Source organism: Ornithodoros turicata, chromosome 3 (genome assembly GCF_037126465.1).
Source record: "Ornithodoros turicata isolate Travis chromosome 3, ASM3712646v1, whole genome shotgun sequence".
NCBI lineage: Eukaryota > Metazoa > Arthropoda > Arachnida > Ixodida > Argasidae > Ornithodoros > Ornithodoros turicata.
The window spans coordinates 10,580,618-10,832,687 of NC_088203.1; the positions used below are offsets into that span (position 1 = coordinate 10,580,618).

The window sequence follows — 252,070 nt, forward strand, 5'->3', positions numbered from 1 at the left end:
ACAGCTGGATACTGGTAGATATTGTGAAGATGGAGATTGTGAACACACGTGCTTCGTGCATGAGCCTCCCCAAGCAGCACAATGTACCGAAAGTCGGGTGCAATGGGGTTGGACGGATAGGTGGAAGGTGTTGAAGAGACCCGTAAAACTGAAGGACATTGATAAGACACATACCGTCCACCCCCATTGCACTCGACTTTCAGTACATGGTGCTGCTTGGGTCGAAATAAACTGGTCGTAATCTCCGTCGCAAAATATTGGCTGCTTGAAATAAATGCGAAAATAAACTGCCCAAAAATTCACGGTCGCGCACGGGACACTGCAAACACCGAACAAGTCCACACATATTTCCTCGCCGGTGATCTATCGAGAAGATTCAATTTTTCCCGGCCGAAAACTGACCAAAGTGCTCGTAAGACATGACAAAAGTTATCCTAAGACAAATGGCTCAGCCAATTAGCTCATTGAGCGGTTTTAATTACGGCAGCCGCTCTGGCGCTCCCTTTCGAAAGGGGGTAATAATTAGGAGCAGATAACAACAAGCAGACATAGTCATAGTAACATGCGGCTGCCCGGAGCGCGCCCCTCTTCTCTTGACCTATTTTTTATGGGTGTTCACCGGTCACGTGACCTGATGACGTCATCGCGTCTCGTGGTGTCGTGACGTCACTGAATCACTAAAGCGAACTGAATCAAATGAATCGATTCACTAAAAAGAGTCATTTTGCCCATCACCATCGAAAAAGCGCTGGTCACGAGAAGATATTATAAGGACCCCCCACTCTCCCCCTCTCCCCACTCTGCAAAGCCTGGATGACTCTGGATGAAGCTCCCCATTCTCCAAAGCCAAAATAAAGTTGTTGTTATGAGGACATAGCAGTATTACACATTATTGATAGTGCCACCCAAAAGACGCAGTTCATCAGCGAAGTATGGAAACATAAAAACAGGTGCTGCTGTGTTATTATGCATCGATTAGAGTTCCTTTATTGACTGGAAATTCATTGCTCTGCACACTTACACCGTTGTTTGGGAAGCATTTGTTCAAAACTACATGCAGAACTACCGATGATAAATGGGATACATAATAACATAGAACGTAAGATGGGTACTTAGGACAGCTGCTACATACTTGATATGGTTCGCTTATCTGTAGGCAGGGGACAAGCCCCATCGTGCGGTGGCTAACCCTTATGTCGACATAAATACGTGTATTCAAATACGCTACCTTTCTTCGTAAAAATGATGAATGGATAAAAAAAACGTAGAAAGCTAAACTATAATCACACACTCTCCTGAAAAAGGAACATTCACGTGTGCTTGGCTCGCGCGTGGTTGGCCAGATTATGTTTCCACTTAAACGCTTCTCCGCAGAGCTCGCAGTTAAAGGGCCGTTCCTCGCTGTGCGTCTTCATGTGGTCCCTGATCTTATGCTTCCACTTGAACGCCTTCCCGCACACTTCACACTTGAACCGCTTCTCGTCCACATGCACCTGCATGTGTTGTTGCACCTCCGAGAGACCATAGAATGCCTTCTGGCACACCGGACATTTCTTATCTTTGATGCGGACGTGCACTCTCTTCATATGATGAATGTATCTCTCGAGGCGGTAGAAGTGCTTCCCACAGATGCAGCAGATGTTCGTAGGTTCGTCGGTGTGGCGTCGCATGTGCGACTCTAAGCTCGCTAAAAGTAGCTTCACACCACACACTTGACAATCTCTGTATTCGTACTTGGGTTTGATGCCCAAGTGTATGGAAGCGATATGTCGTTTCAGATCTCTTCTGATTAGATATCCTTTGCCGCAGACGCGGCAAACGTGCGGTTTCTCACCCGTGTGGACGAAGTAGTGGTACCTGAGTCCCACCTTCCGGATCATCTGGAAACACACTTCGCATCGTTCCTTTTCAACAATACCATCGTGTTTCAATCTATGTCTGCGTATCGTTTCTCTGTCCACTGTAGTGAAATCGCACAGGCCACACCGATGGACCTGCGCTAGCGATGTGTGTGATCTCTTGAAGTGAACAATGAAGCGATCGGATGTCTTAAAGTTGGCCGGACACTTTGGGCAGATGAATTGGCGCTCATTGGAGTGATGGGACGCGAAGTGACCGCGGAGGGAACGCCTATTTCCCTTGACGACACCGCAGATCATGCACTGGATGGTTCTGTCAATCAAGCGACAGTTCTCGAAGAAGGTTGGGTCCGCTGGTGCCTGCGTGGATGATTTGTGAGGTATTTAGCATCAGCTTTGTACGTTTAACGGCTACACAAAAAGGTTAAAAGATTCATTCCGTGAATGAACTGTGTGCCGTAATGTATAGCTGACATGAGACTAAGGTGTTGAATGAGAAGGCACGGACATACGGGATCATGTGACATCATATGCTTGTGGAGTGAAGGCCATGGTTGGAATGTTTCTCCACACACGATGCATTCGCTGGGAAGGCCCGGTAATCCAGCGTCTGAAGCATCTTGAGTACTGGTTTCGGTGGATTTAATGCGCGTCTTCCTTGTATGCTGTGAGCAGACGTGAGTTAATTGTGAGTAATATAGCTGTAGAATACTCAAAAATGACACTGAAGCTTTCTAAAAATCGAACATCTACAGGCGTATGCGTGGTGCCCAATGAAGCGTGGTCGACCATGCGAAAGCTTATACATATTACTTTTTTAGAAAGCTGCAGTGTCATTTTTGTATGCTGTAATGCATAAACAGTGCTTGGTGTCAGCAACTGTCCTACAACCGCCTGAGAGCAAATGAAATTACCGCTCCGTCACGGCAGCTGAAGTTATGGACTAAACGCTGACCGACATCCTTAAAGCAGGAGCCACAGGTTAAGCATTTGTAGGGCTTCGCAGCTTCCAGTTCGTCATCAGCACTTGTGTGTCCACCTTCAGTGGTCGATGTCATGATAGTCTTCTGCGAAAGACAATGACGAGGTTCAGTGCTGACAACAGAAGGAATCGATTATGGGGGAGTGGAGAATAACAAAGCACTGATTAGAAAGTTTGCCTTCCTCCCGCTATGTAGAGTCACTAAATAAGCTTTGCTCCAGAGCATCGACACTGAGGTCCAAGGGTTGAGCAGGGGCGCCATCTTGTTTCCGCACCACACCGGTATCATCCCCATTTGAGGATCAAAGACGGCTAACATAATGCTCCTTGTGAGACAGAGAAGCGCGTATGATTGTTGTGCGATAATTCATATATTGTCAACCAGAGCGTCCCGAGGATGTCAAGGTGAACCTTTAAACACGTCACACCTAACCCTTTAAATACCATGCCAATGATGAGGACGGTGCCCAGAAGAAGAACAGTCTCTGTTCGAAATATCGGCGGCTTCTGTCCTGAGGCAACTCCCTTCCTACATTCTACCGGTTCGCTGGATTTCTATCCATCTGAGGTGATCTCAAGGCCGTCAACTGCTGCTTGCTAACGAAAGGAACATTTCACTCGCGCACGATGGATGGTATTGCGCGTGCACGTGGGTAGCGTGGCGCGGAAACAAGATGGCGCATGCTCGCTCTTGGAACTCAGTGTCGATACTCTGAAGCGTAGCTTATTTAGTGACTCTACCGCTATGGTCTCTCATGACAGGGGAGCTGTATCTGTGTGATGTCGGAACATGTATCTCGCGTAGTTAGAGTTCCACTGAATCTGTGCCATTGTAATCCGCGTCTCTTGTATTCTCTAAAAATATTGTTCTTCCGCATCTTCAGGTGCCGAACTGTGCTAACATTAACTTGTATTTTGAGAACTATGACGATACAGTTTGCGCAATCTGCCACCTGTCTCGCAACTTTCGCTGCTCCAAGGCGGAATTCCATCTCCATCACCACAGCTGGTGGCAGTCTTCCAACGTGTGGCGGAGGGCGGAGACTGGGAATGTGGGGGCGCTGTTGCTATAGGGCGCGCGTACTCCAGAACTTGTGGAGACGACACCTAGTCTTGGAGAATCCGAAACTGGAATGTGTGTCGGGGTTAATTCCCTCGAAAAGACGTGGAAGCGTGTGAGGTTCACTGACGGCGTTTTGATGTTTTGGGCAGTGAGTCTGAGCGAAGTTCATTTATACTGCGAAATAAAATAAATACTGAGTTTTCCGGCACACTTTCAGGACGAACGTCGGGACAGTTCCCCTTGAAGTCGGCCTAGGACGCATACTAGACCCTCCCCTTGTCCCCCACTCCTTCCTGTTGTCCTCTTTCCACCTGTCCTCATCTGTACGACGCTCACAGCCACACACGCATCACACGCGAAGCATCAGGCACAGGCCTGATGCTTCGGGGCGCTAACACTGAATCTAAAAAATACAACATATTTTTAAAAATCGATTGATTTTATTGAACAACGCATTTTGGTTTTGCAAACTGCTTCTTTATGCTAGGCTGATTTTCAAAACGAAAAAAAAAAAAAAAGCTTGTTTCGTTTACGTCCGCGTGGTGGCACTTTAAAAGTACAGCCTGAAGACTTCGATTACAAGTGTGTTCGTCTGGGAATCACGTGTTCTTGCCAGGAGTAAAATTTCATCCAGCAGAATACCGTAATCCTTTTTTTTTTTTTTTTTTTTTTGATAACCAAGAAAAGCGAACGGCCCCTTCACGTCTGCTTTCGCTTTCCTTTTAAGGGATGACGTAAGCGTGAGATACGGCAATTTCAACAAACGTCACAAAGGCGTGTTTTCGAAATAAAGATGATTCAGGACAGGTTGGAAATAAGGAAAAACTTAATCAACAAGTTTTGTCTGCGAGTTTTACCGCAGATTATAATCCAAGTGCCATCAGAATTAATTCGCGTGCCATATCTAATTTAATCGAGGTACTATATAATTTAAACCGATATTGTCATCAATGCATGGTGTTCTTGAAATACATTAAATGCAATTCATACTTCATTATTCGAGGGGATGATGAGGTGCTGTCGTTGAGAATACATACAGATGGACCTATTCGAAAAAAAAAAAAATCACACTCGAAGCTGGGTACTCTGGATGGATTCGCCATAAATATTCAACCTGTGGCAATTCCTGATAAGTGCTATCCTAACCCGTGTGTAACGGTGATAACGGGCGAAACGCTGCTGTGGTTCATGTCAGTCTCTGTTGGCTAGTTCACTGAGACCGATCAGTTAATTCTGGTTGCTGATAAGGATTCATAACTTTTGTATTCAGTGTTAGCGTCGCGAAGAAACTGTGGCAATGGGCGGCGTACAGACGTAGACAGATGGAAAGAGGACAGCAGGAGGGAGTGGGAGACAGGAGGTTAGTACGCATCCTGGGCTGACTTCAGGGTGAACTGTGCAGACATTCGCCTGGAAAGTCTGCCAGAAAATCGTGGGGGAAAGCCACAGACAGAACAGCCGCGGTGGTGGGATTCGAACCGACCACCTTCCAGTCCTCAGCACGACCTTGACAACCGCCACGGCGTAACGGACAAAGAAAACATTGCTTCATGCATGCCCACAGCGAATATCATTGTCAATTATAATGATCGCTGTTATAATGTCGCTGATAATAAGAGCTGTATGCCCTGACACGATTCATCGACATCGAAAATATGAGACGATGTTGTAAACCTGAGTTGTACGACGAATAGGAAAATAGTAGTGTCCACGTCGACCTAGGAATGCACATCCGACGCCCCAGTGATTTATCCAGATCCCCCTACACCCGCCGAACACCCCGCGGAATCTGGAGGAGACGCCCTAAGATTTTGTAAGCTGACACAATATTCCGTCAAAAGCGTGGAAGAAGAAGAAGAAATAAAAACTTACACAGGGAATCAGCTAGATTCGTGATTTTCTCAGAGCCTCACAGACGCAGAAGCGTGTGTACACCTCATGAAGACTATCAAAAGAAAGAACACAATTTACCTTCGCGGGTTTTGAAACCGGCATCCTACGCCCCCTCTTTCTTCGATTGTGCTGTGTTTTGTTTTTCCATGCGGCGCCCATCGCTCAGCCGGACTTTCCCTTTCCCATAATGGTTTACTGCTCCGCATTCCTTCCCTCTCTCTTCGTCGAGTTTACAACCCGGGGAGTGAGAGGAGACAGGAAGCAAGTGAGACCGTGAGCATTACCCTGGGAACAAGTGAAAGAACTGCGAAAAGACAAGAGAAAGAAATCCACATCAGGATCCGATGCCTGCGTATCCGATTTGATCATGGTTTGCGTCTTTCGGGATTTATTGATTTCTTTTTTTTTCTCTCTCTCTCTCTCTCTCTCTTTTAGAAATTTCCGGTGCGTTTACCAGCACCTATCACGTTTCGAAATAATATCTTTCCCTTTTTTTTTATCAGAGCTAATATTTCAACTCACTAAGTATAACTTTCACATTTCTGGAGCTTGTACTGCATTGCAGTGATACAGTAATGTGTAATGATACAGTTCGCTGGACAGCCGCTAGGGCGCGAGGCGTATGTGGAAAAGGTCAATTACTTCCCGTTTATGTTCTTTTTACACAAGCCACTTCCCGGCACTTTCCAGCGCTACCGATATCTTTCAAGCGTGTTTGAGATTTTCTTCCGAACCTTCTGAATTTTTTTTTAAAAGAAGAAAAAATAAAAGAGCACTCGGTGGGTGTTCTCAGAAACAACAACAAGTTTTGTTCTAAGAGGATGAATGGGGACTCTCATCGCCAGGGGCGAGGCTCTACCCTATTGCTGGTGGTGATGTGGGGAATGAAATAACGAGCCCCTTCACAATAAGGGTCATATTGTGTCCAAATCCTATTGTGTTCAAAAAGGTCAAAACAGCTTCGAGGGCAGAGCATTGGTGGGCTGGATTCGACTAGGAACCAAGCAATTTTGATAGGGAGAAGGGGCGAGAGCCCAACTGACCAAGAGACCCGGAGACTGCGGCTTGGAAAGGTTGGTAGTGTGGGCAAAAAAGAAGGACGTGCTCCAGATCCACTAGAGCACCGCAGTGACAGCATCTGCTGTTACCTGGGATAGACAACTTGTTTGAAGCGGTAGCGCCATCGAGCTGTAAAAGCCACATCGGGTCGCATTCGATGACTTAATGTAGCATCTTGACGAGAAATGTTTCGTGGCATGCGAAAAGCGAGCGTTGGATCAACTCTGCTCAGCATATAGATGGGGGGAGAATGTCGGTTGTCCATTGCCCTTACAGACAGGTGTACTCAGAGAGTTGTTCGTTAGTGCGGAAAGTGCCTTTGCACCGCGCAGACGGTGCATCTTGGTTGAGAGTATACAGTTGCACAGACCTAATATAAATAACGATTCTCATCTTTTACTCTTTCACATACACGTACTGAAGATTTTTTGTTTGTTTCAATGCGTATCATGTGTGCTTTAGCAGTGACGCACGGTGAGAAACTTCTTTGCGTGGCCTTACGGGATGAGAGAGCGAGAGAAAATATCCCTTTATTTACAAACATTGGAGCTGGGTGACACTGATCAGGGGTCTGCTGCTCCATTTCGTGAAAGCGTTTCAATTGCCCATGAATAAAATAATAGACATACAGAACAGAAGAGGCATGCGCCAACACACACACACACAATGCATAATGTACATGATAGTGGGGTACATCCCGGTGCTGATGTGATTTAATTTACGTACGTGTTAGAAACGGGTGATGATGCGGGAGTCTCTTAAATAGTTGCACAACGCTGCTAATGCGGTCGTCTGATGCGTTTCATTTTCCCATGATCCCATGGTTTTCACGAAAGAGAGAGGTCGATCGTCCAGCTTATCGCGATGATGCTCTCAAGCCTTGATCGTTCTGTGGAGTACTTTGGGCGCTGCATTATTATGTGTGGTGTGTCTCCGGTAATGCCACACGTGGTACAGTCTGTGGAGGTCGATGGTCTGCAGCGATTCACAAAACTATTGGTTAGCAACACATCCAGGCGAGTTCGGTGGAGGGTTGTCTGTAAGCTTCGTGGGATGCTCCTCGGGGGTGTGAAAGCTAAGTCTGGGTCAGTGGCAGATCCAAGGGGGGGGGGGGGAGGTTGAGCGATCGCCCCCCCCAAAAAACACACGTCAGTTTATACATTGGTTTTCCCTCCCCCACTACGCGCTCCGACAACGAACCCCCCCCCCCCTCAAACCGAGGGTCTGGATCCGCCCCTGGTCTGTGTCTATGGTTAAGTAGTCTGCTGGACGAAGATAGGATTTCCACAGTTTGACAGATTTTTCCTTAGCAGTTTGAGTGAGGACACAATTCACATCCTCTGATGTGAACTATATATGGACGACACTGTTACTTCTCTGTGAGCCACTCTTGCTGTGGCGTCCGCCGTTTCGTTATTCACAGGTATAGATTATTAGACAGGCATAGATTGTTTATTCACGGGAGGAGGGTCTAATGCATGTGAGTGTAGGACACTTCGATGCAAGGACATTTCAGTGAAAATACATTTTGGCCAACAGTTTGGTGCGTGTACTCGACAATTGTGCGCCCGCGATGCTAGGGACGACCCTGTATAAGGATAACCCAGGACTGAGTAGGGCTGACGGCTGATATTTTTTTGTACAGCAAAGAGAATGAGAGAGTTCTTCTGCTTTATAACAATACACACTTGGAGCACGTAGGAGATGCTCTGTGCGAACGCTGAAGAATATAGCCATCCCGAGTAAATGACACGTCAGGGAACAGCTCGACGTTGACGTCGTGTGTGTACATTCATTATTTCATTATTAATTATTCATTCATCATTCATCATTTCCAGGGTAAGCTTCATGGCGACACACGCGGTTGTATCCCTTTTCCTGCGATGCAGGCAGCAACAGACCCAGCAACAGCAACAGCCATATGACGGCGCTTTGCAGAGACCATGGAAAGGCACTGGGAGCCACGGTCTTCAACGCGGAACGCGGACGCGGCTTCAGCTGAGCAATCCTCGGGAGGACCTTGCAGTGCTGGAGCCCGAAAATCTTCTAGACGAGCGGGTGTTGCCGGTGCGGAGGAAAAATCGGCAGGTGTCACAATGGCGAACAACGTCCAGAGGGGTCTCGATCGTTCGCTCGAGCGATAACTGCTCGCGTCTCTGCTGCTCGCGGAACTCAGGGGCACACACACCTGCCTCCGTGCGCGCCTTTGCCTCGTCCCCAGCGACGGCACAATATCGGTGGACTGCCAACATCGTCAGCTTCCGTTGGTATGAATGCCGGTGGCCATCGACCACCAACATACCACATAAGTAACTAATCATCCGGTAATCATCTGAGGAGCGTGTGAATCTTTGAAAGATCGAGAAAAAAGAAGATTATTTTGCTTCGGCGTGCGACATCCACAGTTTTCCCACGCAAGGAGTACTTTGCTGATGCCATATCGTTTCTATACACCGGATCCTGACATGGAAAAAACGAACCAGAACGCAATGTACACTACCAACATGAAAATAAATCAGCACACATACACCAAAATGAAGAAACACAACTAACGGCAGCTCACACTGGAGGTGTGCGCCTATGCTGTTTTTGTCGGCGGCGGTGTTGGGCCCCTTTCTGGCCGGTGGCGGCGGCAGCGGCAGCGTGATCAGTACTGCCGCGCTTTTCGAAAACGGCATTTTTTTTTTTTTTTTTGCGAAATACTTGATATTTCTGGGCCTCATGACTGGTGTCCGTTTCGGTTTCTTTGCTCTGTAGGTGTTAAAAAACTTATTAGTGGTAAAATGCAAATGAAGCAGCGATTTGGTATCATATATATCCAGAAAGAAAAATCCGAGACTGGGAGAGAGAAAAAGCTGACAAGATGGCGTAGATGCAGGTGCCATCAGGTGGACGAACTCAATAATGCAAAAAGTTTGAGTCGTGTGTTCGTGTCGTTTCTCTGTGTGCCCAGACTCGCGCTTTTACATTATGGAGAGAGAAAGAAGTGAATGTAACTTTTTTGAACATGGGAGAGCTCATGTTCTGAGGCTGGAACAACATAGAAGGGACAATCACATACAAGGCGGCACAGTTCCCCTAGAAGTCATCCCAGGACGCACATTTCCCCAGGGCGTTAGTCGTGACGTTGCCCACATACGTCAGGCCGACAACGGCAAGCCCTTTCACAATCACCACCACCACCACCACATACAAGGCCTCAAGTTGCCTAAGAAGTTAACGATGAAAGATGTAAGTCACACGAAAGGTTAGCCAGCTGTAGGACTCTAACCCCCATCTTCTGCATTACCGGTCCAGGGCTCTACAGGGCCCTAGAACCCTGAACCGGTAATCCAGAAGATGTGAGTTCGAGTCCTATACAGCTGGCTAACCTTTCCAGTGACTTTCAATTTTAATCGTAACTTTTTTTCTCGTAAACCGAAAGCACACCTCATACTTATATCCCACTCTATCAGGAGATACACTCCCGACTATACCATGATGCGAGGGTCCCTGTACAAAATCGCCAGGCAGAGAGGGACGAAAAGAGACAGGCAAATTGCCATTGTAGCTATCGTTGTATTAGAGGCAGGGAATGTACTTCGTGGTGGAATGAGGTAAATTTGACATCCCTGAAAACCAGCGAAGGAAAATGGCGCTCAAACGTATGGCCCACAAATGAAGAGGCGGAGCTAAATATTCACTTCCGCCAGTGAAGTATAAAAGGAAAAAAATAGCCAGAGCTCTTTGACTGCACGTATAGCATATGTTTGTAACTCAAACGTCGCCATGCTAGTACTGGACAGCTGTTTCGGCCTTGTTGGGCCTCATCAACAGTACGCAGGCAGGCAACGTTTGAGTGGATGGCGTCAGAAGGTCACGTAACACGTGATTCCTCCCGTCAGGGTGAGATAACTCACTCACTGAAAGCCCAGTGCAAAGCCAGTGAAGTATAAAAGGAAATTGAAAAAGTGAATTTGGAGAGAGGTTTCCGCGGGGTTTTCGAGGAATTTCTTTCAGCAATTGTCGTTGCCACGAGGAACCCGTTTCCGCAAATAAAACATTATTTGGTCTGGGGAAATTTCGAAGTTCAATTCAAGAAACTAAAATTTCCATAGATTGAAATGAAATAAAAACGGTACTAATACATGGCAAATGTTCCTCGCATAAAAAAGAAATCCCTTGACTGCATGTCTCTCCCTTGCCTACGTATCTACTATGAATTTCTGTCATGGTTGGTGGGCCACCCTGAATGTATACAGGGTGGTCCATGCAATAAATAAATGGGTGCTACATGCAATAAATTCAATGATTCTATATATAGCGCACATTCCCTGTGTAGAGTTCGGGAGAACGTACACGAACGCCTATACAACCGGTAGGGCTTGATCAATACTATAGGAACGTGGCTAGCAATCAGCAGCACTCGGAAACATTTCAGGTAGTTGGTCCGTCAAACTCGCCACGAGAGGAAAGGCGAAAAGGGAAAAGGTTTTTGGCTACCTGAGCTAAAAATTGGCTGCGTGCAGCTTTCCCTATCTGGCAATCCTGTGCTGTACACTGCGCTACGTATGGAGAGTTTGGTATGGTGAGGGCAGCGCGCTAGCGAGATTGAATGATATCCATGATACGAGTCACTGAATCATATGATCCTTTTGACTCAGTTTGAGTCGCACGAATCACTTGGTCGACGGCCAAATCGACGAACGGTTGGCTGCTGCGCCGCTGCTCTCCTCGAGTCGAAGCGACTTGTTCACTCTGCGTTTTAATTCACAGATTCATGTAGCAGTCCGTTCGCTTCGGACCGTTCGTGAGAATCTTTGTGTGGTTGTGCGTTGTACTTGTGCGGCTCAAAGATTCATTAGAGAGTTTTAGTGCACGATACGTTATCGCCTTCATGCTGCGTACGTAAGGGATAGCGTTGCTGGTTCTGCGCACGCACAAAACATAAAGAGAGCTTCGCGCAGAAGCACCACACTAGCTATAGCGTACGACGCACTAAAACTCACTATTGAGTGATCCGCTCGCGGTGGAGGTCGGTTCGGTTGTGCGCTGTACTCGTGTGGCTCATTGACTCCTTCTCTGATACGTTCGCTTCTCGCCGTTGGCAGAGGAATAATTCTCTGTCTGGGTCGCTGATTCACTGTGCGATTCATTCTGGGACCGTTCGTTTGCTCTTCGTTGTGTGCTCCACGGAATGGTCTGACCGCTCCTGTTCCATTGAGCGGGAACGGGGCTTGAATTGGTTTGTTCATGTTCGGTGTTCCTCGGCTGATCGTTCACGGGGGATGGATCCATTCTGCAGCAAACGAGTTAAATAGCTCTTCGAGCGGTCTCAATTACGGTATCAACCCTTGCCAGTCCCTCCAAAACCACAATAATAAGCAAGGTAATCACGCAGCAGCGTGGCGCGGCTGCCGGAAAGGCGCCTCTCTTCTCTAGACCTATATTTCTTTGAATTCCAGTTCACCGGCCTCGTGACCTGATGACGTCATCTGTGTGTCACGTGATGTCGTGACGTCACTGAACGACTCCTTAAAACGAACTGAACCAAATGCAGCGATTCACTAAAAAGAGTCATTTTCCCCAATTCTACACTCTTAAAAAAAGGGGCGTACTTTAACTCCTTTTCCTTGCCACATATATCACGCTCCCTTTTGGAGAGTAAAATTACTCTAAAAAAAAGAGTCTCCTCACTCCCTAGATGGAGTAGCATAACTCCCTTTCTCCTTGCCGGAGAGTAATATTAACCTCCAGTAGAGGTTAGAGCGTAACCCCACTCCCTAAAGGGAGTGAGGAGACTCCTTTTCTGAGAGTACACCCTTTTTTTTAAGGGTGTGCTACGCGTGTTTCCAAACCAGTATGATACCCCCTCTCCACCCAGGCGATCCCACGTCACTCTTCTTTCCGCCCCTCTCCTTTTTACATCCCTCTCTTTGTAGTTTCACTGCGGCAGGTGAAAGACATTCTCTAGGCCGGGATCACGCTGGTTATATATATATATATATATATAACCAGCATCAGCATATATATATATATATATATATATATGCTGATGATTCAGGGGGTACGGATGGACACGTAAGTATACAAGTACAGAAAAGGTAAAGAAGGGATTCAGAAGCCTTGAGGGAGAGTTTAAAAAATTTATTACAACTAATTACGGGAGAGAACTAAGGTTTATTTACATGTTACAGGGGTCGACGTTTCGGCGACAGCGTCGCCTTCCACAGGACTAAAGGGGATTGTAGTGGGTCATCGCCTATAGAAGGGCGGGAAGAGTTACGAGAGAGGAGGAATCCGCACGTGGAACGGGTGCTGGTCTTGGGGTTTTTTTCCAGGAGCTTTGTCCTTGGTCGTCACTAGGGAGTGGGGATCTGTAAAGATAAAAGGAAGAGGCGACAGAAAGAACGGAAGTGGGTCGATGTGCTCAAACCTGATCATGAGCTGAGGCTGCGGACTGTGGACAATATGCCCGGGTCTTCGATGCTGATGATTCAGGGGGTACGGATACCTTTTCTGTACTTATATATATGTGTGTATAAAAGAGACTTAAAAACCGTGCTGTTTCGTGAAACATGTTTGAAAGCGCATTCGCGACAGAGGCCTTGCGAAAAAGCACTGGACATGGGAAGCTATTATGAGGACATAGCAGTATTACACATTATCGGCAGTGCCGCCCTAAAGGCAAAGCAATTCATCAGCGAAGTATGGGAACATAAAGATCCAGAATCCGAGGACCCAGGTTCCATTCATGGCGTCAGCACAGTTTTCCTTGAGTTTCTTGAATTTGATATTGAGTTTGAGTTGATTTTAATTGATGCTTCTTGATATTAAGTTTCTTGAATTTGATAAAAACGGTGTTGTCCTGCATCGGTTGGAGTTCATTTATTGACTGCAAATTCATTGCTCTGCACACTTACCATGATTTGGGAAGCAGTTGTTCAAAACTACATGCACAACTGCAGATGATACTGGGATACATAATAACATATAACATAAAATGGGAATGCAAGCCATCTGATATACACACTTGACACAGTCATATCTGCAGGCAAAGCGAGTCGCACACTAGTGACACCCACCACGGTGTGGTGGCCAATCCTTATGTTATGTTATGGCATAAATCCGTGTATTTCAATGTGTTACCTTTCTTCGTAAATAGTGAATGGAACAACATGCATACATAGCTAGACTAAAATCACACACCCTCCTAAAAAAAAAAGCTACGTTCACTTGTGTTTGGCTCGCGCGTGGTTGGCGAGATTATGTTTCCACTTAAACGCTTCTCCGCAGAGCTCGCACTTAAAGGGCCGTTCCTCGCTGTGCGTCTTCATGTGGTCCCGGATCTTATGCTTCCACTTGAACGCCTTCCCGCACACTTCACACTTGAACCGCTTCTCGTCCAGGTGCACCTGCATGTGTTGAGACACCTCCGAGAGACCATAGAATGCCTTCTGGCAGACCGGGCATTTCCTCTCTTTGATGCGGACGTGCATTCTCTCCATATGTATGTTGTACCTCTTGAGGCTGTAAAAGTGCTTCCCACAGATGCAGCAGATGTTCGTAGGTTCGTCGGTGTGACGTCGCATGTGCGACTCTAAGCTCGCTAAAAGTAGCTTCACACCACACACTTGACAATCTCTGTATTCGTACTTGGGTTTGATGCCCAAGTGTATGGAAGCGATATGTCGTTTCAGATCTGTTCTGGTATGGTATCCTTTGCCGCAGAGGCGGCAAACGTGCGGTTTCTCACCCGTGTGGACGAAGTAGTGGTACCTGAGTCCCTCCTTCCGGATCATCTGGAAACACACTTCGCATCGTTCCTTTTCAACAATACCGTCGTGTCTCAACCTATGTCTGCGAATCGTGTTTTTGTCCACTGTAGTGAAACCGCACAGGCCACACCGATGGACCTGCGCTAGCGATGTGTGTGATCGCTTGAAGTGAACAATGAAGCGATCGGATGTCTTAAAGCTGGCCGGACACTTTGGGCAGATGAATGGGCGCTCATTGGAGTGATGAGTCGCGAAGTGACGGCGGAGGGAACTCCTATCTCCCTGGACGACACCGCAGATCATGCACTGGATGGTTCTGTCAATCAAGCGACAGTTCTCGAAGAAGGTTGGGTCCGCTGGTGCCTGCGTGGATGATTTGATAGGTATTTAGCATCAGCTTTGTACGTTTGACGGCTACACGAAAAGGTTAAAATAGATACATTCCATCAAGGAACTGTGTGAGGTAATGTATAGCTGACTTTAGATGAAGGTGTTGAATGAGAAAGCACGGACGTACGGGATCATGCGACATCATGTGCTTGTGGAGTGAAGGCCATGGTTGGAACGTTTGTCCGCACACGATGCATTCGCTGGGAAGGCCCGGTAATCCGGCGTCTGAAGCATCTTGAGTACTGGTTTCGTTGCACTTAATGCGCGTCTTCTTTGTATGCTGTAAGGAGAAGTGGATTCATTGTGAGTACATATGGCTCTAGAACACTCAACAAATGACACTGAAGCTTTCTAAAAATCGAATATCTACAGTCTTATGCGTGGTGCCCGATGAAGCGTGGTCGACCATGCGAAAGCTTATGCATATTAATTTTATTTTTATTTTTAAGAAAGCTTCAGTGTCATCGGTTTTCTAGTGTCGTATGTTGTGATGCATAAACAGTGCCTGGTGTCATCAACTGCCCTGCAACCGGCTAAGAAGAAATGAACCTACCGCTTCGTTAGGGCAGCTGAAGTTATGGACTAAACGCTGACCGGCATCTTTAAAGCGGACCCCACAGGTCAAGCATTTGTAGGGCTTTGCAGCTTCTTGTCCGTCATAACCACTTGTGTGTCCACCTTCAGTGTTTGATGCCATGATAGTCTTCTGCGCAAGACAATGAGGAGGTTAATTCATTGTTGACAGTATAGGAGGAAGGGATGAGGGGGAGCGTAAAAAGAAAGGGAAAGTAAAACAAGCACTGCTTAGAAAATGTTCACAATAAGAGACTGCTGGTTGCATTCATCCTCCTGCTCTGCATGGAGCAGCACGGGAGCTCAATTTTTGTGACGTCGGAACATAAATCTCGTGTAAATCAGAATCCCACTGAATATAGGTGTAGGATGATGAGCCAATCGAATGCGAGAGTCCTCGAATCCAAGGCACTGATTCGAGATTCGGGAATCCGAGTCCCACTGCCCAAAACAGCGAGTCGAGACTTATCGTATCGACCTATACCACGTTCGTATGTTTCTCTTTAAAAGTGGCGCGTCCAGAGCCGACCTATACCGACTACCGTAATATTGATGCCGACCGTAATAGTACCGTAATAGACTTAGGTCCCGGATTTTTAGGCAGTAACAGGTAGCGCTCTTCGTTGGCCTATCAGGAATGGTGTCATGACATCACCCGGTGGTCGCTTCTGTATGCTGTTGACCCAACTCTATTATTTGAAATGCAGGGCGGTTTCCCTCGCCTCATTACCTCTCTCGTGCGTCGTTTACGACTTAGCGTCGCATTCACCCCTGCACTCCGGTATAGGCTGGGCCACAGCAACACGGCGTTGTGTACAACTTGTGGTGCCCCGGCAACAATTCGACACATTATAGAAGACTGCAGCCAGTACGTACGCGAGCGACGGGCCTTTAAATGTCAACTTGAAACGCTGGATCAGAGGCCATTCAATATCTGCAAAGTCCTCGGTCCATGGAGTAACCCCGGACATCAGTGCCGTGCACTTGGCGCTTTCCTTTCCTTTCTGAGGGCCACCGGCCTCCTTCACGAACTGTAGGGGTTTCCATCCCTCGTCATCCTTTCATATGAACCTTTTTGGAATGGGGTACGGTCCTGCACTCAACGCAGGGAAACATCCCATATCATCATCATCATCACCCATTCATCTGTGCTGTTGTTGTTGTTGTCTTCGTTGGATAAATCATTCTAGGCCAACCAACCTTCAGAACCGAATTGTTTTATCCTCTCCGATTGAAAGGAATGTTGATACATAAAACGGTGCGCACCCCCTTTCTCAGCTTATCGGGAGACAGAGCGATATCATCCGCGATGATGACTAGTATACTGCGTGCTATGCGGTCAAGAGCGCCCCCTGTTAGTAACGTCAAGACTGGGAGGTACCCCAGTTCGAATCCCGGTGCCGGCTGTGCTGTCTGGGGTCTTTCCTGGGTTTTCCTCAGACGCTTTCAGACATATGTCGGCACAGTTCCCTTAGAAATCGGCCCAGGACGCACATTCCCAAGGGCGTCAGTCGTGACGTCGCCCAGCTTTGTGAGCCAGACAACGGCAAGCCCTCTCGCCATCACCACCACCACTACCCTGTTACTGCCTAAAAATCCGGGCACTAGTAATAGTAATGCCGACTACCATAATATTAACTTGTACTTTGAGAACTATAGCACGACATAGTTTACGTAATGTGCCTGGTTCCTGAAAAAATGGCCCATGGTTGCGTGGGCGAAATAACGGTCCCGCTGGGTTCCGAAGAAACGGATTATAGGATCCATAGCCTTCCCGAGGGCTATCATTCGCCCTCCTGATTTAATGAAATTGGGAGACATGTTTACTTTTTGTTTCTGAATGGACATTTATGCTATCGAATAATAAAAGCTGCACGCCATTCAATGATGGCTTGATTACATTCGCTGCTCCGGCAATACTGAACGGATTGAGTCCGTTCCATCACAGCCAAAAATGTGTCCAGTAGAGTACGGGCAATGAGACCAGATTAGGAAGCGGTTCTCCAAGTTCCTACCACATTCTGCGTCTTTCTGGCAGATAGCTCGAAAAAAAAATGGTACAGGTCCCGACAAAAGTTTACGGAACACGCGAGCGGGGTACTTTCTCGTCGGTGCGACACCCTACCGGCGAGCGGAAATGGGCTCGTTTACTCGTACATAGGGGTGAGCGAGTGCGCTGGTAGCGACACACTGCGGTAGTTTCAGTATCTCTTGAACATGCTCTAAACGTGGTTTGAATAGATCTCTACACGAAAAACGTCATCAAGACGCTGGTAGACAGACCGAAACCGAAACAAATCGGAAGGGGAGGGTCGAGTTCCACGAATGGGCACTTGTTCGCTGCCTCTTATTGAAAGAAAAGTAGGACCGAAGGTCGCGTTCCTTTGAGAGACCATGGTAATCCCCTCAAGACCGTGGCTTTCGGGCACCACCTTGTTCGCCCCCTTGCTTTGAGCGTAGTTCAACTCTACCAAATTGGCGGCGCTGTCGAACACGATGACGTCATTTGTTTCCAAACAGGGAGAGGTCTATTGGTGTCGCTGCGGGGGCACCCTTCCACCCCTCAAAACAAGCAAACAAGCCCGAATCCGCTTGACGCTAGGGTGTCGCACCGCGGAGAAATTACCCCGCTCGCGTGTACCGTAAACTTTGCACCTTTTTTTATGAAAAGAAGTATTACAGAATAATGAGCTAAATGGCGCGTTACCTTCTGTGTTCGGAAACAAGACGCATATACAAACGCTCACTATCCTGAGGTTCCGACTGCACACTCGCTGTACGTGGGGGGTCGGACGTAGTTCGCGAGTCAACGTGGATACTAGTATTTTCCTATTTTTGGTAAAACACAGGTTTTTACAACATCCTATCATATTTTCGATGTCAATGATCCGTTATCTTAAGCAGAAGTGCAATTGTAAGCGCAATGAAACCACGAATAAATGAAATGCGTGTACAGCTTTTATTGTCGATAAACAGCGACACAGAAGAGATGCAGGGAACAAACCGTAAAACCCGTGTGTGACCAGCAGCAAAAAAAAAAAAAATACTAGCATCCAGCTAATGATATCTCTAGCGAACTAGTGCACCGGATGATGTAACTTTTTTGTTGCTCATTGAATGGCGAACATACTTTATTATCCGTTAGCACATTTAAAAAAAAATCCTATGTCTACTAATTCCAACAATTCGATAGAGTGAGCCGGGTAACGCTCGGTCGGCTGTGATGCGTGTGTTTCCTCGGCTATCCTCAACCACGCCACTGTGTATTCGGGCGCGCATGTCCTAAGGGGCAATATGTACACCCGCCGGTCAACACACCTTGCTAGCAATAAATCTTCTTTTTCTCTCTCTCTCTCTCTTATCTTATTATGTCCGCGCCCCCATTTCCTTACACAACAGTAGAAAAGGCGAAACGAAGAAAGAAGACGTAGCCTCATGCTATTCGACACAACGAATCGCACAGTTTCAACGCGCATTTTGAGTTTATCCTTTGAATGTCACTCCTTCTAAGTGCACTAGGGGGCTTGATCGCTTGCACGCGTTACGAGATAAGGAGTTGCGGGCACTCGTCGACAAGGGCGCTTGACACGGCACTCTTCGAGCGATACGTGAAGGGCGCGGATACGTCACGCGCAATGTGTCACGTGCCCATCTTTTTGAATTTCCCGCCCGCCGTTTCGAATTGCCGGCGACACGTTAGCTCGTAACCACCGTAACTACGATGAAGCGATTAGGCCCCCAGCTTCGAAAAGCCGAAATCGCTGCTATATGATGTAGGTCCCTCGAAGTGTGATTCCGGTTCTCGTTCACTGCCATTACGCTATTTAGAGGACCATTAACGCTGAAAACAAATACAATAACTTTGTAAAACCATATGTACTGTGAATGCGATGTGGGTGAAGGCCTAGACAGCCAAATCTGTGCACCTACATTATTGCGGCAAATCTGCTAGCGGCAGTTGCGCCCTCCCGCGAATGACATGTGAATAAACCCTATAGTACAAGGCATAGCCATCTTGCAGCTGATAAACGCCAGAGACATGCACAGATGTTGTGCAGAACATAGGAAAGTTTAGCACGGAAGCAACCGCGAATGCAGAGTAGAGAGCTCGATTACTATTCCACGGGAAACATCTGGGTCCTTTTCCGATGTGGAAGAAAGAGAAAAAACTTACTCAGGGCGCAGCGTGATCTTCTCAGCGCAACACAGGCGCAGATGAGTTGAGTGGGTGCACCCCACGAGGTCAAAGAGAACATATTCTCCTTCGTGTGTTTTGAAACCCGCATCCCACGCCCCCCTTCTTCTACTGTGCTATGTTTGTTTTTCTATGTCGCTCCAAGCGCTCAATGGCTTTCCCTTTCCCACGATGGTGCTCCGCTCCTCATTTCTTCGCTCTCTCTCCTTGAGTTTACAGCCGGGCGGTGAGAAGAAACAGGCCTCTGTAAACAAGTGAAAGAACTGAGACAAGAGAAAAGAAAGAAATATTGTAATCCATATAAAGACCAAGGTTTTCTGGGAATTTTTTTAAAAATTGGGTGTTAGCGCCGCGAAGCAACAGTGGCTATGAGCGGCGTACAGATGTGGACGGATGGAGAGAGGACAGCAGGAAGGAGCGGGGGACAGGGGGATCTGGGAAATTTCCGGCGTTTTTACCAGCACCTATTACGTTTCGAAATATATGATTTTTTTTTTTTTTACTAATATTTAAACCGGATTCTTGAGCTTGTACTGCATTGCAGTGATACAGTAATGCGCAATGTTAACACAAAAAATGCAGAAATAGTAATGCCCACATGGGCCTTTTAGACTTGAACCTTGGGCTTGAAACTTTTTCTTCTTGTTTACGTTCAGCTCTCGTGGTGTCACCACTTCTAAACATTTCAACGGCTGAGCAAAGTGAAGTGACTGGGGCATTGGGTGGACTGAATGAGGGTTGCGTCGGACGAAAAGGACACAGCTAGAGTAGAGGGCAAAACGTCACTGGTCCCAAAACGAAAAAAAAAAAAGAAAAACAGAAAAAAAACATTAGAAACAGAAAAAAAAAAAAAAAACAGCGTCAGTAGTGTGGAACTCTCTCTGCTTCTCTCTGAAGCTATTCAGAAGAGAGCTCTTCACATCATTTATTATTTCTTTCTACGGCACATTCCAGCCTATAAGTACATGACCTGACTGAATTCACGACATAATATTGCTGACGCTTTATTCATGTACAAATGTGTACAGTCATTCGTTGGGTCTTCTTTCTTATTAAGCAGTCTATGCTTTTGTCATCTTCGAGCTGCGTTTCGCAACCCACCATTATTTTTTTTATCATGTAGATAGATTCTGTCCATTTGATCCTATTATACGTTGTGAAATGTTGCTGAACTCGATTTCCAAGTCCTGTGACATGTTGTCTCCTTCCTATACGTCCTTCAAAACAGACGTAACCAAGTCTCTGTCGCAATGTCAAATCTCTTCTCTTTTTCTTTTTTTGCCTCTTGTCTATTTCTGTTTTTATATTGTAACATAGTTTGTGTCGTGTCGCCATAACAGCGGTAAATGTCCCACCACATCATCATCACATTTATGTGTGTGTGTGTGTGTGTCGTGTCGTTTTTTGTTGTGTATTGTATTGTACTGTATTGCATTACCAATGTGGCTTAAGTTGTGTGCACCAATACTATGGCCCCTGTGGCCGTCCTTAGGTACCCAATAAAACATTTTATTATTATTATTATTATTATTATTATTATTATTATTATTATTATTATTATTATTATTATTATTATTATTATCTATTATTTCCTACCTTTGCCAACTGGTGAGAACAGGAGCTGTGTGACCTCGGAACGGGGAACCCAATTACTTCCCGTTTATGTCCTTTTTGACAAACCCTCCCTCGGCACATTCCAGTGGTGCCGATCTCTTTCAGGTCTGTTTGAGATTTCCTCGAAATCTTCCGAATTTACAACAAAAAAAAAGGAAGAAGAAGAAGAAAAAAAGGAGAAGAAGGCACTTTCAGGCAGTTTTCGGGAAGTGTAGAACGAGCCTTTACCTCCCGCAGACAGGGCACGTAGGTTGAGAGTATACAGTTATCCAGGTTTAGTACAAATGATGATTTGTCGTCTCTTATTGTTTCACACACCGTTAATGCTCAAGTATCTTCAATGTACCTTAAATACTTTTTGGGCGTATTTGGTACTCTATCTGAAATACTTTTGTGCGGTATTTTGCACATTTCTGCGAGCGACGGATCTCCGGCGCATTCCAACGGTGGATCTTGACCTCAAAGATTGCAATGTGCTTCCGCCAAGAGGGCCCTGCATCAACAGTAAAACCGCAGTCCTATGGTGAGACAAGTGCTTCAATGGTATGCCGGAAGCTGGAAGGGCCGCATGCTCACCCTCGTAAATAGGGCTGCCAGTTGCCGCATGTCCGGATTTCACCCGAACAGTTCGCAAAATTCAAGGTGTCCGTTCGGTGTCCGGGTGAAGGTGTGTTGAGGAAACAAGTGGAGATGGTAAAAAAAAACATGCATGATGAGTGGACGCCACTGAGGAACCCCACTGTGAGGTATGGTGTGAGGTATGGTGGTACCATATGAGAGGTACGGCGACGACTCTCGTCCTCGTCTGTCTTATCTCCTCCCACGCTTTCCCGTTTTTTTCCCTGGTTTCTCTAATAAAGTTAGTTGCGTTTTTGTTCCCGAACTGACCGCCTCGTCGGTCGCCTTCTTTCTTCAAGTTTTCAGCCGAACCCGTCGAACGTTTTAACTATGGAGCTGAGAGATTCAATTTGTGCTTCTTTCGCCTAATTTCTACTACAGGTGTAATCCGGGCATGAAATGTTCGGAGATTGGCGCAGTCGGAGTAAAAATCTTACGATTTAATTTTTTCGTTTGCGTCATTGTCGCCAAATACTGAGCGATATAGCTGAAATGGGCTAAAATCAAAGCTACCTTAAGCCCCGTGAAAACGCTGTAGACAACCTCTCATATATTATTAGAACCTTCCGTACCATGCAGGCAGGGGGATATATTTATTAGACGAAAAGAAAAAAAAAACGAGGGAAAGGTCAGCCAAACGAGACGTCGGCTTGCTATTCCAGAAATAAATAAATAAGGAAAATTAAGAAATAATAAATAAAGCGCTTAGCTTAGCTTCCAACTCTCTAGAATGTGATAGCGTAAAATCCGGAGTCTGGGCACACAGAGGGACGACACACAACTAGACAATGAAGTTTTTGGGAAATATTTTCTTCCAAATTCGGGGGGTAAAAATCGGGAAAATAAACGTGTGCTCTAAAATCATTCGGGAATTCGGGTAGGAAAACTTCCACTCTGCAAAATTCGGCGAGAAATCGTTCCTACAGATGTTTCAGTGAGGGCCATTTGCCAGGTAAAAATCGGGTTTTACCCCAATGTGACAACCTTCAATTCGGGGCGCAAATTCGGGGAAGAATTGGGTAAAACCCTAAAACTTCAGGCTCTACACACAACACAGGACTCATTTGAGTGGTGCGTTGGAGAAAAAGCGATAAAAACCGGGCTGTTTGGTGGTACATCCTAAAAGCGATAAAACCCCGGTGCAGGGGACACAGAGAGACAAAACAGACGAAGCACTGACTGACAAACAACTTTAATGGCAGAGACACATCTTAAATATACCAACTGCACACACCCGACGATTGTATCTCATTACGGCCGAAGTCTCATTACGGCCGATGTCTCAATACGGCCGAAAGTCTCAATACGGCCGATAATCCTTTAATCCCCAAGTGTCTCATTACGGCCAAAGTCTCAATACGGCCGAAGGCAGTCTCATTACGGCCGAAGATGTCTCATAACGGCCAAATCTCAAAATGTGTATTGTAACCTGCATTGATATGCAATGTCGCAGCCAGGTATGGATATATATTCAGCAGGGTATAAGCCATGCACTGTGCCCTTAGGGCCCTTATCATATTTATATACACATATTGCGAGACAAACGGTATGTTATCATACCACAGCACAATGCAACATATTGTGTAATGTGTACTCCCACAAGGTAGTGTAGGCTGTGAAGCAGGCTACTATGTGGAGTTAGCTACTTGTAGAGAGCTAGATGAATATTGGCTTTGTTGTGACGCTTTTGGAGCCATCCTACAGTCATTGGCCATGACAGAGCACCTATCTCAGTCGATGTCAGTTTATTTCCATTCGCCTTACAATGATACAATTCTTGCTTCTGGAATGAGTAAACCTGCAAGAAGCGATGAGCAACCATGAATAGGCTAGAATATTAAAAAAAAAAACAAGCATTTGTCTCTACATGGCTCGTTTTAATGTGCACAAGCTGCACACGTGTTGATACGTGTCTGCTATTTCATACAAGGTTAACATAAATATTCATTTAGACAAAAGAATGACAAGCCTTAAAAACGTGACTTCCAGGTAAACACAGAGCATGACCATGATATGAATATAGGTTCAGTAGTTCATTCCCTTAATGGAAACATGTGAATATCAAATAGTAATACATTACAATTCATGAAATGATGCATGCATAACTTTCCATTTCTGGTTTCTTTTTTATAAAAGTAGTGCACGAATTAACATTCGTGCACTACTACAAAATTTCTCACTTCACAACAGAACCTTATGATGATCTTAACAGCTCACCTCTTCGCCAGGACTCCCTGGGCAGCAACATCCTATTAGCCACGTTGTTGTTTTTCTTTTTCGGAATCCTTCGTGCAGCCACATACCATGCCTGGAATGGAAAACCAGCTATAAATAACAATGTATTTGAATGACTTCCTCTTGAAGTATTTATTCTAATCAGATATGCTTTGTGCCTACTATGGTGCGCGAAGGCACATAAGTACAACATTTGCAGACGTTCGACGTAAGCAGTTCTTGGAGATCAATTCAAGTACGCCGACTTGCGCTTTTATTTTTGAAGAAATACGACGACAAATTTTAACAAATGAAATATGGCTCACAATGATACGAGTAAATGCTGCTGTACGGTGATGCATTATCGGTATCTTATCGTCTTCGAATAAATTTGTTGTTCCTAAACGCGCAACCAACTAGAAACGGCGCAAACCTACGAACGGATACCGAGTTACATCTATTACAGGCACTTCAGCTGTTTTGATTAATTTAAATTACTCTTATGAGAATCCAACTATGTGTGGACAGCACACTACTAAGACAGGCAATCTACGAAAGCATTACTCACCAGAATTCCTGCTTGACTTGGTCTTGGTCAACACTGCGCGATATACGTTGGGGCTGTGGCGATTCATTCAACTCGATTTTTACCGGAACAACAGGCGCTGCTCGAAAGACAACGACGGAAAATAGAGAGCCGCTATAAAGTCCGCTAATTTGCACATTACAGCACTACAAAGCGATATATGAACACATCGTAAACAGCAACCACTCGCTCACACACACAAGAAACAACGAGGTACCCAACGTTGCTAGACAACATCCGAACTCCGAAGTGAGAGTAGCAAAACAACAAGATATCCAAACACGAAAGGAAGAGTATTGATCCCCCCTCCTTCTATAGCATGCAAAACGTGATTTGCGCTGAGATGAACATATATGTTCATGACGCGAGTAATTTTCACTTTTCACTGATCCAAAGGAGGTCACGTGGGATTGCTCGGCGCTTGCGAAATCAACAATGAAAATGGCGAAACGAAACTTGTGAATCGTGCATTTGCTCTTCATGGTAGCTGCCAAAAAATCGAATCAAACTTATGAGACACTGGATTACAGGTATGTTGGCATCTTTTTCATTCCTGCATATCATTACACTATACGTGAATACATGGTGTCATGTCATGGGTGTCATGTCTCACGATGCTGGGGAAGTAGTTGCATGGGGAAGTGTGCATGGTTCTAGACTTTTAATTCTTGATCACGTAATCGAAATATCGGCACCTCTCGCATTGTGGCTTGCATGTGACCAACCAAGTGCTGTTCCCTTACTAGCGCTTCCTAGAAACGACAAAACGAAACATGTGGGAATGTATATTTTTGATTACTCATATGTAACAAGAAAATGTATCGTTTTCAGGTTGCTGCCACTACTCCATGTGCCCGCAATTGTCTTGCGTGTATGATTACACTAACGGCGTCGCCCACCACGGCGGAAGTGTTTTGCGTACACGCGTTTCAGCATGAAGCCTGCAGGTAACATCTGATGTTTACCCTTCGGATATTCTGAATTTACATATTGTAGCTTAGAGGAATTCCGAATGCCCAGAGTGACACACACTTTTAACATTGTGACATCAGTGCAGTGGCATAAGCTCTAATGTAGTGCCCCACAAAAATGAACAAGGGGTAGTGGTTTATCCAGAATCCCAAGCACGAGAAGGGTGTTGGAAAAAATTGTTGGAATAGTTACGTCATTACAGCTTAACATATCATTACAGACGTATCTGAAGCTGAAATCGCAAGGGCACCCCCTGTAGGGGGTGCACAGGCAAAAAAGTTAGGGGGGGTCTGGATAAAGCACTGACGAGGGGGACTCCTCCACCCCATGTCAAGCCTCATAAAACACCTCCTGAAATAGTTTCCTGGCTATGCAGCTGCATTATTATGACGTAATTGTCATTGTTGTCCATAATTCTTGGATATGTTTTGAATATATGAAAAAAAAAAGTCTGCTTGACAGCATATGTCTTATAGTCATCATCAAGCAAGAGCATATGTCATTTTGTTCAGTGGCTTATGTACTTTTTTGTAAATTTCAGGTGGACGTAAATTCTAGAAGGCAGCTAGTGGGGGAGAAGATCATGGTCATAGGTCATGTGACTCCTGGAGCTCCCAGTGGGCTCCCTTGTGGAGTACTTTTCAGAACACACACACATACAGTTTGCTCACAGAACCAACGAGTAGATCGTGTGACACATATGACAATAAAAACATTTTTCACGAGGGATGCATGAAACACTGTCGCAATATTGTGTGCATGAACCATTGTGTGTGACACAAGCCGTGGGGGCACACCGCCTCGGACACATTTTGGGAAGCATAAAACACAGAGCTATACAGAGCTACTATGGTGGATGCTTCTTTTTTCTTTTTGGCCGTTATGAGACATCTTCGGCCGTAATGAGACTACCTTCGGCCGTATTGAGACTTTGGCCGTAACGAGACACTTGGGGATTAAAGGATTTTCGGCCGTAATGAGACTTTCGGCCGTAATGAGACTTCGGCCGTAATGAGACTCGGGCCGTAATGAGATGTTACCCACCCGATTCCTAGTGGCAGCCAAGGCCATCATGCTGTAATCACAAAATTATCACAAAGTTATCACAAAGTTATCACACACTTTGTGATTTTTTGTGTATTATAACTTTGTAACTGTATTATAACTTTCTGATAATTTTGTGATTACAGCATGATGGCCTTGGCTGCCACTAGGGGTCGGGTGTGTGCAGTTGGTATATTTAAGATGTGTCTCTGCCATTAAAGTTGTTTGTCAGTCAGTGCTTCGTCTGTTTTGTCACTCTGTGTCCCCTGCACCGGGGTTTTATCGCTTTTAGGTTGCGTTGGAGGCCTTTACATTATGGAGTTCGTCCACCATATAGCCTGCATCTACACCATTTTGTCTCAAGACTTTGGTACGGTCCCTCACAATCCACTCTTCATCCAATCCAAGACCGGGCAAAAAAATGAAGGGAAGCGGGGGAGGGCCCAACAAGTAACGGCTCTCCTAGAACCCATAGTTTAAGATGGTTCACACAGCACTGGACACAATGCATGTGAAATTGACTGGACCAACTGGACCAATGCGACGTTATACGCATTCCAGCCGGCGAATCAGAGACCTTCTACAGCTTAATTTCTCTCGCCTTTCGGCGTGTTCTGGCTACCATCGACTTCTACTGGTTTTCCGCCTGACTCCCAGTTTTTTGTGGTCCATAATAAGTTAAAGCAACTTCTGATCAAAAGTGACATTTCATACATCATATGGATTCAAAGGTCTATGTATACAAAGCCTATACGGCGTTAGCTAGTCAGTGGAATGTCATAAAAGCGGTGCCTTTTCTTTTCTTATTTTTCCTTTCTTCCCCTTTTCTCCTTCTTTCTTCCCATTTTCTTTTCTTATTTTTCTTTTCGTCCCCTTTTCTTTCCTTCCCCTTCCCTTGCCTTTTCTTTTGTTTGGAATAGCAAGCCGACCTTCGTCTGGCTGACCTTTCCTTTCTTTTTCTTAATAAACATATCCCCCCCCCCCCCGGTGCTCCGCTTTCGGCGTGATACGGGCCTCTTGGGCTCCCTGTGAGCCGAGTTTCTTTTCTTTTTTCGTTTTTTATTTATTTATTTGTCTTTTTGTTATTTATTTATTTATTTATTTGTCTTCCTGTTATTTCTTATTTCTCGCTTATTTATGTTTTCTTTTTTTGTTGTTTAGGGAATAGCAAGCCGGCGTGCTGCATGGCTGACCATTCCCCTTTCTTGTATTTGTTCCTTTTTTTTTCTGCCCATAAATCCTCCCCCCCCCCCCCCCCGGCGTTGCGCTTGCTACCACACTGTAACAAACTTCGAAGCCGCGAAACGAGCGCGCTCTTCCTAATTGCTAATAACGAGCGAGTGTCATGAGTGCATACTATTGTGTATAATTAATATCTGATACCGCTGGAAAGCGAGACAACTCCCCCTCACGCTCCCCGGTGTTCGGTATTTGCCGACGAAAAGGGGGGCAACCCTATACTCGTATGTATGGGAGTAGTACTGTCTTTTGCGTCGAGATGTCCAAGCCAGTGCAAGACAAGATGCCAGTGACAGGTATACTGCTGGATAGCCTCGAGAGCGAGTTAAGGGCGTCACTGCAGGACAGGCCGCTGGTCCAGAGACAGGTGTCATCAGGATAAATGCAAATAGCCACTTTCCTGCCGCCGCAATCCCGAACCTCCCCGAACCTCGAAGCTGTTAACCGCTCTACTGGCGCCGAAATGTCCATGCACGCATATGCCCGTGCAGAGGTGGGGAGTAATGCATTACAAAGTAATGCATTACCGGTAATGCATTACTTTTGAGTAATGAGTAATGGTAATGAATTACATTTTGCCAGCAAGTAATGAGTAATGGTAATGCATTACATTTCGACTGAGTAATGCAGGGTGCATTACTCATGACGTTTGTCGAATGTTCATTGGGCCACGTGAAGATTGGGAACATCCAGGTTCTTTTCAACCCGCCTTTAACAATGAGCACAGGGCAACAAGGAAAGAGAAAGTGAAGCCTAGGAAATTCTGCAAGAGTTCAACAGTCGGCGGTGTGTGTCACAAGTGTCTACATGATGATATCACCGATCTTCTCCTGTGCGCATTTGGAATAAAGGATAACCAAAGAAACAGAAACATAGCCTCTGTGAGGGTAACACGTAACAATTGCTGTGGTGATTCGCTGTTTTGGTAGGTACCATGTTAGTTTCTTTTGATCTGTCAGAGGTAGTTTTTCTGCCAGAACAGAACTGTAGGCTGGGCTTCATCCGCCGGCTCCATAATGCTAGAAAAGGCATCATCTGCAATAAATCTTATATATAGTTTTTGCCTATCAGACTCGCTTCTGCGGGGATTTAGTGGAACCGATTTGGGGATACTCGGGTGGCTATTGCCTATAGCAAAAAACGCAAGGAAAAACTTATGCATAGCATCTTGGAGGCTTATGCCCTGTAACGTAAATGTAATGCCAAAGTAATGCCATTACTTCGTTAAAGTAATGGCATTACTAATGCATTACTAACATCCAAAAAGTAATGAGTAATGTAATGCATTAGATTTTGATACAAGTAATGAGTAATGGTAATGCATTACAAAATAAAAGTAATTTCCCCACCGTGCACCGAAACGTCCGTGTACAGAAATGTCCTAGACCCGACTGACTTATCAGGAAACAAACAAACAAAACAAAAAAGCGTGGACTAGGTCCATTCCTTGTGTCTGTACGCTTATCATCGCCCGTGTGCTCTCGCTGGCGATATGTTGAATCAATATTTCGCGATACAAAAGAATCGGCTATTCTCATTGACATTCTCTGATCAACCGGACTCGGAACCTGCCGCGGAGCAGTCGAGCATACACGTATGTACATGTTTTCGTGCGCCCAGTACCTTGTACTAAATACCGCTGTTGTACTAAATTTGCACTAAGCGTGTACTAAATGTTGGTGTCGTATAGGCGTTGTTGAATGCATTACCACCCGAATCGAAAAATGACATGTTCGGCTCGTATAGGGAGCATTGTAACGTGCACACAATCCTTGTACGTATACACCAAGTTGTGATCGTATCGATATTTTCCATTCCTCCCTGGCATATGTTACTTTTATGGCTTAGTTTTATGTTACAGTTACAGGTACAGCTATGTATTTCGATTGATATACTTGATCGTTAAGTTCTGCACAGCTGATAGTATAATGTCTAGGTCCTAAGCAATCTCCACTGTGACTAGGACAACTTCAGCTGCAACTACTACTATTGTGATCGTAAACGCGTGCGCTACACCCAACAGGAAAGAGGGCAGTCTATAGTGCGTAGATTATGCACGCGTGTAACAATAGCAAAGACAGCCACATAAATGTTATCTAACCTGCTGCTAGTATCTATTGCGTAGTTAAGCCATTGTTTTAGACTCTACACGTCTTCTGTATCATCCGGGTTCGAATGACAGCCATATTTGGGAAGGGAGGTCAGTAGCTCCACCGACAGAAAAATTGACCGTATGGTAGGCAAACGTGTATCAAACATCACGAGATAAAGTTTTGTCCTTGAATCCCATATGTGTTATTCCGTGCCGAAATAACACGCTCGAAAACAAGTGAAATTATGATGTAGAACTGTTCAACACAGATTAATGGGAACCGAGTTTATTAGCTCACGCAAACATACACATATGTTGCGAAAGCACTCCTAAGTTGCTTTAATTGAAAGGGGGCAATGGAAAAAAGAAAAAAAAAACTAACAACACCGAATATCCTGTGAATGTACGAATCTGCTAAGACATTATTCGCACATCCAAGATATATTCGGTGTTGTAGGGGAAGATACCAGATGGGCACCTGAAGATATATTTTTTTTTTACGATACAAGTTAGAGCCAATCTAAAAATCACGCCAAACTAGGCAGGAAAATATGAATCTCAGGAAAATGACGGGGTAGGCCTCGGCTCACTACCGGAAAGACATAAACTTTGAACTTAACCAGCAATTTCAATTACGTATATACTCCGGCAAGATAAGCGGTTAGTTGCATATATGCGAATAGTAATCTATTCTAGAATTGTGTACGCCTCAAACCCAGGCGGGATTGAGATATCAGCCACGGTTACATATCATAGAAATCTTAAGGACTATGGTTACATATAATTAGGGCCTGACTTTTTCGGGTTTTATTTTTGGCCAAATTCGGGGGGTAAATATCGGGTGATATTTTTCATTTGAAAATTCGGGTGTATTCGGGTTAAATCCCGTTACGGCATATTCTGTTGTCAGGAATTCGGGTGATTTTTTTTAAAATAAAAATTCGTCTTAACATGGAACTAATGTTTAGCAATGTTATCAAACTTTATTTTAAAGCACGCTTATGAGTGTGCCACGCGACCCGGATGTTTTCGGGTAGATTCGGGTTAAACCCAAATTTTACAGATTTCGTTCGGGGGGTAAATATCGGGCGGATACGGGTTTAACCCTAAAAAGTCAGGCCCTACATATAATGCGACAGAGGAATGCGTCGTATCGAGTCGTCGCACCCATTCCTATACCAGCAGATGGGTTGACATGGCCTCTGTCGGAGACGATTTGTTGCAATAAGACGACACGATATACTTTTGTTACATTAATGTTAACCTATCTCTAGTTTTCTACAACGACAGAAAAATAACTAAATAAATAAATAAAGAGAGTGGAGCGGTATATGATTTGACGCTATACAGTATGAAGCAGCACGGTATCGCAGCAGAAGCGTATGATAATCTCATGCAAAAGAAGAAGCAACACCCAACCTAATTGTTCGGGATAGGGAAAAAAAAAACAAAGAACAGGCGGAATAGTACAAAACAATGCCTCAGTTATCGGTCTGAGCGCTTGCAATCATTCGTCACGCACTGAATCGGATCAGAACAAAGTACGTGGATTTTTGTTCGGAACATAACTGCCCAGAGTAGAAAGAACACGGGGGGGAGTAGCCAGAAATTCATGGCTACGCCAGTGCTTACCTTTTACTGATGAGTGCTCACTGCATGAACGATGTTGCCGACGAAGTTTTGAACTACTTTACGCTGATAGCGTGAAGCAGGAGACAGACAGGTTATGTTGTCAGCTTGCTGCTTGCAAACCCAGCGCAGAACGTGCTACGCGTCTGACAAGGCACGTTAAATATTTTTAAATTGCTAGTAAAATTGCAATGAAACGACTGGAGACGACATCTGGTGGGAAATATGATCCCTAATTTGTCAAGCAACATCGATCTATGTTCCAGACTGACTTGCTGCCCTTGGCCAGAGTATCGAAACGGAACCGGAACCGAAAACCGGAGTTAACCGTTATTTTTTTGCTGGAACTGAACCGGACCTGAACCATAATTACTAGCGCCATCTTGGTGCTGAACCGGAACTGAACCGATATAAAAATTTTGGTTACCGGTTCGGGATACCCGTTCGGTTCGGGTTGGTGTGTGCCACCCGTTATCTCTCCCATCATAGTGTCATCATAGTGTTTTTTTTTCTTGTTTTTTTTTTGTGTGTGATAAGGCTTTGTTGTCACATTTCCGGTGTCTTGTTTTGTATTTAAACGTATGTAACAATTAAACTTCTGTTAGTTGAGAGTCAGCATTTCGTTTGTGATCTCTCCCATCGTCTGGTGGTGACATCCGTTTTATGTGACATAATGCTGGGGATCCTGCAGTCCATTCGGTAGCGCGAGACATACAAGGCCGAGGGTGAAGGAAGTTGTCCCCACGCCGCAGCTTATAGAAGAATGTTTTGACAATCCTACCTTCGAAAGTTTGCAGCAGCAGCGCATTTAACAACATCATGTGCAATATTAAAAACGTAGCCAAAGAACCATTATATGTTAAATAAAGCTGCACTGCACTACTGCTGCAAGTGTGTGGCGACACGCCTGTCACAGCAGATTAGTCCTTGCGTTATAGTATATTCCGATTATATATTATATTATATATAATTATATTATTCCGATTCGCAATCCTGTATTTGCAATCCGTTATGTAAGTATTAGAACCTCGAACCGGTTCCGAACCGGTTTACAGCCTCGGAACAGATTAATCGAACCGATATATGTGAACTCCGGAGCTGAACCGGAATCGAACCTTTATGGCCGAACCCGAACCCGAAACAAACCGAAAAACGTTTCGGTTCGACGCTCTGCTCTTACAGCTACGTAGCCGACACGTATAGCCGACATCATCTGTTTCAGAAACAGTGTTATGCGTTATTAACGTAGTTTTCCCGCCGTATTTGTCGATCAATTGTGCAGTTGGTGGCAACTTCCACACAGTATTGCCCGTAATTTCCAGTTTTAATTTCTAAAAACTATGACATCAATATGGGCGAAACTTTGTGACGATAGAATACTGAGGGTTCGGGCTGCGGAACAGGTAAATTTTCCGAGATTGCAGCTACACTTACTTTACAGCAAGTTTTTTTTTTATTGCGTGTTAGCGCCGCGAAGCAACTGTGGTTATGAGCGGCGTACAGACGTGGACAGATGGAGTTAGAGGACAGCAGGAAGGAGTGGGGACAGGGGGGGGTTAGTATACGTCCTGGGCCGACTTCAGGGGAAAGTCTGCCGTCATTCGTTCGAAAAGTATTCGGAAAACCCAGGGAAAACCTCAGAATACACAGCCGGTGGGATTCGAACCCACCACCTGCCAGTCTTCAGCACCACCTTGGCCATGCCGCTCGTCCTTTACAGTAAGTATCTTTAACTCGCTCGTTGACGAAGTAATATATTAATAATACTACGTATGATACTTGGTAGGCATGGTAGGTTAGGGTGACCGCTTTCCACACGCCGAGGCTGGGAGGTGAAGCGGGTTCGAATCCCCGCATCGGCTTTACTGTCTGAGGTTTTCCCTGGGTTTTCCGACACACTTTCCAGACGAAGTGTCGGCACAGATCCCCTTGAAGTCAGCCCAGGATGCATAGTAACCTCACTGTCCCCCACTCCTTCCTGCCTTCCTCTCTCCATCTGTCCACGTCTGTGCGCTGCTCACAGCCACAACTGCTTCGCGGCGCTAACACGGAATTTTTTTTTAAAAAAAGGAAGATGCTTGGCATCTTGCTTTTAAAAAAAAGCAAGACGCACATCGACTGTCATCTTCATGATTCATGAGCGACGCCACATTGAACCGTCCAGAGTTGAATCCCGTGCCTTCAGAAAACTTCATGAGTTATGGCATACTGCAGTACACATAGGGTTGCTCGTTTTCGGGTTTTCTTATTTTTGAAATTCGGGGGGTAAAAATCGGGTGATTCCTTCGAAAGGAAATTTGGGGAAGAATCGGGCGTGTCCTGTCACGTGTTTTACCTCGTCCGGTGTCTCCGGGTGAAATTTTAATTAATCGTGTGAGTGAATCAAGCTGCAGAGATGATTGTAGGGATGAACAATGAAATTCCGACAAGTGTCCAAAAAAAGCCGGCCTTTGGTACTACCTAGGAGGTGGCTGACAGGAGGACTTCAGGTGCTTTCTTGGATGCTTAAGGATCACGGTTAATAACGTGATTCATCCCTTTTCGTGGCCCATTGTAAAGCCATATGAGGTTGAAAGACCCCGAGGAATTTGGGGAGAAATCGGGTTATGCAGGAATTTCAGAAAATTGGTTCGAGGTGCAAATATCGTGAAAAATTGGGTTTAACCCGAAAACGAAGAGCCCTAAGTATACATGTACACGCCTCTTGCGTCGTATTCTTCCAAAATAATATTTCTCTCTGTGACGCCCGGAACTGTTACAAAATTCATTTCTAGTTTTGAGAGCACATGACGTCATGAGATGTCCAATCTGCCACGCGCCTGGCAATCTTGTTCCTCGAAGGTCGACCACTGTCTCCCCACCGCAGCTGTCTTCCAACGTACTGCGGAGAGCCGAGACGCGCGCTTTTGTTCTTGGACCTCTCGGTGATGTCCCCTACTGTTGGAGAACCCAAGGCTATGAAATTAAGCGTTTTCGTTCGAAAATTCCTGGAAGCGCGTAATGTTTACTAACGGCATTTATATTTCCGGTACTGAGTCTTTGAGTGGGTTTCTTTTTGTTTTTTGATGGTAGGAAATGCAATAAAATAAATTTTTATCCGTAGTGACCCTTTATTGTTCCCTTGGCGAGGACGTCGTGCAACTGGTGCCATTCCGAGGCCGCAATTTCAGAGTCGTGAACGACCACGAATGAATTCCGAATATCCCAGGTACATTATCTTCATTGCCTTTTTCAGCAGCGAGCTCCCCAGCATCGGAAGCCATGAGTACCACCGACAGGGACCTGCTGACTACACCGAAGAAAGGCAGACCACTGATCGCTTACTACAACCCTCAGTACAACCACACCGTGGATTTTAAGCCTCCACCGCGCCCTCAGCAGAGTGTCAGGGATTCGAGCATCTACGAAGTCGTGGAACCTCCCCGACGCGTTCCACCAACGCCGGCTCCCCGAACCCGCAAACCAAACAGGTCGTGGAAATTGTGCAACCGCCTGCTGTGGGTCTTGCCCCTGCTCTACACGCAGTTCTGGATTGCAGTTGCATGTGCCATCGTGCAATATTTCTTCCCTTCTTTGGTACGAAAAAATATTTACATACCGGTAGTTACGTGGCGATAAGTTGTTGCTTGCAGCGTAATCTTTGGCCGCGATCACCAAGAGCTTGCATTCGCAAGAAAGTAAAATTGTCATGGAAATATCCGCTTATTCGTGATACCTGGCGTGGAGTGCAGCTGCGAATTTGGGACTTCGATTTGGGACGAATTTGGGAATTTGGGACTTGCCGAGGAAAAATTTGGGACTTGCTTGCTTTCACGCGGTCACAGTAAAACACATTACCCTTACCCCAAAAATATATTTGCAGAGGTCACTACGTCTAGACCATAAGAACCATCAAGAAGTACATAAATGATTCAGTACCCTAACCGTGTTGCACGCGGGGCTGTCAAAAGGTCCTAGAATGCAGCAAATTCTAGCAAATAACCATTTCGGGCCTATAGATAAGCCCGAAATGGTTATCTCTCTAGTTTGGATTATATTCCCGAGGGCACCGCCAGTGGTGAGAACCAATACTTCTTCTGTTTTCCAGGCTACCACCAGAGCAGTAGAGGAATGGAAGAATGTCTATGTCAACACTGCGTTCACGGGTGCAATGCTCATAGGATCTGTCATATCTGAAAGGCTGGTGAGCTCTTTGTCTGTAGCATTACTTCAGCACACGGGGTGCAAGTACATACACGCATAAAGTACAAACACCTCCAAAATTAGCCACAACGCATCGACATTAATCGCGGCTTCTCAAAGCCCGTGAATTAACGTGTGAAATGATGCAACAGATTTCACTTTAAGAGGTCTCGAGGAAGTATATAGAAAACAAACTATACCCAAAAGGAGCCCTCAGAGCTAAGACAAACCAAGACACAGAAGAACTGAAATCTGACTTCCATTTACAGATGGTTTGCATGACGGCAGCCAGGTTGTTCATTTGCAGCCACGGTTTCGTTATATTGTGCACCCTTTTATTCGGGTAAGAGTGGTAAACGTGCTCGACCTCAGTGCATATAAACACTCGCGATAATTGCAGGTGTTTATACTGGTCACCAGGAGGCGAGATCATCACAGGTATCGCCATCGGGGGAGCTGCAATCGGAGGACTCTTCCTAGCCTTCTACTTGGTTAGCATGTACACGGTCACGACTGAGTGGTCTAAAGGCAGTGCTGGCATTGCTATTGTAAGATGAAGCAGCCATTATGGGAAGCATACCTAGATAGTTAGTTGTCTTTTGTACTTTCAGGCTGTCATGCTTTGTGTGTGGAAGGCAGGATACATCGTAGGGCCTATTCTCGGCGACGCTGTGGTCAAGGTACGTGCAAGGCGCTGTTTTACGTGTCTATGTACCGTTACTGTGTTGCCAACTGCTTGTCTTCCAGCTATGGATGTACCCTCTTCCGTTCTTCGCCTGCGGAGGAATCCTCTTCCTGTCCTTCTTGGTCATTGCCGTAAGAGGGCCGGTACCCTCAGAGAAGGAACGCCGTAGTGGTACGATGGCCCACGCACCTTACAGCTTCCTTTTCAGTTCGCCCTCGTACCCCCTCATTATCCTATTCATTTGTCAGGATACGATTTTTTCGTAACAGCAATCGAGACACTAGACCATGCCCTTTCCCGTGACGTCAAGTACAGGAAGGCGTTCCTGGACTCCCTCTTCCTGATCGACATGGCTACTGCACTGTTGAGTGCTGTGATAATCTCCTTCAACGAGACGACCTTGAAGCCACATCTACAGACGGTAAGGGACATAGTTCCACAGTCTTACAGACTTACAGACTCTTACTTCAAGAGCACTCTGTGTTCGGATACCCGACATGTGTGACCGTTCCATGTATCGATTCCTGGAATACCACAGCACCTACGATCCTTTGTCTGTATACATATATGCGTTGTCATTTAAGTTCACGGCGCTATTTCCAGTTCACTCTGACCACCGTTGACTTGGAAACCACCTTTACCGTTCAGCTGGCCTGCTACGGTATTGGTGCTTTGACCGTAGGAGTCTTCTCGTATTTCAATGTAAGTTGCTGTCTTCCGGTATGTAATATATTTCGTCACATCGTGATACAATGAAAAAAAAAGAGATACGGATTCCCCCCCCCCTCCCCGTGACAGAAAGAAGAAACGTGTCTACTTTTCGGTCAAACACTTGCAATGGTGGCATACTTCTTTCTGGGACCTGTGCCGTTTTTAGAAATGGAACCGTAAGCAGCACTTCACCTACTATGCGAGGACCAATCACAGATCATCCAAATAAGGGTCTATATTTAACCATAAATAAATAAAATACCTTCAACACATTTGAAACTTAGTCGCTATTGGGGTTGTTGGAAAAGCACACGCCCAGCGCAGTGTCCACTGTTCGAAATATTCTTGGTAGTCATCATTGGAAACAGCAAGGAGCCGTCTCGTTTAATGTCTTTCTTTCTCCTTTTTCTTCTTTTTTTTTTCTGCCAATAAATTCCTACACCCTCCCCCTCCCGTTCGTCAAATTACGTTTGAATCACTCGAAAATCCTGATATCTTTTTGCCTACTGCCTTTTGATTTCTCACGATTTATTATTATTGTTATTTTGCGCCACTGGGGCGACTCTCCTCTACGACATTTGCATTCTTTTCCCAAAAACCAAAATTCAGGTCAAAAAGAAAAACAAAGAAAGATGTTTGGTAGATCCAAACGAATCCCAAACATGACTTGCAAAAATGTTTCGGACACAGGAAACAATGCGTACCCTCTCAATGGGCATTAACTCGATGACGACTAAGTTTCGAATTTGTAAGTATTTTACTTTTAAGATCCGTTCTGGATACTTTCTTAGCAGTACACGTACGTGAAGCATACCAGGTAATATTTATCCTTCAAACACAATAGGGCTTTCTCGGAGGAGTCGGTTTCTGAATCAGTACAATTGTATGTCCACTGTTTCCTCTATAGGTCCATGTGGCGTTTGTTTCTTTGCCAAGTCTGCATCGGCCTTTCGACGGCAGCCATGTTCGTTGCAAGTTTTAGTCATGCCATAGAGAGGCTATAGTAAGTACGAGTATATCGTTCCCTTCAAAACAGTCACAGGCTCCGAACCCCGCCCCTATTTCCCATAGAATAACTTGTTTTTTTTTGCTTGCAGTGAACTGGGGTATCCCGAAACAACTAGGACCACGGGATTCGTGTCCTGCGTCTTTTTTACGTTTCTAAGCATCGGGTAACAACCTATTGCTCATTTCTACTTTTTATTGCTCATGCACTACCTTGGCACTCCTCGTAGGACACACAGGTGTCAAAAGCGCTTTGTCATTCAGACAAAAGTAAATTGGGGAGCGAGGTTCTGGTTACTCCTCTCTATAGTTCCCTGACACTGAAATTTGCTTCCGAGCACAGCTAGTACCACCTGGGCCTCGCATAAACTTCGGAGTACTTGGTTGCGGCATCAATATAATCGCCAAGTCGTGACTGGATCGGGACTAACCTCCCCTTATTTTTCTTTCATATCCAATCCAATCCAATCCATGCTAAATGTATTCGTTTTTATTGTTTTTTTAATGTTTAGATGTTACTTTTTGCTACAATAGACCTCTCCCTGTTTGTAAACAAATGACGTCATAGTGTTCGACAGCGCCACCAATTTGGTAGACTTGAACTACGCGAGAAGCTAGAGGCGAACAAGGTCGCGGGCGAAAGCTGAGGGGATTACGATGATCCCTGAAAGGGACGCGAGACCTGTCCCTGTTTGTAAACAAATGACGTCATACTGTTCGACAGCGCCACCAATTTGGTAGACTTGAACTACGCTAGAAGCTAGAGGCGAACAAGGTCGCGGGCGAAAGCTGAGGGGATTACGATGATCCCTGAAAGGGACGCGAGACCTGTCCCTGTTTGTAAACAAATGACGTCATAGGGTTCGACAGCGCCACTAGTTTGGTAGAGTTGAACTACGCTAGAAGCTAGAGGCGAACAAGGTCGCGGGCGAAAGCTGAGGGGATTACGATGATCCCTGAAAGTGACGCGAGACCTGTCCCTGTTTGTAACCAAATGACGTCATACTGTTCGACAGCGCCACCAATTTGGTAGACTTGAACTACGCTAGAAGCTAGAGGCGAACAAGGTCGCGGGCGAAAGCTGAGGGGATTACGATGATCCCTGAAAGGGACGCGAGACCTCTCCCTGTTTGTAAACAAATGATGTCATAGGGTTCGACAGCGCCACCAATTTGGTAGACTAGAACTACGCTAGAAGCTAGAGGCGAACAAGGTCGCGGGCGAAAGCTGAGGGGATTACGATGATCCCTGAAAGGGACGCGAGACCTGTCCCTGTTTGTAACCAAATGACGTCATACTGTTCGACAGCGCCACCAATTTGGTAGACTTGAACTACGCTAGAAGCTAGAGGCGAACAAGGTCGCGGGCGAAAGCTGAGGGGATTACGATGATCCCTGAAAGGGACGCGAGACCTGTCCCTGTTTGTAAACAAATGATGTCATAGGGTTCGACAGCGCCACCAATTTGGTAGACTAGAACTACGCTAGAAGCTAGAGGCGAACAAGGTCGCGGGCGAAAGCTGAGGGGATTACGATGATCCCTGAAAGGGACGCGAGACCTGTCCCTGTTTGTAAACAAATGACGTCATACTGTTCGACAGCGCCACCAATTTGGTAGACTTGAACTACGCTAGAAGCGAGAGGCGAACAAGGTCGCGGGCGAAAGCTGAGGGGATTACGATGATCCCTGAAAGGGACGCGAGACCTGTCCCTGTTTGTAAACAAATGACGTCATAGGGTTCGAACAGCGCCACCAGTTTGGTAGAGTTGAACTATATGCTCGAAGCTAGCTGCGACCAAGGTCGTACTTGTAAGCCACGGTTTTGAGGGGATTACGAGGCTTCCTGAAAGGGACGCGACCTTCGGTTCTACTTGTCTTTCAATAGGAGGCAGCGAAGAAGCGAACACTCGTGGAACCCATCCCTTCCCTTTCGATCTGTTTCGGTTTCAGTCTGTCTACCAACGTCATGATGACGTTTCTCGGGTAGAGGTTTATACTCCGCATTTCATCGAACCTTGCATGCTAAGACTATACCTCTCTTTATTTTTTACAGCATTGTCAGTACACCACCATTAGCACAGCACCTGGTGGATACTTTTGGCTACAGACTTGGCTCAATGCCTCTCCTAGGGACATTGGCTGTGTGGGTAAGTTCGGAGCTTGCGGTACACACATAAAATAACCCATCGCGTGCAATTAGCCCTTTATATTTAATATATCTGAAGGAATTCGTTGGCAAAAGTATCGTAAAGCAATAAGCAGACACCCTGCACGTTTGGGGACTTTCAAGACCTTGTGACTTACGAGTAACCTCGCAACATAGCAGGCACCTGGTACGTCACTCCAAACATTCTATATACAGAGCGCGTCACGTAAGACTGACCAGAATTTTTTTAAAAAGGCATGAGAGCAGCATAGATTTTGTTTTTGTAGTTGAGTTCTACGGTCAGACGGACATCCTCTGGAAGAAAGTGTGCAACTACAAGATGACTAATTAGTAAATACCTGAGATTCATTAATTAACTTTTAATTCGGGGGATTTCGGGCAAAAGCGAGATGGCAGATTGAGAGACTATCCTAGTCGCGAGCCATTTCACGTTCAACAAACCCTGAAACTCGCACGTGCGCTAAAATGTTCATCCCTGAATTTTGATATGCGAACGCGCCGAAACCGAAACCTCGGCGAGCGGCAACGTGGGAAGTACAGCGCTCATTTCACGTCAGAGGGCCACGTGATTTAGTGCGGTTGAGATAATTGGAGCAGGTGCCGATTAGCTGGCCAGATAAACCGCTTTCCGGCACAGATAAGCCTCCGTCGGCGTGAGTGATGCCCTCCTCAGGCTCGCGCTTTTTCGGTTTCGCCTCATTTGCATACTTCGGGGATTCGGCGATGGATATTTTAAGGCACGTGCGTGCTTCGAGATTTTGTAAACATGGAATATGGTTTTCAACGGGTCTCTCAATATGCTATCTCACTTTTGCCCGAAATTCCCCTTTTCTTCTTTTCCTTTTCTTCCCATTTCTTCATTTCTTCTTTCCCTTTTCTTATTTTTCTTTTCTTCCCCAACCTTATTCTTCTTTTCTTCTTTTCCTTTTCTTCCCTTTTATTATTTTTCCTTTCTTCCCCTTTTCTTGTTCTTCTTTTCCTTTTCTTCCCTTGCATTATTTTTCTTTTCTTCCCCTTTTCTCCTTCTTTTTCCCCTTTTCTTTTCTTATTTTTCTTTTCGTCCCCTCTTCTTTCCTTCTTCCCTTCTTTGCCTTTTTTTTTGTTTGGAATAGCAAGCCGACCTTCGTCTGGCTGAGCTTTCCTTTCTTATTCTTAATAAACATATCCCCCCGAAATTCCCTAATTAAAATTTTAACTAATGAATTTCAGGTGTAATTAGTCATCTGGCAGTTACATATACTCTCTTCCGGAAGATGTCCGCCTGACCGTAGAAGTCAACTGTAAAAACAACATTTATGCTGCTCTCATAGCTTTTTTTTTTATAAAAATTGTGGCCAGTCTTACATAACGCACCCTGTATATACAGGGTGTTTCTTTTTAGCTGCGACACATTTTCATAAAAAGTCTCATAAATAGTTTCAAATATTTTAATTCGTCACTGAACGCCAAACGATATAAATTGCTCGCAAGGAGCCCCATTACAACAGCAGTTATGCTGTTCCAGTGTGCATAACTGATTAATTAATTGGAAGCTGATCTGCAGGTGAGCTGAGTCAGCCCATATATTTGCGTAGACACACGCTACACGTGCAACAGGATAGGACTGTGGATAATTTTAGGGTGGTTTCACCTAGGGTCCTTTAACCTGCATCGGGAATTTGCGTAACTGTTTTCTACTACTAACTTGGTTACTTGTACAATTAAGTAACGGTACCTATAGACATCATAGATGATCATATAGATGGTCATACAAAGAAAGAATACGTGTCCGTTTCTTTCCGCAGTGGATCGTCATCTTTGTCATGTGGGTCTGTAGTCTGCGTCGCTGCTGTAAGGCGGGAAGACGTACGAGACTAACATCGGACGAGACCGCTTCACGAACCTCGGCGCCCTAACTAAAACAGTGCTGCAGGGATACCCGGGCCGAGAGCCCAGGGTGCTTCACTCCATGTCTGAAGGCGTGTTGCTTGCATAGAATGAACACAAGTGTGCTGTGGTATATAGACATATACGCTGATGGCTGTGCCATAGCGAGTGATGATACGCAAGATGGCAGTGCTCGAAGTGCGAGGGTTGCACTAAATGCTTGCGTCCAGTGTGCTTGTCATTGTATGTTTGTTCTGTTTTTATTTGTTTGTTTGTTTGTTTGTTTGTTTTCTTTTGACTGCGGTTGATGCCTTCCCGTCAGGTCTGACGTCAAAAGAAAATAAATATCCCGCGACAAATGTCACTTGTACGAATTAAAACGATTGAATGTTGCGTTCTTTCACTCCAGATTTTTTTTCTTTTTTTTTTTTTTTGCATATGACACAACCCTTGTGAAAAAAAAAACTAAATGAACGACAGAAAAGGTACTGCAAATCTCTTACTATGTGAGCTTAAGCATAGCGGAGCTGTTATCTTATTTCGTAGGATTCACAGCGTCCATCCGCAACAGCAGCTCTGCTGTTGCGGATGCACGCTGTGAATCCTATGAAGTAAGATAACATTTCCTTGAGTTTGAGGGAACGTATTTATATCACTGCGGTGCTGTAGAAGATCTAGAGCACATTCTTGTCATTTCCCACACTACCAACCTTTCCAAACCGTACTCTCCGTATCCCTTAAAGGAACTGTAAAGTGAATTTCAACCCAGGGTTATCTTATGATTTTATGAAAGCCTAGGAAGAGTACATCTCATTTACGAAATATTTATTTTCGAATCCCTTTTTTCCAGGGTGTAGAACCGAACCCGAACCGAAAACCGTACCCGAACCGTTATTTTTGCCGGAACCGAACCCGAACCCGAACCGAAATTTTCGGAACACTGCTGAACCCGAACCGGAGCAAAACAAATAAGTAATAATAGCGGTAACCGGTTCGCAACAAAACGGTTCGGACATAGAAGTCAGCACAAGAGTTCCTCTTTATCCCCGAACGAAGACACATCGGTATCATCATCACGCGCCTATATCATGGATTTCAGAAATTTTCACATACCAGTCAGACGACGACGTATAGTAAGTATACTTTCAGCATATTTTTAACATGTTGAAGCGCAGTTGTCCTTGTGAGCGGCTGGCGCCCCACGCACGCGGTGATGCGGCGTCTACTCTTCAGAGACGAGGTGCCACGCGGACGAATGCAACAGGAATGGAGTAGGCCAGTTATGTAGCTCTACACGACGAATATGTGATCAAATAAGCGCCCAAGATTTCTTTTTACACGTGAGCAGTAAAAATTAAACAAGTCAGAAACATGAGAAGTGGAGAAGGGGCGTACGCAGAACGGTGCCCGTTTGATTGGTCGTGGTCTGAAAAGTAAATGTGGTTCTGCTTATTGGTAGTGCAGTTGTGTCGTGATACATTGCGCATTACATTACATTGATATATTGCCTTTGTGAGGTGGATTAACTAGTACACTGCTGTGAGCTCGGACAGAGTAAGGCTGGCAGGCTTATTTTCGACATGCTTCAGTACGGTTTCAGATCGATTCACGCTGCGAAGGCAGTGTGCCGGCAAGTACTGTCGTCTATCTTATGCTGTCCATCTTATTAGGCTTCGTTTAAGTTTATCTTGCTGGCACTGTGCGTGTGAAAAAGAGATTTGGGGAACAGAAAGTAGCGGGACAACACCGCTTCATCAGCGTGGACTCTATTTGCAATAAGTGTTCATCCATTTCTTATTTCTCTCGCTAAAGAGCTACCTCACCGCTAAAGACGTCAATGCAGACAACAGCAGTAAGCTATTAGCCACGCATTTCCTGATAAAAGCAGTTTTATGGAACATATAAAACGGAAGCGTTGAACCGGTTCGCGAACCGGTTCGGGGCTGCGAACCGGTTTGCGAACCGGTTCGGTTTTTGGCGTGGCCGAACCGGAGCTGAACCGGAACGAAATCAAAACAACGCGAACCCGAACCCGAACCGAACCCGTATTTTTTGCGGTTCGACATCCTGCTTTTTTCTTTGAGTAATCAAATTTCTAAGGTTGCATTCGAGCGCAAAGCTCAGTACTCCCTCAGCAACAACACTGGGTTGGCTCGTGTCGGCTACGGCTAGTCTCGCCTTTCTAGTCCGCCTCCCGGTCTGTGGAGAAAGCCGTAATGTTTTCCCCTTAGGTACAACATATGAGACAACCGTTACCTCCTAAAAGGAGTAACTGCTCCTCCGTGTTTTCGAAGAGTGCAGACAGTGCGGCGGACACCGCCTGGCATCGACTACCTGACAGGGATCGGAACCGGTATTTTTTTCGGTCCGGTTCGGGTTTAGCTCCGCTGAACCGAAATTATCAGCTTGAACCGGTTCAAGTATTTCAGTTCGGTTCGGGTTCGGCTCAGGGACAACAGCCCGCAAGAGAACACCCTCCCCTCTACCCCCGCACATACATAGACAAAAAAAACGAAAAATCGGTCAGCGGTCGGGACATTTACAGGGATTGGAACCGTTACTTTTTTTCGGTCCCGGTTTAACCGGTTCATGGGTAGCAATTTTGCTACATGAAAGCGAGCTTACGCTCCCCGTACACAGTTGAGAAAGGTGTGCCGTCACAGGTGAGTCAAAAAAAGGTCGGTCAGTAGTACAATTATTTCACCTCTGAACCGATTCCCGAACCGGTAACCAGATGTAAGTTCCGGTTCGGTTCAGGACAAGCAAAAAAATTGTTCGGGTTCGCTTCGGGTTCGTCAGAAAAAAACGTTTTTTTCCGGTTTTCGGTCCGGTTCCGATCCCTGCTACCTGAGTCGAGGCGACTGGGTATTGCCTCGATTTGAAGGATCGATATCTGAAACATTCCTCGATCTGAAACACTCCTATACATACTTCATCATAAGCATACGAGTATTCTTCTCTATAGTGCAACCCATGATACCTATTGCTAGTGATCACATACCGCATCTTGCATAATAAATGACATCTACGCCTTGAATTGTAACTCAATGAAATAAAAGTTTTTTTTGTTTTTTTTAATTAAAAAAAAAAGGTTGATAGCTCCGTTGTTCCAGCGCTGCTCTTCTGCACAGAAAGGTCTTGGTTCGAAACGAGATATCTATATATATAGCTCGGGGTATCCTTCGGGAACGAACACCTTTTATCTTAACGATGAGTTCTTTCACCTTTTATCTTGACAATGCCCTTGACAACACCTGTGATAGTTGATCGTATCCTTCCAAAAGGTCCTTCTCGACTGAGTAGACACTCTTGCCGAGTTCGTAGGTGCAACAACAACAATAAATGAAGACGATGAGATGGTGTGTTTCACCGCGGTGGAGCGGTATATACCCTACCCCATTGCACATGGAACATTAGGTGAAGATGATGAGGGAGGGATGAAAACACAAGAAAGAACTAAAGCGTCTGGAGCTTCCTGTCGTCCACTGGAGTTCGTAGGTAGTGTGCTTTGGAGCTTTTAGAAAATGAGTCAAGTCATCATATTCAGCGTACACTTCGCGTCCAAACGAACGACACAAAAATAAATTTGAAATAAATCAGTCAAAAACCCCGTCCGCCATACTGCCCTTTTTGCGCTGCTATTTAAAGAGGCGTAGCGACCAGTCAAACGTGACGACCCTCTTCGCAACCCGCTGGGACCGTCTTCAACAGGATCAACACTTAAATTTCCCGCCAAACAGAAGCAGACGTCATACAACCTTGCGCCACGCTCGAAGGGGAAGAAGACGAAAGGAAACACCGCCTCCTGTGACGTCCGCGCCCGTTCCCCCACGTACGCCGTAGACGACGGGGTCGGCCCTATTGATTCCCGAGAAATGCTATTCCGGGAACCGAGCCAAGTGGGTTCGTGTGTCGGGCTGGAAGGTACGTCCGATGGCAGAAAGCAGATGCAGCAGATATGCTGCGTTCGTGCTTGATGTCATCGCAACGCTACCACGCTTCTCCGCACCGCACGTACATGCTGCATTTTGTTCTCCTACCCGACTGCGGTAGCGAGCTACACAGGTGAGTCGACTGCATCTGTGTCCTCGGTTGCTCAACAAGGTCGATGCCCGCGACGTCTAGCCCACGGATGTGGCGCAGTGAGTGCCTTTGTGTGTTCGCGAACATGTGGTTTTGGGGTGTCGGTAGGTAGTGCGTTCGCCGACAGCGAATCAGGAATGAGAATGCGCGAACAATATGGCGTGACTTCGCGGGAACACGTGATTCCTAACACATGCTTGTTGTTTGTTTCAGCTTCGTTTGTTCGATCTGTGCTTGAATGTTTTTTTTTTCTTGCTTTCTTTCTTGTTGTTGTTCCTGGTATCGTTTTTTTTTTCGCGTTTTTTGGGGGGGTCTATGTTATTGGCTGTCTACTATGTCTATGTTACTAGCTGTAGTTAGATCTATGTCTAGCTCGCTGGCTGGTATTTTTCGTGACCGACATTAGTATCGCTGAGGAAATTCATTACATGGGGGCAGCCGAAGTATAGTAATAAGTAGTAATTGTGTTTATCTTTTTTAATTGTTTTTTTTTTTTCAACCCTACTTTACACGAATGAGAGGGTAGGCGTGCCACAAGACAATTTGATCAGTTTCCTACTTCTAAGTGTGTGTGTGTTTTGTTCCCCCTTTTTTTTGCGCTTTTTATTGTTATCTTTTTTTTTTCGGGGGAAGGGGGGAACTTTTGTCTCTTACACCTCAGGAGCTGGAAACTTAAAATCACTCATGTATTAGAGAAAAAGAATTTGACTGCATCTTTGGGAATTGTGCCGAACACGTTTAAACACGGCGAAAATTATTTGTGAAATGCTATTCAATTTTAATTCAAATCCTTTTAATGTTTCGTTGTTGCTGTGGTGGTTACACAATAAGCGCATGTGTTCGTGACACCAAGTGCTTGGAATCGTTTCCAAATTGTGTGCCGGCATTTAGTTCATTGTATGGACGCATGCATTGGAACAGAATCGAACAGAAGTAGACAGGCATTCATTGGATTCCGGGAAACAACCGTTGGTTTTGCACCGGGAGGCCTCAGCATTATTACCAGCAAAGCATTTTTAATAAAATTCTGGTACGAAACCCACAGAGAATACGCAATTCAGCTCAGTGTACCAAATAACCCTTGAAATTAAGTCCACAGTGACTCCATAATCATCTTGACCGTTTCTCTTAATCAGTCGCAGGAGGTTAACATATATCGTGGTGTAGTGACTGTACAGTGCCCTGACTCATTTTTATCCATGGGACAGGGTTAACCCTAAATATAGGCTGGTGCGTGGAACTGGAGTGACTAATCAAAAACTGGTCACCCCGAGGAGATGTGCTTATCGTTATCATGACGGGGTTGTTCAGTTGTACGTCGCGATAAGGATGCACTGATATGTCAGCACGAATGTGCCCTGTGGAGTGAGCGTTCAGAGGCGCTCGATTACTGATCGCCGGCAGAACCATGTACACAGGTGGGTTTTTCTTGCCTTAATTCGACTGGCGGTAACCGACGGAGAACATTTGAAAAAGGAGATGGGATACAGGTCAAAATGAAAGGAATAATATAGCACGAACTAGCATGATGTTAATGTAAGGAAGCTAAAGGCGCCTGCTGATACGTCGAGCAGTTATACCAGTGTGCACATATTTATAGAGCCTGATACATTATAATTATACACAAGGCTCCGTAAGTTAATAATGTATTGTTTAAGCTTGATTTCTTCAGGTTACATAAATCACAACATCCTAATGTTTGATTCGCGGTTCATTCGAGGGATTCACGTATTATTATATTTTGCACATTATTTTAGACTGCCCATATTACGTTCCGCGTGCACCTAACTTGATTATGGCGACCTTTGAGTATCGTAATTGTTACTGTGTCATCGTGGCCGTGCGCCGCAGAACGGAGACTCATGCATTGATATGCAAGGAAGGGCTTCAGGACGTATCGTTTTCAAGATACTCAAAAATGTATTTAAGATAAAATAATAAATACTGACGTTAGAATGTAATTAAGATAGAGTATCAAATACTCCAAAAAATATTTGAAATACAACTAAGATACCATTTATCCTTGATCGCAAAAAGTCACCGGTCACTGGTGAAATGTAGCAAGTCGCCGCTATGTGACATGAATCACCTAAACCCCGCGCACTACGCTAACCGCCGCTGTGTGGTAGGAGTCATCTAAACACAAGTCCCCAAAAGATGACAAAGAGATACCACATAACTCCAGCAAGTATATGTGACCCAGAACAAAGCAAACTTCTAGCATGTCCCTGCTCGGCGAGTCCAGAATTCGGCATCACCATGTCAGGGCACACATATTAGAACCCTGACTGGCCAAGGACACACGGGGCAAGATCTCTAAATGGGGACTTTCAAGAAGGGCCAATGACCGGGTCAAGTCCAAAGGACTCAGGAAATTTCCACTGAACAAGCAAGGTAATGGAAAGACAAGCCACGGAAAGTCTGAGAGAGAGATCTAAAATATGTAATTAGAGTATTGAACTTTGAAGTATTGCAACTTTGTAAAGTATAAGGCTTGCTGAGAAAGAAAATTCAGTTTAATTCGGCCCAGGTGGAAGCCGACTCGGGTCAAATCGGTGGACAAAGGGCGGAATTGGCTGTCACTTGACGGTAGAAAAAAAAGGAGGAGAAGAAGTGTGGCTTTTACTATGCTTTTACTCGAAGATATTGGCAGTATGTGTGTTTCCGATCCACAATCTTTTTTTTTCTTTACTTACCTTTGTTCCTTCAGCCTCTACAGTCTACGTTTCCACAGATTCATCAATCAAATATCCGATCATTTAAAGGCACTGTAGCGCAGCAGACGGTTATTGTGGTGGCATAGCTTAACAGCCTGTTGTTCCTAAACCCAGCACAAGTTTTTTTTTCTTTCTTTTTTTTTTTTGCGGTTGCAACTGCGGTGAAACGGCACGGTGGGAATGTGTCTCCAATTTGTCAAGCATCACTGATCTTTCTTCCCGACTGGATTGCTTCTGCTGACGCCTACGTAGCTGACTTCTTTTGTTCTAGACACTCGTCCGCATGCAATGTAGTTTTGCTGCCGTACTTGACTAACTATGCGCAGTGGGTGGCGTAAGGTAAAGTTGAAAGTGATTCTATCCAAACTAAGTAATCCGCAGAGAACTGCGATGGGTTTCGACCGAAGTCGTAACGTCTCCTCTGAGAGGATAGAGCTTTTTCTAGGTTTTCGCGTGCTTCTGCACGTATGTCGTGAAGCATTTCAATGCTCTGAAGTCGCGACATGTCGTAAACGATTACACCAATCTGAATCTCGTTTCCAATACGAGGTTCAAATCCAAAGAGAACGAAAGGTGGTGAAAATCTTGTAGAACCTTGTCTTGAAATGTTTATGAAAGAAGTGGTGTTTGCGATGTATTGGTCACATTTTGAAGGATTCCCAAATCAATGTAGAATATTCTTTATGGTGGCTACAGACCTTTCCACAAGACCATTTTCCTGATGGAAATAAGGGCAAGAAGTTGTGTGTTCAATTCGTGTTGCAGTTAGGAATTTTTCCATGTTCTGACTCATGAAACCTGATTCTTGGTCAGAAACAATTGTCAAGGGAATACCAAAAGTTGTGTTGATCTTTTCCTTAATGAACTGCATGATATGTGAAGATGCTGTTGATTTTACGGCCCGCGTTACTATACAAAGCGTGTTGTGTGGTCAACGCACACAATGGGTGCGTTAGGTTCGTGCTCCGGGAACATTCTCGTTTTCAGGGGATCACTTAACACCTCCAAAGTCACTTCCGGTGCACGTTCCCTGGTGCACCCTGCGCACCCCTTCTTCGGAGTTGGGGAGCCGGGGAACGCTGGGGAAATGCGGGGCCAGTTCCGGAGCGTGACGCATGTTCCGGTGTGCTACCTTTCGAAGTGGCGCAACACGTTGCAACCGCCCATGCTCTCTGTGTTTCCGGAATCATTGGATGTCGGCGGTAAATAGTTATAATATTATAGAGGACTGCTATGGTCTACTGCTATGTTTCCTTAGAAGCAGACGACAGAAGAAAGCTCGATAGGTGGCGCGCGCTCAGCGGCTCTGGCGCTCGGCTTCCGGATAGCCTCACAAACACCATTAAGTGGAGACACCAAGGGTACGTTCCCCTGAGAACCCGGGATATGGCGCTCGGGAGCCTGCCTAACGCGCCCATTGATGTGCTTGTTTCCATTTCCTGTTTCCGGAACTGGACCAGTGTGATCGAGGGATATTGTGGGGAATAGTTGTGTGGGAATCGATTGAGGATGCAAGTATCCCACGGGCTTCGATGTTTGTCTGTGGAAGCGCTGACAAATGTTACAGCCCTGGACGTCCTTATTAATGGACGACCACCAGTATTTACTCAGAATACGGCTTTTGGTCTTGATTTTGTCAAGATAGACCAAGGGAAAGGGGTGAAAGAACGTTGATAAGCGTCGGTAACGGACCCGATGTCCCTGGCTATCTTCCAAACTCAAAAGAAGATTCAGGAATACGGCATTTGGATAACACACAGACAGTTTACTAGCACTCTGGTATGATATATACAACGATAAAATGACTGAAAAGATATACCTAACAATTTGAGTGATGAAGGGTTGAATGAGCTAAAGCAACATCCATATGACTAACTACGTATGATGATGAACGTCGTACGATGAAAGCACGCACAAGCACGTGGCGCGCGCTTATAAGCATGTAGCGGCACCACTGCTGGCTCATGGCAATGACGGTGAGGCCGAATTGAGCAGATTGGCTCTCAGACCTTGGAAATGCAACTGAAAAAAAAACATCGACAAAAAACTACTGACTATGGGAATATTCGTGGATTTAAAAAAACGCCTTTGACTAAGTTGATCACGATATTCTACTAAACAAGCTGTATGTGTATGGTATAAGAGATTACCCTTGATGTTACTGAAAAGCTATCTTTCCGACCGAGAGCAATACGTACAAATTGGAGAGGAGAAATCAGAACCAAGGCAATTAAAAAATGGAGTTCCTCAAGGTTCTATACTAGGACCTTTTTTTTTTTTTTAACATATCTAAATGATGTCGATCACTTGCAGACAACTTGTATTATGTGTGCAGATGACATTAACGTATTCGTAGAGGCGAGCCATATTAGTTGCTTGTTTAGTCTAGCCAGCATGGTCCTTTCGAAGTACCCGGATTGGCTATTACCCCAACAGACATGTCCCCAATATACAAAAACCCAATTACAATATTTTCCATCCTCATCAAACTCATACTTTTTCCACTGACTACCATAGGATAACCTCATCAAAATTTCTAGGTGTTGTAATACACGAACACCTTAACTGGGGACCTCACATACTGAATACTGTATTCATGCTAAGATTTCTGCCGGGCTCTTTGCACTTGCAAAAGTTAAAAACATTTTGCCGATATACAGTCACTTTTATCATTTCATGCACCGATTCAGTCACATCAGCTATGCATTAGAAGTGTATGGATTAATATATAAGTCAAATAATCAATCAATCAATCAATCAAACTTGAACAGCCTATATATTACACAAAAGAGGGCGTTAAGGTCCGTTCTATCTCTACATCCGCTCACTCACGTTCGTAATGTTTGCGTTTTCTTTGCTGCCAGTGAACAGCATATTTTCCAACTTTTCGAGATAAAACTTGCTGTTCTAACTTACAAATTTGTAAATCGGTTATGTCACTCTTCTATAATTATCTTGCCACTAAACTCCACTTACTGTTAAATTACCTGCGCCAAGAACAAATTTTGGACAGTTCACTCTTGCCTTCGCCGGTGCTAAGGTACTGAATAAATTACCGTTAGATGTGCGACAGGCTAACTCGACGCATAGTTTCAAACACAGGGTGACGTGCCATTTACGCTGTTCTAACCAGAGTTGATTTTGCATTACCATTTCTTTTTCTCTTGTTTTTTTTTCTTCTTGTTCCTCTTTTCTTTTTAATGTGCTTCATTATATGGAGGACAGCTTCGCGGGCTTGCCCTGCTGTGCTGATTGTAAAAATGTAAATTATATTTAGGCTTCCGACTTTTCGGATTTATTCGACAAACTCCGATAAACTCCCTCCGGTGTTTCTTTAAAAAAATCGGATTTATCCGATAAACTCTGATGCTTCCAAGGCCCACGTGGCGGCCTTACGGTTTTTCCCGTTTCCTTCTTCCTTTGTCCCCTTCCTTCCACGCCTACTTTTCGACTTTAAACTGGTCCACGCATGAATAACCCAAAATGAGGATAGTGGATAGAGGATAGAGGGAAGACCCCTTCTCTGTTCGCTATATCGTGTGGTCTCAGTCACTCTTACACTTCTTTCCTTGCATTGTCTCTGCGATGACTACTCTGAAATCCTCCGAATTTGTTATTTCTCCGAGAAACTCCGAATTTCGGAAAAGTCGAAAACTCCAATAAACAGCTTCCGAATTTCCAAAATCAAAACTCCGAAAACTCGGAACCCTAATATTACATGTCAATAAAGTGACCTTGACGTTGAACTGCAAGTTTTACGCCATATTGGCTCCGTTAAGTTCGTGTGCTATATGTTAATCACGGACCCCGTCTGTAGATGCTCTTTCTTTCTTTCTTTTTTGTTCGACCACGCTTTTGCGTCTCCCTTGACGACAATGGACCAAGGCCCTCTTTACAAAATCGTACGTGCTGCCACGTTCAACGCGCTGCAGTTCGCGATGGGAAATGAGTTTGCCCCACCATACGGCCGTCTTGCATGGGCGGAAAGAAACTACACTCTTAAAAACGAACTTCACCGCACAGCATGCTCCTAGGCAACCATCTCCCGAACCACATCGATATATCTCCCCTGATTTGTTGAAAACGAGAGGCGTACGCCTTCTTTTGTACCGCTTGCAGTACGTAATTGGTACAAAAAAGGCTTACGCCCCCTGTTTTCAACAAATCAGGCGCGAGAACGATATGATTAGGTGTGATATAGTGGGCTAGAAGCGTGCTATGCGGTAAAGTTCATTTTTAAGAGTGTGCGGTTCCGCTGACGTGTCAACAAAATGCCGCCGAGTTGCATATTTTGTCCAATGGGAGAGCGGCACCCTCAATGTTGCAGGACTGCTGTCGTCATATAGTGCCAGGGAAAAGGAATGCAATCCTCTGATCGAAGCCATTCAGTGACTCCAGGGATCGAATGGACTTCCGCCTCGATGTCAATACACAATGGATACATTTTCTGACGCCAGTACACTCTCTCTCTCTCTCTCTCGAATTGGTAAATTTTATGGTATTGCAGGACTGCCTTAATGTGTATACCTTTAAATGACATACAACGATGGAGAATACAAAACTAACCAAATTTATCATGACACCATTATGTTCCAGAATCAACCATCTGATGTAGCTGCGAAGACCATCAACCCCCTCCCTCCCTCTGTGTGACTTGCAAAATGGCAGCTGAATCGCAGAAGACACGTGATGGTTGCACTATTGATGGCTACCAGAACAGTGCCTTCCATGAGGACCCTGTTCCGTTTGTAAAGACCGAGCGATCTCCTTCGACCACCAACATTCAAGAGCCTGTCCACGAGGCCACACCACTGACCACAGGCCTCACATTATGGTCGAGGCTTCGGCGGAAGCTCTGGGCCCTGCCGTTGATTTACACGCAGTTCTGGTTCGCAGGGGTGTGCTCTCTCATGGCGCCCTACTTTCCAGGGTTGGTAAGTCTCAGGTATGCTTCACACTTCTGAGGGTCTAGTGGAAAAATTACCAGAAGACGCGACCGTGTCGCAGAATGCTGAGATAGTGCATGACTTTCTCGTGAGAACTGAGGCGTCAGAATTTAATCCCGCCATCAGAGCCGACATGTCTCATAGTACAGCAAAGCAACTTCCATAGGTCCGCGAATTCACGCATGATGGCCATCATACTCACCATTCACCATCAGCTGCGATGTGGCATAATGTTGAATTATGGCCCATGATCTGATGGGATGGGATGATGGGACTTGGGTATTAATATCGAATGATGTTGATATGATGGGCTCTGTCTCTGAGTAATACCCAGATGCGATGTTGAATGAATTTCTAGAGTGGCGACCTGCGGTGAGGTCAGCTCAGTTTGTACAGCCTGTGGTGCGTTTCGTTCTAGGCTGCAAAAAGAAGCTTGAATGCTTGGCAGTACGGTTTTTTCTTCTCCACTTGGAAGATCGGTCTTCTTATAGGCTCCATCATATCTGAAAGAGTGGTAAGCGCTTCCACCAAATTAGTCTGTGTCACGTATACCTGTGATCAATGTTCGCCTACAAGTATAGCCCTTCTCTCTCTTAATTTCAGACAGCGTATGTCTCGCCGAAGGCAGGTTACCTCACGGGCCAAGTGGGACTTTTCATATTCACGGTTGCCTTTGGGTGAGAAAAGACTTCTTGTATTCCTGTAACTGTGACGTTAAATATGCTCGTCGTTGTACACACACGCAGATCGTTCTTCTGGATCCAAGATGGCCCCACGCTTCTGGGTCTGTCCATCACGTCGGCCATCTTCGGAGGCACGGTTGCCAGCATGTACACAGTTAGCCTGTACTCCATGATCACTTCCAGATTCCACGACGACGCCGGGCTACTCATAGTACGCAGATATAATTTTCCCGTGGGGGACTGGGTCTAACGTCCGTATCCTCGCTCAGCTCTTGGGGACACATAGAAGCTAGTACACTTTAAAGAGATCTTCTTCTTTTCTTTTTTTTCCGTGTTCTCGCTCTGGCCTCGGGGGGCCCCTAGAGCGTGTTGCTCGTCAAGGAACCCTCTTTTTCAGTCATATTCTAGCTTCGCTCTCGGTCGATCACTAGAGCATAGTACGCTTGAAGGAGCCGTGCATTCCGCCATATTCTCGCTCCGCCGTCGCGGATCCGCAGAACTTATAATGCGCATGAAGGAGCCCTCTTTTTTTGCGCCATATTCTCGTTCCGACCTGGAGATGCCTGGAGCCTGTACTGTGCTTCATGGAGTCCTCTTTTTCTGCCGTATTCTCGCTCCGCCTTCGGTCGATCTCTAGAACCTAGTGCGCTTCGAGGAGTCGTCGTTTACCGCTATATTCTCGCTTCGCCCTCGGGCACCCGTGGAGCCCGTAGTGCACATCAAGAAGCACTCTTTTTGTGCCGTATTCCCGCTCCGACCTCGGGGATCTCTATAGCCTAGTGCGCTTCAGAGAGTCGTACTTTGCCCTCATATTCTCACTCCGCCCTCGCGGAGCTCTACAGCCTAGTGCGCTTTAAAGCTTCGAAGAGTCGACTTTCTCCGGCATATTCTCGCTCCACCCTCGGGGACCTCAGAAGACTAGTACTCTTTGTGGGGTTCTCTCTATAATTATCGAAGCGCACTACAGCCGCGCCTCCTCTTGCCGTTCCTGTACACAAGGACGTATTCGGCCACCTCTTCTATCTTTCCTTGAATCCTCCTCTTGAGTGTTGTGCCTCCTTACATTTTACTTATCCCCACAACAGGCATCAATGGAAGCACTATGGGGCATTGGGTCCATGGCGGGCGCTGTGACAGGAGGCGCACTTATTGATGTATGTACCACTCAGTTCATACACAAACTAGGAACTTCCAGGCGATTAACGTCCTACTCTTTTCAACAGCTATGGGAGTACCCTCTACCCTTCTACGTCATGGGCACGCTAGTTCTCATATCATTTCCGTTCATGCTCAGAATGGAACCACGACAAGAATGCACTGGTAAGAGCTGTACCAAGAATCCACGTTTGTTTTGCGACCTCTTAGGTTATATAGTGTCGCCTGTTGGTGGCTTTCAGCACCTCAGCTGTTAGCAGAAGCAGCACAACAGCAGGATGTTAGATACTATAGGCTCCTGTGGGACCTTCCATTCCTGTCAGACATGGTGACTGTAACTCTGGCCTGGGGAATATTGAGCTTCAACGAGCCAACCTTGGAACCTTTCCTTGAACAGGTATACCATCCGTGTGCTGGCCACTGTTACATATGGCCACGCAAGTACATCGTATTCATTACTTACTGTTGCAGTTTAAACTGAACAGCACGCAGGTAGGAACTGTCTTTACAGTTCAATCCGTATGCTACGCCGCATCAGCTCTCGTTGCAGGAGCACTTGCTAAGTACAAGGTATGTCAACTAGGTGTCACTGCATGCTTTTTCGTTGCAGAGCCGTATGTAGAGAGAGCCTGGCCATCTCTTGATCCTTTGTCGCTTAGCGGGCGGAGCCTATATGACGTCAGAGTCGTTGTTGCACCGCCAAAAATCCTGAATCCAAGTGGAATCCGCTTATCAGCCAGCAGGTGGGCGCCATTGTGATGCGTTCCGCTAGCTAGTCGACACACGATTTGTCGCGCTCAACGTAATCAACTCAAAATGGGCGGCTTATGACCCACAGCCGCTTGTGATATGTGGGCTTTGTTCCCAAACCGAAATACTTCAAGAACGAAGGGCTCTCCAAGGACGCAAAACGCACGTGTCTTCCTGCTTGCATTGTAAACAACGTTCTGCATCAACATGGCGTCGGCGACGGGACAACTGTAGAGCACGCAGGAAGTCGTTCAGCCGTGACGTTGCATGACGCGCTTCAAGTTAAGCTCCCCCTAACGGCGAAGCTCTCTCTATATACGGCTCTGTTTCGTTGCAGAGCCGTTTATGGGAAGAGTTTGGCCATTCTTTTGATCTTTTGCCTGGAGGGGGGGGGGGGGGTGCCTGACGTCAGACTCGTCATCGCTATTTCCACCTGGCCGCAATGAAAGGCGGCGGCACGTGGAGGTTTCAACAAGGCTGTGCATCCGCTCCAAAATGGCGGCACTGGCTTTTGCGCTGCCCGTCGTGTGAGGTCGAATGACGCCCTATGAAGTAGGATCTTCAGAATGGCCAAACTCTGCTAATAAACGGCTCTATTTCGTTCCTTCGTATTTTTGTACTTTTCATCCGTTTGTGACTTCACATTTATGCTGAGTTAATATTGGGTCATCTTGTGTATTTTTTAAAAACGTTTACTGTCAGAACTTTCGCTTCCTTGCAAATATACGTATCTCTGTTTCAGTTATTCTTTGCAGTTAATGTAGCATTTTACACTTTTCTGGAACATTTTCTTAAAGCGATGCTTTCTTCTCCAAGTTCAGGTTTTGTCTCTCGCTCTGCCTGATTTGATTTCATGCCCCCATACGTTCTTCCACTTGAATTTGTCGCCATTATTTCACACGCTTATCGTCAAGGTTTATACAACTTCGTCAAAAACTTTTTACCATCTAACCCCCTTGCGTCTTGTCAGTACGAACGTGCCACTATATTTCTCGCAACTGGTCTCGGATGCTTGGCTTATCTAGTTGCTGGGCCCGCACCGTTCATCAACACGGAACCGTAAGTGTCCTCATGTTGATGTCGTATGTTCTCGACCTTTACACCGTTCAATTTCCCGTAGAAACTTAGCGCTCGTATACCTGGCCCAAGTCTTCATGGGGTGCGCCATGTCAGGCCAATTTGTCTGCGGTTACATGCATGCTCTACGTTCCATCATGTAAGTACATCGACGACCTACCTGATGTGACTTGACGATGAATGGCGCCTGTCTGATTGGTTATTTTGCATTTGCAGAAAACGAGGTTATCCCGACAATGTTCGCACCAGTAGCCTTGTATCCAGTGCCGTGTTCTTCTGCATGATAGTCGGGTGAGAATTCTCGCATTTTAATGCGTTAGCAGCGTTTTGAAGGAAAGCCGGCGTCGTAGCGGGGTGGCTGCGGTGCCCGCGTACAGCGCGGCACGTGACGAAGAAGAGCGAATCAGGCTGCGCTCCGCAAGCAGATTCGCCCTTCTCCGTCACGTGGAAGCGCGGAAGCGAGGAGCTCGTCAGCTCAGTGTTGCCAAATTTGGGGAAAAGTCGCTAAATTTAGCGGATTTCGGGGTCTGTTTAGCGACAAAATTTTGTATTTGGGATTAGCGGATTTTTTGGTGACTTTCTGACATGTTCAGCGACTTTTTAGCGACACAAATATTCCTTCATGAAGTCAGGAAGAATCGTGATTTTCCTGTCACATTTCAGTGGCCGACGAGCTCTAGCAAAGAATAATATGAAATCGCGCCACTTTTCGCTGGCCCTAACTCCTCAGGGCCAATCATATGTAACGGAGATCTCTCAGTGTGCTCCCTGCAGCGTGCAGTGGTGCAGTTTCGTTGTTGTTCTTCGCGAGTTTCTTTGAGCTGTTTCCAGTTTGCCCCATTTCTGACGTGCCACGTGGCCTAGACGCAAGCGCTTTCCAAAATACCTCTAAAGTAACGTCAGAAATACCACGAGAACTGGGTGATGCTGCCAGTATTCAAGGGATAGCTTCGTCCTGTCAAAGACTGACACAAGGGTGCTGTGCACCTATATTGCAAGCGTGAGATTTATGCGAGGTTGTCAGACAAGCAGGTCGCCAAAACACGCGGAACTTTTTGTAAGCAATAAACAAACCATGTTCAGTGCCTCCGGTGACAAAACGAGAAAAAGTTCTGCAGACCTGGTTTTGTCTGGTGCCAGAACTGGTGCCAGTCTTATCCACTCATGCCCATTTTTTCATGTTCTCCCTTGACCATCCACTGCGCTCATTCGCTGAATCATCTTGGCAGGGCTGTCACCATATTGTTTCATAACATGCAACCAACAAAAAGGGCACAATAGCGGCAGCGACTTTTTTAGCGACTTTCAGTTTCAATTTTAGCGACTTTTAGCGACTTTTCGGGGCGCCACTAGCTACTTCCTGCGAATGAGATTTGGCAACACTGCCAGCTGGAGCCGTCGTCAGTTGCGCCTCGTCTCTGGACGTGTTCAGATGTGTCTCGTGCGATCTCCGAGAGTTTCGCCAGCGGTTGAGTTTGTGTCTCATGTTGTGTGGCAGTTTAAACTGCAACATTTTCCAATGGATCCTGGACCTTCTACTTTATATTTTTTATTGTACTATGATTGTTTATTGCCATCTCCCGATCCCAACGCCACCTGGATACAAGAAAGCTAGGCTGTTTAATTTCTCCTCTCAATCGGGATGTCGTCGGCTTCAGCCAATCGCCACAGACTGTTTCAAACACGCGGGCTTTCTGCCAGCCCTATAGCGGCTACTCATTCTTTTTTTTTTTTATTCCGTGTTACCTCCGCGAAGCAACTGTGTCTTTGAGCGGCGTACAGACGTGCACAGATGGAAAGAAGACATCAGGAAGGAGTGAGGGTTAGTACGCGTCCTGGACCGACTTCAGGGGGAACTGTGCCGACATTCGTCTGGAAAGTATTCGGAAAACCCAGGGAAAACCTCAGAAAGCACAGCCGGTGACAGGATTCGAAGGCTGCTCATTCGGCTGATGGCATCTCGTCTCCATGGGATGTGACCCTCGCTTGAATCCGTGCGCCGGCTCTGTGCTGCATGGGTGTTTCCCTAGGTTTTCTTCAGACGCTTTAAGGCAGACTAATGCCATCTAGTTACGTTCGCTTCCTACAAGTGTTGGCGGCACAGCCGGATAATTGTTTCCTTTGTTTTGCTTTCCTCCCGCGATCTAAGTAAGTGACGTCATGGTAGTGCATTTCATACTTTACCAATGTTTTGCGTTACTTTGCATGAAGTTGTACGATATATAGTTTAGTATGGGCATCGCAAAGCATCGGAATCTGCGCAATTTGAAATTCCCGCGCATAGAGACGTATGCTCAACGTCATGGGACAACGCTCTGACGTTACGAGGGTGTACTGGCGTACGATGCACCGCCTGGCCAAGAGAGGCCAGGCAGCGCCAGTGGCCTCCTGTTGGCCGTCCTCTTTGCTTCGGTGTGACCAACCAAGGGTGCACGTCATCCGACGTCATGCGAGCGGATGAGAAGCTCTAGTTTTCTCCTCCCTGTGAACTTCCCCGCGCTACCAGCTCTCATGGCAAAATACTGATAACTTTGAAAATTTAACGATTTCTGGCGAAACGTCTTACGGGACAGTTGTTCGGAGTCAAGTGCTTGTGGCACATGCAATTAGCGTAGGGAGCGAACGATGTTTTAAGGAACACAAACACCCATATGTAATATAGCAGATCGAGAGACAAGACAAGACTGGTATATATACTAGTCTTGTCTTGTCTCTCGAGCTGCTATAGGAACAAACTACTAACACGATCACACGGACCAACAACTGCATATACTCCCAACTGAGGTTTATGAGCCAAGGTATGAAGCCGTTAGCTTGTTCGTAACCAGTCTTGTTTTATCTCTCGGACTGCTATATTACGTAGCCATGGATTATCAGTCACCCGCTGTACCCCGCCTTGTCCCGATAGCGGTTAAGAAGCACGTTTTAAATTCCCACTCTGTCTCAGAGTCTTGTACCATAGAATAGCACATACGATGGGCATACGAAATAGCCTCGCAGACATGGGCAACTGCGCTACGTATGTAAACTCATCGAATTAGTCCTCATGTCTAGTGATGTATACCAGCCTATCACTTTTTTTGTCCTTCCAGAGCCGTGGCAACATCACCGCTGGCCGGATATTTGGCAGAAACGTTCGGCTACAGAAACGCAAGCCTACTCATGTTCGCCGTTCTCTTATTATGGGTACGACCGTCATGCCCTTACGTTCGAAGTGTGGTCGTGTGACTGTATACGAAGCACGTCCACGCGGAGCTTTTCTTTTTATTTTTTTTATATTTTACTTATTTTTATCTGTGCGTTGTGTTCCATGTCCTTACGTGGAAGTGTGGTCGTGTGGCTATACGAAGCACATCCATGCCGAGCTTTTATTTGTAATTTTAATTTGAAATTAATTTTATTTTAATTAATTGTGTTGCAGACACTCGTGACGGGCTTCCAGTGGCTACGTTCCTTCTGCACTGCGAGCGATGTGATACACTTATGATATTTTTGTGTACATAATAAATTTTTAGGGAATGTTAAACACGTGTCTTATTTTTCTCTGCGGAAAGCTCCATACGTCTATAGCACCATAATTATGGCAGTCAGCTGGTATCTTGTGTTCATTCCCGCCTTCTAGATATACGTGTTATGCTGGCGCGGCGTAAACGTAAATGATCTTCCGGTTGCATTACGTGCGTTATTTGTTTAGAACTATATCGTGTTCAACTTAAGAAGGAAAAGAAATCTCATCCGTCAGCTCAAAATATTACTACGCCGCAGAGAGGTCACGCTCTTTCTCTGCGCCAGATAATGTAGTCCATCACACTCGCGCTGCTTCCGTATTGGCTATTAACGCAGGGCGCATGACACTATGCCGCAGCAGAACGTGCTCTCCCCTACTGATGGCGCATGGTGGCGCTGCAGTAGTTCTCCTTGAACGCTATTGCGTCTCTTTATCTCCAACGGCGTATGTAGTTGACGGACTAGATCTCTTTTCCTTCTTAAGTTGAATACGACTATATCTGTCTTCGGTGTTTGTGAGTCTGTACGTATCTGTATGTATGGCTAAGCAGTTATTTCGTACCAAATTGTCTTTAGTCACCCTGTAATCCTTTGCCACTGTCGGTTGTGTTCGTTTTTTTCGTTTGCTTGAAAATTGATACGTATAACAATGAGGCTCGTGCATATGACGTCACGCGCAGCCTTTGAGCCACGTGACTCGGGAGAACACAGGGATGCGTCACAAGCGTCATACTGCATATAATGGGGCAGCGTGTGTTTTTATAATGTCCCCATCGTAATTGCACGCATACCACAACAACAGTAGGAGGCATGCCCTCCAACTGTAACTCCGGTGCGGCAATATGTTTCCCGAGTCACGTGACCATACGTGACGTCACTGCACGAGCCTCGCTTCCTCCAATGTGCCGCACCGGCCTGCCTTTCGAATTCGGGAACTCTACTCTGCCGGGTATTCTCCCTCAAGTACGATACCACATAACGAGTCCTACTTTCAATAGTGAGTTTTAGTGCAACGTGCGCAGGCGCCTTTGCGTATGTAAGGGATAGCGTTAGTGGTTCGGCGCATGCGCAGAACAAAGAGGGCGGTGCGCGTTGCGCTGAACCACCGCGCTATCCGTTACGTACGCAAAGGGGATAGCGTACGATATAATAAAACTCACTAATAAAAAAAAGAGTAATAAATGGAAATCATGTTTACGCATTCGTGCCATAGAACAGTTACGTGTATGATTCAGTTCCAACATTTTGGAATATGAGCGCCCCTAATGGTCTCTTGTCTTCGCCTGCACAGCGGTCCAGCTAGAACTGTTGTACTAGTAACAGGACCACTTTCTATCGAGGAGGGTAACAGGTGGGGCGATGTAAGGGGAAGGTGCGGTCAGCCTGCTCTGTAATGGCGGCTCGGTGAACCCAGGAGGGGGGGGGGAGAAGAAGTGAGGGTGACAGAGGGAGGGGAGAGATGATGGTTGGGATTGGGTAGTCCAAGATAACCACCCACCACAGAAAACATCCGAACATCCGTCAGTAGTCTTCGTTTGGATGCTCCCTGTACCACGGTGACCACCAGGATTGTTGGCGACGTTACCCCATGTGTATCTTCCCACTTTTTCACGCTCTTGTACGCGGAGTACGTCCTTAACTCCGGACGGTGTTAACCTTTGGGACAAAGCGCAAACATTTTCTTGGAATCCTCCCCGTCGCACCTGAACGTCAAAGTCCTGTTTCCACTCTAGATAGGGTGTATTCTGTTGGTAGTCACTCATAGCACCCGGAGTTCGTTGACGAAGGTCTCGCTGTGGAAGGAACGGGGCAGTGACTGACGGCCCACCACGACAGCTTCCTTTTTCTGTCGCCAGGCTTATAAGAAACGTAAACCTGACCGCTTTCTTATTTCTTTCAAAGCTGCCATGGCTGCCGTATACCTGGGTGCGGAAAACCGATTCCCCGTCGATATCCAAGGCTACGGCTGCGGAAAAGTGGCAAAGTCCAGTTAGCCGGCGTTCACACGGGGCAATTTTTCCCAGCAACTCGAAGCAACTCAAACCAACGTCTTTCGAGCAATTTCGAGTCCACGTTCACACGTAGCAACTCGGTAGAATGTGGGTTCGAATCGAACTGGTGGAATCTTCTCTTTAGCTGCTGTTTATCAAATCTCAGTCAGTTTTATTGCCCCAACATATCATTATTACATTCCATAAATGGCAACTCATATGTTTCCGTGAAGTTCGTAAAAAAATAAAAAAGTTATTTCTCAGCTGCACCTGCACGATTTGAACCCATGAATCCACGAACGAAATCCACAACGCCATCGGGAGTTACGTGGCAAAGCTTTCCTCGCTGATTGGCCGGTGCACGAGCAACTTCTCAAGTTTTCGGTTGGCGAGCGATTCGCAGCAACTCTGAGCAACTCGAGTTACTGGAGGTTGCCGGCTGACAGCAACTCCAAAGTTGCTCATAGTTGCTGGAAAAAGTTGCCCCGTGTGAACGCTGCCTAGCGGCAGACAGCCGAAAGCTCATCCATCGCCCACACTGGATGGGAACGGAGCTGCCGTATACCTAACGGCTATATCGAAATGATGCACGTCCAGTTGAATTTTGAATCGACGACGCCGTATCCGATTGTAATACGCCATCGGTGGTGCTTCCGAACACAAGAAGCGGGTAATGTTTGGGTGGTAATTCTCGAGCATGAATATCCACGCAGTGGAACACCGCTACGTTACTAACGTTTAAGAGCTCTGTGTCATATAGGTCAAGAGACGGGGACAAGTACCCAGTTCGGTACCTGCATTTCATTTCTTCCTCCTAGCGCAAACAGTCGCTTCGTCTAAACTGTGATTTCAACACAGAATCCGCGAGAAGAAGTGTATGGCATCTGTTTGGGCTGTATGTGGTGTGCTTGAATGACTATTGGTTTGCCTGATGACGTCAGTCGTGACGTTGCCTACCTCTGTGAGGCCGACAATGGCGAGCCCTTTCACCATCACCACCACCACCACCACTCTTCCACCAGGCTTCTTCAGATTCACGTTCTAACCCTAGTTGACCTCTTGATGATGTCTGAGCGATGGAAGCGCTTCTAAGAGTTGGTGGATCATTTCCGCTGTTGTCGAGTGCATACATATTGTAGGCAACCGTGACGACAAAAGAACACGCGATGGGCCTGTTGCTCTGGGCCAGGTGGCGCGAGTGAGCAGCAACATCAGCGCCCCAAATCATGCAACACTCCCCAGTTTAGCAGACGACGCGGCACTTTCAAGTAGACGGTTTCGAGTTGTTCGCGCTTTTCAAGAAGCACCGCTTTTTCTGTTGATTTCCTACAGGTTTTGTAGCTTCCTTGGCACCATACCGTTTGACACACCATGCAAAACCCGCTGATGGAACTCCTTACTGTTGGGATCCGCGGCCGTTTGGGCCCGAAATGGCGCTGTGCAAACTTCAGTGCAACAGCCCTATAGGGCAGAGAAGACGTCGCGATTTGTTCCCATTGATTCGTTCGGCTCCATTCCTGTAGTCCTGTACGTGATGTCGGATGTATGTAATGTGCCTTCGAAGTTAACCTTGCCGATGTTTACTGAACGCTGGCTAAAGGGTCTGTCCGCCGAGTGTTCCACAAACGTGCTCTCCTGCACAGCTTCGGCCCTACGAGCTTGTTGTGCTAACATCAGCGCACTTACGCGAAACGCATTCAGACTAGTGTTCAGATCAGATAGGGAGACATTTATACGTCCATGAGGTTGTCTACTAAAAATTGAAATTGCTAAGGTGGTCTCAATTTTCTCCTATGCCGTACCAAATGAAGCACGGCACTCCCCTTCATGAAGGGAGGAAGCCAATACACATGAGAACTTCTGGTTCCTTCGAAGAACAGTTCCGCAAAGTAGTCTTCTTTTCTTCTTCTTGAACGTCATCTCGTCGTCACCATGACCAAATAATAGTTTTCTTCTATACTGGAATTGAAACGGCAACAGAGACGCTCACGTGACCATTTTTTGTCCGCGTGAGAAAGGTCATCTCTAAGCCTCAAGTGGGACCCAGTGGAAATCATTTCGACATATGAACACGTTGAAATGTTGTAGCCCGGAAGGAGGGAAGACACACAGAAAACCTATTGCTCCAGAGTTGTGAAATGGCTCTATATTTATTGGCTTCCGTGGTGGTAGAAAGTTAAGTAGCGTCTGGTAGTTTTTATTTTACCGTGTATAACACAACTGCGGAAGCTCGCCCGAAGGAAGGTCCATTCGAACACATTACGGACATATGGAAAATGTACAAAGATTACGCACGTCTGGGGCCTGTAACTGCGCAGCCTTTCTTCCAGCGGTATCAATCGAATTATTATAAACAGTATCCCTAAGCCAGCAAACATTACCGTAGCCAGACCACTAGAAGGTATCAAAATGAAAATATCGTTACATTACATGGTAACACGTTGCAAGATAAGGGTTTACTGGAGTGTTCCTTTAACGTGGGGGACTCTTCTCAGCTGGTCCCGAGATGCGCTATGGTTTCCGCTTATAATGGCTCGGGGCAGAAAGTTTCGCCTTCTGCGCAGCTTTCCAAGTAGAATCGTTATACTTATAACATGAGGATTTGTTCGCAAACCACTTTTTCACATTATCGTACGCGGAGTATGTCCTAAACTCAGGACTGTGTAGCTTTTCGCACAAGGGGCAAATGCTGTCATCAAAATTTTCCACCACTCGAACGTCGAACTCCCGTTTCCATTCCAGATAGGACTTGTACAGGTTGTAGTCAGTCATGACGTGTTTGAGATATTCCGCCAGATGGCGGGGTGTACGGAATGAAGCCACGTTGATGACCGAATGCGGTGGAGCTCTTGCCGCGTAATCAGCGCCACCCATGACAACGGGGATTACGTTTAATCCCAACGGGTAGTAGAGCTTCTCGGTCACATATTCGTCGCAAAGAGAATTCTCCAGGCTTAAGTAGAAGTAGTATTTCTTCCCGAAGGTGCGATAGCAAGAGGCCCTCAGTCCCCTGGCACATTTGAGAGCACCGCAGTGGCCATAGACGTCCACGTGGATGTACTTCCTGAGTTCCTTGACGAAGTCCTCGCGCCTGCTATGAGCGCGGCAGTTGCTGGCGACCCACACTGCTGTCTTGCTCTTCTGCTTCCAGGCTGATTTGAAATCTAGCGCGACTGGGTTCTTCTTTCTCGAAAAGCCGCCGTATCTCGTAATAACGTCGGAGTCCTTGTGGTAAGTCATGGTCCAGTTGAATTGGGAGGCAACGGGGCCATAGTCCCGAGGGAGCTTCATTGGTGGCGGTTCCAAACACCAGAAGATCCATTTCTGATGCGGATATCGTTTCGATGGCATGTCCCGTACATCCATGTCATAGCAGTGAAATAGGACTGCGTCACTGACGTTCAGAAGTGCCCTGTCATAAGTCACGAGACAGGGAGGCACAGAGTTAGAGAGCTTGATGTCTCTCTTTAGTTTTAGATCTAAACGACGCCTCCCGAAGAACTTATTCCAGCACAGGATGAGTGGAAAGATGTGCCGTGCTTGAACTTGAGGCGTAGGACTTGGTTGACGAGATGGCGCTGGAACGCCTTCTCTGTTTCGTTGAGAAAAGTCGGTGGTGTGAAATAAGAACACGGGCAAGAGTGCCACAATAGAAACTACAACGAGGCACAGTAGATGACGCGAGGTCTTCATTGTGACACGACATTCATTGGTTCATCTGGGCCATGTTCACAGAGTCTTCAGTTGCGAGGTGCAAGGTGTTGTCAGGTTAACTCCTCTGATAAAGGAGGAAAGGAGTGTTATTAAATCGTAAGCGGCCCTTCATTTATTTAAAGACGGCGCAATAACTATATGATTGGTATGTACAGCTTCACAGAGTTACTCACAAATGAAACTGAAGGTGTTCGCACGTGGCTTCACATTCTAAAACTCTTGGGGGCGTACTGTAAACCCTAGTTCCTAAACTGTTCTGTAAACGCTTTCTAGTTTGAGATAAAACGTGGAATTAAAAAAAACTATGAATACCAAAATTTTTCTGTACGTCGACTTCAGTGCGGTGAAGTGTAAATTTGGTTAAATTACCAGCACAAAAAAGGGGTACGTTCTACGACTGAAAATTTTTCATGTTTTAATAACGTGAAACATGAATACTGTAACAAGTGAGTGGTAATACGTTTATCCCACTGCTTTCTTCCGGAAACAAAAAGAAAAAACGAAAAAGATTCAGGAAGCGCAGGATGAACCACCAGAACGTATCTGAGCCGCTTTGCTTCAGTCCATATTACATGTGAATATTTCCCTGTGGTCACTGCGAGGCATCGCTTTTTCCCCTCGCCTACTCGATTAGATAACGTCGGGAAACAGAAAAGGTCACTCACTCACCGCAGTCTAGGTCTGTGAGGTGGTTCTAGAACTGGAGAGGCTCACAAGGTTCTTCTTCCCTTTCTTCTTATTTCCTATTGCTGTGGCACACCCAATGGTAATAGGCCACGATGGGTGGAAGGACTAGGGTACCTTCTTCTTCTTCTTCTTCTTCAATGGTGCTTCAATACCACTTCTTCTTCCACCTGGTGTGGACACAGCCAAAAACTTGGCCAAAACAGGGCCAGCGAGTGTGTAGCAGCTAGCGGATCAGAAGACCCCAAAATAAAAGAGGAGATGACTAAGTTCTAAGTTCCCCACCAACCAACCCAACCTCTAAGTTCCCTTGCGTGCCACAGGTGGCGCTGATTTTGCCGCAGGTGGCGCTTTATTCTTGAAGCGTGATGTGGGCAAACTTACGCTTGTCCTATCCTACAGTTGGCAATACGAGATAACTGAACGAATTGTAGTCTACGTAATTACTTGGCGTTGTGGCAACGAACATGAGTTTACATTTGTAGCACACCGCTGCATCTAGTCTCGGTGCCATCCTCATCATCGTCTCGGCCAGCATGCCGAGGTTTCGTTTTCATGCGCACTCTAGAACGGTTCATTAAAACCATCTTCGTTGTAGAGCTGAGTCGCCTCCGTTCTTGCTTTACACATTCATTATATGTGCGTGCAAATAACAGTAGAAATCGACAAAAGCAATTAATTGGACGAGAAAAAAGATTAGAATAGATAGGCGTGCTTATGGAAGCTGCGGAGGTCTACGTGTTTGGTCGTATGGTTCTGCGCCAGCAGCACTGCAGAAGGTGTTTAACATGGATGCGCGTAAACCATACCACGGGAAAAAGTATGCAGGCGCCACTGAATTGTGGTGGATCGCTACGGCGCATAAATAGAAGCGGTGTCCGACACTAAACTCAGCACTCTCCGCTGTCAACTATCTCCGGCATGCGTGTTTACCACACTGTAGATTCTGCTGTTTCAGGAGGGGAAATGTCGTACGTAGCCTGGTGCGGAAAAAAATTTCGAGCGTTTTTTGCGAGGTAAGAAAGCGTGTGACACCCTGAGCTGTACTCTAGTTAAGTCTGGCTTATTATTCAAAGGGCTTTACATAGTTCATGTTTCATATACTCATTCGAACACACTGTGATGAGCCAGGCAACAAAGTTGTCGTTGCTTAAGTCCACATGAACTTCTATACTACAGTATCCCACCGCTACTCCGGAACGTAATGAAGCGAGCGAGGCACTAAACACTTTAAGAAGACCGTAGAATGCCTAAAAAATGACGGCAGCACCTGTCTCAACACGACCAGGCCGTGAGGCGGGGCTTATGTTTGCATTTCTGGACCGTAACCCGAGCCATAGCCTCCTATACCCGAGCACGTCACAAGCGTCCATAGCAAGATTATCTCCTTCCACGCTGAGCCCAGAAGATGATCCGCGGCACTGGCTGTGTGCTGTCTCGGTGTTTTCACCGGTCTTTCCTCAGACGAATTAAGTCGACACAGTTGCCCGTGATGGCGACCCAGGACGCACGATCCACCGGGCAACATGCTGCCACATCGATAGGCACACTGCTCGGAAGAAAGGCGCCATCAGCCAACGAAGCCAGCGCCTCTTCGTCTTCCAGGATCATCTACATCGATCGGCTAACCTTTTGTCTATCTAGCGTACACTTTAGAGATCGTCGTGTAGAACCGAAGCCCCTGCAGATATTCGCATTCATGGTCATGGTCACGGTCACCACCACCAACAACAACAACAATAAATGAAGAAGCGATGATGACATGGGATGTTTCCCCGTGGTAGACCCTACCCCACTTCACAGTGGTTAATATGAGAGGTTGAATTATGGTGAAAGTGAAGCGACGACAGGTCGGAGTTCTGTTTAGAGCTCCTCGAAGAGTCCAGTGACTTGCATGAAAGCAAAAAGGGAGAGAAGAGCCCGGCACTGCTACGCAGGGGAGCTCCATGGGCCAAGTACTTTGGACAAGCTGAGTGGTCTATGGTCAAGGAGTTCAAGTTGGCGTCGAAGCACCCGGCGTTCACACGTGTACCGGTCACACTCCTCGATGATATGGATGATCGTAGCTGGGGTGTGGCAAGCTACGCACAGGGGTGATGGCGACGTTGAGTCGTAGACGCTGTAAGAGTGTCGTAAAGCTGCGAGGTAAGCAACCTGGCATCCTATATGATAATGACGGGTCCGCTGCATGTAGGAGCGACCATTGAGTGGTGTCATGGAGCCATTGCTGGCGGGCCAAGGGTGACACTATCGCGCAGACAAGTAGAAGCGCCTATCTCTGTTGGAGAGGATAATGGGCACGGCTCTGGAGATACGGTGGGTCGCAGCAGCCGCCAAATCTGCCTCTTCATTGCCTGAATGCCGGTGTGGGTTGGGACCAACTGTAGGGTCACCTAGTGTCCCTGTTCGCCGAGAAACTTGAGCGCCGTCAGAATACTAACTACCACCGGGGCCAACGACTCGCGGATGCCCATGCTTCCTACACATTGCAGGCCTGATTTTGAGTCAGTGTATATCACCCAGGAGCGAGGAGGGTAGTTGGAGACAGACTTTAGAGACAGAAAGATGGCATACAGCTCCGCAGAGGTCGACGAAGTGCGAACCACCACGGTCACCAAGTAGTTCTCATCGTACGTCACTTTCGTCACAACCAAAGAGGTGACGCGAAACGGCAAATATGAATGATACAGGAACAACGTGGACGTGGAATGGCACTCGGGGGTGAAGCTCCGGAGAAATTGAGAGCACAAGTGTCCAGTGACGTCCCCACAGCTTCACCTCTAGTCTACGATGCGTCACTGAGAGGTGTGACGTCTGTACCAGCTCTGTCCGCGCTTCGGTTTATTGACTTCACGATGACGTCCAGAGATGACTTTCTTGCTCCAGGACTGGAGTTGCAGCATAGCGAATCCATCCATAGCAGGAATGTCACACAAGACTGCAGTGGGAGAAATGCACGAATTTTAGAAAGCCGCGCAAGTAACCTTTAGTATATGTACTGTACGGTGATGACGATGGGGTATGATTGGTGATGGAACAATGGGGACGTGATCATACGATTGTTGGCATTGTTTTCGGTATTCTTCGACATATGTTCCGAAAGAAGCGATCGAGTTGCATGCGAATTAACTTAACAGCAAATAAAATAGTCATGCTTGTGTACTTACCCACAGGACTAAAATTCCGAACAAGGGCATAGTGCCCATTCTGTAGCCCAGCTTTTCGACAAGATAGCCCGCTATTGGAGGAGTCGTGATAGCCCTGCAGCGAAGAGCACGCGTTTATAGATGTGAGCTCACTTGCGCAGTGAGGGCCAACATGACTTTCTGACCTGAAAGAAGATTCTTACCCGAACACGAGACTTGTGAAAACGCAGCTGGACACAAAGCCGCTGGTTCTTATCGTGTCAGGATAACCCTTTTTCCTGAAAAGCAGTAAAATGCAGTCAGTTTCCACATCACAGGTTGTAAGGAAACATTTTACAACTCATCCAGAGTTTTGGCCGACGTCGTCGTTAGGTTGAAGAAAGCAAATATGGAGGGGTTTCCCAACTGTACATTAGGCTGGTTACTCCGGGACACTTCAGGCGGTGAGGTACCGTTACAAGATTTCTATAAGGATGTGTGTTCAACAAGAGTACTAAGACGGGAAATCACAGAGTGGAACACCACTTTCTGTTGGACGAGCGACCAGTCCCAGAGTACAAGTATACTTTTCTGATGTCAGGTCAGTACTCTTGTACTCTGGGTACTCTCGCTTGTACTCTCGCTCGCCCAACGGAAAGCTGTGTTCCACTGTATGATTTCCCGTCTTAGTACTCTTGTTGAACCATGAAGAAGACCGAGAGACACGGACACAGAAGACGACACACGTAGTGTGTAGACACCTACGTGTGTCGTCTTCTGTGTCCGTGTCTCTCGGTCTTCTTCATGGGTCTATACCAGCTAGCCTGCACCCTTTCCCTTGTTTCTTTACTCTTGTTGAACACACATCCTTATAGAAATCTTGTAACGGTACCTCACCGCTTGAAGTGTCCTGGAGTAACCAGCCAGTAAGTATACTTTTCTGATGTCAGGTCAGTACGAATCCCCATTTTTTTCTTTCAATCATCATCACCATCATCAGGTCAGTACGACAGCTGACATACCAGTCCAATGTCACTCCGTGGCACTTCACTACTCTCGCACCAGAGCATTATGTGCTCGATATTGTCTGCCCACTACATCGGGTCAAACCAGCTCCCGTGACACAGTGGTTAAGATGATCGCTTTCCACGCCGAGACTGGGAGGCTACACGGGTTAGAATCTTCTCACCGGCTGTGGTGTCTGAGGTTTTCCCTGGGTTTTCCGAAGACTTTCTAGAGGAATGTCGGTACAGTTCACCCTCAAGCCGGCCCAGGACGCATACTAACCACCCTGTCCCCCACCTGCTGTCCTCTCTCCAAGTGTCTACGTCTGTACGTCGCTCGTAGCCACAGTTGCTTCTTGCGCTAACACGGAACTTAAAAAAAAACATTGGGTCAAGCGACTGTACCGTCAAGAACTATGATGTAGACTGGAGCTAATTGGTGAAGACCCAGGAAAGAAGGAAAAGACGCAGAGACGAGAGGCAAGATATAGAAGCGTCGTTTTCTTGCGCCGCACTCACTCAAGAAAACAAAATACGCTTCTGAAACGTTTGAAAGGGGGATGACATGCGAAAGACGCTGTGCACACTACTTGAAAAAGTGGATACCTCGTCCTGACACAAATGTGATTCATTGCATGGCCTTGAAATTTACGTTCATGGTGTACGGCACAGAACGAGCCATCACGGACATCTGGAGGCGATTTCTCATCGATATCTAGCGCGATTTATGTTTTCACGATTCGCCGTTACTTACTTTAGTCGTTTCAGGGCGTAGCTGTAGGAACAGACGAACTGCGCCGCCATCCCCATGCCCGTGAACACTTGAGACAAGTAGATCATCCACAATGTCCTTAGAGAAGAAAAGGAATGCAGTCGCAATAAAAATCGGGCAAAATGGTTGGGTACGCGGAGCGATTTCACAGGTCTTACGGAGGTCCTGGTAGGAAAGGTGCAGGTCCTTGAATGAGGTACGCCAGTGCTGTGAGACACATTGCAAGAAACATGAGGAACTCGTCGACCTGCGGGAATCAGTGCACAGAAATCAGTAAGGCAAGCAAGTGTACCAGACACCCAAGATATCGAACAGATGAGACCATTCCAGCCTCTAGAACTAAAATGCTGGTGGGCAAGTTTTGGCACACACGGCTTCGTCAGCTCGAGAAGCTATTGAAACTGCAATCTTGGTTTTTAATTCCGCTATATCGTACACACAGCTGCATCGTAAGGTCACACGAAAAGGATAGGAGATTCGTACGTTATATATGCTGCAGAGTATCCCAGAAGGAAGAGCCCCGACGCTGTAGCCTGCGAACTGTACGGTATAGAATGTACCCACTCCAGTACTGGATAGGTTGAACTGCAAAGAGAGGTTTCGCAAGGCTTTATATTTTTGTACGAGTTATTTTGGAGCAGTGAAGCGTTAATACAGGGCAATGATGGCATGTGAGGAGGTACGAACGGCACGAGACACTACTTGGGTGCACCTTGGAGAAGTACGGGGTGTTTCTTTTTAGCTACAACAACATTTCATAAAAAGGGGAGTTGCCTTAGGACGCTTTTACTTTCGTCGTTGGATTACTCGACGGGGCTGCCACTATGACGCCGTATTTATTCTCAATTAGGGAATTAATTAACAGAGATATTTCAATCAACTTTTTAATTACTGACTTTAGGAAGCACAGTTGTAACATGAACGCCTCATCTTCACATGATGCGCTCGAAACACTGACGAAGTACGAAAGTAATCGCAGCGCGTGCCACAGACCTAATTAGTATTTCAGCTCTGCCGCCTGCTGCGAACCTCAAATGATCGGCGAAAGAGCGATGGTGACGTTGATATCTCCGCCCTCACTAAGCACCGTCACAGAAAAACGTCATGTTTCACTATCTTTGTTTAGTTTACTTTTTCTGTTCGCTTGCAAAGAGCTTTGCGCATCACCACTACATATCAGCGCTTATCGTACCGGGGAAGGGCAAGAGCTGTGTCCAGCAGCCCAAGCAGCACAATGAACTGAAAGTCAAGTGCAATAGGGGTGGGCGGTATGTGTCTTATCAATGTTCTTTAGTTTCACGAGTCTGTACGAGGCCTTCCACCTACGCGTCCACCCATATTGCACTCGACTTTCAGTACATTGTGCTGCTTGGGAGGATGAAATGATCGGCAAGACACTGCGAACACATGAAGGAACGAAAGGAAGGAAAAAGGAAAACAAAACAAGGATCGTGAAACATACCGCGATAAGTGTTTGCCTCAATCGCGTATGACGTTTTTCTGTGAAGTTAAGTGAGGGCGGAGGTATCGGCGGTCACCGTCGCTCTTTTGCCGACCATTTGCAGTTTGGTGTAGACAGCAGAGCTAAAATAATTAGGTCTGTAGCGCTAGTTGCTGTTTGCTTGTTCAAGCACCCTTCGTCTGGTGCATATGGCTGCATGGCTGCCCCATAGTTTAGTTGGCACCTTTTGGCACCATGAAAGGGCGGCATAGGAGTCTTCGTCCTCTTCGCATATGTTCAGTGCCAATGGCGGCGAATGGAAAATATACACTCCTCGGTTGGTTAATGTGGCACTGACGCGTGGCATACGTCAGTGTTCCTCCCGTTCTTGGCTGAGCAGACCGACCTCACAATCAGCCCCGTCCACCCCCCTAAAGTGTGGCCGATGTTTGAACAACACATGTTCGGGGCAGTCTATAATCATACAAGTGTTTGGAGCAATGCACGTTTTCGAACACGAACTGCATAACAGCCCGAGCAGCAGAACATCTTCCAACATCATCCAAAATGTTGCGCTGCTTGAGAGTGTGGCCGAGCATTATACATACGCCACACATGTTTGAAGACGTGTTCTTGAAGACATGCCTTGAGCGCGTGTACAACCACTGTAACTCCGCATAGACGTGCGCCAGGCAACATACCTGTTGGAGATAAGGTTCAAGCGTGGGCTCGTTGAATGACATGATCACCCAGCTGAGCATGACGGTGACCATGGCGATTAAGAAGACAGGATCGCAGAGAGCCTTGTGGTATTTTACGTCCTCCGTGGAAGCGCTTTCTGGTACCGCGCCTGCAAGAGACCACGTGATAAGCAAGCCCGTACCTGCCAACGAGGTATACCTGTCCGTTCATGTGTTGTGCTCGCCTCTTCTTACACCACCGTTAACAACGTTGCAGTAGGAATTGCCGGACGACAAACGTGTTTCTACGAAAATGCTATCTGCTCTACAAAAGTACACCGTATGTGTCACATGATGTCTTGCATACCTGGCCTTTTTCGTCGCTTACTTGGCCAGTGTATTGCTATCGACTGGCTCGTCGTTGTCTGTTGTATAAATATATACTACAAGCAATCACCGCCCGGCTAGTCCGCAAGTGGAAGCCTTATTACGCTTCTCCACTGAGTCTCAACTGGTCTGAAACTGAGGATACGAGTGCGATGGATCCATTACAAGTGGCGCCAATGTTATCTCATGTTGTGTTCATTGTTTGTTTCTATGTGGTACTTACGTCTGTGCTCTTCCGGGATAGGACCCCGTATTGCTATTACAGGGGCAGACAGCATCAAAATAGTTCCGATGACGAAGAATGGCAACGGGTATTGCCACACCTTCGAGAAAAATAAGACATAAAAAAATGTCCATCCACCGTAACAGCAGCACAAGTGGGCAAGAGCCTGAGTTCAAGGACCGCTGAAGTCTCACACAGAAGGAATTCCTTTCCTGCTAGAACAACAGTAGTCTGTGGCATGCATTGTTTTCTAACACGAGTCTTTCAATATTCCTCCAATGTTGGGCTAGGTAAAAGCAACATTCTCTGAACTTCGTGCATACGTACATCGATAAGGACACCGCCGAGAATAGAGCCCGCCAGGTTCCCTCCGCCCCAGGACACCTCCATGAGTGCCTGCGAATGGGAAAGGTGCATCATGAGTACCGCGTCCTCGTGGTTGTTACCTAACAGTGCGGGGGAAACAGTCGTTGCCATTCTATTGCATTTACTTACGAGACAATTAATGACTTTCATTGTACGACATGGATGACCGGTTGCGATATGCACGTCGGTTTTAAGTACTGTAGAAGTGGTTTTTTTCGCGCGGAATTATTTTTCGCGTTTTTCGCACACACCTCCAAAATCGCGAATTTAAGTTCCCGCGAATAACTCTGGCCATATGAGGGCGAAAATCGTTCGGCGTTCGACGCTATACCGCGACTACCTGATACTTTCTACTCCATGTAGCATAGGCAGTTTAAGCAAGCGCAGAAGATTGTTTTATCCCATCAGGCAAGATGAAAAGAAATGAAAATTCATCATGCTTTTGTTACTCCTATAAACGCTTTGCACTATACATGCAATATACCACTATATCACGAAGCCAGAACATGCCTTTCCCCGCATTCTCAAAACCTGCTTGAATGATAGTACCACATCTCAACCGAACGGGTCAGTGCCCGGAGTGAAAATTAATAAAAACTGCTAAAATAAACTGGCTAACGTGCACACGGCCAGTACTATGGCCTCCTACAGGGTCCCTAAAGGTCATTTGACAGGACCTTTCCTCCTATCTCTGTGAGGAGAAGAAAGAAATAGACCTAGAATGCCGCAATCCACGTGAACAACGGATGTCTTAGTACGTGCCGAAATATGCCCGAGTATTGACGGCGGCACGGTATGCAAGAGCAAAGCACTCCCGGAAACCTGTGTCGCGAATTTAAGTTCTCGCGAATCAATCCTCAAAGCAGCTCTGCTCGAAAACGCGAAAATATTTTCCACGCGGAAAAAACCACTTCTACAGTATATGCAAGGCAGAGCAAGAGGATCATTGAAAAGACAATAGCTGAAGCGAATAGGGAGAAGAAATAACACAGAGAGAGAGAGAAATACATGATGACGATGATATGGGGATGACTTCCGCTCATTGAGCAGAATAACACAACTTCATTTCGGATACGGGATAACAATGATTGAAGGAGAAAAAGTCGAACACCTGCTGTTACACGGGCAATTCTCAATTATCATTTCAACCAATGGCCGTTGAATATATGAGGTAGCGCAACCAAACGTGCAAGGTGTCAACCTGTGAGGAAACATTGTATCTTATGCTCTTTGGGGAAGTTGACGCCTTATACGCCTAACGTAAAACGAGTTTTCATCGTGGACCTGACAGAAGGATACAGACTGATAGCCTCGTAGCTGAAGGATGATCCCAAAAAGTAACTCGATCCCTAAAGGTATCCACTTTTGTCTCCAGTGTTCCTTTCAGTCGCAGCAACTGCTTAAACACTGCATATACTGAACAACGAAAGTTTGTATGCCCTGTCCCCTAGCTAATCCTACCAGCTTTGTGTTGGACACGTCGGGAACGCGCCTTCGCAATCTGTTGGTCAAGTCTCACAAGCGCTACTGTGTAACTAGTGGTTGGAGATAACTCACAATAATGAGCCCAGTGTTGCCTGTGAATCTCTCCGTGACCAGAGAGTACATGCTCACTGCATACATTCCCGACACGAAGCCTCCGAAGAAGGCTACCGGAATGGCAAGTCCCAGGAAGACGTCGCCTCCTGGTACCCAGTAGAAGACACTGCAAGGACATTACGCAAGTTACAGTAATGCGCGTACTTGCTGACATCTAATGTGCTCGTAAGCAACTCGTGTTAACTGATGTTGCAACACGTCAGTAAATGTTTTCGCAAATCTTTGAAATGCCTAATTCCTGCCTGCCGCATCTACCGTATTGAGCATTGACGTTATCTCAGAGAACGAAACGTCCTCAATGAAACTTTGGCTGCACATGCCGATTCTGCTCGTGAGTATTTTCGGATCGATTCGTACGCACGATTAAAGAACTGAGGAGACCACTAGCGAGCTGGAGAGTCAGTTGCAGACGGTACTGACACAGATCGCGTCAATTATCAATTCCATGTTTTAACGCTGTTATGCTAATGACATCCTCAGGAGAACTAATGGTGTACCCACACTTTGGCTTTGTCGCACCTGCTGCTAGGAACCTAGCTGACTGACTGTGTTACTGCTTACAAGGAAAGGACAGACGAGGGAGACAGACACCAGATCAAGGAAAAACAAAAGCTTCTTAACGCTTACTGGAGGAAGTGGTCCACGTCTTACCCAAACACAACCACGAAGGTGAAAAATCCTACTTGCCCACTCAGGTACACTCTAGAAGGTGCTATGTAGACCATCTGCAAAAGATATCCTCTGCTTAATAACGAACTTATGTGTTTTATGTCCTAGGCACTACGGCTCGACCTATATACTTCGAATCACCTTCACCAAGCGTATGGAATGCGTATCACGGAGATCCAGCCCTAAAAACCAATTGCAAGAATTTTTCTGCACTGGTCCATGAAATCTTGCACCATATCGCGGCAAGTTTCAGCATGCCCTTATTCACGGGGCGGTAATACTTTCCGCGTTACCTCTTCGGAGCTGATAACTCCTGAGACAAAAGCAGTGCTACTTACCAGCCTTTCTGTGGCCATAGAACCCAACAGCATTGCAGTCTTAAAAGTTGAGAACACGAAGCCGTACTTCCAAGCGCTGAGACCCTTCGAAGCAGCCTGTAGAGAAGGGATCGCAGCATTACCGCCTCGGAACCCTATCCCCAGAGAGAATAATCGTTGTCCTCAGATCTCGTCGCTTGCTCGTACAGCGTCATCTGATGCAAGACGCATGTAACATGCAACACTTCCATCGGGTGGAGAGGCATTATACCGTAGAATATTCTCAGCGTGAACACGCGAAAAGACACGCAAGACATATACATAGAAGCGTTCGAGCACGGCAAATAAGGGAGCTTACCAGAGGCGGAAAATAGGGTGCCAGAAGCGCAGTGCACGCAGAGAACCAGAAATGAGTATGTACCACTGGAAGGAGCCACACCTTCCGGCGCACGCGCGTGAGCAGAGACTTTGGTGGTTTCGCCTTAGTGATGTCTGGAGAAGCTCCCGATATCCCTAGACTGTCTTCAGGTAAGCTGCCGATCCCAGACACTGATTGCTTCACCTTAGGCTGGCTCACACAATTATCTTGTCGAATCTGTGAGTCGTCGCAGACTACGTCTTGTCCTGGTTTGAACGAACTTGCCATTATGTTTGTCTCTTCTGGGCTTCTAGCGAGGCGTAGCACCAACTAAGCAATCCAGAGCGACGACGCCACCACTGCTGAATGGACGCGTTCTGTTCTTCTCAGATAAGTACTTGAGTATTACCCTAGCCGCGTTTCAGACCTCGAAGGCAGCCGTGGATTTCCTTTCCAGACGGTTGGATCCGTTCGGCACACTTGTTGTAGGTCCCGGTGCCTTGCAACGATCCCTGGGGCATGACGGGTTCGGGACTGCTTAGCCTCAAATGCACGGACCTTGTCCAGGATATTCTCTATTCTGGAAGAAAAAACTCTGACGTAATAATTGCGAGCGTAACATAATGGAGCCCCTCAGGAGAGCGAGCTTTGCGTCCACTTCGAAAGAACTCAATGCGCCGAAGGTCGTACAAGTGACACGCATACTCCTTGTGAACGGACACATAAATACGTGCACCTGTCACAACCTGTGAAGGGATGTTTCCGCCTGCAAATCTCCCCCGAGGATGCCAACCGCCAACTTTCCGGACGAACCGGTTGTCGCACAGTGTTTGTCAATAGCATGCGCATGTTTTATGGAGCGCTGTCACCTACGCGCGGGGGCACTGCAGTGAATACAAATCACCGCTAGACGGCCGTGCCTTAAGAGATGCTTAGTGTTTACGTCACGGTTGCCAGAATACATTAATAGATTTTTTTATTCCATGTTAGCGCAGCGAAGCAACCGTGGCTATGAGTGGTGTACAGACGTAGACAGATGGAGAGAGGACAGTAGGAAGGAGTGGGGAACAGGGGGTTAGTATGCGTCCTGGGCCGACTTCAGGGGGAACTGTGCTGACATTGGTCGGGAAAGTATTCGGAAAACCCAGGGAAAACCTCAAACAGCACAAACGGTGGCAGAATTCGTACCCGTGTCACCTGCCAGCCTCGGCGTGGAAAGCGATCATCTTAACGACTATGCCACGGGAGCTGGTAGATTAATAGATCGATGTGTAGGAGGCTGGCTATTGGCTGAGACCTGGTATACTCTCTCGCTGCGCCGGCGTCGAACAGGCATGAACATGAGGAGCTTAGTATGTGTGAACTTGATTTGATCTTTGGCATGGTGATTGGTTACTCAAGTTACCCCAACAGGCCCAAATTGGAGGTACAAAGTAGAAGATACTGTACACGAGGTACCCTCTGGCAGACCATTTGAAAGCACTCCATGGGCTACAATCATCCAGCGTGCGACCCTTCGCAAAAGTGAACGGTTCCGACGTTATAGAAAGATGTCAAGGTTACTAAACGGTCCCTGATAATTTTCGGTTCCAGCATACCGTGCCATATAGCGTAGACCGTCGTTTACAAGTACTTTTTTTTTTAATTCCCGGTACGTCATTTCACTGACGTAACCAGGGGGAGGGTTCACCGCCCCCCGAAATCGTACCTTTCGTAATGCATTTGGGAGACGGAACGCGAGGGTAAACCGCTCTCCCCATGTAAAGAACACTCTCCTCCCGAAATATTTTTCTAGCTACGCCAATGTGTGGCTTACATTGAAGCGATCAAACCGAAGGATTGGGGAACACCGTATTGGCGTCATCAACCCCACCCTTCACGGCCATGACTTCTATGTGCCTCAGGAAGGCCGTTGTATAACGCAAACAAGGAAGCTTCTCTTCAAGTGGACGTCCTTGAGGGCTTTTGCTTTTTCTCTATTTATCCAGGATTGTTCGACATATACATCCTGTGTATCTTCAATCAGCGTGTCCCATTCGTTTTCGTTAAGAGTCCGGACAGCAGAATAGGGTTGTGCTGTAGTCGCTGAGACAGGCTCCAGGGGGCGGCTGTGCCGTGGCGTATTTCCAGAGCGCTACATTGCGTTGACGTGCTTAGAACGTAGAATGAGGCGAGACTCGGACAGCCTATATGGCGCGTGGTCTTGTCCTTGGTGAGGACATCGAACAGGAAGGAATATGAGTTCCGATTCAAGGTTCAAGTCAAAGTGCACTGTTTCTCGGTTTCGATGCTTCTCTTTGTTTTCTTTCTTCCCCCTCGCAAGCCCAGCTCAATGTACGAAAACACGTACGTTTTTTTTTCTTTTTCTTTTTTTCATCGGGAGATTGCTAGGCGAGGTTTGCCAGTCCCACTGCAGTTTACACTATAACAACAGTTCTGATAGGTATCAGGTCTACAAGAGACAACCTTATGATGCTATAACGGCGTTGCAGGTATTGGCGTGACAGCAAAATCAGACCACGTCACGCAGGTATGGTCCGAGGGATCTACATTTCACACAAAGTATAGTGTATACGGGTCCTCCGCGTACACTGCTTATGAATCCATGTTCCGATATCGTCAGCTCGACTCATTTTTCTTATTATGTGTTAGCGCCGCGAAGCAACTGTCTGTGGCTATGAGCGGGATACAGACGCCGACAGATGGAGAGAGGGCAGCAGGAGGGAGTGGAAGACTGGCGGGGGGGGGGGGGGGGTCAGCCCCACTTCATCCTGACAGTGCATTCCCGGTGCAACTCCGGTACTTCCGGTACAACCATACCTGAACACTTATCGGAAGAGGCTGCAGGATGGACGCATGATTAAGAGGAATGATGATTCAGGAATACCCCGAGACGCGGAATGAGGAAGCCGACGATACACATGTGCTCAATAACTTGGTTCGTGCAGTTTAATCCGGGCTCCTTGTACGTAAAACCATCCGCTATATCCACGCAAGCATCGATGGAGTGTCAATGCGCCATTTCAGTCACGAACGACGGTCACAAAGTCACCTCGGCCTTACCTTTTTCAGAGATCCCGGTCGAACCCGACGCCTCTGCAAGTTTTCACGTCGTCCGCTAAACAAGTGCACCACGAGAGCATCCAGAAGTTCGTCTGCTTTCTGGCTACACGGACGTTCCCCTCTTGCGACCACGCGGCCAGTATGTGCCTTTAACTCTCCAAGGCTAAAGGACGCCGTCAATCCGTTGGCAGCACTATAGTTCGACGCGCTTGGTTTTCACAGAATGCGCAACGTTCAATTTGGAACAATCGCGTTGGAGCGACCCGCATCTGTGGAGTGTGGCTGGAGCGGTGTTTATGGGCAGGTGGAACGGGTGGCCTGCACCACGCTATTTTTGTGCTTGCGCCGAGCACATTGCCAGGAAATACAAGGCCGAACACAGAGCTTTGTTGCGGGCTAAATATATAAGAAGAAACAGAGGAAGATAGAGTACGGATAACGACCTCACGTATCCCTTCTTCGTTGTCTGCCCCTGGTTATCTGTGACAAAGTGTTCTTAAGACAGCTGGCGTCAGGGTAGGAGAGCGGCACCGGGGGGGAGAGGTTTGTTCTTGGTGTCCCTCGCTCTCTCCCTCACTTCGTGTTGCATATAAGTAGGGAGTGACTTTTTCGGGTTAAATGCCTTTCTCAGATTCGGGGGGTAAAAATCGGGCGCTATTTTTAAATCTGTAATTCGGGGAGAAATCGGGATTATAATTGTGCCTTCGTGTGTTATCGGGTGTTTTTCTTTCTCTTCTTGTCTGTTAAGTCCTTTCCTAATCTCTCTTTTTTGTTTGTTGTTATTGTTTTTTGCGGGATCGTGACCTTTCTGCAGTAATATCCCCGAAGGCATAGACAGTGTTGACACACATGGGTGTGTTGCTGGGAACGTAAGTGACCCATTCTTACACGTGTTACACGTGGCGACCTTTGTTCGTCTTCAGTGGAAACGTCACTTGAGGATTTCATAGTGACTAGAATTCGGGGAGAAATCGGGTTTTAACCCGAATTGGTCGGAGGTCAGTTCGGGAGGGAATAATCGGGCGGAATTGGGTTTAACCCGAAAAAGTCACTCCCTACATATAAGTAGGGTTCTTCGTTTTCGGGTTTTATGATTTTTCAAGTTCGGGAGGGAAAAATTCGGGTGCTATTTACACGCGAGAATTCGGGGAGAAATCAATCGGGCTCTATCGGGTGTTTGGTGTGTCACCGGGGAATTTTCGAGTGAAACGAAAGGCATATGAAACAAGCCACTGCTGTGACACTGGGGGCGAGAAACGAGAATATTTATATTTCCGCTCGGAACTTGCCCGAGCTCCACAAAAGCACGTCTTTGACTCCTGCGGGATGGGATCATAAGCGGAGGACAGATAGGTTGTCAAAATTATCTCTCTTTGCTGATATTATGATTCTCTTTTCCGACGATTTACCAAGAACGACAAGTTGAAGGACCGCAAGGATTTCGGGTAGATATCGGGCTTGATTCGAACTCTCGAAAATTTCTTGGGGGGAAAAATCGGGTGAAGTTCGATTTTTCACGATAAACATGAAAACGAAGAACCCTACATATAAGTCATAGCGTGAATTCGCTTGAGTAGCTTTCTTTGTCGCATTTAAAAACGTACAAAAATAAGAACTTGCTGTTTTGGGAAGGAGCAAACTTGTTATCCTGAGAAGCAGTATTCTTATGTTCAACTACAGAGTACGCCTGAATTGAAAAAAAAAAAAAGAAAAAAGTACGCGATGCGCCTTTTCTAAAGACAAGAGTACCACAAATTCGAAGCGGTTTGTGATAAAAGTAACAACTAAAGGAATTATAGCGTCAATAAAAACTTAATAGGGAAAGGCTAGTTGAAATGGGAAACGTCACGCGAGAAATTAAACCATTGTCGTAATCCTAATTTGTTAGGTTGCATTAAAGCATTAAACACATGGAGACGCTGACTTGTACAACCGACGAGTTGCCTGCTGCAAATCACTTACGATACTAATCTGTGTTGTAACTTGCAACGAATGTGATACTTGCGTCCTTCTGCGTAGGTTTTACTGCTGAGATATACCTGTTCCAGATTTTCTCCAGCCCTGCATTTTCTGAAAGCATTCCTACAATGCATATTCCAAGGGTGCGCTTCACCTCAAGTGGTAATGGTCAATTTTTGGGGGCAACAAGTCAATTTTTTGTCCCATATTATTTGTATACTTCTTCTTTTTTTTTTTTTTTGCGTTCCTTAAAGACGACGGAAGGGAAACTAAGCTGCAAAGCTGTTTACCTCATATTACGGTGTGTACAAAAAAAATGCGGAACTTGACAGAGATTTACGTATATACGTTGAAATGCCGCCATAATCGCGATAAAAAATTCGGCCGCGGAGCGCTCTGATCTCCTAACGAGCGGCCTGCGCCGCTGTAGCAGACCACGGAAGTGACGCATATTTAGTGTGTGACTTTTTCGGGGGGGGGGGGGGGGAGGAATATGTTTATTACGAAAAAAAGACTTTTTCGAGTTACACCCGATCCCGCCCGGTTATTCCTCCCCGAACCTCCGACCGATTCGGGTTAAACCAGATTTCTCCCCGAATTCCAGTCACTATGAAATCTTCAACTGACGCTTCCACTGAAGACGAACAGAGGTCGCGACGTGTAACACATGAGAGTATGATGTGAAGGGAAGTGCGTCAGGACGAGAGCCGACGATGTTTCGAACAGGGACTTTTCTTCTTCTGGGCACCGTCCTCATCATTGGCGTGGTATTTAAAGGGTAAAGGTACGACACGTTAATCATGCCAATTCATACTTCCTTACCTGTTCGCTGGGTTTCTACCAGTCTACGTGTAAAAATGGGGAAGTTACGTGGCCAGCAATACACCTATGTGTGGGAGTATGTATAGTTCATGCCTTCGAGGATTAGCGCTGGTATGTCACCTCCCCTCCCCTCGCCAAAAAAAAAAAGAAAAGGAAGCGTAGGAAACGACTTAATAGACAAACCGAGAGGCAAAAACACCCGAGAACACCCGAATGAGCAATTACCACCCGATTTCTCCCCGAATTATAGATTTAAGAAATAGCGCCCGATTTTTACCTTCGAATCTGAGAAAGGCGTTTAACCCGAAAAAGACGCTCCCTACGCGTATTGTTCGTGCTGTTTGGGTTCGTGACGTTCGTTTCGCGGTTGCTTTATGCGATCGGAGCTTGATTTTCGCGACAAAAGAAACTGTACATGCTAGTGAAGTGTTTCTTGACTGTGCGACAGCGTGTGTTGCCGACTTCCTTTCGGCAACGCGAGGGTAAAATGTGTTCTTTGAACGAACGACACACGGACAGAGGGCTCATGCAGACACAGCGTCAAACAACAACTGACGTTTATTACAAAGACAACCCTGCCGGGGCTCGCCCCCAAATCCATCCGGAGGAAGATGACTTCATTCTCTCTATAGGGGTGAGAGACTTCCTGCTCGCATTGTTCGCTGTCTCACCTTACATTTGGCCACAATATGCTTCACAACCCCCCCCCCCCCCCCAACACGCCCTACTAATTTGTTACTGTTCCCGTGGGCGAATTGGTTATTGACGGTCAACTGGTAATCGAGAGATGCGACGTTCAAATCCCGCCGACATCTCGTTTTTCCGATGACTGTCGTATTTCAATCGTTTCCGAAAGTCAGGAATCTTATTCTTGACGCAAATCCGTCTAGGACTCCTTGGAGACAGGTGAAACAGGTCAAGTAGTGTGCGGCACATTTTGTTGACGAATGCTTCAAAACAAATCAGGAGGTGCTCGTTAGCCTTGGCTTGTCAACGAAGTGTACATCAGGCTGAAAGAAGGAGAGCACGATGAAAATGAAGCTTACGAGGCGATTACGTTAGATTAGACATATAAGAGCAAGATGTGGTGAAAAAAAAAATCGGCTACACCTCTGGTGATTCTGCCAGCTCTCCTTGTGTCTTTACAGGGCCAAGTTCCGATCCTGACCTTCGGGCACCCGCACCTGTTTCTCTTCCATTGTAACTTCTTTCTTCCTGTTCTCTCTCCACAGCTGTAACGGACGGACATACACGGCCATCCATGCTGCTAGGCCTTAAAGCTGTGGCTTTAATACGAGACGAGCTTCGTCCCGAGCAGTACATGCATTCGGAATCCGTTACGAAAATCGGACAACGGACGACCTATTGGAGTACTTGCCTCTGGCACGGCTAAGACAGATATGCGGACACCGTAGGGTAATGGGTAGTTATAACTTCCTCTGCTTTGCGGTTACGATACAGCCCTAGAGTGGGCACGGTTATTCAGACACATGTGTTGGCGGCCCGGAACACGCTTGCGTTCGACCAATAGACACCCACTACGCTTGGTCAGTCACAGATATTGTCGCTGTGCAATCAAATTTACAAGAACGCCCGGAGGAAGGAACCATCGTCCCAGCCCAATCTCCTCGCATGACGTCAGCAGATCTGCATCGCATCAAGCGTGCTGGGGAAGCAGCCGTAAGCGACTTGTACAGTCCTCTAAACATCAATAAAAGCAACCGTAAGCTCTCATTGGCCACCAAAAATTCGTCTGCTACTGCTCCGACGCTTTCGGTCGCGCTGCGTTATCGAGCCACCTTATCCGTTCGGCCAGCCCTCCCATCGGGACCGCGTCCGTCACGATGTGACGTCGATTTCTCTCACTCGCTTACACGTTCTTTGACAGAGTGGAGGGGTTTCCTAGAGGGTACCAATCTCTAGAGCGCTACACGTCAGCTGCGCTTGCCGTTCGTTCGAAAGCGTTCATCCTCATATGTTGCACAACACACCGCAGTAAATGACTAAAACTCTTTAAAAGCTTTACTGGTCCTTTAACCTTCCAAAGCACATTATCTGAAGTACAAGACGTGCATGAGCCGCCCGTCACAGTATGGTGAACTATAGTAAGGTATAGTATGATATTGTATGGTTACTATAGTCACAGATCCCTCTTCGTCGTCGTCTTCTGAGGAAATGTAGCAATAGAAGTGGAGAACATGACAATCCAACTCCATAACCCTGCACACTAGTTTATGAGATCTCGTTGCCCGGGCTGCTGTAAGAAATTACGGTGCTCGAGTTTACCGATGAGAGTGTAGGATTCAAAGTAGGATTTCTTGGTTCTGGTCTGTAGTTGCAGAACAGAGAGGTCATCCACACCAAAAACGTCACGCAGGTCTGCAACAAGAAAAAGGAGCTGGTTTCCGTTAAACTGAGAGTACTTCGACTTAGCCAAATCCCATTAGTACGACTGTTTTATACGTTCTTACCCACAACACTAAAATTCCAAACAGAGGCATTGTACCCAGTCTGTAGCCTAACTTTTCGACCAGATAACCTGCCAGAGGTGGTGTGGTTACAGCCCTGTAAAAAAAGAAAAGGATATGTGCATGTGAACGCTGTCATAATCCTTGCTCAGTCGTAATTTTCAAGTTTCGTGAACAGGCTTTTAAGGATGCACTCCTTACCCGAACACGAGACTGGTGTAAACGCAACTAGACACAAAGCCGCTGGTTCGGATCGAATCAGGGTAACCTTTCATCCTGTAATATCAAACGTATATATGCGCCTTCTGTTAATGTGTTCAGAAAATAAGCATTGCCAGGATGGTATGGACAAGGCAATGTTCAGTGGGTCCGACAGGCTTAACTTGTGGGTATAGACACTTACTTCAATCTCTTCAGCGCATGACTGAAGGAACAGACGAACTGCGCTGCCATTCCTATACCCGTGAAGAACTGCGAGAGGTAGATCATCCACAAAGTCCTTCGATAAAGCAGAAACGTAGGCGAGTCAGTTAGGTTCCACTAGCACTGCGTTGTTCGTTACAGTCAAACTCCTTTATAGCGAACACCTTTTTAACGAAAATACCACTACAGCAAAATTTTTTGCGGTCCCGCTGGAGCCCTAGGTCCAATAATGGGCATCCTTTTTAACGAAAATACCTTTACTGCAATTTTTTGTTTTTTTTTCTGTCCCCTGAGTTTCGTTGTAAAGGAGTTTGACTGTATTTGTTCTGGAATAGCCAGACCGTTTCTACTAACATCTACGTCGTCACACTTGAAATAGGCCTCAGATCAGTCTACTTTAGATGAAGGTGTTTCGTTTGACTTTACTGTGACGTATAGACGTTAAGCATGTATAAAATATCTCACGGAGGTCCTGGAAGGAAGGGTGCAGGCCCAAGGATGAGGTAGGCGAAAGCCGTAAGAAATTGCGCCACAAAGATGAAGAGCTCGTCAACCTGTGGAAAGGAGCAATAATAAATTTCACTACATCCACATAATACATACATACATCAATATGAAATTAAGTTAAATTACATTAAGTCGCAATTTGCTCGCAACGTTTTACGTCCTATCTTTCTAATTTGGTTTTAATTTTTCCACCTCGCAAACAGCGCGCATGTGTACTAACATGATGCATTGCCATAGTAATACTTAGAGCTACGTAAATATTTAACACCACATTTAATACACGTGTGTTTCATTATGGTGAATTGCGGGGTTCACCACATGTGTTTGCCTTCAAGCTGTTGGCAGTCGCGTTAGGCTGACTTGTTTATATCATAGAGGAAGCGCAAAGCATACGCACGTCAAAATAGCTGCAGAGTATCCCCGTGGGGAGAGCTCCAATACAGTAGCCAGCAAATTGCACCATGAAGATTGTGCCTACTTGGGTACTGGACAGGTGGAACTGCAAAGAGATAATTCACTAATCAGTGCAGCTCTAATCCGAGTGAATCGGGCAAAATCTTTATGAAAGTTCGCTTTATGAACTGCATCAAACATGTAGACCTTCCAACAGCTTTGAGGCAGTGTAAGAAGTTGAGTAATTTCGCACTGTAATAGGTCATCAATGATATATGAGACAGGATGGAAATGGGGAATCCGGAGATGTTCACAATGACTCCTTTCTGTGCAGTTTGCGTGTTTTGATTATGCAGCTCATGCTAAAGGAGAAAAGGCGTTGCTCGAGTACCGTGGATGACGAGCCCGTGGATGACGAGCCCGTGGATGACGAGCCCGTGGGTGACGATGAAGACGTGCCTCTGCTGCCGTGTGCCACTGCGCCTGGCAGCCAGTTCTACCGGCACCGTTCTACCGTGAGGCCACTCACATCTGCCCGCCAGGACATTCCATCATCGATGGTCAGGACTCAGGTAGCGGGACACCGCCTCCTCTACAGGTGCATCAGGTGCAGGAGCACTGAGGTAAACCGCAAATTTGTTTTTTTTTTGTTTTTTTTTCTTGGTGCAGGGTGTTCCCAAGGAATAAAATGAGTTCCTCCGAAAGAACGGTGAGCGCAGGTGACTTACAAAGCGAGCGCGAGGGCTCTGTCCGACCCCCCCACCTTTGAAAAATTCTTCTCGTGAAAAGAACGCATCGCAGAACGAGAGGACGTCGTGATGTATGCTACTCCCCTTCACGTGACCAGTGATATTGATGGTGATGACGATTCCATGTGTTTCTTTCTTTCTTTTTTATTTATTTATTTATTTATTCTTTTATTATTATTATTTTTTTTTTTTTTTTTTTTTTTTTTTGCGCATTGACAACAAAGGTCATAAGTGACCTGCGATGGCGGCACAACTCAAGCATGTATAAGCGACAGCAGAGCTGTACGTAACGCGTTACTACCTTCGATAACTAAGTAATGGCATAGCCACTTTCTAAAAAATGTAACTAATAAGTTACTTAGTTACAAAAGTTGGTAACGCGTTACTGCAAGTTACTCGTTCCTTTTCTCTCTCTCTCTCTCACTGTCAGGTTCAGTTTCAGGTTCATCAACTACGACCCACAGTTGTCGTTTTTCTTTTTTTTTTTTTTTTTTTTTCAGCGCACATGGCGGCATTCCACGAGGCTGAAGTACGCTGGAAAATCCCCAGCGAAGAGAAAAAGATACTAGAAAGCAACGCTTTTCTCATTCTTCTAGTGTCCACAGTGTTTCAGAACACTCAATGCGTTCTTTATGTTCCTCCTTTCAAGGATTCACTGCGCTCAGAACGTTTTCTGGTTTGCTCTCAGTCCCCTACTCGGGAACTCATGTTAGCCAGATTTGAGCACCAGCTAGAGCAATTCACCATGGATAGTTGAAAAAACTAAGTAGGCGATGCTTTCGATGATCCTTGTTTGCAAATGTAACCTATAGAAGTACTAACTCGTCACTTCCAAGTGACGAGAACGCGTTCCGTTTGTTTGTTAGCAACGGGTAACGTATTTAGTTACTACATTTTCGAAGGAAAGAGTAACGTGTTCTGATTCTTCTTCTTTTTCTTTTTTTGGAGTAGTAGTAGTGTGTACAGCTCTGGTGACGCGTGAGCTCCGAAGAAAAAACAAAGCAACAAGGTACGGTAGCCTTCTCCAAGTCACGAGAGCATCGTGTCGGCAGCGTTGGCTTTCTTCGACTGTCTTTTCTTTTCTTCTTTTCTTTTTTCTTGTAAGTTAGGTTACATACTGCTATAACGCTCCTCAGAGCGAAAATATTTTGCATGGTGACTCCTGCGTGGACAGCTTGATAGACGAGGTTAGATTTCGAGCGATGTTAAATGTGACCTCGTTGCTTCTTTAACGGAAATACAAGGTCATGTCGAGGAATATTAGATTAGAGTGTACGGAAGAAAAGAAAAATGCGGAGTTATTTGTTCCGACGGGGTGAAGACTAGCTACTCCAGCACTTTTGGTCTTGCGGAGGAAGTACTGTGATGGTTTCGGGAATTTTTTATTAGTCGAAGCGTTATATAGGATATTCTAAGCTAGTCTTGTGGTACTTAATGATCGCACGCACCTGTGCAAGGTAGGGCTCCAAGGTGGGTTCGTTGAAGGACATGATCACCCAACTGAGCATCACCGTGACCATGTCTATTAGGAAGACTGGATCGCATAAGGCCTTGTAGTACTTCACGTCCTCCGTAGTACTGTCCTCTGTGACTTCCCCTGCAAGAGACGGGTACCCGTAACTTTTTTTTTCTTCTGCAAGCTGCGAACCTGTACGCGTGGCACTTACGTCTGTGTTCCTTTGGAACCATGCCTCGTATAGCAATGATTGGAGCGGAGAGCATCATGATAGTTGGGATGACAAAAAATGGCAGAGGGTACTTCCACAGCTGAAAGAATACAAAGCAGGGACCTGATACGTTATTCAGGGAGGCTGACCTCGTTTCTCTAAAAATTTCACAAGACATGTCGAGAGATTCGGAGGAAAGTGTACCCATCAAACCAGGGTACCGCCTACATACATCGATGAGTGCGCCTCCAAGAATAGATCCAGCCATGTTTCCAACGCCCCACAGCAGTTCCATGACAGCCTACGTGTGGAGAGAGTTATCAGGATTCCATGTGGTCGCGCATTACGTACGACTATACATTCCATGGCTGACATGGACATTTGCAGGATATTTGTTGTGAGTGATGAAAACAGCTCGTTGAACAACAGCTGAACGAGTCGAACGTTCGTTCTTCATCTCTGCCCTCTGTGTTGGGTTCTTTTCGTGCTGGTTATGGTGGGGGTGCTTCTGAAAAATCTCGCCGTTGTCGGCCTCCCAGGGGTGGGTGACGTCACGACTAACGCGATGGGGAACTGGGCGTCCAGGGAAAACCCCAGACAGCACAGCCGGCAGCGAGCGGGATTCGAACCCGCGTACCTCCCAGTCTCGACGTGACATGCTAACCACTACGCTAACCACGCTAACTACACAGCTACGCGAGCTCGTAGAGTTCTCTCCGTTATGATGCTGAGTCTATACATAGTTATCGTCAAAAGACGTTACTGCCCAATGCAAGATGGTGAGGAGAGGAGAGCCCGTACAGGCCGTGTAGGACACGTTCGCAGACACACGTCAGAGAGCTTATATTGACCCATGAATACTGTGTGATGACGAAGAACAGAACTGTGAACTCACAATGATGATACCTGTGTTGCCTGAGAACTTTTCCGTGAGCATCGAGTACATGCTCACTACGTACACGCAGGACACAAAGCCTCCGAAGAAGGCACCCGGAATTGATAGCCCCAAGAAGACATCTCCCTTGGGTGACCAGTACAGGGCCCTAGAACAGTGCACAGTGACAGGCCATCATTGCTCCGCAATCGTGTCTGTTTGTTTGCTTTCATGTTATTCCAAATCTTGATACAGTACGTCTGTTCATTCGTTAATATACAGAGTAAAGAGGGCTGACAGATCTGACAGAGGTTAACTTCATAATCCAGAGGTACGCGTATCTCGTATAACTTCTCGGACAACGAAGTTCCTACATGTCAACTCTGCCCAAAAAGCTAAAGGCGTTTATGGTTGGCTTGGGCGGACCCATGACAGTTGCAATGTGCCCGCGTGTTTCAAACTGTTGCTTGTGCGTTGGTCACGTTGCGGAAACACTAGTCAGTGACAAGATGAACTCAGACCGCATCTCGGTGCTTTATAGAGCATCCGCCATCTTCTCAATATGCCCAATATACGTTTCATAACGTTATTGATAACACTGATAACAACACTATTGAAAACATTCGCGTTGTTGTTGTTCTCCGCTCCGGCTTCCAAAAGTGCAAGTGCAAGAAGTGCAAGATGCTTTCCAGAAAATCAGTTTTGAGAAAGGCTGAGACCCTTTTGCGCTTTATTTCCAAGTTTTCTCATTTAGTGGGTGGGGACGTTCAATCTCCTAGCAGACGACGGTGGTTCTTCTCCATGGCCACGACCGCTGAAAGCACGTTCGTGATTGGCTACGACCGTTGAAAACTGGATCGCTGATTCTTAATTGTTATGTCACGTCGACGGGCGCGTAGACTTTCTGTATAGAGGTGGTGTTGACACCATCCAACGGGCCTAAATGAAACACTGGTTTTAGGCTTCTAATCAACTGTCAACCTGTGTTGCACATGCCGCTCTATATAGTTAACACGTTAACGTGCAGCTCCATAGCGTTCCCTAGCGGGCTGGGCAGTACGTTGAACATCCTCCGACACTGAGCTCTCTGTTTCCCCTTTTTCTCATGAAGTATTTATATATTTCCCCTTTTGGTACACTAGTCCCGATTTTTACTCTTGCCCAATATACTCTCAATGTGCGAACCACATTGTCCAATGACGGAGATATACCTCTGGGTCTGTATGTAGCTCTTATGCTGTCTCGGACTACAGCTCTTCGTATTGCCAACTGTATAGGATGAGACAAGCGCATGCTGCTTAAAAATTTTGCGGTGCGAATTCTTACCCAAACATGACCACGAAGAGGAAGAACCCCACTTGGCCGCTGACGTATACAACGGAGGGTGAGACGAAGACGATCTGTAAAACGTGCCATTCAGTTCTCCGCCATAAGAACAATACAACTCTTTTTGAAATCGATAAAACCCTCAGTGCGGGGACAAAGGCAAGGACGTTGAGACAAGCCTTGTTCACTAGTTCATTAGCAAAGTGAAAGTTTAATTGCATGCTCTTGCTTCAATGTGTACGCAGGGAACATAGAGTGAAAATTTATATTGATTTGGTTCTCTTGGGCGACTTCAAATATTTTAGCTACAGAGCACCACGGACTAACGAATGCTTTCTTTCTGCTGGAGAGGCATAGTGCTTCGTTTGACATCGGTTAGGTCGACGTGCGTAACATAAGTCAAGGACGACTTATGCTATACGTTCACACTACATCATCGAAAGCGGCGAACGCGGGGAACTCATTCACCGCCTTTACGGCATTCGCGACCCTCTCGTTCACACTGTGCTCCGAACGCCGGGAACGCCGGCACTACTGGCACTACCGTACTCCGCTACAAAAACTGACCCGTTTCATTCTTCGAACTGTACTGAAGCTCCACACGTGTAATACGTATAATGTCGTTGGGATAAATCGACATAACAAGTGACAAATACGTATTTATTGCATTTTATACAGCAACCTGTAAAGCGATGATAGGGAGGAAAGTATATTTCTCTCTTTATGCTGACGACATCTGCATCTGGACTACCGGAAAATCTCGCCCCGCCATTCAGCGGCGACTGCAGTCAACCCTTAACTCCATACACCAATACCTGTTGACGGCAGGCTTAGATATCTCGTGGGAGAAGACAGACGTCATCGCCTTCACGCGAAGGAACATGCTTCCATATCGTCTTTCTGTGGCTGGACAGCAGCTCCAGTACTCCACCTCATGTAAGTTCTTGGGTGTAACGCTGGACTCCCGACTCTCGTGGAGAAGACATATAGCGGGCCTAGAGGCGAAACTCTCCAAAGGGATCGCCCTAATGCGACACATTGCTGGCCTTAGGTGGGGCTGCGATGCGCGATCTCTTTTGGCCATTCATCGAGCCTTGGTGCGTGGTCCGCTCCTATACAGCCTTCCAGTATTACACGGGATTTCGCCATCCTCCGAGTCCAAGCTTCAGTGTCTTTTGGCACGTAGCCTTTGTGTGTGCCTGGGCGTGCCAAGAACAACGGATACTTGTTTAGTCATGACAGAAGCGAGAGAGACTTCGCTTGCTATCCAGCGCTTTAATGCGACGAGCCGTCACTATCTCCGTTTGTTGGCTCATCACCGGCACCACCCTTTACTGCTGAACTTTCCCGTCGCAGGAATAACAAGTTCAGGTCCTGCATTCAACAGCTAAAGCCTCACCTGCCACGTTTTCAAGTTGAACCCCAGGCGCGTTCAACTCCACCTTGGACCCACCCTCTGCCATCTGCTTCACTATCCGTTCCCGGGCTGCAGAGAAAGGATGATGTCGCTGCAGGTGTGTCCAAGGCGCTCACACTGGATATGATGAGCGAGCTGTATGCAGGCTTTACTCCTGTTTTTACGGATGGCTCGTCCACAAAATCCAGCTCTGCATGCGCCTATATTATTCCGTCCGAAGACATAACTGGTATCTTCCGTCTCTCGCATCTGACGTCGTCAACATGTGCTGAGCTACATGCTTTGCTCTTTGCCATGCGCAAGATCCTGCAGTGTTCATCTCGGCCATGGGTCTTCTACACAGACTCGAAAGCTGCTATCCAATGCCTCGCAACAATGGGCATTCGAGGTCCTCTCGCGTCCATTGTTGCTGACGTGCTTGAAACTTACAAGGAGCTGCTAGACCTGGGCCACTGCGTAGTATTACAGTGGGTACCTGGTCATGTCGGCGTACCCGGCAATGAAGAGGCCGACCGGGCGGCCCTGCGGGGTCATCATATAGCTTCAGCCCACTCTATCATCTTGCCCAAAGGTGATCGTCAGGCCCTCGTCCGTGCTCTCTCTGCAGACAAGACGAGATCACAGTGGCTGCATGACATTACACCCTACTCTCTGCTCCACGCAGTGGATCCTTCTCTTTCACTGTCGCTTCCTCATCGCCTTCCGCGACACTACGCATCCCTGCTTCACCTCATGCGGCTGAATGTTGCATTTACACCAGTTATGAGGCAGCGTCTTGGCCGTGCGCCTTCGGACCTTTGTGCAGCATGCAGTGTGCGTGCAGACCTGCACCACCTACTTATGGACTGCCCGGACTACCAGCGGGAGCGTGCGATATTGCAGCACGAACTGCATGCGATCGATCATCGCCCCTTTACCATAGGCAAGGTGCTGGGCCCATGGTCCAGTCCAGCTCATACACGCCAAGGTCTGCGTCACCTCTGGGACTTCTTGTCATCAACAGGACTCTCCACCCTGCTTTGATTACCGGACCCCTTATCATATCCATCATCATCTCTCATCACGTACAAGTGGCACTGGGGCAGCGCCCAGCCTGCTGGCCGGCATCAGCCCCATCTCATCATCGTATCTCTATTTGTGTGTGTGTGTGTGTGTGTGTGTGTAAAGCGATGCCCGCTTCGAGCAGCAGACGGCGTGCATATCTACACATGTCTCAACACAGTCGATATGCCATACAGTCGACAAACTTACTTCCTCGTCTTCTTTCAGCAGCTGCTATGATGCGGTCTTCGTATCTACGTTTCCGCTCCTCTACTGCTCTTGCGTTTGCTGTCGTACAACATTTCGCGCTACCTTAGAGCCCCGATTGTAATTTCGTATAGACCAAGGTTATGCATCCGCCATGCTTGCTGTCCACGCCGCTGTTCTCCCTTCTCAGCGTTCTCGCCCGCAGAGCACACTGATTGGTCTAGACTCGCGTCTTTCCCGGCAAAAATAGAAGCAATCTCTACTCTCGTGCCGGGGCTTTCGACACCTTCGCGGCGCCCGCGGGATTCGCGGGATTCACGGATTGCGGTGTGAACGTGACAAGCTCGCCGGCATCTCCGTCGTTCGCGACCTTCGCGGCATTCACTGACGTAGTGTGAACATAGCATTACGGTCGCGCAGTCGCAAGCCGGAAGTTATGTATTGTACGTGTGAATATGAAGTGTGCATTTATTAAGCAGAAGTTAACGACGGCTGTATTGACAGAATTTTCTGTTCTGGGAATGCAGTCTGTGTGTTTTTTCTGGGTTTTCCTGAGGCGCCGTATACAGGAAATGTAGACAGTTCCTTATAGAACACTGCACGGACTCGGGGTTACCCGAAACCCCGAGCCCGGCCCGAACCGTGGGACAGGCCGGGTAAAACTTTTTTTTTTTTGTGGGCGTGGACTGGGCTCGAGTTTGACCATTATGGGCCGGGCTTGTACTGTGCGGGCCTAGGTCGGGCTCAAGCCTGTGTTATCTCTGTGTTAGTTAGCCACAGTCAAATTTTACAGCCTGGTGCACTGGGCCGGGCTGGGCCGGGTAGCCTAGAAATTTCTCAGGCTCGGGACGGGCTTGGGCCGGGCTTGGGCCGAGGAGCTTACGATCCTTCTGGTTTGGGCCGGACCCGGGCGGGTAAATCAAAGGAAGGCCGGGCTCGTGACGGGCCCGGGCCTAACAATACGGCCCGTGCAGTTCTCTAGTTCCTTATGAAGTGGACCCAGGACGCCCCAGGAAGCCCCCAAGCAATATGGCGCTATATTGGCAAGCAGATCGCTCGGCAATAAAATGCCACAAACAAAGAGAAAGCGGAAACCTGATCAGCCGATGATGACAGACGACAAAGCCGACCGTGTCATGGAAGAGCACGGCGGCCCCATTGGATACGGCACGATGATCTCGTATTTGTTACATGCGCATAGCTACGCGCCAACGGTCACAGCAGAGCGTCCGAATAAAGTCTAGCACTTACTAGTCGTTCAGTGGCGATAGAACCCAGGAGCATCGCTATCTTGAAAGCAGAGAAGGCAAAACCGTACTCCCAAGCGCTGATACCCTTCGAAGCTGCCTGTTCAGAAAGGTTGATGAGACTGTTCAATTTTATTTGCAATCGTGAATTTACAAGATCGTTTCATATAAAAATCCTACAAGGAATTAAGAATTGTTCGTCGCACGCTGAAATTCATGGCGAATTCCATTGTTGGGTTGAAGTTTTGCTTCCGCAAACTACAAAAGCTGTTCCATCCCAAGCAGCACAATGTACTGAAAGTCGAGTGCAATAGGGGTGGACGGTATGTGTCTTATCAATGTTCTTTAGTTTCATCAGTCTGTTCAAGGCCTTTCACCTACCCGTCCACCCCTATTGCACTCGACTTTCAGTACATTTTGCTGCTTGGGATTGGTGGAACCAGGACATGCGTGGGATGTTGCATGGGGGTAGAGGGGAGGCGAAACACTTGATCCAAGAGGCAAAACTTTTTTTATACCCATCAGTTTACGTGGGTTCGCAAGGCGCACAACGAGCGGAACGGGATGGGAGATAACAGTTGCTAGTTAGATAATATAGATAGTTAGATAACGCTGAAGAGCTTTTGCGGACTTGGGTATTGGTTTTGGTAGATACTTTCGAGCCGAAGGACTCCCGGTGTGACTACGTCGCTATCTACACAGCGTACAGTCAATCCCATACCGTTTATCTTGTCTTGTTTTTCTGCCAATAAATCCCCCATACCAGAACCTTTCCTTTCTTTTTTCATTCTTAATAAACATATCCCCCCCCCCCCCCCCCCAATACCAGAAAGGCACTCGAATTGTAGCGTCGCGGATTTTGTGAGACACGCTTTTATCCTTCTGAGAGCAGATGCCATTCCATTGGGAGCGCAAACCGATAAAACAATACAAGGTATAGGCACTTGACCAACGCCCGTTGTGGGACAAAATTTGCCCCCGCAATGGAATTCGTCAGTGAAATCAATGTGACATTGATGTTGAAAGTGAGAGGAAAGTATTTACATCCCTACTCTAATTAATGTACTGTTTGGGACACGGTTGTCTAAACTCTCCGGCCTGTGGTCGGGCAGTCTCCTATCGGCGATGTCGCGTACGAAGGAACTATACCAATAGTCTCCGAGGGAAGGCCACGCACTGCCAGCTGTCGGGAGAGAGAACCATCGCGTACACGGAGTCGTCTGCTGGGAGAGCAGTTGAGCGCGGACACCCCTCGGGAAGGGTAATGGTGTAGTTCCTTCGTGCGCGACATCGCCGATAGGGGATCGCTGCGCCACGGGCTGAAGATTTTAAACAACCGTGTCCCAAACACTACAATGTGTGACTTTCTAAGCGAAATTTTATGTAGCTCGGCTTGTAAAATTTGCGCATTCACGCAAACGATTGCTAGACGCTTTTGTAAAGATAACAAAACGCTAGAAAGGCTGAACTTTTGCGCCCTAGAATATGTTTTAGGTGTTTTAATGTAAACGAGGAAATTGGTGATTGATATTTAGGATCAGCGACGTTTTGGTGGAGGAAATATAGTAACTATGAAAGGCCAACTTACCAGTGGTGGAAAATAAGGCTGCAGAAGAGCGGTGCCAGCAGAAAACCAGAAGTGAGTGTGCAACGCTGGAAGAATCCACACGTTACGACGGCACAGGGCAAGAAATGACTTTAGGAGATTCGCCTTCGTGCTGAAGTTACTCCCTGAAATCTGTACCGCGTCATTTTGACAGTCGATGCGGGGCGGACTCGTTTGCTCAATCCTAGACTGTCCTGTAGGGAAGTGTTCACCATCGTCCACCTGTCGATTGTGGTCATAGTCATAGTCTTGTCCTGGTGCTTGCGAACTGATCAATGCTGCTGTACTTGTGGGTCGCTGAGGTAGATGGTCCATCGTGTACTGTCCGCACCCAACTTGTAGGTTTCGACGGAAGTTAAAAGATGGAGCGTTGTCTCTGAAGATGTTTGGGTCTGAAACGCTTGAGATTTCTTCTCGGGTTAGACAGCATGAAAACTTATGTGTCCTTCAGCGCTGCCCCTGGAGATTAGAAACGGGACATGACTCAGCATTGTGTTGTGTGCTTCACCAGTCGCTGCCCTCGCTGATGAGGAGCGAGCCCTGAGATTGATGCACTGTAGTCAGCTTACCATTTACAGATAGTCGCTGTCCTGATACACATTGCCCTAAACGGTAAATACAGGATATGCAAGCAACGGAGCTGTTCACGAGCACCTTGACACCATCTGTATGAGAGTGTGCCTGCACTGGTCCGACTGATAACAATTGAAAGTGCAGAGTGGCGGCACATAGTGACATTCGAGCGTTGCATAAACACGTGAAATAATTATCGCAAATGACGGTATAGCTACCCAACAATGTTATCCGCTGTATACTCAGCATATATACTGCATGACGTGAGGGGTTGTGACGACATACGAGATAAATATCACTGATTACGATGATTTCAATGAGTTCCGTACGACATCGGCCGATATCATTGTGTGCACCTGAAAGATTTTTCCGAAAACGGGCATCCAGGTCGCTTCAAAAATAATCGATGATTGGCAGATGCACTTAAAAATTGATAGATTGATTGATGCAAATTGATAATTCGTGGCTTTACGTCGCGAGACAACTGTGACCATAAGCGACGCACCGCCTGGGGGTTCTTTAACGTATGCGCTGAAACCCCAAGACACGGCACACCATATGTAAAGGAATACGGGAGCAAAATTTGTCAATAAACCTCTACCTGTTTGTAAACAAATGACGTCATAATGTTCGACAGCGCCACGAGTTTGGTAGAGTTGAACTACGTTCAGAGCTAGTGGCGAACAAGCTCGCGCCTGAAAGCCAGGGTCTCTCAGATTACGATGGTCTCTGAAAGGGACGCGACCTTCGGTCCTACTTTCTTTTTTTTTTTTTTAGGCGATTTCAGATAATGCCCTTGTGCTCCGCACGGGGGCCCTCCGTCGGCAAGTCACGCGCAACGCGGAATGCGTCGTGGGAAATGGTTTACATTCGTGCTCGTCTGCCTGTTGCTCGAAGGTGCGGGAGGTGCAGGAGAGAGAAAACCGAAACCGTTTGCGCTCTTCTTCTTCTCTCTGACTCCTGAAAACTAAATCCCAAGGTGCAGCGGGGCTTTCGCAACACGGCGCACTCTGGTGGGCCGTCCGTGCAATTTCTGAAATCGTCTATTAAAGGTTCGAACAAGGTGTAAATTTTACGTAGAATGATGGTGTCACCTGTATTTTGTGAATACGGTGTACGGATGGGCATATATTTGACGATTACGAGCCCGCTGGGCAGCCCGCCCTACACGATCGCCCATGGAGTGCGCTCGCTGTCGCAAAGCATTGCGGGAGAAGCTGAGGAGCGCGTGACGTCAGATGTTCCTCGAGCACCATGGGCTTCTACACTCTTAAAAAAAGGGTGTACTCTAACTCCCTTTTTTGCCACATATATAACACCCTTTTGGAGAGTACCATTACGCTCAAAAGGTTTTCTCCTGACTCCCTCAAGGGAGTATAGCATAACACCTTTCTCCCTACTGGAGAGTAATATTACTCCCCGGCAGGGAGAAGGTGTTATGCTATTCCCTTGAGGGAGTCAGGAGAAAACCTTTTGAGCGTAATGGTACTCTCCAAAAGGGTGTTATATATGTGGCAAGGAAAGGAGTTAAAGTACACCTTTTTTTTTTTTTTTTAGAGTGTAGGTGAACGGGATAAACACGGCGAATTCAGAACGACGCCTCAAAACGTTTGATTCGGAGATCTCGTGGAAGTATGAAGGCGACACCTCCGATGAGAGATGGGTTCGTACCCTATTTCTCTTCTTTCTTTCTTTTCTTTTTTTCCCCGCAGCGGGATCAGACGTACGCCGAAACGCCAAGTGGAGGTGAAGATTCGTGGCTTCCGTTTCCGTGAAAATACAGAAGTGACCTCTCCTTCTTTCAGCGTGACGTACTTTGTTGACAAGCCAAGGATAATGAGCACCTCCCGATTTGTTTTGAAGCATTCGTCAACAAAAAATGCCGCGCACTACTTGTCCTGCTTCACCTAGTAGGCCTAGACGGATTCGCGGCGAAAATAAGTTTCCCGTTTTTCGGAAACAATTGAAACACGACAGTCATCGAAAAAATGAGACATGGACGGGATTTGAACTACGCATCTCGCTATGACCAGTTGAGCGCCAATAACCAAATTCGACCACGGAGACAACGACAGACTATAGTAGAGCGTATTCGTTGTCAAACATATTCTGGCCGAACGGCAGCCACCAATGTGAGCAGCAAGACTCTCACTGTAGAGAGAATGAGGTCACCTTCCTTCGGAAGGATTTCGGGGCCAGCATCGGTAGAGTTGTCTTTGTAATAAACCTTAGTTGAGTTAGGGGAATACCTCCTCCTCTAGGTGAACAAGGGTTAGACTTTCTTCCTTGCGTCTTGCTTTTAAGCAATTAACCATTTCTCAGTGAGCGGTCCAAAGTACCTTTAATACCGTTTTCTTGTTATTACACTTCCCAGAATCGCACATACGTTTTGCCGCTGTGTCCACCGCATCCATTTCTACAACAAGTCTAGACGTAACCTCGACGACAGCTTCTGCCTGGTGGTACACATACACACTGTACCCGAAGTGTACCACCAGTGTGATACCTACCTACCGTGTACTACCTAACAATGCGAGGTGCACAGTGCAGGCGATATTACTCTAATGTGTTGCGCGCATTGCACGAGGTCGCCCTCTGTATTGTCCTCCAACAACCCTTTTGCACACCTTCTTGTCAGCGTTGCTGAATAAGGTCAAACACAAAGGCTGTTCCAGGGCAGTAGTTGACGCATATAGTTACGCCGATATGATATCATGACGTTCTCCTCTGCAGCGAGCCATAGTCCACAACAGCCTCTTCCACGCTCGTATTTATTACCGGGTAACTCTCCGCCAGGGATTCGTCCGTCCTTGGTGCTGCGCTCTTGCTGCAGCACAGCGAGTTGATCCATAGCGTGAGGGTTACGACGCTCTGGAAAATGAAAGAGCACGCGTTTCAGTCGAGACTGCACTTTCTTTAAACATCTACGTGACACAGAGAATGTACTTATAGGCCTATGTGTGCCTTGCAAACGTAATTTGGCGCATTTAAGGAACTCTTCTTACAGGTTAACGGGTTAAAGTGACACTCGGGACTCGGAAAACAGCGTTTATCTTATTTTGTCCATGAAAAGAAGGCGTCTCAAGGATTCTATACACGAAGTTTTAATCCTGTTTACGAACGCTGTGCATTTCTGTCAATTTTTGAAGATCTGCTGGGCCTCCACAAGTTTCGATGATGCAGCGAGCGAGTGACGTAATTATAAGCCCACAAACTGCAATGATGTCATGTTCTGGAGAGGGCATTCCTCTCCTAGCAGTGACACCGGCGTCCGGGGAGGGTCACGTGGTGGAGGAGTCATGTGAGGCTGATCGAAAGAGGGGAAAATGGGAGAGATGTCTTCTCCCTCCTTTGTGTTTTCTCGAAGGTCGGAGCGTTCGGAGGGTGTGTCACGTGGGGCTAGTGTGGGGGAGCGTGCGAGTCCAAAGAGTGAGCCCCCCGGATGACGCGAAGGGCAACAACGTTGCCAGATGAGAGCCGGGCGTTCTGTGGGAGCATAACATGACGTCACAGTTCACAAAAATAAAAATTGAATTTCTCTAGCTTTCGCGTCACGTAGAGCCAAAATACTTTGCTGGAATGTAAAGTTTAGGCAGGAAGATTTCAGTAACATAACTTTGGTGGGATTCTGAAAACACTAGATTTAGCCCGTAGTGGCACTTTAACTTGGAATGCTCCATAGTGAGTTGTTTTCCTATGTCTGACGTCTCTGAATACGGTTTCGTGCTGTCTTCGGCGGTAACCGCATACACGACGATTTCTCGACGGGAAACCAGCCAACTTTCTGACCGGCACGACTATACTCGACGGAGAAAGGGTAGGACCAGGTGGGAGGGACGAACCGCATGTACAGATCTCCACTGCGGAGGACGGTGGCGCCCTAGCGGGCGTTTCGTTGGTCCGTGTTAAATATTTATTTAGAGTTAACCGATAAATATTATGCTACACATTGAAAAATTGTAGTGGCACACAGAAGAAGTTATCGCGGTCAAAGGATATTCGCAAAGCAAGCGCTACAAAAGCGCCCTCAGACGGCAGGCGGCGGGCGACAGCATGTTTCCCCGTGCTTCCCAGGTTGGTCATACGGGCATCCGAAATGCCCGTCACGTCCGCTCGTGGAACGGTAGCACGTGGAGCGGTCCTATTGGCTGCCGTCGAGCGGCCGCTTCCGCCTTTCGCCGGATATTTCTGGCAGCACCACGTACATAGAGAAAGCCTGCTCACTCATCGACGTGACGTAACAACTAAGAGTCAGCCAATCAGGATCGTGTTTTCAATGGCCGTAGCCAATCACAAACGTGCTTTAAGCGGTCGTAGTCATGGAGACGAACCGCCGTCGTCTGCGACTCGTAAGTGAACGTCCCCGCGTATTAAATGGGGAAAACTTTGAAATAAAGCGCGAAACGGTTCCGTATCTTTCTTCAAAGCGTGTTGCACATTTTCTCTAAAGATTTAAGCCTGCAGGTTCAAAGTTAGGTGCAATCATTTACGAGTTCTTTCGTATAGAACGGGGAATCGCAGCAGTGGCACACGAATTCGTCACTTTCTATGGCCACGTAGCGAAGCAGAGAGAGGAGGCAATAAGCAGACCTTCTGTATTTAGGTGGCGTTGTTTCTGTCCATCGCTGTCATCGGGGAATCGGTGACGTTCCCATTGCTCGCGTCGGCTCTGCGGAAAATCGGTGATGGCGACCGTATTTCCGTCGAAAAATCGTCGTATGCGGGGTTACCGCTTTCAGGATGTTCCACGCACGTCTCGGTGATTCACGAGCATTTCACTCAGTTTATTTTATTTTATGTTATATTTTTTGCCACTTTTTTCTGGATGCACGCACTTGGTAATGATGCAGCCTGAAGGTGACTTTCTTACCCACAAGGTGAGGATGGCGAAAAGCGGCATAGATCCCAACCTGTAACCCAGTTTTTCGACCAGATATCCCGCTATCGGTGGAGTGGTGATTGCACTGCAAAACAGATACATATGTGTGCATGTATACCCATTGCGTATGGTTCATACTCATTGTTATCGTACGCAGCAGAAAAGCCAGGTGCGGACGCCGTAATTTACATTTGGGGCATGCAGGAGCAGCGTACAAGAGGTAGACAGGAACCAAGCCTCAAGACTGAATTTTGTCCTGTCAGTTTCTTGTTTCTTAACCGGTTGTTTCTTAACGGTTAACCGTATGCTGGTTAGTTCCTTAAATGGTAAAAGGCCAAAATGCGAAAGTTCAGTTGCTTGTTATTTGATCTGGTTTTTACGTCCGGGATTTGCGAATATTGCCCTTTTAGATACCATACTTTTTTTTTTAACACGGTAACAATTTCATCGCAACAGGCGATAGTCTACCCCACAGGCCGAGGTAATTTCGTGAAGAACACGACGACGAGCCTCAGGGCGAACTGAAGCCTTGTCTACACTGTCTAGGAAGCTCAGTAGAGCTTCCGGGGCGGGGCGTTGATAGGCTAACTCTATGCACTTTTCGGTGTCCTCCGATCTAATGTAATCATTTTATGCCACTCGTGCGTATGTAATACAGATACAAGGAGAATCGACAGCCGAAATAAGAGTGTGCCAAGAATTAAAATAAAATTGCTTTGAAGGTGGAAGGCGCTTTAATGTGGCGGCAACAAACTCAACTTTGGGCAGCGGTACTGCACTGTCCTTCTTGATAATCAAACTTCAACAGAATCGTTACAGAGCAGTAAAGATTACCTGTTCTGACCGTGCTGCATGTTACTTACCCAAAGACTAGAAACGTGAACATGCAGCTGGACACGAAACCGCTCGTTCGTATTGTATCCGGGTAACCTTTCTTGCTGCAAAAGTGAGAACGTGATCCGTGTAAGAACATTCGAGGACCGTGTCTCGTCTGTCAGCACTCTGACTCTCTCTTGCAAGTCACTCAGCAAGTCACTCTTGACAAGACTATAGAAGTGCATGTTGGTTATGGACATGCTTATTTGAATAACGCAACAGGGCACAAGGTCAAGGCCACAACTGTCTTCGTGTTGCCCGTCCTAGAGTCACTAACTAGGGAGTAGAGTAGCGACACTTAGCCACGCCGACGAGCGAACCTGCCATTTTGGGTCCGGCTCGGCTGCGTCGCCTTGCAATGGAACGCCAAGTTCCCCCTTCTCCACCGGAGAACAGCGTGCAGTCGAGCCAGCTCACAACCATACCTGTGTAAATTACTTCTAAGATGTAATTAAATTACATTACTGCAACTGAAATGTAATGAAGTTACATTACTACTACTACGAAAAAGTAATTACATTACAATGTCATTACTTTTGCCATTATTGGCATACATGTTCCCGAGTTTTGTGGAAGGCACAAGGGACAAAAACGCAAAAGTTGACGAAACTTGCCTTCCCCGAAATTTTGGGAAATGTATGCTGGCAGTGTAACAACACTTAGCTTGTACTCTTCTATTTGTCTCTTCTACTTGTGCGGGCTGGTGTGCCACGTATGACGTATCGTTCCACAATGTAAAGACGAAGGCGACACAAAGTATCACGACAACAGGAAGATTGTCTGGAGGGTGGGGCCCGCAAACAATGATTCTCCGAGGCTACAAACCGTTGACCTGAAGAACGTTTGTTTGTGGGTGCCCTAACTGAGGCAACTGGCTCGTCGAAGGGAACTGATGTTCCCCGTGCCGATTGAGTGCGTCACCGTTCATGGTGGGCGTTGGAATTCTTTTAACTCGGCGGTCCCTCAACTCTCTGCCAAGTGCAAACACAGAACACACCCCGGATTCTTTTGTAAAAAGTAACGAGTAATGTCATTAAAGTTACTGCCCATATGTAATTAAATTACATTGCAAATTACACAATGTAAAAAGTAATGCATTACATTACGAATTACCAGGAAAAGTAACTCATTACAGTAATTTCATTACAGTAATGACATTACTACCCAGGTATGCTGACAACCGAGGAAACCGGTTTTGGATGGAGGTGACTCAACATGGACGGCACGTTCTTGCAAGGAGAAACCACGTGACATGATCGGCCCAATCGCTGACACCGAACGGTGGCTCTGGCGCGGAAAAGGAATGCGATACTCTGTACCCCTATTTAGTGACTCTAGCCCGTCCTTGTGCCCTGTTGTGTTCTTCAAACGCGCAGTCGTCTACAAGAACTCTTTTCGCGGCGCCTTTCCCTCTGCGGAACTTACGTTGGTCGATTGACATTTGGTTGCGTGATATGGATCATGGTTAGCTTTAGGGTCCCAAGCAACTACGTTATGCTTCTGGAGGTAGAGACGCAGTAAGCAATCAACAGACAGCAAACAAGCAAATATACCATTTGTCTCTGCCTGCTTCTGTGGGACAGTGGGGAGCCACAGGTCTCTCGTCAAACGAAAACTCCGCAGGATAGGTTCGTGAGGTTTATATATATATATATTTTTTTTTGTGCACTTACATAAGCCTCTTAAGAGCGTGGCTGAAAGAACAGACGAATTGAGCTGACATGCCGACACCAGTAAACACTTGAGAGAGGTAGATCATCCATAGCCTCCTACAAGATGAAAATGAGCACACATATTGGATTAGCCAGATCCCTCACAGCTTCCTTGGGCACCACAATAAGTTTGGGTTGTTAATAATTACAATAGGCCCACGGGAACTGTGAACAGAAAAGAGGTGCAACACAATATTTCTGGGCAATTTTCAATATGAGGCTGTCGCGTATAGGAATGAAATAATGGGGTATTTTGGAAGAAAAGTGAAAAAAAAGAAAGAGATTAAGCTGAGCATCTGCAACTCAAAAAGTCGTCGCGATGGTAAGATAAACAACGCAACCAGGGATTAAAAGAGGAAGAGTGGCAAAATAAATGAGAAACAAACGCCGTATTGTGATGTGTTCAGGAGCTTCGTTAAAAAAAAAACAGCGCTATTTCGATAAAGTACAACGTAATATTCATATTGGAGGGCTAAAGAACACTCTGAAGACACCCCAAGAATAGTTTACCACATGTACTCACGGAGGTCCTGGCAGAAAAGGAGCAGGTCCCAATATGAGGTAGGCTGTGGCAGTCAGACACTGGCCGAAGAACATAAAACACTCTTCTAGCTGCAGGGAGAAACATTACATGAACAACAGTTTGCGCCATCTGATGTCGCTACAAGCTGAAGGGGAGAAGATAAAAAAGACTGATGTCGTCAGTCTTGCCTCTAATATTCTTGCCATGAACCTCTGCCTACTACGTTTCGCACTGTTTTTATTTTTATTTTTTTTTTTTTCATTTTCCTTTTCTGTTTAATTGCAAAACCCGTGTGCGACATTTTCTTTGCCGATCTGATGAGCAAAACGATCCCGAGCTCTTTAGTGTTTCCATGGGCCTCCGACGCCATCGCAGTTCCTCAATGTGTCCCCAGAAGGAAATCAGCAGGGGACCCGACGCGAAGCATCACACTTCGTTATCAACGACCTTATGTATTACATGCTTTCAGTACCGAAATTCCGGAGTATAACAATGAGAACAAATGCCTGTAATGACAGTTTGATAGCTATATTGCAGCCGCCTTCACCGCTACCAACAACAAATACGTGTAGTGTCGATGGGTAAGGAAACCTGTCAATTAATTTGAAGCTCACTACCTCAGTGCACACTGATTAGTATGACAGGACGTCCCGGAGGAGGGACGTAGCAGTACGTACATGATAGCTGCAGAGTATTCCCGCGGGCACAGTAGCGATGCAGTAGCTCGCGAACTGCACCGTGAACACTGCTCCGGTCTGAGTACTCGTCAGGTGAAACTGAAAAAAAAAAGGAAGGAAGGAAGGTTCCGTTAGTTGTTTTATAACGGAGTTTTTCCGCAGCGTGGAAGTCTTCTTCGTCAATGTCAGTGTTCTAAGTCCTACATGACATCGCCTAAAAAGCTTTCCCTTCCCCCTACCTTTCCCTTTCCCTCCGCCTTCTTTTTCTTTGCTAATAAATATATACCCCCCCCACACACACACACACAAAGGAAGGGAAGGAAAAGGTGTTTTTATTGTGCAATATAGTACTGGTACGGGTTGGGACAAAAGCTCACGAAACACGGGATCGGCGTGCTTTTTGTTCGGTGCGACACCAGGTGAGTTCACTGCTTGGGAGGGGTGGAAGCTTGCGTTGTTAGCGACACCCACTAGTAGTTCCGATGTCGCTTAGTGTGTCTCGGAAGTGCAAGCTACCGCTGTGTGTCGCTAACAGCGCAACCTTCCACCCCTTCGAAACAGTGAACTCACTCGCTTCCGCCAGCCGCTATAGGGTGTCGCATCGAAGAAAAATTACGCTGGTGGCGTGTTCCGTAAATTTTTGTCCCAACCTGGTACAATGGTGAAGAAGCCGAAATATCTTACCTGGTGTAGATAAGGCTCGAGGGTCGGTTCATTGAATGCCATGATAATCCAACTCAGCATAACAGTCACCATGTCGGCTAAGAAGATCGGATCACAGAACGCCTTGTAGTACCTGACGTGCTCCGCAGAACTGCTACCCGTTATGACACCTATGTTAAGACACGGAGATAGAGCAAAACATGCGCACCGTACAAGCTACTCAACGGAAGAAGACCACGTGGTATTATCTATATAGCGACGGATGCTACCCCTGGAGGTATTCATGTTACCTTGTGTCTGTATAGTGGCGGTAGCGTGAACAAACGACACCATGGATATACAAAGATGTCAAACACTGTCGGATTGTTCAGTTTCCTCCTTGAATAACGTTGGCCGCAATCTCCATTCACACTCAGGGATCCCTAGAGCCAAGTGCACATTGGAGGGCCATCTCTGAGTACTTCAGTCACGCAACTGTCTCCGCTATACAATCTGACTGTCTTACCCCACAAACTCAACGACAATGTCGCCACGGTCGTCCGCTCTGTTAGAGGGTAATTCGGGAAACTCAAGGGTAACTGGAAGAGCTGGTAGAGTGTGCCCTTATTGTGGAGGGAACGTAAAGGGAAGGCTCTGCGGCATAGACTGCACTTCGAGAACCAAAGAGAGGGCCCCTCGGAACGCACAAGGCTCTGGAGACCCATGAGGGCGGACCAAGAATGTGACACAGAGGGAGGGCTCCTTACAGTCCCGCTAGGCTCTAGGAATCCCTGAGGTGCAGCATATACCTGAAATACGGCAATGTGCTCCCTACTTACGCCTGTGCTTTCTGGGAATGGGGCCCCGCCTTGCTATGACCGGGAGGGAAAGCATCATGACTCCTCCGATGACGAAAAACGGTAGAGGGTACTTCCACAGCTAGAAAGACAGAGACCCCGCCATATTATGTGTTATATTGCTATGTGCGGGTGGCCATTAACATATGCTTGCCCTGTTCGCGCGAGCCTTCTGCTTAGTAATGTATCCAGAGCCAAATGTGTAACGAGATTATAGGGATATTGCATGCACGCGCCATGAATGTCACGTAACTTACGTCAATAAGCACACCACCAAGAGCAGAACCTGTCATGCCGCCGATTCCCCATAGGCACTCCATGCATGCCTAGAAATGTTTAGAAGGAACATCACCATGAGAAGGGACTGGGTGAGCCTGTCAAGAGACGCGCGTCTGTCTTCATTGGCACAATTGCACCGAGGTATATACCAAAGAAGTTCCATTGTAACTCGAACGCTTCTGCGTAAATCATGATTGAGGCAACTCACAATAATGATCCCTGTATTGGCTGTGAACCGTTCTGTGACGATTGAGTACATGCTCACTGAGTACATGGCAGACATGAAACCCCCAAACAGTGCGACTGCAATGGCAAGGCCTAAGAGGACGTCGCCTCCTGGTGACCAGTAGATAGCCCTGAAATGCATTGTCAGCTTTTTGTTTCATACAGAACCGTTCCGTTTCACAACAGTTAAAACCAAAGAACTATAGCACAGCGTATTCATAGTTGAAGAACGCTTAGAGAAAAACACAGAGGACACAAACACCGCGTTGAATTGCAACTGGCGCGTTTGATGAGACCCCCGCAATCCAAATTCGATGGGAAGAAATTGACCTGTCCTTGGATTTGAGGGCTAGCCTGTTTTTTTGCGGGGGGTTGCGTCAGTTAGGATTGAACGCCGTGTTTCTGCTGTCCTGTGTGTTCTTCTCTAAGTGTTCTCCAACTATATGACTATATTTAAAACCAGTTCCTCACCCAAACATAACCATGAAAGAGAAGAATCCCGCTTGACCACCGAGGTACACCCGGGATGGTGTGAGGCACATCATCTGTAATGGTAATGGGACTGTATTGCAATGTGAATGAGGCTGATACAGCGATTGAGAATGAGCGCGTAACCAGAATCAAGAGAGCGGCAAAAGGGTCGTAACATCGCGGATGTCTTCCCCAAGATCCACCCACAACTCGGTATTCGATTTCCAATAGGATACTATACCATGCAGTCTACACTATAGCATACTTCCGTTCTTCAGAAGAGTTACGGTTCGCAGCAGTCTTCGTGAACCCCATTCGTCAGAGAAACCGTGTGTGAGCTGGTAATCGTACGTATCTCTTCAGGATATGTCATGTGCCAAAGTACACATCTTGCATCTATTGCGGCCAATGCGACCACACGTGCCACAGTCAGCTAGACCATGCCAGACCATGCATTTACAGAGATATCTTAGGGGCAATTAGGGACACACAAGAGACACATGGGTGCCTTAGAAGCTTCACCCTTATCGGCTAGTTATTGATGCGATATTAGGAGTCGCGGAGCACTCACGTGGTGTATGACGTGCTTCTTTGGCTCACAATCTTTCAAGGAAACACAGCGCTGGCAAAAATCCTTTGTATCCGTAAAGGTTTCTCCGAGACTAAAACACGCTACCATAAACGTCTGATGTCTCTATAACGGCAAACCTGAGCAAGAGCCTGTCTACGCAATTTTAAGCGTCTATAATGCCGCACTTTAGAGCTGCAACTTACCAGTTTGTCGCCGCAGATGGAACCCAGAAGCATGGCCATCTTGAAAGAAGAAAACACAAAGCCGTATTTCCACGCTGCGATGCCCTTCGATTCAGCCTGCAGGACAGAGTATGACTTTGAGCTACGACGACTTTAACCCAACCTACAGTCGGAGCTCTACCGAATGTAAACTCACTAGATGTGGAAAGTACGGCGCCATGAGCGAGAAGCAAGCAGCAAACCAGAACTGGGTGTGGATGATTGGAAGGAGCCACGCTTTCCGACGGAAACGTCCTAAAAGTGACCTGTCTTCAGGAGCTCTTGTCGAACTGCTCGTGGAAGAATATCCGGAGGTGGATGGGGTTTCTTCGAGTGAGTCTGCATGATTCATCCGTTGGCCTTCTGGACGATTCGGTACTTGATCGCTTTCGAACTCTTGGTTGTCATACACGTACCCCGTTGATGAACCTCCTGAACAATGTTGATGGACCATTCTGGGCCACCGCCGTGTCCGCAAAGTTGAGTATTTGATGTCCGTCAAGTGCCTATTCTTTTGTTCCACTAGGGTTGTTATAGCGTCGATGTTAATGACTGATACCGATTGATGTGGACTGCGGTGTTTCGATTATTTAGCCTAGTCTTCATGTGAATTAACAAGCGGCACGGTTGTCTTGTTCGTGTTTGCTGAGCTTATTTGATTCACATAAATAGCTTTTATTCCATTATCCATTCGGTAATATAATTCCGCCGGATCCTTGACTGCAGTCCTCGGTGGGCTTGCTGAACAGGCGGCGTGGGATGCCAAATGTCTTGAAGCGAGCTCTACTCCCCCATGAACTTTTCTCCTTGCACCCAATGCGTGTTGCCCTTGTGTGATAGACAGATATTATTTATTTCCAAATACAACCATCTATGTGTGCGTGACTAAAGAACAAGCTGGAGAAGATCATGCAGACGCGAGCGAATACATAATTATCGTGAATGTGGATAACCCCGCTGACAAAATAGGCCGTAATGTTTTATCTTGTCAACACACCTGAAGCGAAAGTTCTTTTTTTTTTACTGGTTCATGAGGGTCTAAAGGAAGCTTTGCAAAATGTACGTTTGTTGCGTTTTTAGGAACGTTTTGAAAATTTTCTGCCAGATAAACCGCACTCGCAGATAAGCCGCGGGCAATACGAGACGACTGATTTGAACGGAGACTGATCTGAAGGAGACCATAGAGAAGGCCATAAACCCTGTGGTCCATACTGTACAACAAAGGAGGTCATCTCTAGAGTTCTACCAAGTTCGGATTGTGCCCTTGTTGGGCGTTTTTCATGGATTGATGGGTCAGTGGTCTTCCAGAAAACGTGAATCACTGTCACCACTTTCGTTAAAGCCGCTTGGGGGAATGCACCAGGAAGATTAATCTACTCGAATGTGGACCCGTCCCTGTTACGCACTGTTCGTGCATCGGCAGGGCAGTGCTGTTCCACAGACATTGTCGGCCCGGCCCTTTCGTTAAAACTGGCGTATGGGGAAAATGCCAGGAAAAAATAGTCATCAGATAAGCCGCACCGGTGGATAAGCCGCAGAGCACCCGTGAGAAAAAAAATCGTGCATAAGCCGCGGCTAATACGCGTGAAATTAAGGTAAATGATCTACCTTCATCGGTTAGATCATGTGCTAGGTTCTACGCAGATGATCTCGTCCTATATATCGATCAGCTTCAAACGATTAAGATCGTTTGGCCTTCCAGTTAGACTTGAAGGTACTAGAGAATTGGTGCAGAAATTGGCTGATGGACGTTAACATCACTGAAACAAAGTGTATCTCGTTTACAAGAACAAGCAAACATATTGAGCACGTCTACAAACTATACGATAGAGCACTCGACAAAGTGACCGATGTTAAATGACCTGTGTGTCCATCTCGCAGCAAACCTTAGCTGAAATCTCCGTATCTCTCAGATATCACAGAAAGCAACTCAGACACTGGCTTCCCTGAGAAGGACGTTGTATCTAGCCTCACCGAAAGTAAAGCTAATGGCCTACAATTCCTGTGTTCGTTCGAAGGTGGAGTATGCGTCTGCAATATGGAGCCCATACCAAAAATATCTAATTGACCAACTGGAACTAATTCAAAATAAAGCTGTGCGCTTTATATACCAAAAATACGACTCTGACAGCATGACATCTACTTTAAGGCAACAATGGGTATCCCGCTTTTGGAGACCAGACGAAAATTACGCAGGTTGTCCCTTCTTGATAAGTTATTCCTTAAGTTTTTCCTTACAAGTATTTCCTATTTATTATAAGTTACTATTCACAAAGTGCCCACCACTCCTCCAGCCGTGTTGACCAAGCTGAATATGGGGCTACCGAGTACTTTTATCACTCACCATTACAGGCTGCCATTCGCGATTGGAATTCACTTCCCGAGCGCGTCGTTGCATCACAACCATACAATGATTTTGTACAAAACTGTGAGAGGTTTTCTTTGCGTTAACCCTGTAGCCGTTATGCAGTGTATACTGTACATTTGTTTCCCCCCTTCTGTAGGAACTTAAGGTATGTGAATGAATAAATAAATAAATAACCCGTACGCGACAAAATGCATGAGGAACGTCCCGTTATTCTCTTTACACCTTTAAATAAGGCGTATTCAATATTTCGTTTGAGCGTTAAACGCCAGACAGTGGCTCAGGAACAAAAGATAGAGGCCGCTGAAATAGAAGAAACAAAGACACACTCACCCGCAGCGAGAAATGAATGACGTAGACCGTGCTGCCACAACAACAATAGCACACAGCGACTTGTGAAAGCTTTCGAAGCTTTCCAAAACTCGCGGAAGAATGGAGCGCGGCCACTTAAATTTCGGACCCTAGATAAAAGGTTCACCTCACAAACAGCTGTCGCTTGAGTCACCACAACACCTCGCGCGTTTATTCCGACATCCTCCCTCGCATATCCTCAGGGAGTCTTTGCGAGCCAACTATATGCACTGTAGGTTCCGTTTGATATCGCATATTGGAGGCGATTTTCCGCACGCAGAATATAACAGCGGAAGCACGTCGGCACGGATATGTTTTCGCAGACGACGTTTTCAAGAGACAACCGTTCATGAGTCTTAAAACAATCGGAGAACTCGTCGGAGGGATGCGTTACACGTGATACGCGCTTCATTCGGGAAGCTTTTGCACGTGTGATACGGCATATACGCAGCGCGTAACTTGGAACTTGACTTCAATTTGGTCACATGACTCGGGAAAACATATTGGCGCACCGAAGTTACTGCAGGAGGGCATGCCATGAGTCGTTGCAGTGTGCAGCGTATATTGTAAAACCACACGCTGTTGGCTCGTTCGGCACGCGGTATGACGCCTGTGACGCATCCCCCATGTTTTCCCGAGTCACGTGACTCGAATGCGCTCAAAGGCTTCGCGTGACGTCATCTGCAGGAGCCTCATTCTTCGAACTGCCCTTTCGTATCCTGCCTCACGTATTTTTCCGCGTTAGCCCCGAGACTGGACCATTTGGAGAGATGGCGGCAGGAAGACGTGAGAGATAGTGTCCTTGAGAATATGGCATGCCGAAAATAGTAGAGAATCCCGACTTAACATAACAAAATAGCGAGGCTTACTCAGACGTTTCGTCCGTCATGCGACGGATATCATCAGCGATGATGTCAGGATGATGTTCACTGATGATGTCCGTCGCATGACGAACGAAACGTCTGAGTAAACCTTGCTATTTTGTTACGTTAAGTCGGAGTTCTCCACTTTTTTCGTTATGTCGTCTCCTGGCTTTTTGAGTATCTTTGCGAATATGGTATGGACACAGTTTTTACGCTGGCTTTATAGCTTCCTCACACACGTCTGCAATAGCCTCCCCCGCGTACCGCTTCGCGCAGTTGACTGGTCCACATGCAGGGGCGTAGCGAGAAAAATCTTTCAGGAGGGGATCTATATGGGGACCTCACATATGGGAGGGAAATTTACCCCCTTGATTGCTTCTCCGAAATGCACTAACAAATGTACGATTTCGGAGGGTTTGAACCCCCGAAATCCCCCCGGCTGAACCACTGTTCACATGCCATCCGAGTGGTTTCCGGGTATGTGAGCGTCTTATCTGACTGGGGGAACCAGTCGTAACGGCTCCTAATCTGTGAACGGAAGCTGCTCATTCTGAAGCACGCAGATTTTTTTTTTTTTTTAGCGGATTGTGTCTCAGCTGCGCGGAGGTGTCTGTTGCTATGCCTGCTCTCTGTAGCTCGCGTCACATATAAAAATTGACTTATGTAACAAAATATATGGTTTAAAATCGGTTGCGCAACCCCAAGGCGCAGTCGATCAACCAGAGAGCAACAAGAGCGGCCCCCTTGCATTATCGGCACTCATTTTCGTCAGAAGTGGAGCCATCTGGTGTCGTACTTGAGAGTGGTCGAAAACAAATGGAGCAGCTCGTGAGATGAAATCGGCACTGTGTAAACATGTGCTTGTTTGGCTTCTACAGGCGCTCATTCAGCAATCGCACGTCGAACTGCTTGTGCGGGAGCTTTTTAAATGAGTACAGAGGGTCATGAAAAAAAAATCAGATTAAGACGTTCGATGAAAGTGTGTGTGTCATTTTACTGAATAGCATGAAAGGTTTTGATGTGTGCAATTTGTTTCCCCCCAAAAAAACTCACATAAACATGGCTCCGCGCGTTCGCCCTTAACTCGCCATTCCGGGTGTAACGGGAAGAAGGTATGATGCCACGTCACCGATGACGTTACAGGAAGAACTCGTTCTGGTTCGCCGGTCAGTGGGGGTCAGCGCCTTCTCCCTTTGCCGCAGTAAACCAGTTTTGCCAGTTTTCCCAAAGAATTTGAGATAGAAGGAGCGGTAGAATCATGACCAAGCCAAGAGCAATGCAACGACAGCGGAGTAGCAGACAACATCTTTCTGGACCAATCAGCGAGCGTTTTTATTGTAGCGTCAGCGTGAGGTTCCGGGGCAGATCACAGGCCGGTATACTGCTCTCCACCGCCGTTGCACACGGTCGCTTTTTGCGGCGTACTTTAAATTCAATTTCTGCGATAATTATGACTCTGTGGTCACGTGGTGTGAATTACTTCGCATTGTGCATCTTCCTGGCCTACTTAACAGTTCTATAGGAAGAAAACAGGGTGGGTGTGAAAATGACTTCTATGCTACTTTGAAGGGGCTGACATCCGTCGCAGACGATTCCGAAACTACAGGCCATTTTACTCCGCGGTTCATCAATGAAAATAACACGAAAATCCTCCGCGAATTGGTGGAGTTGTTCCCGTGTAGTTTGATGCAACGCATGGCAAGAGCAGACGACGGATGATGAGCGCATTCCGGAATTCCCTCTCTGGAAATCGGAGATAACGTCACTCGGACAAGTCCAATCAGGGAGCGGCTGGCGGAACCTTCGCGACCTATCGGACGCAGGAGGGACGGCGTCTGCTGGTCGCGGAAAGTCTGTGATCGGGCTGTGGAATTCTTTTTTTTTTCCTCTGGTTAGCGTCGGACGTGTTCGTACAGCCAGGAGCGTAACGTGCCTGGCTGATGTCATTTTTTTTTTTATTCTATGGTAGCGCCGCGAAGCAACTGTGGCTGTGAGCGACGTACAGATAGGGCGTAGATGTGGGTTTCCTTGTCCTTCGTTGTTCTCGGTTCTGTGTACATGACTGATATTGAGCGCCGTTTAGCTTGTGTCGTGCAAGGATTTCGTGCATTCTATTTGTGCCACATTTTATTGAAATTGCACTGAAATTGTAAATACACAAGTGTGCTTTCGCACAATAAATATGTTGAAGAGATCTGGACAGATGGAGAGAGGACAGCAGGAAGGAGTGCACTCCTAAAACAACGCTTCACCACATAGCACGCTGAAGGCAAACTATGACACCGAGTGATACATCTATCGCTCTTGATTTGTGGAAAACGCGGGGCGTACGCCTTTTTGTGACAATTAAACTTTTTGTGCCACAAGAAAGGCGTACACCTCCCGTTTTCAACAAACGATGGGAGAGACCGATCTCACTCGGGATGATGGTTGGCTAGGAGAGTGCTATGCGGTGAAGTTCTGTTTTTAGAGTGTGGGAGACAGGGGAGCTATAGTATGTGTCCTTGGCCGACTTCAGGGGAAGCTGTGCCGACATTCGTCTGGAAACTCTTCGGAAAACCCGGGAAAAACCTCAGAGAGCACAACCGGTGGTAGGACTCGAACCGACCACCTCCCAGTCTTCATCACGACCTCGGCCACCACCAACGACCGGGAGGCCTTAGTCCGCTCGGCCATCCTGCTGGTGGCTGACGTCATCATGATTTTACTGTATCGCTGGTGCTTCCTAGCTGCAGAGGGAGTGCGATTCTTTAAAACTCGTTTATTTAATATGTAAGCTGTTTCCGGAAGCAACACTTGATCAAGTTGACAGTTAAGCGGGGACGAACATTATCGTATCGGTCTCATACACACGTTTCCGGATGTGATAGTCCCTGTAAGCTTGGTTCGCACTATTGTGTTTCGTAGCGTGCTGACGCCTGCGAATGTATGCGTGCGTTCCGCGTGCGTTCACATGGTGGTGGTAGTGGTGGTCATGATGGGACTGCTTGCCATAGTCGGTCAAGCTCAGGTGGTGGTGCTGGTGAAAGTGCTCGCCCTTGTCGGCCTCACAGAGGTGGGCAACGTCACGACTGACGCCCTGGGGGAATGTGCGTCCTGGGCCGACTTCTAAAGGAACTACGCCGACATATGTCTGAAAGCGTCTGAGGAAAATGCCACGAAAAACCCCTAGCAGCCCACCTGGCACCGGGATTCGAACCCGGGTACCCCCCAGTCTCGACGTGACATAGCCAGCACGCTAGCCACTGAGCCACGGGAGCTGGTCGGTCGGTCGGTCACGCTTATAGGCGGGCACATATACGCGGGCAGCAAGAGTAGCAGCCAATACGCGTCTTTCGTGGCCTCTTTGTCCACGAACCGTTGTGGCAGAAAGCGTTCCGTCCACGTTTGAGTGGGACATGACAGAAAGTGCTGCTAGTTCGAAAAATGTAATAAATGCTGCATTTCTTTTTTATTTTTATTTTTATTGCTTTTGCGCACGCCATACGCTCCATGTTTACATGAGCCATGTTGGAATTCGTCTCGCAAGAGGAGAGGCGCCTGAACACGCGCGCGCCGAACGCGGCGATTGGTTCTTGCATGCGTCGGCACGATGCAGTGCGACTGCTTGCGTTCAACCGCGGAAGGTCCCGCTCGCGCCTGTTGCAACGGTAACCAACGTTCACCCGCGTCCGCACGCAATGAAACGCAGTAGTGTGATTAGACTTCTTGAAAGGAACCACACAAAAAAATGTGCGGAAGCCATACACGTGACATTTGGAGTACCCAGACGAAGCACGTTCATTTTGTCTACTTATTCATGTACAACAATACTGAGAAGACGCTTAGGAACAACTTTTATTCAAAACGTTGAAACAAGACATTCGTGCAGAGCCTGCTCTGCACGAAAGGTGCAGGTACGTCATGTGCTCATCAGGTACTATCTAGATATATATATATATATCAACCAAAGGTGTCGACACGGTGTAGAGCGGGCGTTGCTCCACTGCACCAACCCAGAAAAATGATGAATTTGTTCTCAACCAGAATGTATGAGAAATGGCACGTGAAGAGGAGCGCGCAGGCGCAGTGCAGTCACGTGAGAAATATATCACGCACGCGAAGACAATGTACATAAAAATAGAAAGAAGTATATCAAAATATAAATACACAGTAGCGAGCGCTTGTCTTTACGGGTCAACTTCCCCTTCTTTGGTTATATGATTCCGTCCGTCTATACCATCGTCCTTGAAGAAAACGAAAACAGAAACATGTCTGGCTGCTTTCTGGGCAAGGTTTGCACCTGTAGGTTGCCTCAACGGGAGCCTGCATTGGCACTATCTGCAATACAGCTCCGCGTAATCTACCGCATCCTTCGGCACGCTGGCAGTCGTTGTCACGTGACCTTGTTTCGGAGTCACGTCGGATGTTGATGCGGTGGTCTCCTTGGAGCACAAGGTGCTCAGCCATAGCACAAACGTTACCCCGCTCTGTAAGACAACCAGTTAGAGGATGTAAGAATGATCCTACATTCGCAACGTTCTTACACCAACTCCTTTGGGACACCTAAAAGACGTAACGTACACCTAAAGGAGCACCTGGGACACCTAGGGACACCAAAAGGAGCGTAACGTGACACATGGCAAATGTGAATCTCCTTTTACGAAGCGGTCCTTTTGGGAAGCTGAGATCGGCGGTCTCCTTTTCGCCTGCAAAGGCACATGGCGTAGCCTCGAACGAACGGCGATACGATGACAATACTCTCGAACGAAGGCTAGACCGCGTTTTCATTTTTCAAGTATTCGAAGTCTGCGTGCAGATATTGCGGTTGCAGTACGTAGTTTGAATTAATTGGTCGTATCGTTATGTTTATACTGTTACAATATTGGACGTGTAAGCTGGTTCTAATGGAAACATCTAGCCCGACATCTTTGGGTATATTTTTCGAACGAAACACCAAAAAGAGTTCGCTGTTGCCGTGTGTCACCAATAGACATCTCCCTGTTTGTAGACAAATGACGTCATAATGTTCGACAGCGCCACCAATTTGGTAGAATTGAACTGCACTCGAAGCTAGGGGCGAACGAGGTCGCGTCGGAAAGCCAAGGTCTTGAGGGGATTACGATGGTCCCTGAAAGGGACGCGACCTTCGGTCCTACTTCTCTTTCAATAGGACGCAGCGACCAAATGCCTATTCGTGGAACCCAGCCCTCCTCTTCCCATTTGTTTCGGTTTCAGTCTGTCTACCAACGTCATGATGACGTTTTTCGGGTAGGGGTCTATACGAACTCGTTTCGCGAAAGTGTCCTTCACAGCTGTAAGGGTCCCCTAATGGAAAGGTGTACAAACGTGCCCGTGTGCCGGTGGTATTACACGTCGCCCCTAATTGTCTCGAATAAACCCTAATGCCGGTTGTTTACAACGAGTGGCTTTTTGCTCTTTCTTTCCTCCCGTAAAGATCGATTGATTGATTGATTGTCGTCAACCTGCATTCCATATTTTACAGCAGGCGGAGTAAGAGACGAGTCCAACAGGAAAACTCAGCCAACGGTCGGTGTGTCATCGACGCGAGCAGCTCCGTCACTGAGGGGTCGTGTGAGCGGTTACGTTTTTCCGAGGACCAATAAGCATGGGCTTGGCGCAGACACTCTCTCCCTCTCTGACGTCAGAGCTCGCCGTGGAAGTGTGTTCAAATGTTCGTCATCTATATACGACGACTCTGACAAGCAATACAATACAGAGACGACTGCAACACAACACAGACAAGCCGCAACAGGCAAACTATGCGCCTTGTCTGCATTGTCGTCTCTGTTTCGGTCGCCGCATTTGTTGCATCAAGTACAATGTGCACATAATGTAATTAACAATCAACCGCATCTATCAAAGTGTCAAAACTCCTTTAAAGCAAATAAGTGATTATTATATATTTCTCACCCACAGAGCCAAGATCGCAAAGAGAGGCATGGTACCCATCCTGTAGCCCAACCTTTCCACCAGGAATCCGGCGAGAGGCGGCGTGGTGATTGCGCTTGAGAAACATAAGAAGCAAAGTTCCACTACCATATCTTAATTTCATTTCTTCTTCTCTCTTTCTATGTTGTCTCCGGCGATATCGGTAATGGGATTGCAAATTTTAAACAAATTTCTATATGAAAGACAGAGTGTACTAACAACCTTTTGTTCTCTTTCCAAGTTTTAGTACCTTGTCCAAGTTAAAGTCTCTACTTCTATTTTTTCCATCTCTTCACATTGCCCATCCAATAAAACGGTTTGCTAAAGTTGTCAATCGCGTTCTCGCTTCCCTCCTTTCTATTATATTCTATTTTTATATTTTCTTCGGCATTTTGTCATTGCAAACACTCAAACCGGTATTGTAAACATAACGTGTGCGCGTACGTATTTGTGAGACACTGACACTTACCCGAATACCAGGAACGTGAACAAACAACTGGACACAAAGCCACTCGTTCGAATTGTGTCCGGGTAGCCTTTTTTACTGAAAAGCGAGTAGAAAGAAGTAATTACGTATCATTCACTGACGGCAACTCCTGATAGTGCACTAGATTCCAAGAAAAGAGGTCAGTGCATTGAGGTGCAACCACTGATATAGCTTCAGTTTCCCTTCGTATTCATTTATAGTTTGCAAGCCGTTGTTGGCAGTCGTAATAGTATTTATCGTTCTGTACTTACAGTAGTCTCTTATGGGCGATGGTGTATGAACAGACGAACTGGCAGGACATGCCAACACCAGTAAACACTTGAGATAGGTAGATCATCCATAGGGACCTTCAGGAAGACAGATAATAGCGAATGACATAACTGTAATTAAATAGTTGCGTTAAGTTAATAATATGTAATTGAACAATTTATAATTGGGTTTTCCTGCCGCGCTATTTAGAGTCACTAAATAGAGATACAGAGTATCCGCATTCCTTTTCGGCGCCGCAGCCCCCGTTCGGTGTCCGCGATTGGGCCGATCGTGTCACGTGGTTTCTCCTCCCAAGAACGCGCCGTCCATGTTGAGTCCCCTCCATCCAAAACCGGTTTCTTCCTCGGTTTCGAGCTGGCTCGACTGTGAGCAGTCCTCCGGCGGAGAAGGGGGGAGATGGGCATCCCATTGCTAGGCGACGCAGCCGCGTCGTACTCAAGATGGCGGTCTCGCTCCCCGGCTCAGTGCTGTCGCTACTCTGCTCCCTATTTAGTGACTCTAACGCTATTCCCTCTCACATAGTTTTCACTCGCACCCTCTCCTCTTGCATTCAAGCAAGAGGATAGGGTGACATTTGATGTAACTAAAGGAAGTCAATGGATCTTTTTCACATACGCGTCATATCCTAGCTACTTTCTTTTTATTTTTATTTTTTTTGGGGGGGGGTGAATAGCAAGACGGCGTGGTGCACGGCTGACCTTTTCTTTTTATCTTCCCTTTTTTTTTTTTTCTGCCAATAAATCCCCCACACCTAGCGCCTCTCCAACGAACTACGCTCGGAGCGCATCAAAACAAATCCACGTGGGTAGCGCAAAGGACCAAAACCGGTCCGGAGTGGAACCGATCGAGCTCGCGCCCTTCGTGCGGTCTCCCTACCGGCCCCACTGCTGTCGCCCCCATACTGCGCCATCTAGTGAAGAAGGAGATAACCCTCTCCGGCGCCTCAAAGTCATGCGCATGCGCACAAACCGTTGTGAAAAGTGTCCATTCTTTGGAATAGCGAAGCACGACTTAGCTTTGCGCTGGAATGTTTGTGATGTTCTCATTCTACAAGTAGTTCTTTTTTCTTCTTTTTTTTTTATAACGCGCATGTTGCGAACGAAGTCTGGTCTTAAAGCACTGCTTTGGCGCAGTGACAGAGCGTAGCATGTTGAGATGATGTACTCACGGAGATATCGGCAGAAAAGGTGCAGGTCCAAGGATGAGGTAGGCTATTGCTGTCAGAGACTGGCCGACGAACATGAAGAATTCATCCCACTGCAGCAAGAAGGCATATCGCATTGTGACATGGTGCTAATCAGCCGGTTCCATTTTAACATCTCCCGATGACTGATCAGCGTCACCAACTCAAGGCAGCCGTTTTCGCTCTTTTAGATCTATTAGATGCAAAAAATGATTTTTTTTCTTTCTCTCTCTCTCTCTTGTTGCGATTCAGTTGGACGTACAGGTGAGAATTTCGGTTCACACACCTTAACCTCACCAGACATTCGGGATACCAGACCTCACGTATGCGGCCCTTCCTTCATAGTAACCACACTGCACTCACTAGTATAGACGCGCAGGCTCCCTCACCCTCAAATCCTCTTTTTAACTGTCGCCCTCACCCGCCTTCAATTCATGACCTCAAAACCACGCCTCACAGCTGCAACCAGGCTGGTATTATACCGGCACGGCCGGTTAGTTGCTCGCTCTGCCGGTTGCCGGGAGGGAGGTGATACCGGCATACTTTTGGCGGTATTTGTGGCTCAAGACCAGTCATAGGGGCTTTTACGGGGTTTTCCCTTCAACATTCTACTACAGCTTGAATAAACCCAACTCCGCAGTCACCAGTCGTTTCTTCTTATTATTATTATTCATTGTTATTATTATTATCATTGTTATTCATTAAGTTTTGTGTTTGGAGGGGACAAGAGCAGTGGTTGTGCAAAGCTATTGGTGGCTGTGCCAAGCCAGCTAGAACTTAGTTCGTATACGACTATCATGAGATCTCCGCCTGCAAAGAAGGGTTTGCCTGCGTGGATGCATTTTTCAAAGTAAGGGGCGGTCCAATCCGGTTGCTCCAATATGACGCAGTGTAGCATTCATGCCTGTATATAGCAATTTCTAGCATCAGTGATCCGGCCACACACACGAACATATGTTTCCTCGTATTATCTTGAGCGAGCACGCTAGCTCTCTCTTTGTGCGTGCTCGTCCACCCCTCACCCACTCTCCCTTTCCCGTGAGGCTTTCCTCCTTTCCCTCTATTCAACCTCCTCTCCCTCGGCCGGTATTTTTCACTACGAAATGTGGGAACCCTACTCGTAGCCACTCACCATCATATGCGTCCAACTCATGTCCTCACAATACGCCTCAAGCGCGGCGAGGCCTTATCAGTGGGAGACCTCACGATGGGCATCACGAAGGCTATAAGATTGGCCTCATCGTCTGCTTGACTTCACTCACCCTCACCTCATCGGCGTAAGGTGAGTGTGAGGGACACGCATGAAGCCCTTCATGAGTGATTTCACCCAGCTTTTATGGTCGGGCGTAAACGACAACAAAAATGCTCTTCTTCAACGTTTCGAATATCGGCCTAGGTCTTAGTTAGTGACTCTATGTAGTCTTAGTGAGTACATAGAATAAAAGAAGAAGAAAAACAGGCTAGGCGACCACGGCAGTGCACTGTTTTGTAGAAGACACTTTGTGGTCAAATTGACTAAGGCATCCAGTCAGATTCAAACTGCTGCGCAACTGTGGATTAACGGTGAACGTTTAAATAAATGTTTAGCGTAAATGTTTCCACTATCTTTCCACAATAAGGTCCCGGAATCAAGAGAGACGTGCTTACATGTCGGTTGCAGAGTATTCCCACGGGCAGTGCACCGAGACAATAGCTGCCGTACTGCACCATGAACACGGAGCCAGTCTCTGTACTGGTGAGATTGAACTACGGAAGTGCCAAAATAAATGATAAATTTCGACGCAGGTTTTTACGTCTTTTATGAACAATCTCCGCGAACATAAACTGGTCACACACACAATAAGAAAAGCAAAGAACCTTGTATTTATGGTTTTGCTCTTCTTTACCTGACGGAGGTAAGGCTCTAAGGTGGGCTCGTTGAAGCCAAATATGACCCAGCTGAGCATGACGGTTACCATGGCGACTAGGAAGACAGGATCGCAGAAAGCTTTGTAGTACTTCGCTTGCCCGGAAGAGATGTCGTCTGTTATCACACCTGCGCGAAGTTTTAGTTCAATGAAATGTGCGTTCACAGCGCCACAGACAGTGCACGACAATGACATTGATGTGCCATGAACACGATAGACGTGCAGGTCACCGTTCAGGGTTACTTCTGGAGTCCTATTCTCGTCGAAGTAATCGACCTCGACTACTTAGTCTCTCGCCTGTCATTCAAGCGTCATGGAGCAGCTGGTCGCACCAGTACGACCTACATTTCCATTTTTATTTTGCTATTTCTACTCTATTCTATTCTGTTCTTGAGCACAAATTAAGCTGAGTACCACTTTGAAGGTATATGGAGATATATCAATTCACAGGCTATCATTTTCGTCTGGAATGAAAAGATGTCAGCTTACGTCTGTGTGCCTTTGGTATCGGTCCTCGCTTTGCTATGACTGGGAAGGATAGCATCATGATGCATGCGATGACGAAGAACGGTAAAGGGTAGTCCCACTCCTAGGAAATTAGAAACAGCAGCGTTGATTTTTATTTTTACCTGAAAACGAGGGATATATGTCCTTTCGGATGCTCCAGAAGGTACGTAACGCGCGTTTTCTTAAATGCCTGGATTGTGCAAAAAGTTGCACCAAGCTTTTTTTACTCGCTAAGATGCTGAATGGAGCTGTGACATTATAAACGGTGCATCGAGGGAAGGTGGCAAAACTTACATCGATTAGCGCACCACCTAGAATAGCGCCGGTCATGTTGCCGATTCCCCAAAGACACTCCATGCTTGCCTAAACGTGACAAACAAGAACGCAAGTATCAGTGTCATTATATCATCATCTCAAAGAACACACACTATTGAATGGAGAACGATATTGATTGTTCCGTATTGCCACTTCGTCTCAATACAGCGCTAACCTTCCTAACCTTTTTTTTACAACAGATTTTAATCAGAGCTAACCTGTCGGCGTATGTGTTATACGCAATGTGACTCACAATGATGATTCCGGAATTGCCGGTGAACCTCTCAATCACAATGGAATACATGCACACCCCGTACATGACCCCCAAGAAGCCGCCAAACATGGCAGCTGTTATAGCGAGACCCAAGAGGATATCCCCTCCCGGAGACCAATACAGGGCTCTGTAAGGAATAGAGAGGAAACCATTTGTCCAGGGTATACTTATGTTGGGCGGACATAAGGAAAACAAAGACACTGGACGCTGGGATGCGCTGGGATCAGCTACTCTACTATACGCCCTATACGAGAGGCGGACTGAGACTTAAAATATTGCACTGAGTGCGGGCATTACCCAAAGGCTAGAGCACATAGGAAGTATCCTCCCTGAGCGATGAGGTACACCGTGGAAGGCTTCATATAAACCATCTGGAAAGAAAGATTCATTGATTGATTTTTAAAAGAAAAAAAAATGGAGATGTTAGTCTCGAGCCACACGGGACTGGCTACTCCAGGACGCGTTATTAAGAAAGGGAAAGAAAGACATTAGAGCGTATTAGAACATCGTACGCAAAGGCGATAACGTGCGTAACAGATAGCGTTGGTGGTTCTGTGCACTGCGCGAAGTCTGTCTGTCTGTCTGTGTCTGTCTGTCTGTCTGTTATGGGCGTTGAGTTGAGTTGATAAGGAAAGAAAAAAAAATGGAGAAATAAGCACTCATTACGAGAGCCGGCTACTTCGCCAGATCACTTAAGAAAATAAAAATGGCTAACTAGAATACTAACAATGAGTGACAAAGACACTTGGTCACTCACTCACACACACTGTTCATACACACTGTCCGTCACACTGTGTCCACCAACTTGGAGTCTGCGCAAAATCGCACAAATGCCTGCACGGAGCGGAACTGATGGTCGGATGTCCGCCATCCAGCCGAGCTAAAGAAGCTTGTATAGATATAGTCTGTGCGGCTCATACGGTGGACAGGATAATAAGGCGTGCTGTCACGGGCATGCGCAGAGCCATCAACGCTATCCCTTACGTACGCAAAGGCGATAGCGTACGATTCACTAAAACTATATCTACTCTTAGTGTTACACGGACGGTCAATACGCTTTGAATACAGCTGCGAAACTTACCAGTCTTTCGGTGACGATGGAACCTATAAGCATGGTGGCCTTGAGACTCGAAAACACGAAGCCATACTTCGAGGCAGAGAGACCCTTAGATTCTGCCTGGTGGGAGAGACATACTGTAGCGAAGCTAACATGCGTATGTGTGTGGAATGCGGGATGTGTAGGATCCGATATCTTTAAAGGGACAGTTCAGTGTATTATCGGATATTTTTTTCTTTATATTTATGTTAGGGGCGATGGGTTGTATCCAGTTAAAGAGAACGAAGACCACTTTGAGTCAAAGTCGGGGACCTATAGTCTGTGACAACATAAATCATACACTAGACCCCACCCCCACATAAGAATCGCTCCGTGGCGCGCGAATGTATTGCGGCGCGGCCAACTGGGGACTGGAGAGAAAGCCGGCAGCCAACGCTGGTAGCCAATCGCAGCAGCCTTCCACGGATGAGTGGGCGGTTCCAATTGTAGGACTTAAGTTGTCACTGACTATACAGTCTATACTATTTTCCTCCTACACAGTTGAAACTCGTTAATATATGACCACGGCCGCTGATTTTAGTCATAAAGCGAATTGTCGAACACCACGTGCTACGAGGCGTGCCATGCCCTTTACGTACAAACGACGAAAAGTAGAAAATTACGCAAACTGGTATAATGAGGCATTTTAAAAGAATTTGTAACACTTTTTTTCTTGTTTTGAAAAAGTCTGCTAAATACGTTTGCTTAGAGTAATTCTCAATCTGACTGATATCTACTACTTCATTCCCGCAGTCAGCTCTGTTCATTTGTCCTGGTTCTCAGACATGTTCGATGAATGCCCTATGACTGCAGCATCTCACTCTGACCATATGATCAAGGACACTGCTCTTTTAAAGCACGTCAGACAAGGACAACATGAGTCACCCCAAAAGTGGGTCCCCGTTTTGGCCGTTAGAGGTCAGGAGAACCGCCGGTGCAGTGACCAACGGTCATAGTAACGAGGGTAAAGTATTCGTGTTTGCACCTACAGTTGTGCTGAAAATACCAGTCATTGTCGTATCAACAAAAAAGAGTTACATAAGGACGCCATTGGGAAATGGCCATACAGCGTGGATATCACATTAACGAGTGCCATATTAACGAGGTTCGACTGTATATGACTAACCAGAATGACTAACGAGCGCCGTCTATGCACGTGAAGTGTGACTTACCAGTGGTGGGAAATATGGCGCTAGCAGGGAGAAGCAAGCCGCATACCAGAACTGTGTGTGGATGAGTGGGAGAAGCCAAGCCTTCCGACGACATCGTCCCAAGAAAGACCTGTCCTTTTGACTTTTCGCTAGACTGCTGTTTGAATCTTCAGAAGCGGATGGCTCTTCTTGAACCGATCTGCTAACGGAGCTTGCATGGCCTATTCGTGGCGGTACTGGGGACACAGTGCCGTCGATTCTGAACCCTCGATTATCATGCACGGATGGCGGGTCTTCCCGTTCTGAGATAAGGGCGCGGACCATTGTTCTTACAAAACTTCCTTGTTGTGCTTGCTGTTAATACTAGGAGTCTGCTGGGTGTGTTCCTTTAACGACTTTTAGTGATGTTCCTGTTCCACTTGATGTCATCAGCGTTTGACAATATCGACTGTGTTGCACCGGTGCTCCAGTGTCTTGACGGCGATTGACCGTCCTCTGTCGTGAAACGTCTTGTAGTTGTTATTCTGTTTTCCTAAAAGATTAGATGCCGTGCTTTTATTCTAGCATCCGTAGAGATTCTTCCTTCGATGGCAAGGATAGCTTTCCCGATGCTGACGATGGGGCCTCCTACCTGACAAGTGGTCCTGGCGTTGTGCTTCCTGTGTTGCGTGTAGTGTCCCTGTATACTTGAGGAAAGCCAGAGGAGTACACAATTAGACACGCTGTCCTTTACGAGTAATGATGGCAACCACTGACGCGAGCATTTGCCGAGAAGCTCCTTATCGATAATACAAAACCAGCGCTGTTTCTGCGCGTTACAGGCGGTGCTGGCCACCATGAATTGCAGTAATGTACACCATTCACAATTCAAAGGAAATATGTCTCACTGGAACTCTAAGGTTTTTATAAATACAGTTTTCGACAGCCGAGACCACAGTATTGATCGGGTACATAGCCAGAAACTTTACAAGTACCGTAAAGGCCTTGTTGCTGATAAATAGCTCCCAATATGGCACACACGTGAGACGTCAGTCAGATTTTTCGTTCCCTTTTCTTTTTTTATACCGATCAAAGTCGGTCGAGACGACGACGCGGTGTGCAAGAACCCTCATTTCAGCGAGCAACACTGGCGCTCATGTATCCAGCATTTTTTTGTTGCGATATTGGTTTACACGCGACGCGCCATAGACGTCGCCTCGTTAGACCCAGTGTTATGAGCATGCGAAGAGTTTCGCCAGCGTACCTGACTGGCAATGCGAAGCTGGAGTCTGCTTCATCACAGTGTTGCCCGCAATAATTGTCAATTTTTATTTTCTGTGAAACCATGAGCGTGACAGGGTCGAAAATTGCGACGTTAGGGTTTTCAAGACTTTAGCTCGTCTAGACATCGAGAAAATGAGGATAGCAAAAGTTCTCACACGAATTACTTGCATCGCATCCATTAGCAAATTGCTCTGCTGTCACAAAGAGGTAACATATAAATAATAAGCTTTCGAGTCAAGCGGCTGGTTTGTACGAGATGTGGAGCCAAAAGAAGAAAATACGGGCAGTAATTATGCAACCGTATACATAACCCTAAACAGGAAAAGAGAACACAGCCACCATTCTCCTTCCCCAGAAAACGAAAAGTCGTCGTTTTAGACTTCATATCTTATCAGTCGTATTTTGCGCTCAGATGCTTTTTTTTCGTTCCATTTTTCTGTGTTTTTTTTTTGCATTTACTTTCCATTTTTACCTTTCATACTACTGCAACACTGACATGCACATGACCCGAACCCGGACCTGGAGTTGGAGCTGGAGCGAAAAAGTTGCATACCTACCCAAAGGTGCAATCGCGACCGAAATAAAGTGATCCAAATCCCCGTTGCAAAATAAACCATTGTAAACGAATGTTATCTGACTATAAAATGCAGAGTCGCGCGCGGGAAACTGCCAACGGCGAACTTAGACTATCCTGGACATGGGAATGCAAACATCGAACTTGGACTAACCTAATAATAAACTAACCAGCATGAACGCTCCGTCGTAATCCGCCCTGCTAAGCGTAACGGCTGCCAAAAATGTGGCTTTCGTTCCCTAAAACGACTTGGACAGACATCGAAAACCCGTGAATTATGTCGTGCTTTTAAACACGGCATATCATCTTAAGAAGCAATGGAGCATTCCCCTTGACGTTCCTTGTTTCGAGAACGTGAGTTTCGAGATCGGCGATTTTGCAACCGAGAATATCGAGGTGCTCCTGCCCCGTGATCGTGAGTTCAATGCCAGTCCATTATTGTCATCGATACTGGGCGAATGTAACATCAAGACGATCACGTGATCCCCGCACCTGGATACCAGGCCGAATGTCCATGCCGTAGCACGATCGCAACCCCGCACATCTTGTCAACTTGAGGAGATTGTCTATCCCCGTGGCAACCTCCAGCGTCGGAGGCTCACCCAGAAAGCTCTGCTGGACTTTTCAAGGTCGTCGACACACAAGGGCGGCTATTCGGCTATTCACTGCGAGATCGACGTATAGGGGGCGACACCGTCACCTTTCTAGTGTGGATATCACGCTGGCCAATGTTCGGAGTTGATGGTTCTTTTCCTAGTCCTTGTATATATCCACCGCAAGATCACTTGTGCCGCGATGGTACGATACTGTTCAGTTCCCCAATGCTCCACCTACTGCACTGAACGCGGAAAATAAACGTGTAAAAGCAGACTACGCGAGGAAGCTACCCACACTACGGTAGTTCATCGTTTCTCCGCTGCGCGCCGACACTGTTCGATCACGGGGCGAATAGGAACACATGCCGCCTACCAGCAACTAATATAACTGTTCCCCCTTTTCCCTCTCCTCCGAGCAACATGCCGTCAGCATAGGCAGGCAGACCGCTCGTCCACCCAACCGTACCCCCTCCCCCTCCTTTTTTGTTGGAATGCAGTGAAAGCAAGGAAAATATGCTTTTTTTCTCTTTTGCTATGCTCTGTTGTTGTTGTTGTTGTTGTTGTTGGTTGGTTGAATAACAATGCTCTGATTTGGTTCTACGCGCAAAGTTTCATCGCCCGCATCACGAGGGAGAAGTGATTCATATATGCACGAATGTTGCCTTGACAGTTCGTTTTTTTTTTCTTTTTTTTTGTTCCTTAGAGAGACAGGAAGTTGTTTGCGTGCCTGCAAATCGCGGCTGGCAGGAGAACAATGGGGAGAAGGGAAGAGAGTACTGTACAAGTGTTTCTTTTTTTGTTTTTGTTTTTTCGCGAGGAAAATATTTTCGCGTTTTGATGGGCCACTGGCGCGAAAAGTATTTCGCGGGCACTTAAATTGGCGATCCCGTGAACGGCATACAATCTATTATGGTACAAAGTGGGAAGAAGACTCCTAGGCCGAACTCTACTCTCTACGCTATAGGACACTAGCGAAATAGCCACGACCTCTAAATAGCCTCGGACGGTTACACATCAGGTCCCCGTTGTGAGGCCATATGTTCTGCTTTGCTTCGGATACAGCGCTCTTACGCGAGCGTCGTCCAAAGCTCGATGGAGAGTCCAAGCCAGTCTCCAATAAAGCTGGACTTGCGATCTAGTATATCCTGAAGCCGCTGCATGCTTCGTGGCTCATGGAGGTGTACACATCGCTCAAGCAGAGCACAGCTCTGATGCCATCTGGATTTGACAAAGTTGGAATTTATCCCCATAGTACGCAGGTCATGCACAATAATTTGTCAGTGTGATTTAACGTGCATGCAAACTGCATGTCAAATACCGTGTAATAGATAGGTACTTATCAACTACCGTCGTTATTACTTGTTTTCACTTGCAAGTTCTCTTCTCACTTCTGAGCCTCATATCGGCTGTCATGTGCGCGAAAAACGCAAAAAAAAAAAGACACTTATACAGTATATAGCAAAGGAGTATAGGCGTCTGATTATCCGACTCTCTCCTCTTTATTTGGACGTTCGCGCGAATGTGCTGCAGACAAAAGGGGTTTTCTTCATAATGCAAAAGCCTGACTCTGAGCACATTGAAAGACGACACGAACACATGACTCCTAGACTGAAGTAGTTTTGTTCTAAATGTTTTCTTAGACTGAAGTAGAAGATGAGGGAAAAACACGGCGATGGAGGGCCCGCATGTTGTTGTGCTAGCTAATCCTGAGACACTAGCTAACCACGTATACCCAGTATAATTTTCATTAACAGCATGCTGATGGGTGGCCAACGGCTCAACGACCAGTACGACGTAGAGTTAAGCCGTCGTTTAAAGGGCTGTCGTTCACAAGATACTAAAGATGTACGTGTCAAGACGAAGGTTACACTTTACGACTTACGATATATTTCACTCATGCTCAGTTTTCATGTGGGCATAAGCGTGCCTCGAATAACTACTGTTTTGTACCTCTAAACTGCGTCCATTGCTCATATATAATAACTCGTATAGTGAGATTTGATTTGATTTGATTTGATTTGACTTGACTTTACTGGCGCAAGGATATCAAAGATCATGCTGCGCCGAATAATTTTGTTGAGTCACTCTACATTAGGTCCAGTTCAGTCAGATATTTGCATTATCAAAGACTATGAATTTCCTATGCCCATTGTCAGATCTGAGACTGTGTATCGTATAGTGAGAAAAGACAAAATAGTCCCAACCGGGACTCCCACAGATGACTCATCAGGTTTATGGTACAACCAGTCCAACCTACTGTATATGCAGGCCGGATTACGGAAAAATAGTCCACATGAATGGGGAGGGGACAGTGGACTCGAAAATACACTACTCGTGTTCCCGAAAAAATTCTAGAGATAAGACGGCAGTCTTGGAATTTGCAGAGGGCAGCTAGTTTTGTCTTCCCGAACAATGCGGGTTCTGCGGTCTCAAAGTAATTGATTACTTGGTAATTGATTACTGCAAATTGTAATTGTAATTACTCAAAAAATTACATAGCCAGAAAAGTAACCGATTACGTTACAAATTACTCAAAAAGTAATTGATTACAGGTAACGCAATTACCCGTTACGTACAAGTCTGATAATAGAGAGTTTTAGTGTACCGTACGCTACCGCCTTTGCGTACGCAAGGGATAGCGTTGGTGGTTGTGCGCGCGCGCAAAGCATAAAGAAGGCTTCGCGCAGTGCGCAGAACCACCACGCTATCCCTTACGTACGCAAAGGCGATAACGTACGATACACTAAAACTCACTATTAACATAGCGGAAGTCCGAAAGACCGACTATCAGTTGACGCCACGAATGCGATACGATACGACACGGAAACAAGGACGCGATCAAGTTTACTTTACTTCGCTTTGTGAGAAGTAAGCAACAAAAATACTTACGCAGTTATAGCCCTTTCTCTTCAGGATCCCGCTTAAGCCGCTGTTCTTAAATCAAGATTGCATGCATTTCACTGCAGCATCGGGAGTGCATGCAGTCTCCCAACTGAGCGCTCAAACTGGCGCTTGGAAATGGCGACCCGTATCCCTTCACCTACACTGCGGATACATGGCAAGGTCGCAGGGCACCAGCTGTGCATTGTTGCGCAGCCTTTACACGATCACGCAATGTGCTTCCCGTTTTGCTTTAATTGTGACGTGCATCGAGAGCAGCATGCGCAAGGGCTTACGAGACCAGTGTTCTCTTGCCCAAGGCAATGTCCTCTGGCTTGATGACGTTCGAATGACCTTTCAAATCGAAGTAAACGTTTGGGCTCCTCGATGGCGCCGTCAGGTTAAAACGTTCAGTCATTTCTCAGTACCATCCACCCATCCACTTATATTTGCCTTTTCGTTTAACTAAAGGACTCATCGTGTAATGGGTGCAAGGGTTCTACGCGTTCTAACAGGGAAAAAGTGCTGTTTACAGGAGTTTTTCGACAGGAAAAACTGTTTTCATCAAACATTTTATGAGGTGCTCGAGAAATTTCGTAGTCCCTTTAAAGTGCCTCTACGAACTAAAAAAGTCTGCGTACATGACGCGCTTCTACGAGTTTTCTAATAAAAAAAATGGAGTCGAGCAATGTTGCCAGACACGTCTGCAGAAGCGGACCCATGACGTGATAGTTCACAAAACTAGAAATTTATTTTACGATACTTTCGCTTCACAGAGGAACAATACTTTGGAACACACACATAAATGGGATGATGACGTGGTTAGTAATTCACCGCCGTTATAGGGACGTTCGCCTGGAGTTTGGCAGCGCGACACTAGCGCCGCCTTTCTCCCCTGGTGGTACAGGGAGGAAAAGCTTTACAGTAGACTCGTTAGGGGAAGAATGGGATTACATGCGCTGTGCACGATCTTCCACCTGTTTCCGTGCAATATCTGAGAATGTACAGCCCGGGGAATGGGAAAAAATAAAAGTCTGGACCACGTTACTGCTATAAAACGCACCGACTGCACGGAGAAAACCGGAGCGATCTTGCGGAAGGGATGAAAAAGGGATGACGATGGAAAAGTGTCCTATTAGCCAAAATTTCAAAAAATTGTTCATCGCGTATACCCAAAAGACGGACCGCATGGTGTTATCAGTGGTGTGAGGAATCTCAAACTATCTTTGTTTTGTAATTCATTAACTAATTAAGTTAAATTAATTAGTCAGTTTTTTTTAATTATAACGATTAGAGCCAAAATGTCAATGAGAAAGTTGTGGCGAGCAATACAACGACAGGAAACCAGTTGAGCGCAACTTTGTACCTCTAACGCATTATTTTTTTATTTTTTTCAGCTCCAAAGACTAACTTTCAGGTTTGCCAAAAACCGACGCGGGACCTGTCGCAGACGAGCGAGGAGCGCCCGGCCACAGCGCCCTCGAGTTATAGCTTGTTATCGAACGAAGACTAGACACAGTTCTCATTGTCATTTTGTTTTGACATTGACTATACTGGCGCGAGTCTGCGACGGGTCCCGTGTCGGTTTTTTACGAACCCGAAAATTAGTCTTTGGAGCCAGGGAAAAAAGGATCCGTCAGAAATACAAAGTTGCAATCAACGGGTTTCGTGTCATTGTATCACCCGCTACAACTTTCTCATTGACATTTTGACCCTAATCTTTATATTTAAAAAAACTGACTAATTATTTTCACTTAATTAATTAATTACAAAACAAAAAGTAGTTTGAGTATCCTCACACCACTGGTAACACCATGCAGTCAGTCTTTTTTGTATGCGATGAACCTTTTTTTTTTTCAACTTTGACTCATTTTTCGTGAAACACCCTGTATATATCTACGATGTAGCGCGCCATAGTCTATCACGTATCATCTCCACGCCTGGTAGTGGTCGGCTTCGGAGAGATATCAGATCCTGATGTAGAGCTCCCGTTGCAGTACACGGTATTTAACCATACCACGAATGTTACTCCTGCCTGAAAACAAAAAGACATCCAGTTAAAGGATGGAAGAATGAACATGCATTATTGCGTGTGATTTCTATGTTGTTCTCACCCACAGAGTCAGAGTGGAAAAGAGATGCAGGGACGCCGTCCTGTAGCCTAATCTTTCGACCACGAATCCGGCGATGCGAGATGCAGCGGTTGAGCTTCAGAAAAGGTATTCAAACATGAGGAGGGTTTTAAAGGCAGCGAAAAGCATAAGAGGTACGTGCCATCTCAGAAGATTTATCTATCCAATAGCCTGAGCCATTGGTACTCTTACGTCACAATTTTGGTCCGAATTGCTCTAATATTTTTTAGAAAATTAAAATGGAAAATTACGGACAACATTGGGTCGAGGTAGTCACCAACTGCGCATTGCTCGCCAGGTACGGCGGACAGAACTACATTGCATGCCGACAACACTGGGTCTAAACCGAAAGGAGCTATAGCTACGTATAGGCTACGTAGCCATCTGGAGCAGCAAGCCAGACGGAAACATAGATCAGTATTGCTCCACACTGTAAAAAAAAAAAAAAAAAGCAGGCCTGAGTTTGGGCAAAAAAGAGAATGGACGACCGTATTTTTAGTTTTTTTACGACAGTTTTTTTACAGTACATGGAGCTTCTCCACCAGCTCGTTTGCATTTATGCTATTTTATCATCACTGTTGCTTGACTAATTGGGGATTATTTGCCACCAGACGTCATCCCGAGCCGTTTTACCTCAAAATTGCTAGCAAATTAAAACTATTTAGCGTTATCTGTCACATTTGTAACTTGTTGCGGTGGGTTTACAACCAACAAGCTGTTAAACTACGTCGTCAAAATAAACTGCCTGTCTACTACGGACTACATCCCGTGCTTTGAGAATCTTACCGAATTTGTGCCATTGCAATCCGCGTGTCTCAAATTGTATTCTACCAAAAATATTATTTCTCCGTGTGACGCGGAAATATAAGATAATACAAGAAGATCTAGTTTTGATATGACGTCATCGGGAGCCCAATCTGCGGCGCGTCTGGCAACATTGTTACCGTCTCCCTGACCTAGGGGTGACACAAAACCGCCATTGTTGTAACTATCCTCAAGCGGGTGCTTTTCGCAAAACTGTCACCTTGTCCTGACCACACGTCATAGGAAACGTCATTTTGAGGTCGTGACTGTTTTTATACCGTTTTAGCGCTTGTCGACATATTGCGATCGGCATAAAGACATGAGATGAACGTACAGGGTGTATGCTATAAAAGGTCAGTGACATTTTCGCGCGTGACACTATATCTATTTGAGAGACGGACTTGTGCTGCCATACAGTAAATCACTTATGCCAGAGAAACCTACGAAAAAATTGTGGTTACCATTCACTGCGTAATAAAGTAAACACGGCCACGGAAACTTTCGTCTTTATGTGTTTCCTATGCGCAATACCGATGGATGGAGGTGAAAGTTTGCATGGTCATATTTATTTTGTTACACAATGCTAGGTAACCATAATCGTTTCGTAGGTTCCTCTAGCATAAATGATTCACTTTGAGGCAGAGAAAATCTTTTCTTGATAGAGGTATAGCATCAAGGAGGTATCACTTTTTGCACGAAAATGTGACTGACCTTTTATAGCATACACCCTGTATTTTGCCAGCGTAAACTATGCGGTGCTTCTTCCGCGACATGGCAGCCCATTTCTCCCCAGTTTAAGAAAATTGCATCGGCTCAGTGTATCATAATGCCGGGTCGTCATCGCATCTTTGGAAGTGGACAACAGTACGAGCCCTCATGTACAAAACTGCGCGTTTAATGCGCGTTCATGGGATGAAAATAATTTCCGAGGTCGAAAGACGCCCGAAACGGTGCACAGACACAGTAAACGCTTTGTTTACAGACAATTTTGCAGCCGATCACAGGTCACGTGTGCGTTGACGGTTGCTGTGTGTACATTCGAGCGAGAGCTTTTACAAAAAAAAAAAGAGTACCGTAAACGGAACCTGTACGAAAGTTGTAATGATTACGTTGACTTACCCGAATACTAGAAAGGTGTAGAAACAGGTAGACACGAAGCCGCTGGTTCGAACTGTGTCCGGGTAGCCTTTCTTACTATAAAGCGAGAAAGATGTTGCAGGTTTTGTATGTACCCAGTGAGCGTAGAAAGGATGTCTGGTACAGCCCATATTCATTGATGTCGTTCTTCTATGGGACACTAGCCAAACAAGCGCTTTGAGAAAAACACTTTCCAAGATACAGAACGCCTCCTGTTTGCCTCCTCTCACTCCTTCATCACCTGGGCATTTTGAGCCATGATGTCGTCTGCTTTGATTGTCGTCTGCATCGCGCGGCTACCACTGGCTACCCATGCGTATGATATAGCGGCTCGTCTCCATAGCTACGGCAGCCGAAAACACGCTCGTGATTGGTGGACCTTTGTAATGACTACGTCACGTCGTTGAGGCGATCAGGCCTTCTTTATATGTAGGTGCCGTTGCTTGAGATCGGTCCAACATCGTTTGGTTTCAGTTTCTTTCGCTTTCATATGGACAGTCGTTATTGGTAGTAGTTGTGGTATTTGTATTTCCGTACTTACAGTAGTCTCTTGTGGGCGAGGCTGTAAGAACTGACGAATTGGCAGACCAAGCCGAAACCGGTAAGCACTTGAGATGGATAGATCATCCATAGGGACCTTCAGGAAGAGAGATGAGCGAAATATATACAGTTAACCCTCGTTAATATGACCCCCGATAATCTGACATACGCGCTTTACGACTATACTCCTGGGGAACAATGCAGTGAAACCTCTGCAACCCCCCCCCCCCCGTTAATATGACAATTCTTCATTATGACCAAAATTTTCGGAAACGACCATGGTCAAAATAACGAGGGTTCACTGTAACTGTAATTAAAACAGTACAGGAGCCAGGATTCAAATCTGGACCTGCAGGCAGGACATGTGGCAGCAGAGCGTATCCAACTCGCAACGACATAGGGTATATATGTTGATAGATGTGCAAACTTGGAATTTTGGCTCTTGATAGATATCAATATTTGAAACAAACTACTGACACTATACCCTGTTCGTATACCTCGAACGCCTTCCGACCTATACTCAACTCCTCCGTGCGTCTCCTCCTACTCCTCCAGCTCCGTGCGTCGATGCAGTTCATCGACCCACTGAATGAGCTCAAAAAAGAAAAGAAGTTTTTTCCTTTTCTGCTTCTTATGCGAGTGTTGCGAAAGAGGGCTAGAACCGTCCTAAAACATCGCTTTGCGCAATGAGTGCATGAACCATGTGTGCAATAATAAGGGTGGTACAGTCAACCCTCGATTTATGAACACCCTCGGTTCCCCGAAAAATCGTTCATAAATCGAGGGATTCATAAATCGAAAATTCAGTTAACTGAATACTATCGAGCAAATGGAACAGTATTTCCGAGTTGGGATTGTGTTTATAATGCCATATATTGTGTAATTTTGCTTTTGACCATGCCTTCTGCTGTATCAATCTCACAAAGAACAGACGTTAGCGCATTCACACTCTGTTTATTATGCAATACTAAATTGTTTAATTTGGCTTTGGACCATGCCTTCCGCTGTGTCAATCTTGGAAAGAAGAGATGTCACCACATTCGCACTGGACTGGACTGGTATGGTCTCGGATTTCCTCCGGGATTTTTAACCTCCGTTTATTAATCTCCGGGTGACAGTGCCCGCCTTATTCATCAACTGAGGTCAGAAACACTCGGTCGCACCTTGTGCGACCCCGGAAAACCCGTTTGTTGTTCCGATTTCGAGGGGTTAAAAACCGAGGGTGCAGTACCTGGAAAACGTTTTGTCCGTTCAGGCGTCATTCATAAGACCACAGAATTATCCCTTTGAAGGTTTCTGTTAACCTCGGAACGATCCGTTCATAAATTGAGGGCAAAAACGCTGGGCAACTCCTAGTTGGTTCCCAGAAATTCCGTTCATTATTCGAATATCGAGGTTCATAAAACGAGGGAAAAATGAATGGAAAAAGTTTGGTTCCCCGTGCTCGTGTTCATAAAACTAGGGAATTCATAAATCGAAGGTTCATAAATCGAGGGTTGACTGATATGCTTACGGAGCCACGGGCAGAAAAGGTGCAGGCCCCAGGATGAGGTAGGCGATTGCGGTTAGGGACTGACCGATGAACATGAAGAGTTCATCAAACTGCATGGAGAAGACATATTGCATTGTGACAATGCGCTAATCGGCCGAGTCAATAATAGAGAGTTTTGTAGTACATCGCACGCTATCGCCTTTGCGTATAGGTAAGGAATATAGCGTTGGTGGTTCTGCGCGCGCGCAAAACAAAAAGAGCTACGCGCATTGCGCAGAACCCCCACGCTATCCCCTACGTACGCAAGGGCGATATAGCGTACGATGCATTAAAAACTCACTAATATGGATAAGCACCGTTAGATTTACGCTGAACAATAACTTCCCAGAAGGAATGAGACAAGACACATACTTACATCTCGGTCGCAAATTATGCCCACAGGCACTGCACCGAGGCAATAGCTGACGCATTGCGCCAAGAACACAGAACCAATCTCTGTAGTGGTAAGATTAACCTATGCGGAAGTGCGAAAGTGAATGAAAACCATGTATACTCCTTATACATTCCTGTGCAACGTATACACTCTTAAAAATGAACTTCACCGCATAGCACGCTCCTAGCCAACCATCATCTCGAATGATATCGTTATCAGCCCTGATTTGTTGAAAATGGGGGGCGTACGCGTTTTTTGTGACACTTATGCTGTTCATAATTGTCACAAAAAAGGCGTACGATATCATTCGAGATGATGGTTGGCTAGGAGCGTGTTATGCGCTGAAGTTCATTTTTAAGAGTGTAGGATTTACAAAATGCGTGTTTTATCAACGATGACGGCGAATACAACTGGCCACGGGCATTAGAGAGGTGATGAATTTCGTGTTCATCTTGCAACTCCTTATGCTTTACCTGATGAAGGTAAGCCGCTAAGGTGAGTTCGTTGAAGCCAAATATGACCCCGCTGAGCATCACGGTTACCATGGCGGTTAGGAAGACAGGATCGCAGATAGCTTTACAGTACTCCACTTGCTCTGAAGAGTTGTTGTCTGTTATCACACCTGCATGAAGTTTTGGGTAAATAAAATGTGCATACAGTAGCGCCAAAAAGATTATCCATGGGTATATGACAGGTGTTATCTTCAGGATAACCCTTCTTGGAGGAATATTTCTCGTAGTACCCTGGGGGAGTTTATCTCGAATACGAATTAATGCTGGTTAGTAACGGTATATAGTTTCTTGGTATACTGCTGCCGTGAAAATCGACAGAAATTTGTGTATAGCATCCTATTCAGTTACTCGTGACGCTTTGTTCAAATCTGGAACCAACAGGCAAAGGCTTCCAAGCTCACGTACAGCGTAAGCAAGCATTAGTTGGATCCTGAAACATATATGATACTGTTCGTCTGTGTCTTCTTTACTTGTTTGCTGCCCAAGCTCAGACTGTGTTCTCCACGGATAGTGCATGCACTTACGTACATTTACATATAGGTCGGTACAAGTCGTAAGCGAAAAGGGTTCGCTCGGAAAGGAGTTAGTAGAGATGTTCGGAAAGGGTACAAATCAAGTTCGGTGCCACTTTGTGGGCACTTGGATGCCTCACATCTCACAAGCTGTCACGTTCGTCCGTAATGAAAAGATGTCAGCTTACGTCTGTGTCCTTTCGGTATCGGTCCTCGCTTTGCTATGACTGGGAAGGATAGCATCATGATGGCTCCGATGACGAAGAACGGCACGGGGTGGTCCCACAGCTAGGAGATTAGAAACAACATCATTTTGGTACCTGAACACGTGCAATATCCTTTCAGGTACTTCAGGAACGTGAGGTATACTTTGTGAGTTTTGCAAAACGTACACCAAGCCTTTGCTCACGTGGAACCTTCACGTCCATCACCGCAGGTATTAACACAGCTCGATGGTTAAAGGGACAAGTCAAGAAAGGCTGGACGTATTGACCACAGCGTTATAAACGGCACGGAACGAGGATTACCCATTGTGGGATCCGGAAAAATCGTCCCCGGAGAAAACGTCCCCCGGAGAAATCGTCCCCGGTGGGAACCTAGGTTAGAACCAGGTCCTAGCTTAGTTTTCAGAGGTTAGGTTAGTTTAGGCTTGTTTTTGACAGTTCACCATGCGGTTGAGGGGAGCTACCCACAGCTGAGCACGCGCAGTTTGACGAAAGCTACTTTTCTTCATACTTTTCTTGCGGGGACGATTTCTCCGGGGGACGTTTTCTCCGGGGACGATTTTTCCTACACCCACAAATTGTTTCTGTCAAAAACTTACACGAATGAGCACACCGCCTAGAATAGGACCTGTCATGCTGCCAATTCCCCAGAGACACACGAATGTTGCCTATACATGACAAACAATGAAAGGAGTTATTATAAGTGCCACATCACCAAATAATTTGTGATAAATAGAAAATAACTACTCCAAATATCTCGCATCCATCGGCCATTTGGAGAACCCTCGACGCTTTAATCAGAACGATGTTACCATTACGTCACCTCAGAGAACAACACTGAGAATGTAGAACAAAATGCAAGCAAGCTGGCGCGGCTAGTTGTTCGTATACCGTCTCCCGGACGTGAGACAAATACTCAAACCTCTTGTCTTGTCCGTTTGTTTGTCCTCTGTGTCTGTCTGTGCGTCCTCAGGAAAATGTTACCAGCAACTGAGAATGTATTGAACGGCAACGATATTGATTGACGGTATTGCCGTCGCTGCATCCATTCTGTAACCTGTTTTATTATACGTTTTACCAGAGACACCGTGACCAAAGCTTAGACATCGTTGTATATGTAACGTTACTCAACAATGATAATCCCAGAATTGCCGGTGAACCTCTCGATGACGATGGAATACACAGAGACTGAGTATGTGACAGCAAAGAAGCCTCCGAAAATGGCAAATGTTATAGCAAGACCCAAGAGCACATCGCCTCCCGGTGACCAGTACAGTATCCTGTAAGGAACGGAGAGAAATTAATTTATCCAGGGTACATGTTGCTATATTGCTACTAACTATGTCTAGACGCTTTCGCTCTCGATTTGAAGACGGCTGTTTTGATGGGTTCAGCACGCAAAACAATAAACTAACCAAAAAGTTGGCGCCTTGTCGTTCAATGAAGAACAGACGATAGTCATTACAGGTGTGGGTCTGTTTACTTTGTAGCCGTCAGAGCCGTATAGTGAAAGAAAGATCATCGGCCACCGCGCGACTATACGGAGCACGCTTCAGCGTATTCTGTTTCGGTTTACTCGCTTGCACGTCCGGCAAGCTGCGACGGGCCAGAGCCGTATATTAAAAGGGAGTCTGGCCATTAATAGGTCATGCCTATACCTGAAGATCCACCCACTTTTTTAGCTTTCTGACCAATGACGTCTTGAAATATGGGGCACTATGAATCAACCTATCCTCACTATTTGGCCCCCTATCCAACATGGGCAGCGCCATTTTGGGTGACAAGTGGATTGGATGGGATTGAAATGGATACCTCTCGCTATCTGCAAAACTGGTGGATTTTGGTGCATATTTGATGGACGCCACCTAGGCTGCGCAAGGCACGTCGGGAATTGTCGTCTGCTTCCGTCGTTATACCGCTGCCGGCAGAACCACCTGCTGGTACACATCCTATCGTCGGTACGATTTCTTAACTTATCTACATGAATAGTTGAAATAAAAGACCCAAAAATGTTTATATCCACAAAAATCAGTAATTAAATTCAAAATTGCACAGCACCGTGACGTTCTTGTTATGATTTCGTTGTGATCGCCGTGTTCACTAGGCCTGCCGGCGACAAAACGTATATTATTTTCGGCTAGATATTGATAGCGGAGCATCAACTGAAACTGATATCTGAGAAACGTACATGGGGATGTACATCTGCAGCGTAAAATCAGAGTAGTCTGTGAATTTTCTTTTTTTTTTTTTTTTCACGAAATCCCCGCTTCACCATGTTTGTTTTCGTCACCATTTTGGGCGGCAGTCAGGTGTCATGGCGACCCCCGTGGTAAAAAGTAAACCAATCAGAGGCCCGGAACTGTGATTGACAGGTCGAGCCTCTTTTTGGGACTCCTCCCAATGGCCAGGCTCCCTTTTAATACACGGCTCTGCGAGGGGCGAGGCATCAGCATCACCTAGATGCAGAAGGTGTCTTCCGCTCAGTCCTTCGCCACGTGGTATTCAGCCAATCGCCTCGGACGATTTCAAACTAAGGAGATCGGACTCTGCCGCACCGCCGTTGAGAAAGCGTGGTCCCGATTCCTCGAGTCTATTTGTGACTGGGCGCGGCGCTCGGGCTCCGTCTGGTAAATGCTCCTCTGAAATGACGTTCCTGTAATGCGCTGTTTCAGATGTACCAGTGTGTCCAGTGCGAGCAGGAAAAAATAACTTGATAAATAAACACGATTGTCGTGTATCAAGGAACGATCTCTCTCTGAATTTTTCGCCTACAGTTTTTGTTGGTGCAAAGCGAGAAGCTTTTATTTTACAATGTGGGAAAGCCGCCGTGAGTAGTAAAGGGAGGTTGAGATTCAGAGACAATGAGATTCGGAGACATGGACCCCTGGGCCCTGTGCCGTTGACCCCTAAAGCGTGAACCGCATGGCCCGAAAAGCGTCCGAATTCTTTCCGAACCGAATTCGGGACCGAACTTTTTTCGGAGAACAGAATTCCGTGCCGAATTCGGCCCGATCTGGCCAAGCCAGATTTCTCCTCCGAAATGGGAAGTGACGCCAACAGAAAAAGTAAAAGCATCTAATGGCTATCCAGCCGGAAGGAGAACCATAGCAACGATGACGTAGCAATGGGGTTGACTGTTGCCGTGTGTGCGACTTCTACCCCTATGAATACAGGGATTATCTCATTGACCTGGATGATTGAAAGGCAATGTTCCCCAAGGCCAGAAATCTGCGGCCGAAATTCGGGGTGCATTTCGGTAGCACGCGGTGATGCACAGAAAAAAGTTCGGTCCCGATTTCGGTTCGGCCAGTTTTCGGACAGTTTTTCGTGCCATGCGGTTCACCCTTGAGTCCTTCGCGCAGTTTTTCCCGCGCGGCGCGTGTGCGGGGGGTAGGGCTGCGCGAGCGCTTATCGTACCGTATTTTTCAGCCTGGGCCGACTTCCCTCACAAATTTTTCCCGCTACAACAGGTGTGCGGTGGGCGGTTAACATGCAAGTATAGACATGCAAAGGATAGCCATACACAAAAGTACAAGTGAAAATATATTTATTAAAGTCAATAGTACCAGGAATTATGCTGTGACTCTGTGTTGAGGAGAAAAACCCAGCCAAAGAACCTGAAGCAGAAGAAACACAATATCATACACGTTACAAAGAATATATGTTGTTGTTGTTGTTGTTTTTGTTGGTTTATTTATTTATTTATTTATTTATTTATTTTACCCTCAGGGCATACGCTCAGGGCATGGTTGGTTAAATAACAAGGGGAGGTTGAATTCGCGAAAGCGAATTCTGCTACCCCTCCCCCAAAAAAAAAGAAAAAAGAAAGAATATACTTATTACAGGTACGATACAATAGCATTGAATAGGTATCACAGATCAAACACAATATTTTTTGTTAACTGTAATCATACACACAAGTTTTCAATTAATCAGAATTAAAATGAACACCACATTTAATCAAAAAAGATATTCTTAATCCATACGATTACAATCAAAATTACAAGTTGTATTATAAATATTCCTATACGTGAGAACCATCATTGCATCACAGGAGTTTTAATTACAAGTTCTGATAGATATAAGCAATTCCGAGCACAATATGGAAGCTAAGTTTAACATTCCAACATGACACAAATTTAATTAATCAGTTTCTTATTAAGTGAATAGCGCAGACATAAGGAAATAATTCGAATCAACACGATCAACAGATAGCATTAATATAGAACCAAACCAACATATCCTCCAACATGTAGGGAAATAATAGCTAAACTATACCATATCAAAACGAGAAATGGACACCACATTTAATGAAAGAAGATATCTTTAACCCATACGATTACAATCAAAATTACAAGTTGTATTATAAAAAGTCTAATATTACTATACGTGAGAACCATCATTGCAATAGCGGGAAGTTCTGATAGTTTTATGTAATTAACTGTGAACAGCAGAGACCCTGGAAGACCATGAATTCCATACCATTCCATGACCATAAATTCTTGCACCTTCAGTTCTGTAGTTTGTACCATATCTCCGAATACGACCATGTCTAGGACGCATTGAAATGCAGCGATAATGGAATCGTTTCGATGCTCTTCTTTTTCGAAACAGTTTTTTATCACATCTTCTCATTATTTATGGTAGCGAGTACAAAATCTGTCCATCTCTTCAATGTAGAGCAATTGTCTCTTTTGTTTTCAAGTGCGCATCTACACTCAATTAAAAGCATATCTATGCTCATTTTGTTGATTAAATTTTTTTAGAATGTTATTAATATCCACCTGCCATGAGAATTATGGAAATTGATTTACAAAAAGGTGTGATGAGTAAGAAAAAATGTGTGCTTTCAATGATTCTATGTACAAGACCATGCTAGAACCCTCCCTTCCATAACTTGATGTTGGTGTTTTGGGTCGTCGGTTTTCATTCATCACTCACATTATCGCTTGAACCCACTAGTTGATCTTGTTTATTCATTGAAATGACAAGTTTCTGTACAGATTCTGTGGTGTATTCACGCTGCTTGCTTAATTGTTTTGACTTTGTTTCAGGTTCGATTGATATTCTATGAGTTGGGCATTATGTATGCACGATGTATTAATTGTGTCTGTCGATTTCCTCTATAGGAAAACTTTTAAATATTTCTCACTTGCTTAGAAAGTTACTGCCTGAAATAATTATTGTCTTGTATTTGTTTCAATTGATCACTCGATTGACATCAGTAAAAATAATCTCTGAGTTGGGAATGCCTCATATTTCTGAGTTGTGTTTCACATTTGATTTTTCTGTGTGGTTCATCTATATAGAACTTTCTGTTGCAAGATATTACAAAAATTGATATAATTAAATTTGTTTCTCGTTTTTGATTGATTGAGTATTGTTGCTATCATTTAATAATTTGGACCTTCTCTACATGTTCAATAAAAAATATCGCCTCTGTACAAACTTAGCCGACTATGTCATCGACTTTGACGTTTCAATGAAAGGATGCGAAAAGATAGTGATCCCCACGAATAATATCGGCATCTATTTGCGCTGCACAATAAAATATATCCCCTTTGTACTATCTTATCTGACCTCGAGAGCGCCCTGTTTGCTTGAGGAAGGAAAAGGAATATAGCCCCAACACTTTGAGTGATACAGCATGCACAGTGCTTTGGCCGTATAGACAGAGAGATAATATGTCTCCCGGCTTTGAAGAAAAACCGAGATCCTCTCATGGTGCCATGGTGTTGGATTCATAAAACAAAGTAAGGTTTGTAGTGTCTCTTAGAATGAAAATTGTACAGTGTTTGATTAGATTATGTCACGAGGATGATTTTATTATAGTTAAAATTATTATTCCCCTCTGCTGTTTTGATTAAGAATATCTTCTTTGATTAAATGTGGTGTTATAGATTTTATTTCCTCTTGTGTTCGTGTCGTTCTCGTCGTTCGTGTCCCATGGTCTTCCAGGGTCTCTGCTGTTCACAGCCAATTACATACAACTATCAGAACTTCCCGCTACTGCAATGATGGTTCTCACGTATAGGAATATTTATAATACAACTTGTAATTTTGATTGTAATCATATGGATTAAGAATATCTTCTTTGATTAAATGTGGTGTCCATTTTAATTCTGATTCATTGAAAACTTGTGTGTATGACTACAGTTAATAAAAATATATGGTGTTTGATCTGTGATACGTATTCAATGCTATTGTATCGTACCTGTAATAAGTATATTCTTTATTTTTTTTATTTTTTTGGGGGGTAGCAGAATTCACTTGCATGAATTCAACCTCCCCTTGTTATTTAACAAACCAACAACAACAACATATATTCTTTGTTACGTGTATCGTATTGTGTTTCTTCTGCTTCAGGTTCTTTGGCTGTGTTTTTCTCCTTGTACGTTTGTGTACGGCTATCCTTTACATGTATATATGCATGTTATAAACGCGCGGACAACCCTCTGCACACGCGCCGCCCGCCGATAAGCGGGAAAAAATACGCGAGGGACTCAGGGGTCAACGGCACAGGGTCCAGGGATCCATGTCTCTTAATCTCTATGTCTGTGAATCTCAACCTCCCTTTACTACTGCCGTGAAGGGGGCTCCGTGTTGGCTTGAAGGCTTGATTGTCTCCATAAGCGTAGTACGCTTAAAGTCCCTGGATTAGCGCATTGTATGAGAAGTAGCGACAACCATTCTCTCACTCTCTTTCTTCTTCCTCCTCTCATTCCTCCATCCGCCATGAAGTTCCCAACGGGCCGGCTCGCCGTGCGCGTCTGCGTTACCTCCTCGTAGGGGAGGTACGCGTTCTTAGGCTCGTGCTTTGCGAATGATGCGGGGATTCATTTAACTTACCAGTCAACGCGAAAACTTTCTTGCGATCGTTCACGTATCGCGGTACTGCTGAAAGCATTCACTGTCGCGATCGCTGTGGTGCGAAATATTCATCTGAGCGATCGATGTTCACAACCTCGAGGAACCAGGCTGAAGCAAATGCTTAATGGGTCATAATGGCCTTCTCAGCAGATAAACCTGGCAATTATTTTGGAAATGGGTTGTAGAATTTCGCTTGTTGATCCTTTGCAGCCCTTTTAGTGAGAGCAGCACTTCCATGAGTCAACACATCATGCAGCTCAGCTGCAGTTGCATGCAAAATAAATTGACATACACAGTTTAGCTCTTTCGTTTTGTGGCCGTGCCACAAGCTTACTGCCAACGTATTTGGTTGGCCCTGAGAAGGGCCTTTTTTTCTGTGGGAGTGTTTAATGCTAGGTATGCTACACATTTTTCACTGCTGATCTCATGCCAAGACTTCGGCTGCCACACCGTACACTTGCATTTTTTTGTTTGAGTACACTATTTACATGCCGCAGATGGATATGAAGCCTGGTATTCAGAAATGTTGTAAGAAGTTTCAGGGCTACACAATGACAGTCTGGGAACCTCTGGCAAACAGCGCCCTTCAAGACAGTCTCGACAACTTGGTGAACTGAGTAAGCGTTGCTCATAATCATTTCAACGTAGTCTCTGAAATGTCCTTCTGCACTAGATAACATGTCCAATACCACACTGGACGGGACAGTCAAAGGCATCGTTCCACTGGTGTATGCTTTCATCTGAGTGAGGGTGCTACTGTCCTGAGAAGCTGAGCTTATTGCTGCTACACAAGTTGCACATTGAATGGCCTTGCTCACTTTACTCACAGCATAACCTGCTAAATACTCCAAGGAGTCCTGTTCATCTGTCGGAACCGAAGACACATCCACAGGGTCTGGTGCTTCCAGCTGTACCTCTTGCTGATCAGACACACCAACGAGCAGCTCGCCATCACTTCGCATGTAGCTCCCAGACTTGCTAGGAAGCAAGAACTGCGCCATTGTTGTTGTTCTTAGAGCCGCCTTAAACTGCTTTGGAGCTGGCACAGGATTCTTTGAGCGAATCGTGGAAAAAAGGTTCTCCAGTGCGTCTTGGGAGAAACGTGAGAAGAGGACGTAGTCAAAGTTGTACGTCCGCAGGTAGAGCTCTTGCAGGCGAAGGGCACACGACGTGGACAGAAGAATACCAGTTTGCACGGGCTTCCACACTTTACGTTCATCTCCAATGCTCAAACCTTCCACCGTAGTCATGAAGTTGTTTAGGAAGGCAATGCCATCTTTGTGCTTGTGTAGCAATGCCTCTTCTTTACGAGACGTCAACATCTTGAACCACTTAAAAACTTGGTCAAAAAACCAGGCTGTTGTTAATGCTTCCTTTTCTATTTGTCCTGTGTGAACCAGATACCGTAGAGCAGCAACTGTGTCGTGATTGAACAGGCTATAAGCTGGACCAACCTTCATTTTTTAGTAATGTGCCGGGTTCAGACATTCCCTTGACAACCGTGGAGCTAACTTCAGTTCATTTGCTTCGTCTATTTCCACAAGTTCTTCAACATAAGACAAAGAAACCTTGTTCGTCGGGAGGTCATTCTTGATCGCCACGTCTTGACCGATGTAGATATGCTGACCACGTGTGAGATGGCTTCTTAAATTCTTCAGCAAATGAGGAACATCAGCAGTGAAGTAGAGACGGCGACTTTGGTCACATGGGTGTGCAGTGTGACACAGTTTCCTGGAATGCTTTCCCACAACAATGCCATGGGCTCTCCAGATTCCTTGATTTCCGCCTCCCATGTCACTGACGACAGCATCTATTCATAGGCCTATGCTCTCACATTTCACAATAATGTCACGGATGACTTTCTTGACGGTTGGCACATGGAAAGAACCTCCTGTGAATTCGTAGGCAATTACTTGCTTCCATCTGCTACTGACACCGCCTAACATGAACACCAGAGCGTGGGTCGCGGCAGAGGACTCTGGCAAACAGCCGTTACTCAACGGTATAGTTGGCTTTCCAATGACGATGCCAGATGATGAGTCGAAGTCGAAGCCCTCTGAAAGCTGGATCTCATCCAACATCAGTACAGCATGACGCTCTTCTTCCTTCATAATTCCAACCTAGCAAGAAGAAAAGAGGCATGCTCTATCAAATGTTTTCACCCTAACGACATTACAAAGGGGATAGAAGCTGTTAAACTTACCTTCACTTCTAGTGGACGTAGCATTTCGTGAAGTATTCCTGCTGCAAATTTGTATCCCTCAAGGCGCCTCTGAAGGGTTCTTTCTGAAGGAAGAGGTTGTCCTAGCTCTTGCAGTACACTGTAGCCACGACTACCACAGGAAAGTCTTAGTTTTAAGGCTTTTACAATGGTGTTGTCACTCCATTTTATGCCCTGCATGGTTGTTTTCTTCAGGCAAAGAACTTGGTCTTCATTAAGGTACTGCTGTAACCCTACAATTTAATGCCAAAAATTTCAGGTGTCGATGGCATTCACTTGCACCAACAATTCTGTCAATCGTTCCATATTATTATTTCTTACCTTCGGTCAGACTTTTGTTTGCAGCCTCAATTTTCGAGGCACGTTTTTGTGCAGCGGAGAGTTTCCTCTGAAGCGAACAAATCTTCTCTTCCAGCTCTGTGATACGCTTTGCGGCACTATCAGGAGGAACGTTAAGCTGTACACCTACAAAACAGTAAAGCCGACATTATTATGGCATACACCAATATCGCAGCCGCTTCCTGTGAAAATGAATTTGCAGTGCTTGCCTTCTGTTCGAGTGCCCTTTTCAACATGATCTGTGATATCAGGCACATCCTGGTAAGCTGCAACACGGTTTATGCTCCTGTTGCTTGGCAAAGTGTGGTCTGTAAAATGTGAAGAATTTAATCAAATGTGCTCACTAACATCGCAAGGTGATGCAAAGCTCAATTCAGAACAGTACCTGCATGATCACAAAAAATAATCTCAGGGGAAACAGCAAGCTGTTGCGGGCATTCTCCACAGTCAGGCTGTTCGATGGAAGCGTTCAGCTGCGTGCTGCTTGCATCGGGGTCGTAATCTGTCGAAATGAGAATGAGTGAAACGAAATCCTGCCATAACTATGATCTCGACTTGCTCGTACCATTACAGCTCTGCGGGTCATTGGTGTACAATGATAAATCTGGAGGGCCACTTGCAGAGCAGCATGGTTCCAGTTGTCCATTGAATGAAGATGTAACATCTGCAAGCACTCGGTTTCTATACTCTACAGATCCTCTACAGTCAGGCTGACTGATGGAAGTGTTCAGCTGCGTGCTTCTTGCAACAGGGTCGTGATCTGACAGAATGAGAATGTGTGAAATTAAATCTTGGCACAACTATTGTCTCAACTTGCGCTTACCATTACAGCTCTGGGGGTCACTGATGTTCGATGATAAAGCTGGAGGGTCACTTGCAGAGCAGCATGGTTCAAGTTGCCCAGTGAATGAAGATGTAACATCTTCAAGCACTCGGTTTCTCGCAGTGTTGGGGCCTAGAAACACAAATTTCATGTTGCTGTCGCTGCTGATTTGACATGCAGCAGTGTTGTATAGCTTTGTATACATACATTGGTTTCTTTCACATCGCTCGAGAGGATTGCGCCTTGTGGGCTTTTTTTCGATAGGACGATGCAAGAAGATGGTAGGAACGGCGTTGAACTTCAGCTTCTTCTCCCCGAACTTCTGCAAGATTAGTGGCTCGAACTGGTCGTCCGTGAAGTGCTTCTGAAAATTTATTATCGGGATAATCTTTGAGGGCTGTAAAATATCACCGGGAGTCCGCCCTGCTACCATGGTGGCAGAAGAGCGTACAACTAACAATGCGTGGCATTGTGGACAGCCAAATGTAGCTATAAAACAACCAGACAGCATTTAAGCAATATATTTAAGACTGATATACGCAATTACCTCACAGAGCTTGGTGTTTTTCGTTGGATTGAAGTTCTTCCGACCGATCTTGTGCAACCACACCTTCCGCCTCGCTACCGCCTCTCGGCTTTTTCCCCTTGGCACGGTAAACATTGCTTGGCCGGTTTCAGGGCGGCTACTACACCCGAAGGCGCAGCACCCCGTCATTTTCAGTTTGTAAAACTTTCCAAGCAAAGATAGAGAACTGGAATCGCAAGCACCGTTTCGACACGCCTATAGCTCACAGCAGCAGACTGGGAAGTTCATGGCGGACGGAACCCCTTGAAAACGGCGGAAGTGAGATCAAAATACCACGTGAGGGCAACCGGCCAATGCGGACGTCTTGTCGGCTCCGTAAAGCCTTTCGCTACTTCTCATACAATGCGCTAATCCAGGGACTTTAAGTACGCTCGCAGTTAAGAAGCTGTCAAGAATCGCGGAAGTACTTTTTTTTTATTTCAGATAAAAAAGACACCCGAAGAAGCACAAAAGGTGTTGTTTGACATGTTACAGGATGGTACGGGTATAAGTTGCATCACTGGCAACGCACGACTGCGAGATGTACATTGATGAATGGTGTGCATTGATTATTATTACTTCCCATGAACTTGCAGCGTAGGGAAATGAGGTCATTGAGCTGGTTAATCCGCATTTGATTTTCCAGCTGTTGCACGAGAGCTTCGTCGCGCGCGTTTCTACCAGCCGCTTCGTGTGCAGAACGCTTAGGGAAACGGGAGCTTTTTGTCGTAATTGTGATGCATCCGTCGAGTTACATTTCGCATGCCACCGTACACGAATTTAATACCAATGTGCCAGAACACACTTTCTGTCACAGGCTTGTACACGTGGTACAGGATTCAGTACACGTACTTCTGTTTAAGGAAGGGATCCCGAGGACGATTTTCATCTTGCTGCCCGTGGAGGTGTGAAACCCATATGTACTGGATTTGGGGCACTTTTTGGCTTTTCTGGCAGGTATCTTGGGGGTGTTGCAACATTGTTTTTTTTGGGGGGGGATGGGGGTGCCGGGTAAAACCCCTGTTTTTAACGCTTTGAGCAGCATGCTTGTGCTGAAGTAACTTGACACTGCTACGCATGGAACTGAACATCAAAGCGATAGTGTATAATGTAGAAGTCAGTGTTGGTCAAGATGTCAGTGTCGGTCAACACACAGTACAGACCAGATTCCGACTTTTTTTTCAGTTCTCAAAACTGTAGCATAGCGACTGGCATGCATGACAAGAAATAAGAAACTAGTGTCACTAAAACGTCGCTATTTAGCTAACTGGCACTCATTCAGGATAATAGCCCCACAACCTTCGGAACCCCACCGTGTCCCTCCAGTAGAGCCGACCCGCCCCTTTTTGCATTCACACACACAAAGGTTTCTTAATTGCTTGACACGTACACAGATAGAACTTTCTCAGTCCCAGCTTTTGCGACACGCACATAGCGCGCGATTCCGAAAAGATCGCGTCCTGCGACTTTCGATTACAGAGCTTCAAACATACCCTTCCCTCCATACCATTCAAATGTGGCTTTTCAGCGCAACCTTTGCTTCCTTTGGGGTAGCTTCCTCCTATGACACGAAAACGAGACAACAGAAACTGCAAAAAAAAGATTGTAGCTGACCAGAAAATATGAATTCATTACTGGAGACACCGTTGTTCATGTTTATCAAACAAACGCTCGTTTTGAACACTTTTTGATAGACTATTCGAACACAAACGGCGCATTGCTGGGCAGGAGATTTCGCAGAGATAGTACCGGAGCACGTGTACCGGAGCAGAGCGGAACGCGAGCGCCGCGCCGCGCCGCGGCGAAGAATTGACTCTAGGAATTTGGACGTCATTCTCCAGCCGAGTTCGGTCTCCTTACTTCTCCTCCGTGTTTCAAACACAAGCTGTGGATACGGCTGCCCATGTGGCTCATGACTCATACTTGCGATTGGCTGACTCATAATTGTTACGTCACGTCGTGTTGGGCGATCAGGGTCTGCTTCTTTCTAAGTGATGTTGGCAGAGCGCGCTTCAGTGTTCGGTTTCAGTTTAGTTGCTTATACATATAACGGACTGACGAGGGGCAAGAAAGTCATGTGATATGGAACCCTGATATCCCTGATACGCGAAGGGCGTGTCTAAACGAGTGCCCCGCGAGAGGTGTGTTGGTTCGATCCTCGCCGCCAGAACCCACTGACTTTTCGTCAACTGCCTATCTTTTCTTGGGACGTTGTGCTTTCCCTAACTGTTGATTCGGCCTCCGCAATTTACGTTACTTCTGAACCTGCTACAAAGGATGAATTGAATCTTATTATTATTAAATTATATTGAAGGATATCTTATGGATCCCCTGAGCAACAATGTAATACAGCTGCAACAGTACATCTTACCCAAACGCTAGCGAACAGAAAAAATATCCTCCCTGAGCGGTGAGGTACACCGTGGAAGGTTTAAGATACGTCATCTGGAAAGGATGATATTAGTATTACACGGAGTGTCAAAATACTCTGATACAGCTGTGGAACTAACCAGTCTTTCGGCGAAGACTGAGCCTATGAGCATGGCGATCTTGAAGCTCAAGAAAACGAACCCATAATTCCAGGCTGGAAGACCTCTAGATACTGCCTGGTAGGAGAGATATACTCTGGTGAAATTAATGTGCTTACGTGTGGAACGTGGAATACCTAAGACCTTATATCTTTAAAACAAAAAGTTCAATGTATTCTTGCAAACTTTTTGTTTTGTCGATTATATCCAGTTGAAGGGAACGGCAATTAAGAACGACGTATATAATAGACTTGAAAACCACCCTCGGTAGTCTGGGAAGCCCATTCTCTTTCTCCTGGTTATGACGAACACGCATTATGCACACAAGAAGTGTGGCTTACCAGCATTGAGAAATATGGGCCCAGCAGGGAGAAGCAAGCTGCATACCAGAAGTGAGTGTGAATGATTGGTAGGAGCCAAGCTTTCCGACGACAACGTTCCAGGAAAGACCCACGCTTTCGAACTCGTGCTAAACCGGTGTTTGCAGGATCCTCCGAAGATGGCGGCCTCTCTTGAACCGAATCGGCGGTGGAGCTTGCATGATCCATCCCGGGCTGTCCCGGAGACAGCGTGCTGTCATCATTTCTGAACCCTTCATGATCATGTACGCGTGACGGGTTGTCCTGCGCGGACCTGGGCGTGGTCGCCATTTTAAGAGTCCTAACAGGTCTTCCTTGTCCGTGTTTGCTGAAAACGTCTGAGGCTTCGTGGTAGATGCCTTGTATGGCTTTCCACAGAGCAGATGCCAAAGATCCCTTCTCTCTTTCCACCAACCCACTCTAATCGGCTCCAATTACTCCAATCTACTCCAATTATCACCTTCTCTTTTTCTTTCCTTCTTTCTTGCCCTTCTTCCTTTGTGCTTTCATTAAACCAACCGACCTTCTCAGCGTTATCTTTGCGCCGCTTGAGGACTTGCGATATCACTAGAGTTTAGCAATATGATCTACAGGGTGGTCCATCAATCATGATAGAAATTCATAATAAAAAACGTAGGCGCCGGAGAGACATACGGTCAAAGAATTTTTTTTTTTTCTGCCAATAACTTTTGCCACATACTGGTAACATTTTTATTTCATTTCAATTGACGGAAAGTTAATTTCTTGAATTGAACTCCGAAATTTTCCCAGGTAACCTGTTTTCTTTGCTGAAATGGGTTACACGTGGTCATGTTACCCCGTGGTCATCCCACTCGTAATGCAATGGCAATCCCTTGACCGCATGTCTCTCCGGGGCCTACGTTTTTTACTATGAATTTCTATCAGGTTGGTGGACCACCGTGTATGTTGCACTAGCCTCTTGCACCAGCGTCTTCGTGGAGCTTGAGCGTCCCCTGTCGCGAAATGTCTTTTGACGCGGAGCGTCTCTTATTAGGTTTATAATGTTATCCTATAGAGGTCCTCGTGGGATGTTGTGTTTTCGTTCCTGTATTCGTAGAGATTCCTCCGTCTGTGGCAAAGATATTTTCTGCGCGCTGTCGATGTTGAATGAGCCCACTCAGCTAATAATTAGTCCCGGTGATCTTTCCTCCGTGCGCCGATCAGGTTTCAGACTCCATTGCCCATGAGGGAAGATGAAGGAGACGCATCTGGATATATAACGTGACATATCACATCCGAACGGACATGCATGTATGTAATGGACGTCAATTTTTTTATCACATAGTTGATAAGTTGCATATGCACCCTTCACACACTCTTAAGAGGGGATATCACCGAGGAGCCATCTGCGATTCACGACTTTGTCGCATGTAGATGGCGCCACACAAACATCCGGGTCTCAGCAAGGTGAAAGCTCTAACCAATATCCCTGTTACGAGTTACTTCTCCGCGGGATTGTGTAGTTCCATAAAAACAGCCTCCTTGACTATTGAGGTGCAGGGATCTCCCGTCATTGTTGGGGGGGGGGGGATATGTTTAATGCAAAGTTAAAAAAAGAGAAGGGAAAGGTTAGCCACGGTGTGGGCTTGCTATTCCCTAAAGCTTTCAAGCAAACAAAAGATTGTGTAGTTCCATAAAAATGTGTGACCTCCTTGACTATTGAGGTGCAGGGATCTCCCGTCATTGTTGGGGGGGGATATGTTTAATGCAAAGTTAAAAAAAAGAGAAGGGAAAGGTTAGCCACGGTGTGGGCTTGCTATTCCCTAAAGCTTTCAAGCAAACAAATGAAGACACAAACAGCTGTGACACAGAAAATTATGAAAAAAAAAAAAACAGAGGAAAGAGCTCCTTCACTAATCGTTGGGCATAGAACGCATCAGAGAATGCCCAGGAGTTTAGATTCCCGAAGGAATCGTGTCAGCGCAGACGTGACTTCAGCGTGCTGGGTAGGGCCAACTAGCACCGCGAGGGAAAGCTCATTGTTGGGTTGTCAAGGTCAACTGAGCTAAAGGGAAAAAAGGCAGGTCCGACCAAGGCGAATTTTTCTTCATTGTCTCTTCGTGGACTGCATCTACTGACTTTTGGGGTTGATGTTATCTTAGCTTTCCTAAGCTTTCCATGTCGGAGTTTTTCGACCCCAGCACGCAAAGTCCAAGTGTTATGTTTCGTTCGCCGCGCTTATTTCTATAAAATTATATTGACCAGCTGAAATTTCTTTGACTGAGAATTCGAACAGTAAAACATTTTGCAGACAGACGGCTTTTCGTAAAGCCAACTGCTGTGTATTCACAGAAAAACTGTGGTGCATTGATTGATTGATTGATTGATTACATTGACCATATAAAATTTCTCCAATCTACAAAACACGCACGCAAACGAGCCTACGCTTGATGTTTACGAGTCCCATATCATGTATTATTTCTCCTTTATTGGAAGCGGTCATAATCGGGCAGGAGGACACAAATAGGCGAAAAAAAATTTTTGTTTACAACTTCACTACAATGTCCCACCTCCTTCCTATTTGATGTCTGGCATATGGGTGTCGGAATAAATAGTCCTGGAATATATGGACCCCCCCCCCCCCGCCCACACACGCACACACATAAAAAAAAGTCATGGCAGTAAAAAAAGAGTCGCAGTCGGTAAAAGTGAGGGGGGATCCGGACATTTCGGTGCACGGACGTTTCGGTGCACGGGCATTCAGGTGCACGGCCATATCGGTGCAAAACGTTGCTGAAGTGTCTCGGAAAAATGGTATCGGGAATGGCTGTCACGATGTCGACATATCATAATAAAACAAAGGGAAGGGAAGGTTGTCAAGGAATTTGGTTTACGTAGAGAAGAACGTGCTTTATGTATGTGTGTGTGTGTGTGTGTTACTATAGATTTAAGACCTGATCTGCATGTGTTCGTGTAGAGCCACTAAATAAGCTACGCTTCAGAGTTCCAAGAGCAAGCATGCGCCATCTTGTTTCCGCGCCGCGCTACCCACGCGCACTTTTGGGAATTTTTAAACTTTTAAACTTTTGGGAATTTTTTTTTAATATTTTGCACCCCACGTTCTGGTCGGTACTGCACAGATATGTACTGCACAGTACTGTCCCTTCGTGTGTCCTATATTCTCGAGGTTTTACATCATGCATCATCTTCACCAGCTCGCTTGCTTCCTAGCCATTTTTTCAAATAAGTATGATACGACATAGTTGCAGGCCTGGAGGAGGAGGAGTGTCGTTGGGAGGAACCCGAGATGTCTGCCTGCCCGATTAGGCGGCATGTTTCTCGGGAAGGGAAAGGTGGTGGAAAGGAGGAGAGGAAAGGGTGAAGTGGAAGACCGAGCGGAATCCTGCGTCCGGAATCCTGCGTCCGGAATCCTGCGAGCGGAATCTGCGGATAGCTGCGTCCATGGGCTACTTCAGGGGAACTGTGCCTATTACACATCTGAGGGAAACCCAGGAAAAACCCCAGACGGCACAGCCGGCCCGCGGATTCGAACCGCGGACCTCCCAGTCTCCAAGCGCACGCGTTACCGCTGCGCCACCGGAGTTGCAGGCCTACCTGCCGGAAAACGTGCATTGTCATACCGATCAGGTCGGAAAAACCCAAGGCAGGAAACAGATTGGGCGATTGCGACACATACACCAACTCACGACCTACATAATAAGAGAGCGACCAGGTCACTTTCCCAAATCCCTATGGAGCGGCTGTCCGCGGAACCTCCTCGCAATTTCCTCCTCTCACAGGTGAAACGCCCGCTTGGCGCGCTGCCCACATTCCCTAAAACAGGGGGACTCCGCATTGGGACATGTGACGAGACGGTGTTCGTATTGACTCGTGTACATCTTTTCGACGTCCATATTGATTTGTAGTGTACAACATCGACTCCTGTGCTCGTTTTGTCTGGGTATACTTTACATGGACGCCGTTTATTTTGTTTTCTTGTGCGATGACATATTGGTACACAGTACAAGGTACTTCATTTGATACCACGCCGTCCTTGAAAAGCAAGTTCCCCCATACCTGGGAGAACTTGGGAGGTACCCGGGTTCGAGTCCCGGAGCTGTATGTGCAGTGTGGATTTTTTCGTGGGTTTTCATCAGACACTTTTAGACATATCTCCGCACAATTCCCTTGAAGTTGCCCCAGGACGCGTTTTCCTCCAGGGCTTTAGTCGTGACGTTGCCCACATCTGTGAGGCAGATAACAGTGAAACCTTTCACCACCCCCATCCCCATATCGCTGTAAAAAACCAATCAACTCATTGGCGATCCAGCAGTGGAGACAATCATGCTCTGGCACGTGGAAGTGCGCGCAGGGACTGAAACCGGGGCGAAACCGAAGACGACTTGGAACCCAAATTTCTTCCATATCCACATCTGCAATCCACCATTCGCAACTAACCAAAGCCGCAACCTGAACCGAATTATGTGATTTCGGTTACCGGTTCATATATATCGCATCCCAAGCTGATCGTGTTCACGCGTGAGCATATTCTTATGTGTGAGTATGGAAGCAGCGCAAGCGTAGAAGACGACGACTCGAGAAGACGAGCGCGTGATAGAACCAAGCGCAATGCAAGCCACGCCATCTTGGCGAATGTAAGTCGTAGAATAAAGAGCCGTTTCCTTCGACGCCTGTTGTTCCCCCAGCCGTAGCCTCACATCTGGCGCAGTCGACAGGATGGCGTGGCTTGCATTGCGCTTGGTTCTATCACGCGCTCGTCTTCTCGAGTCGTCGTCTTCTACGCTTGCGCTGCTTCCATACTCACACATAAGAATATGCTCACGCGTGAACACGATCAGCTTGGGATGCGATATATATTTCTTTACAACTCTGATTAGTGGCGTTGAACGTGCTTCTGCGACATCCACGCAGCCAGCAGATACATCCTACAGAAAACCGAAAAAGTACCGGTTCAACTGCTTGGTTACCGGTAACCACAAGCATTAAAACGGCGAGCCTCCTACCTGTAACCGCTTTCAGAGTTCTGACACTGAACCGTAACCAAACCGATATCCGCTTCGGTTCCAGTTCTTCAGTGATAGACTAAGTCCCGGTTTCACCATCACCAATTAGCATTTGAACCGAGAACAACGGTGTCTTAACTTGAATTTAACGCTGAACTATGCTACACTAAAGGAAGTTACTGTCACTGGAATATTCATCAGATCACGCAACGCTGGATCTTAGTCCAAAGTTAACCACTGTTGGTAAAAAAGGGCCATAGGTTAAGAGCAGTTCCTGCTGCTCTTCCTGTGGCGATACGCTCCTGTATGCCGTTATTTATATTTAAGATTAATTTAAAGTTGGTGCCATCACGCACTGAACAAGTGCGTCTGTATGTACACACTCGGTATCTCCAAAGTGAATTGTTGTAGGAAATCTCTTCTACATGCTCAAAAAGAAAAGGAAGAAATGTTAGTAATATCTTAAGGGGCAAAGTAAAAGTGACCGCAGCTGAATTGCAAGGTTTTGGAGAAATATCTCAGATGGATGACAGCACACTTTTTCGCTTTTCACGCGAGGAAGCATCTTGCCTTGCAAAAAGGCACTACGGAATAAACTATGCTCATGAGAACTGAGGTCTTCGTGGCCGTTTGGTGCGTAAAGATTACGATATGTTTGGCAAAAAAAAAAAAAGAAGGCACAAATATCTGACGCGGATGCGAAGAAGTCCGTAGAAAGCTACCGCATAAGCACTACAACCCCCATTGAAGTAGGGAATGTCGGCAGCGCCACCAATGCTCCTGCGGCAAACATGTGAAACAAAAAAGCCGGCGCTGGAAGGGGGGTCAAGTGAACTGGTCGTTCTCTTATTAAGTAGGTCGTGCACCAACTATCCGAAACAGCAGACGCTTTTGTTGATCCCTTACCTAATTTCCCAAAAAGAGCTGTTTCAAGGACTTCAACAGTGGGAAGGGAACCTGTCAGGAAAGGGAATCTAGGATAGGGTGTTGGATTTACGATGCTGTGTGGCGGAGGGATTCTTAGGTTCAGGTCCGCCTAATCCCTTTCGAGACAGGGCAGGCACTTTGAGGTGCCACCGGCGAAAAGTAAAAGAAACGAAAGGAATGAAATAGAATGAAAGGAAAAAATCACTAAAACACAAATACCTTGGCTGCCGATAGGTGTTTTCCCGTGTGCTGCTTCCTGGTCACTTCCGCTGGGGTTTTGCTTTGCTTGGCTTTGTTTGTTCGCAGGTTCTCCTGGTCTGTTGGCTGGTGCTGGTTGATTGGGTTCTGGCCGGTCCTGGTCTTGGATCGCTGACCGGACTGGCTTTGGTGTTGGCTATGGCTACCGTGTTAGTTTCTAGCGTGTGCAGAGCGGTTCTCGTTTGCTTTTCCCAATTTGTTAGGTGACGCTTGCATCTCTCTGCCATATCGCTGGGGTTTTCACTATTTTGAGGGGTGTTAGACCGAGCGCCGTTTGAATGTCTAACCCCTCTAGACGGGTTGCTTGGGTGGCACGGCATTTCAACATCCCGTGCTCTAGGTCTTCCTTCTTGCTCCCGCAAAGTAGACATGTTTCGTCAGGGTGGTCGAAGAATTGTGCGGTTTACCCCGTTAGCCCGCGATGTGGCGCCACAGGGAAGCGCAAATGGCTCTGGCGCAAAATACATCAATCAAGCAGCGCGTTACCTGCCTTCATGTTTTATCATATATCGGGATAACAGATAATCGGATGCGGATGATCCTTGTGTTAAAATGTTCAAAGAAGATTTTTGCTTTGCCGCTCCAGGAAAATGTTTGCATAAGTCTCTTAGTTTTTTTAGAAGAGCGTGCCAAAGCTTGAGTATCCAATTTTGGTAATTTTTTGTACTTCAGTAACGTGTTTAGAGAAACGCCCTGAGAAAACCAATAATTTTTTTCTGAAGCGACAAAGCGCATTTTCGAACGCTATCCAACAAGACCAGTCTCGTGAAATTCGGTTCATTATTTACCGAAAGAGACTGCAAAGTTTGTCCCATAGAAAATACATGGGGCCGTCGGAGGTGGTATCCCCTCTTAAAATGAACTTCACCGCATAGCACGCTGCTATCCAACCATAATCTCGAATCATATCGTTATCTGCCCTGATTTGTTGAAAACGGGGGGCGTACGCCTTTTTTGGGGCACGTAGCTGTTCATAATTGCCACACAACAACAACAAAAAAAAAAAAAAAAAAGCGTACGCCTCCCGTTTTATACAAGTCAAGGCAGATAACGATATCGTCCGAGATAATGGTTGGCTATGCGGAGAAATTAATTTCTAAGAGCGCAATTTCAAGGAAATATGAGCAATTGACACTCGAAGATTGTTTAGTACAGTTTCTGACAACTTAGAGTACGATATTTGAAGTGCATACAGAGTCGAAAAGCTTGAAACTATGCGGATGCAACCAAAAAGAACAACAAACGAGGGAAACAGGAAAAATTTTATATCTATATATTACCCACATCACATCAACGATTAGATGATCGTGCCGTCACAAAGAGATAACATGGAAATAATCAAGTTTTAAATCTCACTTCTGGTTGGTGCGGGACCTATACAGTAAGCGGAAGAAAATATGGCATTATAAAAGTCACCCCAAAAGAGAACAGTAAATCACTGTTGTGTCTCATGAAAAAAAGAAAAAGCACGATGTTACTCACCTTGTTTTACTTTATTTAGCATTATTTTACGCTCGAAGATTCTTTCTGTTTATTTCACGACTTCAAATCATTTTACGCGGAATTAAAGAAAGAAAATATTTCCTCGTTTGGTACCCACAGCACAAAGTCAATTTTACTATGTTATAGGAGGGAAATGATTCATAGACAAATGCTGCGTTGCTACTCTTTCTCATCTTAGCTTTTTTCTTCTTTTTCTTTTTTTTTTCTGTGGGACACAGGAAGCTGTTTGCGTGCCTGCGAATCGCTGGTGCCAGGCGAACAACGAGTACGAGCGAAGACAATAGCAAATAGGTTGGCGTCTGATTAAATGTTTTTTTTTTTTATCTGCATGTCCGCTTATACAGGCTGAAAGCAGGAAAGTTTTCTCAAGCGAAAGTACAGGATGACGAAAGAGTCTGTGCAACAACAACTACATGAATGACGATGGGGTGAGGTGATTCACCGCAACAGTTGCGGTACCATACCTCAGTGCATGTGGGTTAGTATACCAGTGGGATGACGATGAAAAAGATGAGGAATACACACTCGCACGCACACACACACATGACACACGCAAGGGAGGTATCACACACGCAGGTGCGTCGTAACTGATGGGGATAGCAGTTCATCCGGTCGGCCACCGGAGATGAAATGCTGTGAACATCACATCTCCGCATTCGTGGCAACAGCTCTGAGGTCAATAGGAGTTCAAGCAGGTTAGAAGACGTCAGGAACACATGGAATGAGTGCAGGCATTGACGGTGCTGCACAGGGTTAGAACAAGGACCCAAGATTGCTGCAAGGCTGAGCGGCTTGTTGTTGATACAGGTCAGTTGGGACTGGAGCATTGCTCTATCCGAACTGTATAGAGGGCAGTCGATGAGGACGTGTTGAATGCTTGCCACTATGCCGCAGTTGGAACACGAGCTGCTTGATGCATAACCTAGTCTGTGTCTGAACTGCGGGGTTAAGGCCACGTACACTGAGGCGAAGTCGATGCAGAAGGGAGGTGAGACAGCGGGGCAAACAGCCTGGGAGGGAATACGACAAAGTTGGATCGACGGCGTGCAACAAGGACCTGTCTGTAATTTCCCGGCGATATTGTTGAGACGCCATTGGTAGGATCATTGCCGACAAGAATGCCCTCCTGTCACCACGGGTCAACATATTCGGTATCACCGCCTATCATTGGCAACAGCAGCCACTCTGTCAGCCTCTTCATTCGCGCTTAGTCCACAGTGACCGGGGATCCACTGAAAAGTGATGGAGTGACCTACGTCGCAGAGACGCTGAGCGTCGCTGAGGATGTCCGTGACAATTGGAGCCAATGTATACCTCGTGCACCCATGCTCTCTATGCACTGCAGGGCTGCCCTGGAGTCCGTGTATACAACCCACATTCGCGGAGCTTCATGCAGAGCATACCGCAGGAACGACAAGATGCCGTAAAGCTCTGCGGACGTAAAGGAAGTGCAATGTGCCAGGCTATACCCGTGAGACACCTGGACCGATGGAATAACGAAGGCGACCGATGAACTTACAGGTGTAGAGGACCCGTCGGTCTAGACGGCAGCGTGCTCAGCGTAGACGCTTAACATCATGTCCAATGACATCTGGCGAAGGACTAACGGTGGCTTTTTTCTTTTCTTTTTTTTTTTTAACGTTGTGTTCCGGAATGCCGGGGGAGATCCAAGGCAGTGGCAGAGACCACGGGGGAGGCGAAGACACTGTTGGCTTTACTACAAACGAGGGAAATTTAAGCTTTGCTTCCGCAATGATTTTGTAGATGTTGCTCTGCTTGCGCTGATAAAGTTTTGCTACCAATGGATGACGGCGGTGATGAGCGATACGGCGTAGATAGTGACGTACAGTCTCCCTCGTCCTGAGGACTTCAATAGGTATGTCATGAGCTTCGACGATGACCATCCGGGTTTCTGCAGCTCTGGGGACGCCAAGACAGATCCTCAGGCCGCGTACAAGGGAGCATCGAAGCCGCTGAACTTGCGTCTCAGAAATGCCGTGAAGAACAGGACGGCTAAGTGAACCACGAACAAGAGCCTTGTGAACAGCCAGGAGTGAGTGCTCATCCATACCTCACTTGGCGCTAGATGACAAAGGACGGAGGTCCACCGCTGAACCTTCTTGTCAAGGTGATCGATGTGTTTTTTTCCAGTACAAGTTGCAGTCGAGGACGCCACTCAAAAATCTGTGATGTTTCACCTGCTTGGTCGGCGAGCCAGCAACAAACAGCTGATATCGGTGCATCTGCTTCCTTGTGAAGGCGAGAGCTGCAGGATTTGTCCCCGACATATCCCTCTGACTTTGGTGAAGAACTGCATGATTCTGCCCAGTGAACTTTGCAGACGACGCCGAATTGCAGGTCCTGATTTTCCAACTGTCCAGATACAAACATCATCATACATTGAGATATTGACCTTGAACATCAGGACTTGCAGGACCCACCACGACGAGGTTAAGTAATATACTTCAAATCTGTTCAAGGAACCCAATTCAACCCACCATTCAATTCAAGGCCTGCGTAGGAGGTCATACCTAGCAACTGCTCCACCTATAAAATTAATGCGAATGCTCTGAATAATGCGAATCTGAATAATGTGACTACTCTGAATGTGACTATACACTGAATGTGACTATACACTGACTGTGAATACTCTGACTGTGAATACTCTGACTGTGAATACTCTGACTGTGAATACTCTGACTGTGACTACTGACTGTGACTACTCTGACTGTGACTACTCTGACTGTGACTACTCTGGCTGTGAATACTCTGGCTGTGAATACTCTGACTGTGACTACTCTGACTGTGACTACTCTGACTGTGACTACTCTGACTGTGACTACTCTGACTGTGACTACTCTGACTGTGACTACTCTGACTGTGACTACTCTGACTGTGACTACTCTGACTGTGAATACTCTGGATAATGAATATTCTGGATAATGAATATTCTGGATAATGAATATTCTGGATAATGAATATTCTGGATAATGAATATTCTGGATAATGAATAATCTGGATAATACGAACTCTAAATAATGTGAATACTCTGAGCATATCGTACACACCAAGATCACAAAGTCTCTGTGGGTAACTCTATGTGGTCGTGACGGCTTAAATGTCCCTTACCTTGTAACGCTGACCGCGGAGCTGAATGTCGTGAAGGACTCGAATTAACGAATGGTCGCCGCCTCATTGTTTTGGGCGGGCAAGAAATCAGAAAGAAAGCATCCGGTGGCAGAAACGCAATCTTTTGGGTGGATTTTCCCGAGTCTTACTTATATTCAATTTACCCTCCCCGAGTGAACCATTCTGAAGACGCTCCCCGAGATATACATGCAACACTGACCTGTGGTGAGCTGCAAGTTTGCTGTATGGACTTCGTTGTTTTAGATGGATCTGCGGACCGGTAAGTGGCATTTATCTAATCTGTGGATTACGTAATGAATTTTGTAAATTTTTCGTCCATGCGTTTTCCCTGTTTTCCTAGTACTAGTCTAACATAAAGTGTGAACAAGGCAGGAAAATATAAGAGGATGTAACGGGAGTATTTGGAATGGGGGGAAGCAGTGGATCTCGAGATACGATTCTATATTGTTGACTGGTGTGCTGAACTGCGCCTCCCAAAGTAAGGGCTAGTTGCTCTGTTTGTCGTTGATATATAATGATAACAAATGATGGTCAATGATTAATAGTAATAACTAATAACAACCAATAAATTATAGTCCACTTCTATATAGGGAACAGGTCCTTATTGTTGCCTATAAATTCCCGGCGTGTTCGGTTTCGGGTTCCCCTGTTCGTGATAGATAAATACCTCCACAAGTATACTTCCCCTATACTTCATGATAATACATACTCCTCCTGATCTCTAGAGACAGCATAATCTCCCACCAGAGGAATTATCTGGCCTGTAAGCTGGGTGGATGAGCACCCTATCCCTTCCAATTAAGTACAGGCTGAGAGGAAACTCAGATTGTCGTGATAAATGTAATGCTACGATGGCTCAAAGTAAGGAATAACTGAACAATACTTTTTATAGAAGTGCATCTCTGGATGAACTTATCCTTGTGGTGCTTCATCCGATAAAAAAAATACAGAGACACAACGCCCTACAGGCAGCTTCGCGGTGCATATTCGCTGACGACGTGCAGGAAGGTGCAGCCGGGGAGTGCGTTTTGTAAATGGAGGGCGATGAGGGAGCAGGGGTTTTGGACGCTAGCGCGTGTAACGCGTGCACGTGATTGTTCTCTCTCTGCTGGATTAAAGGCCGCGGGTCGGTTGCTTCTGCACTTTCCCTTATCACTCATTTCCTTCGTATACTGATGAAAAACAATATATGAATAATATATGAAAAACTACACGTTGCTCGCAGCCGATCCTGTCTTGTGATTTCCGGCTAAGCGAAGTCCTGGGCGTATACAAGCATGGCAAAACTCTCGAAGGAGCACCGACGAGAAACCCAAGAAGTGACCGCAGTCTTCGACCATGAAGATGTCGACAGGAAGATGTCTGTAGAAGAGACCATACTCAAAGAAAAACTAGATACACTCAAGATTCACCTACACAAGGACGAAGACTCCGCGAAGGACGTCAAGTTGTCGCGATGGAGGAGGACCCTGAAACTGTCGCCTTTGCTCCTTCTGTATTTTATTGTGTCCTTCTGCCTCGCATTTACTGGCCCTTTTACGTCCTCTCTGGTAAGCTTCGAGTCCAGTAAGTCAAAGAACCTGGAAGGGGCACCAGATACATAGCACACGTCTTCTTCATTTTGTACCGCAGACTGCTGAGAAACGACTGGAGAAATGGCAGATCGCTGTGATTTTCGGCAGTTCTAAAGTCACGATATTCCTGGGTACCATCCTTGTCGTGGCTGTTGTGAGTATTCAGTTACTTTGACGTCCCCCAATTACATTGGACAAAAGCGACAACCTAATCTCATTCCAGATGAAATATCTGAAACCTCATTGGCTTATGGTTGTGTCCTTAATTGGCGTATCAATTTCGCTGGCTATCACAGGGTTAGTCTTCCATAAAAGCTGCACTCCTTGTCTTACGCTTTGCTCGCCAAAGACCTAGTCGGTCTTCTTTACGCGAAATGTGGCGTACCTCCTCTGCTGTCTTCTTCCAGGTGCCTTTCATGGATTCCTGAAGGCAGTGCCTTCGTAGGCACCTCAACTTTGATGGGATCTCTGTACGGTTTCTTTTATGCCTTCTTCACTGTCACACTCTACTCGATGGCCACCTATAGATGTCAGCGAAGCTGCGGCATCATCATTGTAAGTTTTCCTTTTATTTTTATTATGTTCTGAAAGCTACGTTACTGAAGCATTCGGAAGTCCGCGCCACGTGAATTTGATTTGAACTGTACATTCTCACAGTCCACACTTGAGTGTTTCTACGGAGCTGGTACCATAAGTGGAGCCCTCGCCGGTGTTGCAGTCTCGAACGTAGGTATCTGCAGACGTGCCTCATGCCACCCGTAAACCGCTATTAGCGAAAGCCATAATGCTCGTTTCAGTCGTGGAACTACTATATCTCCTTCTTTGTAAGCGGAGGTCTCCTCCTAGCCGGACTCCCGTTCCTCATATTCTGCTCACCAGGAAAAGGTTTGTAACGTACTGTGTGTTTTTTTATCTGGATTGGACTCTTTATGCTAGCTTCAATGAACCGCAGACGTCGAAGTGACGAGGAATAATCCAGACCAGAACTACTTTCGTTTGATCGGGAGCCCTCCCATGGTAGTGGACTTCCTCAATGTCCTGCTAGCGACGTCAGCGATAGGATTTCACGATGGCACTTTGGAATATCGTCTCGAATACGAAGAGGTGAGGACTATGGTTAAGTGCTCTTACCGAGCCTATGTTCCTACTTATTGAAAGGAAGGTGGGAAGGATATGTATATTGCGTGTGGTACTTCGTGATACCCATATAGCTACTGCTAGGGCATGCATACTGATATTGAGAGAACTCTGTAAGCCTCGGCTAAGGGACAAAAATCGAGAGAGACGGAACACAAGAACAGCACGACAGATAGCCTCATGTTCCGTGTCCCCCTGTTTTTGTCCTATAATCGTTGTGCACAGGCTGGTCTGGACCCTTTCTATTCTTTCGACCTTCTTTCTGCAAGCCTCGTAGAAAGCCCGTAGTGTTCCCATTGCGTTGTATTTTTGGGTTGTAACTTTTCTTCTTCTCAACTCAACTTTTAGTGTACGCCGCCCCAACTGCAGCTGGCTTTTAATCGCATGCGATCAGTGTTGCATATTCGTACAAATCGCACTGAATTGCAACCGGTTTAGAATACGTGTATATATCAGAGGTCTGACACTCTGTACGTGTCCTTTGCACTTGACATGCGAGGATGGTAACGCAACGGATAGTAAGTATGGACGAGAAACGCCATACCTGCCGTTCGCTGTGTTTGTCAGCCTGCCGTTTCTTTGTGTTCCATATACCGCGCTTGAACAAACGCGTCCCGCATCTGTACTCAACTTTGATCCATCTTCTGTCTGTTTGTCTTTAAGTTCCGGTTGAGCGTGACTGAAGTGGGAGCTGTCTTTGCAGTGCTGTACGTCTTCTACGTGCTTGGTGCACTCTTCTGGGGTTACGTCTCGTCTTACAAGTGGGTAAATACAAAAGACGAACTCTCCCAGTGTAAGGTGACACTACGTAGAATCATTTGCACTATGAGTTCAGCACTTCACTTGCTTTGTCCAAGACGTAGTATATCATTAACGGTGTTCCTTGATCTGTCGTTACTCTCAGGAAAAGGAGCATGTTACGATATTATTGGGCTTTGTCCTCCTGGTTCTCTCCTTCGTTTTCGTGGGTCCTGCGCCCTTCCTGCCGTTTGAACCGTGAGTTTGGACCTTGTCGTTTGGACAGTGTATACAAGTAAATGTTCCCTTTGCAGAAGGCTGTGGCTAGTGTACATTGCACAGGCCCTCTGCGGCGCCGGTGCATCGGCGGTCGTCGTCTGCAGCTTTAGTCGTGCCATCAAAAGAGCTATGTGAGTCTGCCATTGCACTCAGAGTATAGAGAATAATTGATTATAATTGATTGTCCGTTTCTTCACGCCCCTTCCTTATGTTATAGTTAACCAATGTTCACTAACATGAGGCCCACAACTATGGCAAGCGTTTCTTGCAAAAAGCGTCAGAAGTTATGAACAGTATGGTACCGTGAAAAATGATGCGAACCTTTGGTCTCACTTGCACCAAAAATATACCAGCAATACCAAAAGAAACATTGACCCACAAACCGCAAATGCACCGTGACGTTAACATGATGATCCGCAAGTGTCCAATGGCTGGATGATTTTGGTTGGCCCGAGTTGTGGGATTTCTCACCCGAATCCCAGGCAAATTCAGTTCGCTACTATAGCTCAGTAGGCTATAGAGCACGCGAGTGACTTTTTAATCTCGGGGTCGTGAGTTCGTGTCCCACGTTACGTGGCGATTTTGGGGAATTTGCTCAGTGTACTACTGTGGGTTCTCGACCCGACCCATTGCGTCACCCAGGCGCCCAGGCCAAGAGAATAGCAACTCCGCTTGCCACGATGACACACTTATTCCGCCATTCCAACTCGACAAGGTTGTGTGTAGGTTCGACAAGAACCCAGTAGGAACTTTCGCCATGAATGTATGGATCCATGACCGCATTAATGATCGAGATTCACAGAACAGGTTATGCATTAAGTAAGTCGTGGTTATGGGTTCGTACTCTGAAACATGTGCTGGACCAAGCTCTGTTACGTTGTCCTCAAAATGACAAACGCCTGATCATTCTAGCATAATGGTTCAGTTGAGTTCAATTCAGTTCAGTAACTATGGCGCCACCATCTGATGGTCATTTTCATGACTGCTTCCTGTCTTTTCGGGACAACAGAGAACGTGGCTTTCCCGACAACATGTGGACATTCGGCAGCGTAGTCGGGTTCTTGTTCGCGGGCATCGCCATTGGGTAATATACCGTCTCTCTGAAGTTACAGCGTCGATATTAAAATTAAAATCCTCTTTTTCTTTTTTTTAAGTGCCGGTGTATCGCCATTACTGAGTAAGTTGGCGACGGAGAACATCCAGTATCGAAACGCCACGTCTATCATGCTGGCCGTCCTGGTCTTCTGGGTAAGTAGACAGGTGTAGTTCTGTTAGACTTCTGTTCGAACATACTCGTATCTCTCAAAATCAACGCGCTTGTACATACTTCTAATGCCTGACTCAAGTTCCATGTGCACACCCCTGGACATTATTTGGTCTTCTCATTCCAACAATCTTTTACCAGATCTGTGCCATAACTTTCAAGAACTTCGATTCGGTGTTCCCACGAGGCTGTTGTTCAGACCGTGCTCTTTTAGAAGCGGTAGCTTTATAGTGCCATCCACTGTGTAGGTCCGTCCATAGCTTTATGGGATCACGTGACCAAAAAATTACCGCCAACGATGGTGCATTAAAGCTATTGCATTTAGACGCGTTCGGCACAATGTCCCCAAAGATTTTTTTTCCCCAAAGCCAATTTTCATTTCTGAGCACATCTGTGTAGCTTGTCCGCTCAGAACGTCGTTCAGTGCATGTTGACATGACGTCATATGGTGTTACCATGCAGTGCATCGTGGGCCTCGGTTCATGCATCGTCGGCTGTAGAAGACGGGCGACACTTATCAGTAGCCGCGGACCCAAGGAAGTTTACCACAAGAAGAACGTACTTTGATGCAAAAACATTTCCTGGCATCTGTTCGTCTTGAAGGCGCTTCTGAAATTTCGGGGAACTCGTTTCGTCATAAGACAGTAATAATGGCATTTGTTTTCTTTGTTTTTGTTTTGTTTCTCTCTCTCTTCGTAATAAAACGTTACGCTTCTCGTGGGACAAGGGTTGTGATATTTTTTTAATGTAATACTTGTAGCGTTGAATGACAGATTCCATGCATATAAGGGCGTATAGACCAAGTGTAATAGATACGGTTGGGGTCTTCCTGGCTGTACTGAATTGTAGCTCTCGGTAGGCATTGTGCATAATGGGCTCGCTCGCCTGCACAGGGAACACCCTGGCTCACCGCCATCGATGCCACCTGTGTTGGCAAGCATAAGTTATTACCAGCATTTATTTCCGTAGTTTCGCAGTGTCCTGCAGATATTTCATCAGGCATTGTACATATTCACTGAGGTAGGTGGAACGCAAGACAGCATTCAAGCGACGACGTCTGAAATCGCCAACATCGTCATCTACGCTTGTAGGAGGCTAATTTCAGCGAATTTCGACCAAGCTAGGAACCTGATCATCTCCATTTTTTTGAAAAAATATATTCTTCAGGGGACGGGAAATTATGAAAAATTCGCCTATATTTAAGCCCCAACCTTCAGCCATTTTCGAGGGAGAGGGGGAGAAAAACTGGTCGAAATGTGACCCAGTCGTTTCGGGCTACTTTGCGGGCTTCTCAATTGAGAACTATGCGTTTCTAAGAGCCACCATTTTTTTCACCTGCTCACTACTACATGGAAAACTCACTTTCTCTTTCCTACCTGTTTGCAACTGCAACTTTTTTCATAAAAAAATGGCAAAGTCGCAAGAAAACGCGAAAAACGCCGTTTTTCGGCGCCTTCCTGACGCCGCTTATCGGAGAATAATGAAACCTACAGCACTCGTTTCGACATTGCACGTCTTATCTCTTGATACCATTTCCATTGTTCTAGAGCTAATCTGCTAGAAGCAGATTGTAGTAATCCCACAGGAGGTATCGCGATTTAGCTGTATTTTGGCCGGCGCTTGCAAAAAATGGCCATCAAAAAGTTGCCGCGACTTTTTTATATGTTGCGCAAAAACCCTTTCCTAAGGCACAGAAAAAAAAATGAAATTCGTATTTGATTGTCGGTGACGCTACGATTTTTTAAAGTGGCAGTGTGCATGCGCGCTGCGCGCTACCCCTAAGCGGTGCTCTCCCGCAGCTGGTCGGCGTTACGGTCGCCGAGGGCGGACGCGATTCAGAGAAATCAAGTTAAAAACGCGGTTATGGCGCTTTTATGGCAGCTGTCGTGGTAAAGCTCGAAGTTTGTACAGTATACGTGCATATATGCATTCCTCTCTGCATGGGCTAATAGAGTTCATTCACTGACGTCACCTCGCCGCCATACTGTAGGTCCCTCGATGTTATGTTCCCGCATTCGTACGGTGCCATACGCTTTGTTGATGACTATTAACGTCGAAATCAGGGAATTCCTTGGATATGCTACAAATCACACTGCACAATAACTTTGAAACACCAAATATACGGTGGGTGCGATATCGGTAGCGGCTTGGATGGGACAGTATGACGGCCGATGCAGCACATCTGCCAGCGACAGTGCGTTCTCCTCAAGCGACAGTGGCGGTCTCCTGCGGATGACGTCACGTGAATAAACCTTATAGTAACCCACTTGGGACGAATGGAGTAAAATTCGTTCAAGCTAAGCCTTATGTCTGGATACTTGTTCCTAAGTTTTCTGTAGGCTTCGCGGACTGAACAAGTCACGTACCTCTTAGCTTTTATGAGTTTCTGGCCGCGTCCTTTAACGTGCACGACATCTCTTGGTCTGACCAGTCAATATGTGCCTTCCTTGATGTCAAGACGGTCGTTGACGTACTACCCGCATCCAATGTATGCTGAATCACTCGCAGCTGAGCAGTACGTCCTCAGTGTCGTCTGGCACTCCACACTGAGGGCAGTCTGGTGGGGGAGCTATCCGGACTAGAGCCCTGCACGGGCCGACTTTTCCGGGCTCGACCCAGCCCGGGCGCATCGAAAAATGGCCCGGCCCGACCCGGGCCCGGACCTTCATATTTTTATGCGGCCCGGCCCGGCCCGGCTCGGCCCGGCTCGGCCCGGTGACCCGGCGAGTAGATCCCGGCCTAGTATTTCCAGCCGCGACGTACGCGTTTCTGGCGATTATCAAACAAATTTATAAGTAAATTTATAAAGAGAGAAGACAAATATACAAGTGATGGCGGTTTAACCCCGTATCTGCACGAGACCAAATTAATTCCAGAACGCACGCGGGCATGGGCGTTATCGTTACACTGTCAAGATTTTGCGGAGGTAGAGCATGCTGTCGACAAACTGCTTCTCCCAGTCCATACCCCTCTCACCAAGCTTTGCCAAAGTGATTGTGAAATATGTGAGGAATGAGGAGCAATGTAAATTGGCTTGGAGAATGTTCTAGAGGGTCGAATCATATGCAAAATGCAATATCCTTTGCTTGTCTTTGCAAAATATGCACAGGAATGACGCAAGCGCATAATGATATGAACTATAATGCATCTCCATTGTGTGGAATTAGCTGCGTGGCCCGGCCGGGCCTGACTCTCGGGAACATATTTGTCGGCCCGGGCCCGGCCCGGCCCGCGGTGCTAGCGTATTTTGTCGGCCCGGGCAGGGCTCTAATCCGGACACGGTTCAGAGACGCGTGCCCGAGGGGAACGTTTAGCCGCATTAGCGGTCAAGTAACGACTTCGGTGTTCTGGGCGGTGGTCGATGGTCGATTCCCTCACCGTTAACCAATCACTTTTTATCAATCAGATGCGCAGAAGGCCTATAGGATATGATCATGAATTGATGTTTTCTTATATGGAGGACAGCTTCGCGGGCTTGCCCCGCTGTCCCGATTGTAACAATGTATATTATATTATACGTTAATAAAGTGGGGAAAAAAATACGTTTCGCATCGGAGCCGGTGAAATAGGTTTTCTGTGTGGTGTTATGACTTGGCGACTGGCGCCATACCGGACGACACCAGATCAGCTGCATACGCGAAAACACGCTGCGGCGAAACCAGAGATCCACTTGAGATCCACCAGTACCTTCGCCGTCAAAGATCAATTGTTTGCCGCCAGTTGAAGATGAAAGGAACCGAGCTGTGCGGTGCGTGAGAACTACGTCGACCTTGCGCGCCAAAGACTTTATATAGCATTGGGCACTACAGCCCATCTCTCTCATTCCTACTCTGACATCATGTGAATAAACTGCTACGTCTCTATCTTCCCTCGCTGAGTCTCCTTCGGCCTGCTACCACACCCGGAGTCGCAACAACTGGTTGGCAGCGTCGGGATGAACTTCGTCGGGTCATGACTTCTGGTGCGGGTGAGTGTTCGGTTTTCTCCATTGGTTTGCCAGACTATAAGCTTCACAGTGCTTAGTGAAACTGTAGCGATAGTTGGAGACCTGTTGATTTCTTTGAGGCGTATAAGTGTCAACCTCAGGAAAAACAGTACAGTTTGGAGTATAGCCGGCACTAAATGAGCGTCATGGATCTAAGTAAGTTGCGCGTGCCAGATCTTTTTGCTCTGTGTGAGGAATTAGGGATCAGCGTAGGGAAGGCGAAAAGAAAGCCACATATCATAGAGCTCATTCGTGAAACAGACACGGAAGATAGTGAGCTACTAGAATGCTGGGAACTGATTGTGGAAAAGCGTGATGCAGAGAAGAAGGAACGGGAAGAGAGACAGTTGATTGAACGTGAGGAAAAACAGAAAGCACATGAATTGGAAGTCAAAAGGCTAGAGTTAGAGATAAAACGACTAGAGGTTGAACGTTCCAATCGTGCTTCCGTCCCGCCTAATGAGAGGGGGACTGAAACTTTCAAAATGAAGGATCTTATGCAGCCTTTTAAGATAGGAGAGGACATAGGTCTCTTTCTCGTGAATTTTGAAAGGACATGTGAGAAGGTCGGATTTTCGAAAGAATCTTGGTCACAAAAGTTGTTGACACTTCTCCCTTGTGAGGCAGCTGATGTAATTGCCAGGCTGAACAAGGAGGACGCAGAAGATTATGACAAGGCCAAGTCTGCACTCTTAAAGAAGTATCGCTTGTCTACGGAAGCTTTCAGACAAAGATTCCGTAGCGCATCGAAAAAAGCAAACGAGTCGCATCCTGAGTTTGCGTACCAGCTGAAAGCTAACTTAGTTGAGTGGCTTAAAAGCGCCGGAGCTTACGAGGATCGCGGGAAAGTCATTGAATGCTTCGCGGTAGAACAGTTTTACCGATGCATTCCCGAACAGGCCAAATTTTGGATTCAGGACAGGTTAGAGAAACCTGATATTCAAAAGGCGGCAGAGTTAGCAGAAGAGTACTCAACACGGAGAGGTCTAAGAGAAGACCAAGTCGGTAGGCCAAAAACTAGCAGGGACACCCGGGCAGAATTTGTAAAGAAAGCAGAACGAGGTAAAGAAGAGCCACGAAGGGCATCAAGCAAAGAAGGGTTGGCAGATGGGGTGACGACCCCGAAAAAGGAAAGTGCGGACGTGCCAAGCAGGGCGAACGCTAGGGCATTCGAGGCTAAAAAGCCAACGGTTTGCTACAATTGTAATAAGCCAGGTCACATTGCGGCACAATGCGACAAGAAGGTGGTGTTTTCCTACGTTAGTGAAAGTGAAGATAACCGGAAGCTCTTGGAGCCATACATGACAAACCTAAAAGTGAATGGAAAAGAGTGTAGGGTACTCCGTGACTCGGCAGCGACGATGGACGTAGTTCACCCCTCGTACGTTAGGCCTGGAGACCTCACAGGCGACTGTGCCTGGATTAGGCAAGTCGTAGAAGAAAACAGTGTTTGTCTTCCAGTGGCCAAAGTGTCAATAGAAGGACCTTTCGGCATACTCATTACAGAAGCAGCGGTTTCCGCGAATCTTCCGTTACACTATCCATATCTGTTTTCGAATAAGTCGGATCAGCTTCTGCGTGAAAGGGGGCAATCTTTTTCAGTAGAAACGGTACAGGCGCTGACACGCTCGAAGGCGCGCGAACTTGCTGTACAGGTGAGGCTTGACCGTAAGGAAAATACCGCTGAGCCAGATAGCGATTCTGTGGCGTCAGGCGGATTAGAAGATCAAAAGGGTACAAGTGATCAGAGCGAAAGAGAAGAAAGTAACCGTGCTGATGATGATACCGCATCGTGGTCAGGCACAGGAAGTGCTGATGATCCGGACGAGGGTTGTGCGATTTTAACGCCGGTGTCGAGCAGCTTCCAAACTTTAGCAAAAGTTGATCGCGCAACACTCATAGCGGAGCAGAGAAAGGATCCGTCACTGATAAATCTCTGCGACAGTATTAGAGAGGGCATCTCCAAGGATAATGTCACGTTCTATGAAAAGTGGGGTTTGTTGTATCGGCAGTACAGGGACAAGAAGGGTAGCGTGCATACGCAGCTTGTTGTTCCAAAAAGGTACAGAGAGGACCTTTTGCATTTGTCACACGGTAGCTCGTGGTCAGGACACCTCGGGGTTCGAAAAACGAAAGCTCGCTTGACGACCGAGTACTACTGGCCGGGTTGCTGGAAAGACGTCAAAAATTGGGTGATGTCTTGCGACACTTGCCAGCGTGTAGGGAAGCCGAATGACAAACTCAAAGCACCGATGTGTCTAGTACCAATCATCACTGAGCCCTTTCGAAGGCTGGTGATAGATATTGTTGGGCCGTTACCCGCGACACAGCAAGGACATCGTTATGTGTTAACAGCGCTGTGTCCGGCAACAAAATTCCCAGAAGCGGTGCCACTCAAGGAACTCAGTTCAGCTCAAGTAGTTGACGCACTACTTTCGATCTTTGCCAGGGTGGGTTTTCCCTCGGAAATACAGAGTGACAACGGCAGCGTGTTCACAAGCAATCTTACAACTACTTTTCTAGAAAAGTGTGGAATGAAAATAATTCACAGCTCTATCCACCATCCTCAGTCAAACAGTGTGGAAAGAATGCACTCAGTCCTAAAGCGGATACTAAGAGCTTTGTGCTTTGAACACAAGACCAATTGGGAGTCTTGTCTCCCAGCCGCGATGTTTGCTCTTCGTTCGGTTGCCCACGAGACTACAGGTTTTAGTCCCGCCGAACTAGTGTATGGGCGTACGTTGCGTACACCCTTGCGCATGTTAAAAGAATCTTGGGAAGGGCAAGAAGAGGATCCGACTGTAGTGCAATACGTCCTGGATCTCCTTAACCGTCTACATAACGCTAGGGAAATAGTGGAAAGTAACATGAAGGCCGCCCAAGAGAAAGGTAAATCCTACTACGACAAAACGGCAAAAACAAGGACATTTAAAGCAGGTGATAGAGTCATGCTCTTAAAGTCTTCCAAGCAGAACAAGCTAGAGGTGCGCTGGGAGGGTCCCGCGCGAGTTCTACATAAGTTTTCGGAAACAAACTATGCCGTCAAAATGGAAGGCAGGCGCAAAGAGGTTACGATATATCATTGCAATCTCATGAAACCTTACAGGGAACGAGAGGCTATCGTGAACCTAACCCTAAACGTACCGGAAGAGATGTCCCAGGATATACCTACGGTGGGGGATAACCCAGAATTCACAATTGACGAACTGCTCACCAAGATGGGAGATTTTAACTCGTTACCCCAACATCAGTTGTCTGATGTGAAGGAGGCGCTTGAGGAATTTCGGGATGTTTTCTCGAGCACACCGGGTAAAACTACATTGGTGGAGCATGACATCGAGCTCATTAGTGACGAGCCGATCCGTTCCAAACCATACAGGGTATCCCCCCGACAAAGACAAATCATGGGGGCGGAAATCAAACGCATGTTAGATCTGGGGATAATCGAACCTGGAGAGAGTGACTATACTTCGCCACTAATACTGGTAGAAGTGCCAGGGAAGGACCCTAGACCCTGCATAGATTATAGGAAGCTGAACGCTATTACTCGCGATCAGATGTATCCTATACCGAACATCGAAGAAAGGGTGGAGAGTATAAGTAAAGCAAAGTTTATTTCAACTTTGGATCTAGTTCGAGGCTACTGGCAGGTGCCTCTATCGGAGCGCGCTAGTCGGTTCGCCGCTTTCGTTTCCCCAGTGGGGACATTTCGCCCACGAATGCTCAGTTTTGGGCTCAAGAACGCCCCGTTTTGTTTTTCGAGTCTCATGGATCGCGTCCTAAACGGACTGGGAGAATTCGCACTCCCATACTTGGACGACATCGCCATTTTCTCAGACAGTTGGGAAGATCACATTCGTCATTTGCGGGTCGTTCTAAAAAGGCTTCGTGAAGCAGGGCTGACAGTGCGAGCCGAAAAATGCCAAATAGGGAAGGCTGAAGTGGGCTACCTGGGGCACATAGTTGGGCAAGGGTATCGCCGCCCGGCTGATGTAAAGATTGCTGCAGTAGCAGATTATCCACTACCCACCACAAAAACGGAGTTAAGAGCGTTTCTGGGTCTCGCTGGATATTATCACCACTACATTAAGAACTACTCGAACATAGCCAGTCCTCTCACCGATGCACTCCGAAAGACAGAACCGAGTGTAGTCAATTGGGATGACTCGAAAGAAAAAGCCTTCAGAACACTCAAAGATGCGCTTACTCATAAGCCCGTGCTAAAAGCACCTGACTATAATCGTATATTCATTGTCCAGTGCGACGCCAGTGACCGGGGAATCGGAGCAGTTCTTTGTCAACTAGACGAAGGAGGACGAGAACGGCCGATCTTGTACATAAGTCGAAAACTTACTGGCCGGGAAGAGGCTTATTGCGCGTCCGAAAAAGAATGTGCATGTTTGATTTGGGCAGTGCAGAAGCTGTCGTGTTACCTTTCGGGATCAAGATTCGTAATTGAAACTGACCACTGCCCATTAACTTGGCTGCAAAACATGTCATCAAAAAACGGACGTCTGCTCCGTTGGAGCCTAGCATTACAGCCCTATAACTTTGAAATCAGGTATAAAAAGGGAAGCGAAAATGGGAATGCTGATGGGCTCAGCCGTTGTTTCTAGTTGCATAAATGAGCTCTTCAGATACTTCTATACTTGTAAATAGCAGTACTGTAATCAACTGCTTGATTTTTTAGCTACGTTTGTTTTGTTGTATAAGGGTCTGGCTCAAGCAACCACGAAGATGAAATACCTCACTTGAAGATTTGGCTAGAACCCATACAAAAGGGGCTAATTACTGATTTCGGGATAGTTCGGGCGAAAAACAAGAATTGCCCTATAGAATGGAAGTCTGGCACACTATATGGGAGAGCCAGCACTTGTCTGTGCCGGGGTTGTGTCTCGGGGTTGTTTGTTCTGTCACTGTGCTTCCTTTGTTATCACGTTGAGCCACAGATTAGAAGACAGGGCCATTTGACTGGCAGAGGTCTCATCAACACCAGCGAGGGTATTACTGAAGACCAGGCGCAGCACGGCAGAGCTTTTTCGCGCAAGAGAGCTTCAGATCTTCAGCTTCACAGCTCGACTTCTTGAAGCATGGTCATCTTCGAAGGAAATGTGCTCCTGAAATCCTGACTCATCAATTCAGCAGAGCAACTTCAGGGATTGCTCCCCCTTTTGATGATCTACCCAGCGGGGGGGTGCTGTTATGACTTGGCGACTGGCGCCATACCGGACGACACCAGATCAGCTGCATACGCGAAAACACGCTGCGGCGAAACCAGAGATCCACTTGAGATCCACCAGTACCTTCGCCGTCAAAGATCAATTGTTTGCCGCCAGTTGAAGATGAAAGGAACCGAGCTGTGCGGTGCGTGAGAACTACGTCGACCTTGCGCGCCAAAGACTTTATATAGCATTGGGCACTACAGCCCATCTCTCTCATTCCTACTCTGACATCATGTGAATAAACTGCTACGTCTCTATCTTCCCTCGCTGAGTCTCCTTCGGCCTGCTACCACACCCGGAGTCGCAACAGTGGGCGCGCGCTGGTGAGCGTCCGGTGCCATAGTGGATCGGCTACTCCCTATAGCTGCGAACGTCCGCGTGACTCAGCATCCACTGTGGTCTGATATCGTGCCCCTTGTCGATACACGCTGCGATGATACCTTGTACTACAAGTGAAATTCTGCTGGTTTCTTTTGCGAATGGCTTATGTATTGATTTAGGGTACCGCGCATGACCTGCGTTGTTTGAAACACATCATTTCATCATTATTATAGCGTACCTGTTCTTTTTAAGTCTCCGCGGTCTACTCACCGAGCAAACGAATGCCGCTTAACATGAACAACCTCCAAGATACGATAGCTACATGTTATGTGGGCCTTTCACACCGTTGCGCGTTTTGATGTGTTGGCAACTTGTACTGGTACTGGCAACTTGTTCTGTCAAGTGATGCAATATGGGTTACCTGTATACCGCAGGTTTCGGAAGTCAAGGAAACATTGACAGAAGGCAGACATAGAAGAAGACACAGACAGACACAGGAATAAAATGGGGAAGTTGGCAATAGTTCATATCTGAATACTGTAGCACAAATCACGGGACGGAAGGTTAGAACAGATACGTATGACAAGGGAGTCTGCAGGTGTACTTGTCGTATCTGTTTTAAACTTCCGTCCCGTCTTTTGTGCTGCAATATTTAGATATGGACACAGACAGTGTATGGGTCCACTCTCCGTCCTCCTTTTTTCTTTTCAAGCTGCGATGTATAAGAATGCTCACATTGGTAAGTGGATTGAGCACTTCTTGCCCCCGTGTGAATGCAGTGCATGCTCTGTACACGTGACGTCCCTGTTTGATCCCATGCCAAGGGGCAGGGCTTGAACATGCCCCGTCTGATATGACTCTAAGCGCACGCCGTCAGACACAATAGCACGACGTAACATCTGGACTCGTCGATACTGACGATAAGCAACAATGTGCGCATGCTACGTCACATTACAAGACCCATGCTGTCCCGTATACGTTGGAAAATTATCGATCACGTGTAACGCAGAAGGTAGAGGGATCGCTTTCTTAAAAACAAAAACAAAAAAGATAGAAGGCGGACACTGATTTCATTAAAATGTTAATGATTAGATAATGATTTCTTTTCAATCAGTGTAAAGGCCGTCAAAAATGACACTCAGAGTCAGACGTGCCAAAAGAATCCTCCTTCAGCAGTGCGCTCTTAGAAATATAGTACGCTCCTAGCCAATCATCATCTCCAATGATATCTTTATCAGCCCTGATTTGTTGAAAACGGGAGGCGTACGCCTTTTTTGTGACACTTATGCTGTTCATAATTGTCACAAAAAAGGCGTACGCCTCCCGTTTTCAGCAAATCAGGGCAGATAAAGATATCATTCGAGATGATGGTTGGCTAGGAGCACGCTATGCAATGAAGTTCATTTTTAAGAGTGTGGTTTTGTTTTAATTCACTTTTTACATCTGCGCAGACATGTGCGCTACCAAGTTCCTCATCGTCACACATCGTGTAAAAAAATATAATGTGCAATAAAAGGATTTTTCAATTGCGCTGTTAAATGGAAATCACTAGCAATGAGAACAGCTTCTGGAGGTGCACTTTGAAGCCATACGAGGTACGACAACGGTATAGGCAGGGCCGACGTCTACAAGGAGACAGCCCCCCCTCCCCCCACCAGACGTCCGGCGAGGGGGCGCAAACATGACGGTCGGACGGCTGGGAGTTCACGGTGTTTGGCGTCCCACAAACCGATGACAGTCGTCTGTAAAGCTCTGCTGCATTGTTAGCCGGTCACAAGTGTGCTCTTTGCAGGGCATATATTAACGCATTCTGTACAAGCCTATCCTTTCAATAGAATAGAATAGAATAGAAATAGAAATAGAAATAGAAAGAAAACAATGGCAACGTAGGTCGCACTGGTTCGACCAGCTGTTCCAGGATGCTTGACGTGTGGTAGCACGGAATGAAAAGATTATATCGGCACGTATGTCCTTGAGGTAGGTCGTGAGTGCACACAGCGCAGGTTGCTGGTGCTGCCTCGGCCAGCTCCCGAGTACCTTCTCAACACTAAATGGTCGGTTGTCAAGTTTCGCGAGGGCGTTCTTCAGTATTCGCAGGCTGTAGAGCCGAAGCGTCGGCAGGGGACCAGCACCGTGCTCCGTGCTCCAATAGAATAGAATGTGTCAAATGTACCATAGATGCTGTATGGTATACGCTTTTCATTCATTCCGTTGTGCCGTGTTTCGTTTCGGGATGCCGTGTGCTTAGGGATTACCCACGGAACGCACAGCCAAAGAAGTTGTGTAGTACGGGTGGGGGAGGGGGGTGGCGCAAATCTCGGAGTGTCCCCCCCCCCCCTATGACCAAAAGTAGACGCCGGCCCAGGTTATAAGGTGGATTCACGCATGAGTCCGCAGGAGAGCGAGATTTGCTGCCATTTTATAGGTCCTCAAGTTTTGACAGTACAGCGCTTACACCCGCATTGCATCCATCGTACATCTGGTTTCAGTACAGTTATTGTAGTATGTGAATATCGTTTGTACCATGTCCAACTAATTTCCATGTTTTCAACGTTAATAGTACTCTACATAGCATACGGCAGCGAATGAAACCCGGAGAGGGACCTACATCATGACGACGATTTCGCCTTTTCGAAGCTCGTCCCTGTAAAGGGAGAAGTTCAGGGACAAGAATGGGGTGTTATTTGGTCCATTCGTTCATGCCACGGAACCCCCCAAAACTCGACGAGACAATATCGAGTTTTAATATATCGTATACGATGTCGCCTTTGCGTACGTAAGGGATATTGGCGGTTCTGCGCAATGCGCAAAGCTCTGTTTATGTATTGCGCGTGCGCAAACCTAACGCTATCTCTTACGTACGCAAAGGCGATAGCGCACGATATACTAAAACTCACTAATACTGTCGCTGAAACTGTTACTATGTGCTGCTCTCTATAGTCCATAACTAGACCTGCCTGTTTTTCGCTGTCCTCTGTGCATAGAAACAAATACTGACTTTTCGAGTGTCGTCACCCGGGTACGTCCGCGCAAAAAAATAAAATAAAAAAAAAGCTGCCCACAACATATGTTGTCGCAGTGTTACGCCATAGCTTTATGACAATGCTCCTCCCTGTCGCACGGCCTCAGTCTCAAGTAGGATCCATGTAGACGCAGTACCTTATCTCGACCATTGTCTCGATCATCTCTGACGACAGTGGGGAGTGTTGTGCACCAATCTAGCGGACCGAAGATAAAGTCACTTGACCAGACTACATCCCCGCCATAAACCGGCACAGGCAAGCAAGAGTTAGAACAACGGACACGCGGAATCAGTAAGGTAAGAGACCGTTTGGGTTATATTTGCTTAGAACGTTACGTGAATGCATGGTTCTCGAAGAGGTTTACTAGTGTAGAAGTTGGTGAAGATGTTGGTTAGGTTAGCTTAAATTGTGAAGAGTGCAATGATGCGCTAGTGGTGCTGGAACGTACATGAACTCTCTTGATGCACAAGTTGCATCGTCTGGAGTTTCAACTCGATATCGTGCTTTCGATGTGCAGGAATTATGCCGACAGTTCGCCAAGTTGTCCTGTTTGTTGCACTCGCTCTGGTGTTTCTGATCCTCGCTGTTGAAGCCAAGAAATGCCCAAGCTTCTGCAAGACGGAATGCAGGTCTCCCATCCTCTGCCCTGCGCAGTGCAAGGACTGCACCATCGATTTCAGCAATATATGTAAGCATTACTCGTTTTTGCGCGGGCTATCACGCGACAATGTTACTGATAAACGACTCATTCACCATCGAGGTAAAAAATATAAGCAAGGGTTGCCTGCGAGCCGCATGCTCCAAGTCCCTGGTATGTGATTATATTGCCATTCTGAATTTAGGTGCTGTTCCCTTGTACTCAGTAGTAAATGAACTGGTTCTGAGAGAAAAAATGAAACAGAAATTCCACATTTGGTGGATGTGAAAAAAGCGACGAGCTGAACATTAAAGGAACACTGACCATGTTGGTAACACGCACCAGGACGCGGGCATCTGCTTCGTCGTAATAAGATCCAAATGACTGCATCACTTGCAGTGCTTCGGAAGCGCTGCACATGGCGATTTTTCCTCTTCTCGCACTTCCGCTTCTCTGGTGTTCTAAATACGTCTTTGGAAGCGGAAATTTGCTTGATAAATTACATGTGACACATTTTACTGCAATATAAATAAGACTGTCAGCACGGGTCACGTCGTCCCTGAAGAACGCGCAGATGTGACTTTTACGCATTCCGTTGTTGTCCGTTTGTAAGGACCACATTGTTTGCCTCTGAGTTGCTTCCAGAAATGTGGGCTTATCATGATGCACTCGTGATTAGAAAAGCATGTATACTATCTTCTCTCTGTACCACATGCCGTGGGAGACACGATGGGCGCCATGAGAATCAGGGAGTTCGATAAACGTACCAACTGTATACCAGAGAGATTGCATTGAGAGAGATTGCAACCGGTTTTCTTTTATCGTTTTCGGGTTGGGGGAGTTCGGGTTAGACAGTACTGATATAGTCGAGTGCCGGAGCAGTAAAAAAAAATCACTGCCCATCGAAGCTAAATTTCGAGTCGGTTGGCATCGAGCTGAGTATGCAAGACGCAGGGACGCAGACGGATGCTGTGTCTGTCTGTGTCCCTGTTGCGTTCATGCATTATGTTATACGCGCTTTTGACTGCGTTCAGTACAGAAAGAACGAATTCTTGTGACACTTAAGGACAAGCTGAGAACAGATTACAGACAACACTGGCTCACAATATTTGAAAATTAGTCCAGCTGTGGAACTATCAGTGCAGTGTGTGGGTTGTAACAGAACATCCCAGTGAGACGTTTTCACGACTTGTAGTATGCACGCTTAAAAATAAACTTCACCGCATAGCACTCTCCTACCTAGCCAACCTTCACCTCTAATGATATCGTTTTCTGCCCTGATTTGTTGAAAATGGGAGGCATACGCCCTTTTTGTGACACTTATGCTGTTCAAAAAGAGACGTCGCCTCCCGTTTTCAACAAATCAGGGTAGGTAACGATATCATTCGAGATTATGTTTGGCTAGGGGCGTGGTATGCAGTGAAGTTCATTTTTAAGGGTGTGTGACATGGCACAAACGGTGCACTCTTAAAAATGGACTTCACCGCATAGCACGCTCCTAGCCAGCCATCATCTCGAATGATATCGTTATCAGCGCTCATTTGTTGAAAACGGGGGGCGTACGCGTTTTTTGTGACACTTATGCTGTTCATAATTGTCACAAAAAAGGCGTACGCCCCCCGTTTTCAACAAATCAGGGCTGATAACGATATCATTCGAGATGATGGTTGGCTAGGAGCGTGCTATGCGGTGAAGTTCATTTTTAAGAGTGCACCGTTCATACGTGAGGCCGACAACGGCAAGCCCTTTCAACATCACCACCACCACCACCACCACCATCATTTTTAAGAGTGTGGGTAGTGTTCAGTGCAAGCCCCTCCAAAGCTTGCATTTTTGCAAGGTTCGGATGAGGAACTCTACGCCAGCAGCATAAGAGCGGAGGACAAATTGCGTAAACTGAAGGACCGAGACGTTGCTCTTCTGTTTGCAAAGTAGCAATATCTATCTTTCTTTTGTCATTTGAGTATTTCAGTTTCAGCGAGAAAATCCAAACCTGACCATATTTCATGTTGTCACTTATTATTCCTGAGATCGTCATATTATTGTGGAAATTTCTGGTTCCGATCCTGTTCCGCATAAAGAAGCACGTGTCAACGATAAGGGTACAATCGGAAACAATCATGGCCCGTTCACGGTCAACCCGGGCCATTGTCTGCGTGCCCCAGAGATAGATAACCGGACTTGGCAAGCAATACAGCCCAGCAGACTGACATCTACCGAACAGCCAGACTGATTTAATGCAATTACGAAAAAGAGCAGGTACCGCTCTCATTGTATTTGGGCTGCACAGCGCACACGGGCTTTCGTAACTCTATTGTTACTGGGTTATTTGGTATTCAGATGTCCAAACGGTCTGTATAGTAATAGACTTCTACCCGAGAAACGTCATCATGACGTTGGTAGGCAGACTGAAACAGAAACAAATCTGAACCATAAAACCCGTCCGGAATTTTTTTTTTCTTTTCGATAAGCAGCTGGCTCCACTATATACCTTAAAGACAATATTCCAAATAGTCTTGGAAGGTAACTGGTTACAGTATATACGTAGTTACATTTCTGCAAACGTAACTTGTCACTATAACGAGTTATCGCTTTTGCTTAAAGTAACTGAAGAATGTAACTGTATAACTATGAGTTATTCGGGTATGCAACGTCTTCCAAGCGTCAGTTCTCTATAGCATCGTTCTGTCGAATCCCCGGAATTTTCTCATCTCATACGCAGTCCAGGATTACCTTAGGTACACTAACATCCAGTGTGCTGCCACGGTCCATGAGAAATCATTTCTTTATAACACGGCATCGACAGTACGAGTGTTAAAACATTTTTTATAAGAGGTACATTTCTTCGCCTTCTTTTCTTCTTCAAAATGTAACTGTAAAGTAACTAGGTTACTTAATGTAGTAGCAGTAAAGTAACTAAGATACTTTAACGTAGTAACTGTAGCTGTAACTCGTCACATTGAAAAAAAGAGTAAATCTAACCCAGTTATTATTTGTGCGAACTGAATGTAACCGCAAATTTAATTTACTTTTTTAATAACTTACTCATGACTGAAATTAGCTTCGCCTCGGTAATTTTTTTCTCCCATAGTCATAATTCTGTGGTATACGGAAGACCAGCTTTGTCATCTAGTCCTAAAAAAAAGTAACTAAGTAGCGGCAGTTAGCCTTTGAAACGTAACTATAGGTACAGCTACAGTTACCACGTTAAAGTATCTTAGTTGTTTTACAGTTACATTTTAAGAAAACAAAAATGGCGAAGAAATGTACCTCTAAAAATTGTTTTAGCGCTTGTACTGAAGAAGCATAGATATACCGTGTTATTAAATAAGGATTTATAATCTAACTCAAAACAAACTCAAACAAGGATTTCCCACTGTCCTAACATCGCGGTGGGTGTTAGTCTAAGACCATCCTTGCACTGCGTAGGAGATAAGAAAATTCGTGGAGTTCGGCAAATACTGACGCAGGACAAATTCGACAGGGCTACTGACGCGTGAAAAACATCGCAATACCTGAACAACATAGTTACAGCTTACAGTTACTTTTCGACAAAAGTGGGAACGAGTTACAGCTATACAAGTTACTTTTGCAGAAAAGTAACTAGATACTTTAACTACATAGTTACGGAGAAAAAAGTAACTACTTACAGTTACAACTTGGTTGCAACTTAGTTGCCACCCAAGACTAGTTTATTTTATCATCGAACATTTTCATTTCAGAATAAAACAAATTCGAGCAGAATGATGATGATGATGATGTAGAAACGAGCGTATCCCACACGGGAAGTGTAAGTAACTATCATAGACAAAAGAAAAACGCTTGCTTGTTTAGTAGTTCGCTGCTTCTCGACTGGAAACGCTTTGTAGTCTGTGTAGCTTCGCTGCTGCCCTACGAATATGCAATATCCTCATATCATAACAGGTGTATTCCCTTACTTTCCTTTCAGACACGGACAATGTCCAAGGACATCATTCGCTGAGAGCTCAAAAGAACCACGTGTGGAGAACGCATTTTTCGCATCACAGATCATCCCTGGCTGCAATAAATTGTTTCAGTTTATAACATTCACCGCAAGCGATTGAATGCTGTCAAGTCTCTGTATCTTGTAAAGTCTCCAGCATCTAGTCATCGACAAGGCACACTCGAACGTCACTCTCACGTAACGCTTCACCAATGGATCTAGTCGGTTGGCAATCCAAGGATGGCTGCTGCGACTAGTCAAGTCAAGCCGAGATCTCCGCTGTGGTTCTTCTGGTCTTCCGGTCTTCGCTGATCTGAGGCGAAGACGCTCGTGCAAGACTGAATTAGGGGAGATCGTGTTCTCGATCTGCAGAAACAGAAGCATAATACTCACGCGTTCGTTACTATATGTGGGAGATAATAAACATGCAACCCCCGAAATGACGGTAACGGTAGTGGTTATAAGTTATGCTCTTAGAGGTGTTCTCTGTAGTGGTTTTGTTCTTTCATTTCGCTAGAAGAGACAGATGGTCGTTCCCTCGACTTTACGGCTGTGAAAGTGGGTACGAAAAAGAAAAAAAAAATACTGGGGCTAAAGGGGCCAAACTTCAGGACAGAAACAACGAAGTTTTGCCCCACATCTCTTCCACGCAGGGAAGGATTTGGGGTCTCTAGCTTTGGATAAGGAGTTTGTGACTTCCATGACCTACAGCAGCCCTTAGGTGCCTTCAGATGCCAAACTGTTGACCATCAAGGATTGTCCATCATCTTAGCATGCGCTCTTCAATGGAGCGAGCTGCGCTCAGTGGCTTTATTTCACACATGGCCTCCATCTCCACACATGTCCAACGTGGCTTCAGTTGTGCATGATTTCCTTTTTCTAGTGACAATGGCAAAGTTGTCTGAGAGCGGACGTCTTCTACTGCTCGCCTACCCAATATAACCGAGTGGGCCTCATGCAACTTCAGATGCAGTTAATTGAATTCCTAAGCATCAGAGTGCCTGTGGTCAAACTTGTACGAAAGACTCTGCCCGAGTTGCTCTATCTTAAATATTTGTGGAAGTAGCTTTGTATCTTACAAATACAAATAATTTTAATAGTCAGTATTTAGTATATATACTACTACGTACTTACTATGTAGTACGTACTTAAATACATTTTGGAAGTAACTCAGACTCATTAAGTTACTTCTAAGATACTTCATTCCACTTTTTTCTCTCTCTCTCTTTTCGGGATACAAGGTCGAGAGCATAGGATGAACTTTGGTCGGGCTCCTATGAAAAGCTGGCGAGAGATTTTGCGGGCCCCATGGATGATTCCGGACGGTCCTGCACGGGCACCCTCCTCACGTCTCCTGGTGCTAGCAACCGTCGGGCCTAGGGTCGGACGGGGGCCTGAGGAGGCACGGGCACCGGGTCTCCATCTCCGACCGCGCGATTCTCGCCGGCCCTGCGCTCAGTGGTTTATCCAGACCCTCCCTACACCCCTTAAATGTTCAGTGACACTCCCCGAACTTTTTCAGCGGTATACCCCCTACAGGGGGTGCCCTTGCGATTTCAGCTTTAGAGACATGTCGGTAATGATATGTTAAGGTATAATGACGCAACTATAATAATGACCCCCCCCCCATCAATTTTTTCTAACACCCGTCCGTGCTTGGGATTCGGGATAAACCACTGTCAGCGCTTATGCCACAAACATGTGCATACATTTCATTTGAGATATTCCATGATGCCCTCGTCCTTCGGCGGTGTGCGCCTATCAAGGTATGTTGGTTAAAGGTGGTGTCCGCGAGGAATCCGAAATTAAACTTAGTGTGACATTCCCTTGGAGATGCCTTTGAAGAAGAAAACCCAAGAAACCGTTTCGCAAAATTCGTTCATGTTTTGACACCCTGCTGTCCGCAATGCTGGCGGCTCGGAAGTTTTTCCCTCAACTTAACGAAATAACAACTGTGCATCTAGCCACAATGTACCGCTAAAGTTATTAGCCAAGACAAGCCAAACCAAGCCTCTAATTTTGGCTAGCCAGTGGTGATACCGAAAGCGAAGTGTGCTGTTATCAAAGTTCTCTTTTTAGAGACGACGTTTCAGAATCGACATGCGTTTTCCGCTGTGAAAGTAATGCACACTCATCGCGTATGCTAAGGAAGTATCGGCGTGGCATTCTTTTCGCAAGATATCGATTCATAATGACAAGTTTAGGACTCCTGCTTTTGTTAGCCTGCATTGTTTCTGCTGAAGAGACCATTGAAGAAGAAAAATACGGGGTAAAATACGCCGATGAATGCGAAGGTACGTATTTCTTTGCATCGTACACAAACGTAATTGTGTACAGTGCTATTTTGAAGACTTACACAGCACGAGCGATTCCCCACAAACAGCCAAATGAGAAACAAAATTCTCGTGAAATTTCCCGTGATGTAGTGAGCCGTGTTGAACGTACACGTACATTGTCCTATGTACATTATTATACGTGAACGTATATTATCTCTCCTCTAGAATCACGTAAAGTGAGTAAGGCGAAATAATTTTCTACAAGGTACAAATTGAATGTTCAACCAAAATAACTACTGTTTGTTTGATGTTTTCGTTGCAGTATGCAAGTACTTAACTGTAGAACTGCTGGAGATGTTAAAGGAGACTGGTAAAACGCACGATGTCATTGAGACTGGCTACTCGTTGGACAGCAAGGACAGGAAGGTGAAGAAATATGCCGTCTCGTAAGTGTGATTGAGGCGTAGAAAGCCACCTGTTGTCTCCAAAGCGTGCATTGTTGTGCACGATGTAATCGTTGGTCACTTGTTATTCGTCCAGGGAGCTGCGGTTGTTAGAATCGTTGGAAGGCATCTGTGATCGTCTGCTCGAATATAACATCCACAAGGAGCGCAAGGACAGTACACGCTTTGCAAAAGGCACCAGTACCACGTTCAAAGTTCTCAATGAGCTTGTGTGAGTGTATTTTGGGAATGCTAGGTTCCATTCTACATTTGGATTGGTCACATATTTCAGTCTCTGCTGTGCAAATTGTCAATTCCGTATTATTTTGTGCGGGTGACTCGAGCCTGTAATTGCTACCAACTCTAGTGACTAGCCGTGTTTTACGGTGCTTGCTAAATTGCAAAAATAATATCCCCGCCATTTGCCTCCTTACGTACATTGTTGCACTTTCGGATAAGCGCAGCTCGACCAAGTGCAGTAAAAAAAATTGCAGTATCAGTATGTTACTTTTTAGGTGTATATTATCCTGTACATACAGGGTGTCCCAAAAAACGTGTCATTGAATTATAATAAAAAAACTACGCCACCTAGAATCACGCGGTCAACAGCATTTGTTCTTATTAGGTTTTTGCCACCTCCTAATGCGAATGTCATGTACTCCAAGTTTAATTATGTAAATATTTGCGAACTGAACTCGGAAATTTGCCAAGTAAAGGTCACTTTTTTACCCCACCAATATGAAGAGCGTGCCGAGTTCACTCAAATTCATGATAATTCGCAGTGATATTCATGAGCTATCCCATCGGAAAAAATAGCTGAATATCATGCTTTTCGAAGCACCGAACCATAGCGCGCGATGACTTTTTGAGCGCAATCGCTCTCAATGCGACGAAAGGAGGTTCCGAAGTCAGCCCACAAAGTGATAGTAGAAAAAGTAACAGTTCCTAAAATTGGGAGAGGGAAAGCATTATCTCAGCGAAAGTCGGACGTGATAAGCCGTTCCTGTTTTATCTCTTTCTGCGATGTCGGGGAGGGCTGGGTTTCCAACCTCCTTTCGTCAGAATGACAAAGATTGCACTGAAAAATTCATCGTGCGCTATTCTGTGCGACCTCCGTAGAGCATGATGTTCAGCTATTTTTTCCGATGGGATAGCTCCTGAATATCCCTGTCAATTATCGTTAATTTGACTAAATTAGACACGCTCTTCACATTGGTGGGGTAAAAAAGTGACCTTTACTAGGCAAATTTCCGACTTAAGCTCGCAAAAATTTACTTAATTAAACTTACGTTACACGACAGTCACATGAGGAGGTGGCAAAAACCCAGTAAGAACAAATGCCATTGACCGCATGACTCTAGGTGGTGTGGTTTTTTTATTATAATTCAATGACACGTTTTCTGGGACACCCTGTATATCGTTACTATGTTGTCAAAATGCAGTAGTCCCAATGGCAGCTCCATTAAAAAGTGTGCGTACAAAATGGGTCCTAAATTGCAGATTGTACTCTAAAACTAGCTGCTCTATTTCAGTGCAAAAGGAGTGAAGGTCGACCTGGGAATTCCCCAAGAGCTGTGGGACAAACCTTCTGCTGAGGTGACTAACCTCAAGACACAAGTGAGCATAATAGGGCCTTCGTATATCTTTAGATATGGTTGGCTGTCTCATACAGTTTAACTCAGGGCACCTTATTTTTCTATAGAATACTGGTGCGTATATTTTAATGTGATAGAGCAGTTTCATTCACACTTTTGCTACACGAGAGGCTCTTCCCCAATGCTTCTAGCAATTTACAAATCATAAAGGGGTTCTGAATAGAATCCTGAATATGCAGGATGGTCCACCAACCACAATAGAAATTCATAGTAAATAACGTAGGCAACTGCGAGTCATGCGGTGAAGGGATTTTTTTCTGCCAGGAACATTTGCCACATATTGGAGCCATTTTTATTTCATTTCAATAGGTGGAAAATTTAATTTCTTGAATCAAACACCCGAAATTTCCCTTGTCTACCTAACATTTTCTTTGCGGAAATGGGTTACTCGTGATCATTTTGGTCATTTTACTCAGTATAGCGCCTGTAATGCAACGACAATTACTGAAATAAATTGGCCAAAAATCTGCAGAAATGAGTCCTTGGTTCAGTCTCATTTTTTTGTCAGCTCCGAAAATAAGTTTCCGAACCGCCCTGGCTGTATGAGACCGTCCCTTTAAGAAGACGTGAAATTTTTTATATAATATCTTTTGTTTCAGTGCGAGTCACTTCTGGAGAAGCACGAGTCTGACATTGAGAATTGGTACTTCCACCATCAAGATAAACCTCTTGGCCAATACCTCTGTGTCGAGAGGGCTTTGAAGAAAGGCGACGACGGTAAACATTTTCACTTTTCATACCCTCTGCAATTAAACAAACTAGGGGGAGTATATCAGCTGTGTGATGTCGTTGTATGCTGCAAGTCAGTGCTGTTTGAAATCCTGGATTTAATATCGATCCAGATTCAGATCTGTATGAAATGCATATGGGTTTCGGTTGTATTTGTGCAGCAAATATGAACAAACTCCACGCATGTCAATATTAAGGTCATAGTAGGTGAGCTGTTCCCCAACACACTACATATTAGAACAAACCTTGACAGCTTCAGCATTTTTGTTTCCGTTTTTAGTATATCATGCTGCACCACGAATAAAATTCCTGTTAAGTTTTTCATTTCTGTGTTGGCCAATTATGCAGTTGTTGACTGTGGATGCCTTTTACGCTGAGATATTTGTAATGGTGGCAAAATTTTGAGTCATGTTTATGCTTTAAAGCCATTCCCAAACATTTCAGTTGAGGTGTTTCAGGGAGCCAGTTTTCCGGATTTGGCAACGTATTTGACAGATCCAAATCTAAACACAGTTTGTCCTGACACCAACAATAGAAATCTGGATTCAAAATTTCATTTGCAAAGACAAATCAAAATGTGGACATGATTTGGATTGGATTTTTGTCATCTATAAAATGGTCATCTGATTCAAATCAGATTTGTATCATCAAATCTGCATCACTGCTGCCAGATAAGTCTCTTCCAAACTGAGATGATCGTCGCTTCTATCCACATTCGAGACCATCACAACAACTCTCAATAATTTTCTACCCACCGCAGGATACAACAATGTTCGAGAAGAGCAAATAGCGTGTCGAAATGTCGGATCCAGTGTTAAGGGGGCACTAAAGTGTGAAAATTTCTCGTCACAGAATGAAAGACGTCATTACACGACAGAAAGAATTCATCTGTGGCATTGTTCCTGATCTATGAGTGAAAGAAATCGCAATTTCCATACGAATCTGAGACCTCTCCGCATTGTCCCGGTTTTTTGAGTGGGAGTTGCGATTCCTTTCGCTCATGAATAATGGACGACTCAACACATGAATCCTGTTCTTTTTGTGTAGGTGTCAAAGTACCATCTTCCATTCCACAAAGAGATTTTTTTTTTTACTTTAGTGCCCCGTTTAACTTTGTTAGGGTATTGGGTTTGAATTGGGAGGGATGCCTTATTCTATGGCTTCGGTGTAACCAGAAAGTCAGTAATTTTCCTCCACTCCCATTTTCAGGATGTCTGGATCACTACATACCTGAAGGGGAGGAACCAGAGAATGTGGAACATCTCGGAAGCCCCAAGGAAGAGCTGTGACGATGAGCTGTTGAAGCCAGCAGAGTGCATGTTTTCTCATCATTCATCAACATCATCATTCTCATTGTCGTGACATCTGCTTCATTCCAATGTTAGCTCATCGCTGCTTCAGTCACCCATATCATTTACATCACAGAGATTTTACAAGCGCAGGAAAGAAACATGGTTCCCACTCGTCCTTGAAACCCTCGAATAACACGGAATTTGAAAATGCCATTTTCAGGGTCTGGAAAACCCTGGAATTTTCCCACAGCCCTTGAAAACAGTGGTTTATCCAGAATCCCAAGCATGGAGGGGTGTTAGAAAAAATTGGGGGGGATGTCATTACTATAGTTACGTCATTACGGCTTAACATATCATTACCGACATGGCTCTCAAGCTGAACTTGCAAGGGCACCCCCTGTAGGAGGTACACAGGTGAAAAAGTTAGGGGGGTGTCACTGAACATTTGGGGGGGTGTAGGTGGGGGGGGGGTCTGGATGAGCTTGAAAACCCTTGATTTTGCATCTTTTTCTTATTCTCGTAGAGCTGCGACTGCCACTTTTCAGAGTCACGAGTCACCACGAGTCAGAACTATGGCCTCAAAACCGCAGGTGTTAGCACTCATTGCAATAGGAATCAGCAGCAAAAACCAGAAGTACATGAAATAAATGGCGCCGTGCATTGCATTCATCGACCGTCCCTTCTATCTTTAATGTTCAAAGTCATCAGTCATGTTTGTGAATGGATCACTATTGTGAAGTCCCCATGTATTTGCTCGTCTGATAATGGTAGCTTATAAATATTTTAGTGAAATGTTGAAGCCTTGGTCACAAACTGTGTTTTACATTCCAAGCAAAATGTCGGCTGAGCTTTTAAAGGTCCTCGAGAGACCCTTGGATTTTTGTTCTAAAATTCAGTGGGAACCATGAGAAATAAAGTGATAATTAAGATTGTTTTGCAAAACTTCTCCATGGTATGCTTCTTATGGGAAAGATGACCCATCCAGAATTGAGCTCGGGATGAAATTGGGACGTCAATTTTGCAGGTTGCAAGTTTGGAAGTTGCTGTTCTGTCATCATTAAATCCGTCATCACCAAGTTACTATTACAGCTGTAAGTTATGAGCGTAGTAAGAGAGTTACTTTAGGGTTCTCACATCTAGATTTCACGCAGTTTGGAAGTTCTAGTGTTACGTTTGTGTCTGAATGAAAGTGTAATTCAGGCATAAAATGTTCAGAAACAGGGAAGGCAAAAGTTGATGCAGTGATAGCGCACATTGACAATGTTCTGATACTCATAGTTTTATAGTTTTATTAGCTTGTCCATAAACAGTGCGATGGCCTTCTACTTGACTTACAGGGGGGGATGATCACAGAGAACCATGTGAATGTGCAAATTTAACTTCACGATAACTGCAAAGCGTCTAACGAAACTACTATCAAGTTTAGCGGCTTCTTTCGAAAATTCGTGGAAGCACGCAATGTTGACTGATGCCATTCGTATTTTGCATACTGAGTCTTTGCTCAAGGTTGATTTAAAATGCCCAACAAAATAAATATAATTTTTAGTTCGTAGATTTAAAACATATCCCGTTGTGTTTAGAGTCACTAAATAAGCTTCGCTTCAGAGTACCGACACTGCGATCCAAGCATGGATCCAAGGGTGAGCAGAAGCGCCATCTTGTTTCCGCACCACACCGGAACCATCCCCAGTTGAGAATCAAAGACAGCTAACATAATGCTCGCTGTGGGGTAGAGAAGCGTGTTTGATTGTTGTGCGATAATCCATGTATTGTCCACTAGAACGTCCCGAGGATGTCAGGGTGAACTCAAGGCCGTCAGCGTTGATGAGCTGCTTCCAAGAGAAAGGAACATTCACCAGCGCACGACAGATGGCGTCGTCCGCTAAAATGCGCCTGAAGTGCGCGTGACTACCGTGGGGCGCAAACAAGATGGCGCATGCTCGCTCTCTTGGAACTCAGTGTCGATACTCTGAAGCGAAGCTTATTTAGTGACTCTAGTGTTAGCAATAGAAAGGTAGCGATGTCAAACACGACCCCTCCCGCACTAAAATTTGTTCTGAAGGATGGTGAAAATGATAATTCATGCCTTCATGTCGCGAGGCAACTGGGGGTACGAGGACTAAATTCCATGGTACAAGGATCAAAAGTTGGTGATACGTAGATTAAATTCCACGGTATGCGGATTAAATGTGGCGGCACGAGGATTACATACAACAGGAAAAACTGGTTATAAGCATGCACAGCTAAACCTGTAGCGTTCAGTATTGGAAGCCTCCGTGCCCTTGTTTCTTTCTTTTATCTTAGCAGCTCACACGACGTTTATACACATGCACGAGCTGTCCTGCCGTAGGCCACTCGTCACGTGGAGGGGAGTAGCATACGACACGACCTCTTCTCATTCTGAGATGCGCTCTTTCCACGAGGAAAGTGATTTTCCAAAGGTGTGCAGAACAGAGCCCTCGCGCTTGCTCTGTAGGTCACCTGCGTTCATTGTTTTTTTCCCAGGAACTCATTTTATTCGTTGGAGAACACTCCGCACCGAAAAACGAAAATACGAAATTGAGGGGCCCCTCAGCACTTCCTTACAGCCCAATGACACCTCAAGTGGAGGACCGGTTCCTCCCTCTGCTGACTGATGATCATCGGGGTCGAGCTGGCGCATGAATTCCTTCGTGTTTTCCTCGAGTATTACACAGTTAGTGCAGGTGCTGCCTTAAAGCCCAATGACGACACAAGTGCAGGAGCGGTTCCTTCCTCTCTTGACTGCAGTCGAGGCGAGGTGTCGAGTAGAGGGCCGTTTAAGAATACCCTCCTATTGCTGTGCAGGTGGGGCCGTGTCAATATGCTGTCAGGGACGTATTCTAAAACGATCACCGGGGTCGAGCTGCTCCTCGAAACACCCCAAGGGCTCAGGAATTCCTTCGCGCTTTCCTCGAGTATTACACAGTTATTGCAGGTGCTTCCTTAAAGCCCAATGACGCCTCAAGTGGAGGAGCGGTTCCGTCCTCTATTGACTGCAGTCGAGGCGAGGTGTCGAGTAGAGGGCCGTTTAAGAATACCCTCCTATTGCTGTGCAGGTGGGGCCGTGTCAATATGCTGTCAGGGACGTATTCTAAAACGATCACCGGGGTCGAGCTGCTCCTCGAAACACCCCAAGGGCTCAGGAATTCCTTCGCGCTTTCCTCGAGTATTACACAGTTATTGCAGGTGCTTCCTTAAAGCCCAATGACGACACAAGTGGAGGAGCGGTTCCGTCCTCTATTGACTGCAGTCGAGGCGAGGTGTCGAGTAGAGGGCCGTTTAAGAATACCCTCCTATTGCTGTGCAGGTGGGGCCGTGTCAATATGCTGTCAGGGACGTATTCTAAAACGATCACCGGGGTCGAGCTGCTCCTCGAAACACCCCAAGGGCTCAGGAATTCCTTCGCGCTTTCCTCGAGTATTACACAGTTATTGCAGGTGCTTCCTTAAAGCCCAATGACGCCTCAAGTGGAGGAGCGGTTCCGTCCTCTATTGACTGCAGTCGAGGCGAGGTGTCGAGTAGAGGGCCGTTTAAGAATACCCTCCTATTGCTGTGCAGGTGGGGCCGTGTCAATATGCTGTCAGGGACGTATTCTAAAACGATCACCGGGGTCGAGCTGCTCCTCGAAACACCCCAAGGGCTCAGGAATTCCTTCGCGCTTTCCTCGAGTATTACACAGTTATTGCAGGTGCTTCCTTAAAGCCCAATGACGCCTCAAGTGGAGGAGCGGTTCCGTCCTCTATTGACTGCAGTCGAGGCGAGGTGTCGAGTAGAGGGCCGTTTAAGAATACCCTCCTATTGCTGTGCAGGTGGGGCCGTGTCAATATGCTGTCAGGGACGTATTCTAAAACGATCATCGGGGTCGAGCTGCTCCTCGAAACACCTCAAGGGCTCAGGAATTCCTTCGCGCTTTCCTCGAGTATTACACAGTTATTGCAGGTGCTTCCTTAAAGCCCATTGACGACACAAGTGCAGGAGCGGTTCCTTCCTCTCTTGACTGCAGTCGAGGCGAGGTGTCGAGTAGAGGGCCGTTTAAGAATACCCTCCTATTGCTGTGCAGGTGGGGCCGTGTCAATATGCTGTCAGGGACGTATTCTAAAACGATCATCGGGGTCGAGCTGCTCCTCGAAACACCTCAAGGGCTCAGGAATTCCTTCGCGCTTTCCTCGAGTATTATACAGTTATTGCAGGTGCTTCCTTAAAGCCCAATGACGCCTCAAGTGGAGGAGCGGTTCCTTCCTCTATTGACTGCAGTCGAGGCGAGGTGTCGAGTAGAGGGCCGTTTAAGAATACCCTCCTATTGCTGTGCAGGTGGGGCCGTGTCAATATGCTGTCAGGGACGTATTCTAAAACGATCATCGGGGTCGAGCTGCTCCTCGAAACACCTCAAGGGCTCAGGAATTCCTTCGCGCTTTCCTCGAGTATTACACAGTTATTGCAGGTGCTTCCTTAAAGCCCAATGACGCCTCAAGTGAAGGAGCGCTTCCTTCCTCTATTGACTGCAGTCGAGGCGATGTATCGAGTAGAGGGTAGTCTACGAATACCGCCCTATGACTCTGCAGGTGGGGCGATGTCAATATGCTGTCAGGGCCGCATTGTAAAGTGACCCTAGACTCGAGCTCCTCCTCGAGAAGGCGTCTGTCGTCGTCGTTTCTTCTCTGTGTTTTCGTCCTAGATAGTGTGCTGCATCTATCATGAAAGACTTACACCAAATACCACGTTTTCCTTTTCCTTTCTCTTTATGTTCGATGCATCGAGAAGGGTTTTGTGCTTAAAGGGAGACTTCGGAAGGATTCGAAAAAAAAAAAAAAATGCGAACATCATACCGGACACGAAACATCCCCTCGATACCGACTACAACATTCGCGTTCATTTTGCGCGAGTAATTAATTCGCAAATGATGACAATAGCAAACCGAAACCAAAACGCGAAGAGCAGAAAACGGCGGTTCGTCCGGAGGGGGATGTCGTGACGTCACCCAGCATTGTTGTCTGCTTCCAAACCTGCATTCTCCGTTGCCGGATGTTGTCAGCGTGATGCTGTGAGCGCCCTCTCGCTTCACAGAGGCGAAGCGCTCGCTTCGTAATAAATTCGTTTGAGTAAAATCCACGCAGTTTTGGACCGAAATATTTCGTACACATGTTCCTGACATCCCAAAGATTACAGATGTACCACGACCTTTGTGGTGATTTTGTTGCGGAGTCCCACTTAAAAGAGCCTATCATTAACTCGAAACGTCCCAAGGGTGCAGGAATTCCTTCGCGCTTTCCTCGCATATTCCACGGCAGCGCAGGTGCTTCCTTGAAGCCCAATACGGCAGGGAGTCCGTAGTTGGGAGAAGCACACATTCAAGTAAACCAGTCCCTTTCCGTATGACTCACAAACAAAGACAATGTACCAGCATGAATAACAAAGCAGCCAAAAGACGCTGTCTGCAGCGTATGTGCACGAAACCTTTGACTCGGCTCGTTTCCAAAAGCATCAAAAACGGCCTCTTGACTCTGGGATGGAACGTCAGCAGACAGCAGTATACATGTTTCAGCGCTTGTGCACTGTTCGCAAGAAGAATAATTCGCGAACGCCTACGCATCATACAACATCAACGGTCACTGAGCCCATAGTTATATATACAGGGTGTCCCAGCTAACTGCGAACATAGTTTTAAAATGTATAGACACTTTTTCCAAGATGAAATCAATTGCAATATAGCATATGCAGGGCGCTCCTTAGGAGGGCATTAGAAAAGTCCAAAGGCAATGTCTTCATTAACTTTTCAAATATAAAAGCTACGAAGTTGTCCCAATGAGCATCTGTTCCTTTCGGTCACCTGATATGAGTGATATCGCAGCCGTTTTCAGAACAAAAATTCGTTCGATAGATCGCCCGCAAAAAAATTCGTGAAAGAAAACCATTGTTTTCTTTATTTTGTTCATTGCGCTTCTAACAAGACGCGTCTTTCCTTCACCCCCAATGTGAGAGGGAGAAAGAGCACACTATGGCCTCTCGCGTCCTGGAAAAAGATTAAAATGAAACAGAAAATGCAACCCAAGATAAGGGTTAATTGAGTCTGGAGGGTTCCGATAGAGTCACCCGATACATTTGTTTTTGTTTCCCCAAGTTGAAGCTCACCTTCGACGCATGAGGCAGCACTGTGCTCCTTCCCCCTCTCACATTGAAGATGAAGGAAATACGTGTCTCCAAAGATGCGCAGTAAAACAAAATAAAGAAAGAAAAAAAGGTTTTCCTTCACGAATTTTTTGCGGGCGATCTATCGAACGGATTTTTGTTCTGAAAACGGCTACGACATCAGGTGACCGAAAGGTACAGATGTTTTTATTGGGACAACTTCGTAGCTTTTATAATTAAAAAGTTAATTAAGACATTGCCTTTGGACTTTGCGAATATGCCCTCCTAAGGAGTGCCCGTCAGCATATGCTATATTGCAATTGATTTCATCTTGGAAAAAGTGTTATATATTTTTTTGTTTTAAATATGTTCGCAGTTAGCTGGGACACCCTGTATGTACCGCTTACCGCGCAAAGGAAAAAGCAAAAAATTCAACGCAAAACAATATGCCGACAAAGCGAGCGCCTCTGCGCCATGAAGAGCCACCCATTCGGAGGACTGCCATGGTATCGTGATGCTATGTGCACTGAGTTCGTTGTAGGGCGTCACAACAAATCACGGATCAGTGCCGAGCAAACCGTAAGCTTATTTTCTTACGCTGTATTTGGTGATTTATGGCGCAGGAGCAACTAACGTCAAATAGTGCCATCAGAGCCATCACGATGTGAAAGTCCGCCTGGAGCACAATAGACTTGCAGCGCCCCCTCACCCCCAGCCGCTGTTCCTCGCACCTCTGACAAAAGGGATTAGGTGTAACTATACTCGATACTCCAAAGACGTCACACGACCATGACGAGAAAAATTCCCCTGTAGATCGTTTATACGTGCTCCGGCTACTTACACACAACTGGCAATTTATTAGGCTGCGTAATTGCAAGACGTAAAGGTCGCAACAGGACATGTACACAACTTTACCATCTTTCTTTTTTTTTTTTTTTTTTCGGGTGACAAATATGCCGATTGTCGCTGTATTGCCCACCGTGCTGTCCAGACTTGCCGTCAGGTGCCCTCCTACGCAAGGTGCCCGTGTCGGCTGCCCCTCTCGCACCCCCCTCGGAACGGCTCTGAGTGCCACGACACTTTTGTAGCAGACGACGCGCTGTTGGCTTGTGTTGGCTTCGTCAGGCGGCGCGTCGTCTGCTACACTTTTATTCCGTGTTAGCTGCGCGAAGCAACTGCGACTATAAGCGGCGTGCAGTCGTGAACAGATGGGAAAAAGGCCAGCAGCAAGGAGCGGGAAACAGGAGGGGTAGTATGCGTCCTGGGCCGACTTCAATGGGAACTGCGTCGACATTAGTCTTGAAAGTATGCTGGGAAACTTCGCCGCCTCTCAGACAGCACAGATGGTGGTAGGATTCGAACCCACTACCTCCCAGGCTTCAGCATCTTTGCAATTGATGTCTTCAGTCACCTGTGTAAAATTATTCTATATCCTTTTCCAAAGCAAATCAACGTGACGCGGTGTTTCAAGTAGAGATAAATGAACGATGCGTAGCAACGATGCCACACCTGTTTGTTGTTATATGTTTGTGTCAAAGCTGGTTGTTCAACCCGCTACACAGCTGTGTGCTGTTGCCTCGATTTCAGTCGACTCCGATATGGGCGCAGAAGTCTGCTGGGAAATGGGGATGTTTGCGTCGAATCCTTCTCGCCGATATAGGTAAGCGGCGAAAGTGCTTTTGCAACCAGAGCCGGTTGCTTACGAGTCATCAAGTAACTGGCAATTACATTTCTGGATATTTTTATGGTCTACAAACAGCGATACGGCTAGATCCGTATAGGTATGCTTCTGCGAAATAGTTAATAATTTTATGTGATTACTTTATAGCAATAAATTTAACTCGTTACCAGTGATGGCCAGTAGTTAACTACATGTAGTTACACTACTAGTTAAACTACCTGATTGTAGCTAAAAAGTAGTTATCAACTACTTGCAGAAATGTAGTGTGCAACTACTAGTTAAACTACTATTTCGAGTAGTTAACTACAGTAGTTAGGTTACTGCAGGCGCCAACTACTTCCGATTTTGCCGCAAGCTTTATGGCACGATTGTGCTTCCGACTTTTACCTCGAGCTACTTGTTTGATGACAACGGAGGTGCAGAGCAATTGTGCCGTGCTTGTGTACTAAATCTTCACTTTTATCGCTGCTTGTGATTCATATTTAGGTGTCCAAGAACGCTATAGAATGGGATTGGTGAAAATACATTGCAGTAGTTAAAGAAGTAGTTTTAACTACCTCCCCTCAAAAGTAGTTGAACTACTAGTTAAACTACTCCATCGCGAAGTAGTTATAGTTAAACTACTGTAGAAGTAGTTAATGGCCATCACTGCTCGTTACAAGTAAGGCATGCGCGGTTGAAAGACACCTGGAGGGCAGAGGATGTGTACTGGCATAAGTAGTGCAAGAAGTTGACTATGGCGTGGTCCAGATGTGTGTAGCTTAACTTCCTCTGGCGGCGTAACTCTGTTAGGGTGCATTGCTAGGTAGGTAGTACCCTAGTTACCCGCTGTTATAGGTGCACATTTCGTGCCGCTCTTAGTTGAACACTGGTATAGTTCGCATATTGAGCGTGTGTCTGCGCAACTGTATGCAGTATGAACCCAACTCCACAAGAACGTAATGCCGATGGGGAGACCTTTTGTGATCAATTAAAGACAATGGAGATGAGCCTTATAGGCAACCGCGATATACTAAGCTCCAGGTTATGTTTCTGACAGCGTACTTTGCAATGTCAGAACATTCGAAGTAAAAACTAAACAAGGAAAAAAAAGCCGCCCCTAAGGACATCTGAAAGTAAGAGGTCCTTATATCTGGCATAAGAAGTCTGGCATGCCTGACAAATCCTTTAGTTTTTGATGAAATATAAGGTGAAAATTACACATGTCCTCGCAAGACTAGGAAAGTTCGAACATCAAGCATTCCTAGTCTTGTGAGAACATGTGCAATTTTCACCTCCTCCCTTCTTTCTTCCCCCCTCCCCCATCTCTTCAAAAGGATTCCATCTTAAACGTTTCAGTTATTTGCGAGCACTTGTGTTTGTAGATTTTTTTTTTCTTTTTTTTTTCGTGGCTCTGTGTTCCTGGTGCGCTCTTCCTTCTTATGGTATTTTTACGTTCCAGGGCATTGTAATTTCATTATGTGTGTGTGTGTGTTTATTTTATTTTCCCGCAGACACAGCAGACCGTGTCTGAGTCGCCGGTTGCAAAACCACCTTCTCCTGGTACTTCTCTTCGGCACCACGTGCTACATTGCTGTCAGATACTACAGGATATTTCGCAGGGATCCTCACCACTCACGTAGTAAATATATTAGTATTTCTTGTACAGGTTCTAACCCAAGCAGCATAATACCGTGGCCCAACATTGGCTGGATATCGGTAATATCGGTTCAATACTGGACCAATATCTAGCCAACATTGGGCCAATATGTTTTCCTGCTTGGGAAGTTCCCTAATTCATGCCGACTATACTATATGAAAGCGATAACCTTACAGGGGAAGCCAGTGTAGAAGCGACCGACCGTATAGCTTAGAAGTCACGTGATTGTCCTGTCGCGTGAGATCACGTGCTCGCCAGCCTGTTTTCAAAAACCGTTTCGCCTAAAAATTGTCCCCAACCGTGGCCCGATATGAAGCTTATAGACGCGTTTTTGCACAATATCCAAGGATGCAGCCGTTTTTATGCGATAGGTTTTCCACGTCTTGCAATGCCCATTGGATAGGACATTGGCGTAGTCCAGACATGCTTCAATTTTCTTCGCGCACCGAGCTATAGGGAGGCTTCTGTGCAGTGTTCTCGCAACAAAATATTTTATTTCGATAATGATTTGGGGTATATAATCGCCACAGACGATACTGTATCCTGTTGCCCGCTGTATAACTTAATGAAAATAGAATATTTTCGCAAAACAAAACGAAAAGTAGCCAATTTTCCTTAGATTTCAACACGGGAGGCGATTGTCTGACCACCGAAAACTTCGTCTGCATACAGTACAGGTTGGGACAAAAGTTTACGGAACACGCGAGTAGCGTACTTTTTCTTCCGTGCGACACCCTATAGCGGCCGGCGGAAGCGGGTGAGTTCACTGTTTGGGAAGGGTGGAAGCGACGCAGCGGTAGCTTCCTCTTCCCAGGCACACCCAAGCGACACCGGAACTACCACTGTATGTCACTAACAGCGCACCCTTCCACCCCTCCGAAACAGTGAACCCATCCGCTTCCGCCAGCCGCTAGGGTGTCGCACCGAAGAAGTACGCCGTCCGCGTGTTCCATGAACTTGTGTCCCAACCTGTCTAGGCATGACGACTTGATTTTTGTCACTATGCTACACCATAAGCTACACACGATCCCATGTTCCCATTCCCAGACAATAGATCTCCACACGAGGGTTGACAGGCAGCTACACACTAATAAATGGGTGCTGTACTTCGACTGAAATTCGTATTACTGCCTGACGTATAATGTGGTTACAGGTCTAATGACTGTAAGAACAAACGACCGCCTTGAAAGCCAGATGGGAGCCTACGCTGTCCTCTACGGCCTGGCCAAACTGAACGGCTACGAACCTTACATCCGAAAAGATATGTACAGAATCCTGTCTCCGTTATTTCGACTGACGCTACCGATCATGGATCAAACGATAGAAAACATTACCTGGACAGACTTCAGCGTTAATGAATGGATGTCTGACAGTTACCTCAACATTGCACCGCAGTTCGTGCAGCTCCGTGTCTACTTCTGTTCGTGGACATTCTTCCACCAGTACCGAAGCGAAATCCTTCGGGACTTCAGCTTCCACGACCACGTCAAGAGACGGTCCTGGAGCACGCTGGCCAAGCTGAAGGGTAGCAGGAAGGACCCCACGTACATCGGCGTTCACGTGCGACGCGGTGACTACGTCACGGCGAACATCGACCACGGACTCAGAGCGGATAAACCTTACCTGGATAAAGCGATGACGTATTTCAGGGTCAAGTACCATGAACCCGTGTTCGTGGTGGCCAGCGACGGAGTAGCCTGGTGCCGCGAGAACATCGATGCCACCAGAGGTGACGTGTACTTCGCCGAAGAGTTCAACGAATCGTCACCGGGTTACGACCTAGCACTCCTGGCTCACTGCAACCACACCATTATGACCACCGGGATCTTCGGCTTCTGGGCCGCCTACTTAGCCGGGGGTGAAACCATCTATTTCCACAGCGTCGTTGCTCCGGACTCCAAGTGGTGGAAGATTTTCGAACCTGAGGCACATTATTTGCCAGAGTGGATTGATATGCAGGCAAACTTATCTTCCCTTCAGCTGATATCGCCGGCGAAGAATAAAAACCAGGACGCAGACGGTGCAGATAAACGTGTTATATCGCAGGGCAGCTGATAAGACAGGTTTATCTAGGGGTTAAGGATATCAAGGTATACATGTAAATTGCTTGGCTTCCATCGACTCGCTCAGCGTGGTATCATGTGCGAGGGCAAAATGGGAAAGCTGGTAAAAAAAAAATGAATACAAATTTCGTGTCTCCCATCTCTATAATAATATTATTGCTTCATGAGCAACATGCATCCCTAAGGTTCTTTTTGTTTTGTTTTTCTTGTAGGCGACAATCGACAGGGTCGTTGGAGAGAGAGGCCAATCATGCACAGAATGATACTGTCATAACTCCTGATTTGTGGAAAGAGCAGGGCGTGCACCTTTTTGTGCCAATTAACTGCATAAGTGTCACAAGAAGGCGTACGCTTCCCGTTTTAAACAAATCAGGGGCGAGAACGATGTCATTACGGATGACGGTTCACGAGGAGCGTCTATATGCTAAGAAGTTCTGTTTCAAAAGTGTAAGAAAAAAAGAAAAAAGGGAGTAATTTGTGGAACAACTACAGCTTCTAGTCCCCAGACTGCAATTACTCCCCATTTCAGTTCCCCTGGAACTTACTCCCCGCGTCGCTGCAAATATTCTCTAAACTTTTTATAATTCTGTGTTAGCGCCGCGAAGCAACTGTTGTCATGGGCGGCGTACAGAGGTGGACAGATGGAGAGAGGACAGCAGGAAGGAGTGGGGGACGGGGGAGGGTTATTATGCGTCCTGTGGTCATGGGCGGCGTACATAGGTGGACAGATGGAGAGAGGACAGCAGGAAGGAGTGGGGGACGGGGGAGGGTTATTATGCGTCCTGGGCCGACTTCAGGGGGAACTGTGCTGACAAAAAGTCCCTGAGCCTGGCATAAACTTCTTTGCCCTTCCGTGTCTTTAGTCCCGAAAGTTCATCGTACGTTATCGCCTTTGCGTACGTAGTGGTTAGCGTTGGTGATTCTGCGCACGCGCAAAACAGAAAAAGAGCTTCGCGCATTGCGCGCAACCACCACGCTATCGCGTGTGTACGCAAGGACGTTAGCGTACGATGTAATTAAACTGGCTAATGGCTGCGGCTGTGCATGTGCTCCTCAGGACTGCCCCTTTGGAACATATAGAGCCCAAGGGCATGAGCGCGACGAAGTTTTGAACCGGTACAAAATCCGTCGAGCACGCAACTTCAAGCCGATGCAGTGTACCTTTCCTCATCGAACGCGGCTCGGAAAATGTCTCCTTAATTTGCTTTCAATGAAAAGGTGGAATCTTGCTCTTCGATTTTCGCGCATTGTACCGGCCGCCGGGAGAATTCTGATCGCTCTACGCGAGCAAGCCTTTTCACGACGATCACTATACTTCCAAGCTTTGTTTACAAGTACTGCAGGCGGTGAGCTGACGGGAACCAGCAATTTGATCGCAAAAATCGGAGTTATCGTTATATCGTGATCGTAATAAACGGGCTCGACTGTATTGCCATTGCACCAGAAAACGTATTTTGTGGTGGTAAATGCAGCATACACTTTCTGTTTCTCAAAAAAAAAAAAAAAAAAATTCAGATTAAGACGTCTGATGAAAGTGTGTGCCATTTTACCGAATAGCGCGAAAGGTTTTGATGTGGCGCACTTTGTTTCCCAGACAAAAACTCCCATAAACATTGCTCCGCACGTTTACCCTTAACTCGCCAGTCCGGGTATAATGAGGAGGAGAAGGTATGAGGCCACGTCACCGATGACGTTACAGGGGGAACTCGATCTGGTTCGCTGGTCAGTGAGGGTCAGCACCCTGTCCCTTTGCCGCTGTAAACCAGTTTTGCCAGTTCCCTCTGAGCATTGGGGATAGAAGGAGCGGCCGAATAATGACTGATTCAGGAGCAATGCTCTGGCAGAACCCCAAACAGCCAAGCAGACGACAGCTGAGTAGCAGACAACATCGCTCTGGACAAATCAGCGAGCGTGGCCCCTGTAGCGACACGCAAGGTCCCAGGCAGATCACAGGCTGGTACTGCGCCCCACCGCTGTTGCGCACGGCCGATTTTTACGGCGTACTTTAAATTCAATTTCTGCGATAATTATGACTCTGCGGTGTGAATTACTTCTCATGGTGCATCTTACTGACCTACTTAACAGTTTTATGGGAAGAAAACAGAGTTAAAAATGACTTCTGCGCTACTTCAAAAGTACTCTTTGATATGTTATGTTGAACACTGCATAGGGTGGACTGCATTGTAGTGCAAGTAACTAACGCAGCAGCACAGCATCGTTTGAGAAATAAATCGACAACAAATTGTTTTATTTTTTCTCATCATTTCTTATAAATTCCGTGTCTACTTTGTTATGACAGGACGTACATTATCCACAAGGGTACCCACATAAATAATCAGCACATAAATCCGTAAAAAAATATTTGACATACCGAGCTGTACTTAACATTAAAACATAACATTAAATTGAACGTGTGCAATTTATCTCGCAACAAATACTGTCGTCAACTGGTCCCAGACGCAACAGCTTTTGAGATGGCATGCAGGGGAACATCATCGTTGCTGGGACGACGAATTCGATGAACCTTGGGTATGAGGCCCTCACGAATGCGCTGTTGATAACACAAAGTGAACACGTTACGTTAGTACAGTAGTGAGAGTTTGTGCCAATGATGCGTAGTTTGGTGCGCTATACAAAAGGGGTGTCTCCAATTTGCTGTCAAAACCACGACCCACTAGATTATAGCGACCATGTCATAGGCACCCCTTTCCAGCACCGCATTTGGAATCTGGCAGTGGCGCTACTCATCGTCCCAGTTATTGCTTCCTCAATTTCTGCAATACTTTGTACTTCAGGTTACCGTAGTGTTTTCGTCCCACGGGAGATGCTTCTTTCTAAAGTTGATCACCATCATCATCATCCTACGCGTTTGCATAGGAGTTGTTGCTGTCGTCTGCTACGCTCTTCGTACGTCCGCTTCTGGGCGTTCAAAATTCAAATTTCCATCGTCCAATCACGACGCAGATCTCGCGGGCCGATGCGTAGCGCTCCTAGCGGATTGTGCAGGCGAGCTCCTGATACGGGTTGCCGATTATGACATGGTTGTTATAATCTAGTAGGTCGTGGTCAAAACACGTACACAGAAGAAGCTGCTTAGAATGAATCAAGTTGTAGATTGTGAAGGCATCTTGCAGGGGCAGACCCAGACCCTCGCTTTGGGGGTGTGGGGCGGTTTCTTTGCCAAAGTGTGTAGTGGAGGAGGGGAGAGGGAAATCCAATGTATAAACTGACAGTTGGGGGGGGGGGGGGGCGATGCCCCTCCCCCCTGGATCCACCACTGGCATCTTGCCAGAATCAAACTGCCAGCGCTCCAATGAGATATCTCTCCGTTGCTATCAGCTTTAAGGCATACTTCGTGGCCTTTTACGTCTCGAGGATGCAAGGTAGTGTCCAAGTGCAACATTCGTTAAATCATGCGTTATTTAAATGCACTTTCAACTAGCGTTGTAACAGGCGCGATACAATTTCAGGCAATTTAATTTCCAATACATCAGTAGCAATCAGGCAATACAATTTCCCGCACAACACAGTACCTGATTAATATTTCAGACCCGAAATATTTTGACGTTTTCATTTTTCGGGTAAAAAGATGTATTTCCGCTTCCAATATTTTGGGCTGTTTCTTAGTAGAACAGCTCAATTGTGTCATTTGCTTCAATAATGCCCAGGTTACGGTGCTTTTCTGCTTTTCTTCTGCATTCTCATTAAAATTTTATTCTCGGGATTTTGTTGTACGCTTCAGGCCTTGTCCGTACTAATTGAAATAATTCTTGTTACTTGGTTTTGTGGACACCACATTACAAATTGTTCTAGCATGACCAAATCAGTGCATCCAACAACATTTTATCAACTGGGCGTCTTCCCCTCAGTCTCCTCCACTCTATGTACACTGTATATTTCAACATGTTTTTGAATAAATAAATAAATAAATCAACTCTTACACACATTACGCACTCACAAAATCGAACTGGCTCAACCGTGCGTAAAATGATGACAGACACAGTACTGACACGGTGACTCACATTTGCGAGTGACCCTTCCCTGGAGGAAATAAAGTAGACCATATAGAGTGGAATCATTGCCATGGAAACCAAGCCCATGGACCAACCCAAGAGTTGGCCCCACCACGGGTACACGTATGTTTTGGCGTAAGTCGGCGGTTCGTACTGGATGATCGACGACACAAATATGCTCTGAAAAGGGAACGTGCTTAAGGACACAAGACGTGGGTCACTAAGTTATGGTGCTAGGAACTAAACAAAACTCACCACACAAACGAAAGGAACAACGTACTGCCAAGTCAGACGGAAGAAGATGTTTGGAGGATGTCCTATCATCTCCTTGACGTTGCTACAGAACTTGCGTGTACCTGCGAGCACCGAAAGGTTATTGCCGCGTTCATACGTGCAACAGGAAATGCTTTTTAGCGCTTTTACCCTTTTTTTTTTAAATATGCTGAGGGCAGTTTTGATGGCTCCTTTGTGGGAGCCATTACTACAGATTTTGACGAAATTGCCATAATTTCACGCGTACAAGCTGCACCGCAGATAAGCCGCAGGACCTGTTTTTAGGAACGCCTTGAAAATTTTCGGGAAAATAAGCTGCACTCGCAGATAAGCCGCGGGCAATACGCCACGATTGATTTGTGCGACAAAGGAGACCGTAGGGAAGGCCAGAAACCCTGTGGTCCATACTTCGATGTCAGCATGATGTACAACAGAGGAGGTCAGTTCAAGGGTTCTACCAAGATCGGACTGTGCCATTGTTGTGTGTTTTTCATGGATCGACGGGTCACTGGCCTTCCTGAAGACATGAATCAGTATCACCACTTTCATTAGAGCTGCTTAGGGGAAGGCACCAGGAAGGTCAGTCTGCTTGAATGTGAACGCCTCTGATACGCACTGTTCATGCATTGGCGGACAGTTAATACCGGCGTATGGTGAAAATACCAGGGAAAAAATAGTCGTCAGATAAGCTGAAGAGTACCCGTGAGAAAAAATAAATAAAAATTGCGCATAAGCCGTGGCTAATACTCGTGAAATTATGGTAAATTGAAAATTATGTACTCTGGCCATAAGCTGACTATGTAAGAAAGGCTGCTCTAGGGACCGTTGTAGTTATGCAAGACACTTATGTTACGGAGTGATGCATGCTCACCGTATGCCCATGATATGGACACATTTTGAAAGAAGACAATAAACAGCAGCGTCATCCCGGAGACTGCATACGTGTCCACCAGGTGAAAGATATAAATGCCGCCCTGAATGTTCAGAAGAGGGTACTTGAACAACTGTACCTGACTTGCATGACAAAAAAAATAAGGCTGAATCCCCATACCTGCGTCACCATGGGAAGGCCAAGTAGGAACTGAAACATGCAAAACAGCAGTGTCACCGACTTTCTGCGTGTCACCAGCCAAGGCCAGACATCCGTGAAGCCAGCCACCAGTGCTTCAGCCGTACAGAACTGCAATGTCCACCAAAAATCAGTTCTTCTTCTCAGACAGGGTTTCAACTGACCTGGCTGTCAATTCCCAGTATGAGTAACATAAGAAAGAAGAGGACGGACCACACTGGGGCTCCAGGCATCTTGGCCACGACTTCAGGGTAAGCCAGGAATGCTAGACCAGGACCTTTTCAGAAGTAATCCAACCAATGAGCAACTCACACGAGGTGTTCACGGAGCAAGTGTTCGTGATTGTGTTACATGCAGTTGCATGCAGACACCTTGTTACTGACTCTGCAAGCACTTCACTGTAGTACATAGTGATGGCATAAACTATAAATTTCTATCTAGTACTTTATTAATGTCATTGACTGAACCTTGCTGACATGCACATGCTTTGAGGAACATCTGCATAAATACAGGGTGTTTCACATAAAGTGACAAAAAAATTCTAACTAGCGACGTACTCGCCGAAGGATTGTGGGATTTGAGGCAATTACCTTCTGGAAACTTTTGCTGCCAGTTAGGAAGGCTTTGGAGAATTGGTAATTGAGGGAAATTTATTTTTTCAATTCGAACCTCGAAAATTGCCAAGTGAACCTAACCTTTTTTTAACATAAATATGAAGTCCTCCACAGATAACTATAAACGATAACCCAACAAAACCTATGTACACTATCGCCACAGAAATAGTAAACTAAACTTAGTAAAAATTACACTTTGGCTCCTCCGCCTTGATTTTTGCAAAGAAGAGTGTGCGAAATGTGCGTCTAGAGGAGGAAGTGTGCCACCTTAATTTGTTTTGCCTTCTTTGTGATAAGACGGTTTTCATCAGCTTCAAAGTCAAAGTGGGGCAAAGAAAGGTAAAACAAGAGGCGGGAAGACTTCCTAATCTCCATGCACCTTCCGTGTGCTCTTCTTTGCGGCAATCAAGCAGGCAGGGCTAAAGCAGAATTTTTACTAATTTTTTTCGACTATTTTTGTTGCAATTTTTTTAGGGAAATAAATTTCCCTCAATTAAAAATTGTCCAGAGCCTTCCTAAATGGCAGCAAAAGTTTCCATAAGGTAATTGCCGAAAGTCCCACAATCCTCTGGCGAGTACGTCGCCAGTTAGAATTTTTTATCACTTTAGGTGAAACACCCTGCATATTTGGAGTTTGAAGGCACATTAGTGTTTCAGAACAAACATCCAAAATTTCTCATCTGGATGAGCTCACTTAATGTGATCCTGTCAGCGTCTACATTAAAGCACAAGCATACAAATTGCTTGCTTAAAACTCTCATCTCAAAAGCACAAGATGTAGGGCAGCTTCGTCCACTGATTTTTGCAAAATAGGCGTGAAATTTCACCCACAGTTTGTAGGACATGTTCAGAGCCATACTCAATAGTGACGAGATGATACTCCTACCCGATTTAACAACAGCACCGACATCCCTGCCGGAGAGGTGGGAGAGGTGTCCGAGCACAGAAAATATCACCGTTCCAGCCATGATGCTGGTCAAAGGGTTTACCACACATAATACCATCGAGTCCCTGCAAGAGCAGAGGGGGGAATTTGCTAGATGTCGATGGCCGCAATCCTTCGTGCATCGCACCTGTTATACGCACCTGAAGAAATTGTGGTGAAACTTGTTATAGCTGCCCAGAGCAATGACGGACCCAAAGCCAACTCCAAACGTGTAAAATACCTGTGTTCCAGCAGCAATCCACACCTACAAAAATGCTGGTTGCTTTGAGTTGCAAACTACACTTGCAGCCTTGTGTTTCAGGGTGAAAGCCATATTTTTGCACCCCAATCTGAGTCTCCATCATCGGGGTGGAAACTCCCTGAAAAGACTGAACTTCACAATGTGCAAATTTAGCGACCAATAAAGGTAACTGACGCACGATTTTACCCTATTTTACGGCTCTCAAAATAAAACAAGTCTTCCCACGGGCTTTCAAAACAACAAAAAAACACGAGGATTTAACTATGCTACAGTGTCACTGCAAAATGATAGCAGATAGATAGATAAAAGATAGGTATATTGTACACACAATGCATGGCATCAAAGGTGGCCGATATGAATGCTTGGTGTACGAGCGGTACTTGATATCATGGTGCGATCTCATTGAAAGAAAAACCACAAGCAGCATTTGAAATCATGGTGATGGGTTCACTCTAAAATGTGATAAATGAGACTCAAATGAAATGAAACACACAACAGAATGAAACAACGTGAAACATTTTTTCCACGACTTTCATGTGTTCAATCAATCAATCAATCAATGACACTGAAACTGGTTGATCGAACACATGGAAGCTGTGGAAGTAAATGTCGTGTTTCATGTTGTTTCATTTGTGTTTTATCTGGATGCCAAGTCCACAGTCTGATTGGCTATAGTACAAGTACTCAATGAATCAATTCAATCAGCTAATCCAACCAACCAACCAACCAATCAATCAATCAATTACATTTAGCCAAGGTCGTGCTAGCCAAGGTGGTGGGTTCAAATCCTACCACCGGCTGCGCTGTCCGAGGTTTTCCCTGGGTTTTCCCCAAGACTTTCCAGACGCATGTTGACACAGTACCCCCTGAAGTCGGCCCAGGACGCATACTAACCCCCCCTGCTCCCCACACCTTCCTGCTGTCCTCTCTCCACCTGTCCACATCTGTACGCCCCTTGTACTCACAGTTGCTTTGCGGCGCTAACGTGAAAAAAACACGAAAACATTAAAATGGATTGATGTCTCAATGCACTGGATTTAATTAGAAAGTAGCGACGTTTGCAAAATATTCGTAGCTACTGGCGTAGCCAAACCTCCAAGATAGGGGGGACTAGACTCGAAAAACCAGACCCCCTTCCCCATATATATATATATAACTTTTTGTCGTCGGATTTGCACGATTGGCGTGGATCGGCCCGTGACAGGTAGGGAGGGGACTCGAGCACCCCCAAACCCCTCCCTGTGGCTACGCCACTGTTTGTAGCACAACTCTACCTGTGGTGAAAGCAACTTTCCCCAAGTGGGCGATATGTAGTAGTAGAGACCGGTCGCAGCCCCTGGCAGTGTTACTCCTCGAATCAGGAGAACGCCCATTATGACGTAAGGAAACAGTGCAGTGAACCAAATTATCTGCAGGAAAGAAAAAAGACAGGCTCAGCAACGAGGTGTGGCAAGTTTGATGAACAACGATCCACTTGGGTGGAAGCGATAAGGCAGTGTTCTGTACTGCAGCAGCCACTCACCTTTCCACTCTTATGAATTCCCTTCCAAATTACAAAGTACACAATAATCCAGGCAATCAGAAGATAAACGGCCAGTTCGCCACGAAGTGCGCCGAGATCTTCCAGGCCACTGCTAACCTTCAGAACTCGCCATCTAGTATGATAGAATAGAAGTGTAATCGCATAAAATCGCACGTTAGGTTAACAGGTGGACCCATAACTAGAGTTCCGAGTTTTCGGATTTATCCGAAAAAATCCGAAAAACGTACTCCGGTAAAATTTTAAGTAATTCGTATTAATCCGAAAAACTCCGCTTGGCAGGCATGTTTTCCCTGATAACCGGGTTATTGTTCTTGGCGTCCTTTTGTGTCCTGGGTTTCTTCTTAACTTGGATACCAGCCCCATCGCAACATAATAATGATTTCCGTGACCTAGCGTTTTCTTCGGCGGTCATCTCGACCACTTGAGGATTCACCGCCCAGGTTTTTCCCCAGTCTGTTTCCCGATTTCGTTGTCCTACATTGACCTAAGCACTAAAATAAGCATCAAACTGCAATCATACGGAGTGGTCTTTTTGAAAGGGCAACTAGTTGCTGTCCTGACCACAAGATGGGACGCAAGTGAAAGCTGCCCTGAGACTACGTCGAGGAGTACCCTCATTTCGAAGAGTTCACATCGTCCCGCGATCGCGATGCAGATTTTGTCATATGTAAGAGTGAGCACTGCACAGGGACAAGGGTGCATTTGGAATTGTGGAACACCTCAGTGTGCGTCGCACGAAATGTATTGAAGCAATGAATGTGACATAACTGCATTTTCGCTGCACAACTGTGCTTGCGTCGTCAAGTTTTCTCCAAATTTCGATATTAACTGAGCTATAAATCATACACTCCGAAAAACTCTGTTTTTTGAAAAAAACAAACAAACAATAAACTCTGAAAAACATCCTCCGGTAACACCCGAAACTAAACTCCAAAAACCTGGAACCCTACCCATAGTCCATACAATATGTATTCGGTGGCTGCATAAATTACTGGAAACTCTGCAAGATTAACTGTAGTCGACCACTGGTTTTGAAGTAATAAAGAGTAACATGAAAAACGGTTAGGAGCAACTAATATTTATTCGAACAAGAACTTTCGTGCAAGAGACTGCACTTCTTCAGGTTACACAACTAAGTGCGACACGAGTATGTATACCAAGTGAACAGATACAATAAAACAGGTTTCCAGAACTAAGTAAACACAAAACAACCAGACAGTAATACAATGCATCACGTGAGCAACCGTCACATAACTATCAGGAATCACGTGAATCACGTGATGCATTGTATTACTGTCTGGTTGTTTTGTGTTTACTTAGTTCTGGAAACCTGTTTTATTGTATCTGTTCACTTGGTATATATACTCGTGTCGCACTTAGTTGTGTAACCTGAAGAAGTGCAGTCTCTTGCACGAAAGTTCTTGTTCGAATAAATATTAGTTGCTCCTAACCGTTTTTCATGTTACGTGTGTGATTCCCTCTTCGCGGGCTCCTTGACAGTGTTTTATTTTTTTCCCCTTTTCGACGTAATAAAGAGTAGAGAGATGAAACTTATCTAACGAAGCATAAAAATACAATTTCAAAACACATACACACACAAAAAAGAGGTACTAGCTAGTATTAGAAAACTATTTTTTTTTTCAAAAGCATTCACTTCATCCGATTGAAGAAACACATAAGCTCCCAGATACAGAACTCACTCCCAGTACTCCTGTATAGGTGTTGCATAAGTGTCATTTATGGTAGCGGTCCCGTTGAACTCGTGGCAGTGTTCACTGTTCCAGTAGTTACCACAGTGTTCCCAAGGCAAGCCGTGAATTGAAAAGGATGCAGTCAGGTAGAATATTATCCATGACACAATGATGATGTAGTAGACGTTGGAGAAGAATACTATTACCATCGATGCCATCCCTATACCTGTAAGAGATTTGTACGTACGAGATGTATTCGGTAGCGCTCCATCCTGTACTCGTTTCAGCTTTACATTTTAAAACAACTGCACTGTGACGAGGGGAAACCGAAATCAAACTATATTGTGCATATTGTGCAGATGTACGATGTGTCACTTTCGAGTGATGTCCTTGCATTAGCATGCCAATTAGGTTTGACAGAACAGTTACAAAAACAAATAACTGTGTTCATAGACCTGAAATTCTATGTAATGAAGTTGAGAACAATCTGTTGATTAAGCGGGTTCGATTAAGAAAAAAACTACCTAAAAAGCCTACCGAATAAAAAGAGCAAGAAAGGACACCACATTCAATGCGTTTTGTTGCAAAGCCATACATCATAAACTGAGAAGATATGCAGTATATGACACACAAATTGAATAGACCCCTACGCGAGAAACGCCATGACGTTGGTAGACAGACTGAAACCAAACAAATCGGAAGGGGAGGGCTGAGTTCCACGAACGGGCACTTGTCCCCTGCCTCCTATTGAAAGAAAAGTAGGACCGAAGGTCGCGTCCTTTTCAGGGACCATCATAATCCCCTTGCCCCTAGGCTTTGAGGATAGTAGCTCAACTCTACCAAATTGGTGGCACTGTCGAACACTATGATGTCATTTGTTCACAAACAGGGAGCGGTCTATAGGCTCAACAAAAATTGCACACCAAGTGCAATATCTGGTGTTTCCAAAAACGTACCATTAGTCGACAACATGGTATTGTGCATTGTCTAGAATGATTACAGTGTGCTGTGACAACATTATCTCACCTCTGAACATTGGAACGAGGTTCCATACACCGATGCTCCCCTTACTGACGTATTGGCCCAGGGCAACTTCGAGATAAAATGTTGGAATGGCAGTCATAATAAGGCAGAAGAAATAAGGCACTAGGAAGGCACCTAGAAAAGCAAAGAAACATAGGTAGTTGTGTGGGAAAAATATCGTTCAATTGTTAAACATCATCCAGATAAGTGCTGCAATAATATTTGATGTCATCGAGATGGCATTCCTGTGTGCTGGTCTAACACATGCAGGCATGAATCTTAAAATGTTCTAGGGGTCAATGTATTCAAACAAATGATAAGGAATTATACCGGATGGATAGCAGTTTATCCAGTAGGTCCATTTTGTATGAATTCTTGTTTACAGGAACAAACAAAAAGTGTTTTCGTAACACTGCCCCCTGTTTTGTATAACAGGCTGTGCACAGGTTTTGCTCTTACAGCCAGTCCAACAAGTGCACATACACCATTCCTTTGTTGAGGAAGTTTACGTGTTGAAGAATCATAAGTAGCAAATCACTTTCTGTCCGACCAGGTACAGGGCATTTCACCTAACGCATCACAAAATATGTGCTATTAAAAATCTACTTGTCTTAGAACTGAGGTCAACGGTACTTTTCTTCGGCAAACTTTGGCCATGTCTTACGAGCACTTCGATCAATTTTCAGACACCATAAGTATTGACAAAAGTGTTTGTAAGCCATGGCAAAAGCTCGCCAAAGATAAACGCTGTTGACCCCGTCACTTCTAGACAAGTAACACAGAAGGCGAAACACCTTGTAGATTGCACAGATGGAGTGCAGAGAGCGAATTTTGACGACCAATAAGGAACCACAGCCAGCTTTGAAGTCCATCAATGACACATTCTTTTCAAAGTATTCTATTGCTTGCATTGCCCCCAAAACTTTCAGAAACCAAGCTGCCTTATCCAGGGATCGAGACCGGTATTTTTTCCGGTCTGGTTCGGGTTCAGGTTCAGACATATTGGTTCGGTTCGGGTTTACCTCCGCTGAACCAAAATTATCAGCTTGAACAGGTTCAGGTATATCGGTTCGGGTTTGGCTCAGGGAGAACAAATACAAAAAATAAATAAACAAACAAAAAAAAGGTCGGTCAGTATAGTACAATTATTTCACTTCTGAACCAATTCCCGAACTGGTAACCGTATGAATTATTTTCGGTTCAGTTGTGGTTCGGTTCAGGACAAGCAAAAAAAATTGTTCGGGTTCGGTTCGTCAGATAATAACGTTTTTTTTTTTTTTCCGTTCGGGGTCAGTTCCGGTTCCGGTCCCTGGCCTTATTAAAGCCACGCAGAGATTAAAACTCACCTCCCCCATTTTCGTAACACAGGTACGGAAATCTCCACACATTGCCGAGGCCCACAGCGTAGTTGATGCAGCCAAAGACAAAATCGAGTTTGCCCTCCCATTTGCCGCGGTCAAATTCGTTGCTCCTCTCAGCTGACTGGGAGCTCTCTACTCTGTGGTCCTCTTGCTTGCTTGCTCGGTCCTCCTCACGGTCAACGGCGATCAGCGGCACGTCTTTCGCAGCTTGTGCGGACGATGCGTTGCTGCTCACTAAGGGTGCAGCATTTTCTTCTGCCATTGCAGTCATGGTACTGCAGATAAGTTTTGCTGCTACGTTAATCTGGTAGGAACATCGAATGGACGTATATTGGACGTCGCAATGCCTCACAAATGCATCCACTGGACGTGACAAATGTCCAGCAGCTACATCCAGAGGACATGCATTTATACAGTTATGGACGAGCTTCCAACGATCCATGGAACATCCATGGAATGTAATGGACATATGGACAAATGGACATATGGAATGTGGACATATCTGGATATCTACTAGACATCCCAAATGTCTTAGATGTTTGGAAGTTTCTGGTATGTCTAATAGACGTCTAATAGACGTTTGTGGTTTACTGGGTCTTCTACAGTAAGCAAATACCTCTCATCGCACAGGTTTCAACACACATATTGTTTGGAAAGTGCCAGCAACAGCTAACATAGCTATGGTTTCTGATGCCAATTTCCTTTAGTTTATAGCTAGGCAGGTGTCTGAAATGGTCAAAATAGCTCAAGCACTGAAGGTCACACAAAAAAAGAGAAAAGACATAGGAAGGTGGCCAAATAGTTACGCATTATTAGGCTCTGTAAAGCCATGCAAGGTAAAATATTTATAGCACTAAATTTTTTCATACGTGAAAAAGCTGACACATTTACACACATGCTCCTAACGGCAGAACATACTCAAAAGGTATGAGTGCACAGTGGTGCAAACAGGTACATCCACATTATTTGTCCATATAATGCTGCAAAGTGTAGCTCTGCACTGGTAAAGCTTCTGTCAACCACTCCTACTATATGTGAACACACCTACATTGACAGGCATGAAGGATAGGAGGATCAGAATATAGCACGAAAGCAAAAACCTTCTGACTGCAGGAGCCTGCGCCAGTTGTACTTGCATTACCCGTACCTTAGCCCTGTTTGTAAGGGGGCACATTTTCTCCTAAGAGCACTGACATTTCATATCTCACCTCCAATAGAGATAAGGTTGATCAGTAGCAATAAAGGCGTCTCACGACGTACTTAGGTCATAAGAAGCAACAGGGGATGGCTGGAGATCGTCAGGAAACAAATGTCTGCAATCAAAACAATAAGGAACTCACTTTCTGCACTCTTGGCTTGTAGGTGGTCTACCAATGGTCACGAAACTTGTGCTTGCAGTTCACTGGAACGTTTCTTCGATAATGTACTCCCTAATGGTTCTTGAACCGCCGAATGCATTATTGGAGCACATCTTTAATGTATAAATGGCGCGATGAGCTCGTCAACGTTTGAAAAATGAACCATGGCATGAACTCAAAAGAATACTCACTCGGTAGTCCTAATATCGACTTATTGACGGTTCTGGTGAATAATAAACGGGGCTTGGCGAAATGAATACCCTGCTATTGCAGGGATACTTTGACGACCGAAACAAATACGTCCTATTCATGCATGAAGCATCCGGTTGCAGCTGGATCTTTCGGGGCTGTCGGAGCGGTGTTGAGTAACCGGTGCGACAGAACCGAAACCAGGCCCTTTACTTTCCTTCTAGGGACAAAAATTTAAGCTGACAGTTACTAAATTCAACGATGCAGCTCATGAAAACACATCGAGTGCAACTCCAGACTAAAATGAGGCGACGCAGACGACTAAGCGCGACGGCGCGACTAAGCGCAGACGACAAGAGAACTTTACAAGCACGTGCGTGCGGAATGTGGCCAAGCAACTCAAAGTTTCGAACACCGATCTAACTGCTTACTTCCGAGCGTGGTAATACGCTATGGTTATTATTGCTGTGAACTGTAGCAAACAAGAATTTCAGAAGCAGCACGGCATGTTTACTTCATACGAGAAAACATATTGTGCTCGAAACTAGAGCAAGCTACCAGATTGCGGCTAAACATGGTTGGCTTCATATCGACGGCCTACAAATTCCGAAACTCGGAACGATGTCGTGAAAATCCTAGCTTTTTCTTGTTCTGCGGCAACCGTAATGCTAATAATCTGTTATGTAGTATTATGTGCTGCATTGGCCGTCGTTTCGACCGTTGGAGACATTGTCATATCGCACAGCTACTTCGTGGGACTGCCTGCAGTGAGAGCAGTATGGGACAACTCCACGCACGGCTTAGTCGGAGTGATATGCTGGATGCTAACTTGCGGAAATTTTCCTTGTCTTGCTGTTTGGAAAGAAAGCCTATTGTGCGGCCTCATTGCGTGCTCTGTTGACGTGGATCACTTTATCGCAGCTGGATCGTTCAAGCTTAAGGTATAGGGTAACGTATTTTACGACACAATGTAATTCACCGGAGCACACTTTCTCTGCGCAAAAGCACCTACACAGCAGATTAGTTCAGCACCAATACACTGTCCGATCCTGTTACTATAAGCTTTCTGTTTGCGTTGCTAACACAAAATGTACGAGTAAAAGTATCATTTTATTTGTTTCAGGATGTCACCAACCTAAAGAACAGGCCATTTTTGCACTGCACCTCAGTCGTCGTGCTGATCATACTACTCAGTATTGCACTGGCTAAGTTATTGGGACGGCCACAGCTATTCAGGATTGGAATGACTGCTTTTGTTGCAGTCACAACACATCATGTTAGAGATGCACTGCGGAGAGGCCTGTGGTTGTGGCCGTTTGGAAGTACTCCACCTCTCAGACTGGAAGCCTATTATTTCGGATTGGCAGCCATTGTAATCTCGTCTGCCTTTGTGACACGAGACTCAGCTGTACCACGTATCACACATTTCGACGAAGCCAAGTTGTCTCTGGTTTAACTACGAGAGAGATTTTAGAAAATGCTCACAGGTTGTTCTTTTCCCGAACTGGTGACGATAAATCCAGACGTACACTACGCTGGTTCACGTTGGTAGAGGTCTGTATAGGTTTAGGGTAATGCCCCGTAAATTGCACATTATTCAGCATTATCTGTGATATGAATTGCCCATTGCGCGTATGAACGCACCTCACTATCTGATTATAACAATTGTTTGCGGCCGAATCGTTAGTCTCTCTTATCTGTGCCCTTGTATTGCAGGAAGGTATTGTAGGAATTGCGATCACATCGCAATACTGTGCCGTTCCTGAATTTGAGTATCCCCACTATGATTCATGAAAGTGCAAGATAGTTTATCCTTTATACATCTGCTCTCATTACTGCTTCCGCATTGGTTACCGTTTGACGCACCAAGGCCAAATTTATTGGTCAAACTAGAATGGCGTCAAAGGGAAAACATTCCGATGGCAGTGTATATCCCTGCCGAGCGCAAAGTCGCACCCAATAAAGATGCCTTTCATGCGCAGGGGTACAGCTTGACTCGTTTATTCCATGTACAATTTATACAGAGAAATGACAAACGTGTGCACCTCAGTGGATGAACATTGTGTGATTTCTCACTTCATGTTTGCTGGCAGTGGATTTGCGGAATCACATTCTACACACGCACACACAACTTTTTTAAATTACAATAATATGCAATGCGGCAGCCAAAATCTTTTCGTTTCCTTTTTTTTTTCTCAAACGAGACTTTTGTTTCTGGACACAGACTAGAAATTGCGTGCAGACCCATTCGAGCTCCAAACATAAAAAAAAAAGTGTCGAGCAAGCCACTTCCTGTTTTTCTACATCCTTTATGTTTTGAATGCTTTTTAAATGCACATTTTGGTTTGTACAACTGAACCTCAGTATGCATTAGTGGGACAAATGGACAGTATTCTTGCAGCAATGGCATCTGAATGATAGCATGTGTCAGCTCAAGGAAACTTGGAACTGTTAACAATTTATTTAAGAGTTAGAGGAGGGTCAGAAACATGATATATGCGTGTCGATTTTCGGTGCCTTTTCTAGGCATTCACATGACCTTGTGGTTTAATGTTCCTACTGCTTGGTGCTACAATACGCATGGAAATAAACTTCCATTGCGGATACATGTTCTTGCGACCTTATACGATCGTGCTAGTGTAGGAAATCATATTAGGTTTTAATTGAAAAAAAAAAGCTTGAGGGGGCTATTTAATAATGATGCTAATTTAATGTAAATGTTTTAATTTAATAGTAATAAGGGGCATAGCCTGCAGCTGGTACGTGCAGGCTATGAAGGCGGCTGCAGGTATGCCATTTTTTCATAGGATCATCATTACTTTGTAAAACATGTGAGACTTTGTACAGCGTAGCATTGCCATTGTTGATCTATCAAGGTTCGATTTGTGAAAAAAAAAATTAATATATGCAGAAACCCTGTCTTCTATTGAAGGGTATAAGTCCCGGATTTTGTTCCTTCCCCGCTGAGTTCCACACTCCAAAGCGATGCTAATACTAGCAGGTACATGTATGATGTATTTTTCTTTTTTTTGTTCAAGGAGCGCCTGCTACAATCATCTTGCCAAATATTCTGAGGAAGTGTACCGCTTATCCCCTTGTTGCACACAGAGGTTCAACTGTGCCAAACGCCTTTATACCTTAGGTTTTATACATCCACGTTTCCCACTGCATGCCAAATGCGAGGAATTTTTAAATATCTTTCAATAAATATAGTAGTTTTTATTGTTTGGCTCCCAGTACTGACCTGTGCACAAAAAGTTTCCACAACATATCGTTTTATCTTGGGTCAACAATCTTTTACAAAATGTTTAACAACAGCTTATCACTGTAACAATATTGTGCTTTCCAGCTACAGACACTCATGTGCAAAAGTACACATTCAAAATAACAAATCAAGTACGCTCAATTGCTCACATGATGATCTGACATGCCACCGCTTTACGCAACATGCTGCGATGAGAAATAAATAGTTATGAGCAAGAAAAGCTGGGATTAACGTAGAGAATACAAGAAATAATCCTGAGCTGCACTGCCTTAAACTTTCAGGCAAAACTTTGTACACGTTATATATATACATACACAAACCTCAAAATTCACCCTCAAAGCCGACAAAAACCAAGTTACAACCAGGCAGTACCCATTGGAAAACTTGCCAGAAAGAAAAACACATGCTTCCGCGTGTCCTCTCGCAAATTTAACGCTCAAATGTGAAAAATAGGCACACACGAAGTATCGCTGCCATTTTTTTTTTTTTTTTCTAGACTAGAAAAAAAAAAATCACCTCGAATAAATACTTTTTGTCGAAAATTTCGCACCAAGAGCTTTAACCGTCACTTTCCTGCGTCGTGCAAGAGATTTTGCTTAGTGGTACTCCGTTAAATTGTACCTAAGCGTCCTGATTAAAGTACAGTAACAAAAACAAAAGATTATCAATGCCATTCGGTACGCCTCGATTTCAATAGTCGATGCTAATCTTGTGGTGTCATAAGACGGCGGTTTACAATCATCCCGTACAACATTAAGCTGAACGTATTCAATGGCAAAAATTTCAGATTTTTACGACAGTCGGGCCTATGCCCAATCATCGAAGTGCTACGGAAATTTTTCCTAGATGCACGTAGAACGTAAGAAAAGCAGTGTGCAGTGTCTTCCTGCTATCCAACGCATAACACACAAGTACATACATAGAGTAACTCACCCAAGTTAGCAGTCTCGGTAGCGGTGCTACGTCTGACATTAGGTTTTCTTTCGACTGTCTTTTTTTCAATTGAAGTCCTATCACACAATCACTGCGCCACCATGGCCCGCGTGGCATGCTTCGACAGTTTGCGCAGTCGCCCGCGACTGCTGACGGACAGCACTTCGCGCGCGTGGCAGTCCAAGCCGTCGTTATCATCATCATCGTCGTCGTCATCGGACGCTTCCTCTTCTTCTTCTTCCCTGTAACGCACTGTCTGGTGGCCGCGATTCCGCGTCTCCACCCTCCTCCCTTTCGGTGCCTGTGGCTTCTCCGTTTCAAACGTCTTTGGGGGACGCGGCGTGCGCGATGATCGTCGCGGCATGCCGTAATCATGGTCCGTCACAAACGTCACAGAGGTCCCACTGCTCCGCGAGCTCCCCGCGTTGTCCTCGGAATGGTCACTGTCAACGACGCGTGTCCTACTTCGAGTCCGAGTTGTCGCAATGATGCTGCTCGTGGTGCTGCTGTCGTCGCTGCCTATCACATTGGTCCGCGCAGCACGGCGCGTGGACTTTCGACGCGGAGGAACGTCGTCCTCCTCATCGTCTTTGTATTCTTCATCGTCGTCGTCGTCGTTCTCCTGTTCGCCATTTTCCTCGCCATCCTCGTTGCATTCTCCATTCTCATCTTCCTGCTCCTCATCTTCTTCATCTTCAGCATCCTCACTCTCTTCATCGTCATCATCGTCCGTGGTGTCGTCCGTAAATTTCTGCGTGGCTTTCCGTTTGCGAAGTCTGCTTTCGAGGACAAGCTCCTTCTCGCTGGAAGATGCGCTTCTAGTTCGATGCGGCGGCGGAGGTTGACGTTGACGCTGGCTCCTCTTTGGTCTTGTAGTGCACATTTTGGTTGAGCGATTACGCCGGTCGTTGACTTGCACGTTATCTACGAGGGAGTTTGCGGGAAAAAAATACGGTGTTAGTGGACGTACCCAACGTACTGGTCGAAGCTCACCTTGAGCTTTGACTCTGACAGGTCTCGTGCCGTTGACACGAGAATTTTCTTTGTTGGACTCGCATTCATCATCGCTCTCATCTAGAAGGCTGTCGGACTCCTCCATGTACTTCTTAGCTCGTAACGCTGCGAGAGAACATTTTTAATATCCTCGTGAACATGGTTAAAAAAAATCGTATCTATAATAAAAAACACACCAGCTGCCCTGACTGTTGGCACCGGTTCGACGACGACTTTTGCTCGTGCACTGCTTCGAGACGAGGACGGCTGCGCATCTTGAAATGCAAATTCAACATTTGCTGGGTGTCGTCTGCATGCCAGAGGAAAGCTTCGTTAAGTTTGGGCCCTTTTAAAAGCTGCACTTTTTCTCGCAACGTAGTTTTAAAAACACAACTTCTTCTCACCTCTGACTGACATACTGATTATTCTTCACCTTTGCTTCATACTTCACTGCGGATCGCCAATCGCTAACGATCGAGCGTATCCTCTCTTCGAACATGGCAGACAAACGAATCGTCATTGAATATATCTAGATGAGAAAAAGATAACGTAAGGCACCAAATCGATTATGCCTCAAGTACCAAAACAGTGTGATGAGGGAAACACGCATACCCTCGACTTCTTGTTTGTATTGTAGTTCCTAGAGTTTGCAAAGATAAGGCGCATATCCTTGCAGAACTCCATGGGGTCCGGGTAGCGGTTGCTTTGCAGACGATCCCTCACGGTGCTCAAATCCACCGGGTGATCAATGATGTCGAGGTAGTTCTGGTACAGGAAAACAACGTACGGAAACAGTACAGCAACTTTCGTGAGCAAACAACAACTTTATTTAAATGACAGGGGCGGGGAGTTTCATCAACCAGGGGCGATACCGCACCCCGTTGCTGGCGATGATGCTGGGACTCACCGTGTAGACGTTGATGTCGACCGGTTGGCGGAATGGTGTGGAGTCCTCGCACTCGAAGAACAGATTCAGCAGGTTTGAACACTGTGTCTTCCACGTGGATGAGCAGATGGGCGCCGGAACACCAGCCTTCAACCGCTTTGCGTCTCGCCTCGGCATAGCCTGAACGCAGGGTCACACATATCATCTCTATAATTTGTAATTTTTTACCTTAATTAATTAATTTGTACCTTCTTCCGCTTGCTTCCAGACCACGCAGACGACGACCCGCCCACTTCGACGTCCGACGATCCAGAGCTGTCCGCGCCCTGTTCCGATGCACGGCTCGACCCTTCCGCTGAACTGTTGCTCTCCACCAGTTTCTGGTAGAGTTTGATGACATCACGGCAGGAATGGTCACTGGAGGTGCAGAATTTATAGTTTCGTACGGACGCAGTATTCTCGCACAGACGACAGAGATCCAGTCGGTTACTTACTCGAGAAACGTCGACAACAGCCTGACAAGTAGCACAGCCTTCTGCACGATTTTACTCTGAGGCTCGTTGAATTTTTTTGCGTTCACCTCGATGAACCGAATGTCGAACTTCACCGCTTCCGCTCTCCTAAGTGGGGCGAGTAAGTTGAATTAGAATTAGGGGTGTGCGAATATTCGAGTCCTCGAATTCGAATCGAATATCAAACGCTCGAACTATTCGATTCGCGAATCGAATAGTCCGATATTCGATACCGAAGTATCCGATATTCGAATATTCGACTATTCCACGAATATGAACAACACAACCCGAAAGTGGGCTTCACCTGACACTTCCTTGCATGAGGTGAAGCCTGCTTTACGAAATTGCCCTTGCTGCAGGATCAACACATGCGGGACGGTGTTTCATTTAAGATAACATTATCCAAAGTTAGTTTTGTCGACATCGTCTGTGGAAGGGGTGCCGCCCCTTCCACGTGTAGTTTAGCGGTGCCGACGAGAGACTTTGATTTGATGTCTGTGAGGCTGCCTTTAAGAAGTTAGTACTCTCGAATAATGACTCCAACCCACGAACAAGAAGGGTGTCTTAAAGATGTCCTTTACGTCTAAAATTTCAGTAGTGCAACTTCCTAGGGCAAGTGCAAAGAAACTAAAGGGTGTTGATGGGCAAAGCTGAGGCAGGATGCCAATTCGTTTGTTTCACAAATGGCCTGCGGTTGTCTGAAGCAATTACAGCCTCATCCGTGTAACACGCTACTGCCTGACATAAGCACTCTCACGTAAAATTAAACGGTAGGGGCTTTAAACAGAAGAGTCGCATGTCTCTCTTGTGACAGTTAATGCCAGAAAAATTACGCTAAAGCCATGGACTACAAAATGGAAACTTTTTAGTGCGAAAGTCACATATTGTAAATTTTGCACGAATATACGATTCGACTTAAAATATTCAGATTCGCACACCCCTAATTAGAATATCTTCTAACTACCGAAAGTAGCGTGGCATGCACTTTCGTTCCTGACCCACCTGTAAAAGCGGTTCTCGAGTCGTGTGCGAATGGTTGTCAGGTCCATGGGATAAGCGACGACCCTCGCGTACATGGGGTAGGCGTTGAGGTCCACCGGCACGGAGAACGGTTCCGCAATGGACAGCTCCATGACGTTGTCGATGCCCTGCACCAGGCGGTCGCAAAACGCGTCTCGGCCGCAACGTGGCCATTCGCCCAGACGGGGTCGGTATATCAGGCTCTGGCGCTCGTCATGAGTGACTGGCACGGCGCCACCGACGTTTTCCGGCAACCCTGTTCCGGGAGAAATGTGAGGAACATGAGGGAGGAGCCTATATCAGTAACACATGCTCCCATTAGCAAGACAGTACAGTGAAACCCACTGGCTCGCGAAAATAGTGATCAGAACTCGTAGAGGGAACATATCGGGACAACTTCTGGCAACATTACGCGTCACCATTCCGCAGGTTGGCTTCACCTAACACGTGCGTGCTTTAGGAGAAGCTCGCTTTAGAACACTGTTGCGCGATTCGCGGGCGGAAAGCACGTGCTGGGCCTTTTGAATCGTCTCGTGAATCTGAGCAGCGTGGGCCGGATACGGAGACACAAAAGCGTTACCGCCGACCCCTTTCACCGACAGTATTGGAAAACGAACAGTCACTGTCTATTTTCTTCCCTCAATTTTTGTTTTGGTTTAATTCGGTAGATACAATTTTTTTTAATTTCTCCATCGCTGTACACAGGTCGCTTCCCCATAGAAACAATGTATATATTTTGACGGTAAACTCATAAGCCATCGTTTTACGAGGAATGTCGTTATAAGAGATAATGTTATCCGCAGCTTTTGCTGTACATACTGCATGGGTCGATACGCTCAAAGTCCCAAGGACTCATGCGTTCTGCTTCTCCATTGTCCCACGTTACTGTAAAGCACTGGAACATCGAGTCTGGAAACTCCGGCTGGAGTGGTGACTGAGCGTTGATGGTACCCATCCACCAGGCATCATCAATTATGCTTCTGAAACGGTCTCCTGGTAAGTAGGAAAGAGAAAATCAATCAATGAATAATCAATCAAATCAATTGGGGAGAATAATGTACCCGGTTTCCAGTTTCTCCTCATGGCGTGATCGTAAGTCTGTCGAAGAACGAGGAAGTCGATGACATCCGGCATGTCGTGGTAACGGATCACGAAGCGGTCGCCGTCTGGAAGTCCCTTGCTGGGGTCGATGGGCTGGACCTTGAGGCAGCACAGGTGGGGTGGGCAGAGCTCAAACTTGATGTCTAGCACTTTTACAAGCTCTTGCTCCTGGGAAGGTCAGAGCGCAGATGCAATGGGAGTTCTTACGCAATGCCCCGCTCAGATACGTAGCGGTAGACTCTCTTTAATTCAGGCTCGGATATTTCATACTTTCAGTTAATTCAAATGGATTTCAGATTTTTGTTCAGCCCACTATGCTTTCAACACATTGAAAGACTGCCAAGATTCAAACTGTGCTTCCGCCTAATTCATACTCTTACGCTTCCTCGTAGTATAGTGTTCCTACCGGAGAAAACAGCTCCGGAGCGTTGGTGACGCCATCTCTTGAAGCCTTTGTGAATATTGCTCACTTCTGGACATTTCTGCCTGCCAAGTTTGCTTTGGCTGGCACTCCAAACTTTGTTTTGAGGACTCATGTATTGACTAGGCAGTTAACTGTAGTTAAGTTTCTTTTGTATACCTCTCAATTTGTGGACTGTCGAACTAAGGAACTTGGTAGCAGGACCTTTACAAATGTTTTATGTATGCCCCTTCTCATAATTAGGTAAGCAAGGAGGTTAAATAAGGTTGAATAATGAAGGCCTTGTGTTTTACGTTTAAAACCGGTAAAACTTGCTGTTATCGCTCGATTTGCATCTTTGTCACTTATGATCAACCCCCCACGCCAACAAGAACTTGGCAAAGCACCAACTCAGCCACCAATGCAGGCGTTGGAGTACACTGAGCAATGCATATTCAGCACGGATCTTCTGCATCCTGTGTTCACCTAAAATGCGAGAAGCGCTCTTTTCTAGTTTCCACTCCAAAATCTGCTTTTCCACATGATATCACCTCCTCACAGCTCCTGAAATAAAACCAGATACTTGCCCCCTCTCTACTTAAAATAACAAAAAAGAAAACATTAGACCCCAAAACAGAGAGCCCTACTCATAATCAGTATTCCATAAGGGAGAGGTTAAAGGAGCAGTCTAGAGGCCCACAACTTTGTTTCTGTTTTTCGTCAGTATGGAATGTTAGGTGGCCGAAAACGGTTTTCCCATAATTAGTACAACCATAGCAAAATTGGGACGCCTGCAATAGCTCCCCGAACCTCCCATGCGCGAAACACCCTCCCTCGCCTTCACGATAGGCACGTGATGAGTGCCACCAGTCACGTCACTATGTGATGCCAGTGGTGAGGACGCTCCTCATTGGACCTGGGATCACACGATCGAGGTGAACAACATCGCGCAGGCCGGAACGTCTGCTACCGCTTCGGAGACGCCATGCGTTCTCCGGCTACGTGATGTCCGAAATGGAGGGTTTGAAGGCTGTCCACGACACAACCACGATTTTTTGGGACTGCAGACACCACGGGAAGAACGAGTGGTGCAGCCTGAAATTAACTGCGCTTGTACAGCGAAAATCCTGTGCTTCTCGACAGTGTGCAGCCTGTCCGACAGTTTTCACCACGCAGTTGGTTCAGTGGGTAACAGGTGGCGCCAAATTACCGCCGCCATCGCTTGCTTTCACAGATTGCACAGAAGCCACGGATATATTACTCTTGCGATCGTAATCTTATTTTCTCAGGCTGCATATATGCTTTGCTTTTTTCTAATAGAAAACGTGATATAAATCATATACTGAATAGAAATCAACAAGAAACAGCTCGCAATGTTCGTAGCAGACGGTATTTCCTGCGAACGAATCAGGGGCTCTCTACCACCAACGACACCGTAGAGTGGGTGTGGTCTCCAGTTGGAGCGCTCTGGCTTGTCACCGCGGCAGCGATTTTCGAAATTAATTGCGTCGTGGTGAAACAACTTTGGACAGAAATATTTTGTGGGAATGCTTTTCACATACTGCTTTACAAGATGACAGCAGTTTTTGGCCATGTTAGATACCACTTTAATGCTCCTTTAAAAAATGTGCTTTTGTACGTGCAACTACCCACATTAACAAACCATAATTTTTGTCTCGCAACGCATACTTGGACGGATTTCTGGTAGGTTCGACCTCCGACAACTCGAAACAAAATTCAGTGTTCCAAAAAAAGTCTGAATTAATGGGAGTCTACCGTGTCCCGCGGACATGTTGCCGACACGGGTGAGCACTCACGCGGATGTGGTGCCGAACCCAGGGTTGAGAGTGATCCTTGACCTTGTACGCACGGCAACGCTTGACAACCTGCACGTATGCCTGGTGGCCCTGATGGAAGTAGACCACCTCGTCCCCCACTTGCGGAAAGTATGGCGTCCTTCGTGGGAAGACGTCTGTCAGCCAGTCCGGAGGACGCAGGACGCTCTTGTTGTTGGTTGGAGGTAGCGAAGATGGTCCGGCGCTTGGCCTTTCCGGAGATGCGGATTCTGTCGACTGCTCAGCGATCTCATCCTTTGCCGTGGCCTGTAATTTTCCCCCCGATTGCTTTAAATAGGGCCTCGTGTTTAGGGGCTATTTATATATTTCATTTATTTACTTATGCTTAGAGCCTGAAGTTTTAGGGTTTGACCCGATTCTTCCCCGAATTTGCACCCCGAATTGAAGGTTGCCTCTTTAGGGTGAAACCCGATTTTTACCCGGCAAATTGCCCTCACTAGGATGTCTGTAGGAATGCACCAACTTACTTGTTTGGCAGAAAAATGCAGTTACATCACCGTTTGTACCAAACCGCTACAATTAGTTTGAATAACTGAGCCAGATTTCTCCCCGAATTTAGCGTACTGGAAGTTTTTTCGCCCGAATTTGCATGAATTTAGTGTGCACGTTTATTTACCCGATTTTTACCCCCCCGAATGTAGGAAAAAATATTTCCCGAAAACATACTCTCTAGGCTCTACTTATGCTTGTTACGCTACATGGCTTTGCAGCATAGAGCAGCAGGGTTACGAAACAAAGAATGAAATTTCACATAACATTACGACAATCACTGCACTACACCATCATAGAAATAAAGCATTGTCCACATAAGGGCCACCAGGGTGTCTCTCGCCCAGCTCCGCAAGGCGAAGCCGAAATTCAGTTAACATTTCTTCCAGCAGGTATCCAATGAATATTCGCCACTATCCTGTTGGAAAGCTTTCGAAAAAAAGTTTTCCACTTACCATTGTACACCGCCTCCTGCTGCTGCCACCACCAGGAGGCGCCCTCGCCTCCTGTTTCTTCCTCTGCCGCTTCCTTTCCCGGTTCCGCGCACTCTTTCTTTTCTGTTCCCCGTCAGAGTAATCGTCGTCGCTGTTTTTAGCCTTCGCTCTCGTTCTACGTCCCCCTCCATCTCCATTCTCCACGGTCTTCTTCTCGCTTTCGCTGACGTCTGCTTCGTCTTCAAAATCGCCAGAGTCTTCGTTTTCATCCGTGTCTCCGCTGTCAATCGTGTCGTAGTCTTCTGCCTCTTGCCGCTGCATCGCTCTCGGCACACGTTTGGAAGTCTTTGTAGCGGATGGTTTCTTCGACGCCTTGGGTGTTTCGGACCATTCGGAGTCGTCAGATTCGCTGTCAAAGCACATCTCATCAGGGGTGACTGACAATAGGTTAAAAAGCGATAAAAGCCAAGCTGTTTGGTGCACGACCTACAGGATTATGACGACCGTGTCATAGGCACCCCTTCCCTGCGCCGCATCTAGAAGCTAGAGGTGGCGCTACTCATCGTGCCAGTTATTGCTTACTCAATTTCTGCAATACTTTGTACTTCAGCTTACTTTAGTATTTTTGCACAAGCGGTGGAAGTCCCACGAGAGGTGCTTCCTTCTAAAGTTGATTATCATCATCATTCCACGCGTTTTCGTAGGAACCGCTGCTGTCGTCTGCTACGGTAATCGTGCATCCGCTTCTGCGCGTTCAAAATTCAAATATCCATCGTCCAATCACGATGCAGATTTCGAGGGCCGATGCGTAGCACCCCTAGGTGGACCGTGCGGACGGGCTTTTCATTGGGTTTGCCAATTATGTCAGGGTCACTATAATCTAGTATAATCTAGTAGATCGTGGTTTAACGGTACGTTTCAAAAATTAACCACCGCCTAGGGGGCGGCTGCGAGCAGTGTTGTATATAAGCGTGTATCTGATGCATTAAAGTCTGTTTGTCAGTCAGTGCTTCGTGTTTGTCTCGTTCTTTCGTGTCCGCTGCACTGGGGTTTTATCGCTTTTAAAGTGGCTGATAATGTCAAGAGTACGGCGCGGGATCATATACGATGGAATCTCACTAAACGGAAATCTCTAAAACGAAATTTCTGCTTTAACGGAACAACAGCCGCAAGGTTGTATGCATTCCTATTTATGCAGTGTCAAAAAATTTCCTGTTAGGCGGAATAAAATTTTTTTTGCACCACTGGTTAAACCGTACAGAAAATGGAACTGACTTAACACATCAAAGCACCGTCGCTACGTTGCAGCTTGAGCTCTCTCCTTCCGGTACAGCCATGATTAGGAGTAGTATGTTAACAGTAGTAAAGCACTGTTACAGTACAAAGCTGAAGATTGCGCGTGTATTCCTTGTCTTTGATGCAGTAATGTGCACAAAGACCGCTTACAGCTTCTGCACTCCTGGAATTTACACGATTTATAATATCACACACAAATCGGTCAATGGAGCTCCTGATAAACTGGAACAGATTTTCAAGGTCCCTCGAGGTTCTGTTTAAAGAGGGCCTATTGTAAACGAGACTAAGAAGAGGAGGTTTTCTCAAATTTTTAGTTCGTATTTATAGTTCTTTGAAGAAACCTTCCTTGGCAATATCATAATGGACACCCAACATGCACACAAGTGGAGCCAAGTGGGTGGCAAGTTCACCCACAGGGCTCAGGTGAAGGACCGTGGTAACACATGCAACAGCGCACTCAACATGAGCTCATGTCGTACGACCCCGCATAATACAGTATTTGGTGTTCTACGACAATCTCATTTGGTCTTCATGCAATTTCAAAAAGAAGGCCATGCACGAAACACAGAGTAACATGATGGCCGTTATCTGATAAGAGCAAAGTTTCGGATTTTCATTTTTTCAACATACAAAGGCAACAGAGCTGAACGAAAATTACCTCGAACTTGACTCCGAGCTGTCTGAGGCGACTGCATTGGTGTCTGTAGTTGAGCTCATTGTAACTTCTTCCGCATCCTAGAGTGGTGAGAACAAAACAAAATCAGAACATATTTTACTAACGGAGGCATAAGGGGCTTACTTCTGGATCTTCCCTGTTTGAAGGGGCACTACGCGTCGATCTTGTTTGCGAGCTCTTCGCCTTGGACTTTTGTGCAGCTGCTTTCCTAGTGTGCCTGCTGTTGAGCATTAGCACGTTTTCTGCAGGCTGTGGAGGAACGGACAGTGTTTGACGAAACAGTGGCAGATAAGCTCCAATAGGACACCCATCTGGGACAGCTCTCACCTTATGCGCGTCATGAGTAGAGCCTGAAGTTTTAGGGTTTAACCCGACTCTCACCCAAATTTGCACCCCGAATTTCTAGGCTGCCCCTTTAGGGTGAAGCCCTATTTTTACCCGGCAAATTGCCCTCATTGAGACGTGCGTCTGAACAGGAACTAACTTGTTTCGCAGCGGATGCAGCTACGTCACTGTTTGTACCGAACCGGTACAGTCAGTTCGAGCAACTGAGCCCGATTTCCCCCCCGAATTTAGCATACTTAAAAAGTTTTTCCACCCGAATTCACGTGAATTAAGGCAATTTTTACCCCCTGAATTTAGAAAAAAATTTTCCCAAAAACTTCAGGCTCTATTCACAAGAGGGGATGCTTTAACCTACCGAATGACATAATAAATTTCAGCGCACTCAACATTTTCCTTAAAAAAAAAGATGGACGTAAATATCGTCACATGCATTCACTCTCTGCTCGCCTTGCAGGGAAAAACAAGGAGGAGAAACTTCACTACTGACAACACTGTGGCACTGCAATCAGGGTGAACGCTTTTCCTTTTTGCAGACATTACCTCATTTTTTTTGCTTTTGGTAATGGAGCTGTATAGCAGACGACGTTTCCCTAAAGAAATCAGTCGATCGTGTTGCAGTGACTGCAGAACAACTCGGACTATTGGTTCTGTGCTTCACCACTGCTGTGCATGGTCGCTCTTTGCAGCACATAGTCAAATCAAGTTCTGCAATTATTAGAGCTGCGCGAATATTCAAAATTTTCTAATATGAAACAATATCTGACGCTATTCGAATGCTATTTGCAACCTATTTTCAGTATTCGAAACTTTGGAGTATTTTTCAAATATCACTGAAGTGAGGAAAAGCTATTGCCATGCTGCAAGTGGGCTTCACCTTCATTACATCCAAGGGTTAGGTGAAGCCCACTTCATATTATCGCCATTTTTCTTTAGGCTCCATTCTCCAAGTCGGCTTCACTTCGTTACACTCGATCGTTACGTGAAGCCCGCTTTACACTGTTTAAAATATTCTGTCACCAAAGTCTACAAATTTTGTGAGCTCATGGTCAACATTGTACTCTGGGCATTGAAGGTTCCAGTAAATGTACTCCCAACTTTCAGAGTTACGTTCAGTAACAGATGGAAATACCACGTGCAGTTTCTAAAAAAAGCACAGGAAATTGACAATGTAAACAAAGAAATGAGAAGATTCACACAAAGCAGGTTGCACAGAATATGCTGACCAACTCTCAATGTTGTTCGTCCCATTAATGCAGTCAACCATACACAACACAGAGGGACCCTTCTCTCACGATACGTTATGCTTAGAGCCTGAAGTTTTCGGGAAATATTTTTTCCTACATTTGGAGGGTAAAAATCGGGTAAATAAACATGTGCACTAAATTCATGCAAATTCGGGTGAAAAAACTTCCAGTACACTAAATTTGGGGAGAAATCGGGCTCAGTTATTCAAACTAATTGTAGCGGTTTGGTACAAATGGTGATGTAACTGCATTTTTCTGCCAAACAAGTCAGTCAGTGCATTCCTACAGACATCCCAGTGAGGGGAATTCGCCGGGTAAAAATCGGGTTTCACCCTAAAGAGGCAACCTTCGATTCGGGGTGCAAATTCGGGGAAGAATCGGGTCAAACCCTAAAACTTCAGGCTCTAGTTATGCTGCATGAAAAGGCTCACATGTTTGGAGCACAACACCACAAAATATTTCACCACGAGGTACTTGAAATTATTCGAATTGGGCCTTTTCTGATCAATTCGATTCACAATCTGAAGAAATTATTCGGATTCCATTCGCAGTGTAAGTGAAATATTCGTGAACTATTCGCAACGGAAATTTTGCTATTTGCACAGCCCTAATAATTACGGATCTGTGGAATAAATTACGAATTTCCGACGAATAATTGAACAGCGACTGGGGTTGACCTTTGCGCTCCTTTAACACAACAGCTTGTCACCAGTCGACACTTCCACTTACAGGTTTCGCTTCAGAATTCTGTCGGCGCCGATGGCTCTCGACGACAAAGAGTAGCTGCTCTCGCCTGGCCATGGCCACGGCCCGGGTGTCGGCACTCTGCTGCAGGCCGGGTGGCAGGGGCCTCACGATCCAGCCGGGACGAGCGGGACGCGGTACCTGGCTGGGCCCCTGCTGCGTGTCGTCCCGCGACTGCCAATTGCCCGACGACTGCCGTACGCCTTCCACATCTCCCGTCCGGCGCATTCCCACTCGGCTGTGATGTGGACCGGGAGAGTGACCTGCTGAGGAGACAAGATGATGGTTCAGACCTTTACTGTACTGATGTGCGACGCAAGAACAGATCTAGCGCTACCAAGGTGGTGACTATAAACGGAGACCTTGTGTTTTAGGGTAAAATTCGTTTTTACCCCCCAATTTGTATAATCACTTAGGGTTAACACCTAGAAAAAAACACACACTTGCCAAAATGCAAACTCAGCCACCAGTAGGGGCACTGAAGAATGGCTGAACACTGCCTCTATATAACGAATTTGTAAATGCTGGCTCTTTGTTTCGTTAAATACAGAAATTCGTTAAGTGGACACACCAAGTGAAACAGGGGTGGCCGCCGCCACTACCTGCACCGTGCGTACCGCAAAACGTCATTTGTCATAAAACAGGTGTCAAGTCATGAAGGGTACAAAATATAGAGCTTCATTCATCTCATAATGCTAGGTAATACGTAATTTATGCACAATATTGCTGGAGCATTCGTAACTTTCGTAACCCTGGATGGCCTCTACTGCTTTCTCCTGGTTATCCTGCGCGCTTGCATATCGACATTTCTTGGTTGGTTCACTCGCGCTCATGACCACACGACGCACAATTCCGGAAAGAATGAGGCTGCACCGCCGCTGAATACCGAAAAGAACGAGAAATGGGTACATATCACGTAGACGTTTGCACCAATGGAACTTTGAACCGGCATCGGCGTCATGCCATTTTAGACGTAGTGTCTATGGGAACACGTACGAGCAACTGAAATTCTTCGTTAAACAGACGATTTCATTAACCCGAAGTTCGTTAGTGAGAGGTTCAACTGTACAGAGCAGTCCCTCTGCATCTTGTGTTCATCTGAAATGTGAGCTGTGCTTGTTTCTATTTTCCATCCTAAAATCTGATTCTCCACTCGAGGTTGCCCGGTTTCCCCCCATTTTATCCCTCCTAAAATAAAACCAGATTTTTCTCGATGGTTCTCAAACAACATAACACTCAAAAAGACATGGATCTCATTATAACAGGCATTAAGCTTTAAAATATGACAGCTTTAACAGTATAGGCCCATAAATAGACTACCACCCTTAGTCATATTGTATTTACTCGCACTGTCAGAAAATCGACACAAAACAAATTGACAAATTGACAGAACAGAGGACAATTTGATGGGGGAGAACCGCAGTGTTCGATTCAGGGGAGATCGCCACGGATATTTCGGCATAAGACTGGAGTTCAGTGTGCTTTGAGTGCTGGGTTGATTTTTCCCCTAATACTGAATGCTCCAAAAAATATGCATCTCATACGTGAGTAAATATGGTACTTTACGTACTGATCGAAGCACGATGCGAGGGCCTCGCAGGAGACTGCAGGGAACCATGGGCTTCCTGCGGTTGTTGTTGTTGTTGTTGTCCGAGCCGTGCCTGCTGCACTTCGAGAATCTGAATCATCTCATCAATCATGCCCCTTTCCTCATTTCCGTTTGGCATCACCGGCTCCAAAATCTCTGCCTCCCCTGTGAAAAAAAAAAAAAAAATGTTGCGCCCACATGTTTCACGTGGACTCAGAGTTTACACTAGAACACACAGTACTTACACACGGGAGCTGCAAGTCATTGAAATAGCATCATATATAACGGCAACAATTTCAGCAAAATGAAAGCAAAGTCACGTGAAAAGACAATGGATACTGTCGTTAGACAAGGGCAGAGACCTAACTGAGGATAAGTAATTCAGTCAAATTAGCACGATTTAAATCGATAGATTCATAGGGCCAATCGCTGTGTCCATCCACGTCTTTATAGGGACAACCACCGCATAGCACCCTATGTCCATGTGACATGGTCGCATTGTCGCGTCAAATGGCCATGTGACGGCCCTATAAAGCTTCCAGTTTAAATATGCTTAGCACAATGCCCAAGTATGCAATTTTTACTCTGACTTCCTATTATGCCTTTCCCACAGACCAGGAGGAGGCCCCGACTTTTCCGCAGTACTGCAGTCTCCGCAAGAAAAGTCGGAAACGCTTAACAAGGTTCATGCATTTAAGGCCTTGTTGATAGCGTTGCCTCAGACCCGATGGTGTCTGAGGAAGAACTTTGAGGCCTTTTGTTGCATCAATAAGGTCGAAGGCATTATTGTGTATAATGCGGCCGCCATAAAGCAGAAAAAAAAAAAAAATCACAGATTAAAAAAAAAAATTTAAATAAACACATTTGGAGTGACTTTACTGTGTCTTGGCTTCGTCGTATCAGTTGCCGATACGGCTCGCGTCATATTCCGGAATTTCTAAACAGAGTTAACAGTTTTTGTATCGTACTGTTACAACAAAAACCAGTATAACGAACAATTTTGTAGTTCCCACGGCACTTCCCTACAACAACGTTTGACTGTAATGTATCTTGGATTTGTAGACCCTTCACTTCTGATGTCATGCAACTTAATAAAGATCTTCTCTTCGTATCTCTCCGTCCAGCCTAGAGGCACTTGCCGCGGAAAACTGCAGAACTTCTGACTCCCTGCCGCAGAATTTCACGATTTGCCGCAGCAGAAAAGCCAGGCCCTTAACACCATAGCATACCCGTAAGGCACCATCTGGATACTCGAGTTTTCAAACTTTTACTGCAAATTTACAAATTTTCTACAGCATCCGGGTTCCTTACAAAATTGCACTGCCTCTACAAGTCGCACGCAGAGTTCGAGGTAACTCGTTACAAGTAACTAAGTTCCTTTTTCTGGTAACTTGTAACTTAACTCGGTACTTTTCCGCCGTGGTAACTTTCAGAGGAACTCGTTCCTTTTTCGGGTAACTTTGCCAAAGCAACTTAAGGTAAGTTCCAAGTTACTTTTAATTCGCTTTTCACTCACGTCCGCATATTTTCTTGCTTTCTCTCCAGTTCTTTTATGGCATTTTATGCAATAAAACGTGATATTCAATCAATAACAGTATTCCATTCAGGGAGTAAGAACGCTGCCACTGAAATGAAGCTGAACCATCGTGCGCCCACAGGGAGTAAGATGCAAAGCGTTCAAATTGTAGCACATAAACGAAAAAGATCTAAGTACGTTGCACTCCTCCGCAGGTCTAAATCATCTGCTCACGCGCGCTGCACCTGTGTATTGCTATTTTGTGCCCGAAGTAACTTGGAAGTAACTCGTTCTTTTTTGTAAGTAACTCCGTAACTGCGAGTTACATTTCAGGCTGAAGAACTTTGTTACTAACTTAGTTAAATTTTTCACACGGTAACTTAACTTGTAACGAGTTCTTTTTGACGGGTAACTTGTCGATCTATGGTCACGCGTACAAGTTGCAGTACTCACCATTTGCAAGGACAGCGACGTAAGGAACAAGCTGAGAGTCCAAGCAGCGTCCACGGCCGGGAACGAGCCGCTGGAGCGCCGGAGGGTAGGGGTTACCGTCAATGTCCACCAGAAATGGTGGAGGCATGAGATGGGGCGCGGACTGTGTTTGCTCATCCAATACATGCTGGTTGGCATCGCGGATCACCGGACGGTAGTCCGTGTGGAAGAACTGTTCGTCCGGCACCTACAAAGTGTCAAGAAAAAAAAAAAAAAAAAAAAACGTGATGACAAACCTCTTGCACATTGCATAACACGGCAAAATGTACGGACCTTCTTGTACGGATCACTGGATCCAAAGCCAAAGATGCTAATGTGGCCGTGCGAATCCGTGGATGCGAAGAGGAGTCCGTCCGGAGAAAATTTGCAGTCGAATACCGCACCGTGGCCTTGGCCTTCGATCTTCAAGACAGATGAAAACAATTAGTCAGTCCTGGCACGCACTGCGTACATAAATTTGGGGATCTGATCGCGTGAATGAGCAGTGACGTAATTAGTAGAGCAGATTTTTCGAATACTGAAACGTATCACTGCGTATTTCATCCAAATCGAATATGAAATACTATATTGGAATCAAATTGAATGTGCCTTTCACACAAAATTTGCCACCTCCTCTCTGTCAGTCACCGGTTGTGCGTGAAAGAAGTATGTGAGTACTTCTTTCATACATGCGAGATACAGTGATAACATCAACACCGGCTCTACCGGGAGTCTATATGATTGAGATATGATTGAGATAGGAGTCTTGCATACTATAATTTTGGAATTTTGTATTGTTTGAATATCGCTGAATATCGAATGTTCCCGAGCACTCTGCGCATCCCCAACTTTTTTGACTTTTTTCAAGAGAAAAACTGCGCAAATTATGCAAGTAAATACATCATATGTATCTATGAAACCGTAAATCTGTATTTATGTCGTACGTGTGTGTCATTTGGTTATGTAGATATTTGCTTCATATCTGCTTCAAGAATAAAACTATTTGCTGCTGTTCTAAAATTACTATTTGCACACAGGCCTAGTAACCAGTCAAAGTCATGGGAAACGTCAGGCTGCTCAAAGCATCGCACAAATTCTCGTCCACTCACCATGTTGAAGAAACTGCGTATCATCGTGCCAGTCATGAGGTCCCAGAGGACGATGCGACCATCATGGCCACCACTGAGCAGGATACGGCTGTCCACTGGATGGCTCTCAAGCACAAACACTTCGTCCTCGTGTCCCTTAAAAATATGGAGCGCGACAAAAGAAAGTTGACTCAGAGTGGAGAACTTACTTCTAGAATAGCAAAGTCACCGAAAGGCAGGGCCCAATTTTCGCGAGGGAGAAAGATTAGAATCGTAAAGCCTCGCAATTTCAGGATAATACCCGAAAAGAAACAAAAAGGAAAAAAGTTTTTATCCCAGAATTTGTATCACTGTTACTTCGGGTACAACAGTAAAAAAAACCTGCGAACCAAACTTGCCCAAGCAGGACCTCATCCACTAACACAGGGAGCGCTTAAATACTTTTCACTCGGTGACGCCCACTTGCCATCTCATGTTTTCTTTCTCACTTTCACTCTTTTCCGAGCGAAAGTCTGCTCTTTTGCATGACGTCACCAGGTTTCACCCTGTTTACCCTGCTGTGCACTTCCTAACATAAAACTCGATTTTTACAAACACCCCAATTTTGAAAAACAAAAACCCTAACCCTAAAACCCTAAAAGACAGGGGTTCAGTTATACCAAACATGTAGTGGTCTAGTGTATCAAGAATGTTCCTCAGCGTGATTGTTTCCATTTCAAGCAAAGTTGCAATTCTCACACAGATCACAAACATACAGACTTTCTTTTCAAAGTCACTCACAGTGAGTGTCTGAATCAACTTCCCGGTGTTGCTGTCCCAAGCTTTGATGGAGTAGTCCGTGATTGCAGTGATCACCATCTTGTCGTCCAGACTCCATCCAACCATGGTCACCTTGAGCTTCTGCTTAGGATCCTCCTCGATTTGCTCCTCCGTGCTGCATAATGACCAGGAACGTCAGATGGAGACGGTGGACACGATGCTTGACGAGGCTTACCCGATGAGCTTGGTGGCCATCTTGAGGGTAATGGCTCTCCACTGTTGACGTTCAAAGCTCCATATGTTGGCGGTGCCATCCTTGGAACCACTGACGAAGCGACAGCTATGGTTGGCGAACTGCAGGCTGTCCACCTGGTCCTGCGATGCAAATACATTTGTCCTCTCATTTGCAATGAAAGACGATACAAAGTGCAGACATTTCTAATAAGCAAGGTTTTATCAAACGTGACTGTTACACACTTGTAAGGTTGGCTGTGCCGTCATACTCCATAAAAGATCCATGATATAGATCCGTACTGGAGAAACCCTCGAGACGAGGGACACAGAAAAAAAAAAGGAACAAACACAACGAAGTCTTCGTCGAAGTGTTCAAAGGAGACTTAGTTGTGTTTGTCCTCTTTTTTTTTTTCTGTGTCCCTCGTCTCGGGAGGGGTTTCTTAAGTATGGATCTAATATCACCAGCTCGCTTGCTTCCTAACTATTCTATCACTTTTGAAGATGTCTTAAAGAACACGGGGCATGATCTATTATATGTAACCAAGATGCAAATATAACGAACGTAACAACTACAGGCCTATAGAATATCCCTTAGAATTCATCAAATGTGTGCATTGTTTTGACAAGACTCTTTCCGGCAGAATGTACTTCTTGCCCATCATTTGAAAGGTTAATTTAAAGATGAAAACATGATACACTGCATCCAAGCACTTACCGTATGGGTCTCGAGCTCAGCAATACGCTCTGGACCGTTGGCTGCCAGGACGTAATAGACCCTCACCATGTGATCTGTGCTTCCAGTGGCCAAAAATGTACCTCCTGCGCAGCAAACCTTGCGTCAAGCGCCACACCACACGAAGCGAGGCACCGACGACCGCAAAACAACCTTACCTGGACTGAAAGAGGAGCACACCATCTGCGCACCAGCTCGGCTCCTTTCCACAAACTTCAGGGGCTTGTGACTACAGGGGCAGGGGTGTTTATGAGAACATCAGAGTCTCTCCATTTATGGAGTCCAGGCGCACCGCACAATGTTTTATCCAAATAAATGAAGCGTTGCGCACGCTGAAACGCGTCTAAATGTGACAGAACGGAATGTATCGCTCACTTGAACGTCTTGGTCGTGCTGGAGTAGTCCCAGAACAGGACGCACCCATCGTTTCCAGTCGACACGAGGAACTGTCGATTGCCTTTCGGATACGGGCAGAACTGTAGAAGAACAGAGTATCGCCTTAACGCCTCCGTTATGCTACAGTAATTGATAACGATGCACGAATAACAGGCATGTGTGAACAGCCATTTTAAAACCATGGCCAACAGTTACACGGCCGAGCCGCGGACCTTTTCTTCACTCCTGGGAAGCATAGATTTCTGGTCACTTTATTTGTCCTTTCAATGAATATTTCCACATTTGCATGGCATTCCTCTAGGAAGAAGAATGATGTTACACATAAAAATTGCGTACTGAAATTTTTGTGACTCTAATACCTTTCGTAGTAGTTATTGTAATTGAGTTAAATTTATGATTTTATAATTTTGACCATAATTTAGTTACTCTTATTTAGTAATTTTTAAGGAAAGAAAATTTTTCAGGTAATAAACTAGAATTTTTAAGGAAAGTAATTTTTACAGGTCTGATATGCAGTACGTGTACATGATATACACTAGAGATGGAATGAATCCAGAATTTTTTTAATCCGACTCTGAAACCAAGGAAGGTTCAACGAATCCATGAATCTTACGTATCTTTTGAATGCTTTCTTTATAAAGAGTTTAAAAAGCTAGAAAGAAAAAAAGCACTTCTAGTAAAAAGTGTTTTGAAGCAGAATATGATGCCTTTGTATAATGAAAAGCAAATTAAATAATGCTTTAGTTTCAGGAGAAGATATACCCATACAGTTCTTCTTGAACGTAATTTATGTAACATGTTCATCGACTAGGTTCGGTTGGCACAATCCTAATATATACGTATGAATTATTCCGTGCAATGGCGCCCTCTTCGTTGCGTTTTACAGCTCCCGTTAGGGAGCTTCTGAACTATTTGAATAGTATTCGGTTTGAAAGAGACATTCCTTCGATTGATAGGACCCCATTTCGATTCACAATTCCAATTGAACACACAAGTATTATTCGCTTCACTATTCAAAAATCTAATCACTTGTACACTGCCCCGAAGAATAATGACGAAGTTGAGGAATAATTTATGACCAAAGTTGGAAACAAACTCTCCCACTGCCTTCCGACAGCGGGTGTTTTTCTTACAACTGGTGAATCACAACCTGGCTCCACACCTACCCTCAGGGACGTCACCATGGCAGTGTGCCCCAAGAGCACGGCAACTGGGGCCAATGTCTGAAGGCACCACACACGGATGACCTTGTCGCACGACCCCGCGGCCAGGAGCCCGTTGTCGGGGCTCACAGCCAGGTCCGTTATCTCCGCAGAGTGGCCTCTCAATGTTGCCAGCAGGCGGCCGTCGGTTGCGCACCATATTTTCACTAGTAGGTCGTCGGCGCCCTGGAAAGTCCGTCAGTGTGTATCAATCTCGTTACCTCTGTACAGCTACTTAATAATGGTCAACGGCAAGTTTTCAGAAACACGCGAAGAGAGTGTATACCGTAAAAATGTAGTAGCCGCTACGATCGAAGAGGCAACAGTAAACAGACGACAGATGGCCGAGGAGTCTTCGAAAAAGTTGTGCCTTGGCAAAAAACTTGATGGAAAGTTGTTGCGAGGCGCTCGGCAGTTCATTCAGGGAACGTCCCTGTAGTACCATTGCTGCCAACACATTCAAATAAAACGTCAGTACAGGAAAGTAAAAAAAAAAAAGTTTAGTTATCGGTACTAGTATACATATAACTGACCAATATTGGGGGGACCAACACCGGGTGGAAGGCACGGTGCCGCTCCATGTCGACGCACGGTAGCATCACAACTTGTGCGGACTTTTCGGACTCCTGCAAGCGAAGGATTTTCGTCGTTGAGTTACCCATTCGATTCTTGCGAGGATCCACCTCCCTGACGCAGGGAATCCCCATCCGTGCCAGCACTTACTGGAGCTCTGCCTGAGCAAGGAATAATTTCCTGACCCGAGCAGCGAACAGGATCCCGCGACTCCTGTTGGATACAGCTGATCGAGGAGGGGTCCAACTCGAGAGCATATTCTTAGCAGGTAGTCGGCAGAAATGAAGCCGTTGGCCCGTTCCTTTGAAGAAAATTGGACGTACATCTTCAGAGAAACACACCGATAACGTCACTGGTAAACCCTGTGTGGCCACCAACATGTTCCAAACACGACCTACTACAGGTTTTCCAGACGATTTTAATCCGAGCGCCATCGAAATTAATCCGTGTGCCATGCAAACTTTATGGGGCATGGATTAATTCAACTGGCACTCGGATTAAAATCGCCGGGAAAACCTGTAGGTTACAGCAACCATGCCATTTGCACCCCTTTGCAGCGCAGCATTTGAAAGCGAGCGGTGGTGCTGCTCATCGACTCGTTTATTACTTTCTCAATTGCTATAATACCTTGTACCTCAGCTTTCCTTAAGATTTATGTACGAGAGGAACAAGTCCCATGAGTAATGCGTTCATGCTTAAGTTGTATGTTGATTATCATCATATTAAGCGTTTTCATGGGAGCTGTTGCTGTCGTCTGCTACGGTCATATGACAGCTTCTGCACGTTCAAATTTGTAATTTCCATCTCTCACGGGCTGGAGTGTGGCACTTCCAGTGGATCGTGCGGACGGGCTTCTGCATAGTTGCTGCCGATTATGATGTGTTCATCAGCGGTAGTCTCGTAGGTTGTGGTACCGACATCGTTAACTCTGTGATGTCAAAAAGTGTGACCCTCTGTTTGAGGGGGAAGGATGAACAGAAATAAATGGCGACAGCACAACTTTTTTGCAGAGCCTATCCCACAACTGTAGCATTACGAAAACACGACACACAAAAAAATGCTTCAAAAACGAAATATGTAGGGATTCATGACAACAAAGCCTTTCTGCATTCCCGTCTCAATAGATAGATGAAAACGAAAAATAAAAAGTAGCTCTTCACTGGAGTTTCTCCTATGCTTCAAAAAGATTGGAAAGAAAACAAGAAAGAAAAAAAAAAAAAAAAAAAAAAAACACCGCTCCGTCGTGCAAGCATCGAACAACTATACAACAAGAACAGGAGCCAACCACCACTCGTCACTGCCATCTCGTCATGATATGACGTCACACGGACATCTCTCATTGGCTGCTCATTTTTCAGGCTTCTATCTCATTGGCCAATGACATCAAGGGGGAAAACTCGGCATCCTGACTGCGATTACGCCTGCGGGAGGCAACTATTATTTTTTTTTATTTGATCATGCGCGTTATACGCATCAATTAATTAATTGAGCCGATTTACCTGAAAGTCGGGCAATCAGAAGACAAGAGAATGGGGAACAAAATAGCACGGAAGAATCGTCTGTGCAAACATGCCGAAAAATTAATACCACAGAACCCACCGAAAACTCACTGAATTCACTTACTAGGTCACTAAAACTTCGATGATGCTCATTTCCAAGCCAATCTATGCGTTTTGGCAAAAGCTGAAACAAAATTTCAAATTAGGCTTAGCTGTACCCACAGAGTGCAAGCAAACACAATGCGGCGAAAAGCCGCCGAAACTAATCAACCCAATGTTTTGATTGCTGGATAACCCACGTGCTACACACGCGGGTCTGCTCAACACGAAGCATCACTTACATGGTTCTCCTCGATCTCTCTACGTAAAGCCTGCAAATAAAGGCCAGGTCATGCTTCGCCCATATTTTCACGCATAAAAGGTTAAGGTAAGTCATCCCCAACAAACCTCAGCTGCTTTCGTGCAGGGACCATTGCTCAAAAACTTCGAAATCAAGAAATACAGCTCTGAAAGTGAATGAGACCTCAATCATCTCCCATTCGGGTAGCCTTGCTGTCTCGCGTCAACTGAAACTTTTGTTCACTTCGGGAAACAATTTACGCACCTTTCTCGATGTTCTCTTGCGAAGAGATGTTGTGTACTACATTAGACATCTCTATTTCATTGTATATAGCACCATATCATCGTTCAGTCAATCAGAAAACAACGTACAAATCCTCCGAATCAGTCATGTTGGGCACAAAATAAAGATCGCAACTTTACAACGACATTGAACCGAATGCGTCAGCCTAGCGGAAGCGAGTGCGTGCCGTAAAGTAGTTCTAACTATCAACCTTACATAGGCAATGATGAGAGGCTATACTAGTGAGTTTTTGCTACAGTATTATTGATATTGTGATTATAGATACGTGAACGTGAGGAGGTATTTATTTGCTTGTGAAATGTTGGGCCAAATACGTTGCGGAATGATACTTTAGACTCAACACCTTTCCCTTGCTCTCTCGCTCCTGACGAGCACTTCCGGTGAGTTTCGTACTAGTTTTTGTATTATCGAGCTGAGTAATGCTGTAAACTCTTTGTAATGCGAACCCAGACAGCCGTTTTGTTCTGCGGCTGGCGCGCACGATAGTATAAACAATATGTCTCCTTGCAGTGCTTGAATCTACCTTCTGCTTGCTTCTCGGTGTCGAGATCTACACCAACAGCGAAGTGTGACAACTCATCACAGTTCATCCCGGTTCTTCCATATTTATTGTGGTTATCTTTTCATATTCGAAGTCAATGTCTTGGATAAGGGAGCGTAAGCTAACATGGGTGCAGAAACTAGCAGTTGGGATTTTAAAAACTGGAGAAATCCCGAAGCATTTAGCAGTAATCATGGACGGCAATAGGCGGTTTGCAAGAAAACAGAATATGCAAAGTCTGGATGGCCACATTCATGGATTTGATAAACTGTCCGAGGTTCGTTATCATTTTTACTGCCTTCCACTACTTATATGGTGTATCTACTTCGTACAAATATGGGACAGAGCTTATTGAATTGAGGAACACGCTCGTTGCAGGTTCTATTCTGGTGCCTCGAACTTCAAATCACAGAAGTCACTGTCTACGCATTCAGTATAGAAAACTTCAAACGTTCAAAAGATGAAGTAGATGGTTTGATGGAGCTGACTCTCGAGAAACTTGAGCAGCTGCTTAATGAAATGTGGGTAGTCTCTCACCACTTTGCAGTCAATTAGATGGCGAATGCAAATTTCAGGGACAAGATACATGAAAAAGGGGTCTGCGTGAGAGCTCTGGGAAACCTGTCATATCTTCCAGTGAATATACAACGTGTGATAGCGGATGTAGTGCTGCAGACACAGAGTAACTCCAGGCATGTATATTGTATGTCATTAAAAAAAAAATATGCATATGTAACATCAATGAAGCATAATTCGTACTAATAAGGTGATGCTTACAGGTGTTACCTCAACATTTGTGTGTCGTACACATCAAGGGACGAGATTTGTCACGCTGTTCAAGAAATTGCAGGTGGAGTTCAGAGAGGAATCTTACACCCAGAGTGAGCAAAGAAAACTGATTTTTTTTACCCCCCACAAAATTATGAATTTTTCCTATTTGCTTGCAGAGATGTCACGGAGGAAGTCTTGAGCAGTGCCCTGTACAGCCGCAAAGGCAGTGATCCGGACCTGCTGATCCGCACTTCTGGAGAAGTCCGCCTCAGCGATTTCCTTCTCTGGCAGAGCAGCCATTCCATCTTGGAGTTCGTCTCTGTACTATGGCCAGAATTTTCAATCTGGCACCTGTGTGCTGCTGTGCTCTGCTACCAAAAGCACAAGGCTGCGATTAAGGTACCTTCGTATGACTGCAGACGTAACCTTATCATCCGATTACGTTTCTCGTTACAGCAACTCTACAAGCCAAATACCGAAGTGAGGTCGTGCTCTCAAGAGTCCATAGAGAGGGTCAAGAGGTTCATGGATTATACGGAGCAGAAGTGGCAGAGACAGCTGAAAGACATGCAGTCTGGCAACACTACACAGCTCGCGATAACTGCATATCGATGAGATTTATATTGTGAAACTTATGGCTATGAGATGATTATTAAAAATGCTATTTTTTTTTTATGTTCGTCTATATTCACTGCATGTTTTACGATTGCTCGGAGTGTCATCTGGTGTGAAGTTTCAGAGACAAAATTGGAGTAGTGTTTGTAAGTTGGATGAGTTTTGCGTATGTGATATATCACTGAAAATATGTACTAGAAAAGTTTCTATCACATGGTATCGTGCTTGCAAGTGCTACAGAATGCCCAGCTGAACAGGTTTCAGTCAAACTTTTTTTTTTCAGAAACCTTTTTGAAGTAACGGTTCACCTGCATAACCTCCCATTACAGTGCAGACTGTTTGTAAGAAAGTTTGATTACAAGTACGGCTTGGGACGCGGAACACCACCGGGGTGTGACATTTCCCCATTGGAGCAACACCTAGCTGCAAACTGCAGTAGACACACACACACGTTTCCTACACCCCTGTCGGACGGGCATACTTACGGCCTTAACAGTTACGGTCTTAAGTGCATACTGTCATTAAATTCTTGCCGGACGGTCATTCGTAAGCGTTTGCGACAAAACTCATGTGCAAGGGCAACGAAGTTCCCACAAGACTGTTTACGGCGCTCCCCCGAAACTGTCGAAGTCTCGTTACCAAACGCCACGAACAAGATGGCGCAGATTTCCTTCAATTCAAAATAAAAAGTTTTTACGAGACGTAATGTTCTGCTAACTTTTTTGTTGCTCAACGCCTTGAGTGTTTCTGGTGAATACTTGCTTCTTGCTTCTCGTTATATCTCGTCAGTTCGCGGCGATACCCTCGAACCACTGCACTCCGTGTCGTCTGCATCCAAAACTGCGCATGCACAACAATGCATCAAAATTGCGTTAAAACAAATATCGTTCGCTGTTTTTCAAATTGGCTAAGTGCAAACCAAACGTTGTTTCCGAGTGCTCACAGTGAGAACAAATGTGATTCAACTAAATTTCATTCAACGTTCGCCGATGTGTTTATCGGTGGCGACGTCACCGGCAAAACGCCTTCACGGATACCGTCTGGCAGCCTCCCAGGGTTTAAAGGGGCACTAAAATGCAAAAACAAGTTCACTTCAAATTATGTTACACGCTACGGTAACTTCGTACTTGTTATCATAATTCAAGACTTTGATTCCGTTACGGAAGTACAATCGAAATTATACCGAACTCTTTCTTGCTTCGGTGCTAAACGGTGAACGTCATTTCAGCTCGTGCATCGGTGTTTTTTTAGTCCAGGCTGGGCGTGCACGCACGTGCCATGCCATGGGGCAGTCGCCCTCACCTCAATTTTCTGGGAGAAAAATTTTCCTCTCCTCACCTCAAAAAATTTTTGAAATTTTTTCCTCGCCTCAAAAATTTTAAAAGATTTTCCTCACCTCAAACATCACCAGAAAAACTGGCCCCCACCTCACCTCAAATATCGTGAGGGTGAGGAAACCCTCACCCTCGCACGCCCTCGTGAGGGTGCCCACCTCTGTATACGGAACACTATGATTGGACGCGTTTCAAATCCACACGGCCACGATAGGTACGTGCGCGCTTCTCCTGCAGTCTCATCGGATGCTGCCAATCTTTGCCTCCAGGGGATCCCCATTCGTTGCTGCCAAAGACGGCTCAGTTTTCATTGCGTTTTTCTTCTAAACGGTAGCGCTGTGTGAACTTAATTTTGCTTGCATTGTACTAACTGAAACACGGACTTTCATTTGAGAGCAAGTTGTTTCCGCGCCTTTTCTTAATGCCGTTGCCTCGAAGGCGTATGTGTGCCAATCTGACAGAGGTATTACTAGACCTCTTCCTGACGTATAGCAGGGGGCCGCTCCAGTGAAGAAATGCGCCAATGCCGTCTTCCGTAAACTTTTGTCCCAAGCCGTACTATATCAACACACGGACCCATTTACTGCCTCCAACATCACTTATGGGAGATGCAGGTATTACATTCTCAAACCTAATCTCGATTGGACTAACAAACATGATCATCCTTCTGTCCAACCTCATCCTTATTGTTGAGAGAATTGCTGCTGCGCAGAGCTTCACCTGGGCCTTAAGTGCACCATGAATAAGCATTCTGCACCATGCACATTGCATTTGGTTCATGTTATTTCAGCATTACGTGCAGTTTGTCAATGGGGGCACTTCATGTAGCTTCGAATTAGATACTCGAGTTTGTACGTAAGATCCAGTCGACCATCTGTAGTATAGAAATTAATTCAATTTGATGCAGTTATGGCTGTTCTAGTGAGAAAAAAAAAAGAATCTCTATGTGCACTAGCTTACTAGGACTGTACTGTGAAGCGTGTACACTGTATTCGAAAGAGTCACTTGATCGAACCAGCGTTAACGTGTGAAAATAATGTAGGGGCATGCTGTACAAAACACATTGCAACACAAATTTTGGTTGAGGAAGCATTTTTTTTTATTCCTCCTTATGCTTTTTTTGTTACTCTAGAGAGCATCACGGTACCACACACAGACATCGGCCAATCAGGTTGGCTCTTTTTTTTCCTCTTTAAAAGCCACTGCGCTGTCGCTCGCACAGTATATAAGTAGACAACCGAAATGTGTCATCGTCGTGTCGGTGCCGATCAACAAGAAGAAAAAAAAAGAAAATGTGGCCTGGCACATTTAAATAAAACTTTCGCTTTAGCCTTTCCTCGTCGACTAAAGCTCACATATACACACACGAAAAAAAAAAAAAATGTGGCACGGTTTTCCGCAGAACAAATGCAGCGAAAAAAAAAAAAAAAAAAAAAGCTTGTGTGGCAGAAGAGACTAGAAACAAACAAACAAAAAGTTGCAATAACAAAAGGCCATGAGATCATTACCATGACAGCATCTAATGAAAAAATTCTGCCCACCTGAAAAAAAAAAGACAAAAAGATGGTAACAATGAAGATTACTTGTCTGTCAACTTTGGAACTCAAGGATGTAACCTAAACGACCTCTCATCACGAGGTGGTAGTGGGGGAGGGAAAACGTAACGTAACGTCAAAGACGAAATAAATTAGCGTCTCGTGCGACAAGCATGAGCTCCTCACAGAGCGAAAAAGACGTCACGTTTATGGACGACGAACAAAAACGATGGAGAAGTCATGAGCATTTTTCTCATTTCTGTGAATAAAGAGTGAAAGGAAAGAAGAGTCCAAGACGCAAAATAAGTACGGTCAGCGCCTCGAGCTACTGCGATGGCAAACGTTGCTGAATAAAAAACGGGGAAAAGGACAGTCCACCTTTTGAAGAGAAAAAAAAACACAAAAAAACTGTGGGTGCCATGAGCACGACCTACTTCTATTTAGTATATTCTATCCAGCTTCTGTTCTTTTTTAGAATAAAGATATTATGTTCTATACGCTGTTACTCGTTGCAGAACACATTTCTCTCTTGTGAACAGGAACAACATGAGCTTCTAAACAGAGAAAACAAAAAGATGGCTCCCATTTTCGATGTCCTCTTTAACTTAACTCCTTAACTTAACGCGAGCCCTGCGTAACACTTTCGCAAAACGAGAGTCCGTATGACCTAGCAATGGAACCGGAAAGATGAGAGAGAGAGAAAATAATAATAATAAAAATCGGGAAGCTGGAAACACAAATAT

General features: G+C 45.9%; 18 protein-coding genes and 3 long non-coding RNA genes across 34 annotated transcripts; 10 read left to right on the forward strand and 11 right to left on the reverse strand.

Annotated features, from left to right (window-relative positions):
* Nucleotides 1-954: 954 nt before the first annotated feature.
* On the reverse strand, nucleotides 955-5,932 carry LOC135388043 (zinc finger protein 227-like). Of its 2 annotated transcripts, none has more exons than XM_064617327.1 (4): nucleotides 5,876-5,932; nucleotides 2,774-2,926; nucleotides 2,372-2,524; nucleotides 955-2,219 (listed from the first exon to the last, which is right to left on the reverse strand). In XM_064617327.1, the coding sequence occupies exons 1-4, from the start codon at nucleotides 5,897-5,899 to the stop codon at nucleotides 1,311-1,313; spliced, it is 1,239 nt and encodes a 412-aa protein (XP_064473397.1). In that variant the 5' UTR covers nucleotides 5,900-5,932; the 3' UTR covers nucleotides 955-1,310. The 2 variants fall into 2 exon arrangements, with proteins under 2 accessions (XP_064473397.1, XP_064473398.1); XM_064617328.1 differs by having other exon boundaries at nucleotides 5,777-5,891.
* A 7,776-nt stretch (nucleotides 5,933-13,708) lies between these two features.
* On the reverse strand, nucleotides 13,709-31,915 carry LOC135388045 (zinc finger protein 564-like). The gene is made up of 5 exons (XM_064617333.1): nucleotides 31,783-31,915; nucleotides 19,751-20,015; nucleotides 15,557-15,709; nucleotides 15,131-15,283; nucleotides 13,709-14,976 (listed from the first exon to the last, which is right to left on the reverse strand). The coding sequence occupies exons 3-5, from the start codon at nucleotides 15,698-15,700 to the stop codon at nucleotides 14,068-14,070; spliced, it is 1,206 nt and encodes a 401-aa protein (XP_064473403.1). The 5' UTR covers nucleotides 15,701-15,709; nucleotides 19,751-20,015; nucleotides 31,783-31,915; the 3' UTR covers nucleotides 13,709-14,067.
* LOC135388044 (MFS-type transporter SLC18B1-like) lies at nucleotides 29,546-42,798 on the forward strand. 3 transcript variants are annotated; one of them, XM_064617329.1, is made up of 14 exons: nucleotides 29,546-29,652; nucleotides 35,018-35,355; nucleotides 35,867-35,962; nucleotides 36,231-36,304; nucleotides 36,362-36,509; nucleotides 36,573-36,641; nucleotides 36,709-36,817; nucleotides 36,895-37,067; nucleotides 37,250-37,348; nucleotides 37,445-37,533; nucleotides 38,265-38,360; nucleotides 38,455-38,529; nucleotides 40,416-40,509; nucleotides 42,314-42,798. In XM_064617329.1, the coding sequence occupies exons 2-14, from the start codon at nucleotides 35,041-35,043 to the stop codon at nucleotides 42,422-42,424; spliced, it is 1,548 nt and encodes a 515-aa protein (XP_064473399.1). In that variant the 5' UTR covers nucleotides 29,546-29,652; nucleotides 35,018-35,040; the 3' UTR covers nucleotides 42,425-42,798. The 3 variants fall into 3 exon arrangements, with proteins under 3 accessions (XP_064473399.1, XP_064473402.1, XP_064473401.1); XM_064617332.1 differs by having other exon boundaries at nucleotides 36,916-37,067; XM_064617331.1 differs by having other exon boundaries at nucleotides 29,570-29,652; nucleotides 35,015-35,355.
* Nucleotides 42,799-46,168: 3,370 nt separating this feature from the next.
* On the forward strand, nucleotides 46,169-61,332 carry LOC135388046 (uncharacterized). Of its 4 annotated transcripts, none has more exons than XM_064617334.1 (14): nucleotides 46,169-46,460; nucleotides 53,792-54,129; nucleotides 54,560-54,655; nucleotides 54,745-54,818; nucleotides 54,888-55,035; nucleotides 55,910-55,978; nucleotides 56,048-56,144; nucleotides 56,222-56,376; nucleotides 56,451-56,549; nucleotides 57,700-57,788; nucleotides 57,850-57,945; nucleotides 58,023-58,097; nucleotides 60,899-60,992; nucleotides 61,228-61,332. In XM_064617334.1, exons 2-14 carry the CDS (start codon nucleotides 53,857-53,859, stop codon nucleotides 61,291-61,293), a joined length of 1,431 nt encoding a protein of 476 aa, XP_064473404.1. In that variant the 5' UTR covers nucleotides 46,169-46,460; nucleotides 53,792-53,856; the 3' UTR covers nucleotides 61,294-61,332. The 4 variants fall into 4 exon arrangements, with proteins under 4 accessions (XP_064473404.1, XP_064473405.1, XP_064473406.1 ...); XM_064617335.1 differs by having other exon boundaries at nucleotides 46,448-46,537; XM_064617336.1 differs by lacking the exon at nucleotides 46,169-46,460 and adding an exon at nucleotides 47,824-47,896.
* A 4,153-nt stretch (nucleotides 61,333-65,485) lies between these two features.
* LOC135388049 (alpha-(1,3)-fucosyltransferase C-like) lies at nucleotides 65,486-68,655 on the reverse strand. The gene is made up of 2 exons (XM_064617340.1): nucleotides 67,688-68,655; nucleotides 65,486-67,082 (listed from the first exon to the last, which is right to left on the reverse strand). Exon 2 carries the CDS (start codon nucleotides 66,995-66,997, stop codon nucleotides 65,816-65,818), a length of 1,182 nt encoding a protein of 393 aa, XP_064473410.1. The 5' UTR covers nucleotides 66,998-67,082; nucleotides 67,688-68,655; the 3' UTR covers nucleotides 65,486-65,815.
* Nucleotides 68,656-68,742: 87 nt separating this feature from the next.
* On the reverse strand, nucleotides 68,743-82,382 carry LOC135388047 (MFS-type transporter SLC18B1-like). 2 transcript variants are annotated; one of them, XM_064617339.1, is made up of 14 exons: nucleotides 81,707-82,382; nucleotides 78,644-79,223; nucleotides 78,307-78,402; nucleotides 77,951-78,024; nucleotides 77,258-77,405; nucleotides 75,662-75,730; nucleotides 75,335-75,434; nucleotides 74,746-74,894; nucleotides 73,087-73,188; nucleotides 72,762-72,850; nucleotides 72,586-72,681; nucleotides 71,052-71,126; nucleotides 70,870-70,963; nucleotides 68,743-70,640 (listed from the first exon to the last, which is right to left on the reverse strand). In XM_064617339.1, the coding sequence occupies exons 2-14, from the start codon at nucleotides 78,929-78,931 to the stop codon at nucleotides 70,488-70,490; spliced, it is 1,533 nt and encodes a 510-aa protein (XP_064473409.1). In that variant the 5' UTR covers nucleotides 78,932-79,223; nucleotides 81,707-82,382; the 3' UTR covers nucleotides 68,743-70,487. The 2 variants fall into 2 exon arrangements, with proteins under 2 accessions (XP_064473409.1, XP_064473408.1); XM_064617338.1 differs by lacking the exon at nucleotides 81,707-82,382 and having other exon boundaries at nucleotides 78,644-79,694.
* A 4,109-nt stretch (nucleotides 82,383-86,491) lies between these two features.
* Nucleotides 86,492-100,250, reverse strand: LOC135388050 (MFS-type transporter SLC18B1-like). Of its 2 annotated transcripts, XM_064617341.1 has the most exons (14): nucleotides 98,982-100,250; nucleotides 98,395-98,871; nucleotides 96,811-96,906; nucleotides 92,895-92,968; nucleotides 91,590-91,737; nucleotides 90,927-90,995; nucleotides 90,695-90,794; nucleotides 90,476-90,624; nucleotides 88,283-88,384; nucleotides 87,844-87,932; nucleotides 87,359-87,454; nucleotides 87,157-87,231; nucleotides 86,959-87,052; nucleotides 86,492-86,866 (listed from the first exon to the last, which is right to left on the reverse strand). In XM_064617341.1, the coding sequence occupies exons 2-14, from the start codon at nucleotides 98,725-98,727 to the stop codon at nucleotides 86,720-86,722; spliced, it is 1,572 nt and encodes a 523-aa protein (XP_064473411.1). In that variant the 5' UTR covers nucleotides 98,728-98,871; nucleotides 98,982-100,250; the 3' UTR covers nucleotides 86,492-86,719. The 2 variants fall into 2 exon arrangements, with proteins under 2 accessions (XP_064473411.1, XP_064473412.1); XM_064617342.1 differs by having other exon boundaries at nucleotides 98,395-100,250.
* A 1,057-nt stretch (nucleotides 100,251-101,307) lies between these two features.
* On the reverse strand, nucleotides 101,308-114,104 carry LOC135389892 (MFS-type transporter SLC18B1-like). The gene is made up of 14 exons (XM_064619946.1): nucleotides 113,617-114,104; nucleotides 111,076-111,746; nucleotides 110,901-110,996; nucleotides 110,127-110,200; nucleotides 109,639-109,786; nucleotides 109,409-109,477; nucleotides 109,134-109,233; nucleotides 108,337-108,485; nucleotides 107,653-107,751; nucleotides 106,976-107,064; nucleotides 106,414-106,509; nucleotides 104,728-104,802; nucleotides 103,856-103,949; nucleotides 101,308-101,856 (listed from the first exon to the last, which is right to left on the reverse strand). Exons 2-14 carry the CDS (start codon nucleotides 111,370-111,372, stop codon nucleotides 101,698-101,700), a joined length of 1,545 nt encoding a protein of 514 aa, XP_064476016.1. The 5' UTR covers nucleotides 111,373-111,746; nucleotides 113,617-114,104; the 3' UTR covers nucleotides 101,308-101,697.
* Nucleotides 114,105-118,332: 4,228 nt separating this feature from the next.
* LOC135388051 (MFS-type transporter SLC18B1-like) lies at nucleotides 118,333-133,059 on the reverse strand. Its single transcript, XM_064617344.1, has 15 exons — nucleotides 132,941-133,059; nucleotides 128,250-128,304; nucleotides 127,640-128,150; nucleotides 126,453-126,548; nucleotides 125,669-125,742; nucleotides 125,351-125,498; nucleotides 125,077-125,145; nucleotides 124,765-124,864; nucleotides 124,255-124,403; nucleotides 124,016-124,114; nucleotides 122,354-122,442; nucleotides 121,167-121,262; nucleotides 120,898-120,972; nucleotides 120,411-120,504; nucleotides 118,333-118,966 (listed from the first exon to the last, which is right to left on the reverse strand). Exons 3-15 carry the CDS (start codon nucleotides 127,940-127,942, stop codon nucleotides 118,814-118,816), a joined length of 1,545 nt encoding a protein of 514 aa, XP_064473414.1. The 5' UTR covers nucleotides 127,943-128,150; nucleotides 128,250-128,304; nucleotides 132,941-133,059; the 3' UTR covers nucleotides 118,333-118,813.
* Nucleotides 133,060-134,747: 1,688 nt separating this feature from the next.
* LOC135389893 (MFS-type transporter SLC18B1-like) lies at nucleotides 134,748-154,829 on the reverse strand. Its single transcript, XM_064619947.1, has 13 exons — nucleotides 154,405-154,829; nucleotides 154,046-154,141; nucleotides 153,907-153,980; nucleotides 141,850-141,997; nucleotides 141,317-141,385; nucleotides 140,682-140,781; nucleotides 139,943-140,091; nucleotides 139,452-139,550; nucleotides 139,058-139,146; nucleotides 137,546-137,641; nucleotides 136,987-137,061; nucleotides 135,046-135,139; nucleotides 134,748-134,966 (listed from the first exon to the last, which is right to left on the reverse strand). Exons 1-13 carry the CDS (start codon nucleotides 154,711-154,713, stop codon nucleotides 134,853-134,855), a joined length of 1,512 nt encoding a protein of 503 aa, XP_064476017.1. The 5' UTR covers nucleotides 154,714-154,829; the 3' UTR covers nucleotides 134,748-134,852.
* Nucleotides 147,930-153,084, reverse strand: LOC135387643 (uncharacterized). Its single transcript, XM_064616751.1, has 9 exons — nucleotides 151,518-153,084; nucleotides 151,178-151,334; nucleotides 150,971-151,102; nucleotides 150,713-150,907; nucleotides 150,533-150,649; nucleotides 150,357-150,455; nucleotides 150,130-150,273; nucleotides 149,791-150,041; nucleotides 147,930-149,707 (listed from the first exon to the last, which is right to left on the reverse strand). The coding sequence occupies exons 1-9, from the start codon at nucleotides 151,683-151,685 to the stop codon at nucleotides 149,402-149,404; spliced, it is 1,569 nt and encodes a 522-aa protein (XP_064472821.1). The 5' UTR covers nucleotides 151,686-153,084; the 3' UTR covers nucleotides 147,930-149,401.
* Nucleotides 154,830-166,603: 11,774 nt separating the features above from the next.
* LOC135387733 (uncharacterized) lies at nucleotides 166,604-168,244 on the forward strand. Its single transcript, XM_064616831.1, has 8 exons — nucleotides 166,604-166,795; nucleotides 166,878-166,973; nucleotides 167,043-167,116; nucleotides 167,227-167,374; nucleotides 167,477-167,545; nucleotides 167,617-167,704; nucleotides 167,772-167,923; nucleotides 168,182-168,244. Exons 1-8 carry the CDS (start codon nucleotides 166,604-166,606, stop codon nucleotides 168,242-168,244), a joined length of 882 nt encoding a protein of 293 aa, XP_064472901.1.
* A 391-nt stretch (nucleotides 168,245-168,635) lies between these two features.
* LOC135389894 (uncharacterized) lies at nucleotides 168,636-169,136 on the forward strand. 2 transcript variants are annotated; one of them, XR_010421610.1, is made up of 3 exons: nucleotides 168,636-168,717; nucleotides 168,861-168,952; nucleotides 169,009-169,136. It is a non-coding gene; the product is annotated as an uncharacterized LOC135389894 (long non-coding RNA). The 2 variants fall into 2 exon arrangements; XR_010421609.1 differs by having other exon boundaries at nucleotides 168,650-168,721.
* A 1,013-nt stretch (nucleotides 169,137-170,149) lies between these two features.
* LOC135389895 (uncharacterized) lies at nucleotides 170,150-170,953 on the forward strand. The gene is made up of 2 exons (XR_010421611.1): nucleotides 170,150-170,221; nucleotides 170,700-170,953. It is a non-coding gene; the product is annotated as an uncharacterized LOC135389895 (long non-coding RNA).
* Nucleotides 170,954-182,947: 11,994 nt separating this feature from the next.
* On the forward strand, nucleotides 182,948-187,496 carry LOC135388052 (uncharacterized). The gene is made up of 4 exons (XR_010421279.1): nucleotides 182,948-183,084; nucleotides 183,306-183,476; nucleotides 187,148-187,215; nucleotides 187,375-187,496. It is a non-coding gene; the product is annotated as an uncharacterized LOC135388052 (long non-coding RNA).
* Nucleotides 187,497-189,411: 1,915 nt separating this feature from the next.
* LOC135389896 (protein canopy 4-like) lies at nucleotides 189,412-194,039 on the forward strand. The gene is made up of 6 exons (XM_064619948.1): nucleotides 189,412-189,683; nucleotides 189,988-190,111; nucleotides 190,206-190,340; nucleotides 191,641-191,725; nucleotides 192,363-192,480; nucleotides 193,702-194,039. Exons 1-6 carry the CDS (start codon nucleotides 189,530-189,532, stop codon nucleotides 193,779-193,781), a joined length of 696 nt encoding a protein of 231 aa, XP_064476018.1. The 5' UTR covers nucleotides 189,412-189,529; the 3' UTR covers nucleotides 193,782-194,039.
* A 10,370-nt stretch (nucleotides 194,040-204,409) lies between these two features.
* LOC135387734 (galactoside alpha-(1,2)-fucosyltransferase 2-like) lies at nucleotides 204,410-205,306 on the forward strand. The gene has a single exon (XM_064616832.1). It carries the CDS (start codon nucleotides 204,410-204,412, stop codon nucleotides 205,304-205,306), a length of 897 nt encoding a protein of 298 aa, XP_064472902.1.
* A 2,239-nt stretch (nucleotides 205,307-207,545) lies between these two features.
* LOC135388054 (sodium- and chloride-dependent GABA transporter 1-like) lies at nucleotides 207,546-221,247 on the reverse strand. 3 transcript variants are annotated; one of them, XM_064617347.1, is made up of 16 exons: nucleotides 221,121-221,247; nucleotides 219,638-219,855; nucleotides 219,429-219,559; nucleotides 218,074-218,363; nucleotides 216,731-216,862; nucleotides 215,714-215,930; nucleotides 213,993-214,125; nucleotides 213,745-213,879; nucleotides 212,370-212,473; nucleotides 212,170-212,294; nucleotides 210,834-210,946; nucleotides 210,652-210,780; nucleotides 210,472-210,574; nucleotides 209,583-209,683; nucleotides 209,337-209,507; nucleotides 207,546-207,865 (listed from the first exon to the last, which is right to left on the reverse strand). In XM_064617347.1, exons 4-16 carry the CDS (start codon nucleotides 218,357-218,359, stop codon nucleotides 207,758-207,760), a joined length of 1,857 nt encoding a protein of 618 aa, XP_064473417.1. In that variant the 5' UTR covers nucleotides 218,360-218,363; nucleotides 219,429-219,559; nucleotides 219,638-219,855; nucleotides 221,121-221,247; the 3' UTR covers nucleotides 207,546-207,757. The 3 variants fall into 3 exon arrangements, with proteins under 3 accessions (XP_064473417.1, XP_064473418.1, XP_064473416.1); XM_064617348.1 differs by lacking the exons at nucleotides 219,429-219,559; nucleotides 219,638-219,855 and adding an exon at nucleotides 219,297-219,401; XM_064617346.1 differs by lacking the exon at nucleotides 221,121-221,247 and having other exon boundaries at nucleotides 219,638-220,208.
* On the forward strand, nucleotides 220,190-221,618 carry LOC135388056 (transmembrane protein 267-like). Its single transcript, XM_064617352.1, has 2 exons — nucleotides 220,190-220,576; nucleotides 220,759-221,618. The coding sequence occupies exons 1-2, from the start codon at nucleotides 220,301-220,303 to the stop codon at nucleotides 221,089-221,091; spliced, it is 609 nt and encodes a 202-aa protein (XP_064473422.1). The 5' UTR covers nucleotides 220,190-220,300; the 3' UTR covers nucleotides 221,092-221,618.
* Nucleotides 221,619-221,620: 2 nt separating this feature from the next.
* On the reverse strand, nucleotides 221,621-246,672 carry LOC135388053 (bromodomain and WD repeat-containing protein 3-like). The gene is made up of 33 exons (XM_064617345.1): nucleotides 246,493-246,672; nucleotides 246,336-246,394; nucleotides 246,230-246,259; nucleotides 246,013-246,072; nucleotides 244,540-244,690; nucleotides 244,350-244,442; nucleotides 244,103-244,263; nucleotides 243,781-244,002; nucleotides 242,594-242,694; nucleotides 242,377-242,447; nucleotides 242,201-242,304; nucleotides 241,487-241,626; nucleotides 241,273-241,426; nucleotides 240,514-240,648; nucleotides 239,699-239,827; nucleotides 239,387-239,612; nucleotides 237,400-237,582; nucleotides 235,815-236,095; nucleotides 233,620-233,745; nucleotides 233,479-233,555; nucleotides 231,546-231,933; nucleotides 230,563-230,847; nucleotides 228,306-228,513; nucleotides 228,064-228,237; nucleotides 227,227-227,500; nucleotides 226,207-226,332; nucleotides 225,961-226,129; nucleotides 225,734-225,892; nucleotides 225,439-225,591; nucleotides 225,231-225,355; nucleotides 225,024-225,136; nucleotides 224,827-224,952; nucleotides 221,621-224,757 (listed from the first exon to the last, which is right to left on the reverse strand). The coding sequence occupies exons 1-33, from the start codon at nucleotides 246,539-246,541 to the stop codon at nucleotides 223,922-223,924; spliced, it is 5,688 nt and encodes a 1,895-aa protein (XP_064473415.1). The 5' UTR covers nucleotides 246,542-246,672; the 3' UTR covers nucleotides 221,621-223,921.
* Nucleotides 246,201-248,518, forward strand: LOC135388055 (dehydrodolichyl diphosphate synthase complex subunit Dhdds-like). 3 transcript variants are annotated; one of them, XM_064617349.1, is made up of 8 exons: nucleotides 246,201-246,315; nucleotides 246,793-246,911; nucleotides 247,042-247,349; nucleotides 247,451-247,593; nucleotides 247,648-247,764; nucleotides 247,852-247,953; nucleotides 248,020-248,242; nucleotides 248,300-248,518. In XM_064617349.1, exons 3-8 carry the CDS (start codon nucleotides 247,170-247,172, stop codon nucleotides 248,456-248,458), a joined length of 924 nt encoding a protein of 307 aa, XP_064473419.1. In that variant the 5' UTR covers nucleotides 246,201-246,315; nucleotides 246,793-246,911; nucleotides 247,042-247,169; the 3' UTR covers nucleotides 248,459-248,518. The 3 variants fall into 3 exon arrangements, with proteins under 3 accessions (XP_064473419.1, XP_064473421.1, XP_064473420.1); XM_064617351.1 differs by lacking the exon at nucleotides 246,793-246,911 and having other exon boundaries at nucleotides 247,042-247,097; nucleotides 247,167-247,349; XM_064617350.1 differs by lacking the exons at nucleotides 246,201-246,315; nucleotides 246,793-246,911 and having other exon boundaries at nucleotides 246,922-247,097; nucleotides 247,167-247,349.
* The last annotated feature ends 3,552 nt before the right edge of the window (nucleotides 248,519-252,070 follow it).

What these genes read in the sequence shown, in the direction of transcription:
- LOC135388043 (XM_064617327.1), bottom strand. Translation starts at nt 5,899, where the DNA reads ATGCCGGTTTCAAAACCCGCGAAG. An exon ending in CGGTTTCAAAACCCGCGAAG is followed by an intron (nt 2,927 to 5,875) that starts GTAAATTGTGTT and finishes TGTCTTTCGCAG; the next exon opens with AAGACTATCATGACATCGAC. An exon ending in ATATGATGTCACATGATCCC is followed by an intron (nt 2,220 to 2,371) that starts GTATGTCCGTGC and finishes TCATCCACGCAG; the next exon opens with GCACCAGCGGACCCAACCTT.
- LOC135388045 (XM_064617333.1), bottom strand. Translation starts at nt 15,700, where the DNA reads ATGGCATCAAACACTGAAGGTGGACACACAAGTGGTTATGACGGACAA. An exon ending in TCAGCTGCCCTAACGAAGCG is followed by an intron (nt 15,284 to 15,556) that starts GTAGGTTCATTT and finishes TTCTCCTTACAG; the next exon opens with CATACAAAGAAGACGCGCAT. An exon ending in ACATGATGTCGCATGATCCC is followed by an intron (nt 14,977 to 15,130) that starts GTACGTCCGTGC and finishes TCATCCACGCAG; the next exon opens with GCACCAGCGGACCCAACCTT.
- LOC135388044 (XM_064617329.1), top strand. Translation starts at nt 35,041, where the DNA reads ATGAGTACCACCGACAGGGACCTGCTGACTACACCGAAGAAAGGCAGA. An exon ending in AATATTTCTTCCCTTCTTTG is followed by an intron (nt 35,356 to 35,866) that starts GTACGAAAAAAT and finishes TCTGTTTTCCAG; the next exon opens with GCTACCACCAGAGCAGTAGA. An exon ending in TTGTGCACCCTTTTATTCGG is followed by an intron (nt 36,305 to 36,361) that starts GTAAGAGTGGTA and finishes CGATAATTGCAG; the next exon opens with GTGTTTATACTGGTCACCAG.
- LOC135388046 (XM_064617334.1), top strand. Translation starts at nt 53,857, where the DNA reads ATGGCAGCTGAATCGCAGAAGACACGTGATGGTTGCACTATTGATGGC. An exon ending in TGGAACCTTTCCTTGAACAG is followed by an intron (nt 56,377 to 56,450) that starts GTATACCATCCG and finishes TTACTGTTGCAG; the next exon opens with TTTAAACTGAACAGCACGCA. An exon ending in CCGTTCATCAACACGGAACC is followed by an intron (nt 57,789 to 57,849) that starts GTAAGTGTCCTC and finishes AATTTCCCGTAG; the next exon opens with AAACTTAGCGCTCGTATACC.
- LOC135388049 (XM_064617340.1), bottom strand. Translation starts at nt 66,997, where the DNA reads ATGAAGACCTCGCGTCATCTACTGTGCCTCGTTGTAGTTTCTATTGTG.
- LOC135388047 (XM_064617339.1), bottom strand. Translation starts at nt 78,931, where the DNA reads ATGGCAAGTTCGTTCAAACCAGGACAAGACGTAGTCTGCGACGACTCA. An exon ending in TACTCTGCAGCATATATAAC is followed by an intron (nt 72,851 to 73,086) that starts GTACGAATCTCC and finishes TGATTCCCGCAG; the next exon opens with GTCGACGAGTTCCTCATGTT. An exon ending in TACGCCCTGAAACGACTAAA is followed by an intron (nt 71,127 to 72,585) that starts GTAAGTAACGGC and finishes ACTGCTTTTCAG; the next exon opens with GAAAAAGGGTTATCCTGACA.
- LOC135388050 (XM_064617341.1), bottom strand. Translation starts at nt 98,727, where the DNA reads ATGGACCATCTACCTCAGCGACCCACAAGTACAGCAGCATTGATCAGT. An exon ending in CTCTTCGTGGTCATGTTTGG is followed by an intron (nt 91,738 to 92,894) that starts GTAAGAATTCGC and finishes GCACTGTTCTAG; the next exon opens with GGCCCTGTACTGGTCACCCA. An exon ending in TTGGAATTTTAGTGTTGTGG is followed by an intron (nt 86,867 to 86,958) that starts GTAAGAACGTAT and finishes TTCTTGTTGCAG; the next exon opens with ACCTGCGTGACGTTTTTGGT.
- LOC135389892 (XM_064619946.1), bottom strand. Translation starts at nt 111,372, where the DNA reads ATGGTCCATCAACATTGTTCAGGAGGTTCATCAACGGGGTACGTGTAT. An exon ending in CCAATACAGGGATCATTATT is followed by an intron (nt 109,478 to 109,638) that starts GTGAGTTGCCTC and finishes AAACATTTCTAG; the next exon opens with GCATGCATGGAGTGCCTATG. An exon ending in TCGAGCCTTATCTACACCAG is followed by an intron (nt 107,752 to 108,336) that starts GTAAGATATTTC and finishes TTTTTTTTTCAG; the next exon opens with TTTCACCTGACGAGTACTCA.
- LOC135388051 (XM_064617344.1), bottom strand. Translation starts at nt 127,942, where the DNA reads ATGGTCCGCGCCCTTATCTCAGAACGGGAAGACCCGCCATCCGTGCAT. An exon ending in GAATACTCTGCAACCGACAT is followed by an intron (nt 122,443 to 124,015) that starts GTAAGCACGTCT and finishes TTCTTGCTGCAG; the next exon opens with TGGGATGAATTCTTCATGTT. An exon ending in TTCACGTTCCTGGTATTCGG is followed by an intron (nt 120,505 to 120,897) that starts GTAAGTGTCAGT and finishes ATGTTTCTCAAG; the next exon opens with CGCAATCACCACGCCGCCTC.
- LOC135387643 (XM_064616751.1), bottom strand. Translation starts at nt 151,685, where the DNA reads ATGACGGGGTGCTGCGCCTTCGGGTGTAGTAGCCGCCCTGAAACCGGC. An exon ending in AAAACACCAAGCTCTGTGAG is followed by an intron (nt 151,335 to 151,517) that starts GTAATTGCGTAT and finishes ATAAATTTTCAG; the next exon opens with AAGCACTTCACGGACGACCA. An exon ending in TGACCCCCAGAGCTGTAATG is followed by an intron (nt 150,908 to 150,970) that starts GTAAGCGCAAGT and finishes TCATTCTGTCAG; the next exon opens with ATCACGACCCTGTTGCAAGA.
- LOC135389893 (XM_064619947.1), bottom strand. Translation starts at nt 154,713, where the DNA reads ATGGCGACCACGCCCAGGTCCGCGCAGGACAACCCGTCACGCGTACAT. An exon ending in TAGGCGGTGTGCTCATTCGT is followed by an intron (nt 140,782 to 141,316) that starts GTAAGTTTTTGA and finishes CTAATCTCCTAG; the next exon opens with CTGTGGGACCACCCCGTGCC. An exon ending in TTTCCACTCTGACTCTGTGG is followed by an intron (nt 134,967 to 135,045) that starts GTGAGAACAACA and finishes TTTTGTTTTCAG; the next exon opens with GCAGGAGTAACATTCGTGGT.
- LOC135387733 (XM_064616831.1), top strand. Translation starts at nt 166,604, where the DNA reads ATGTCTGTAGAAGAGACCATACTCAAAGAAAAACTAGATACACTCAAG. An exon ending in ATTCTGCTCACCAGGAAAAG is followed by an intron (nt 167,705 to 167,771) that starts GTTTGTAACGTA and finishes AATGAACCGCAG; the next exon opens with ACGTCGAAGTGACGAGGAAT. An exon ending in ATCGTCTCGAATACGAAGAG is followed by an intron (nt 167,924 to 168,181) that starts GTGAGGACTATG and finishes CGTTGTGCACAG; the next exon opens with GCTGGTCTGGACCCTTTCTA.
- LOC135389896 (XM_064619948.1), top strand. Translation starts at nt 189,530, where the DNA reads ATGCTAAGGAAGTATCGGCGTGGCATTCTTTTCGCAAGATATCGATTC. An exon ending in ATACGCCGATGAATGCGAAG is followed by an intron (nt 189,684 to 189,987) that starts GTACGTATTTCT and finishes TTTTCGTTGCAG; the next exon opens with TATGCAAGTACTTAACTGTA. An exon ending in TGACTAACCTCAAGACACAA is followed by an intron (nt 191,726 to 192,362) that starts GTGAGCATAATA and finishes CTTTTGTTTCAG; the next exon opens with TGCGAGTCACTTCTGGAGAA.
- LOC135387734 (XM_064616832.1), top strand. Translation starts at nt 204,410, where the DNA reads ATGACTGTAAGAACAAACGACCGCCTTGAAAGCCAGATGGGAGCCTAC.
- LOC135388054 (XM_064617348.1), bottom strand. Translation starts at nt 218,359, where the DNA reads ATGACTGCAATGGCAGAAGAAAATGCTGCACCCTTAGTGAGCAGCAAC. An exon ending in GCCTTCCCATGGTGACGCAG is followed by an intron (nt 210,575 to 210,651) that starts GTATGGGGATTC and finishes CTGAACATTCAG; the next exon opens with GGCGGCATTTATATCTTTCA. An exon ending in TTGTTCCTTTCGTTTGTGTG is followed by an intron (nt 209,508 to 209,582) that starts GTGAGTTTTGTT and finishes TTCCCTTTTCAG; the next exon opens with AGCATATTTGTGTCGTCGAT.
- LOC135388056 (XM_064617352.1), top strand. Translation starts at nt 220,301, where the DNA reads ATGCTAATAATCTGTTATGTAGTATTATGTGCTGCATTGGCCGTCGTT. An exon ending in CTGGATCGTTCAAGCTTAAG is followed by an intron (nt 220,577 to 220,758) that starts GTATAGGGTAAC and finishes TATTTGTTTCAG; the next exon opens with GATGTCACCAACCTAAAGAA.
- LOC135388053 (XM_064617345.1), bottom strand. Translation starts at nt 246,541, where the DNA reads ATGTCTAATGTAGTACACAACATCTCTTCGCAAGAGAACATCGAGAAA. An exon ending in TGTTGGTCCCCCCAATATTG is followed by an intron (nt 244,264 to 244,349) that starts GTCAGTTATATG and finishes ATGTGTTGGCAG; the next exon opens with CAATGGTACTACAGGGACGT. An exon ending in GTGCTCCTCTTTCAGTCCAG is followed by an intron (nt 242,305 to 242,376) that starts GTAAGGTTGTTT and finishes TTTGCTGCGCAG; the next exon opens with GAGGTACATTTTTGGCCACT.
- LOC135388055 (XM_064617349.1), top strand. Translation starts at nt 247,170, where the DNA reads ATGTCTTGGATAAGGGAGCGTAAGCTAACATGGGTGCAGAAACTAGCA. An exon ending in AGAGGAATCTTACACCCAGA is followed by an intron (nt 247,954 to 248,019) that starts GTGAGCAAAGAA and finishes ATTTGCTTGCAG; the next exon opens with AGATGTCACGGAGGAAGTCT. An exon ending in AGCACAAGGCTGCGATTAAG is followed by an intron (nt 248,243 to 248,299) that starts GTACCTTCGTAT and finishes TTCTCGTTACAG; the next exon opens with CAACTCTACAAGCCAAATAC.